General features: G+C 41.4%; 2 protein-coding genes and 1 non-coding gene across 9 annotated transcripts; all 3 read left to right on the forward strand.

The window, feature by feature from the left end:
* The first annotated feature begins 33,307 nt into the window (after positions 1-33,307).
* PITPNC1 (phosphatidylinositol transfer protein cytoplasmic 1) lies at positions 33,308-216,880 on the forward strand. Its single transcript, XM_023556978.2, has 10 exons — positions 33,308-40,233; positions 41,186-41,249; positions 59,930-60,078; positions 78,203-78,291; positions 80,021-80,028; positions 107,525-107,596; positions 164,593-164,688; positions 193,673-193,828; positions 196,992-197,055; positions 212,241-216,880. The coding sequence occupies exons 1-10, from the start codon at positions 39,908-39,910 to the stop codon at positions 212,555-212,557; spliced, it is 1,341 nt and encodes a 446-aa protein (XP_023412746.2). The 5' UTR covers positions 33,308-39,907; the 3' UTR covers positions 212,558-216,880.
* On the forward strand, positions 124,507-124,608 carry LOC111752623 (U6 spliceosomal RNA). Its single transcript, XR_002787517.1, has one exon. It is a non-coding gene; the product is annotated as a U6 spliceosomal RNA (small nuclear RNA).
* Positions 216,881-230,717: 13,837 nt separating the features above from the next.
* NOL11 (nucleolar protein 11) lies at positions 230,718-274,627 on the forward strand. Of its 7 annotated transcripts, XR_010318313.1 has the most exons (20): positions 230,720-230,906; positions 232,238-232,351; positions 233,244-233,300; positions 235,851-235,999; positions 249,341-249,398; positions 249,679-249,823; positions 251,672-251,860; positions 254,108-254,184; positions 263,211-263,334; positions 263,813-263,898; positions 264,404-264,478; positions 264,933-265,117; positions 265,253-265,378; positions 265,521-265,733; positions 266,191-266,272; positions 266,780-266,872; positions 268,936-269,043; positions 269,200-271,456; positions 272,294-272,365; positions 273,869-274,627. XR_010318313.1 is itself a non-coding variant. In XM_064270883.1 (18 exons), exons 1-18 carry the CDS (start codon positions 230,766-230,768, stop codon positions 269,314-269,316), a joined length of 2,139 nt encoding a protein of 712 aa, XP_064126953.1. In that variant the 5' UTR covers positions 230,720-230,765; the 3' UTR covers positions 269,317-274,627. The 7 variants fall into 7 exon arrangements, 2 of the variants coding, with proteins under 2 accessions (XP_064126953.1, XP_064126954.1); XR_010318311.1 differs by having other exon boundaries at positions 269,200-272,365; XR_010318312.1 differs by having other exon boundaries at positions 272,294-274,627.
* Positions 274,628-288,358: the final 13,731 nt, after the last annotated feature.

A 288,358-nucleotide genomic window follows, 5' to 3' on the forward strand; every position in this document is an offset into this window, starting at 1 on the left:
CAGTGCAATTTTATTTTCAAATTTTTTTCATCACCCCAAACAGAAAATCAGTACCCCTTAAACAATATTCCCAGTTGCCCCTGCCTTCAGTCCCTGGTAGCCACTAATCTACTTTTTGTCTCTATGCATTTGCCTAGTCCAGACATTTCATAGAAGTGGGATCATACAATATTTGTTCTTTTATGTCTGGCATATTTCACTCACCATGTTTTCAAGGTTCATCCACATATGTGTGTAGCATGTATGAGAACCTCTTTTCTTTTTATGGCTGAATAATATTCCATTATGTCAATATACCACGTTTTGTTTATCAGCTCATCTGTTGATGGGCACTTGAGTTGTTCCCAGCTTTTGGCTATTGTGAATAATGCTGCATTGGACATTAGTGTACAAATATCTGTTTAAGCCCCTGCTTTTAAGTCTATTGGGGATATGGATCCAAGCTGTGATTGCTGGGTCTTATGGTAATTCTATGTTTGACTTTTTGAGGAATCGCCAGTTTTCCACAGTCGTCGTTGTTGCCAGTTGCCGTTGAGTTGATTCTGAGCCTGACTAATTGTGACAATGTGTGTATGGAGTAGAACTGCTCCATAGGGTTTCCAAGGCTGTGACCTTTTGGAAGCAGGTTGCCAGGCCTGTCTTCTGAGGTGCCTCGGTGAGTTTAGTAGTCCTATTGGTTAATAGTCCAGTGCTTAACCATTTGTACCACCCAGAGACACCTCCCACCAGTAATGGGCAAGGGTTAATGGACTTAAAAAAAAAAAAAAATTATCTTGAGAACCTGTGACTATCCTGCAAGTGCAGGACCTGATTGCTTTCTCTGTCTCCTTTTCCCTCCAGTCATAGCACACAGGCCTTTGTTGTCACAGGCTTGGTGGAGAAGAGTGGCCGCCTTCACGACCCAGATCACCAAGTACCCCCTTTCATTTTGACCCTCCATTCCTTAGCCTGCCCACAGCACTTTGAAGCACAGAGAAGATAAAGGGAATTGAAGATCACGACATGTAAATTACTCCTCTCCCTCTTTTTCATTTTCTTATTTGAAAACTAACTTTTGGCCACTACCCAGCCATTGTAGCGTAAACACCAGTCAGTCAATGGCACCTGACATTGCCTGCACATTGGAATCACCTGGTTGCTTATTGATGTCCAAATCCCACCCCCAGAGATTCTAATTTAATTGGTTTGGCAGCCTGACCTGAGTGTCATGGTTTTTGAAAACTCTCAGCCAGCATTGAGCAGTACCAAGGCAAATGATGGGACCTGAATATTTTCTACATCTTTCTTTCTGCCTTCTTTATAGGTATTTCTTTAGAACATATCTGCACATTTGTAAATCTCAGCCCAAGTTTTAAAGATTTGGAAATAGGCTTTTTTTTTTTTAATAGGGCTGCATGACGTAATTTTGAAACCAAGAATAAGGAGACCTGGGTCATATTCAAGGAGCCCTTGTGGTGCAGTGGTTAAGTGCTGTTCGAACCCATCAGCCGCTCCACTGGAGAAAGATGGGCGGTCTGCTTCTGTAAGGATTACAGCCTTGGACACCCTATGGCTCAGTTCTCCTCTGTCCTGTAGGGTCACCATGAGCTGCAGTCCACTCTACAACGACTACGTGTCATATTCTTGTGCATGTCATTATCTAGCCAAGGATGAATTACTTAATTTGTCAGGATCTCAGGGTTGTTAGTTTTTTTTCCCCCTTAATCATGGCTTTAAAATTAGAATATGGATAGGCAAACCAGTTAGAAGAATGAAATTAATGATTTTTTGTTTTTAAATGTCCCCTCTAGCGACCGTGAGAACAAACAGGTGGCGTTGATGGGGAGTAAGGGAGGCTTCAGGAGAGTTTCCATGGCTGTGAACTACATCATGATATAGTGGTGATGAGAATGTGGATAAAGAACCTCTCCACAGGGCAATGCAAGGAGTGTCTGGTGCCCCAGGAGCCACCCTCGAAGGATACAAAATGAATATCTCTGGAAAGATCTGTGGTTAATGAGAAGCCGGGAGAGTCAGTGGCAAGGCAACTGCTGGAGAGTGCTGGGGTCTTTTTAAGTGATGTAGGGAATGCAGCAGGACTCTGGCAGGTTCCAACCAGGCATCAGTGGCTCTGTCTCCAAGAAAATTGTAACCCCCCTGCCACCACCCACCTTGTGCTATGAGCTTTTTGAGCATTGTTTCCGGGGATTCTTTCCAGGTTTAGAATACTTCTCCCCTTCTCTGTTGCTGGATACAGGAATGTGAAGAACTCAGGCTTTTATTTGTTTATCTATTTATTTTTGGTCTCCAGATTAACATAGCTGACGAGGTTGAATTATGGTGCCAGGAGGTATTAGTGTAGAAACCACAGAACGCAGCCCTGCCCTGGACACCTCCGGGCACAGGATTTCACTTCCCTGGTGACTCTCTAGGCCCATGGGAAAGTGAGAGGAGGCGACCTCCCGGGGGATGGGCGGCCATCTCAGCCTCTGGAACTGGGAGCCAAGCCGGAGCCAGACCCGTAGCGTGTGGCCATCAGGATGACGCAAGGAGGCGTGTGAACGCAGCCAGCCGCCGCAGCTGGTGCACTTGACTCTGGGCAGCGCGTTCCCAGGAACCCACAGGACACTGAGGCCAGGGGTGATGTAACCCAGATCTGCCAGATGTGGGAGCCAGTGTGAGTCACGCCAGGCGATTCATTAAGAAACGGTTTCTAGGTCATCTGGTTGCAGAGTAGTGGCTGCTCCCCCTGCCATCTGGGGTAGGAGGCACCCAGCTCCACACATCAGGAATCCCCAAGTTCATGAACATCTGTCTAAAATTACAGCCTGGCTCTCTGAGCTGACAGTGCAGAGCCCAGACCCTGATGGTCTCTGGCTTGTAATTTATTAACTGATGTGACCACTTTGGGTAGTGGGGTAGGGGTAGGAGGGTGGGGTCAGTTAAGAAAAAATAAGTTGCTGTGAGGTTTTTTTGTGCATTCTAGTAAGACCAGAAAGGAGCTCTGGTGGTGTAGTAGTTAAGCAATTGGCTGCTAACTGAAAGACCAGTGGTTTGAATCCAGCAGTTGCTCTGTGGGAGAAAGATGTGACAGTCTGCTACCATGAGGATTTCAGCCTTGGAAGCCCTAGGGTCAGTTCTACTCTGTCCTTATAGAGTCACTATGAGTTGGCATTGACCTGACAGCAGTGGGTTTGGTTTTTTTTTTTAAGTAACACTAGAAGTGGGAAAAGACATTGTGAAAAAGCCAAAAACTGTTGGCATTGTGGCCAGCGAAATGTCAGGGATCATGGTTTTCTCTTTTGTTAGGTGTGTGGAAGATGCCTCATGGTGAATAACAAATGCATTTCTGAGAAGTTGTAAACCGACTTTTAAAAAACTCTTTAATGATTATAACATGCGACCAGAAAAGTGCATCCATTGCCGGGTAAAATTTCATACCCAGGTAGGTAACTGCAGTGGGTGGCATGGTGACCTTCGGAAAGACATGTCCCCCAAACCTGTAAATGTGACATTTACTTGGAAGAGGGCTGTATTAGTTTCATGGGACTGCCAGAACAGATCACCACAAACCGGGTGGCTTAAAATAACCGGAATGTATTTGTTCTCTCACACTCTGGAAGCTAGAAGTCAGAAATCAAGGTGTTGGCAGAGCTATTCTCCCTAAGAAGGCTCTAGGGAAGATCCCTCCCTTGCCTCTTGTAGCTTACAGTGGCTGCTGGGAATCCTTGGTATTCCTTGGCTTGTTAACCCCTTGCTCCAGTTTCTGCCTCTGTTGTCAACTGCTGTTCTCCTTGTGTGAACGTGTGTCTAAATTTCCCTCTTATAAGGACACTAGACATTGGATTAAGGTCCACCCTAATCCATTATGACCTCATCTTAACTCGATTACATCTACACAAACCCTATTTCCAAATAAGGTTACGTTCATAGGTACCAGGGGTTAGGACTTGAACATCTCTTTTTGCGGGACACAATTTAACTCAGTACAAGGAGTCTTTGTAGATGGAATTAAGTAATGGCTTTTGAGATGAGATCATCCTGGATACCCAGGTGGGCCCTAAATTCAATGACAAATGCCCTTATAAGACACATGCAGAAGAGGAGAAGGCCCGTGAAGACGGAGGCAGAGATCGGACTGATGCAGCCACAAGGGATGCCGACAGCTACCAGAAGCTGCAGAAGGCACAGAAGGATTTTCTCCCGGAGCCTTCTGAGGGAGTGTGGCCCTGCTGACACTTTGATATCTGACTTCTGGCCTCCAAAGTGGCAAGAGAATAAATAAATCTCTGTTGTTTTAAGTCACCAAGTTTGGAGTAATTTTTAAGGACAGCCCTAGGAAACTAATAGAATAACCAACAACCCAGATCAGGAAACGGAGGATTACCAAAAGCCCAGGAACGCCCCATGCCTCAGTCCAGTCTCCACACCACCAAAAGATAACCACAGTCCTGCCTTCTAATTCCATAAAGCAGTTGTCGGGTCGATTCCAGCTCATGCGATCCCATGCATGTCAGAGAAGAACTGAGCAGATGACCAGGGCTTTCTTCCAAGGCAGTTCAGCGTGGACTCAAACCTCGAAACTTTATTCTTTTTTGGGGGGCAAAATTGTGGACAATCAGACAATACTGGGAATCATGGCCTAGCCAAATTGATACACATATTTTTGGGGGACACAGTTCAATCCATGACACCCAGTACGCAAGGTATGCACAGGCTGACTTGTGCTTACTTACTAGTCTGTAGTGAACAATTTCACAATTTTTCTTGTTTTCTATTACTGACAATGCTGCCATAAACATAAATACATGCCTCTTGGTACACAGTATAGGAGTTTCTCCGGGGAATATACCCAGGGCCAAGAGTTAAGCTACTTTTCAATTTTACTAGGTGATGAGAAATTATTTTCTGAAGTGGTGTAACTATTGCTATACATTTTTAGTAACATTGGGTATTGTCAGGATTCTTATTTTTTGTCTGTATGATATGTGTGAAATGATATCTGATCATTGTGTTTTTAATTTATTTTTCCCTAATTTCTAATAAATTTGAGCATCTTTCATATATTTTTGGTCATTCTTTCTCTTGTTCTATAAAATACTCTTAACACTTTTGTCTGTTTTTCAGTTGAATTGTTTCTTTTTCGTATCGATTTACATGAGTTCTTTATATATTTTGGAGATTAATCCTTTGTATTGCACAACCGTCCCTCTGTCCCTTTTTCTTTTTTTAGTAGACACTTGTTTATTTATTATTATTGTATTTTAGATGAAGGTTTACGGAACAAACTGGTTTCTCATTAAACAATTAGTAAATGTATTGTTTTGTGACATTGGTTACCAGCCCCACAACATGTCAACACTCTCCCTTCCAGACCTGGGGTTCCTTATTACCAGCTTTCCTGTCCGGTCCTGCCTTCTAGTTCTTGCCCCTGGGCTGTGTGCCCCTTTAGTCTCGTTTTGTTTTATGGGCTTGTCTAATCTTTGGCTGAAAGGTGAACCTCAGGAGTGACTTTATTACTGCGCTAAAAGGGTGTCCAGGTGCAATAGGGGGTTTCTCCAGTCTCTGTCAGGCCAGTAAGTCTGGTCTTTTTTTGTGAGTTAGCATTTTGCTGTGCATTTTTCTCCAGCTCTGCCTGGGACCCTCCATTGTGATCCCTGTCAGAGCAGTCAGTGGTGGTAGCCAGGCACCATCCAGGTGCGCAGGACTCAGTCTGGTGGACGCTGTGGTAGTTGTGGTGCATTAGTCCTGTGGACTAGTCTTTCCCCTGTGTCTTTGGTTTTCTTCATTCTCCCTTGCTTCAGACAGGTTGAGACCGGTGGAGTATCTCATGGCTGCTCACAAGCTTTTAAGACCCCAGACACTACTCACCAAAGTAGAATGTAGAACATTTCCTTTATAAACTATGTTATGCCAACTGAGCTACATGTTCCCCAAGGCTATGGTCCCACAGCCCTCAACCCAGTAATTCAGTCTCTCAGGGAGTTTGGATGTGTCTGTGGAGCTTCCATAACCTTCCCTTGAACAAGCTGCGCTGGCTTCCCCAGAATTGTGTATCGTCTCACCCTTCACCAAAGTTACCACTTATTGTCTGTTTAGCTTTTTTCCATCCACCCCTCCTCTCCTTAATAACCATCAAAGATTATTTTTTTTTGTGGGTAAACTTTTTCATGAGTTTTTATAGTAGTGGTCTCATACAATATTTGCCCTTTTGTGATCGACTTATTTCACTCAGCATAATGCCCTCTAGATTCATCCATGTTGTGAGATGCTTTGCAGATTCATTGTTGTTCTTTATCCTTGAGTAGTACTCCATTGTATGTATGTAGCATAGTTCGTTTATCCAGTCTTCTGTTTTTTTTAATGTATTCTTTTTTTTTAAATTTTTATTGTGCTTTAAGTGAATGTTTACAAATCAAGTTGTACTCTCATACAAAAATTTATGAACACCTTGCTATGTACTCCTAATTGCTCTCCCCCAAATAAGACAGCACACTCATTCCCTTCACTCTCTCTTTTTGTGTCCATTCGGCCAGCTTTTGACCACCTCTATCCTCTCATCTCCCCTTCAGGCAGCAGATGCCAACATAGTCTCGTGTCTACTTGATCCAAGAAGCTCATTCTTCACCAGTATCATTGTCTGTCCCATAGTCCAGTCCAATCCCTGTCTGAAGAGTTGGCTTTCAGTATTATCCATTCTTCTGTCGATGGGCATCTAGGCTGTTTCCATCTTTTTGCTATTGTGAACAATGCTGCAGTGAATATGGGTGTGCATATGTCTATTTGTATTACAGCTCTTATTTCTCTAGGATATATTCCTAGGAGTGGGATTGCTGAATCGTATGGTATTTTCTATTTCTAGCTTTCTAAGGAAGTGCCATATGATTTTCCAAAATGGTTGTACCATTTTGCATCCCCACCAGCAGTGCATACGAGTTCCAATCTCCCCACAGCTTCTCCAACATTTGTTATTTTCTGTTTTTTTTTTTTTTGATTCATTCCAGTAATGCTGGGGTGAGATGGTATCTCATTGTGGTTTTGATTTGCATTTCTCTAATGGCTAGCGATTGCGAGCATTTCCTCATACATCCGTTAGCCACTTGAATGTCGTCTTTGGTGAAGTGTCTGTTCATTTCCTTTGCCCATTTTTTGACTGGATTATTTGTGTTTTTGTCGTAGAGGTGTTGGATTTTCCTGTAGATTTTAGAGATTAGATCTTTGTCGGATTTGTCATAGTCAAAATTTTTTTCCCTGTCTGTAGGTTCTCTTTTTACTCTTTTGGTGAAGTCTTTTGATGAGCATAAGTGTTTAATTTTTAGAAGATTCCAGTTATCTAGCATATCTTCTGGAGTTTGTGTGTTGTTGGTTATGGTTGTATCCTGTTAGTGCTGTATATTAGGGCCTCTAGCGTTGATCCAATTTTTTCTTCTATGATCTTTATAGTTTTTGGTTTTATATTTAGGTCTTTGATCTGTTTTGAATTAGTTTTTGTGTGTGGTGTGAGATATGGGTATTGTTTCATTTTTTTGCAGATGGACATCCAGCTTTGCCAGCACCATTTGTTAAAGAGACTGTCTTTTCCCCATTTGATGGACTTTGGGCCCTTGTTAAAGATCAGGTGACCGTAGGTGGATGGGTTTACATTTGGGTTCTCAATTCTGTTCCATCGGTCAATGTATCTGTCATTGTAGCAGTACCAGGCTGTTTTGAGTACAGTAGTTGTATAGTAGGTTTTGAGATCAGGTTAGTACAAGTCCTCCTACTTTATTTTTCTTCTTCAATAGTGCTTTATTTATCCAGGGCTCCTTCCCTTTCCATATAAAGTTAATGATTAGTTTTTCCATCTCTTTAAAGAATGCTGTTGGTATTTGGATCGGGATCACATTGTGTTTGTAGATTGCTTTGGGTAGAATTGACATTTTCACAATGTTGAGTCTACCTATCTATGAGCATGGTATATTTTTCCATTTATGTAGATCTCTTTTGGCTTCTCGTTGTAGTGTTTTGTAGTTTTCTTTATATAGGTCTTTTACACCCCTGATTAGATTTATTCCTAAGTATTTTTATTTTTTTACGTGTTATTATAAATGGTATTGTTTTCCTGATTTCCATTTCATTGTTCTCTTTATTGGTGTATAGGAATTCAACTGATTTTTGTATGTTTATCTTGTATCTTGCAACTCTGCGGAATCTTTCTATTAGTTCCAGTAGTTTTCTCGTGGAGTCTTTTGGGTTTTCTATGCATAGTATCATATCATCCACAAATAAGGGACAGTTTTACTTCTTCATTACCAATTTGGATTCCCTTTTTTTCTTTTTCTTGGCTTATTGCTCTAGCTCGGACTTCCAGCACAGTGTTAAATAGGGGTGGTGATAAAGGACATCCTTGTCTTCTTCTTGTTCTTAAGGGGAATGTCAAACCTCGAAACTTTCAGTTGGCAGCTGAGCACATTAATCACTTACACCATCCAGATATTCTGTAGATAGGTAGTACATCTTTCGAACTTTATATAAATGGTATATAGTCTTCCGTGTCAGACTTTGTTCATTGAACATTGCATTAGTGAGATGCATCCATATAGTGTTCGATTATTCTTATTGATGTAATGTTCCATTGTGTGAGTATGCCACAATTTATTCATTCTTCTCCTCTTGGGGGCATTTGAGTAGCCTTCAGTCTGGGGCTATTACAAATAATGCTGTTATGGATTCTGTTATATGTCTTTTGGTGAACATATGTATGTGTTTTTGTTGGGTTTATTTTTAGGAGTTGAATTGTTGGATCATAGGCTATCTGTATGTTCAGCTTTAGCAAATACTACCAAACAGTTTTCCCATTGATTTTTAAAACATCCAATCCTATTTGGAATCCTTTTGTGAAATAGAGAATCCGATGGTGAATTCAGTAGCCACTTTTTAATGTGGTTGTGTTATATGGTCTAAGCTTTGGAACTAGAGTTTTCTAAGAGCAAGGTACTTGGATAGAAACCCTGCATTTGTAATCCAGAATATTCTATGTCTCAGGAAAGCCCATTATAAGGCTTGGGCAGGTGTTAGAGCATGCAGGGAATCAGAGAGCCTGAGCTACTGACTGAATTTTAAATATTTTTAATCCACCACTGAAAAGATGAATGGCACAGCTACTGTTATCCTCCCTCTCAAGTCTCAGCAATAAATGTGCAGTCTTTTAGAAGCTCCAGTTTTAATCTCCTTTCTAGCTTTCAGGTTTTCTCCTCTATAACTTAGGAAGCACTCAAATGATATGCAGCATTTCTAAATATCCCGCTTTGATGGGTATGGAAATATTGCTGGTGCAATGGAGAAGACTAGACTAAACGCCAGGGCTCTAGCTGTCTAAAGGAGAAGCTCCGCTTCCAATTTACCTAAAGCCCCAAGATGGTTGTGGAGATTCAAAACAGTGGGTTTGACCTTGAAGCACTGAGACTGGGGTTGGGAGGGAAGGGAGATGAGGCGAAGGTACCTCAGTGGGCTGTTTTCCCCACAGATCTCAGAGACCCAGTGTGGTGACAGCAACCTAGGCATCATTGTAAAAGACAAGTCTTTGTTTTTCAAATACAAAAGCAATACAGTTTCCTTAAAGAATGAGAAAAATACAGGTCTACCAAAGTGCTCACAAACCTGATAGCTAACCATTGTCAAATATATTTGCAGGTACAAGCACTCCTCGACTTATGATGTGTTCCGGTTATGAGGAACCACACTTAATTATTGTCTTTTTTTTTTATAGATCTGATCCTTAGTAATATGTACTACATACAGTGTCATAGTGCATAATTTACTGATGTTATCATTCTCAGATGTTCACTCGCAGATGTTCAATTTTATGATTTACTACTTAAAACTAAAAAAACAAAACAAAACAAAAAAAAACGTTTGACTTACGTCAGAATCGACTTACAACAGAGTCATTGAAACAGAACTCTGTCATAAGTCGGGGACTACTTGTACACATATGCAAACATTTATTCCCCCAGCCAAAAAACATTATTGGAATGCCTCTTATGTGCCAGTCCCTGGAGAGATAGCATGAATAAAACAGACAAAAATCCCTGCCCTGGTGGAGCGGACATTCCAGTGGTTACTTATATATATAATACATGTTACTAAAATGAGATCATATTGCACACGTTCATTATCACTTGCTTTTTTCCACTAAGCAATGTGTTTAACCTCTTTCCCTGGCAACACATATTCTCCTACAACCCTTGTAGATTTATCAGTGAGCACAACCTGAACTGAACCCCTGCACTAAAGAGGACTGCTATTATCAGTGGTCAGCCAGCCTTCCTTGTCTCTAGAATGCATATGATTTGTAGTAAATCAAATAGATTGTATTAAATCAAAGTTTAGAGTAAAATGAAATTCACCAAAGTACATTTTATTATGCGAGTCGTGCTTTTAGAAATAGGTCAGCCACTGGTAGCTGGGTGAAGTATTTTCCTTTTCTAAAAGAGTAGTCTTTGCCTACTTCAGCCTGCTGAATTTCTAATGGTGAATATTTGCAGTGTACTCTGTTGTTGTGTGCCCTCGAGTTGATTCCAACTCATAGTGAGTCTATAGGACAGAGTAGAACTGCTCCATAGGGTTTCCAAGGAGGAACTGGTGGATTCAAACTGCCGACCTTTTGGTTAGCAACCTGAGCTCTTAACCACTTCACTACTAGGGCTCCACAGTGTACTATACAGTTTATTAACTATGTCATATTCACTGAAGTTAGTTTCAATCTTACTAACATAAGAATCTCTAGATTAGGATTTTTCAAATTTTGTTCCCAGGAAAAATTAATTTCCAGGAAAAAATATTCCCTGGTCAAATAAATTTGGGAAATGCTGGGGTGAGTAATGTAATACAGATTTCCTTATCATAGGACTTTTCAGGGGCTATACAATACCCGTGGTCTTTGGGTCTCTCTGTTGTTGTTAGGTGTCCATCGACTCGGTTCCGACCCATAGCAACCCTGTGTACCACAGAACGAAACACTGCCTGGTCCTGTGCCATGCTCGCAATTGTTATGCTTGAGCCCATTGTTGCAGCCACTGTGTCAATCCATCTCATTGAAGGTCTTCCTCTTTTTCACTGACTCTCTACTTTACCAAGCATGACATCCCTCTCCAGGGACCGATCCTTCCTGACAACATGTCCAAAGTATGTAATACGGGGCCTTGCCATCCTTGCTTCTAAGGAGCATTCTGGCTGTACTTCTTCCAAGCCAGATTTGTTTGTCCTTTTGGCAGTCCATGGTATATTCAATATTCTTCGTCAGCACCACAATTCAAAGGCATCAGTTCTTCTTTGGTCTTCCTTATTCATTGTCCAGTTTTCGCATGTGTATGATGCAATTGAAAACACCGTGGCTTGGGTCAGGCGCACCTTAGTCTTCAAGGTGACATCTTTGCTTTTCAACACTTTAAAGAGGTCTTTTGCAGCAGGTTTGTGCAGTGCAACGCATCTTTTGATTCCTTGACTGCTGCTTCCATGGGTGTTGATTGTGGGTCCAAGTAAAGTGAAATCCTTGACAACTTCAATCTTTTCCCTGTTTATCGTGATGTTGCTTATTTGTCCAGTAGTGAGAAGTTTTGTTTTCTTTATGTTGGGGTTAATCCATACTGAAGGCTGTGGTCTTTGATCTTCATTAGTGTTTCAAACCCTCCTCTCACTTTCAGCAAGGTTGTGTCATCTGCATAACGCAGGTTGTTAATGAGTCTTCCTCCAATCCTGATGCCCCTTTTTTCTTCATATAGTCCAGCTTCTTGGATTATTTGCTCAGCATACAGATTGAATGGGTATAGTGAAAGGATACAACCCTGACGCATACCTTTCCTGACTTTAAACCATGTAGTATCTCCTTGTTCTGTCCGAATAGCTAACTGCCTCTAGATCTATGTACAGGTTCCTCATGAGCACAGTTAACTGTTCTGGAATTCCCGTTCCTTGCAATGTTATCCATAATTTGTTATGATCCACACAGTTGAATGCCTTTGCATAGTCAATAAAACACAGGTAAACATCTTTCTGGTATTCTCTGCTTTCAGGCAAGATCCATCTGACATCAGCAATAATATCCCTGGTTCCACATCCTCTTCTGAATCCGGCTTGAATTTCTGGCAGTTCCCTGTCGATATACTGCTGCAGCTATTTTTGAATGATCTTCAGCAAAATTTTACTTGAGCGTAAGATTCACGATATTGTTCAAAAATTCCCACATTCAGTTGGATCACCTTTCTTGGGAATAGGCATCAATACGGATCTCTCCCAGTCAGTTGGCCAGGTAGCTGTCTTCCAAATTTCTTGGCATAGATGAGTGAGCACTTCCAGTGCTCTATCAGTTTGTTGAAACATCTCAACTGATATTCCTTCAATTTCTGGAGACTTGTTTTTCACCAATGCCTTCAGTGCAGCTTGAACTTCTTCCTTCAGTACCATCAGTTCCTGATCATATGCTACTTCTTTAGATGGTTGAGCATCGACCAGTTCTTTTTGTTGTAATGACTCTGTGTATTCCTTCCATCTTCTCTTTATGCTTCCTTCTTTCTAGAAGGGGGATATTCGTTTATTCATTGAACTACTATATTATCTTCCTCAATAGAGCATCTGTGGGCCATGTGCTGGGGTTAGAGTAGCGAACAAGGCAGTCGGGGTCTCAGTTCTCACATTTTAACTGGGTGAAACATTCAGTAAACAAGTCAATCCACAAATGAGTAAGTCATTTCTGAAAGTGCTAAAAGTTGAAAAGTCAGTGAAACAAGATGGTATGATGGAGTGTGGAGATAGAGAGTGCCCAAGCTTTTTGGCCTTGGAACCCTTTTCTCACATTGGGAAATGTCACTTTGAATATACAACTGTAGTATTGTGAATTCTAACCTTTTCTCTATGGTTTATCTTTAGTTTTACTGTTGCTAAGTATATTTTTAAAAACTACATCTTAGTCTTTTGTGGTTAAGAGCTTCGGTTGCTAACCAAAAGGTCAGTAGTTTGAATCCACCGTTCCTTGGAAACCCTATGGGGCAGTTCTGTTCAGTTCCATAGGGTCACTATGAGTCAGAATTGACTCGAAGGAAAAGCAGCGGGTCTGTACTGGAAGCATAGCCTCCATATTGATTCTTCTAATGACCAAGAACAAGGCAGTTGGTTGGAGTTAGACTCAGAACTGCTGGTTATTAGATGAGTTAATAGCTATAGCAGATGCTATCGGTGCCCTGCCTGTAATCCCTCATTCTTACCACTTTAGTGCACGTTGACCTGACTTCCAACATCCAGCACCTGCATTTTTTGTTTTTTTTGGCCTCAGGTTTCCCCTCTACTTTTTTTTTCCCATAGCTGTCCATACAGCTGATCAGAACTGCCAGGAAACCAGCTTCCCAGGAGCAGCCCAACCAATGAGTGATAGGAGTAGGGGTATAAATACCCCAGCTCCCTCACCCTTCAGGCTGGGATGACTCTGCGTCATGTGTCTACATTAGGTTTTGCAAGTTTTGGTAATGTAATATGAATTCCATGGTGGGATTCATCTTAGTTGCCTACGGTGGTAATTGACTTGAAACACACCATTTATTGGCTATCTTTCCTTTCCTAACTTATTTCCCTGTTCCCTTTCATTTCCTAAATTAACTGCTTGCACTTGGATTTTTTCTCAGAATTTGCTTCTGGGGGAACCCAACCCAAGCAGTAGCCAATGCCAGAATCAAATCTATAACCTTGAATTCTGCTCCCAAGATCTAGTCAGGAAAATGGCTTGTCATGTCATTTAGCTGATAGGTCAGAAATGAAAAAAGAGAAGGACATTTGATGACATGTATTTACAGAGTTCTTACAATATGAGGGGGGAACCACTCAACTCTAGAAGGATGTGACACATTTTCAGGGACTATCTTGACCAATAATTAGGTGACTGTAATTAAATGTGAGGCAGCAGTTTATAATCAGACATTAAAAGCAACATAAATTCTGCTTAAGAAAGCCTGAATAATGTTGTAGATAATGGCTTCCCACTTTTCACTCAGATATTTGATTGAACCGAAAAATCACATTTCCAATATTTTGAAAAATTAGCAGCTAAGTCTGGATTCTAGATCAGATTATTTCAGATAACCTGAAGAGTTGGATATTGTCTGGCATTTTGTTATGCCAAAATAATGAGGTAAAAAAGGTTGATACTATTACTAATGCCGGTTGTTTTTGTTGTTAGGTGCCATCGAGTCGAATCTGACTCAGTGACCCTGTGCACAACAGAATGAAACACTGCCTGGTCCTGTGCCATCCTCGCAATCTTTGTTATGCTTAAGCCCATCGTTGCGGCCACTGTGTCAATCCCTCTCATTGAGGGTCTTCCTCTTTTTCACTGACCCTCTACTTCACCAAGCATGATGTCCTTCTCCAGGGACTGATCCCTCCTGAAAACATGTCCAAAGTATGTGAGACATAGTCTCGCCATCCTTGCATCTAAGGAGCATTCTGGTTGTACTTTTTCCGAGACAGATTCGTACGTTCATTTGGCAGTCCATGGTATATTCAGTATTCTTCGCCAACACCACAATTGAAAGGCATCAGTTATTTGGTCTTCCTTATTCATCGTCCAGCTTTCACACGCAGATGAGGCGAATGAAAACACTGTGGTTTGGATCAGGCGCACCTAGTCTTCAAGGTGACATCTTTGCTTTTCAACACTTTAAAGAGGTCTTTTGCAGCAGATGTGCACAGTGCAGTGGGTCTTTTGATTTCTTGGCTGCTGCTTCCATGGCTGTTGATTGTGGATCCAAGTAAAATGAAATCCTTGACAACTTCAATCTTTTCCTCATTTATAATGATTTTGCTTATTTGTCCAGTAGTGAGAATTTTTGTTTTCTTTATGTTGGGGTGTAATCCATACTGAAGGCTGTGGTCTTTGACCTTCATCAGTAAGCGCTTTGAGTCCTCTTCATTTTCAGCAAGCAAGGTTGTGTTATCTGCATAATGCAGGTTGTTAATGAGCCTTTCTCCAATACTGATACCCCTTTCTTTTTCATATAATCCAGCTTCTCATATTATTTGCTCAGCATACAGAGCCAATAGGTATGGTGAAAGGATACAACGATGATGCACACCTTTCCTCACTTTAAACTATGCAGTATCTCCTTGTTCTGTCCGAAAGGCTGCCTCTTTCTCTACATACAAGTTTCTCATGAGCACAATTAAGTGTTCTGGAATTCCCATTCTTCTCAGTGTTACTCATAATTTGTTATGATCCACACAGTCAAGTGCCTTTGCATAGGCAATAAAACACAGGTAAACATCCTTCTGGTATTCTCTGCCTTCAGCCAAGATCCATCTGACATCAGCAATGATATCCTTGGTTCTGCATCCTCTTCTGAATCCGGCTTGAATTTCTGGCTGTTTCCTATCGATATACTGCTGCAGCCACTTTTGAATGATCTTCAGCAAAATTTTACTTGTGTGTGATATTGATATTGTTCGATAATTTCTGCATGCGGTGGGATCACCTTTCTTGGGAATAAACATAGATATAAATCTCTTCCAGTCAGTTGGCCAGGTAGCTCTCTTCCAAATTTCTTTGTATAGAAGAGTGAGTACTTCCAGCACTACATCTGTTTGTTGAAACATCTCAACTGGTATTTTGTAAATTCCTGGAGCCTTGTTTTTTGCCAATGCCTTCAGTACAGCTTGGACTTCTTCCTTCAGTACCATTCGTTCCTGCTTTTACGGTACCTCCTGAAATGACTGAAAATCAGCCAATTCTTTTTTTGGTATAGTAACTCTGTGTGTTCCTTCCATCTTGTTTTGATGCTTCCTGAATTGTTTAATATTTTCCCTGTGGAATCCTTCAATATTGTAACTTGAGTTTTTTCTTCAGTCCTTTCAGCTTGAGAAATGCAGAACGTGTTCTTCCGTTTTGGTTTTCATCTCCAGGTCTTTGCACATGTGACTATAATTCTTTACTTTGTCTTCTCGAGCCACCCTTTGAAATCTTCTATTCAGCTGTTGAACTGATGCAGGAGACCTTAATAATAATTAATCATATGTCCTTCTTTGAAAAGCAAAAAAATCTATCAAAAGGTGAAACTAGGCAAAGTTTATTTATTACTTCCTACACCTCAGGAAATGCCCACAAAAGATAGAATCGTTTATGGGTTGTGGTTGCAAACTCGAACTTGTAGAGACAACTCTGACAGGGACAAAACATCTCTTAACTTGGACACTGACATCTAAATATTGTCACCAGGCGAAATTTCAGAGTATTATGTCCATTTTTAACAACACAATCACATTTTAAAATTCTAGCCTATTTTATAGTCTTATCTCTAGTGTGTTTTAGAAATTTTTTAGGTATCGTTTGTGCTGTTCTCCAAGTATTTCCAGTTCTTTTTCATTCTGAGCCCATGAGAGAACTATTCCTGGTCCCGTGTTGTTGGCTGAGGCCATGTTACTAGTACTGTCCAATAAGTTATAACAAGAGGGACATAGCCCAACTCAGCATTTGATTGCTGATGTAAGCCCTCAAGAGTTCTCTTTTCCCCTCTGTTTGGGGACTAGTAAAGTCTGAGATAATGACTGCTTAGTCAGCCTGTATGCATGAGTGACTCTGAGGAGCCAAGCATCTCTGTAGACTTGCATGAGTAAGAAATAAACTTTTGCTCTTTTGAGCCATGGAGATCTTTGGGTTCTTTTTTCCATGGCATAACTGGCCAATCCTGAATGATACACCTGCGGGCATAACACATAAAGCAATTTCAGGGGCGAGAATATTTACCTAACTCTATCATGTTAATCCTGGGGCAGTGATGGTCAATGGTAGAATTCTCACCTTCCGTGCAGGAGGCTAGGTTCAGTTCCCAATCAATGTGCGGCCACCATTTGTCTATCAGAAATGATGAAGTAAAAGAGCTGAACAGAAAATTTCAAAGGGCAGCTCGAGAAGATAAAGTAAAGTATTATAAAGAAATGTGCAAAGACCTGGAGTTAGAAAACCAGAAGGGAAGAACACGCTCAGCATTTCTCAAGCTGAAAGAACTGAAGAAAAAGCCTCAAGTTGCAATATTTAAGGATTATACGGGGAAAATATTGAATGACACAGAAGGCATCAAAAGAAGATGACAGGAATACACAGTCACGGTACTAAAAAGAATTGGTTGATGTTCAGCCATTTCAGGAGATAGCATATAATCAAGAACTAATAGTACTGATGGAAGAAGTCCAATCTTCACTGAAGGCACTGGCGAAAAACAAGGCTCCAGGAATTGACAGGATATCAATTAAGATGTTTCAGCAAAACGATTGCAATGCTGGAAGTAGTCACTCATCTATGCCAAGAAATTTGGAAGAGAGCTACCTGGCCAACCAACTGGAAGAGATCCGTATTTATGCCTATTCCAAAGAGAAGTGACCCAATAGAATATGGAAATTATCAAACAATAACATTAATATCACATGCAAGTAAAGTTTTGCTGAAGATCATTCAAAAGTGTCTGGAGCAGTATATCAACAGGGAACTACTAGAAGTTCAAGTTGGATTCAGAAGAGGATGTGGAATGAGGGATATCATTGCTGATGTCAGATGGATCCTGGCTGAAAGCCGAGAATACTGTAAAGATGTTTACCTGTGTTTTATTGACTATGCAAAGGCATTCAATTGTGTAGATCATAACAAGTTATGGATAACATTGAGAAGAACAGGAATTCTAGGATGCTTAATTGTGCTCATGTGGAACCTGTATATAGACCAAGAGGCAGTCGTTTGAATAGAACAAGGGGATACTGCATGGTTTAAAATCAGGAAAGGTGTGTGTCACAGTTGTATCCTTTCACCATATTTATTCAATCTGTACACTGAGCAAATAATCTGAGAAGCTGGACTATATGAAGAAGAATGGGGCATCGGGATTAGAGGAAAACTCATTGACAACCTGCAGTATGCAGATGACACAACCTTGTTTGCTGAAAGGGAAGAGGACTTAAAGCAATTACTGATGAAGATCAAAGACTACAGCCTTCAGTGTGAATTATACTAAAACATAAAAAAAAAAAAAAAATCACCACAACTGGACCAATAAGCAACATTGTGATAAATGGAGAAAATATTGAAATTGTCAATGATTCCATTTTACTTGGATCCAAAATCAACATCCACGGAAGCAGCAGTCAAGAACTCAAACTACACATTGTGTTGGGCAAATCTACTGCAAAAGACCTCTTTAAAATGTTAAAAAGCAATGATGTCACTTTGAGGACTAAGGTGCACCTGGCCCAAACCAGAGTATTTTCAATTACCTCATATATGTGTGAAAGGTGGACAATGAATAAGGAAGACCAAAGAAGAACTGATGCCTTTGATTGAGGGTGTTGGTGAAGAAAATTGAATATACCGTGGAGTTAGAATCGAGGATGGTGAGACATCGTCTCACGTACTTTGGACATGTTGTCAGGATAGATTAGTCTCTGGAGAAGGACATCGTGCTTGGTAAAGTAGAGGGTCAGCAAAAAAAAAAAGGAAGACCCTCTATGAGATGGATTGACACAGTGGCTGCAACAATGGACTCAAATCAAACATAGCAACGATTGTGAGGGTGGCGCAGGACCAGGCAGTGTTTCGTTCTGTTGTGCATAGGGTTGCTATGAGTCAGAACCGACTTGAAGACACCTAACAACAACATGCAGGAGACCTGGTTGTGGTAGTACTTGTCATGACTGGCCCTGAATGGCTTTTTTGTTTGTTTCTTTGTTTTTTTTTACAAAACAATAACCTTTCTATGACTCATCTCAAAAATAGCCGCGTATGAGACTTCAAGGCTTCTTGGAATTAGTTAAAAATTTACATATTTGGTAATGTAGTTAAAAAATAGTTAGAGGCCTAGAAATAGTTTTTACATAACTTACATAGGGGAGTTAGTGTATGCAAGGATCTGTAATTAACATAAATAGTAGGTGAAAATGGAGAAGAAAAATAATGGGGAAGAGGGAGTGTCACCCTCATCAAGATGTTTGTTAGAGTGGCAGGATTTTGAAAACTTGTTCTTTTTTCACAATTCAAGTTGTGCTCGGGGCATTTCTTCCTGTGAGGACAAGTATTACGTTTGGCACTACTCCAACAGTGCTGTCTGTAATCCCAGCAACGTTTTCCTCTCAGAAGTGAATCTTGAGTAACACCAAAACTTCATTTGCATTTCAGAATTTCCAAAAAACCTAAGCATGAGCAGTGGCAAATCATCAAATAAAAAATGGCCAGATACAGCTACTCTGTTCCATATCCCAAAGATGTTTCTGTGGTACCTTTTAAATGCTGATCATATATTAATACAGATATATAAATGTATACATGTGTTTATATGTGTTTATCACTTCAGATTTTATTCAGTACATTTACACACACGAAAAACACATTTTCTAGATTTGTTTTTTATATAAATGGGGTCGCCCAAGATACATTATTATACAACTTTCTTCTTTTTTATAATTTTTATGGTGCTTTAAGTGAAAGTTTACAAATCAAGTCAGTCTCTCACACAAAAACCCATATACACATTGCTATACACTCCCAGTTACTCTCCCCCTAATGAGACAGCCCACTCCCTCTCTCCGCTCTCTCTTTTCATGTCCATTTCGTCAGCTTCTAACCCCCTCCACCGCCTCATCTCCCCTCCAGGCAGGAGATGCCAACATAGTCTCAAGTGTCCACCCGATCCAAGAAGCCCACTCCTCACCAGGCTCCCTCTCCAACCCATTGTCCAGTCCAATCCCTGTCTGAAGAATTGGCTTCGGGAGTGGCTCCTGTCCTGGGCCAACAGAAGGCCTGGGGGCCATGACCACCGGGGTCCTTCTAGTCTCAGTGAGACCATTAAGTCTGGTCTTTTTATGAGAATTTGGAGTCTGCATCCCACTGCTCTCCTGCTCCCTCAGGGGTTCTCTGTTATACAACTTCCTTTTTAACAATTAATTTATAAAAAAGTCAGATTTACTGAGCCGGTAGAGAGTAGATGAACCCACGAGATTATTGCCCTGAGATACTCTTTAAACTTGCAACTCAAACCACTCCCAGAGATCACCTTTCAGCCAAATGACTGATTGGCCCATAAAATAAATAGTATTACCTGTGAGTACTGTGCTTTTGACAATAATTGTCTAGATGAAACCAAATGGTAAGCATTTTTCCTAGACCAAAAATGAGAAGGCAAGGGAGTCCAAGGAAGCTAGATTACTGGAAACAGGACAACCAAAATAAAATGAGAATGCTGATATATTGTGTATAACCAATATCACTTAACAATATGTATAGAAATTGTTAAATGAGAACCTAATTTCGTGTATAAACTTTTACCAAAAACACAATAAAAAAATTAATTTGTGACAAATCAGTATGTTGTATCAGTATTGCATTTCATCCCTCTTTTTAAGTTTTGCTAATCTGTTGGTTAATAAAATAAAATGCTCGGTTTCCCTGGTTCTTAGTGAAATTGGGCATCTTTTTCTATGTTTATTATCCATGTGTATATCTTATTCAGAAACCTGCTTCCTCATATGTTTGCTCATTTTTTTCAATTGGGTTGTTCATCTTAATTGATTTTAGGAACTCTTTATATATAATCCACAACCAAAAACCCAGTGCCGTCGAGTCGATTCCGACTCATAGGAATGTTAATATTTGGAATGTTACAGGTGAAAGATGTGGCAGTCTACTTCCGTAAACATTTACAGCCTTGGAAACCCTATGGGGCTGGTAGTTGTATTCTGTCCTAAAGTGTCACTATGTGTCAGAATTGACTTGACGGCAATGGGTTTGGTTTTTGTGGTTTTGGTAATGTGTAAATAATTAGCTTCACTACCCCCCCAGTTCTCCAGTTCTCCTGATGGTGAATCATTTAAAACCATTCTTTTTAGTTCTTCTCTTGGCTACATTTTTTACTCGAGGTAACACATTTCTGCCTCTATTTTCTTGTTTCATTGATTTTAGGCAATATTTTATTTCTTGTCTAAGTAGAATGTTAGGACCTTACTCTTCTTTCCATTTTTCTCCCACCTTTACTTTCCTGTTACACCGTCAAGACTCTGGACAAACAAAATGTGGTATACCCATACAATGGAATATTATTTGGCAATAAAAAGAAATAAGACCTAGTATATGCTACAACATAGATGATCCTTGAAAACATTACATTAAGTGAAAAAAGCAAACATAAAAGCCACATATTGTATGATTCCATTTATGTGAAATGTCCAGAAAAGGCAAATACATAGAAACAAAGTAAATTGTTGCTTGCCAGGGACTCAGGGGAAGAGGAGATTGAGGAGTGACTGCTAATGGGCATGGCTTTTCTTTTTGAGACAATGAAAATGTTCTGGAATTAAATAGTGGTGATGGTTGCATAGCTTTGTAAAAACCACTGAATTGTACCATTAAAATGGTGAATTTTATGGTATGTGAATGATACCTCATTTTAAGAAAAGATTCTTAACAGTTACATTCCATTTTCTAATCCCAAATCTTTGGGTTGTTTCTAAAAGTTGAACACCATTAAGTAACGTTGATGTGATTGTGACTGTGTAAACATTGTTCACTGTAGGGCCAGTCTATAGGACCAGTGTCACAAGCCACAGACTACCCAAAGGGTAGTATTTCATGCATCAAGGTTCAAATGAATTCTCTCTTCTTAGGTAAGATCAGCTGCAACTTTTTTGTTTCCCTAGGGTTTCTACTTTCTGTTACTTGTGGACAAAAAAAATAATGTACCTTTATCGTCTAACATACATACTCTTGGTTACATGACATCCCCTTACTTCTTTCTCAGAGCAGTCAATGTCTTGTTCTAATTCACCAGCCACTATCCCAGATCATTTCTTCCACTTTGCTGCCTTGCTTAGCCTTTTCTTGTCTTCCTGTTTTGTTCTTTCCCCTTATGTTTCAGCCTCTTGAATAAGTACATCCTATTGTAACTCCCACATAAGAAAAAGTATGTGAGAGGTAAATTTTCTGGATCCTAGCATGTCTGAAAATAGATATTTTGGTCTTCTGCTCTTTCTGTGCCTCAGTTTTCACATCTGTGCAGTGAGAAAAAAAATCTGTTGTCGTCAAGTCGATTCCGACTCATAGAGACCCTACAGGACAGAGTAGAACTGCCCCATAGAGTTTCCAAGGAGCAGTTGTTGGATTTGAACAGCCGACCTTTTGGTTTGCAGCCAAGCTCTTAACCACTGTACCAGCAGGGCTCATAATCATAATTGCATCTACCTCTAAGAGTTACTTAATGACTAGTTTTTTTTTTTTTTAATTAAGTGCGTTAGTATGTGAAAATCCCTTAGACACTCTTTGACAGCTAATAATTTGCTCAGGAAATATTAGCCATTAATGTGATGTGAGTACTTTAGGTGTACCATAGCATTTGGCACTCTGAAAACATCATATAGACTAACAGTAAGGTTATAAGATGAAAGTTAGTGTAAATTAAGTAAACAACTCTATTACCATAGTTGCACCATAGGCTTATGAATTATTCCTTAGTGTTCTTCCTCTCTGCTTTCATAAAACTATAATCAGTGTTTTAGGATTTACTTGTACTTTTTTTAGGTCACTAGGCTGTTCTCAGCTCTCCAGATTTTTAGTAAAGCACAGTAATTTCCAGGAAAGGGATTTAAAGTGTAATGCAAATTTGGTTTAGATATTTGAAAGCAGTTTTGGATAGTAACAATGCGAACTACTTAAAGAGGTTGGAAAATTTAGGATATTGAAGATTTAAGGAATAGATTGGCTGAAGAACAAAAACAACTCGTAAAACCATCACTCTGATCAATCTGTAGTGGCTGCATGGAGCACTGTGTTGAACAGGATTCCAAGCTACATCTGGGCTCTTGTCAGTTGTCTGCCATGTGAATAGTGGCATTTGTCATTACTGGCCTCACCTTAACCCTTTCCCGTGAAGGAAAAGTACAAGGTATCATAAGAGGATCTCACAGGGATCTTTGGTCTAGTTTTAGGCACTGGGTTTTTTTTTAGGTACTTGAAGAAGGTGTCTCTAGGCATTTAGAGCGAGCTGAATAGGATGAGGTTAATTAGGCAAAGGGAAGGAGGGGAATAGCAAGGAGCTGAGATAACCTTAAGTGCAAAGACGCCAAGAGAGAAGGCCTCGGCTACTGTCCCAGAGAAGGGCACTTGGGGAAGCTGAAGGGTGAGGCCAGTGCCCAATCAGGGCATCATGGGCCATGCTAAAGACTGGAGGCTTTATTCCAAGAGTGACAAGGATTTTGTCTAGGGAAGTGACAAAATCAGATTTGCAATGAGGAGAAGGCAACAGAGAGGGGCAAGAGTAGGTTTGAGCAGTCCTCCAGTGGTGGCTCAGTGGAAGAATCCTCACCTTCCAGGCAGGAGACCAGGTTTGATTCCTGGCCAGTGCACCTCAGGCGTAGCCACCATCTGTCTGTCAGTGGAGGCTTGTGTGTTGCTATGCACAGGTGTCAGCAGAGCCTCCACACTGAGAAGGACTCGGAAGAAAGTGAATACTTTCGAGATCTACTTCTGAAAATCAGCCAATGAAAATCCTGTGGAACACAACAGTCAGGTTCTGTTGTGTGTGGGGTGGCCATGAGTCAGGGGCCTACTTGATGGCAGCTAATAATAACCTCGAAAGCTATTGCAGGGTCCAGAGGCAAGTGGCTATATTTTAGACTATGGTGACACCTGTGGGATGGGGAGGAGTTGGTGGAGGTGAGAATTACTGAGGAATAAATCTATAGGATGGGATGGAGGTTGGGGTAGGGAGGCATCAAGAATGATGACTCTTGGATTTCCCACTTGAAGAGCTGGGTGAATGGTGGTAAGAATGGGGAGAAACTGTATCACTTATTGAACGACTTCATCTCAAAAATGAGTATACTGATGTCTAACACAGGTAGTAGATTGACTCTGAGTCTCAGGGCTGGCAATTGAATCCTGTAGCCTAGTTCTGTCTTAAACGGAAAAGGGAGTTGGGCCGCCAAGTCACTACCTTACACTCTGTGTAACCTCTTTGTAGCCTTTTCCCCCTCGTCTTCCAGAAGTCTGTGGAACACCCTTCCTTCCCCAAAGGAATAAGACCCCTTGACCATTCTACTGAACATAAGTTATTTTTGTTTTGTTTCTACCTTAAAGTCTAGAGTAAATGAAAACACAACACTGTATGAACACAAGACAGTAAAGCTGTTCTAAGGGTCTTCTGTTGTCTCAGGTGGATGCGAAACAGGTTTTACCTAAAGCAGCTGAAAAGGCACAGGAAATAATTGCTTTGCTGCTATAGGAACAGGCAGCCATATGTGCAAAACTACTGAAGAAAAAAGCTTTCAGCCCTCTGCTAAAAGGCATAAGGAAATGGCTAAAATCTCTCCAGAACCCATTTCTCCCTGGAGTAAAGAAACGACCAGGGAAACATATTTAAACAAAGCAGTGCTTATGATATTTTTGATTTGAATCTTCTCTCTTTTTTTCTTGGTCAGAATAGCTAAAGTTCTGTCAATTTTCTTGATCTTTTCAAAGAACCAACTTTTGGTTTCATTGATATTTTTCTTTTTTTTTTATCCTCTATTTTATTCATTTCCACCCTAATCTTTATTATTTCCTTCCTTCTGTTTCTTTTAGGTTTAGTTTCCTCTTCTTTTTCCAGTGTCTTCAGTTGGAAAGCTAAGTTATTGATTTGAGATCTTCTTTTTTTAATATCTGCATTTACAGCTATACATTTCTCATTAGGCACAGTGTTGGCTGCATCCCGTAAGTTTTGGTATGTTGCATCTTCATTTTTATTCATCTCAAAGTATTTTTTAAATTTCCACTCTTAATTTCTTTTTGAACCATTAGTTGTTTAGGAGTGTATTGTTTAATTTCCACATATTTGTGAATTTCTAGTATCATTGCATTTTGATTGCAAAACATATTTTGCGTGACTTCAGGCTTTTTAAATCTGCATTAAGGTCTAGCATGTGTTCTAGAGAACATTTCGTGTGTGCTTGAGAAGAATGTATATTCTGCTGTTGTTGGGTGAAGTGTTCTGTGAATATCTGTTAGGTCTAGTTGGTTTACAGTGTTGAAGTCTTCTATTTTCTTCTTGACTTTCTCCCTAGCTTTTCTGTTAAGTATTGAAAGTAGGATACTGAAGTCTCCAAATATTATTGTTGAATTGTCTATTTCTCCCTTAAATTCTGTCAGTTTTTTCTTCATATATTTTAGGGCTCTGTTGTTAGGTAAAGAGCCTTGGTGGCATGGTGGTTAAATCACTCAGCTGCCAACCAAACGATCAATGGTTCCAACCCACCAGTTGCTCCACAGGACAAGATGTGACAGTCTGCTTCTGTATAGATTTACAGCCTTGAAAACTTTATGGGGCAGTTCTACTTTGTCCTGTAGGGTAACTGTGAGTCAGAATCAACCGACAGCAGTGGGTTTGGTTTGGTTTTGATTGTTAGAGGGATATATGTTTATAATTGTTGTATCTTCATTATGGATTACTTTTTTGTTATTATAAAATGTCCCTCTTTATCTCTAGTAGCATTTTTTATTTTAAATTCTATTTTGTCTAATAGTAGAATCACTTTAACTTTCTGATGGTTGCGGTTTACGTGGTATCTTTTTTTATCCTTTCACTTTCATCCTATGTGTGTCTTGGTATCCAAGCTGTCTACCATAGACAGCATATAGTGGATCTTGTTTGTTTTTTATCCATTCTTATAATCTCTGCTTTTTGATGGAGTTATTTTGTTTGTATGCTTTAAGTAAAAGTTTATAGTTCAAGTTAGTTTCAAAAACTTATAAACACATTGTTACGTGACCCTAGTTGCACTTCTCCTTTCTACCCCAGATTTCCCGTGTGCATTCAACCTCTCCTGTCCCTTTCTGCCTTCTCATCTTGCCTCCAGACAGGAGCTGCCCATTTAGTCTCATGGGTCTACCCGAGCTAAGAAGCACACTCTTCATGAGTATCATTTTATGTCTTATACTCCAATCTAATCTTTGTCTGAAGAGTTGACTTCGGGAATGGTTTAGTTTTGGGCTAACAGAGAGTCTGGGGGCCGTGTATTCTGGGGTCCCTCCAGCCTTAGTCAAACTATTAAGTCTGGTCTTTTTACTAGAATTTGAGTTCTGCACCCCACTTTTCTCCTGCTCTGTCAGGGACTCTCTGTTGTGTTCCCCATCAGGGTGGCCATTGGTGGTAGCCAGGTACCATCTAGCTCTTCTGGTCTCAGGCTGTTGGAGTCTCTGGTTTATGTGGCCCTTACTGTCTCTTGGACTCATATTTTCCTTATGTTTTTGGCGTTCTTCATTCTCCTTTGCTCCAGGTGGGTTGGGACCAATTGATGCATCTTAGTTGGCCACTCACTAGTTTTTAAGACCTCGGATGCCACTCACCAAAGTGGGATGCAGTACATTCTCTTAATAAGCTTTGCTATGCCAATTGACCTAGATGTCCCCTGAAACCATGGTCTCCAGACCCCAGCCCCTTCTACTCTGTCCCTCCAAGTGTTTGGTTGTATTCAGGAAACTTCTTAGCTTTTGTTTTTCATGGGATTTCTTAATCCATTTATATTTAATGTTGTTATTGATACAGTGGGGTTTATGTGTGCCATTTTTCTTTTTGCTTTCTATGTATCTCATGTCTTTTTTGTTCCTCTTTCCCCCTTTACTGCTTTCCCTTACATTAAGTGAATATTTTAATTCCTTTGATGATTTTTTTCCTACTTTTTTAAAGAAGTTATTTTCTTAGTGGCTGCCCTAGGGCTTACCATATACCTTGTAACTTAACAGAAACTACTTCAGATTTATACTAAATTCCAGTGACGTATAGAAATTTTTGTCTTTTTACAGAAATTTTAGTCTTATATAGCTATACTCCCTTTTTGTGATATTATTGTTATACGTATTACATTTATATTACAAACCCAACAATACAGTGTTACAATTATTACTTTATATGTCTTTTAATCCCTTCAAGAACCTGTTAGTTTTTGCTTTTATCTATTTATTTTTTTAATACTGTGTGTTTTCATTAATGGAAGCATGCTGAGTCATGGAGTGTTTAAATTTTTGGTTGGTAATACGGATTTTGAGAAATATTACCTGGTACTACATGGTTACCAATAAACTTAAGGTTCTTAGGTGCCATAATTAGTGTGTGCCATCTTTACCACTGGACCTTGGTTGCTGAATATATTGCAGGTTTTTTCCACTTCATTAGGTTACATGGGCAGCCTCTGGTTTTCCAAATATGATACAAAAAAACCCAAAACCAAGCCCACTAGGGGTCCCTAACTATCACACATGAAACCATAAATATGCTCACAAGGCTTATCTAAGGAAATAAAAGCAAAAAAAGACAAAATTTATACCTAGTCACAAATACCTCATATTTAAGGCTCATACCCCAGCTATTTTGCTTCAACTAATGCTTCTTTTGCCTTTTGCCGTTATTCAAGTCTCCACTGGAAGGCAGGAAATACTTTCAGTGGTAAAAGTATACTACCAAAGAACCTGATTGCCAGAAAAACTGGGTGTTATATCATATGTCCCCCACATGTCTGTCAGTTTGTCATACTGTAGGGGCTTGCACGTTGCCTTGATGCTGAAAGTTATGCCACCGTATTCAGATACCAACAGGGTCACCCATGGAGGACAGGTTTCAGCTGAGCTTCCAGACTAAGACAGACTAAGAAGAATCCAGCAGTCTACTTCTGAAAAGCGTTAGCCAGTAAAACCCTTATGAATAGTAGCAGGACCTTGTCTGATATGGTGCCGGAAGATGAGCTCCCCCAGTTGGAAGGCACTCAAAAGACAAATGGGGAAGAGCTACCTCCTCAAATTAGAGTCAACCTTAATGGCATGGATGGAGTTGAGCTTTCGGGACCTTCATTTGCTGATGTGGCATGATTCAACATGAGAAGAAACAGCTGTAAACATGCATTAGTAATTGAAACCTGAAATGTACGAAGTTATGAATCTAGGAAAATTGGAAATCATCAGAAATGAAATGGAACACATAAATATCGATATCCTAAGCATTAGTGAGCTAAAATGGACTAGTATTGGCCATTCTGAATGGGACAATCATATGGTCTACTATGCCAGGAATGACAACTTGAAGAGGAATGGTGTTGCATTCATTGTCAAAAAAGAACATTTCAAGATTTATCCTGAAGTACAATGCTGTCAGTGATAGGATAATATCCATATGCCTACAAGGAAGACCAGTTAATACAACTATTATTCAAATTTATGCACCAACCACTATGGCCAAAGATGAAGAATTTGAAGATTTTTATCAGCTTCTGCAGCCTGAAATTGATCAAACATGCAATCAGGATGCATTGATAATTACTGGTGATTGGAATGAGAAAGTTGGAAACAAAGAAGAAGGATGGGTAGTTGGAAAATATGACCTTGGTGATAGAAATGCTGCTGGAGATCACTTGATAGAATTTTGTAAGACCCAGGACTTCTTCATTGCAGATACCTTTTTCACCAACATCAACGGTGACTATACCCATGGACCTCGCCAGACTGAATACACAGGAATCAAATCAACTACATCTGTGAAAAGAGACAATGGAAAAGCTCAATATCATCAGTCAGAACAAGGCCAGGGGCCGACTGCAGATCAGACCGTCAGTTGCTCATATGCAAGTTCAAGTTGAAACTGAAGAAAATTAGAACAAGTCCACAAGAGCCAAAGTATGACCTTGAGTATATCCCACCTGAATTTAGAGACCACCTCAAGAATAGATTTGACACGTTGAGCACTAATGACCAAAGACCAGATGAGTTGTGGAATGACAGCAAAGACATCATACATGAAGAAAGCAAGAGATCATTAAAAAGACAAGAAAGAAAGAAAAGACCAAAATGAATGTTAGGACTCTGAAACTTGCTCTTGAACATCACGTAGCTGAAGCAAAAGGAAGAAATGATGAAGTGAAAGAACTGAACAGAAGATTTCAAAGGGTAGCCTGAGACAATAAAGTATTATAATGACATGTGCAAAGAGCTGGAGATAGAAAACCGAAAGAGAAGAACACGCTCGGCATTTCTCAAGTTGAAAGAACTGAAGAAAAAAGTCAAGCCTCGAGTTGCAATAGTGAAGGATTCCATGGGGAAAATATTAAATGACACGGGAAGTGTCAAAAGAAGATGGAAGGAATATACAGAGCCATTATACCAAAAGGAATTGGTTAACGTACAGCCATTTCAAGAGGTAACATATAATCAGGAACTGATGGTACTGAAGGAAGAAGTCCAAGCTGCACTGAAGGCATTGGAGGAAAACAAGGTTCCAGGAATTGACGGAATATCAATTGAGATGTTTCTACAAATGGATGCAGCACTGGAAGCACTCACTCGTCTATGCCAGGAGATTTGGAAGACAGTTACCTGGCCAACTGACTGGGAGAGGTCCATATTTATGCCTATTCCCAAGGAAGGTGATCCCACCAAATGCAGAAATTATTGAACGATATCATTAATATCACATACAAATAAAATTTTGCTGAAGATCACTCAAAAAAGGCTGTAGCAGTATACCCACAGGGAACTGCCAGAAATTCAAGCCAGATTCAGAAGAGTACATGCAACCAGGGATATCATTGCTGGTATCAGATGGATCCTGGCTGAAAGCAGAAAATACCAGAAAGGTGTTTATCTGTGTTTTATTGACTATGCAAAGGCATTCAACTGTGTGGATCATAACAAATTATGGATAACATTTTGAAGAATGGGAATTCCAGAACACTTAATTGTGCTTATGAGGAACCTGTACATAGATCAAGAAGCTTTTGTTCAAACAGAACAAGGGGATACTGTGTGGTTTAAAGTCAGGAAAGGTGTCCATCAGGGTTGTATCCTTTCACCATACCTGTTTAATCTGTATATTGAACAAACAATCCAAGAAGCTGGACTATATGAAGAAAAGGGCATTAGGATTGGAGGAAGACTAAATAACTACCTGTTTTATACAGATAGCACAACCCTGCTTGCTGAAAGTGAAGAGGACGTGAAGCACTTACTAATGAAGATCAAAGACCACAGCCTTCAGTATGGATTACATCTCAACATAAAGAAAACAAAAATCCTCACAACTGGACCACTAAGCAACATCATGATAAATGGAGAAAAGAGCGAAGTTGTCAAGGATTTCATTTTACTTGGATCCACAATCAACACTCATGAAAACATTAGTCAAGAAATCAAGAGATGCATTGCGCTGGGCAAATCTGCTGTAAAAGACCTCTTTAAAGTGCTGAAAAGCAAAGATATCACCTTGAAGGCTAAGGTGTGCCTGACCCAAGCCATGGTATTTTCAATGGCATTATATGCATGCGAAAGCTGGACAATGAATAAGGGAAACCGAAGAAGAGTTGACGCCTTTGAATTGTGGTGTCGGCGAAGAATATTGAATATACCATGGACTGCCAAAGGAATGAACAAATCTGCCTTGGAAGAAGTACAACCAGAATGCTCCTTAGAAGCAAGGATGGCGAGACTATGTCTTAGATACTTTGGATATGTTATCAGGAGGGATCAGTCCCTGGAAAAGGACTTCATGCTTGGTAAAGTACAGGTTCAGCGGAAAAGAGGAAGACCCTCAATGAGATGAGTTGACACAGTGGCTGCAACAATGGGCTTAAGCATAAGGATTGTGAGCATGGCGTAGGACCAGGCAGTGTTTCATTCTGTAGTACTCAGGGTTGCTATGAGTCAGAACCGACTTGACAGCACCTAACAACAACAACATACCGTATGTACGACGAGTCATGAAAGAGTTGAGAGAATGAAGGAGAGCAAGTATATATTTATAGTTTGTTATATTAACCTTCTTGTTTCCCATTTCTTGCTCTCTTCATTTATTCCTTTGGATTTGAGTTACCATCTGGTGTTATTTCCTTACTTCAATGCAGTTTTGCTCCCACCCACCCCCTTTGTGCTGTTATTGTGAAATATAATTGTATATGTTATAGGCCCAAGAATACAATTATATGCATATTGTTTAAAACTATTGATTTACAAGTCAGTAAATACTAGAAAGTTAAAGAAATATGCATTTATACTGTCTTTTATAATTACATAATTACCTTTACTGGTACTCTTAGTTTTCTCATGTGGATTCAGTTTGCTGTCTGGGGTTGCTTCTGATGTTTTTAGTGCCATTTGTATTATCTCCCACTTATTTTAAAAAGCAAAACGACATACAATACAGTAAAAAGAAAAACCTCTAAAGCCTCTCTATTTTCCACCAATTCTGTAACATGAATTCTGTTTTATGAGATGAATGGTAAACTTAAAATGTAGTAGCAACCACCAGCCTGTTTCCCTTTGCGCAGTTGTCTTGATAGTGGATTTTCCCTGAAAAGAGAGATGAATATGACATCAGCCAGTATACGCCATGCCTGACTTTCAGGCGCAAGACCAGAAGATAGAAATGGTGTTCAAACACGGGAAAAACAGATTTATAATAACCATCACCAGACTGGAACTTGAAAGTCAAAGCAGAGAATTTTAATTGCCTTGATTGTTTTGGCAAGATGTTTTGTTTTGTGTTTTCCTACCCTCCTGTGATTGTAAATTATGTTTTGTTGTGCTTTTGTTTAATTTTGTTCTGATTATAAAAGTGCTGCGTGCTCACTAGAACATTTAGGAAATTCGAAAGAAGATAGAAATTCCATAACCCAGAGAAAACTACTCGTATTATTTTGGAGAGCTCTCTCTTTCTCTCTGAATTTGTGTATGTGTTTATATATATATTATATATATAAAATGTGTGTATATGTTTATATAAATATGTGTATATATAAAATATTTATGTGACATCAGAATTTGGATTTAGGGTTGCTTTTTTTTTTTTAAGCCTAAGGGAGCCCTAGTAGCTCAGTGGTTAAGTGGTACAGCTGCTAACCAAAAGGTCAAAAGGTCGACAGTTCAAATCCACCAGCTGCTCTTTGGAAACCCTGTGGGACAGTTCTGCTCTGTCCTGTAGGATTGCTGTGAGTAGGAATCAGCTCAACCTCAACAGGTTTTTTTTTTTTTTGGTTTTAAGCCTAAGAGTTATATTGGAAAGAACACATTGTAATAGTTAGGTTCCCATCTATTCCTCTTGCCTCTCATTACAGCTTTGAATATATCACCTAAGTTTTAGCATTCCTATTGTTGTTTTCTATTTTTTAACATTTTGTAACTGTAGTTTTAATTTCCTCTATGAGCAAAAATTTATATAAGAAAGTTCTTTTAAATATCCAAATTTGGGGGGTTTTGATATGGACTTTTGATATTTTTAGTGGGTTTTTTAAGGGGAGGGATGAAAATTGGTTCTATATGGTTTCTTCTTGGACTTCATTGAGGTTTTTATTGTGGTCTATTAAATGATTAATTTTTATAAATGTTTCATGAGCACATGAAAAGAATATATAGTCTGTATTAATTGTGAAAGGAGCCCTGGTTGCACCGTGGTTAAAGTGCTCAGCTGTTAACTGAAAGGTCAGCGGTTCAAACGCACTAGCTACTCCAGGGGAGAAAGATGTGGCAGTCTGCTCCCGTAAAGATTGCGTGCAGCCTTGGAAACCCTCTGGAGCAGTTCTGTTCTACCTTGTAGAATCACAATGAGGTGGATTTGACTTGATGGCAATGGGTTTTGGGTTTTGGTATTAATTGTGAGTTAATACAACTACCTGTACTTTCTTTTTGTTTGTTCTTGTCAGATACATCTTTGATCATCTTCTGATTGTGATAGTTTCTGTTGCATTTTGTTTCAGTTCTTTAAGCAAAATGCTACTAGGTTGTTTTTTTCAACCCAATATGAAAGTTGTTCCCTTTTAATATGGAGGTGTAACTCACTCAAATATATTGTTATAACTAGTAGTGTGGTTTTATTTCTGCCATTTTATTTATTTATTTTTATACTTCTTTGCTTTTCCTTTAACTTCTGCTGTTCACTGTACATACTATATCTTCTCGAGTAATTTTAAAATTCACATCCTTTTTAAAAAATTTTTATTGCGCTTTAAGTGAAAGTTTAGAAATCAAGTCGATCTCTCATACAAAAATTTATATATGCCTTGTTATATACTCCTAGTTGCTCTCCCCCTAATGAGACAGCACAATCCTTCTCTCTACTCTCTGTTTTCGTGTCCATTCAGGCAGTTTCTGACTCCCTCTGCCCTCTCATCTCCACTCCAGACAGGAGCTGCCCACATAGTCTCATGTGTCTACTTGATCCAAGAAGCTCACTCCTCACCAGTATCATTTTCTATCCCATAGTCCAGTCCAATCCCTGTCTGAAGTGTTGGCTTTGGGAATGGTTCCTGTCTTGGGCTAACAGAAGGTCTGGGGACCATGACCTCTTGGGTCCTTCTGGTCTCAGTCAGACCCTTAAGTCTGGTCTTTTTATGAGAATTTGACGTCTGCATCCCACAGCTCTCCAGCTCCCTCAGGGGTTCTCTGAATTGTGTTCCCTGTCAGAGCAGTCATGGGTTGTAGCTGGGCACCATCTAGTTCTTCTGGTCTCAGGCTGATCACATGCTGTTTTTAATTCTTCTTGTAGTTACCTTTAGGTTTTCCCAAAGCATTCTCTAACTTTGCTTTTTCTGATTATCAGGGTCAAGATAATCAGAACATGGAGTAATATTTTTATCTCCCTTCCACTCTCCTATTATTTCTTTTGTAACTCTGTGCCTCTACCTACCATAATATGTGGAACTCAGAGTGTTATTAATGCTTTTGTTTGTATTGTATATGCCACTTTTTAAGCTTTATTTTCAGTCAATATTTACAATAATTATTTAAACAACGTCGCCACGAGTTCTAATCAACTCAGCAGCAACAACATTTTGTATATTGCTATGGACATTACTAGGTCTTTCGTACCTTAATTTATCCTATATCAAGCTTTTAATTTTGATATACTTCTTAGACATCTAGAATAAATCCTCACATAGTTGTTTTTGAGGACACCTGTAGGGAATGTTTTCTGGGCCCTCGCATGTGTTGTACTATCATACAAATAACAACTTGCCCAGATGTAAAATTTGGGGGTAACTCTCTTTTCCTTTCAAAATCCTTTTGATGGTGTTTCTTGGTATTCTGGCCAGCAATGCTAGCTTCTACCTCTTTCTTAAAGTGCATTGGAGCTTGCTGTCATGCCTATTTGGCTGTGGTCCTTTGCCTAGTTGTTGACCCTCTGTTGTTACCTCCCCTTTGAAGCCCCTCTTCTGCCCTCACGGGCAGTGGGCAAATTTCAGTTCAGTTGTGTTCCTTTCCCGTTTTCTTTCCCTCCTCCCTCAAATCATCAAGCTTGTGAGATAGTCCGTGCCAGGTAGACATTAATTAATGATATTGAATGTTCGCTTTGTTATGGGCAAGCACATTAATCATATTTAACTGGCTTTTACTAAATGAAAAAAATTTCAGTATATTTTAATGTGAAGAGAAAGTGCTTGAGGAAAAGGGGAAGTAAGAAAAGGTCAAGTAGTATTTTACACAAATTTTCAGATTAGATGGTACTAAAGATCTGTTATAGTTTTCTGAATATACAAGAGCTCAGCTGCTAACCAAAATATCGGCAGTTCGAATCCACCAAGCTGCTCCTTGGAAATCCTATGAAGCCGTTCCATTTTGTCCTATAGGGTCGCTATAGGAATCGGAATCGACTTAACAGCAATAGTTTTTGCTATAGGTTTAAGACATTGGTTTTTGTTCAGGGGAGGAGGTCTTTTTCTCCCCAAATCACTGCTCTAATCATGAATTTCAGTTTTTGGAAGATGTGGACCTACCTGATGGGCTGGAGAAAGCAGCAGTTTCTTCTGATTTAACTGACTTTTAGAACAAAATTTTACTAATACATCAAAGGTGTATTACCATACAGGCTGAAAACGATTTTTTTTTTTTCATTTAAATATGCTATTTGCTAGTTGGATAATAAAAGCAAACTTAGAATAGGACTTGGCTATTGCTGTTTTCTTCGGATAATAAAAATTCAATTCAACAGACTTCTGCATACTTACTGTATACAATGATATAATGGAAGTAAACAAAGATTTTTTAAAAATTCTCATCCAGTATTTGGGAAAAATACACATACAAAAACAAACCTCTCGTGAACATTACAAACATGGGCATCACACTACCTTCTTCCTGGGGTTCACGTCTAAGTGACAGACAGCATCAAAAAAAATCAACATAACCTCTTAAAGGCGTCACAAAGTAGCCCCACCATCTAAGTGCAATATTTCAGCGTTCAGTTATGTATTTTCAGTTGTTTAATTCCCTCTGAATACGGATTCCAAGCCTGCTGCCTCAGCCGAGTTGGGGGGAAGGGATCTTTTTATTAGGAGAGAGAGCTATGTTCTCAAGAAAGGGCAGTTACGGAATTAGATAGTGGTGATGGTGTTACAACCTTGTGGCTATACTAAAAATCCCTGGATTGTAGATATTAATGGGTAAATTTTATGATATGTGAATTATATCTCAATAAAAAAATTTTTTTTTAAGAAACAAGAAAAAAAGAATGAGAGGGCAGTGGCAGCCTTGGGACCCAACTGCTATTGTCTGCTGTCGTCCACCACCTCTTCCCCTTTCCTTACCTGCCAACCCTCTGAACGCCTGTCCTTTGAAGTCCCACCCCAAGATTTGTCCCCAACTATGACTGGCTCAGAGAGCAGGTGGGCTTCTCTCTGCCCATGAACATCCCAGCTCACACTACTCAGCATTCCTCAGGGGCCTTCAGCAAGAGGTGAAAGAGGGAGAGGGGAAGGTTCCATGACAAAATAAGTATTGGCAGTGCTATATACCTACCCTATTTTAGGAGACTCACAATACACGTTGATATATTAAAAACTCCAGGAAAGGTGGCAATTAAAGAAAAATAACAAAATCAGTTCAACTTGGTTTGACTCTGGAACCCCCTGATCGAAAGAAAAAACGCTTTAAAATGTAACCTATTCACATCCATTAGATGTCGGAGAAACACACTGTGGGAAACATTCTCACATATTTGGGAGCAGGGAGAAGGAATCAAGTTCCGCACACCCTGCTGGAACTCAGGACACTCTTCCTTATAGAAACGTTAGAAACGGTGGTTGGGTTTTTATTTAGGGGAGTTACGGGTCAGTTAGACTTCCCTGGGCAGACCTAATGATGTTGTATCTGTGGGAAAATGTATTCAGAGCTTTGAAACACTGTAGCTTGACAGGAACTTCTACAGCAATCCACTCATATTGGAGACTGAGAATAGGTCAACACACCTAAAACATCATCTGCTTGCTTTATGCAGATATTTGCAAATTATTATGAAAAGTCACCACGTTCCGCCCTTTTAGGGTAATTTTTAGGCTTCCGGTCCTTATCGCCAATCTAGATGTGTTGAAATTTGGGACTGAACACAGGGTATCGGGTGAATGAACTGGAATTGAAATGGGTGGCCTTGGACATTGCATTTGCCCCTCTTTCCTCCAGCCCCAGTGGGCACACACATGCTGGCCCAGACCAGCCCCCGGGTCCCAGACTAATCTGAATCTGTGGCAGAAACTGCTTAAAAGGCTCAGCCCATGTGGTAGGTTTAATGTCTTTCACCTCTGTCTGCAGATCCCAGAATCAAAGTCCTGTGCAGGCTTTGTTGGCTGCCCTGAGGCCCACTTTGTGGACACCTATATTCTGCCTTGTCACTGACCCCTAGATTCTGAGATGTCCAGAGCTGGCACTCACAGTTCTATCCTCTAAGCCCCCAACCCTCCAGGCTACAGCTTCTGTTTTAGACTTGTGAGCTTTTGTCTTGGTTGCCTTTCTGAGTTCCTGTTTCTGAGCCTGCCCAGTGCTCCAATCCTTGCACAGTTTAGAAGTGTGCTGTTGTGCAGTGCACCACCTGTGCAGCTGCCCTTGTCAGTTAAGACTCCCAGGCCCTTCTTTATTCTGTTAGCTTCCTCCCAAGGAATTGGAATCCTGCCCTGGAATTTCAGCATAGGGTCACCTCTGGCTGGTTGGCTTTTCCATGCCAACTTGTTATTTTTTTCTATTTGAAAAGTACACGCTCCTGATGTAAACTTCAGACCTTATAGAAGTACATTTCCCACAATCCTCTCTTAGGTAATTGCTGTTAATGATTGTACATTTTTTAGTTGTATTTTTTTTCTATTCATACGCTAGTACGTGTGTATGTATTTTAACAAAATTCATCCCATACCTACTGTTTCAAAGCTTACTCTTTTTCACTTAACAATGCATCTGGGATACCTTTGTATTTTGGCCAGCAGAGATCTATTTCATGATTTAATGGCTACATTGTATTTCATTATTTGAATGTACTATGATTTATCTAACCGATTCCACTGACGGACAATTGGAGTTTTTCCAAGTTTTTGCTATTGTATATGATATAGCCATGAATAGTTTTAAGCATATAAATATTTGCACAATTCCGAAAGTGTTTCTCTAGGATAGATTCCTAGGTGGAGTAGGTAGGTCAAATGGGATAAACATTTTAAAATTTAATGGACATTGTCAAACCATCTTCCAAAGGAGTTTAACCGTTTTGCCCTCCTACCAAAAGTGAGGGGTCAGTTTCCCTCCACCACACCAACACTGTCTAGCCTTTTTAACCTTTACTAATCTGACAGATGAAGGATGTCTTAGTTTGCATTAAAAACTTTTTTTCTTGTTTACTTATAGGCACTTCCATTGCAAAATGCTAGGATGGTACTGGTTATTTGAGGTTGAACGTTTTTTCATGTTTGTTGGCTGGAGTGGGTTGAATGGTGGCCCCCAAGACATATGCCCACATCCTAATCCCTGGAACCTGTGAATGGGCCTTATTTGGAACAAGGGTCTTTACAGATGTAGTTAAGGATCACGAGATGAGCACGTCCTGGATTATCTGAGTGGACCCTAAATTCAGTAAGTGTTCTTGTAAGAGTAGAGACACACACAGAGAAAAGGAGAAGACCGTGTGAAGACGGAGGCAGCCACAAACAGCCTGTAGCCACCAGAAGCTGGAAGAGGCAAGGAAGAAGTCTTCCCTAGATCCTTCGGAGGGAACGCAGCCCTGCTGGCACCTTGACTTTAGACTTCTAACCTTCAGACCTGTGACAAAATAAATTTCTGTTGTTGTAAACCACCAGTTTGCAGAATTTGTTAGAGCAGACACAGGAAACTAATACATTGGCTTTTTGTATTTCTTCTTTAACTTCCTGCCCGGTCTCCTACTGGTTATGCCCTTGAATTCCGTATTGCTGTGCTCTGCCTGCCAGGATGGGAAATCCATTCCTTCCCTTTGACCCCTATGCCTACTTCCGCTCCCTGACTCGAGGCTGAAGGGTGATACTGCTACCAACTCAGGGCTGGTGAGCAGAAAGAGCCGGTCTGACTCCCAACTGTTCCGCATACTGTGTGGCCTTTGACAATACACTTCACCTCAGTTTCCTCACTAGAAAACTGAGGTGGTAATTTTGCCTACCACACACACAGTTGTCTTCAGGATTAAATGGGATAATTTTAATGTAAAGCACTTAATTCTTGCCTCTTGCACTGTTAATGTTCAGTAGATGCTAACGGCAGGTATTATTACTATCATAAGTTACACTCTGTGTTTTCTAACCTGTGTCAATATTGAGGTGGTCAAGGGTGTGGGAGAAACCTTTGAAAATGGAGCTGTGTTAAAACATTTACAGAGTTCGTTTATCTTCTCCACTCCCATAACTGTCCTGGGGCTCAAACATTAATGAGGCAGCTTAGCTCTGAATACTTTCCTGCATTATTCTGGTTATTATACACCTCTGTTCTAACTCTTTATCATAACTCAGTTACATGCAATCAGAAGTTATAACCTGTAGGGCACAGGCTAAATGCAGCTTGCAGATTTAGCACGTTTATACAGTGTTGTTGGTTTTGTTTTGTCTTTAATGTGAGCCAACATTTAGAAGTTGGGACATTCCACATAAAAACCTAGATCTCAAGATCCTCTTGAGAAATAGGAAATGTTGGCAACCATCTGCTAGAACTAGGTAGCAGTTGCCTTCTCTAGCCCTGGTGTGGGTTCTCCAGGCTTTAGTGACCCCTCTTTTCTGTTCTCTTGCCACCTCCCCACTTCTGCTCCCTCCTTCCATCCCCCTTGCATGCAGCTAGTCATTCATCCTCACACTTGCCCTTGGTTTTCCTTATGGTAGAGGAATGTTTCTTGGTACCCGTGTCTGCCAAAAGTGGGAAATGAAGACAAAAAAATTAAATTGTAGTTGGTATGGGGTCCTGGTGGCACAGTGGTTAAGCATTTAGCTGCTAACCAAAAGGTGGGCAGTTTGAATCCACCAGCTGCTCCTTGGAAACCCAATGGGTTTCTGTCCTACAGGGTCACTATGAGTTGGAGGATGGCAATGGGTTTTGGGCTTTTATGGTTTGTCTATTTCTTTGCATGAATAAAGGCTATTTGCATGTGTTTAATTACCAAGAAAATGTACCTGTTCTTTTTAGCCACTGGCTTTGTTCATTGACCTGACTTGACAAGCCCCTGGGGGCAATGGAGATAACTCATTATAGGAATCAGTCCTATCTGCCCCTAGGGAATGCTCTAGGGCTCTCTCTACTCCTTTACCCCAGCAGTTCTCAACCTGGGAAGCTTTAAAAAATACAGATGCCCAGCCCTAACCCGAGAAACCGGTTGCGGTCGAGTTAATTCTGACTCATAGCAACCCTATAGGACAGAGTAGAACTGCCCCACAGAGTTTCCAAGGAGTGCCTGGTGGATTCAAACTGCCGACCACTTAGTTAGCAGCCATAGCTGTTAACCACTACGTCACCAGGGTTTCCTCACTCCCCAGAAGCAAGATTTAATTTGCTTGGAGTGAGGCCTGGGTATTGGGATTTTTTCACCAAAGCTCCCCAGGTGATTCTCTGTGTAGCCAGTACTGTCTCACTCTTCTCCCAAAGAGCAGGAGTACATTTTGGATGAGTCAAGAAGAAGAATGTTTATTTGGACTTGTGTCTAGGAGCATTGTCTGTCTTCCTTGGCAGGTTTTCTCAACAAAACTGAGGGTTTTGTTGAGCTCCAGGATTCTCCTGCTCTGGAGCTCCCTGCCCGGGAAGCCGAGTAGACAAATGAGACCAGATTCTGCCCAAGTCCTTAGGGAGGAGAAACATGCTTCCATACGTTTCCTTGGTGTTCTGTTCTTTGGACTCCCCATTTTTCACTCTCTAAAAGTAGCAAGACATAGAGGATCAAGTTTCGGCTGTGGATTTGGGGACAGAAAACCTTGCTGCCTGCCTAGTGACATGTAAGCAAAAAACAATGATAAAATATAAATACTCTAAAAGGGAACCCTATGGTGGCCCTTCCTGGGCCACAGGACCTGCCAGTTTCAGGTGACGTAGGCCAGCTCTCCAGGACTCAGAGTCCACATTGGGAGGTTGAGTTCCAGCTAGTGTGAGTACTGCCTTCACTAGAGCAGTCTCTCAGCCAATATCCGCCCCCAAATGTGGTTTAGTGGTCAATTGAGGACTTGGGTGTTCAGGCCCTAAGGTCAGATCCCATCTTCAAATCTCAGCATCACTGTGTTGACCCCACCTGGCTTTCTGCAAGGGCAAGTGGTGTTGAATATTCCGCCTTTGTTCTCAGGCACCCCAGGCTTCCTTCTAGAGTATTTATACCATACCATCATTTCACGTTTGTATGTCAGTTTCCCTCACCAAACTCTAAGCTTTTTGAATACAGGGACTGTGCTTTATTAATTTTCATATATTTGGTGCCCAGGATATAATTGGTGCTCAATAAACATTTTGTAATGAATTAGAAAATTTTTTACGTATTAAAATTAAAAAAATTTTATTAATTCTTTGGGCATATAAAAAGCTGTGTTTTAGGTGCTGTGGACTTACAGAAATTTTCAATATCTTGAAGGAGCTTGTTATCCAGTTGGGGAGACAAGCTCCATCATTCGTTCACTAGTTATTCAGCAGTTACTGAGTGAGCTCCAGTCAGCTTGGTACTGGGAGTATGAACATGTCAAAATGTGCACCCCATTCCCAAGTAGCTTCCAGTGTAGTAAGGAAGGCATGAATTGAGCACAACATAATGTGGTAAGTGTAATGATATTATTTCTAACAATCATTAAAATATATATAGTAAGTAATACTCAAAATAATAACAGAAGAACTATCACAATGCAGTGCAGGATTTGGTAGTTGCCAAGTAGTAGTAAAGTTCAGTTTTCCCAAAATGTGTCCTAGGGATCACCAGCCTGAAGAAGTGTCCACTGAGAAATGGGCTCCAAAGTCAAATCAATTATTCACGGTGCGTATCAACACAACAAAGGCTCTGAGAAGGCCTGCATTTAACAACCTGTTTCATTCCAGTTGACCTGTTTCCCACACTTACTTGGCTGTGCAGCCCTTTTTCCCATTATTTATCATCTTATGGAACTATTGTTTCTTAAAATGATTACGGGAAATGCTGGTGTTGATACCATTTAGGATTAGAGAGCCAGTGGCTCTTAACCTTATTTTGGGATGGGGACCTTTTGAGAAACTGGTGGTAATGGTGGGAAGTTTACACATAATTCATGTATTCCTTGAAGCCCACCCAAGAACCCTCTCTGTGGTCAGGGAAAGAAAATCCCAGGTAGGTGGGAATCTGAGTGGGCAGAGACAAAAGAGGCTGGAGAAGGTGAGTCTTACTTAGTACTAGACTGACTGTGAGGGAGAGATGTGGGAGGAGAGAGGGGGCTGCCAGGGTAGAGGTTGGGAGGGAGTAGTCAGGCCTTAAATGTTGGCATAGAATTATGGCTTTAATCTTTAAGACTGATTAACTTAGAAGGTCAAGGGAGATGCCAGGGCCGCAGATGACTCTACTAACAAAGAGTGGAGTCATACTAGGATTATTTACAGAAATAGGAAAGTCACAGAGCTAAAACTTTAACCTGTCAAAACCTATGTTGTTATCATGCTGAGATGCCCCAACTTGCCTTTATTAACTAGTGCTAAGTCTCCCACCTGAAGATTCATTTTAAGAATTGAATTTGCTGTCTAACTGGGCATCCTACCTTGAACAGTTAAAAATCAGATTTGTCTGACTTCTAATTTTAGAAGGAATCAAGCTGGCCTTCATTTTGCTGTTGCTAACTGGAGCCCTGTTACCTGGGTGACTAGATTTACAATATGTCCGTATGCAAATACCATCTGCCCAAGAGGAGAAAGAAAGAAAGGCCTTCTTCCTCTGGGGGCTTGTCAGCAGTTCTGGAAATGTCTTCCTCAGGGAATGGGGAGGAGGGCTTGCTGAAGAGAAAACAAACCAGGGAAGAAGACAGGATGTTTCACTTGTAGGTCTTTTCTTCATCATTAAAAAAGAGCTTGAGTCTGTTTTTTGGATAGTCCATAAGGTCTATCATCAGGGAGATACAGGCACTTATTTCTTCTTCTGGCGGAGTGAGTGCCTCCCTTCAGTGTACCAGGAAGCACTTAGGTTCCTATAACTGGAATAGTTTAATGAAATCTTTGAATATGCGCTTCTTCCCTTCCCAAATGCCATTAGGGATCTCATTTTCAAATGATAAAAGTGTGTGAGCTAGACATGGAGCACACTGCTTTATCAGGGCGCGTTCTCAAGAAAGTTGAATAAAAGTGAATATTCCATTTCATTTTCTTACACATTAGGTTTCCTGGGCAAGCCGAGGGGCTTTCTCCCACAGAATATCTATATTCAGCACTTGTCCTGGTATTGTTTCAGGCTGGGGTTTAGAATCACATTTGGAAACATTCAAATCTGAAGGCAGGGAAGCTCTTCTCTTCCTTTTCATAAAATAACCATCACATCAGCTGTCAGCTGCAGGAATCTCTTCCACCCACACATTTTATGAGTCCAAATTAGATGGACTCATTAATTTTAATTTTAAAATCTCAAGGACTTCTTAGAGGTGGGTGTGCTTCCTTTGATTGCTGTATGTTGAAATTTGTGAAGGACGAGGAATTTTCAGGAGCAAGACTGAGATCCTCACGCTCTTGGCTTCTAATTTTGTCCCCATGGTGACTTCACCTGCGACCTTTTCTCTCCTTGCTCTCCTGGCACTGCTATCTCCCGCCTCCTGAGAAGGCTCCTCCAACATCAACCTAAAACCATCAGCAGCATGCAAGATTGAGGGAAGTCCTTTTACTTACTGCAGTACTTCCACTCAACCTTATAAATAGCCTTTTATGCTGGATGTCAAGCAGGTGGGCAAGACAGTTAATGCTAGAGGCAGGGGAGGGGAGAGCCTGGCACCAGACTGTGTGGGTTCAAATCCCAGGTCCATTGCTTACTTAACAAGCAAGGTATTTAAGCTTCTGTGCCTTAGCGTCCACATTTATGAAATAGGGTCAAAAATATTACCTACCTCCTATGGTTGTGAGAATTAAATAAACATACAGTCTATTCTCATTATTCGTTGTAGTTATGTTGTAAAAAAGTTACCAGGAACACCGAATTAGCAAATAACTAATCACTGCTCTAAGGAGCACTTGGTGGCACAATGGTGCTAACCTAAAGTTTATTGTTTTGAACCCGCCAGCTGCTGCTTGGGAAGAAAAGGTCTGGTAATCTGGTCCATTAAGGATTACAGCCTTGGAAACCCTATGGGGCAGTCCTACTTTGTCCTATAGGGTTGCTATGAGTCAGAATCAACTTGATGGCACGCAACAACAACCACTGCTCCATGGAGTTGGGTTCCTCCAAGCCTCTGGTCACAACATTTTTGTCAATTTATCAAAACATAACCTTGTTTTATATGTTCCTGTTTAAAGTCACCCCATTTAATATATATTGTTTATGCATTAACATTGAACTCACAGCCAACAGGACTGTAACTCATGCCTGAATGAAGCTTATGTATCATACATATTTTCTCCATAAGACACATCGCAGTCTTCTTGTGCTTATTAGAAACACTAGACAGCACTTTAGCACTACACTTGAAGGCCATTTTAAACAGTGGAATCACCAGCAAAAAGCACAAAGGTGCAAAAAACTAAATTAGGCAACAAAAAGTACCATTGTTCATAGTATGAGAGTGGGAAGAAGACAGAGTACCCCCTTGTTCAACCTCAGCTGGGAACTTACACGTCAGGCAACTCAATTTTTTACCATACTCCACATGTCTGTGAATGACCTCAAAAGCACTGTGGGATCACTTGGGATTATTTGATTTGGGGATTACAAGTAAATTTTCAAAAGCAGGCAAGTTCACGAATATGGAGTCTGTGAATAATGAGGATCAACTGTAAATAATTTAGAACTCAGCCAATCCCAGAGTAGTGAGTATCTATGTGGCAGCTTTTGTTACTGCTTCTGTCACATACCTGCAGCCGTCATGGTGAAGTAGAGGAGTTCTGTCATGGCCAAGTAAATTCTGAGGATCTGTTTGCTAGGCTGTGACCTCCCCTTTCCTTTTTAGTACTCTAGTTCCTACCATAAGGAGCCCTGGTTGCACAATGGTTGAATGCTCGGCTGCTAACTGAAAGGTTGGTGGTTCAAACCCACCCAGCAGCTGAGCAGGACAAAGACTTGGCGATCTGCTTCTGTAGAGATTACATCCAAGAATACCCTGTGGGCAGTTCTACTCTGTCACATGGGGTCACTATGAGTCCAAAAACTTACTCCAAGTCACCCGACAACAGATCCCAACAACAACAACCCATGCACAGATCAAGCCTCATTTTTCATATGACACCTTCCTAGAGAACCAGAGCCCCTGTTACTCCTTTCCTAACCTTTGGCACATTCCGTCTGTGGTGCATAATTAGCACATTTGGATAAATACGTCATCCTAGCTTCTAATTGCCTGTAGTGTGAAGTTCAGCTCTTTATTGGCCCAGCGGAGTCACGAAAGATGCCGGGTGGCTGGATAGCTGCCCATGATACTTGTTCATTGGATGTGCCCAAGTGTAAAACACAGTGACAAAGGCAGCCAAAGCCACATGTGTCCCATAGCTCACTCTTGGCTTTGGAAGTCACTTGCTCGGCTTTCTTGTTTCTACAGGCAACATAAAACTCAGAAGTAAGTAGGGGAGTGGTAATGGTTGAACAACATGATGAACATGATTAATGTCAATGAATTATACATGTAAAAAATGTTGAAATGGCAGATGTTTTGTTACATATATATTTACCACAATAAAAAATATGTAAATAATGAAACTGATCATTTCCCATTAAAAAAAAAAAAAGAAATACATAGGATTATAGAGGAACTCAATTATATTGCAATAAAACCATAAAATATTTTTAAACCTTAAAAAAAAAAAAGTAAGCAGATGACATTGCTGGTGGAATGTAAAGTGGTACAGCCACTGAAGAAAAGTTTAACATACAGTTACCCTATGACCCAGTAATCCCACTCCTAGGGATTTTTGTGATGATGAAAATGCCCTGGAATTAGGTAGTAGTGAGGGTCCTACAACCTTGTAAATATTTTTAAGACCACTGAATTGTATACTTAAAAAAAATATGAGAAACCTCCATATATTCTACTGTGAATTTTAAGAATCATTTCTAAGACATTTGGATTAATCTAGGCACTAGGCTTTACTTTTCAAAAGTAGCTGTCATCTAAAATAGAACAAAAGGTGACTAAACTCATAAGAAACACATGAAAAATGCAAATGACCAAAAATGGCTTTTTCACCCAAATCTTTGACTGTAAGTCATTTCCATACAATTCATAACTAAACTCTGCAGGACTATTTACTGCCTTCCACATTGTGATTCTTTAATTTACTACCTTCCTGGCTGGGCTATCAAAATAGTACTTAACACAGCTTCTGTAACAGAAATAGAAGTGCCTTCAGGTCACTGCCACCCTCAGCCCCACAAGGTGATAATTCATAGCTGCCTCTTGGTGGTGCCCTTACAAAGAACAGTTTAACTGTTTGCACATGTGTGAGGGTCCCTTTCCATTTTAAAGAGCTTTATTGCATTATGTATATCTTACCGTTGCAACAAGAGTCCAATCCCTGAGAAAAAAGCATCTCACTTCATCAGAGTTTCATCAGAAGGGTCTACTGAAGGACACTTCTGGTTTATATGAATAGTAGGGTTGAAACCTCTCCCAGGGCTGACTCAGTGCTTACTTGGAAGAAGAGTTTGAAACACCCAAGCACCACCTAAAATGAGCTTTATAAGAAAAAAAAAAAAAAAAAGCTAGAGTTGACTTTAAAACATCCTCTGAAGAACCACATTTCCTCATTTTGCCTGGTATGTTCCTTTTTCTACCAACTTAGAAAATTATATTTCATCATGCTGTTGCCTAGCGGGCATGTTCCTGTTCTTCCTTAGGAGAATACACAGAGGGACTGATGGGCCATCCCTGAGCCTTGAAAGTGCCAGTGGATAGAGTATCTCTCCAGATTATTAGAATAAATCCAGAATGCAGTAAGAGCTCAGAGGATAGATTTTAAAGATGTATCCAGTGTACTCTGTTTTTTCTGTCTTCGTTAACTATCTCAGGAGAGCAAGAGTTGACAACCATGTGCTTTTCTCAATCAGTTATCTGCTTCATTTGACCACGAAAGAAACACTGAGGATAGTGCCTTTCTTGTTCTTTCCCCCTGTATCCCAGCTAGATATACCCTCTCTCTGGCTACAAGTATTGCACATGCGAAAGCTAGGTTTTCTCCTCCAAAGTGGGGTGAGAAAAAATGCTGCAACTTTCCAAACTTTGTGTTCTGTTCTGTTTTTTGCTGTCAAGTCAATTCCAAACTTAGATCCACTGATACAACTTTGTTCTAAGGCACCGCCTCCCTGCATTATTAGCAGAGCCTCTAAGCCACTTGCAGTGCCAGCTAGCACTTAAGCGGAGGGTTCAGTGACCTTAAAATATTGCCAAGATGTATTCGACATTGTGTTGGAGGTCCTAGTCAGAGCAGTTAGGCTAGATAAAGAAATAAGGGGCATCCAGATTGGCAAGGAAGAAGTAAAATATCTCTATTTGCAGATGATATGATCTTATACACAGAAAATCCTAAGGAATCCTCAAGAAAACTACTGAAACTAATAGAAGAGTTCAGCAGAGTACCGGGATACAAGATAAACATACAAAAATCAGTTGGATTCCTCTACAGCAACAAAAAGAACATCGAAGAGAAAATCACCAAATCAGTGCCATTTACAGTAGCCCCCAAGAAGATAAAATACTTAGGAATAAATCTTACCAGAGATGTAAAAGACTTATACAAAGAAAACTACAGTACACTTCTGCAGGAAACCAAAAGAGACTTACTTAAGTGGAAAAACATACCTTGCTCATGGATAGGAAGACTTAACATTATAAAAATGTCTATTCTACCAAAAGCGATCTATACATTTAATGCAATTCTGATCCAAATCCTAAGGACATTCTTTAATGAGATGGAGAAACAAATCACCAATTTCATATGGAAGGGAGAGAGGCCCAGGATAAATAAGGCATTACTGAAAAAGAAGAACAAAGTGGGAGGCCTTACTTTACCTGATTTTAGAACCTGTTATACCACCACAGTAGTCATAACTGCCTGGTACTGGTACAACAACAGATGCATAGACCAATGGGACAGAATTGAGAATCCAGAGATAAATCCATCCACGTATGAGCAGATGATATTTGACAAAGGCCCCAGATCAGTTAACTGGGGAAAAGACAGTCTTTTTAACAAATGGTGCCGGCATAACTGGATATCCATCTGCGGAAAAATGAAACAAGACCCATACCTCGCTCCACGCACAAAAACGAGCTCAAAATGGATCAAAGACCTAAACATAAAATCTAAAACAATAAAGATCATGGAAGAAAAAATAGGGGCAATGTTAGGAGCCCTAATACATGGCTTAAACAGTATATAAAATATTATTAAGAATGCAGAAGAAAAACTAGATAACTGGGAGCTCCTAAAAATCAAACACCTATGTTCATCCAAAGACTTCACCAAAAGAATAAAAAGACTACCTATAGACTGGGAAAAAGTTTTTAGCTATGACATTTCCGATCAGCGCCTGATCTCTAAAATCTACGTTGTACTGCAAAAACTCAACTACAAAAAGACAAATAACCCAATTAAAAATGGCCCAAAGATATGAACAGACACTTCACTAAAGAAGACATTCATGTAGCTAACAAATACATGAGGAAATGTTCACGATCATTAGCCATTAGAGAAATGCAGATAAAAACTACGATGAGATTTCATCTCACTCCAACAAGGCTGGCATTAATCCAGAAAACACAAAATAATAAATGTTGGAGAGGCTGTGGAGAGATTGGAACACTTCTACACTGCTGGTGGGAATGTAAAATGGTACAACCACTTTGGAAATCGATTTGGCGCTTCCTTAAAAAAAGCTAGAAATAGAACTACCATAAAAAAAAAAAACCAAACCCACTGCCATTGAGTCGATTCCGACTCATAGCGACCCTATAGGACAGAGTAGAACTGCCCCACAGAGTTTCTAGGGAGTGCCTGGCAGATTCGAACTGCCAGTCTCTTGGGTAGCAGCCGTAGCACTTAACCACTATGCCACCAGGGTTTCCAGAACTACCGTATGATCCAGCAATCCCACTCCTCAGAATATATCCTAGAGAAATAAGAGCCTTTACACAAACAGATATATGAACATCTATGTTTATTGCAGCACTGTTTACAATAGCAAAAAGATGGAAGCAACCAAGGTGCCCATCAACGGATGAATGGATAAATAAATTCTGGTATATTCACACAATGGAATACTACGCATCGATAAAGAACAGTGATGAATCTATGAAACATTTCATAGCATGGAGGAACCTGGAAGGCATTATGCTGAGTGAAATTAGTCAGTTGTAAAAGGACAAATATTGTATAAGACCACTATTATAAGAACTTGAGAAGTAGTTTAAACTGAGAAGAAAACATTCTTTTGTGGTTACAAGCGGGGGAGGGACGGAGGGTGAGAGAGGGGTATTCACTAATTAGATAGTAGATGAGAATTACTTTAGGTGAAGGGAAAGACAACACACAATACAGGGGAGGTCAGCACAACTGGACTAAAACAAAAGCAAAGAAGTTTCCTGAATAACCTGAACGCTTCCAAGGCGAGTGTAGCAGGGGTAGGGGTTCGGGGACCATGGTTTCAGGGGACATCTAAGTCAGTTGGCATAGTAAAATCTATTAAGAAAATATTCTGCGTCCCACTTTGAAGAGTGGCATCTGGGGTCTTAAGTGCTAGCAAGCAGCCAGCTAAGATGCATCAATTGTTCTCAACCCACCTGGATCAAAGGAGAATGAAGAGCACCAAGGACACAAGGTAATTACGAGCCCAGGAGACAGAAAGGGCCACATGAACCAGAGCCTACATCATCCTGAGACCAGAAGAACTAAATGGTGCCCAGCTGCAACTGATGACTGCCCTGACAGGGAACACAATTCAGAGAACCCCTGAGGGAGCAGTAGAGCAGTGGGATGCAGACCCCAAATTCTCATAAAAAGACCAGACTTAATGGTCTGACTGAGACTAGGAGGACCCTGGTGGTCATGGCCCCCAGACCTTCTGTTGGCCCAGGACAGTAACTATTCCCAAAGCCAACTTTTCAGACATGGATTGGACTGGACAGTGGATTGGAGAGGGATGCTGGTGAGGAGTGAGCTTCTTGGATCAAGTGGACCCTTGAGACTATGTTGGCATGCCCTGGCTTGAGGGGAGATGAGAGGGGAGAGGGGGTTAGAAGCTGACAAAATGGACATGAAAAGAGAGTGGAGGGAGAGAGTGGGCTGTCTCATTAGGGGGAGAGTAATTGGGAGTATGTAGCAAGGTGTATTTAAGTTTTTGTGTGAGAAACTGACTTGATTTGTAAACTTTCACTTAAAGCACAATAAAAATTATTTTAAAAAATTGGCAAAAAAAAATATTGCCAAGATGTTGTTTTTCTAGACATGAAGTGTTTTGAATAATGCTTTCATCATATAACAACACCCATTGTTCAATTGTACATGAAGCAGCTAGTGCAGCTCTCTGCATTCAGTTTGCCCTCTGTTCTCAGAAGGTCTCAAAGACACTAAAACCTGTTGCTATGATTCCTGAAAATGTATTTCTTTTAACCAGTCCTGCTTTCCTTGATACTAGCAGTCATTTTCATTAGTGACTTCCTAATGGATTGATAGGTGTAACAGGCCTCACTAACAGGGGCTTGCCTAGTTCTAGAAGGACCCTGCTGCCTTGACAGTAGATGGACCTCTCTCCTGGGAACACTTCTGCTGATGAGCCCAGGGTTCATGAGATTATTGTTGGCAAAGAGGTGGCAAAGGAGTTGGTGTAGGGTACATTTCTTGAGAAAGCTTTATCTCGATTTCCCCCCTCTTCTGATCTTGTGGTTGGCTGTGGGTTTACTTTCAGTAGTAAAACGCAAGAGCCTTGATTGCTTTCTAAAGGTCAGACCTGTCACCAAACCTCTCCATTTGCTTGAGTTGCGATTGGTTTCACATTTCTCAGCGAATAATTTGGTAGCTCTGGCAAATGCACCGAGTTCCTTCAGCTTGTAGCCTTATGTCTTCAAGAAAGAAATCTTCCTAAGAAGAAATGTCCCTCTCAGCTAGACACCAGGGCTGTCTTGCTCATAGCTATGTTTGCATTGTCTCCAGGGTCTGGCACACACTAAATGTATGTTGAATGAATGAAAAACCAGTATGGACAGGACTCTAGAACCAAAGCTGTCCCCACAACCAATGCATTGAGCGATCCCACGTTCTGCTGCTAGGCCCAGCTACCTTTGTGGTTTTGAGTCCTGTCTTTGCTCTCTTAAAGGTTCTTCATGGCTGTCACTAATGGCTGATTTGTTCAGCTTCTCATTTATAAATACAAGGAGACGACACCTACTGCTTTAGCTGACACTTGTGAAGTCGCCTTTAAGTGGTCCACAGTATCATTTGGCTTTTCAACTGGTCTCAGGCCTAGAGTACACTCCTAAATGTGAGTCAGTGCTGGAGGAAGCAGATAAAATGTGCAGTCTGACTTGAAAATACTCTGAAGAATTATCATCATTACCTTCCTGTACTCAGTCAAGTAAATTAATCCCCCAGATGACCGAGTGCACTTGAAATGGTTTGCACATTGGCAGATGATTTGCAACCACGGGGTGGAGTCCTGCTTGCCCAGGCACCAAATATATCCTGCACCCTTCCCTTGGACTTAAGTTGCTGTCTTTCTATTCAGTTCCGTTCCAAACTTGGGGCAGGTTAAGCATCAGTGTACAATGCTATTTATATGAGTTTGTCACGAAAGAGGGATTTTTTTGAATTAAATGTCAATAACCCAGCTCCTTCTTAAGTCTTTTTATCTGCTTTTTTCATTCCCACACCCTGGCATAATGATACAGGTATTGCGTAAACAAGGCACCTCAGAGGGCTGCTTATAAAAACCCAGGCAAAAAGATAAATATGTGATGATGCACTGATATCCTGAAATACGAGCTGCAGGTTTGTCTTTTCTTCGTGGGGTCGGATATTGGTTTTCGTGGTTTATTGACCTGGCAGGGAGAGATCTGACGAAATATTGAAGAACTTTACACCTATTTTTTACCTCCTATCTACTTGGAAAATTGTGCGTTCTGAATCACAAAGCCAAGAAGACAGGGGCTTAGACAGTCAGGCACTTGCCCTGGGCAAAATCCAAATCAGATCCAACCCTCAGAGGTAAAAATATACACTTTCTTCCCAAAGGAAAAAGGAATTGGAATTGGTCTTGCTTAAGAGTCACTCTCAGGCAGAACCCCAGGCTGAGGAGCAACTGGAGGGGGTAGGTCATGAAATGTGACAGTCATGTTCAGAAAGGCTCCTTTTTACATGTTCTCATTGACACGGTGTTATGGTTGGAGTGATTAGAATGCACTGGTATCCAGTTAATCGCTCTTCTCCTTCTGTCAAAGTCTCTGTGACGTCAGAGTCAGCACCATGTTGCTTGGGAGCATCAGCAACACGAATGCCCCAGAACGCTAATATCAAAGGCATGTGAGTTTAGGGCTCAGCGAGCTGGGCAACACCCCTAGCATGGCTGAAATCAGGACATCTCATGCCAAGCATTGCTCTGAGGGAAGTCATGTTATATTTCTCACATCCACTGGGCTCAACACTTTCAAATAAGCTTCCAAACCAAAGATCCATCAATTATAAAGGTCACTCTCTGTCTTTTAGTTAGCCAGTGCTGCTGTACCAAAGCAAAACAAGAAATACCTCAAAGTGGGTAGCTTTAAAGAACAGGAACTTACTGTCTTACAGTTTTGGAGGCTAGAAGTCCAAATCAGGCTTACGGCCATGTCGATTCTTTCTGTGGGCCTCTCTGCTAGTTTCTGGTGACTATCAGCAATCCTTGACATTTCCTTGCTGTTTGTAGATGTATCCTTCACATGACAGCTCCCTCCCCCTATGTTGTTTGTATCTCAGTGTGTTTTGTGCTTTTTGTAAGACACCATTTAGAAGTAATTAGGTTTAGGACCCACTGTCATTATGGTATGACCTCATTAACATTACAAAAGAACGTCTCATTTCCAAACAGGGTCATATTTATGGGTACAGGAGTTAGGACTTCAACACATATTTTGAGGAGACACAATTCAATCCATAGCAGGGAGGTAAATCACCCTCATTGAAAAATGACATACTCCAGGCTTTTCATAAGACCTTTGGGAAGTGTTTGATCTGACTACCAGCTAATGAGTTTTTACAGAAGGAAAAGATAGTCTTGGACAGGTGGTCAAGTGTTCCTCAGTTTTCGCATTATACAGGTGTAAAGCAGGTGCCTGAGTCTCTTAGACCCTGTAGAACTGTCGGATAACAGAAATGAATAAAGCAGAATCAAGTTCCTGTCAGGCATGTTGCCAAACAGAAGGCATAATAGCTTCAGCTGTTTATATACAGGTTTATAATTCACAAAGCCTTTTAATTTGTAAGCTTTTTTTTTTTCTCACTCAATTCTCACCACGTCCCGTGAGGTATTTTATTAGCCCCATTTTAATGTTAAAGAAACTGTGGCTCAGATTAAGTAAATTGTCTAAGGTTACAAAGCTAATAAGAGGCAAAATCAGGGCTTCAGTTCCAACTTTCCATTTTTAAAACCTCAGTGCTTCCCATGACAGCATGCTGTGAGCAATTATCACCTCTCTGGGTGCCCTGGTAATAGTCTGTCCAGTACCTTGGAGAAGGGAAGGTTTCTCCAAACGCGTTGTTAATTACTAGTGCTCCATCTTGCTAGTTTAGAAACCTGTGGAAACCCTTGGCTTGGCTCTAATGCTTGGCCATCCAGCCTCCAAAGTCTTTATAAGTTGCGGCTTAGTGGCCCAACTCTGAATCCCTGCTGGTCTAGACTAGAGTCTAGACCAACAATATCCAATAGAAATATAATGGGAGTCGCAAATGCAAGCCACATAGGTAATTTTAAATTTTCTAGTAGCCACATTAAAAAAAGTGAAAAGAGACAGGTGATATGAATTCTAAAAATATATTTTAGTTATCTCAGCATATCCAATATACTATCACTTCAATATGTAATCAATATAAAAAAGGATTAATGAGCTATTTTACCTTTTTTTTTTTTTTTGGTACCAAGTCTTCAAAATCCAGTGTGCATGTTACACTCACAGCAATCCCAATTCAGATGCTAAATTTTCACTGGAGGTATTTGCCCTGTATTTGGATTTCCTAAAATTTAAAGTTGAAAACGTAGATTCACATATGCAAGGTATTTCGAACACAAAAGTTTTTCAGTCACTGAATCAAGTGTCAATTTTAAAATTTAAATGAATTAAAATCAGAGAAAATGTAAAATTCAGTTCATCCATCGCACCGGCCACATTTGAAATGCCCACTAGCTGCATAATGGCTAGTGGCTGCTGTGCTGAGCAGCACTGATCTAGGTGGATGGCTAAGGCCGACTCAGGCTGGACTGGGAACCAGTGGACAAAACAGGTCTGCAAACTTTTCCTGGAAAGGGTCAAAACCAAACAAACCAAACCCACTGCCGTTGAGTCGATTCCGACTCATAGCGACCCTATAGGACAGAGTAGAACTGCCCCGTAGAGTTTCCAAGGAGCGCCTGGTAGATTTGAACTGCCAACCTCTTGGTTAGCAGCCGTAGCACTTAACCACTACACTGCCAGGGTTTCCTGAAAGGATCAGGTAGTAAATATTTTCACCTTTCTAGGACATCCGGTCTCTGCTGCAGCTATTCAGCTCTGCCATACTAACACAAAAGCAGCCATAGAAGAAATGAGCATGCCTGTGTTCTAATAAAACTTTATTTACAAAAACAGGCAGCCGGTCCACTGTGGTTTGCTGACCCTGGCCTAGAACGTTTGCCCTGGTATCTTACTGTGCTGTGGGGTCACAGAAAGCAGCCGGCTCTAGCTTTCTGAGATGAGGCTGTTAAAATCTAGACTCATTGTATCTCCTTCCCTGTGTGTAATTTCAATATGACACCACGTGACCAGGAGCTGGCAGTGACCTGAATCCCATAGGGTGTTCTATCCTTGCTGACACCCCTTTAGTATGCTGTTTGTGCATCGTGAGGTCTCACTGTGCTTTGAGGTTCATGCATTAAGAGTGGAGAGGACTGGAAAGAATTTCAACACAAGCTTAGTAGTTATATGAATAAGGTGGGACAATCTCAAGAATTCCAAATTATATAACCCTTGGTGGTTCCACTATCCACACAACCAGAGTGAGATGGGCAGGAATCACACACATCTCACAGATGGAAAAACACAACATTACATGTTAAGTTGAGGGGCAGGCATTTCTCTGTACTTATTAGGTTCTGTGGCAGTCATCCATTTTGAAAGCAGATATAAATTCTGATTCCAGATCTAAGGCCTTGAGGTCTCCAAGCCATGCCATCAGGAAGTAACTCCATCTGGAGTGGATAATGTTTATTGCAAAGCAGTGGCTTCCACTTTTCACATCATGTTTGGAAACAGTATTGGGACAAATGGAGGAACAGAAATGGGAACAGGAGAGCAGGGCCCAGGGATTGATTGTAGGGAAGCTGATACTGCCTTGGTTCTTTAGGATGGGTGTATATGGGAGTCCAACCTTGCAGTGATCTCTGAAGCTCAGCAGTTGAGGGTGAGAGAGAGTGTGTGAGTGAAAATCAGTCATAGCTTGGAGTTTTGTTGAGCCTAAAACTTTGGGTCCAGTACTTCTTCAGGCAAGGATGGCGTTTCAGGTATTGTTGGCGCTCAGTTAGTAATTCCTTACTATAATCAGAAGTTTTGGCCTGGGGCCGCCTTGTTTTTAATCAAGGTTTGAAGTTGAACTGTATTAAGTAGCTTGGTGGCACACAGTCATGGAGTTTTGCAAAAGTACAAGCTGATGAAACCGCTAAGCTTCTCCCAGGTACATTATGCAACTGTGCCTGCCTTCAGATCCTGCAGCGCTCTGTGCGAGTGGGAACGATCTGGATCCCTGAGATGTTTCTGACTACGGAGATAATTATTCGGGGTAGTTGTTCTGGTGATAGCTCGCCCCCAGGCTCAGCCTGCAGCACAGAGCTGTCGCTAATCGTGATTGCCTGTAATGATGATTACCCAAACTCCGGAATTATAACAATAGATTTTACAAAGTTAGAGCATAATTGCTCCACCATGCCACATGGAAGCACAGTTGAAACAACTTTGATCTTTCAAATTAGATCAGACTTCTTTATTGTTCTTTTGAAATACCAAAGTTGAGAGGCAGCTGCTTTCTGACCCCCACCCCCCTTTTTTAAAAAAAATCATAATGAGGCCAAGATTTGTTAAAGCCACTCACCTGTTAAAGAAGGTGGGTGGAGTAGAAAGGTTACAGACCTGTGGCATGGGGAAGGTCTTTAACCTGAGACACAGATTCCTCAACTGTAAATACCTACCTGGCCAAATTGTTGTATTAGAAATGAATATAAAGCACCTAACTGGTGCTTGGAAACCCTGGTGGCATACTGGTTAAATGCTACAGCTGCTAACCAAAAGGTCAGCAGTTCGAATCCACCAGGTGCTCCTTGGAAACTCTATGGGGCAGTTCTACTCTGCTCTGTAGGGTCGCTATAAGTCAGAATTGACGGCAATGGGTTTTTTTTTGTTGTTGTTTAACTGGTGCTTTGCACTAATAGGCAGTCAATAAATGGTTGTTGTTAACTGCTGTCTAGTTGGCCCCAACTCATGGTGACCCCATGCACAACAGAACAGAAATGCTGGTCTGTCTGGCACCAGCCTCATATCAGTTTCGAATCGGGCTCTTGTGATCCATAGGGTTTGCATTGGCTGATTTTCCGAAGCAGATCCCCAGGCCTTTCTTCCTAGTCTGTCTTAGTCTGGAAGCTCTGCTGAAAGCTGTTCTGCATCATAGCAACACACAAGCTTCCACTGAGTGAGGGGTGGTGGCTGCTTATGTGGCTATGCTCTACCATCATCATCATCATCATCATCATCATCATCATCATCATCATCAATTCTCAGGCTTTGAAAGCCCCAGAACCCTCTGAGTCTTAGGATTTTGCAGTCTTCATTTGACAAACAAGTTTGGTTGGAGATGGTGATCAGGAATGTGATATTTTCACTAACTTAAGAATGGAGCTTTGCAAGAAATTAGTATGAAAGAGGAAGAAGGAAACAGGCCTCCTAAAGAGTGAACCCTTAAGCTTGGCACCCCTGAGCTCTGAGCACGCTGCTGATGAAAGCCTTGGCCACCCTCTGCTCCAATGGCTCTCAGCATTTAGTGAGCATCTGAATGCGATTCCCAACCTCCTCTACCCAGAGTCTGAATGAGAACGGTCTGGAAGGGTCCCGGAGTCAGCATTATTAGAAGTATCTCTGCCGATTTTGAGACCGGTGGTCCAAGGACTATCCCCCCACTCTCCTCCCTACCAAGAGACTGCCTGATGCTTGTGGCTGGGCTCCATTTATGATTTAAAAACAAAAACAACCAAAACGGCGACAACAAAAAACCCTGCTTCTGGGTGGCCCAGCTCAGATGGCCACAACCAGCTCACAGGCCTGATTTTCTCTAGAGGGAAGGAAACGACAGCCCAGAGGAGCCCCCGTCCCTCCACCCCCAGCATTGTAGCCTACGTTCCTGCGTCCAGCCTTTAGGTCATCCAGGCTGACGCTATCGCAGTGAACTAATGCAGGCGTCTGCCTTTGCGTCACTCTGTCAGCAGGCCCGTGGAAGGATCAATGATGCTGAGAGGTACGGAGAGCGTCCTGCCTGCCGCGGTGAATCAGCTGCCCGCTCTCGGTGGCGCCCCTTCATCTCCACCCGTGGAAGCACTTGAGCTGCGCGGGTCCAGGGCCACATGGACGCCTGGCTAATGGCTTTTTCATGTTGTGCAGCGTCCTTGATTCTGTATCTTTTTCATACGTCAGGAGACTAATAGTTCTCCAGTGTCAGACGTATCCCTTCTGCGAAACCCCTCACTTAAACCCCTCGACAGGATTCTCGTTTAGGGCTGTCTGTTTCTGAAGTGGAGTCCCTGGGTGGTCCACACGGTTATTAACAAGCGCAGCTGCTAACGAAAAAATTGGTGGTTTGAGTTCACCCAGAGGCACCATGGAAGAAAGGCCTGCCAGTGTACTTGGAAAAAAATCAGCCACTGAAAACCCTATGGAGCACAGTTCCACTGTGACACACGGGGTCACCATGAGTTGGAATCCGCTCAACAGCTACTGGTTAACTAGTTTTGGAAGGAGCAAGTTAACATTTATTTTTTGAACACGGACCAAGTGCAGAGCAACTGCCAGGGAAATAAATCTCCCACTCTATGGGCAGCTGAGCGCTTTGTTACAGGCTCGCACACTTCTAAGGAGAAGGTGGAGTGTTGATTTCACAGGCATATCTCAAGTCTGTCAACTTTTTCTAACTGGTTTCCCCCCTTGAAAGAGCGTTAGTCTTTGTGTGCGGGAGTAAAAGCAATGTTGGACTAAGGGGAAGCCAGGTCAAGCTTCTGATCCTAAAATTGATTTAAAAAATCTATTTTATCTTTAATTTTCTTCTTTTCTCCTGCTGTTATCCTTAGAACTGCCCCCACACAAATGCATATGCCTAACCTACGCTTGTGCAAGCATGCATGCAACACACACACACACACACACACTAAAAGCATTTTTAAAAGCTTTCTGGAGCAAGGTGGGGCATGGATAGGAAGCACAGCTGGTGGAGAAGCCCAACCATTGTCATGGTTACTGGGCACATGGTTACATGGTCCCTCCCACCAGCCAGACCAGAGCCTTTCAGATCCTCTTCACACTCCCCTCCCTGCACCTGCCTCAGAGTGAGAGAGGTACCTTTGGATGTGTGTGTGCCCAAGAGCCCAGCCCCAAGAGACCTGGCTGCCTCACAGCTTTGAAGCTGACTGCACTGTTGAGTTTTACATTTCCCCTGCCCCCTATTTTAAAATATATTTTTTTCTCTTCTGCTGGCCTGCGCCCCTCTGGGAAGGACCCAGAGCCCTCATTAGCTTGCTGCAGACTCAGGCCCCCTGCCTCCCTCCTGGAGACCTTGACGATGACGACACTGAGGTGTCTGTGTTGCCTTACACGGAATCTGCTGGAAGGCCACAGCAGTCACATGGTTCTGCCTCCTGACTCCAAGCAGACTCATCCCTCATGTACAAGTATTTTACAGTCACTCTCTCCCTTCTTTCTCTCTCTCTTCTCCTCCTCCCTGTCAAATTAGTTCTGCCACTTTGGAAGTCCACTGGGGGAAGAAATGTCTGCTGGCCGCTGAGTTTTCGGAGAGGCAGGAAGGAGAGTGGAACAGCTGAAAAATGAAGGACAGAAAATATTCATACTCTGCACTGGGTTGTTTTTTTTCCTTATGCTGCTCAATGTTATCGTTTTAGTATAAACACGAGCGGCTTCTGAGACCCCAAGGTAGAAGATTCCCAATGTTAGTGGAGTTGGAAAAAGGAGCTAAAGATACTGTAGATGATCCTTGGTGTGGATGAACCTTCTAGAATACACTTCACTTGGTTCCACTCAGGGTGGGGCCTGGAACTGGAGTTTTGAGAAGCTTCCAGGTGATTCTAATGTCCAGCCGTGTTTGAGAACTGCCCCTGTAGGGGCAGAGTTCTCCAGGAGAGTTGAAAACCTTGAGAGGGATGATGGAAGAGGCAGATGGCCTTTACCCTTCTTGGACCCAGCAGTGCCATTAATTAGGCAGAAAGAAGGGACAGAAAAAGCATGTCCTAACCTGCCTTTTTAGAAGCCCTGGTGGTGCAGTGGTTAAAGCACTCGGCTGCTAACCAAACCCACCAGTTGCTCCATAGAGATTTACAGCCTTGTAAACCCTATGGGGCATTTCTACTCTGTCCTGTAGCGTCCCTATGAGTGAGAATCCACTCAGTGGCAATGGGTTTGGTTTTGGTTAACCTGTCTTTTGCCAAGCAAAACAGAACTTTAGCTCCATGTAGCCCAGTAGGGCCAGAATGGAAAGGGAGAATTTAGTGCTTCCCCCTCCCTTGCTACTACCTAAGGGTTTAGTCAGCAGCCAGACCTTAAAGACCTCCACCCCAGCGAGCGTTTCAAAAAAAAGTGATGAAAAATGTTCGTGGGAAGCACCATTTCTATATTCTGCTCACACTTTGTTCTCTTCCTTGCTCCCCAGGAAAAGTGAAAAGTGTTTGCTTTCTTTTCTCAGCAGGTGCTGATGTTATTAGCAGGGCTTTGAACTGGTTCATTTTGGTTCCACCCCCTGCTGAGAATTTAATTTCCACTCCAGATATACTGAAACAGAATCTACATTTTAACAAGATCCCCAGGTAATTCTTGTGTATACCTAAGAATTGCCTGGGGACCTTATTAAAATACAGATTCTGATTCAGTACCTCTGGGCTAGAAATTCAAATTCTCAGCAGGGGGTTGATCGAAAATGAGCCAGTTGGAAGCCCTGGTTATTAGTTTCTTGTTGCGGCGTGGTTGAAGGCCGGGTTATGGAAGGCAGGTGGTGGGGCTGACCTCTCTGTCTCTGTGTGTTCCGCAGTATAAAATCGGACAGCTGTACATGATCAGCAAGCACAGCCATGAACAGAGTGACCGAGGAGAAGGGGTGGAGGTTGTCCAGAATGAGCCCTTTGAGGACCCTCACCATGGCAATGGGCAGTTCACAGAGAAGCGGGTATATCTCAACAGGTAAGTCATGGCGGCCAGACCTTCAGCCTTGGGCCTTTCTCACCACCCAGATCCCCTCCTCGCTGACCCACAGGGTAAGGTAAGATGGACCTGGAGGCAGTGAGTGTCTGGGATAAAAAGGTGACTTGGAAAGCCATTACATCCACCATCTATACCACCAACCTAGTTGCTTCCAAAAACAGAATCCCCTGCATTCTGCAAAATCACCCTCAACTGCATTTTCTTCGGAGGAGCTATTGCCTGACCTATCCCACCCCTTTGATGTTATGTCAAGATGAAATCTGATCAGAAGGATTAAAGGGCATTGTTTCTCCCGTTGATTAGTGTCAGCAGTAGGAAAGAGATGGCTGTGCCTGTAACTTGTAGAGAAGCACTCAAGGTGGCAGTGTACAGTTGGGGTCATGACATGGTAAGATTTCCACTTATAGCTAGATGACCACTCAGGACTCTTCATAGGGAATTGACAAAATGAACAGTCCCCTGTGACCAAAGTGATCTGTGTTGGCTAATGTGGCTTCAGTTTCTCAAGTGGCTCCATTTTTTCCAAGGTAGGGATTGTCATCTCCCCTTTTAAAAGGGTAAAGGACCTAGGGTCAAAAGCTACCATTTCTGTCTTGCAAAATAGATTCTTAAATCTCTTGCTATTTTCTTATCACTAATAACATAACTGAATAGTAGGGCTTGCCTGGCCTTCTCCCCACCTGTATCCCCCTCCAGCCCATTTTCTTCTGTTCAGTTATTTTCCGGGTCAAATATTTTTGCCCACATGGAAGAGGCCTCAAGGACAGTTGAAATCCTTGAGAGGGATGAAACAAGGGACAAGTGACATCTACTCCTTTTGTGTGGCCAAAAGAAGGGACCAAAATAACACACTCTAGCTTGCCTTTTAGAGCCCTTGTGGTGCAGTGGTTAAATGTTTGGCTACTAACCAAGAGGTCGGCAGTTCAAATCTACCAGCCGCTCCTTGGAAACCCTATGGGGAAGTTCTACTCTGTCCTATAGGGTCACTGTAAGTTAGAGTCAAGTTGATGGCAATGAGTTTGGTTTTTTTTTTTTAGTTAGCCTGCCTTTTGCCAAGCAAAACAGAACTGTAGCTTCATTTAACACAGTAAGACCAGAATTTTATATATACACATTGCTGTGAGCCGGAATCAGCTCAACGGCAACAGGTTTGTTTTTTTTATATAAATAAGAGAGTTGTTGTTGTTAGGAGCCATCAAGTCAATTTTTGACTCATAGCAACCTGGTATGACAGAGTAGAACTATCCCATAGAGTTTTCTAGGCTGTCATCTTTATGGGAGGAGATCGCCAGGTGTTTTTCCCATACAGCTACTGAGTGGGTTCAAACTGCCAATCTTTCAGTTAGCAGCCAAAACATGTATATAAAACTTACCCTCCCCCCATCACCACCATTGTATGACCGGAACTTTTGCTATAAAGTCTTACATTGTATATATATATTTGTGTGTGTGTGTGCCTTAGGTGAAGCCACTTACATACTTTTAAGACCCCAAATGCTGCTCGCCAAAGTGGGATGCAGAACATTTTCTTAATAAACTTTGTTATGCCAGTTGACCTAGATGTCACCCAAAACCATGGTCGCCAGGCCCTAGCCCCAGCTACTCTGTCCCTCAAAGTGTTTGGATGTTTTCAGGCAACTTCTTAGCTTTTAGTTTAGTCCAGTTGTGCTGACTTCTCCTGTATTGTGTTGTCCTTCGCTTCACCAAAAAGATGATCCTTGTCTACTATCTAGTTAGTAAATTCCCATCTTCCTCCCTCCCCACCCTCATGACTATCAAAGAATGTTTTCTGCTGTGTTTAAATTAAACCTTTTCTTGAGCTCTTATAATAGTGGTTTCATACAATAGTTCTCCTTTTTCAACTGGCTTATTTCACACAGCATAATGCCCTCCAGATTAATCCATATTGTGAGATTTATTGCGAATTTGTCATTGTTCTTTATTGTTGCGTAGTATTCCATTGTGTGTATGTACCATAATTTGTTTATCCATTCATCTGTTGATGAGCACCTAGGTTTTCTCCAGTTTTTTGCTATTGTGAACAATACTTCAATGAACATGGGTGTGCATATGTCTATTCGTGTGATGACTAATTTCTCTAGGATATATTGTACATATATTTCTATGAGTCCTTTTTTTCACCACCTATGGCCCTTCCTTCCAGAAACCCTGGTTGTAGTTGTTAAGTGCTATGACTGCTAACCAAAAAGGTCTGCAGTTCAGATCCACCAGGTGCTCCTTGGAAACTCTATGGGGCAGTTCTACTCTGTCCTGTAGAGTCGCTTTGAGTGGGAATTGACTTGATGGCAGCGGGGTTTTTTTTTCTTTTTTTTGGATGGCCCGTCCTTGCAGCCCACAGGTGATGATTCAGAAAGCATTTCCAACATAATAGCTGAACAGTACCCCAGGTTTACTCACTGTTACCTGTGAATATTTATTCATCCTCAGTGCCGTGGACAGGTTCAGATGCTTTTGAGAGGAGCCATATTTGGATCCCACCATTCTCATATCGGCTCCACCCTCCCACTGGCTGAAGTGGATTATTCCTTCTCAATAGAATTCGGGTCCTCTCACAAGGGTCATGGATGTCTCCCAGGCTGATATCCTGACAGTGAAGCCTTGGGCTGATTAAACCAACACTTTTTAATTTGCCCAGGGATGCAGTACGGGGGAATTCCTGAGTCACGATGAAATGCAAATGAGATCGATCCCATTCATCTATTAGTAGCTGTGAATTCCCAGGAGTTGGAACCAGTTCAGCCTCCAGCCAGCTGTTGACTTGCAGGGATAGCTGAGCTCGGAGTCTGGCCTGGGAATGCTTTCTTTTCCAGAGACAGGTTTCCCAATATGCTGCTTTGGCATTCTTAGTGCAGAGCGCTTTGGCATTCTTAGTGCAGAGGGTGTAAATCAAATACTGAGCAGGTTGCTCCTCAGGGATCACCTCCGTGGAGCAAAGAGCAATGAGGGAGATGCAGGAAAATACATACAAAGCTATGGAAAATTCCATTTCTTGGCAGATGGTTGCATTCTCCCAAGTTACTGCCTGGGGAATGTTCCCTATGTACAAAAAAAATTAGAAAACTTTACAACCTTTGCTGAAAACGAATAAGGAACTGTCCAGCTGTTTCTGTCATGTCTGTTTTCTCTATTAAAAGATATGGTATTTATTTTAAAGGCGAATAATAAACGTTAGTAAGAGGGGGATTTGTTATAAATAGAATATCTGGACATACAGGAACAGTAACTAAAAAAGATTAATGTAGACCCTTTCCCCCTCTCCTGTGACAAACACAGGATGAAATATAACAATATATAGCTAAGTTCAAAACCTGTGAATGTTAATCCTCAATTACTAGAAGTAAAGAGGGAGCGCAAAGAGAATAGTAGAAAAGCTAATGCTGTGGAGGCTGGGGGATATCAGAACTGAGAGTAGGTTCTCACGTCCAGGGCCTGGAGCTGTAATGCCCATAGGGGGTTAGGAAATGTGGTCTTGGGCTCTCACAAATGGGGAACAGAAACTGAGAATCATGGATGAAAATAGTTTCTGACAATCAAGCACTGAGAGAGTTTACTACTGAGAGACCCACACTGAAAGAACTAGTAAAGGATGTACTTCAAGAAAAAGAAAAAGAGTTCAAGGAGGAGGAGGGGAATGCTAGAAGCAATAGTAAAAAATTGCTAAACATCTAGTCAAATCTGAATGAGCCCAGAATGTTTTAAAACCACTAATAATGACTAATTAGGGATATATTTGTGGAATTAAATAATAGATAACAATAGCATGGAAGATAACCCACTGCCATTGAGTTGATTCCTTCTCATAGGGACCATATTTGATTTCCAAGGCTGTAAATCTTCACTGAAGCATACTGCAACATCTTTCTCCTGTGGAGTGGCTGGTGGGTTTGATCTGCTGTCCTTTTGGTTAGCAGCCAAGTGCTTTAAGCACTGCACCACTAGGGCTCCAACATAGAAGATAAAAAAAACAACCCTTTGCCACTGAGTTGATTCCGACTCATAGTGACCCTATAGGACAGAGTAGAACTGCCCCATAGAGTTTCCAAGGAGCACCTGGCGGATTTGAACTGCTGACCTTTTGGTTAGCAGCTGTAACACTTAACCACTACACCACCAGGATTTCCAACAGAAGCTCAGTACCTCCTGAACAATGACTCCCTTTTCCCCTTCTCCCTATGCCTTTTTCTAATGAACTTTGGTCTTTATACATTTGCCTATTTCATATATTTCGTATAAAGGGGTCATAAAATATTTGTCCTTTCGTGACTGACTGACTTCACTCAGCATGTTTTCAAGGTTCATCCATATTGTAGCAGTAGAACACAAATTTTCATAGTAAAATAAATCAAAATGTATCAGTGGTCACAATAAAGGTATGTGAATTAAATCTTAAACCTAAGCCTAGCTCAACGAATATAAGGCAAACTGACAGAATTACAAGAAGTCCAAAATTGTAACAGAAGATTTTAAGAAATGTGTTTAATAAGCTGATACATTAAATAGGCAAACAATTTAGCCAACATAGGGAGGTTGTCACTGTTGTTGTTGAATATAGTCAAGTTGATCTTCACTTCTTATCGACCTGTGTGACAGAATGGAACTGCCCTGTAGGATTTCCTAGGCTGTAATCTTTACGGGGAGCCTTGGTGGTGCGGTGGTTAAGTGTTTGGCTGCTAACCAAAAGGTCAGTGGTTTGAATCCACCAGCAGCTCCTTAGAAGCCCCTTGGTGCAGTTCAACTCTATAGGGTCCTATAGGGTCACTATAAGCCGGAATCGACTCGACAGCAATGGGTTTGTTTTGGATTTTTTAATCTTTACAGAAGCAGATCACCAGGTCTTTCTCCTGTGGAGCTGCTGGGTGTGTTCTAACCGCCAATCTTTTGGTTAGCAGCCGAGCACTTAATCATTGCACCACCAGAGCTCCTTGTAGAGAAGACATAAACAACATAATTACAAACTTGATCACTGATAGACCCTGGGACCAATATGCTTTTCAAATACACATGAAAATGTACAAAAACTGACTACAAACTAAGCCAGAAAACAATTTCAACATATACCAGAAAATCAATATCATAAATCCTTTTTGCTGTTTACGTAGCATTACAATAAGAAATTGATGACAAATCATTAAAAATTCAGCTCCCTTATCATTTAGAATTATAAAAACTTCTAAATTTATGAATCAAGGGAGAAAGCACAATGATAATTACATTGTATTTAGAATTGAACATCAGACACACTATACATCAAAACTTGTAAGATTCAGCTAAAGAGGTCTTCAGAAGGAAATTTTATACCTCTTCATGAATATATTAGAAAAGAAGAAAGATTAGAAATTAATAACCTTCTTCAGTCAATTCAAGAATTTTATATTAGGCTAATCGTGTCAATTGGAAGAAGACGCAAACAGTAAAAGCAAGAGCAAAAGTTAATGAAATAGAAAACCAATAAACAATAAAAAGGAACAGTCAATCTAAAAGTCAGTTGTCTGAAAAGAATATCAAAAGATAAATTCTTTTCAAAGTCAAGAAAAATGAAAGAAGGCACAAATATTAAGATTAGGAATAAAGAGGGGGCATAATGGCTGATATGGCAGATATTTAAAACATAATAAGAAAAATGATGGGAATGTTTTTGTGCCAATTTGAAAATTAAATGAGAGGGACATTTTCTAGAAAAATATACAATTTCTAAATTGACTGTAAAAACCGAGAGACATATAACCATTAAAGAAATTGAATCAGAAATTACCCATTAATCCTCTTAATCTCCTCATATGAGTTCACTCAGGCTCAGATAATTATACTGGTGACTTTTACCAAACTTTCTAGAATGGAGTCTCACATGGTAGTACTCTAGAGAACAGAGAAAGCAGAAAATGTCTTTAACTTGTTTTAATGTTAAATGAGTTGTTAATTAGTATGCTTTGGGCCACAACATTACAATAACTAGTATAAGTGAATTAAGTAATATTGCTGATGTTATTTTTTCTTAATGTCTCACAAAGATGTCAGCATCGACCCAGCCTCTTCCTTTCACTTTACCATCCTCATCATGTTAGTTTTTACCCTTAAATTTGTGCCCTGTGGTTACAAGATGGCATCATGTAATATCCTATTATTATCGCATCCAAAAGACAAAATGGAAAGCATAGGAAAGAGAGCCCCCTTGAACATCTTTCTCTTTTTATCAGGGAGGAAAATCTTATGTGTCTTTGGCCAGAACTAGGTCACGTGGCCATCCCTGGCTGCAAAGGGTGCCTGGGAAAGTATTTGACATTTTCAACTTTTATTAAGAGAGGCATGATCTGCCTTTAAGAAAGCAGGGGAGGGGAAGTCATCTTCCCAGATACTTCTGGAAAGACAATTAATAATACCACATTAACCTTGGTAACAAAAATGGACAATAACAACACGAAAAAGGAAGCATGTAGACCAATCTCAGTTAAAAACCTGCACATGCAAATCCAAAATAAAGTGTTAGCAAATCAAATGTTTAAGAGTATAATAACAATAATAGTAATATAGATCATGGCATCATCAGATTTATCCCAGAAGTTTGTTAAGTTAATGTTTAATAAATATTTTTGCATATTTTACCACAGAAAGTCAGGAACAAAATAAAGATGCTTGTGAAGGTCCTAGCCAATGTGATAAAGTAAGAAATAGAGGAAAGGAGAAGCACAGTTATCATTTGCAAATAAATGATTGTCTAATGGAAATTCCAGACACTCCAGACAGCTGTTAACATCAGTATCAGATTCCAGCAAAACTGCTGAATATAAGAGACATATACAAAAATCCATAGGCTTATTGCATGGCAGGAACAATAAATGGGAAAATATACTTTTTAAAAAATTCCATTTGCAATAGCAAAAGAAACTTAAAAGTACCCACTAATAAATCTATTAGATGTATAAAAATTTTCAAGAAAAAATATAAAACATTAGTGAAGGACATTTTTAAAAGCTCTGAACAAATGATAAGGTATACAATATTCATGGATGGGAAGGGCTATATTATAAATATGCCATCAACTCCCTAATCAATCTATAAATTTAATGCAAATCAAATTAGTGAGAGAAAGATGAACTCATCAACATATGATGTTGGGGTGATTAGATTTCTAATTAGGAAAACAAATTCCAGATTGAGTAAAGACCTAAATGGGGGTGGAGGGGAGGAGTGCTGTAAAATTTTTAGAAGAAAATATAGGTAAATGTCTTTATGATTTGGGGAGTATTGCAGAACTAATTAAACAAGATGTAATTAAAATTAATAACCTCTGCATAGCAAAAGACACACACATTAAAAAGTAAATCTCTGAGTAGCAAAAGATGCCAAAAATAAAAAGAACAGCTCCTGCCTGGAAGAAAATATTTGCAACATACATATAGACCAAGAACTAGCATTCAACTGTATAGCAAGAACTCTTAAAAATTAAAAAAGAAAGAAAGAAAGAAAAAGTTTTAATTAAAAAAAAAAAAAAATGAAAAGACAAAATAACCCAGTAGAGAAATGGGCAAAGGATTGAACATCCATTCAGAGAAGAGGGAATGTGAATGGCCAATATTTGTATGAAAAGTGCCCACCTATAGGAAGGCAGGAAAACACAAATTAAAACAACAATAGCATCCCCTTTCACACGCATCATATTGATAAAAATTAAACAATTTAATAATACTGGAAGTTGCCAAGTATGTGAGCAGACAAGAACTAATTTCCAATGCTGATGAGAGGTGTAAACTGATACCACCTCTTTAAAGAGCAATTGGCAATAATTAGAAAAGTCAAAAATATGTATACCTTCAATTCAGGAATAATATTTCCAGGTAGAAACGCTAGAGAAATTCTTGTGCAAATAAACATGTTCGAGGAGATTAAATGTAACACTTATGCAGTGTAAAATAAATGGAAACAATCTAAATATCTGCGAATGGGAATACAATGTGGTATATTCATATAACAGAAACCTCCACAGCCATTAAATGTAAGGAATCAGATGTACTTTGATAAATTTCAAAAATATAGTATAATGTGCAACAGGTAAGTTGTAAATAGATGAATGGATAGGTAGGAAGGTAAGTAGGTAGGTAGGTAGATAAGAGAGAGAATTGTGCCATTTATATATATTTTTAAAATGTACAGAACACTTTACTGCATTTGTATATATATGCATATGTATGTATACACACATATATATGTGCACAAAACCAAAAAACCAAACCCATTGCTGTTGAGTCGATTCTGACTCGTAGAGACCCTATAAAACAGAGTAGAACTGTCCCATAGGGTTTTCAAGAAGTGGATGGTAGATTGGAACTGCCGACCTTTTGGTAAACAGCCGTAGCACTTAACCACTGTGCTGCCAGATATAGTAAAGGTATAAAACATGGACGAGCCACCTTTGGGGAGGAAGGGGAGTGAGTTGGAGTGGGAGGAAACCTTCACTGTACTTGTACCATTTTATTTCTTAAAGGAGAAGGATTCAATCACAAATATAGAAAAATGTTAATTCGTTAAATCTGAGTGGTAATGTTAAAATTCATAAAATTATATATACCAACAAAGTTAATTTTACTGAATGATAATCAAAAAAAAATAAAATTAAAATCACTTTTTTTTTTTATGCTCAAGCACCCTCAGCAATAGAATGATTGGCTACTTAAAAGTGTGTACCTAGTAATTTTCTTCCCTAAAATGAGCTGCTTTGAGTGTTCCAGCCTGTGAGCCCTATGTCCATTTTGTAAGTGCCCCCAGAGCAGTGGGTCCTGAGAGTTGGACTGGACTGGCAGTAGCTGAAATGTTCCCAGTGCCTATTTAAATATCATTGTCTTATGGACCTGAAGTCATAGGACATGTGACTGGCTGCCATAGTGAGTGGATTCTGTTCCTTATATCAATCCATATGTGAAGCCAACTCACACTCAGAAACTGCTTTATTGATTTATTACGAGAAGTAACTGTTAGAGGCACTGGCAACACTCAAAGCCTGTGTAGTCAGGGCTTACTCTCCAGTTTATGTGGAAAACAGAAAATTGCTCAAAGGGGAGTTGGAAGAACAATCAATTACTGTCACCAAGCAAAGATAGCCCAAAACATTCATCTCTCAATAAGCAGTCAATTTGGCTGGTGTAAAAGGTATCTGTAGAGAATGAATGGGAGACAAGCTGAAAACAGTTTGAGGCTATATCTATCAGTCAAAGTTCATAGTAGCAAGCAAGAGAAACTGAGTCTGCCTTGAGCAGAAAGGACATTTGATGGAAGGATATGAGAGGCCCACAGAATTATCCAGAGGCTTGAGAATGGGCAGGCATCAGGGCAGCTCCAGGGCCCAGGACAGCAGCGATGACCACCATCTCTAAGCAGAACCAGACAGTTTGATTCTGCATCACCATCCCACACCACTGCCACCTCCAGCATTCACCGCTACAACTGCCATGGTGGATCCTAATTGTCCTTTTTTTTTTTTTTTCTTTCCATCATTTGTTCCAAAGTCCCAAACATAAACATTCCATTGAGTTTCCAGACCAAGCCCTGGCTGTCAGTGTGGGGGGCAGGGAAATGAGAGTTCTCTGCCTTGACTTGGGTTGTGAGAGTCTACATTCCACCAATACTTGAGAGGATTTCCCTGCAACAGGAAAGGGGTTGGAGCCAGCAAAAAAAAAGTCGAACCACTGTCTTTTCTAGTCTTGAGTACTACTATCACGAATTCATCCTTAAACCAGGAGATAACGGGGAGCAACGGAAGGTTTTTGAGTGAGGAAGTAGTGCGGTTAAAGCGGTGCTTTAAGAAGGCGAATCTGGCAGTATCGTTAATCATGTATTAGAATAAAAGGAAGATGAAGGGTAAGACCACTTGTTAGGAAGTTATTAAAGTTACCCAAGTGAGAGATAATGAGTGCCTAATTAGGGCAAGTCAGAGAACAGAAATGAGGGGATAAATCTAAGAGCCACCTCTGAAAAGAATCATTTTTGGGTGATCCCTTTAAGGAGCCACATTAGAGGATACAGATTTCTAGCTTATGGTGTATAATGTTAATCTTTTTAATTGAAATAGGATTCATATACTATAAAACTCACTCATTCAAAGTGTACAGTTCCTGGTTTCCAGTGTATTCACAAGGCTATGCAACTATTACTACTATCTAATTGCAGAATACTTTCATCACCCCAAAAAGAAACCCTGTACCTATTAGCAGTCACTCCCCATTCCACCTCTTCCCAGCCCGTGGAATCCACTAATCTATTTTCTACTTCTATAGATTTGCCTATTCCAGACATTTTATATAAATGCAATCTTGCAATATGCAGCCTTTTGTGTACAGCTTCTTTCACTTAGCGTGTTTTCAAGGTTCATCCATGTTGCAGCTATGGCTAAATAAAATACCATTGGGTGGGTATACCACATTTTTTGTATCCATTTGTTGATGGGCATTTGGATTGTTTGTACTTTTTGGCTACTGTGAATAATGCTGCTGCGAACATTCACATACAAAATTTTGGATGAACGTCTGTTTCCAGTTCTCTTGGGTGTATACCTAGGAGTGGAATTGCTGGGTCGTAAAGTAACTCTGTATTTAACCTTTTGAGGAACTGCCAAACTGTTTCCAAAGCAACTGTACCATTTTATATTCCCACCAACAAAGTATGAGAGTTCCAATTTCTCTGCACATTCACCGACAGTTGTTATTGTTCATCTTTTTGATGATAGCCACTCTAGTGGGTGTGAAGTGGTATCTCACTGTGGTTTTGAATTGCATTTCCCTAATGACTAATGATGTTGGGCATCTTTTCATGTACTCATTGGCTGTTTGTATATCTTCTTTGGAGAAAGGCCTATTGAAGTCTTTTGTATATTTTTAAATTGAGTATAATATCTTTTTTTAAATGTTGTTAATCACTTTCGTACTTGCCTTTTATCTCCCAAGGTTTGTGATGTTGTTCCATCCTCTGTCCTTTCCTCTATCTGATACTGTTGGGCACGCAGTACATTTTGGTGGTTGGTGAATTGTCTTTGAGCCTTTGATCCAGTTTAGTTAACCGAATAAATGATATTTTTTGACCTGTCTTTGAAAATACAGGTTTCAACTGTTATCCAGGAAAAGGAGGCAAGAATTGAATCAAACTCTGAAATAGTGATTCTAAATAAAACTTGTGACCCACAATCTATGCAGATGGGGCTTTTCTTTTGTCCTCTTTGATTTTCACTTTTTCTGTAGTATCGCTCCAATCTCTTCCCAGGAAGCCCATGAAGGGAGGGATGAATAAGAGGTGGGGGGCGGGGGAGCATTTGGGAAAAGATGGAGTCTATTTTTAGGCTTGTTTTGCAGTCATGAAGTGTCATGTTCTTCACCAACACGGCTGCCAGATTAATTAGACTGTGTTGGCAGCTGCCATTCAGGGAGGACTGCCAGCTTCTAACGGTGATTCCTCCAAATGCCTGAATCGATTTGCCTGGAGAAAACAATGTTTCTTCTACCACATGGCTCTGGCCTTCCACGGCAACGTTTCCTGGCCTCTGGCGGCATGGGATAGGAGACAGTAAAGATTCTGTAAGCCATGCTGCCAGCTGATAGCTTTACCTAACAGCTCATTGATGAGCCCTGTCGCCATGGTTTGGGTCACTTTCCCACTCACTCTTCCTATTCTCCCAACTCTTTGAGTTTGCAGAGCAAATTGATCCTATTTCTCAGATCTTCCCCAGAATAGGCAGAGCCCATTGCCCTGGCAACAGGTGCTAGGGAAAGTGTCAAAGCAGTAAATTCACCCTAATAGCTTATTTTCACGTGACTTTCCAAGAATGTTCCTGTTCCTTATTGACTTCTAAAGGAACAGAGGTAATCTTCATTCATTCAAAAAAATATCTCTTGAGCACTTACTGTGTGTTAGGCACCGTTCTAGGTGCTAGGGATTCAGCAGGGAACAGAGCAAAGATCTTCACTGTCTTAGCTTCCTAGGACTAAAAAAATGGACTGCTGTGACAAAATTCCATGTATTGGATGACTTACAAGAACATAAATTTATTGTCTCACAGTTCCGGAGGCTAGAAGTCTCAATCAGGGTATCGGCCATGTTGATTCCTTCTGAGAACTCTGAGAGAGACTCTGTCCCATGCCTCTCTGCTAGCTCCTGGTGGCTCCCTGCAATCCTTGGTGCGCCTTAGTGTGAAGCTGCATCCGCCTCCATCGTCACATGGTCGTCCTTTCTCTGCCTCTCTCTGTGTATGTTCTCTTTTATAAAGACACCAGTTATAAAGGTTTAGGACCCACCCCTTTCCAGTATAACCTCATATTCATCCAACATAGCATCTTTAAAGACCCCATTTTCAAACAAAGTCACATTCACAGGTACAGGGGTTAGGACTTCAACGTATCACTTTAGATGACACAATTCTATCCAAAACACCTGCCCTGATGGGACTTGCAATTTAGTTACAATAGCTATAATAAATAAGGACATTATGTAGTATTTTAGAAGGTGATAAATGCTATGGTGGGAAAAATAGAGCAGATAGGTAAGGGTCCTCTTCCATACACACTTTTTAGTCCATGTTATTCTATTCCTTCTCCATCTAAATATTTAAGAACACACCAGGGGCTTTCATGCTGTCAGAACCCCCTTTCCTCCATTCACTCATCTATTCCTATGGGAAATCATAGAAACAGAATTTTTAGGGCTGGTTGGAATCTTAGCATCCAGGCAGGTGGTTTCCAGCATAGTTCTGCCACTGTCCTGACGGATGATGCTGACACATGGTCGGCTCCCTGTGTGCTTCCCAGGATTCCAGCCACATTCCCTTGATGCCACCCAAACCCGGCCTTCCAAGAACCTGCACGAGGCAGGCCTCTGTTCCTGGAATCCCCATGCAAACTGTCTTAGTAAGTAGGGAGGGTGGTGGTGGTATCTGTTGTGTCCAAGTTCAAGGAACTTGGTTTCTGGATGCTCTCTGTGGGTGACACCCCAACAGCCCTGTCTCCTACAGGTGTAGAAACTCAGCCCTTGGGTCTTTGCTGCCACTAAAGAAATAATTTAAGAGCAGAACTAAAAGACCAGCCAGTACAACCATTTAGAAGAGTCAGTGAATAAATCACAGCCGCTGGAGAAGAAATTTTAAATACCTTAGCACACAGAACTGGAGAGGAGCAATTTATTATCAAATAATTGTAAAATGCCAGGTATTAGTGCAAAGGGAAAACAAAAAGGCCAGAATATTCCTCTTGGACCAGTGGAAAATGAGGATATGAAGGTAGCAGAGTCCTTTTTAAAAAAATCCTTTTTAAGTGAGCTGCAGTTGTTTGAGCATAATGGCGGTGCAGAAAGTGACAGGTTTTACAGGTACGCTGCTTAGGAAAAGCTTGCAACTGAAGCTGTGTGTGTTTAACTTGGAAGGGCTGTTTCTCTGTTGGAAATGTCGAAGTCCCAGATTTCCAGGGAAAGCCATCATAATTCTGACCCCTGTTGAGAAAATGAAGTTAGATTCCATTTGGACCATATCTAGCCTGATGATGTTCAGTACCTCCTGAAGCAAATGTATTCACAAATGAACATAAATTGCCGTGAGATTAGATATCCAGGAGAATCCAGTGATAATCTGGGTTGTAAAGCACCAGAAGCGTCTAATGGAGGGACAGTTTAGTTTTCAGTTCCGGAAGCCCTTTATGAATTAGGTAAACACCCTTAACCTGAGATCAATTCAGATTGTACCCAGGGGGCTTTCTCATTAGGTCAACTCTGGTTTAGGGAAACCTGGGGAATTCATGAGATGAGAGATGATATGACAGTGTCACAGGTACTATATCATGTCACTGATGTCTAGGGAGAGCCCTGGTGGGGCAGTGATTAAGAACTTGACTGCTAACCAAAAGATCGGCAGTGCAAATCCACCAGCTGCTCCTTTGAAACCCTATGGGGCAGTTCTACTCTGCCCTATAGGGTACAATGAGTCAGAGTCAACTTGGTGGTGATGGGTTTTATTTAGGGCAGGGTTTCTCAGCCTTGGCACTGTTGATGTTTTGGGCTGTTGATGTTCTTGTTGGGGACTGTCCTGTGCATCATAGGATGTTGAGAAGCATCCCTGCTGGCCCCTGCCCACAAGATGCCAGTAATACTTCCACCTGCTTCCGTTATGTCAACCAAATATGTCTCCAGACATTGCCAAATGTCCCTTGAAGGGCAAAACCCCCTCTCATTGAGGGCCACTGGTCTAGTGTGAACAACCATCCTAGTTTGCCCAAGTCTGGGGGTTTCCTGGAACTTGGGGCTTTCAGTGTTAAAAAGAGAAAACTCCCCAGCAAACCAGGACAAGTTGATCACCCTGCTATGTCATTCATATGTTCTATTTCATACTAAAGTTTAAAAGTAAGAAACCAAACATTTTTTAAAGTCTGTCTTTGGGAGGCATTGACAAAGCCATTTAGGGGAATGTGATACAGGTGTGGTATCATTCCATCTAAGCATGTCTTCAGATTCCATAAAAGCTTTAGAGTTTGTTCTGCTTCTTCTTCAGTGTCTCCAAGACTAAGCCTTGGTGATAGGAGGCATTGAGAGGTTTGAGCCTGGACCAAGAAAACATGATTTGAACCCAGCTGCCTTTCTAGAAGAGAGGCTCTTGTTTGACACCTGGTAGTGAGTTTGAGTGACAGACTTTTTCTTAGAATTGTAGGCTGTGTGACAGTATACATCATGCAAGTGACAGCAACGGTGGGGACTAATTTAATTCCATTTTCCTTTGTAGGCCCTGATAAATCATTGCTGCGGGGAAAAATAAATTTTACTTTCTCAGACAAAAACTATTCAAATAATGATGTGCTCTGGGGGAAGTGAGGGCTGAGAGAAGGTCTGTTAGTGGGCTTAAAAATATTTAAATAGTGTTATCATGGAAGTTGTTGCAAATGCCTCCTGCGTCTGCCCTAGTAAGTGACTTACACCAGAAAAGCCCCCTTCTCAGACTAATTAGAAGAGTCACATAAAACCTTATCAGCCATCTTGGCTAAATGATTGCGTTTTGGGGGTGTCTCCTTGGAAAAGGTAATTGATTGTAGTGTTACATACCCTGTATGAGTTGGCAGATAAAACAGCTAAAATAAAGATTATAGAATGTGGAGTCCTGACCATTTACAAATAGGAAAAGTCTCAACATAAGTGGGAAATTGCCAGTGTTTTTCATCTTTCTTCCAGAAAATGACCGTTGCTTAAGAATACGGTTCTGCGGGGAGGCTTTTTAAATGATGTAGGGAGTGAATTAGGAGGAGCTCAGGCCCTAGAGTACTGGGAATGAGGAAACTAGGGGATTTGGGGAGGGAGGTGGTGTGGGTGGAATTCCTCCTCCCAACAGGAGTGGAGAGTGGGCCCTAAAGCTTGTAGGAAGACATACCCACTTTGTCTCAGCTAAGCAATACCTTTGGGGAGATTCCTAGCCCTCTTTTAGTCCATTAAAAGCACAATAAGACCAATGGATAGTAGTGATGGTAGCACAACGCAGTAAATGTGATTAATGTCACTGAATTCTACACTTAAAAACAGCTAAAAGTTCTTTAAAAAGCAAATTGCTAAAGAAATGCAAGGCATTGTGATAACTTGTAAGTGCTTGCAGATTTTGGATGATTAAAAATCTTGCTCACCCAGCGGGGGAGAAAAAAAAATAATTCAGGATGGAGTTGGGAGGGGACGGAGGTTAGCCCAGTTGATAACTGTTGAAGCTAGACGATGATGGTTCCTTAGGTTTCATTACAGTGTTCTCTACTTTTGCATGTACAGTAAAACCTGTGAAAGCCAGAACCTGTGTAAGGTGGAAACCTGTCAGAGAAGGAAAACGCAAATATTTTCCACTAATAGAGAGCAGTAGAAAAGTGGTAAGACTGCACCCTGTCAAAGGCAGAAAACTTGCAAGATCCGGAAAAACAAGGCAGTCCTGTCAAATTCCAGCTCTCACAGTTTTCACTGTATTTGAAATTTTCCATAATAAAAATGTAAAACACGAAAACAGTACCAGAAAATCGCTTGCTTATGCGTCAATGCCATGTCTTTCTACTCTATCCATTGACGTATTGCTCTGGGGCATGGCGCAAACTCGTGGAAACCTAGGATATATTTTGCTTATAACCATTTCCTGTAAGCAAGCCCAGTGTGATTTTCCCACTCGAGACGTCAGTCCCAGTTGCACTCAAACTTCAGTGACTGGTAGAATAAATCATCAGCAAAAGCTATAAAAATCCCTTTTAGGGAGCAGCCCCGTCCATTTGAGCCGTGTGAACGTAAGGTAAATGACCAGCTACTGCAGAGATGATTTTATAGGCGTGAGCCATTCTGCATTAGAGCAGCAAGAAGAATTGTTATGTGAATTATCAAGCTGCTTCAGCGCGCTTCTCACAGCCCACCTGAGAGGAATTGCCCTCATCTGACACTCATCCAGCTTTGGGAGAGCTCTGATTTCCCCATTTGTTTTAACCCTGATAAACAGCCCAGGGCTTTGGGTTAGGTCCAGCCAGCTGTTAAAGATACATATTTGTCTTTTAAAAAGCAGGATCTGGATACTGTCAGAAATAAGAAAATTAATTTGAGAAGACATAAAAGGTATACAACGTTTTATTGGCTCTAGATATCATTTAAATTCCACGGCCAAGAGGGGCTTGGGATTTGGGTTCTGTAAGCTTGATGTCACCCTTTTCTCGGTTAAATCAGCTTGGAATTCAAAACCGTGTCTTGTTCCTTGCCAACATAGCAGCCCCCAGGAGCCGAGGACCTGTGTCATCTCTCTGGGCCTGATGTACTACTGTACATCAGCTTCCCAGACAGTTAGCTGTAGGCACCAGAATGGGAAAAAAAAAAACAAAATGGCAGCATCTGGGAAGACAGAACACCCCAGGGAATAGCGCTGGGGAAAAATAATACCACACAGCTATATATTAAGGAATATATAATATTACATATTTAAATATAATATTTAAGAAATTCTCCGGGCTGGGACTATGCTGTAGGGTTTGCCACTGAAGGAAGACAAGACAAAACAAAACTTAATTAGTACTTGGTTTACAAAAGATCTGGGGCCTGTGCTGTTGGGTTTTCCTTGTTTAGAGGATTTGTTTTCTGCAAATGGCAGCCCAGGCTCCCACTCCAGGAGAATGGTTCTGTCATTGTATTTGTTTCCTAGTGCTACCACAACAAATTGTCACAAACTTGGTGGCTTGAAACAGCAGAAACATATTCTCCCACAGTTTTGGAGGCCAGATGTCCAAAATCAAGGTGTTAGTAGGGTGGGTTCCTTCTGAAGGCTCTGAAGGACAATCCGTTTCATGCCTCTCTCCCAGCTTCTGGTGGTTGCCGACCAACCTTGGCATTTCTTGGCTTGTAGAAACATCACTCCAATTTTTGCCTTTGTCTTTACATGGCCTTCCCCTCTGTTTGTCTCTGAGTCAAATCTCCCTCTCCTTTCTCTTAGAAGGACAGCAGTCATTGGATTTAGGGACTGCTGGTTCATCCAGAATGATCCTATCTAGAGTTCCTTAATTTCATCTGCAAAGACCCTATTTCCAAAGACAGTCACATTCACAGGTACTAGGCATTAGAATTTGAACATAACTTTTTAAGGAGACACAATTCAACCCACTACAGTCTTCAGAGGGCTGTATTTTATTTCTCTTCATATCTCTAAAGTTGCTACTCTCTGTTGTTTTTGTCCACTTTCAAAACACCACTCATGTCGATTGTTAGGCTGAATTTGCTTCTGTCCCCCTATATTGGTCTTAAACATCTCTTCATGCCACTTATACTGTACCACTCCCAACACGGCCCCTCCCAGGCACCGAACTCTCATGTTCTTTCAAATCAAATCCAAGAGGACAGGGTTATAATCCTATGAGGTCCCACACCAGGCTGTAACCTTCTGTCTTTACACATTTTAAGAGCACATGAATATGCACAGAAGATGATTAATTGTGGTCCTATAGATGAGACAGATGGAAATGAGTTGACCGGGAAAAGAAAAGATGCCTTCAGACTCACCTATTTTCTTAAATGTGGCAATACAATGAGATTCTGAACAGACTCTAATTGTTTCCCCCCCCCCTTTCTTTCTTCTTAGCAAACTGCCTAGTTGGGCTAGAGCTGTTGTCCCCAAAATATTTTATGTTACTGAGAAGGCTTGGAACTATTACCCCTACACAATTACAGGTAAGTCCATAGTACAACCAGTACGTCACATGTAGTGAATGCGAGGACATAGCAGAAGTTGAGTTTCACTGATGTAGGATTGATTGATTATCTGTGGGACAACACTCCAAATCTGTGTGGTGCTCACAGGCTGTACCCAACTTCTAGATAGCCAGGAGGCCATTAGAAAAAGGGCACCAGAAAATAATGTGGATTGCTCCATAAACATCATGTCCTTCCTATCAGAGCTGAGCACACCTTAGTGCATGGAAAGTAGTTTTTATTACGTACAAGAATCAGACAGCATACAACAGGAAAAGTTTCATCATGAGCAGTGCCCCCCTCAAAAGCTGTCTGGGGAGAGATGATGAGTGTTCCTTGTACACCCCACTTTGTGCTGTGGGTGAGGGGCTTAAATAGGGCCCTACTGCCGGTCTCCTCCTGGCCAGGTGGACCACTAGATGTTCTGTAAGCTTATGCTGTGTGTGCCCCACCTGCACCATCGCTGAGGAGCCCAAGAAAACTTCCTCTCCCCACTCTTACATGCCCCCAGCTTAAGTGACTAATGGATCTTTTTAACCCTGCTGACAAACATCCTACTGCCTCATACCCCTCCGACTTCCTGAGGGAGGATGATTAGCCCAGAATTATATCTTTTTAACTTTGCTAACATCGGGCCATAGGGGTGGTGGTTTGTTCTGAAGCCTAAAATGCCAGCAGGGAGAGGAACGGAGAAAACCTTGGCCTCCTGGCTTGTCCAAAGGACTTGATCCTCTCAGTATCCAAGCAGTGTTTTGTGGGAGTCCCATAATATCTCCTTCTTCTGTTGCCTTCATACTTTAGGTCATCAACATTGTTCCTAACAGTGATGTGGGGATGGCAGAGGGTAGTGGGGTTTCAGCTAAGCCATTCCATCTTCCTTCTTGGAGGGACTGGAGGAAATGGCTTATGGAGAAAGAAGATGAAGCCCTTCTCAGTGGCATTTCTAGAGATTTCATTATCCTTATTTCTCCCAATTTCTTCAATAATCCCCAAGTAGTATTTGAAGTTGTTGTTTGTTGTTCATTTTGACTTTTTTGTTTTATGTCCCCATCCACCCCACAAAAAACTGGACTGTGGTTTGTGTAAAAAGTTCTGTTGGCTCTCTGCCCCAAGCTACTTCCTTTGCTATTGGAAAATAGGAAGATCTTTAAAATTGCTTTCTCACCCACTTGCGAAGGAGTGATAATAAACTCTGCACACTCAATATTTCACTAGAAACCATGGCCAAAAAATTAGAAAGGTTTAGTTCCTGCCCTTGAACACATTAAAATTGAAGATCCCACTCCAACATCATCATAGCACACTCCTCTTATTGGTTATAAAAGCTGCTTTTCCACTTGAAATTATTTCCTTTGTGGTTAATTAAATGCTCTACTGGAATTATTAGCCTTCAATTCTGTTTTTATAATGCCAATGCTTTGGTTTTCAATTAGCCACAAACCTATAGGCTAATTGAACCTTGTCTTATTGTCTTTAATTGGCCAACCACAGAAATATTATGTGAAAGGTTTTCAAGAGCAAATGTGGAGACACTCAGTATTTATGAAAGGTTAATTTTTGGAATGCTTTTTTACCACATTTTTAGTGATTGTCACTCGCTAATATTTGTTAGTTCTGTGGTTTTTATATTGCATAGAAGCATGGTCTATATCATCATTTTGTCTCTCTTTTTCTTTCCCCTCTTCTCCAAATGAACATCTGGGATCAGAATACACGGTAAGTTTCATTTAATCATTTTTAAATATTTAGTCTAAGATCAGTGGAATAACTGGAACATCCCGGTACTGCTCTTCTTAGCAATGCAATAAAACAAGAAGAAGAAGAACAATTTAGATCAGAAATATTTGAATGTAGGCTATTAAAAAAAAAAAAAGGCTATTACATAGTTATATATAAAGCAAGATCTTGAATGCTCTCATTTGTTTAAGAATATGGGTATAAATTTAAACTGCTTTGATAGTCACTTCACATAATTAACTTTTGCTTGTAATTTTTAAAGAGCTTGACTGCATTATTTGTGATAGTTAATTGTAATAGAAGAACAATTTCTAGAAGCATGATTGTCAAAGAGATGATGATAGCTATCGATAAAAGGTGGAGCTTATGCTCACAGACTGGCCTGATCGCTTATTGGACAGCCTTGAAACTGGGGAGATATATGGGCAAAATATTTTACTTAGAGCTCTGAATGCCGTAGTCTCTGTGGCTTGATAAGAATCATTTAACTTCTTGCCAAGAGCCTTTAGTGTCATCACTTAGCACTAAAAAAATATCACTGTGTATTTTCATTTGGATCACTTTCCCCAATTGCCACCATATCGAACTATCAGGACGAGAATACAGTTAACTGAATTGTGATGGAATTGAGTTTTTGGTCTTAATCAAAACAGCCAAAGGAAAGGGAGAAATGGTGAGAGAGAAATGGAGGAAAATGATTCATCTTATCTCTGGCATGACATGGTGCCTAGTCCATAGTAGGTGCTCAATAAAGTTACTGAATGCATGAAAAGATAAGTAGGTAGGCAGATAGATGGGCAGATACGACAAAAGTGTCATGCACTTTGAATCAGATGGGCTTGATTGTCAGCTGGCTCTACCACTTACTGACTGAAGTTCCTACGGAGTGGTTCCCCATTGCCAGATTTGTGCCGGACAATGGCTGCATTCTCATCTGTCCTCAGCAAAGCGAGAAAATAATAATTTTGAAAAATTTTGATACAGTTTAGTTTACTCCATTTGAAGGGTTGTTTGTGAATACATCCCTATACTTGGGTACTCAGAGGCAGTTGTTTGGACAGAACAAAGAGGGTACTGACTGGTTTAAAGTCAGGAAAGGTGTGCGTCAGGGTTGTATTCTTTCACAATACCTATTTAACCTGTATGCTGAACAAATAACACGAGAAGCTGGACTATATGAAGAAGAACAGGGCATCAGGATTGGAGGAAGACTCATTAACAACCTGCATTATGCAGATGACACGACCTTGCTTGCTGAAAGTGAAGAGGACTTGAAGCACTTACTAATGAAGATCAAAGACCACAGCCTTCGGTATGGATTATACCTCAACATGAAGAAAACAAAAATCCTCATAACTGGACCAATGAGCAACATCATGATAAATGGAGAAAAGATTGAAGTTGTCGAGGATTTCATTTTACTTGGATCCACAATCAACAGCCACAGAAGCAGCAGTCAAGAAATCAAAAGACGCATTGCATTGCACAAATCTGCTGCAGAGGACCTCTTCAAAGTGTCGAAGAGCAAAGATGTCACCTTGAAGACTAAGGTGGGCCTGACCCAAGCCATGGTATTTTCAATCACATCATATGCATGTGAAAGCTGGAGAATGAATAAGGAAGACCGAAGAAGAGTTGACGCCTTTGAATTGTGGTGTTGGCGAAGAATATTGAATATACCATGGACTGCCAAAAGAACGAACAAATCTGTCTTGGACGAAGTGCGGCCAGAATGCTCCTTAGAGGCAAGGATGGTGAGACTGCATCTTACATACTTTGGACATGTTGTCAGGAGGGATCAGTCCCTGGAGAAGGACATCATGCTTGGCAAAGTACAGGGTCAGCGGAAAAGAGGAAGACCCTCAACGAGGTGGATTGACACAGTGGCTGCAGCAATGAGCTCAAGCATAACGACGATTGTAAGGATGGCTCAGGACCAGGCAGTGTTTCGTTCTGTCGTGCATAGGGTCGCTATGAGTTGGAACCGACTCGACGGCACCTAACAACAACAAATGTCTTTTATGAAATCAGAGGTATAAATATAGTTTGCCTTTTTTTTCCCCCAGTGTCTCTAACCTGGGGAGATAAAAAGCAATTCTAGGACAAAATGCAATTTTTACATTTTAGATGTCAGGGAACTACTGATCTAGAACAAGCAGCTTAACTTCTCTGAACCTATGTTTCCTCATTTCTAAAACTGGGATAATCCATCTTCCACAGAGCTCTAGAAGGATTCAATGATCCAACAAAAGAGTTGGCAAACTTTCTGTAAAGGGTCAGATAGTAAATATTTTCTGCTTTGCACACCATAGAGCCTCCTGTCATGGTAGAAGCAGCCATAGACAATATGTAAACACATTGGCATGGTTATATTTGCCTGGACCAGCAGGCCAAATTTGATCTCCAGACTACAGTTTGCCAACCCTTGATCTAATATATAAAAAGCCTGTACAACACCTATACATAGCAGGCAATTAAATGGTTTCCCTACACCACCACCGCTTAGTTCCATTCCTTCTAGAAATTACATAATGTTCAAGACGAAGACTTTGGATTCAGTTGAATCCTGTCTGCAGTAGCCATTAGCAGTTACACAAATTACTTTTCCTCTGTAAGTCTCCATTTCCTCATCTGTAAGTAGGGAAAATATTAATAATAGTAATAACTATCTCATAAAGGTGATGTGAAGATTATGTTAAAAATTCATATAAAATGGTAGCCTAGCACTTGGTGCATGGTAAATACTCAATAAATATTCACTGTTATTATCTATCGTACAATACTGGAAGCTACCATTATTAAAAGGAAGTTTGTGTTGTTCTTAGGTGCCGTTGAGTCGGTTCCAACTCATAGCAACTCCATGTAAAACAGAACAAAACACTGCCCAGTCCTGCACCATCCTCACAATCATTGCCCATTGTTGCAGCCACTGTGTCAATCCATCTTGTTGAGGGTCTTCTTCTTTTTTGCTGACCTTCTACTTTACCAAGCATTATGTCCTTCTCCAGGGACTGGTCCCTCCTGATAACATGTCCAAAGTATATGAGATGAAGTCTCACCATCCTACTTTCTAAGGAGCATTCTGGCTTTACTTCCAAGACAGACTTGTTCATTCTTTTGACAGTCTATTCAATATTCTTCTCCAGTGCCACAATTCAAAGGCTTCAATTCTTCCTTGGTCTTCCATATTTATTGTCCAGCTGTCACATGTATATGAGGCAATTAAAAATACCGTGGTTTGAGTCAGGTGCACCTTACTCCTCAAAGTGACATCTTTGCTTTTTAACAATTTAAAGTGGTCTTTTGCAGCAGATTTGTCCAGTGCAATATATCAATTGATTTCTTGACTGCTGCTTCCATGGACTATTGTTAATTGTGGATCCAAGTAAAATGAAATCCTTGACTACTTCAGTGTTTTCTCCATTTATTGTGATGTTGCTTATTGGTCCAGTTGTGAGGGTTTTTGTTTTCTTTATGTTGAGGTGTAGTCCATACTGAAGGCTGTAGTCTTTGATCTTCATCAGTAAGTACTTCAAGTCCTCTTCACTTTCAGCAAGCAAGGTTGTGTCGTCTGCATACCGCAGGTTGTTAATGAATCTTCCTCCAATCCTGATGCTGAGTTCTTCATATAGTCCAATTTCCCATATTATTTGAATCTATATTCAGCATATAGATTGAATAAATATGGTGAAAGGATACAACCCTGATGCACACCTTTCCTGATTTTAAATCATGCAGTATCCCCTTGTTCTGTTCGAACCACTGCCTCTTGGTCTATGTACAGGTTCCACATGAGCATGATTAAGTGTTCTGGAATTCCCATTCTCCCCAGTGTTATCCATAATTTGTTATGATCCACACAGTGGAATGCCTTTGCATAGTCAGTAAAACACAGGTAAACATCTTTCTGGTATTTTCTGCTTTCAGCCAAGATCCATCTGACATGAGCATTGATATCCCTTGTTCCACATACTCTTCTGTATCCAGCTTGAATTTCTGACAGTCTTCTGTTGATGTACTGCTGCAACCATTTTTGAAATATCTTCAGCAAAATTTTACTTGGGCTAATAGTTGAGAATATATACATATATATATCTTAGTGTTCTTCAATGCTGAAGTGGCCCAGAAAGGTTAGAGGTTCAAGTCCACCCAGAGGCACCTCAGAAGAGTGGCCCGGTGATCTACTTATGAAAAACCAGCCATTGAAAACACTATGTAGCACAGTTCTGCTCTGACACACATAGGGTCTCCATGAGTTGGAATCAACTTGATGGCACCTGGTTGGTTCATGGCTTTACTTCTGCCAATCCTTTGCCCCAGAGTATTCCTCAGTTATAATGGCGTAGTTCAGACTCCTAAAGGAACACATTATTTTATTTAGAAAAATCTAGTGATAAAATATATAAAGAAGAAATTATAGTTGTATAGTCTGATACTCTCCCCTTTCTGTTTTACTCAAAGTTATTTCCAGACCTTCATTGCTTCTACAATTGGCAGCTTCTCTGCAATTCAATCCCTTGGGTTACTGTCTTTCAATTTTAGGTTAACAATCAGTTATTAAGTGCCAATGATATGCAAAACGTCATGCTCAAGGCACCACTGAGCAATAATCCCTGCTCTAGGGAGCCACCCAAAACCAAATCCAGTGACGCTGAGTCAATTCCGACTCATAGCAACCCTATAGGACAGAGTAGAATTGCCCCTGTAGAGTTTCCAAGGAGCGCCTGGTGAATTCAAACTGCCGTAGCACTTAACCACTACGCTACCAGGGAGCCACAGTCGGTACTAAATAGACATTCCAGTAAAAGCCTGGGAGTCATCAACAAGTCAAAGTGTTTCTGGAAGCAAGATGGGGTGGGTCTTCACTCAGCCGAGGGGTCAAGCTGGCGCCAGATCTGCCCATTGGGTTTAGACAAGCCCTGAATGGGGCTGAGAGCAGAGGTTCAGACCAAAGGGCAGAATGAAGAGTTCAGGTGTGGCTGGCATTGGGAAATTCAGCCAGGCAAGCAATTGCTACATGAGAAAAGGGTCCTGGCCTCTGATTGGGACCTTGAGTTTAGGGACAGGACTGTAGTCCTCAATGAGGGGTACGGGTAAGAACAGGAGACAGCAATTTTAGGCAGCTTACCTGATCATGAGATGCTAGGAGAATACGGTCACCAGCTTTAGCGAGGGAAAATACAGGGTGCCTGATTAAATTTGAACTTTAGAAAAACAACAAATACTTTTTTTTTTTTTTAGTATAAGTATATCCCAATTTTGCATGGGACATGCCTATACTAAAAGATTTTTCATCTTGTATTTTATCTGCAACCCCGTGGGAGGAGAGGTGGCAGTGAGGCAGAACTGGTCTAAGAGATTCAAGTACAAAAGTCAGGTAATGAGAATGGGGGCAGCCTGGTGGGCCCAGGGAAAGAGGGGGGAGGGAAGTGCCTAACCTCGGAAGCTGTCCCGTTGTTGACATGCCACATTAACACTAAGATAAATCAAATATCCTGTTGGACAATTTAAGTAGTCCCCACCTCAGTTACGACTGGTTCAGGAAATGAAATGGACCGAGGAGGGCAGAGTTGGGGAAAAAAAAGAAAGCAGAGCAGATGAATACATAACTGTCAGCATTTCATGGAAGACTGGTGCTAAGTGATGCCATTGAAGGGCAAACAGAGGGTTGTGGGAAGAACAGAGAAATTCTGCCTTGGAGGAGTATGGGGAGGTTTCCTGGAGAAGGAGGAATCTGAGGTGAGCCTTAAGGGATGGTGGATCTCCCATCTGTAGACATCTGCCCATTCCAGGCCCAGTGGTCGAGTGATGTGGCTGCATCCTGGCCGGGCGGTGGCAGCTTTGAATGTCAGGTCAAGGACAAGATTTAATTCTTAGTCGGGAAGCAACATGGTTCCTGGCTAGTTCACCATTATTTTCCATCCAAACATAGGACAGCTTTTCTTTTTATCTCCCCCGTAGCCCGGGAAGGTGGGGCTGGCCAGATTATTCTCTCCCTGGTTCCAGGGGCACTCCTTCAGGCCTGCAGAGTTCATTTTCAAGATGCCTACCCCCTGACTCCCACTCAGCCATGTTCTCACGCTCTCTGCCTGGATCAGCCCACCCTGTGTTCCAACTACTGGGTTTGCTCCCAGCCTTTTATAACGGATGCTTTCAATTGCCTTCTTCTTGTCTTAAATGCTTTTTAATTGGGCTATTTATCCCCTGGTCCTTTAATCCTGAATACCTCTCCTTGATGTCTTTCCCAAGCTTCATGTTTCCTATTCCATACTCAGAAGCAAAATTTCCCCAATGCTAAACTCCCCAGTAGGATCACCACACCCTAAGTTCCCTCTGGTGAGCAGCCCCTGGGGTTCTCAAAACTACAGGCTGGTGTGTCTTATCTGATAACATTTGCACAGAGCAAAAGTTCATTTATCCTGGGATCCCTTAGGTCTTATATCTGGCTGTCCAGCTTATTACTTAGACTTCATGCTGTGCTCATTAATGACAAAACCCAGCCAAGAGAACTTTCTATTTAGGGTCATCTGGGGCTTTGCAGTTCCCACAGTTATCAAGACATAGAAGCTTTTTCATCACCTTGAGTGACTGTGTGTATGTGTTTAGGATTAGGTAGAAATGCCATTTGCCCAGGAAATGGAAAAGTATCTTTAGCTTGTTATAGGAAAAAAAATCTTAATTATACAGTCAACAAAGAACAACACAGTGACAATTTTCCAAAGGACAGACCATCTAACCAGTTCTTCAAAATGCAGGTTCTTCTGAAGTTTATAAACTCACAAAGGAAGGTGCCTGAGGAGACTGGCTGCCTTCCAGAGAAGCAGATTTTGTTTTTCTAGGGCTAAAAAAAGGTCGGTGCTTCAACAGAGCTCAGCAGCATCAATTCAGGCTGGGTAGTAGTGAAGGGAGGGCAATAGTGGTTCAGCGGTAGAATTCTCACCTTCCATGCAGGAGACCCAGGTTTGATTCCTGGCCAGTGCACCTCATGCATGGTTACCATTCGTCTGTCAGTGGAGGCTTGTGTGTTGCTATGATGCTGAACAGATTTCAGCAGAGCATCCAGACTAAGACAGACTAGGAAGAAAGGCCTGACAACCTACTCCCAACAATCAACCAGTCAAAATCCTATGGATCACAATGGTCTAATCTGTAACCAATCATGGGGATGGCACAGAATTGGGTAGCATTTCATTCCATGAGTTGAGCATCAACTTGACAGTGACAAACAACAACAACAGTAATAAAGGAAAAAGAATTTATTCTCATTAATAAGAACTTAAAAACCTGAGTTATATTAAGTTGATAACAGTGACATAGAATATGCAGCCAGTGTATATTTGGCTGCCATGGCCACCGTCCTCCACCAACACATGTTTTAATAAGAATCTGCAGAAGAAGCAGTGACAAATGGGAAGCACCTTTCTGAAATCTGTAAGTGATAAAAAGCAAAGTTACTCAGAATGGCTGGCAGTTAGTCAAGGAACACAGGCAGTGGTAGATTGTCCAACATTTTAATTATTTGGGTTAAAGCGTCAGAAAACAAAAAATTGGGGAGATTAACTGACCAGGGAGAAGGAAATGACTCCCTAATGAGAACCTCAAATGGTACTGAGCCAAAATGAGAGATGGGATTGTTTAGGATTGGTTTCGAGGAGCTTGGGAATGGTCATGTGTCACCTAAGGTGAACATGGGTTATCTTAACCAGGAGTGGCAATAGGAGATTGAGGTATTTTTCTGAAAGCAGCTAACTGTCACGGATAGGAATTCAACTCCCAATCTTGACCTTATCAGCTTTCCCAATAATTGGAAGAGCTGATGGATGCTGTGTTTGTGGACTGATGAACTCCATTCCTCTCAAGCCCTCTCTTTTCTTAAGCCCCCTTCTCCCACCTTTTGCTGAATTCCAGCCAAAGGATAGTAAAAACCACTAAATTATATAACTAGGAAAGTAAATACAAGTCCAGGGAAGAATAAGCTTGTTATGCCAGAATTCTAAGATTGGCCTTATTTGGAAGGAAATTAGAAAACAATCCGGTCATCTTTACTACTATGTAAACTAAGAGGAGGAAGGGCCCTAAGTGTTCCTTCTTCAGGGTTGCGAAGACAGGGGTAAGGCTGGGGATTAGATGTCTGGGAAATAACTTTTATCTCCATGTTGAGATTAACTCTGAATATCCAAGGACATACATAGTTTATTTGGGCAAAGAAGTATGCCTTCTTTAGAAATGGGGCCATATGAGCTGGAATATGTTAAGGACCAGGCCAAGAAAACATCTCCAGTTGGGGATGCTGATGAGTAAGGCATCAAGCATAGGCCAGAAGAGGACCCTCATAGAGAAGATGATCAAAATAAGTGGAAATATGGGTCTAGAACCACTTACAACCACCATTTAAGTAAAGTAAGTAAGACCCCCAATGAGACGGATTGACACAGTGGCTACAACAATGGGCTAAAGGATAACAATGATGATGAGGATGGCACAGGACGGGGCAGTGTTTCGTTCTGTTGTACCTAGGGTCGCTATGAGTCGGAACCTACTTGATAGCACCTAACAACAACAGCAACAAGTAAGGGAAGCAACACTCACTGGGTTGCACAGAGTTAAACAGATTTCTTTGTTGTAGAACTTCTCAGAGCCTTTACTATTCTAATGTGCATCATCAGTTTCCAAAAGGGAGCTGTAGTACGCAACACTTCCAATGCTTAAGGTCCATGGGACCCTGGATTTTGCATTTTGCAATTCAGCTTCCTAAAACTTGGGAGAACTCCAGAAACTTCTTTCAGACTCAGGGCCGTAATGCACCCACTGAATGGACCAGTGAGTCAGTTCTGTCTTTTTGTTTTAAATTTCATCATTGTAAAACATATATAACAAAAAGTTTGCCACCCAACCATTTTTAAGTGTACAATTCAATGACATTAATTACTTTCATCACGTTGTGCTATCATCACATCACACTGTCCGTTTCTAAAAGTTTCTCATCACCTGAGACAGAAATTCGGTACCCCTTTATAAAAAAAAAAAAAAAAATTTTTTTTTTTTTTTTTAAGCAATAACTCCCAACTCTCCCCACCACCAGCACCTGGTAACCGCTAATAAACTTTTCTCTCTATGCATTTGCCTATTCTAGATATTTCATATAAGTGGGATCATACAATGTTTGTATGTTGGGGGGGGGTCAGTTCTGTTTTCGTAAATGTTATTTTCTCTTAAATTTCAGTGGCCTAATCTGTTGCCTGAAGATTACTATTACTCAAATGCCAAAGCTTTTGGAAGAATGCCCAACAATAGTGAATTTTTTTTTTTAGAATCAGAAGACACAGAACCTATAGGTTCCTTTTCAAGGCAAGTCAATTCTGTTAGACTGCCCAGCAAAGGCAGCCATGCACGGAGATGGCAGTGAGTTTGTGTGTGTGTCACATTTGTTTTGATTTAGAAAATGAACTGGTAGTACAGTTGTGGAAAACAATGTGGTGGTTCCTCCAAAAACTGACAACAGAAGTACCATATGACCCAGCAGTTCCACACCTAGGTATACCCAAAAGATCTGAAAGCAGAGACTTGTACACCAAGATTCATGGCAATACTATTCGCAATAGCCAAAACATGGCAACAACCTAAATGCCCATCAGGAGATGAGTGGGTAGACCAAATGTGGTACGTACATACGGTGGAATACTACTCAGCCAGTAGGAGAAATGAATCCTGATACATGCTACAGTATGGGTGGAGCTTGAAGACTATGCTGAGTGAAGTAAGTCAATCACAAAAGGACAGATATTGTATGACCTCGCTTATATAAAAAGACAAGAATTCAGACAGGGATTGGACTAGACAATAGGATAGAAAATGATGCCGGTGAAGAATGAGCTTCTTGGATCAAGTAGACACATGAGACTGTGTTGGCATCTCCTATCTGGAGGGGAGATAAGAGGGCAGAGGGGGTCAGAAGCTGGAGGAATGGACACGAAAAGAGAGAGCAGAGGGAAGGAGTGTGCTGTCTCATTAGGGGGAGAGCAATTAGGAGTATATAGCAAGGTGTATATAAATTTTTGTATGAGAGACTGACTAGATTTGTAAACTTTCACTTAAAGCACAATAAAAATTAAAAAAAAAAAGACAAGAAAAGGCAAATGTAAAGAAAGAAAATGAACTGGTTGTACAGGTGAACTAACTTCAAACCAGCTCACTCACAGATGTGTCGTGGTCTGTGTGCAGGACCGAAGTGTCACATCTCAGCAACCTAATCAGTTAGTGTCTGGTGAGGGACGAGCCTTGAAACAGCCAGTGCTGTTTGTCCCGACTCTGTTTCCCTTTCCTCTAGCTGTTTCCAAGCTCTTCTTTGTTCTTCAGAGAAAACCAGTTCAGCCCTTTTCGGGGAAAGAGCACAAGGGAAACTCTGCTTCTCTATCATATTTTAAAATTGTCTCCTGTTTGAACACCCCTCAGAATGACATCACAGAGAGCAATCGTCAGAGAAAAATGTTTGTTTAAAGGAATGTGGGCAAAAGATTTTACTAGGAAGATCTCCTTTCCTTCCTAGTTTTCTATTTTCTACCTGCGGCACGAAAAATTTGATTTCTCTTCTACAGTTTATTAACGTTGTGTTCCACTCAGGTTGGTGAAAAGAGAATAATACAACTGAAAAGGTTCTGTGGGACAGATTTTCTTTCTTTAAAAATAAAATACATGTAACTATGTTGTCGTTAGGCACTATCAAGTTGGTTCTGACTCACAATGACAGAATAAAGCATTGCCAGGCCCTGCGCCATCTTCATAGTTGTTGCTTTGCTTGAGCCCATTGTTGCAGCCACTGTGTTAATCCATCTCGTTGAGGGTCTTCCCCTTTTTCACTGACGCTCTGCCTTACCAAGCATGATGTCCTTTTCCATGAACTGCTCCCTCTTGAAAACATGTCTAAAGTAAGTGAGACAAAGTCTCACCATCCTTGCTTTTCAGAAGCATTCTGCCTGTACTTCTTCCAAGACCGATTTGTTCATTCTTCTGGCAGTCCATTCAATATTCTTCGCCAACACCATAATTCAAAGGCATCAGTTCTTTTTCAGTCTTCCTTATTCATTGTCCGGCTTTTGAACGCATATAAGGTGTCTGAAAATACCATGGCTTGGGTCAGGCACACGTAAGCCCTCAAGGTGACATCTTTGTTTTTTTATACTTGAAAGAGGTCTTTTGCAGCACATTTGCCCAATGTAATACGTCATTTGATTTCTTGACCGCTGCTTCCATAGGTGTTGATTGTGAATCCAAGTGAGATGAAACCCTTGACTACATCACTGTTTTCTCCATTTATCATGATATTGCTTATTTCCAGTTGTGAAGATTTTTGTTTTCTTTATACACCTAACTGTATTATACTAAAATAGCAAATTTTACTAGTAAACTTCAGTGAATGCAAAATTGCTCTTATATCACTGGACCTTTCTGATCACTATAAGATACTCTGAACTACATGGTATTGTGTATCTGTACTGTCTAAACAAGTGTTGCTACAAGAATGTGACCGTCTTTTTAGTTCGGGATTTTAACATTGACTATATGGAAATTTTGACCAGTAAATGTTTTTTTAAAAAGGTATTTTTTAAGTGAGAAATTTGTCCACTTGGTTAAACGGGACAATTCTGACAATTTTCAATTGAGAAGGCTTGCAATCTGAAAGTTCCCAACCTGGCCATGTGCCAGCCTGTATTTGGCAAGTCACTCCAATTCATTCCCATCTCTATTATTTATTTGTGATCCCTTTGATGTGGTCTGCCTCTCTCTTTAAATTCATGCCTTTCCTTTTTCGTGTGTGCAGTTATCAGTATTCAGGAGCACCCTCTGCTTATTTCTGCCTCGACAGGTCCAGTGTAGATTGTAGGAGCCTGAATTTAGCTTCACTGCTTGATTTTCATAGCAGCGCCTGTAGCAAGCCAGCCTCCATTCAGAAAACATCCTTTCATTCATGCACTCCCTCTCCCTCCTGGCCTTGCTTCCCAGCGAGTTGCTGTTACTCAGCATGTCAGAGGACGGGAAGAGGCTCCATCAATAAATGAACTAATGAATGAACATGGCTATAGGGTGCAGGCTGGCGAGAGGCAGCAAGAGGCAGACATTCATATCCTTACTGTGGACTGCAGTACAAGCCGTTGTTTTCCTACTGCCTTTCGAGGCTCTGCTTCCATGGGTTCCCTTCCGCTCCTCCTCCATTTCTCTGTCAGGTCCCATGATTCTTCTTGGCCACATTTTTCTTCATATGCAGCATATATTTGGGAAGTCACTCTCTGACTCAGTCCCATCTCGATTATGCAAATTCTTTTTGCTTTTCAAATTCCCCACATTTTTCACCACTTGAGTTTCTCTCGTCACTTTTTGGGAATATTTTCAGCAATTTTTTCCTCCAACTGTCCTGTCACTATTACTTCTTACTATCTGTGTATGAAATCTTCTGTAGCCCTCAGTACCCAAGAAAGCCCAAGTATTTCCCCTTTATTTCCTTTGCATCGTTTTCCTACATGACAACCAAGATTCTGAGTAGATGGGGAACAGCCAGGGATATATCCTCTTGAAATTGATGTGTATTAACAATCTTCTGTGCACAAAAGAGAAGGTAATAATTGCCTTTCAACTATGGAGCAAGTTTTCCATCATAATGGAAGGATAAAAGCCGAGGAAGAATAAAGAAAGTTGAAAGATACTTTCAGATCTAGATGTCTACCAGCTGCCTCTCCATACAGTTTCCCCACCCATACCAAAAACTAAAGCGGCTGCTGTCAAGCCAATTGCGACTCATGGTGACCCCATGTGTTGCAGAGTAGAACCATGCTCCGTAGAGTTTTCAAGGCTGTGGCCTTTCAGAAGGAGATCGCCAGACCTTTCTTCCTAGGCACCCCGGGTGGATTCAGACTGCCAGCCTTTTGATTAGTAGTTGAGCACTTAACCGTTTGCACCACCCTCAGGCTTCTCACCACTCGTTGTCCCAAATTTTGCAGACAGCTGAGGCTTCTCTCACTTTCTGGTATTTTAGCCCCAGGTGCCTGGAAGATAACAAACCCTGAACCCTAAACCAGTGCAGTAGCACTGTGGAACATTCTGGACAGTCAGTCTCCTGGTGGTGAAGGGTGGAAACGTTTGCAAATCCAGTTTTATGATCTCATCTCAAGCTGAAATTCTTTGTATGGCCTTGGAACACATTTAATATGATAATACAGAACACAGCACCAGAGAATCAATGTTGTTTTCTGGGAACTCCATTAGGGAGACGGGCAAGTCCTATAGAGTTCAGCGTCCACTGATAGAAGGGAATGTGTGTTGCGTGAAGTGAGAACAAGATGGCAAGAGAAGAAAGCATTGTGTTCTACATAAAAGCTTAAAGGAAATGATCTTTTAAAAGCCTATAAATACTTTATTTATCCTAAACCAGTTTCTGAACTCTTCTGTTTAACTTTCATGATTCCAAGCCGTCTTGTAAAGTGCTGCTCTCAGGTGTGGGAGGCTTTGATCTGGTGACCAGGAATAAAACACTGAGTTATTGTGTTGAGTTCTTCTTAATCATTAGTTTTCAAACTGTCCTTCTCTTGGTCCAAGAGTTTCCATGAACATGGCTTAGTGACCACCACATCCCTGCATAATATTTTGTTTGAAGAAAGGACTTTGAATGCCATTTAAAATGTGGTTTGAAAACTACCGAACTACATCACCTCTCAGCGTGAACAGGAACCACTTAAAGTAGCAGTTCCCAAACTTGCTGGATTTGCCACCCCTTCATCTAGTAATTTTTTTTTTTTCATCTAATAATGGTGCTGTTTATATTCTTCTTTAAGTAAAAGTAAACTAAAATTAAAAGAATTTTTGGAAAATCCTGTGACTTCCATGAAGATAATATAATTACCTTTGATTTTTTTTTTATTGGATTAAATTTTTTCTGCCTACTGAAAAAGTCGATGTTTGTTGGAAAATCCAAGCATTATAAGAATGTGTATCACAGAAAGTACCCGAGCCCTTATAATTGCCATTACTCTCCTCCGTGAAATTATTGGGTGCATAACCCTCCATTTTTTTCGATGCATATACTAATATATGTATTTTTTCCTTTTAACAAAAATGATCACCCTGTTCTATGCGTTGGCTTTTTAAGGACTTTCCAGGGTTCATTTGTGAGTCCACCATAATGTATTTAATCCACTTCCAGTGGCGAGACTTTTGGGTTGTTTCCAGGCTTTTGATAGGACCAACAGTGTGGTCATTGAAGATCATTGTTCACGTATCTTTGCCCATTTGTTCAAGCCTGAGAATTCACACACCTCATTGGATTCTGGGCAGGGTTTTAAGAGTACTTTGGAATCAACCTAAGCCATCATAACTAGTTTTTAATTTCTTTGAAATCATTTTTTTTGATTTTGTGTGTGTGCTTTAGGTGAAGGTTTGAAATCATTGTATTTTAAAGGTACTAGGATAATTTAGGAAAAGAACCCTGGTGCCGCAGTGGTTAAGTACTCTGCTGCTAACTTAAAGGCCAGTGGTTTGAAACCACCAGGGGCTCCGTGGGAGATAAGACCTGGCAATTTGCACCTGTAAAGATTACAGCCTAGGAAACCCTATGGGGCAGTTCTACTCTGTCAGGGGTCACTAAGAATTGGAATTGACTCAATGGCATACAACAACAAGGATAATTTAGGAGGGAATCCCTGGGTGGTGCAAACAGTTAACATGCTCAGCTGTTAATTGAAAGGTTGGAGGTTCAAGTGCACCCAGAGGCAGCTTAGAACACAGGCTTGGTGATCTACTTTCAAAAAATCAGCCATTGAAAACCCTATGGAGCACAGTTGTATTCTGACACACGGGCCACCATGAGTCAGAATCGACTTGAAGGCATCTGGTTTTTAGGATAATTAGGCATTTAAAAGAATAGCACCATGAAGTTTCTAAATGAATAATTATTTCCCCAGTTTATCTATTAAGTACTTCTTGCTTTTCTTACTTTGGGTTTGTTTGAAGCAGAACACATCTATCATTTGATAGATGCAAACACACATATTTTCTCTGTTCTCAGTACTCATAGGACATGCTGAGAGTCAAAGCCTATTCCAAGTGAATGAGACTCCTCTTAGCCACCATCACCATCTCTGATTGATCATTCAACATCCACTTCCATTCATGAGTATTACTGTGAGGTAGGGTCATAAGCAGGGACTTCAGAACCACACAGCCTTGTTTGAATCCCAGCTCCACCATGTAATAGCTGTGTGACTTTGGATATATGACTTGACTTTTCCGTGCCTTTTTTTTTTTAATCTGTAAAGTGGAGGTAAGAATAGTACATACCATGTATAGTTGTATGAAGATTAACAAGTTAATAGGTGAACAAATATATATCAAATGCTTAGAAGAGTGCCTGATAATAGTAAGTATAGTATAGATACTATTATTATTATTACCTCAGTGTTGAGCCATTTGTCTGTCTGTCTGTCCTTGACCGAAATGTTGACTATGTTTACCTTGGATCATCATTTTGAACCAAGGTATTCCAAAACTTCCTGTGGTTAAGAAACACTTGGGCAATAAATAGCAAGTATGATAAGGATGAGGAGTGTCTTAGTTATCCAGTGCTGCTATAAAAGAAATAGCACAAGTAGATGGCTTTAGCAAAGAGAAATTTATTTTCTTACAGTCTAGTAGGCTAGGAGCCTAAATTCAGGGTGCCAGCTCCAGGGGAAGGCATTCTCTCTATGTTGGCCTTCTCATCATGCTTCCCCCGGACTAGGAGCTTCTCTGCACAGGGACCCTGGGTCCAAAGGACACGCTCTGCTCCTGGTACTGCTTTCTTGGTGGTATGAGGTCCGCCACTCTCTGCTTGCTTCCCTTTCCTTTTTATCTCTTGAGAGATAAAAGGTGATGCAGGCCACACCCCAGGGAAACTCATTTTACATTGGATCAGGAATGTGACCTGGGTAAGGGTGTTACAATCCCACCCTAATCCTCTTTAACATAAAATTACAATCACAAAATGGAGGATAACCACACAATCCTGGAAATCATGGCCCAGTCAAATTGATACACACAGTTTTGGGGGGACATAATTCAATCCATAGAAGTACAACCAGAATGCTCCTTAGAGGCAAGGATGGCAAGACTGTGTCTTACATATTTTGGACATGTTGTCAGGAGGGATCAGTCCCTGGAGAAGGACATCATACTTGGCAAAGTACAGGGTCAGCGGAACAGAGGAAGACCCTCAACGAGGTGGATTGACACAATGGCTGCAACAATGAGCTCAAGCATAACTATTATAAGGGTGGCACAGGACTAGGCAGTGTTTCATTCTGTTGTGCATAGGGTCACTATGAGTCAGAACCGACTCGATGGCACCTAACAACAACAACAACATAATTCAATCCATGACAAGGAGAAATTGGAACCACATGTATTACTGGTGGAAATGTAGAATGGTTCATTCACTTTGGAAAGCAGTCTGGCAGTTCCTCAAAAGGTTAAACAGAGTTACCATATGATCCAGCAAGTCTATTCCTAGATATATACCTGAGAGAACTGAACACTTGTCTACATAAAAAATTGTACATGAGTGTCCATAGTAGCATTATTCATAATACCAAAAACTGGAAACAAGTTCCATCAACTGATAAATGGTTAAACAAAACGTGGTACATCCAAACAATGGAATACCATTTGACCATAAAAAGGACTTAAGTACAGATACATGCTACAGTACAGATGAACCTTGAAAATGTTATTCTAAGTGAAAGAAGCCAAACACAAAAGGCCACATATGGTATGATTCCCAGTTATATGAAATGTGCGGAATAGGGAAACCCTAGTGGCGTAGTGGTTAAGTGCTACAGCTGCTAACCAAAGGGTCGGCAGTTCGAATCCACCAGGCGCTCCTTGGAAACTCTATGGCACAGTTCTACTCTGTCCTATAGGGTCACTATGAGTCAGAGTCGACTTGACGGCGCTGGGTTTGGTTTTTGTTTTTTTGTCCAGAATAGACAAATCTATAGAGACAGGAAGTAGATGAGTGTTGCTTGGAGAGGAGTGGGGAAGGTGGGAATGAGATATGGCTCCTAATGGGTTCTTTTTGGGGTGATGAAAATGTTCTAAAATTAGACTGGGGTGATGGTTGCACAAGTCTAAGTATACTAAGAACCACTGATCTGTACACTTCAAATGAGTGAATTATATGATATGTGAATAAAGCTGTTTTAAAAAAATAGCAATTCCTGAGTTTGGAGGTGTGCTCCCAGACTCCATGAAATGTACTAGATGCAAATCCTTAGGAGAGGGGCCTGGAATCTGTTTTTAACAAGCCCATCAGATGAGGCCTCATTAAGTAGGTTTTAGAAAGACACTGTTATAGAATATATATACGTATATTCTATACTGTAAACTGGTATGTTGTCGTTAGCTGCCGTTGAGTCAGCTCCCGAGTCACGGTGACTGGATGCACAGCAGAACAAAGCACTACCCGGCCCCACGCCATCCCCATGACTGGTTGCAGATCGGAACGTTGTTATCCATAGGGTTTTCGTTGACTCCTTTTTCAGAAGTAGATCACCAGGCCTTTCTTCCTAGTCCATCTTAGTTTGGAAGCTCTGCTGAAACCTGTTCAGCATCATAGCAACACGCAAGCCTCCACTGACAAGACAAGTGGTAGGTGCCTTGGCCCGGGATTGAACCAGGTCTCCCACGTGGAACACAAGAACCCTACCACTGAACCACCCTATAAACTAGCACAGGCAGGACTAATCCCCGTTAGGTTTCAGCTTTCGCCACAGGATGGGTACTGTGGGAGTGTAGTATCCTTTGATGACGATAATGATGATTATCTGAGTGAAAGGTGCACATTCTTCTAGAACTTTTGCCCCTCCGTGCTTCTGAGGTGCAACCCCGTAGAAATCCTAAGGCCGGTCTCCCGTGGCCCACTTTCTCAGCAGTCATCATTTATTTCCTTCTTTCCCTATGGAGGTGTGGGAAGCCTACAGCACCACCCAGAAACTGGCTATGGAATTCCTGGTGTTTTTGACCCTTTCTCTTTAAGAGTTTGGTTTGCTTACATTTAGTTTGGTTCTCATAAGTGTTTCTTATTGCCATGGTAATGCTAATCAATTACTGGACTAAAAATAGCTGTTTCATTTTTCCAAAGGATGTCTGTAGTGAATTGGAAATCCAGCTCTGCTGTGCATTTTGCATAGGCTGCTTACGTTTCCCGACAGTGAACCTGGGAGTTTGTGTCTGGAAATTATTCTTGCAGAGGCCCAGGCACCTCGCTCATCTTTCCTGGCGTTCTTCGTCCCAACTGCAGATTCCCCCATCACTTCCAAATGATGCTAGTACTTGCATTTAAATCTTCAGCCACAAACCTTCACTTCTCCGCACGTTCAGTCTTAGGAGCTGGAGATTTTACAGGTGTCAGATGACCCATTTACAATAAGAGGTTCATCCTGGTGGATTCTTTTGGGTTTGGAAGGCAAACTGAAGACACTCAGATGCTAGGTACAAAGGAAGCTGGTCATGTCAGGGAGCAGGTGGCAGCAACACTAATGAGGGGGTCGTACAGATTCTTTGTTTCAGAGGATCTGAGCTAGAAAATAAAAGATGAGATGACAGGGGATCTTCTGCCTGATTTCCTCTGTTTCTCCATGATACTACTACTGTTTCTAGGGGCTTGGGGAGCAAAAAGAGCCCTGGATGTAATAAAATGAATATTTGTTGTGATTCTCCCTCTCCTTTTTTCTCCCTGGCAAACAGCATCTCTAGCCAAGAAGAAAGAAAAAACAATTTTTTTTTTCATGAGAAAGAAGATTTTGAGCCTAGAGTGAGCTCAGGCAGGAAGGAGAGCAGGGGAAGGGCTGAAATGACTCACAGATGGCTCCCCTGGCTCCAGGGATAGGGCACATCCTTGTCTCTCCCCGCTTCATCACGCTGCTATCCAGTCTGCCCTTGACCCTCCACCTGGCAAACCCAGTCCCACTTTAAAGCAGAGTCATCCCATGTGACCCATAGGGCTCCCGGTTTCTGGTTGGGGATGCTCTTTCCCTGCCTTATTTCTTACCCTCTCTGAGCCTCAGTTTTTGTAATATAATGAATGAACCAAGGGGTGAAGGCTTTCGATCTGGGAAAGAAGAAGGTTCATGGAGATCCCGGTGATGCTTGTGTTCCCCTGCATGAAGTCGGCAGGGTTAGAGGCAAAGCTGAGAGGAGCAGTGGGGTCTCAGAGCACCTGTGCCAGAAAAGGAGGTGCCAGCCATTCAGAAAAAGTGAGAAGGAGCAGCCCTCCAGGTGCTATACCACATCTTCAGCAGCAGAGCAAGTCAGGGGCTCAGAGTGAGCCTGGAGGGGCCCAAACTGCCCTGTGGCTTGGTCATCCTCCCATGCCGTGGAAAGGACTAGGCAGGTCTTATACCTCTTGCCACTGCTGTAATCCGTTTAAGAGTTACCCCACATCCCACCAATGCATACTTGCACATAAGTAGTAGAAGCCCCTGCAACCCCGCTTCATTTTTCCCTCCTTATTGACTATGGGGGTTTCACGGGGAGGGGGCTTGGAAGGGATGCAATGGGTGGGCCAACATTTCTTGAATGCCTATTCTATCGGACATTGCCCAGCCTTGGACGTCATTATTTTATTTAGTTCTCATCCCACCACTATGAGGTTGACATTGTCTCCATCTTATAGACAAAGAAACTAATGCTTAGAAGGATTGAGGAATTTGCCAAAGTCGCACAGTTTGTGAGACAAGAAGCTGGGGGGTTTGAACTAAAGTCTGTTTCACTCCACAGCCTGTGTTCTTTCTACTGCACCACCATACTGCCTCCCTGTGGGCTCAGGGGCATGCTGCTCCATCTAGATACCAGTTCACAGCAAATGTAGTGGCATCAGTTACTAGTTGTTGTCGTTGTTAGGTGCTGACTCATAGTGACCCTGTGTACAACAGAACAAAACACTCCCTGGTCGTGCACCATCTTCATGATTGTTGCTATATTTGAGCCCATTGTTGCAGCCACTGTGTCAATCCATTTTGGTGAGGGTTTTCCTTTTTTTCGCTGACCCTCTACTTTACCAAGCATGATGTCCTTTTCCAGGGTCTGGTTCCTGCTGATAATACGTCCAAAGTAAGTGAGGCAAAGTCTTACCATCCTTGCATCTAAGGATCATTCTGGCTGTACTTCTTCCAAGACAGATTTGTTTGTTCTTCTGGCAGCCCGTCATATATTCAGTATTTTTCACCAACACCATTGATATCACCATAGACAGTAAGCGCTGACCATTGACAAAGCAGATGGCAACAGACGTAGAGCTACCAAGTTAGAACAGATAGAAATTCCCCATTTCCCTAGATATGTTCAGACTTCAGTGTTACTGATGCCTTGTTCAGTTGAGAGTCAATGGCTGATTTCCCAGCAGACATCACAGCTTCTCTGCCATCCCAAGGAGTAAGGGAAGCAGTGGTCAGATTCTTGAGGTTGGGTGTTATATTGGTTTTCTATTGCCATGTGCAGTGGGATGATCACTTTTATATGGCCTTTCTAGCTATGGTCTTGTAACTTCCATCGAATAATTGGGTGAGACTATGCAAATAAGGTGCTTGTGGCCCACCAAAGGGATTGGACAGCTTGCTAATAATGGAAATAAGGTGCATGGTACCTTTGTGGGGGTGGGGCCATGCAAATAATGTATATGGAACTCTAATAAGGGGATCAGTCAGTTTTGCCATCCCACTAGGCTTAAATGAGCCATCCCAGAGGTGGAAAGGGGACCTCACTACTACCAAGAAAGAAGAGACAGGAGCACATCCTTTGGACTCAGGGTCCCTGTGCTAAGAACTTCCTAGACCCTGGAGAAAGAGAGAGAGAGCTGTAATACCAGAGATGGTGCAAGATGGTGAGAAGTGGTGGCAGAGAAATGGGGCAGCAGAACCAGGAGACTGGTGTGAGATGGTACAGTGGGCTTCCCAGCCCATGGAGTGAGGCAGGCTCCTCTGCCCACAGAGCAGGGCAGTTACACTGGTTGTGCTGACCCACAGAGTAAGAGAGCTGGGCGCCTTCGGGCAGGAGGCTTCCTGGCTGGGTCAGGCCCCACTGGGCACTTTCTACAGGCCAGGCTTGCCAGCCCTTAAAGCGAAAGAGCTGAGCGCCTTTGGACTGAGGCTTCCTGGCCAAGTGGGGTGTCTCCAGGCACTTGTCAACACAGCTAGACTTGCCAGCTCATGGAGCGAGAGAGCTGAGCACCTTCATGCTGAGGCTTCCTGGTGGAGTAGGGTGCCTCCAGGCCAGGGGTGGATAACCCAGTAAGGTAAGCACGGGCTTCCTTGTGCTTACTTACTAATCCGTAGTGAACAATTTCACTTGGGTGTCATCAAAGATGTGGTGAAACCCAGGTGAAACTGTTCACCACAGATTAGTGCATACACACAAGTAAGCCCATGCTTACCTTGCTTACTGGGTCATCCGCCTGTGTCAGGACTGTAAATTTGGAAAGAGGCTTTGATTCTGTAGGAGGGTGCTCTGGGGTTGGGGAGAGACAGATGCCAGCCATACCTAGAAGTAGAATCTTTGATGTGGTGAAAAAATGTGAAATTGTTTACTACAGATGATCTGCTAAGCAAGGTAAGCTTCGTACTTAACCTTGCTTATTGGACAATCCAACATTATTCCAGGCACTTATTGGCAGAGCTAAAGACCCTCGTAACACTTGCCAGAGCAGACCAGAGGCCAGGCTGAGGCACTGAGGGGCGAACAGCCAGAGAGAGGGCTGCCTGTGGGCATGGCTGAGGAGAGGCTGTCCTGATCAAAGAACTGTACCCTGAATGGTAACCTGTTACTTCCCTAATAAACCCCATAACTGTAAGTACGGTTTGTGAGTTCCGCGTGGCAATTGCAACAGATTATTGAACCCAGTAGAGAAGTAGAGAGTGCCATGGAAGGGATGGCTGGTGTCAGAACTGGTAAAAAGGGTGGAGGGTGGAGTTGTGTCTGACCTCCACCTCATAGCAATCAGCCTTGGGCTCTTGATCTTGATGATGATTCTGTCTCCCCCTTATGAAGTTAGAGAAAGCCAGATGCCCCCACCACGCCATTTTTACACCACATAACAAATTTCCAAAAACTTAGCAACTTAAAATAACACAAAGTTATTATCTCTCAGTTTCCATGCATCAGGTATGTGGGCACAGGTGAGCTGGCCTGTCTGCTCAGGGTCTCACCAGGATGAAATCAAGGTGTCAGCCAGGGCTACGGTCTCATCTGAGTCTTGGGGTCCTCTTCCAAGCTCACTGGTAACTGTTGGCAGGATTCAGTTCCTTGTGGTTATAGAACTAAGGTCTTATTTTCCTGCTGACTGTCAGTTGAGGCTCAGCGCCTAGAAGTTCCCCTCAGGTGCTAACCACATGGCCCTCTCACAACATGGCAGCTTACTTCTTCATAGGCAGCAAAAGAATCTCTGTTTCTTCTAAAATGAAGTCTTAGATAATTTCACATAGTCTTGGGAGTGACTATCTCTTCACCTTTGGTAATCAAATCAAGGGAGTGATACCCCATCATTTTCACAGGTCCCACCCACATTCGAGGGGAGGGGGTTATACAAGGAATTTTGGGGGCTATCTTAAAGTTCTGTCAACCGCAGGTGTTTTAATCTTCATGTTGTCATGGGCCAAGTGAGACTTTAAGCTTTCGGTGTTCCCAAGTGACTGCCACAGAGAGCACAGAAAGGAGTCTTCTAAATCCCTTAGACATCTTCCTGCTGTCTCTCTTCTCGGAGCATACTCAAGTTTAGATAGTTATATAGGGTCCCCAACTTTTTCTCCACTCCCATACTCCTGACAATCCCCTCAATGATACAGAATTCCCCTGCCCAGGGGGATGTGTCAAAATCTCCAGGAGATAGTGGATAGTTTGAGAAAGTCCAGGGCTGAGGAGGTGAGGGACTCTCTTCTCCTCCAGAATATTTGAGAATGACTGAGTTAGATAGCATATTCTTTTCTGAAGCAAAGCCTGTAGTCTCAGTAAGAATTGAGCATCCTTGAATGAAAGGAGATGCATTGACACCTGAGTAATTGGAGTGGCTGTGGCTTATGACATTCTCAAATTCCTAATGGTGGTAGGGGAGAGATCCTCCTGTTGAAATATGAGTAAAACAGTGTTGGAGCTTATCATCTGGCTGGCGAGCCAGGCACATATAGAGGTATTTGTGATGATACAAAAAGAGGTAAGTGCTTTGATAAAGGTACAAATATAATGCTACCTGCACACATGGGATAATCATTCTGAAATGGTATTTGAGATGGCCTTTGAGTAAGATTTAGGAAGGAAATTTCAGGCTGAGAGAACTGTGTGCAAAAAAACCATAATAGAGAAGTATCAAGGGAGTAGAGAGTGGTCTTCTGTGACTAATCCTTGGGATGAGATAGAAAGAAAATTAGACCCAGATGTAGGAATCTCCAAATCTTCCCTGTAAGGAAACCAAGTCAGCAAGACTTGGGAATTGGTTGGATGTGCTGGGTAAGGGGGAACATTCCAAGTTCTGTTCCTTTGAAGTGTGATATACCTGTTAGGACCCTTGTTCGAGATGTCCCGTGGGCAGAGGAGAACAGTTGAGGTTAGAGATGTCAATTTGGAAGCCATCCTCTAAAAAATGGTCAGGGAAAGAAAGGAGATGAAATCACCAGGGGAGAGGTTTTGGAGCGAGAAGAGGGTGGAGGATGAAACCTTAGGGTACACCTGCATTGCAGGAGTGGGGAAGGGAAGGGAAGCCTGAGAAGGAACACTCCTTTAGGAAGGGGTAATTCGTCATGTCGAACATCGTGCAGAAGTTTACATGGCGAGGATGGGGAAGTGACGCTTGTTTGGTAATTCTTTGATAATCAGTCACTTCTGTATCATATTGCAGTGGTTGAGAAGAGGTGGGAGGTGAAAAAGTAGAGAAATCAGCATTGACCACCACCTTTGAATAAGTTTGACTGTCAAGACAAAGAGAGAAATGGGATTGATTGTAGATGGAGGAAGAAACGTAATCAAGGGAACTTTGTGCTTATTTTTTTTTTTAAGAATATGGGAGTTTTTACTATATTTTTAGGCTGCAGGGAAAAGACGTAAATAATCGTTGAAACGAGGTTCCAGGGAAGAGCCTTACAAATACTGGCTATTTTTTACTATCCACCAAGTATGTGCGTTATCCTGGGGTTTACCTGTATAATTTCATTGACCTTCTCAACACTCCTACAGAGTAGAAAGTGATTGTTTCTGTTCTATATGTGGGGAAACTGAAGCTGAGAAATAATTTGCCCAAGTCAATACATCTCAGCTTTGAGCCCAGGTCTGCTGATTCCATTGTCTCAGTTCTTTTCATTATATTGTTTTTCACTGGAAAAAAGAAGGGGATGTCTTTCTCTGGTTCACAGGGACTAATAAGCATAAATAAATAGGCAGAATATTTGCAATGGAGGAAAGGGAAGCTGTAGGTGTTTCTGTCCCGTAGTCTGTGTCCTTCTCATTAAGAATGAAAATTATCAGCCAAGAGGGATGAAGGGTGAAGCCAGGCATGAAGTCTTCAGAGGGGAAGCAATTTAGGAGGTGAGATACAGTAGGGAGCCAACCAGGGAGAAATAAAAGACCGTGCTTAACAGTTAGGCCTCCTCTGAGACTGGTAGGCATGGGTTTTTAGTGAAGCTAGCCAAATTGGGGAAGCAGAGAGGCTTAACCCAGGATGGGAATCTAGCCCACTAGATTTTAGTAACAGCTGTGAAAAATGCCGTGTGCTACCAATCTTCTGGTTTTAACTTGCCACACCTGCACGCTCCAGAGCTCCTACACCCCAACAATGAGATATCCCAAAAGATTAGTCCCAAACCACTTGCTAAAGGGGAAGATGTTGGCCGGCCAGGACTTGGCCTGTCTGGTCCCAGTTCTTGTGCTGCCTTGCCAAGCCAGGTGCATGCCAGCCTGGGTTGCCATTCTGATACGAAAATAGCTAAGTCCTTGACTCAAAAATAACAACATCTGCTAATTTGCATGGGAGTTTTGCATTTCATATTTGGGTTTAATACCCAAATGCTAATACTCATTTGTTTGACTTAGTTAAGTGGTTTTAGAAATTCAACCTATAAAAATGACTTGGGGAGTTCCACTCCAACACACCCAGACTCAACTCCCCACCCAGAACGGCTCTGCTTTGCCGCCATCTGGTACTATTCACTTAGTGGATTGACTCTCATATGAATTATAGGTTAAAATGTAGTTCAAATTCAGTTTATCTAAAGGCTTGTTGTTTTTAAAAGAGTCCCTAGTCCAGTGCATATCCCCAGATTCACCTTCAATCTAGAGTTCCACTGAGGGGATAGGAGCTGCTCACATCCTCCAAGGTCTCGATTCCTGATGAGGAGCAGTTCCTGCCATGGAGCTTCCTGGGTCTGGGTGTGAGGGCAGCGATTACTGGGTGAGAGGTTTGAGAGGAGTCAGCAAAGAAGGTGTTAATGAATAATTGCAGAGCCTCGTTCTCCGTAAAGGCAATTACTGGCATTGATTGTTTCCGTGTTTCCTGAGTCACAGTTCAGGTTGCTTGTTTCACTCAGATTAGGACAGATGAATGCCAAATGCACGCAGGCATATGACGTCAGGAGAACTATCAAAGCCATGTTGAAGGCCTCTTCCTTCTCCTACAGATGCAACAAGGGGTCTCAGCTGGGCTAAAAGGAAAGCACAGTCATCATGGAATGAGGATGGGCATTTGTGAACTTAGGATTTCAGATTACACACCCTCTACGTTTCCTTCCCCTGCAGTGCGTGGTGTAAACGTCGTGGTCTTCCAACTTGACCATGCAGTAGCATCATTGCCTGGAGAGCTTGTTAAGCAAAGGTTGCTCAGCCCCACCTGCAGAGTTTTTGATTCAATGTGCCTGGGTTGGACCTGAGAATTTGTGTTTCTGAAAAGTTCCCAGATGATGATGGTAACTTGTGGATGTCATTTTGAGAACCACGGGAATAGTGGTTAAGAGCAAGGACATTAGAGCCAGACTATTAAGTCTTTAATCCTGGCTCTACTATTTACTAGCTGTGTGATCATGGGCCAATTGCTGAACCTCTCTGTGCTACCATTTCCTCATCTTTAAATCAGGGACAATAATAGTGCCCATCTCCTGGAGTTGTTGAAAGGAGTACATGAGTTAGAACTTGAAAGCACTTAAGAGCAGTGCCTGTAATTAGAGGACATGTCCTGTGAGTGTTGGATAGATAAATGAAGGACCCAACCTTTTGGGGATTGTGATCATGTCAGCACAAGTCCCATCTCCCCAGCACCTGCAGCTCCTGGTAGAGTTGCCAGGCCATTCTACCCATTACCCTTCAATTCCATCTCTGGTGGCTGAGAAAGTTAATGCCCAGCTCAGTGCCAGCAGGAGGGAGATTACATCAACATCCATCAAAATCCTCTTCTCAAGCTACTCTTAACCCTTGAAATCTACTGAATGCACCAAATGCAACTCAGTGAAACTGGGATCCTCACTGGGTTGCATTTGGGACTTCTCTCCTTCATGTGGGCAAAAAGAGGGGCTGCCTTTTATGTCAACCTCAGTCGCAGCCTCATGCTGACCGCTGCCATTCGTTGAATGCTTATTCTGTGCCCATGATATACCTTTACACACCTGCTTTTATTTAATCCTCAGAATATCCCTGATAGATAATAATTATTGTCCCTGCTTTAGTATTGCTGGGGTTCAGAGAAGTTAAATGAGTCACATAGCTATCAAGTGATGACCCAAAATTAATAGCTAGGCCTGTCTGCCTTCAAAATTCATGATCTGAAAGCTCTAATATATCACCTTCCTAACTTTATGTGTGAAGGAGTCCTGGTAGCACAGTGGTTAAGGCCTTGACTATAAACCGAAAAGGTCAGCAGTTTGAAACCACCAGTGGCTCTGTGAGAGAAAGATGTCACAGTCTGCTTCCGTAGAGATTTACAGCCTTGGAAACCCTATGGGGTCGCTAAGAGTTGGAATCAACTTGACAGCAGTGGGTAAACTTATGTGTATATACAAATACACAGGTGATATATACATATAAAGGTTAGGACTGGGTCCCCAGATACCAGCAGTGACAGGTGCTCCCCAAAGTAAGCACTGCAGAACTAGAACTGGCCTCTGTTTCAGGATTTGCCTTCCTAAAGCCATTTAAGTGACAGTAAGATTTGTAGAACATACTCATTTTGGAAATGTCCTCTTCAGCCACTTGCCTTCCATTGCTGCTTATTCTCTCTGGCTTGACTCCTGGAAGAAATTGTGTTCAGGTGCTCAAAGTCAGCTTTCCTTGTCTGAATTTGGATTTTGACTTAGTATCTTAACATTTCTGTCCTAGAACAACACTCCAAACCAAATGGTCAGTAGAGCATGCAGGGGCAATGCTCTACTGACCAATGAATATGTAAAGAGAGAAAAATACTAAGCTAATGAAAGTTTATTTTTTCCCGTAGTGTTCCTTTCTGCCGAAATTCTCCATTCATATAGAAACTAAGTACGAGGACAACAAAGGAAGCAACAACAGCGTGAGTAACCTCACTTGTTCCATATTATGCTCGTGTCCCAGGTTCTGAAAGTCACAGTACTTCTCTCCTAGCCGTGTGTGGGGCCAGAGCCACCAGCAGCATCTGTGCCTGAGACTTCAGAGAAATTCTGGCCTTTGGCTTCTGAGGGTTATTTTTCTGGGATTTCTCCCTGGAGTTATTTTGTTGTCAAGTGTCTCTTCTATTTTTATACACTTTCTATGGGTCTCTGCGCAGAAATCTCTGTGCCCTGGAGTGAGGTCACTCAGAGGTGGATAGGATGGTGGAAAACTCAGAATTCCAGGATTTGTTTTCTGATCATTGCACTGAGCACACATCTTCTCAATGACTGTTCGTATTTACCTAGAAAAACAAATACAATCAGATATGTGTATGCACAGTATGTGTTTATGCTCTGGACTGTGCTTATGTTCACGTATATATCCTACTTTGAGTTGTCTTAAAATCAGGGTATGCCCCTGTAAAATATTTACCTCATCAGGCATCTGACTTAATAAATTTCAGCAAAGTATTTTGTTTCTTAGTATTAGCATCCATTTTCTGACCTGTCTTTTACCCCCAGACTCTGTTGGGGCAGTACATTTCTAAATTCCTTTCTCTTTGGGAATGAATAATTTGATCTGCCGAGAGCCTCATCCTGAGATTGGGCTTGTGAGTTCTGACAGGACTCAGCCATGGAAGGGAAGAGCCTGGGTCCAGAAGCTGCAGGGCTTCCCTTATTTTCGTCTCATCATTGTGCTTTGCATTTGAGGAAAGCAATGAAGATTGATAACCGTGTCAAATTGGGCAAGAGAGAGTTTTCTGACAAGGTGTTCCCTTTGGTGCCTCGGCTGAGACAAGGGAGTGCAAAACAGGATGCAGCGTGTCACGGAGGTACCAAAGTGCCTTAAAACATAAGTACAATACTGGGCTTCCCTTCTTTTTGTGTGAAGAGTCACCACTGGTCAACCTTCAGAGTGGTGAGAGCTTTGGGGACGGCCTTAATGACAGATGCATCTATACACAGGGACTGCCTTGACTTCAGCTTCTCAAACTGTGTTAGGAAACCTGGAGTTTATCTGGATCAGCAAACTATTTTTTTGTAAATGAAAGTTTTATTAGAACACAGCCACACTTAAAATTTGCATATTGTCTATGGCTGCTTTGTACTACAGCAGCACAGTTGAGTCGTTGCAACAGAGACCATATGATCTGCAAAGCTGAAAGTGTTTACTATCTGTCCCTTTACAGAAAAATTTGCAGCCTCTGGTTTAGAAAGAATCAAACCCAATTAGCACCCACCGAGTTTTAAGATTTGACCACCTGATAGATCTCCCCACCAGCTGTCCCAGGCATAGGCCTTCTCCAGAGTACCTGAAACTTTCCAAAGAGGAGAAGAATGCAGCCATCAGGGGTACTGTCCTCCCACTAAATTCAGGAACCTTATGGTTAACATGCACATGGTGGTGACTTCCAGGGAAAAGTTTAGAACCAACCCCTTGTCTGCAGCTTGAAATCAGAGCCACTTTGCTGGGCAACTTCATGAATGACCACAATGCCTAAAAGTGTCACATGGTGCTTAAATCTAAACCCTTTTTAAAATGAGTTTTTCTGATTGAAAGACTAATATATGGCTATCAAAATTTGGAAAAACACAAAGAGCACCCCAAAAAACAAAAAGGAAAGAAAGAAAAACTAGGAGTTATCCCATAATTCCCAGAGATAACTACTATTAATATTTTGGTTTATGTTGCAGATTTTTTAGGGAATTTGTTTTTTTAACCATTTCCCCCAAAATTGAATAGCACAGTGAGTTGTTTTTAATGTCATGAAGAATCTTTCCTCGATATGATTTTTAATGGCTGTACAGCATTCCATATTTAAATGTACTTCTTTCAGTAATTGCCCATCACTGGATATTGAAGTGGGCTTGACCATTTCCATGTAGCCGCAGACCCTCAAGAAAAGGATGAAACAGATCAGGTGTGCCCAAATTGCTTTTTCGGCACAAATATGGAGGGAGAGATACAGAGGGATTTTTTTTTTTTTTAAATGTATTTATTTTTTAGTCTTTCCAAACAAATTCCCTTGTTTTCTCTCTTTTTCTCTTTGGCTCTGTCCCCATGAGCTAGTTCAAAACAGCTCTCCCTTTATAAGGTACAGAGGGGACAAGTGAACTAGCCAGGATCCTCCCAGGTTGTTAGGACCAGCATAATCTTCTGGTCTGTCCTCTGCTCCATTCAAATAGTCAATAAAATTCACTTGCTTAGCATTTAGCGTCCTGTACCTCTTTCTGCCAGGTGCTAAGTTCTTTTTACCACTCTTCTAAGAATTTAAAATACCAGGTTAACCACCTTAGAGTCAGGAGGCCCTGCCCATGCCAAGGACAAAGATTCTGAGACTCAGGCTGGCCTGCAAAAGCAGCACTGAGCCCCAGGCAGTTCTGTGCAGTCCTTGTCAACACAATTTGCATCCTTCAGAAGAATTACCAGCTATTGGACCTTGTGTTGCCTCCTTTTACCCCACTTGCTAACTCAGACTACTGTATGGCCTGCTCCCTACTCTCTGTCACAGCATCTGTGTTGGTTTCCTAAAACCCTTGGCCCTTGAGTCTATTCTGACTCATAGTGACCCTATAGGACAGAGTAGAGCTGCCCCATAGGGTTTCCAAGGTTGTAATCTTTATGGAAGCAGACTGCATATCTTTCTCCCACAGCGTGGCTGGTGAGTTGGAACTGGTGCCGTCTTGGTTAGCAGCCGAGCATTTAACCACTGAGCCTTTTTTAGTTTCCCAAGGCTGTGCTAAACAAAGTACCACAAACTGGGCGATTATAAGAAGAGAAATTTATTCTCTCACAGCTCCGGAGCCTTGAAGTCCAGAATTTGGCTCGCAGCAGTATTGACTCCATCTGAGGGCTTTGAGGGAAAATCTGTTTCGTGCTTTTCTCTTACCTTCTGGTGGCAGCCATCAATCCTTGGTGTTCCTTGGCTTGTATCTTCATCACCCCAATCTTTGCCTGCAACTTTGCATGGCCGTCTTCCCTCTTTTTTCTTTTTATAACAACACCACTCATACTGGATCAGGTCCCACCCTACACCAGTATGACCTCATGTTAACTGATAACACCTTCAAAGACCCTATTTCCAGACAAGGTTACGTTCGCAGATACCAGGGGTTCAGACATCAACATATCTTTTTGGAGAACATAATTCAATCCATAACAGCATCCAATTTTCCCAAATCCAAGTTCCACCATCTTGCTATAGTGAAGAGGCACTAAATGGGATTCTGCTGGACTTCCCACCCAGCCTCTGCCCTACTCTGCTCTGGAGACCTCCAGGTCTTGCTCCTGAGGCCACTGGAACAGATGGGCCAGCCCCTGCTTGATTAGACTTCTTCCTTGCAGATTTGCCTTCCTCTTATTTACATATTTTGCAGCAGCTGGTGATCCCCCCAGCTGATTCGAGCTTGGTCCCAGGGAGGCAGAAGAATAGGGCTTCACCATTTTTTGTTTAGATTTGTTAATGCTTTGAAATCAAAACAAGAAAATAATAATGCTTTAATTACTAAAAGATAATTTAGTCCAGGGGTCAAAACTAGAGCCTTCAGCACCAAGTATGTGCTGGCATGTTCGTTTCTGTGCTAGGCTGAGTATGGAGTTGTTGGTGGGAGGCAGAGTTACTAAAGAAGGCAGTGCAGAATTGGATATTTCTCATCTCGACATGGGCCAAATTATTTAATAAACTCTGTCCATCTCTTCACATTTTCTGTGTGTACAGTCTTATCATCCAGCTACCATCCTTTATATTGCTATCGGCACCTTGTTTCCTCCCCCACCTGCCAAAAACCTCCATGAAATTCATGATGATAAGAAGCAGTAATTAAATTGCAAGATGGTAGTGATAATCACATTGATTCCTGGTTGAGCAGAGTACATGTTGTCAGCCTATTATCAATTACCATATAAGTAATCTTTTTTACATGATCCAATATCTAGAATAAAAAAAATCAGTGGCAGGATGGCTAGAAATAAATATCTTCTTCTCCTTAAAGTAAAACTAGTATATTTTGATTGTGGAAACCTACAAACTGTGAGCACATTAACCAGGACACAACGGGGAAATTATCTTAAATCGTTTGTTTTATGCACATACTGATGAGAATTATTTAGGGCTTAATTAGTGCTGGGGAGGACGGGGCCATGCCAAGGTAAGATTCTGTTGTTTGTTCAAGGCCATAAATCTAGATCTGGGAGAGCCAGTGCTTAGCACTCCGTGGTTCAGTGTGTGCCGGCTGCTACCAGGTTACTGGCGTTCGTCAGGGTTAATGGGGGGCAGCTTGCCTTGACTTCCTCTTCCAAACCAAAGAGGTACCATTGAAGCAGTGATTCCCAACCTTGGCTGTATATTGGACTCACCTGAGAAGTTTTAACAAGGACTCACAGCGGAGTCCCCCCACCCCAGAAATTCTGATATAATTGTCCTAGGTACAGACTTGTCTAAATAAGCCAACACACAGGAAAAATACAACACTTCCTTCCAGAATGGGGTTCACACTGAGCAGAGATTCTCCAGTTGGGAACGTACACTTTTAAAGAATCAGCTTCCCCACTCCCACAGCTAAACCTGATGTGTTCTTGTAGGGTGGGACATAGCTGGAAGCCTGGACTAACCAGTAAGCACAGTACGCACTGGCTTGTAGTGAGCAAGGTAAGCATGGGCTTAATTGTGTTTACCTGCTAATCTGTGGTGAGCAATTTCACATGGGCTTCACAACGTCTTTGGTGTGATGCGGAACAGGTGAAATTGTGTACTGCACATTTGTGGGAAGGCACAATTGGGCCCATGCTACCTTGTTTATTGGGTAATCTAGCCCTTGATATGACATGCTGCCCCCCATCTCCATTGGAGAAGCTGGACCAATTTTATATTAAAATCACCTGGGAGGCTTGAACGAACATTGATTTAATTTGTCTGGGGCCTGGTGGCACAACAGTTAAGAGTTCAGCTGCTAACCAAAAAGGTTGGCAGTTCAAATCCACCAGGCACTCCTTGGAAACCTTTTGGGGCAGTTCTACTTTGTCCTACAGGGTCACTATGAGTTGGAATCCACTCAACAGCAATGGGTTTAGTTTTGGCGGGTATTAGGTAGAGTCTAGGTATTAGAATTTTTAAAGCTCCCCAGTTTATACAGTGCCATCAAGGCTGAGAACTAGGAATTTAAAGGAAGCATTTAAGTGCTAATTAAAACCAACTGTGAACACTTAGGAAACCAGGTTTTCCAAATGTCTTCCTTCTGCACACCTGTGGAATTAGAACAGCTTTCCAAAAGCATGTTTATGAATACTCCCTCCGCCACCCCACATGCAATTAAAGGGCCTCAGGGCACCATACCTATGCTCATTAGGCACATATCCCAAGGACGAGGGATTCTTCCATGAATAGACTCCTCTGATCACATGGCAAGAATGTCCAGTTTGACTCCTGGGCATGGCAGGCTCTGTTCTTTGCAGAGCTCCCCTTGAAGGTTGGTTAAAAGAAATATTTGGAATTTAGTTTCTAATTCAGCTATGTTGTAATGAAGAAACATAAAATTTAGAATAAAAAAATCAACATCCAAATCCCAGTTGTATGTCGTTGTTAGGTGCTGTCGAGTCAATTCCCACTCATAGCGACCCTATGTATAACAGAACAAAACACTTATACTGTATGACCTAATCAATTATCTTAACCAGTTGGAGTCTTGGTTTCTTTATCAATAAAATAGAGTAAATAATGCATTCATAACAGTATGGAAGAGTCATAGAGGTTCGCATACATGAAGCACTTTATAAACTGTTAGGTGTTAGTAGTCGCTGCTGTTATGGTCATACCAGGGATTAACTGTGTTAATGGCAATTTCCTAATGAGACTCTGATTTGCGCTGTGAATTGTTGACAAGCCATTTTTCATTCAACAAATGTTGAGCATCTACTATGTGATAGACATTATGAGAGGTACTGAGGGTACAGACAGACAAGTTCTCCACTATTAATGGAGTGGGGGGAGCAGGTAATAAGCAGCTACACAAATAACAGAATTAACAGCTGTAGTAAGTGCTAATCAAGGGGGTAGTGATGATGGTTCATTGGTAGAATTCTCACCACTAGAAAGACCTGGGTTCAGTTCTCGGCCAGTACACCTCGAACATAACCACCGCCCATCTGTCAGTGAAGTCTTATACGTTGCTGTGATGCAGAACAGGTTCCAGCAGAGCTTCTAGACTAAGATGAACTAGGAAGAAAGGCCTGGCAATCTACTTGTGAAAGTCAGCCAATGAAAATCCTATGGATCACAACACTCATCCTGTTTTACATGGGGGCTGCTATGGGGGGAGAGGGGGCTAACCTGATGGCAGCTAACCATAACAAGTGCCAATCAGGATGATAAAAGGAGCTCCACTCAGATGAAGTGTCAAGTCCATGCAAGACCAGAGTATGGGAAGGAGCCAACCATGTGAAGGGCTTTCCAGGCAAGGTGGCAGCAAGGGCAAAGGCCCCTGACACAGCCTGGCGTATTCCAGGACCTGCCAGAAAAACAGTGGCCACAGCATTGTGAGTGAGAGTAGGTTGGCAGGAAATGAGATCGAAAATGTAGCAGAAGCCCAGATCTTGTCAGACTTTTCAGGCCGAGGTACAGAGTTTAGATTTTAGTGCAGCGGGAAGCTATTGAAGAATTTTAAACAAAGGAGTGATAGGACGTGTTATATATGGTGTTGCTTCTTTTTATTTTGGAATAGTTTTAAATTTACAGTAAAGTGCAAAGATAGTACAGAGAATTCCCCCATACTCTTCATTCAGCTTCCCCTAACCCTAACATCTTAAATAACCATGGTACATTTGTCAGTGTAAGAAATTAGCATTGGCACAGTACTTTAAACTAAAACTTTATTCAGATTTTACCAATTTTTCCATAAATGTCCTTTTTCTGTGATAGGATCCAGTCTAGGATACCACATTACACTGAGTGATTTATGTTTTCAAATATTTGCTCTGGCTGTTCTGTAGAGAATGGATGGTAGGATGGCAAGAATGGAAGCAGGGAGTTCAGTTTGGCAGGTTGTTGCAATAATCCAGGCCAAAGCTGTTGGTGGGTTGGAATGGAGAGATGGCAGTGGAGAAAGAGGGGAGGGATGAACACATTCTGGGGACTTTCTGTTGGATTGATTTGGGCCATAAAAGAAGAACAAAATAACGATGAGCCCAGGATTTCTAGCACCAACTGTTGCTCCTGGGTAGGTGGTAGTACTATGGAATGAGGAATGGTGGAGGATAAGCAGGTTCTGGGGGAAAAATGAGAGCTCCATTTTGGACACAATCAATTTAAGATACCAATGAGACTTCCAAGTGGAAATGGCAGGTAAATTTTTGGGCATATGAGTCTGGAGCCTAGAGAGAGATCAAAGTCGTGATTCAAAGATAGAAATGAGCAAGGTTATCTAGGGAGGTGGAGTGCCAGAAAAGACTTCAGATGCTCCAGATGAAGAGTGCACTGGTCCTGAGAAGGACCTTCCTTGGTTTTCAAATCCAGCTTCTGATTATTATCTTTACTCCTCAGTTAAGACTCATTTTCAGTCAATGAGTTGTGCTTGGTTTTAGGAGATTAGATTATCTCATTTAACTAATTACAAAGGTCTGCCAGAGAAGGATTTTTAGGATAATTTCTTCCCCTGGGTGCCTTCTTTGGATGACTTGAGTAAACATCTCAATGCTTTGATGTTGACTCCACTTGCATTGCCTTGGAGAGATGGCCAGAAAAGTTCTCCTGACCACGAGTAGTTTCCACTACAAGCGACCAGCCAACAAAGAGGGAATTTCATCATCTATGACAAGCTGCATTTATTAAGAATTTGTTATTCCAGTAGTCATTACAGAGTTTGTTTTATTATTAAGATTTCTATCAGTATTAGTATTTGGCATGACTCAAAATGAGAAAAAACAGCTGCAAACATCCATTAATAATTGGAACCTGGAATGTACAAAGTATGAATCTAGGAAAACTGGAAATTGTCAAAAATGAAATGGAACACATAAACATCGATATCCTAGGCATTAGTGAGCTGAAATGGACTGGTATTGGCCATTTTGAATCAGACAATCATATAGTCTACTATGCCAGGAATGACAACTCGAAGAGGAATGGTGTTTCATTCATTGTCAAAAAAAATGTTTCAAGATGTATCCTGAAGTACACGCTGTCAGTGATAGGATAATATCCATACGCCTACAAGGAAGACCAGTTAATACAACTATTATTCAAATTTACATACCAACCACTAGGGCCAAAGATGAAGAAATAGAAGATTTTTATCAGCTGCCGCAGTCTGAAATTGATCGAACATGGAATCAAGATGCATTGATAATTACTGGTGATTGGAATGGGAAAGTTGGAAACAAAGAAAAAGGATCAGTAGTTGGAAAATATGGCCTTGGTGATAGAAACAATGCCGGAGATCAAATGATAGAATTTTGCAAGTCCAACAACTTCTTCATTGCAGATACCTTCTTTCACCAACATAAATGGAGACTATACACATGGACCTCACCAGATGGAACACACAGAAATCAAATTGACTACATCTGTGGAAAGAGAAAATGGAAAAGCTTGATATCATCAGTCAGGACAAGGCCAGGGGCCGACTGTGGAACAGACCATCAATTGCTCATACACAAGTTCAAGCTGAAACTGAAGAAAATCAGAGCAAGTCCACGAGAGCCAAAATATGACCTTGAGTACATCCCACCTGAATTTAGAGACCATCTCAAGAATAGATTTGATGCATGGAATACTAGTCACTGAAGACCAGACGAGTTGTGGAATGACATCAAGGACATCATCCATAAAGAAAGCAAGAGGTCACTGAAAAGACAGGAAAGAAAGAAAAGACCAAGATGGATGTCAGAGGAGATGCTGAAACTTGCTCTCGAACATCGAGCACCTAAAGCAAAAGGAAGAATTGATGAAGTAAAAGAACTGAACAGAAGATTTCAAAGGGCGTCTCGAGAAGACAAAGTAAAGTATTATAATGACATGTGCAAAGAGCTGGAGATGGAAAACCAAAAGAGAAGAACACGCTCGGCATTTCTCAAGCTGAAAGAACTGAAGAAAAAATTCAAGCCATGAGTTCCAACAGTGAAGGATTCTATGGGGAAAATATTAAACGACACAGGAGGCATCAAAAGAAAATGGAAGGAATACACAGAGTCATTATACCAAAAAGAATTAGTTGATGTTCAGTCATTTCAAGAGGTGGCATATGATCAGGAACTGATGGTACTGAAGGAAGAAGTCCAAGCTGCTCTGAAGGCATTGGCAAAAAACAAGGCTCCAGGAATTGATGGAGTATCAATTGAGATGTTTCAACAAACAGATGCAGCGTTGGAGGTACTCACTTGTATATGCCAAGAAATATGGAAGACAGCTTCCTGGCCAACTGACTGGAAGAGGTCCATATTTATGCCTATTCCCAAGAAAGGTGATCCAACCAGATGTAGAAATTATAAAACAATATCATTAATATCACGTGCAAGCAAAATTTTGCTGAATAGCATTCAAAAATAGCCGCAGCAGTATATTGACAGGGAACTGCCAGAAATTCATGCTGGTTTCAGAAGAGGACGTGGAACCAGGGATATCAATGCTGATGTCACATGGATCCTGGCTGAAAGCAGAGAATACCAGAAGGATGTTTACCTGTGTCTTATTGACTATGCAAAGGTATTCGACTGTGTGGATCATAGCAAATTATGGATAATGTTGCAAAGAATGGGAATTCCAGAACACTTAATTGTGCTCATGAGGAACGTTTACATAGATCAAGAGGCAGTTGTTCCGACAGAACAAGGGGATACTGATTGGTTTAAAGTCAGGAAAGGTGTGCGTCAGGGTTGTATTCTTTCACAATACCTATTTAATCTGTATGCTGAGCAAATAATCCGAGAAGCTGGACTATATGAAGAAGAACGGGGCATCAGGATTGGAGGAAGACTCATTAACAACCTGCATTATGCAGATGACACAACCTTGCTTGCTGAAAGGGAAGAGGACTTGAAGCACTTACTAATGAAGATCAAAGACCACAGCCTTCAGTATGGATTGCACTCAACATAAAGAAAACAAAAATCCTCACAACTTGACCAATGAGCAACATCATGATAAATAGAGAAAAGATTGAAGTTGTCGAGGATTTCATTTTACTTGGATCCACAATCAACAGCCACAGAAGCAGCAGTCAAGATATCAAAAGATGCATTGCATTGGGTAAATCTGCTGCAAAGGACCTCTTCAAAGTGTTGAAGAGCAAAGGTGTCACCTTGAAGACTAAGGTGGGCCTGACCCAAGCCATGGTATTTTCAATTGCATCATATGCATGTGAAAACTGGACAGTGAATAAGGAAGACCGAAGAAGAATTGACACCATTGAGTTGTGATGCTGGCGAAGAATATTGAGTATACCATGAACTACCAAAAGAACAAACAAATCTGTCTTGGAAGAAGTACAACCAGAATGCTCCTTGGAAGCAAGGGTGGCGAGACTGCATCTTACATATTTTGGACATGTTGTCAGGAGGGATCAGTCCCTGGAGAAGGGCAACATGCTTGGCAAAGTACAGGGTCAGCGGAAAAGAGGAAGACCCTCAACGAGGTGGATTGACACAGTGGCTGGAACAATGAGCTCAAGCATAACAATGATTGTAAGGATGGCTCAGGACCGGGCAGTGTTTCGTTCTGTTGTGCATAGGGTCGCTATGAGTTGGAACCGACTCAGCGGCACCTAACAACGACAACATTAGTATTTGTAACAAGAGGGCAACAAGGATGGGTATGGGATAAATTAATGTTATTAATACATTGTCTTATTTTGCCTCCCTCTCATGGCACACATCAAATCCAACAGAAAGTCAGTCTTTCTCCAAAAGATATCCATTTGTAAAGCAGGGATACCTGTGAGGACTGTAGAATCCATATTTACAGGAATCAGGAGCTTATTATCTCTTCCTTAAGTGGCCTGTAATTGAGGATTATAGAAAGAAAGAGCATTTACTTTATTTTTAGACACGATCTCTGATGTCTTCAACTTTTTTTTGTTCTGTTTTTAACCTTAGGTTATTATAACCAGCCACCTACAAAATCTGCAATTTTCTGTAATAAGTCAGTACATGCTAAAAAGAAATTTGCACAAAACACACCTATTGGCAGTTCAGAAGGCCCCGGTCCCATGAAGTGGAAAGTCATTGTCCATACTCCGTCTGGAGCTAATGGTATCATTTTGAGGACCATGGAAAATGGATCATATTTGATTCCTTAAGATGTTTCCATTGATATCTGTGGTTCAATTTGTGACCAAGAGCCAGAAGTCAAAAACACATGCACACACACAAGCAAAAGGGGTGTCTGTACAGTGTGAGGGCTAATTTTCTGATTCTCAGGGAGATAGTCACAACACAGCTTCCCCCTGCATTTCAAAGAAGCTAGAATTTATTGGTAGTAATCATTATTATTATTTTTTTTTTAGTAGTAGTAGATATAGCTTTAAGTGGTGTATTGCTTTATTGTCTAAACCTGGTTCACTGGGCTGTGTAAAATCCAAAAGCCCTCCTCTGCTGATGTGTTAGTACCTAAGGTTAAGAAGAGAGTTAACCAAACTGGTCAAAAGCAGCATAACCAAAGGGACAACACTGAATCATTGTTGGGAAACTGGAGGTCAGAGCTAGAGAAGCAATACTAGGTCTCTCAAGGTCTGGGTGACCATTTTGCAGCTACTGTAGTAAAATAATGATTGACTCAGGCAAGGATCATCAGGGAATGCTAAACTCATTGAGTAAAGCAGTATTGAAGAACAAGATATTCACACTGTCACAAAGTATCACCCCACAGGCTATGTATTAATTACTAACAGTGGAAAAATCTAGAGGATACCATCAAGTAAGCATATTTAGCATCACCAGTAATACGACAAACTGACCTAATGTACCTTCCACTGTGACACCCTGAGAAGGACACGTGACCTATGGATTATCCTTGCCAGAAAAGTTTAACCTGAATTCAGTTATGAGAAAACAATTTAGATAAATCCAAATTGAAGGACACTACAAAACAACTGGCCATAACTCTGAATGAACATGCCGTTAAAGACAAAACACACAAACAAACATGGGGAACTGTCTTAGATTAAAGGAGACTAAAGGAATTTGACAATTAAATGTAATGCCTTATCCTTGATTGGATCCTGGATTTGGGGGTGGAGGTCAGGAGACAGGGAGAAAGAAAAGATATTATTGGGACAACTGGGGAAATTTGAATATGGACCATGTATTAGATAATAATATGGTATAGCATTACATCAATATTAAGTTCCTTACCTGTGATCATTATATTGTGTATATGTAGGAGAATGTCCTTGTTCTTAGTAGATACATGCTGAGGTACAGTGAGTTACTTAATATGGCCCTTCTAGCCATAGTCTTTGTGAATCCCACACAATGATTGGCAGAGACCATGCAAATAAGGTGTATGGAACCCTAACAAGGTGTGGTGGGTTGATGTTGTGTGTTGGCTTGGCTAGGCTGTGATACCCAGTATTGTGCGGCTAGCCTCCATTTTGTGATCTTATACTTATCCTAATTATCCTCCATTTTGAGTGTTGTAAATCCTAACCTCTGTATGTTAATGAGGCAGGATTATTAGGGGTGTATCTTGAGTCACAGCCTTGCAGGAGGGCATGACTCAAGTCCCACCCTTACTCAAGTCACGCCCTTCCCTGGGGTGTTGCCTGTATCCAGTGTATACACGTGGGTGCTCTGGCGGGGCTCTCTCTCTCTTTCTCTGCATTTGGATCCTACATCCAGCTTGTCATTGTCTGATCTCCGGTTCTTGGGACCTGAGCCAGCAGCCTTCTTTCTGATCTAATTCTGGGATTTGCCAGCTTCTGCAGTCCCATGGGCCAGCAGCCTATCATCTGACCTGATTCACCACCCTCTGCAGTCTTGTGAATCAGCAGCCTGCCATCTAACCTGATTTGCCAGCTTCCACAGCCTTGTGAGCCAGCAGCCTGTCATCTGGCCTGCCGATTTGGGTTTGTCGGCCCCTGCAGACATGTAAGTCAGGAGAAGCCTATGCCTGACCCACAGATTTAGGACTTGCCAGCCTCCACAACCATGTGAGCCGTTTCCTTGATATGGTTAGTGAGTTCTGTGAGATGTTGCAGCAAATTACAGAACCTAAACACAGGAGAGAAAGCACTGAGGAGAGGAGGAGTAGTTGATGTTAGAGATGATTGAGTGGTACAGCAGTTTGAAAAGGGTGGACTTCTGAGACATTTTTAACCTCCACCTCATAGGCACAAGCTTTGTGCTGATCCTTATAAAAGAAATTATTCATTTACATGCCAACATATCTAGGAATGAAGTATTATGGAATTTACTCTCTCTCACATGGTTGGCAAGAAAAATTTATTTGTTTATGTATTTTTTTTTCTTTAAAAAAATCTTATCACACCAACAAAGAGAACTTTGAAAAGGAAGTCGGGAAAACAGTACCAGTATAATAGCCTGTAAAAAGATAAAATACTTAGGAATAAATCTAACCAGTGATGCAAAAGCCTGTACAAATAAAACTACAAAACACTATGACAAGAAACCAAAAGAGACCTACATAGGAAAAACATACCATGCTCGTGCATAGGAAGACTCAGCATTGTGAAGATGCCAATTCTACCCAAAGCAATCTACAGATATAATGCAATCCAGATTCAAATACCAACAGCATTCTATAACGAAATGGAAAAACTAATCACTAACTTTATATGGAAAGAAAAGAGGCCCTGGATAAGCAAAGCAGTATAGAATAAAAAGAACAAAGTAGGAGCCTCCACACTACCTGATCTCAGAACCTACCATATAGCTATGGTATCAAAACAGCCTAGTACTGGTACAACGACAGACACATAGACCGATGGAATAGAATCAAGAAGCCGGATGTAAATCCATCCACCTTTGGTCAGCTGATCTTTGACAAAGGACCAAAGTCCATTAAATGGGGAAAAGACAGTGTTTTTAACAAATGTTGCTGGCAAAACTGGATGTCCATCTGTAAAAAAAAAAAAAATGAAACAGAACCTATACCTCACACCATACACAAAAATTCAGAGTGGATCAAAGACCTAAATATACAACTTAAAACGATAAAGATCATGGAAGAAAGAATAGGGACAACACTAGGGGTCCTAATACATGGCATAAATTCAATACAAACCATAACTAGCAATGCACAAACACCAGAAGAGAAACTAGATAACTGAGAGACTTCACCAAAAAAGTAAAAAGAGAACCTACAGACTGGGAAAAAATTTTTGGCTACAACATATCTGACAAGGGTCTAATTTCTAAAATGTGTAGAATACTTCAACACCTCAATAACAAAAAGACAAATAACCCAGTTAAAAGATGGGTGAAGGATAAAAACAGGCACTTCACCAAAGAGGACATTCAGGCAGCTAACAGACACATGAGGACATGCTCACTGTCATTAGCCATTATTTTTTTTTTTTTTTAGAGACATTCAAATCAAAACTACGATGAGATACCATCTCACCCGATGTTACTGGCACTAATCAAAGAAAACAAAATAACAAATGTTGGAGAGGTTTCGGGGAGATTGGCATTCTTATACACTGCTGGTGGGAATATAAAATGGAACGAGCACTATGGAAAATGATAGAGTGCCTCCTTAAAAAGTTAGCAACTAAAAATACCATATGATCCAGCAATCCCACTCCTAGGAAATAAGAACTGTCACAAGAATAGACATATTGCAACCAATGTCATGAAACAATTTGTGTATAAATTTTTGAATGAGAAACTAATTTGCACTGTAATGCTGTAATGCTCATTGCAGCATTATTCACAATAGTGAAAAGATGGAAACAACTTAAGTGCCCATCAACAGATGAATGGATAGATAAATTATGGTATATACACAAAATGGAATACTACGCAAGGATAAAGAACAATGATGAATCCACAAAACATCTCACAACATGAATGAATCTGGAGGGCATTAGGCTGAGTGAAATAAGTCAATCACAAAAGAACAAATATTGTGTGAGCCCACTATTATAAAAACCCAAGAAAAGGCTCACACACAGGAAAAAAAAATCTTTGATGGTTACGAGGGAGGGGAGGTGTGGGAAGAGGAAATCACTAACTATATAGTAGACAAGTGTTAACTTTGGTGAAGGGAAAGACAATACACAATGTAGGGGAAGTCTGCACAACTTGACCAGGGTAAAGTCATAGAAGCTTTCTAGACACATCTAGATACCTTGAGGGACCAGGTTACTGGGGCTGAGGGCTGGGGACCATGGTCTTGGGGGACATCTAGGTCAGTTAGCATAATATAGTCTATAAAGAAAATGTACTACATCCTACTTTGGTGAGTAGCATCTAGTGTCTTAAAAGCTTACCAGCAGCCATCTAAGATACATCTATTGGTCCTATCCCATGTAGAGCAAAGGAGAATGAAGAAAACCAAAGACACAAGGAAAATATTAGTCCAAAGGACTAATGGGCCACATGAACCACAGCCTCTGCCAGGCTGATCCCAGAAGAACTAGATGGTGCCTAGCTAACACCACCAATGGCTCTGACAGGGATCACAATAGAGGTTCCCAGACAGAGTGGGAGAAAAATGTAGAACAAAATTCAAATTCACAAAAAAAGACCAGACTTACTGATCTGACACAGACTGGAGAAACCCCCCCGAGACAATGGCCCCTGGACACCCTGCTAGCTTAGAACCTAAGCCACTCCCAAAGTCTACCTTTCAGCCAAAGATTACACAGGCCCATAAAACAGTTTAACACATGTCAGGAACATATTTCTTAGTTCTATCAAGTATACGAGACCAAATGGGCAACACCTGCCCAAAAGCAAAGACAACAAGGCAGGAAGGGGTAGAAAAACTGGACAAATGGACATGGGGAACCTGGGGTGTAAAGGGAAAGGGGGAGAGTGCTGGCACATTGTTGGGATTGCAATCAAATGTCATACAACAATTTGTGTATAAATTTTTGAATGAGAAACTAACTTGAGCTGTAAACTTGCACCTAAAGCACAATTAAAAAAAATTTTTTTTTGTAAAAAACAAAACAAAGAAGTGACAAAGTATACCTGGGGCAGTGAATAGCTTCAGAAAAAAAAAAAAAATCTTACAAAAGTTGAGGACATATTTACAGCAATGAGTTGTCAACTAACTTATTCAGGGTCACACAGAGTTTTACTTTTGGTAGCCAGGAAGATGAAGTTTTCAGTCATCTCTCCCTTCTCAGTGATATTCTGATTTCATTAACGAAACACTTAGTAATGTCAATATTGATTCTGTTCACCCAAAAGATGTTTGTAAAGAGGAGACTTTTAAATTTCAGAAATCTTAGGTTCTCTATAAGTGATTTAACACTCTGGGTTTTGTCCTGACATTTTGAAAAGGCAGATGGAGATGGTTCAGGCTAGATTTCTAAATGTATATCCCTTCTAAGGGTTCAATCCCAGGTTATGTACTTTGCCTACATGTTTCTAGAACACCCTACCCGTGCCTCCCCAACCACAGCACTTATTATGCTGTATTATAATGGCCCACTTAACTGTCTCTCCAACTAGTTTAAAGCTCTGTGAGGGCACACACCAAGTCTTTCTTGTTCATGTTTGTATCCAGAATACCTGACAGATAGAGGATGCTCAAAAAAAGTTTGTGTTGAATGACTGAACGAAAAATAAGTCATTAAACCAAATCAGGAACAAGACAAGAATGCCCGCTATTACCTCTGCTATCTAACATTCTAGAGAGACTAGACAATGCAATAGGCAGAGAAAAAGACTGTTCACTTTGGCAGCACACATTATAAAGTTGGAATAATAGAGAAGATAAGCAGGCTCCTGCATAATGATGGCATGCAAATTTGTGAAGCCTCCCACAGTTTTCTTCCTTTGTGTAAGAAAGAAGTGGAAATTAAGAAGTATACATCTGTGTGCTTATTTTATAAAAAGAAACGCAGGAAGGACAAACGGAACTAATGAGATTGGTTACCTACACAGGTGGATGGAAACGGGGTGGAGAGGTGGAGAGAGAACCAATCCTCCTCTGAGTAAAGCTTTTTATATAGTTTGACTTTTAGAATCACGTTAATATTTTGTACACTCAAAAATAATAAAAGCAAGTCAACAAGGATTGGAGGTGGGGAGACTCTAAAATAAGAATATAAACAGAAATGAATGAACCTAACTATATTTTAAGTGAATAAAATAGTGGGGGGAAAAAGTAACCCAAGGAACTCTTCGTTACTCAGTATTTTGACAAAGTCTAAAGACAAAAACAACTGTAAACAAAATTGAATCCTAAACCATGGGTTTGATTTTTGCAGTAGTATGGGAGAAAGATGGGACGGTCTGCTCCTGAAAAGATTTATAGCCTTGGAAACACTATGGGGCAGTTCTACTCTGTCCTATAGTGTTGCTATGAGTCGGAATCGACTTGATGGTAGTGGTTTTACAGGCCAGCAATACTGAAACTGTTTTCTATGTAATGGCAGTTCGAGCAAATGAGCAAATATACTGAAGATAATGGGAACCAGGTTTCTTACGTCTGGAGAAGGAGGTTATAAGTATGCAAAGGGAAAAAACCAAAATGTACCCTGTGATGCATTGGAAATATCAGTATGACTTCATGATTTTTATACAGATATAATACGTGTGTATATGTATAAAGCTCTGTCCCCTATAACAGAACCTAGACGCAATGACACCTCAGTAGCAAAGAATACACCTAGTACCCAGATCTTGTTTTTTTTGTTGTTGTGCTTTAGGTGAAAGTTTACAGCTCAAGTTAATTTCTCATACAAAAATTATACATGTATCGTTATGTGTCACTAGTTGCAATCCCTATGTGATACCACACTCTCCCTTTCCAACCTGGGCTTCCCGTGTCCCTCCATCCAGCTCCTGTCCCTTCCTGCCTTCTTATCCTGCCTCCAGACAGGAGCCGCCCATTTGTTCTCCTGTACCTGCTTAAACTAAGAAGTACACTCTTCACGAGTATTATCTTATGTTATATAGTCCAGTCTAATTTTTGTCTGAAGAGTGGGCTTTGGGAACGGTTTTAGTTCTGAGTTAACAGAGCATCCGGGGGCCATGGCTTTGGGGGTTCCTCCAGTCTGAGTCAGACCATTAAGTCTGGTCTTTTTACGTGAATTTGAGTTCTGCACCCCACTTTCCTCCTGCTCTATCAGGGACTGTCTGTTGTCTTCCCTGTCAGAGAAGTCATTTGATGGTAGCCAGGCACCATCTGGTCCCAGGTGGAGTCTCTGGTTTATGTGGCCCTTTTGTCTCTTGGGCTAACATTTTCCTTGTGTCTTTGGTGTTCTTCATTCTCCTTTGCTCCAAGTGGGTTGGGACTAATTGATGCGTCTAAGGTGGCCGGTCACAAGCTTTTAAGATCCCAGACACCACTCAGGAAAGTGGGATGCGGAACATTTTCTTAACAAAGTTTGTTAAGCCAGTTGACCTAGATGTCCCCCAAAGCCATGGTCCCCAGACTCCAGCCCCTGCTACTCTGTCCCTCGAAGTGTTTGGTTGTATTCAGGAAACTTCTTAGCTTTTGGTTTAGTCCAGTTATGCTGACTTCCCCCTTATTGTGTGTTGTCCTTCCCCTCACCTAAGATGATTCTTGTCTACTATTTAGTTAATGAATCCCCTCTCCCTCCCTCTTCACCCTCATAACTGTCAAAGAATGTTTTCTTCTGTGTTTAAACCTTTTCTTGAGTTCTTTTAATAGTGGTCTTATACAGTATTTGTCCTTTTGCAACTGACTAATTTCACTCAGCGTAATGCCCAGATCTTGTTTTCTAAGTACTACTTCCCACTAAAAGAAATCAGAGCTGCTTAGAGAAATGGTAGATTCTGAGGCTGGGGCAAGGAAAGTACAGGATGAGCCTAGAACACCTTGTTATGCCAAAAAGTAACAAAGAACTCAACAAAGTGTCATGATGGTGACATGTCAAAAGCATGAGAACTTGCTTAAAGGGTCTCCCCCTGGCCCAATTTGGGACGATTTGAACATCAACATAAATATTGACAGTAATAGATTATAACCCATTGAGTAAAATAAGAATCCATGAGTCCATAGTGCTATAAATAAAGAAAAGGAAAAATAAGTAAATGGAGGAAAGGAAAAGATCTTCCTTACAGTAGAATGCCAACTAATAAATGTAGAAGGAATAACAGAAAATGTAAAAGAAAATCACCACTTCCAACCATCGTGATGATTAGATTAGGCAGAAATCATCACTGGATACTAAAGCCATCAAGTGAAAGTTTGATGAGGAACATGATATTTGTATACTCTCAAAGTATCTCTCCACAAATTATTTATTAAGTAAAAAGAGAAAAATAATTATTTTACAATAGAGAAACATGGCAGATACCACCTTAACCAAGTGTTCTTAACGTAATCAATTCTGGAGCAAATCATCATTAATGATGCTGATGTACTGAAAAGGACACAACCTCACTTCTGTGGTATTCCTGCCAAAAAATGCATAACCTGAACCTAATCATAAGGAAACATCAGACAGACCCAAATCGATGGGATTCTATAAAATAACTGGCCTGTGCTCTCTAAAATGTCAAGGTCATGAAAGACAAAGGCTGATGCATTGTTTTTGGTTAAAGGAGACTAAAGAGACAACCAAATTCAGTATGTGACCCTGAATTAGACCCTGAACTTGGGAGGTAAATAGCCAATATGATATTACTGGGATAAACTCAGCAAAATTTGAAAATGGACTGCAGATTAAGGTAATAGTATTATGTCATTGTTAAATTTCCTGATTTTGATCATTATGCTGTTGTTATGTAAGAGAATGTCCTTGTTCTTCAGAAAGTCACACTGAAATATTTAGGGGAGAGGGCCATGATGTCTACAACATACTCTGAATGTGAATGACCAAGGAAATAGAGCAAGTGTTAACAATTGGGGAATCTGGATAAAGAATATTCTGGAGTTTTTTATACTATTCTTGTAATTTTTCTGTAAGCTTGAAATGATTTTAAAAATTACAATGATTTTTTTTAATAGAAATAAAAAAAGTTAAACAGAAGAGGAAATAGTGGTATAAGGAAAGTAACCAAAGATGCATAATATTTTTTTTTATTTGCATATAACCCATTGCCATCAAGTCAATTTGGACTCATAGCAACCCTAGAGGACAGAGTAGAACTGCCCCATAGAGTTTCCAAGGAGCACCTGGTGGATTCGAACTGTGGACCGTTTGGTTAGTAGCCACAGCATTTAACCACCACGCCTCCAGGGCTTCCTATTTGCGCGTAGTATGTCTAAATTGAAAATCTAAGAGAATCTACAAATAGTTAAAACTATTGAATCCAGCAGGGTTATTAAATAGAAGATCAACATATAAATATCAATAGTGTCCCCATATATCAATAATAATTAATTACCAAAAAACCAAACCCATTGCCCTTAAGTCGATTCTAACTCATAGTAACCTTGTAGAACTGCCCCATAGGGTTTCCAAGGAGCAGCTGGGTGGATTTCAACTGCTCATGTTTTGGTTAGCAGTTAAGTTCTTAACTGCTGAGCCACCAGGGCTCCAATGATCAATTAGAAGAATATAATTTTAAAAAAGATCCCATTAATAATACCGACACAACTCTCAGGTACCTAGGAAACAAATCTAAATTTTATAGAGAAAGTTATTATTAAGAAACATAACAGAAGACTTTAACAAATGGTAAAATACCCGATGTTCATTGGAAACTCTGGTCGTGTAGTGATTAAGAGCTATGGCTGTTAACCAAAAGCTCAGCAGTTCAAATCCACCAGGCACTCCCTGGAAACCCTATGAGGCAGTTCTACTCTGTCCTATAGGGCTGCTATAAGTGAAAATTGACTCAATGGCAGCGGGCTTAGTTTTTTGTTGTTGTTTTGGAGGAAAGGTGCTAACCTCTCAAATTTCTGAAATTTTCAGTTCCTACTTCTTTTCTACCACCCAGCATGGGGTATCCTCAGAGAAGAGTTGGTAAGAAGTCACATATCCCTCTCGGGTTCACATTTCCAGGGTAGGAAAGGGAGTGGTCACCAGCCTGAGCCCTGGACCCTCTGCCTAGTGGCCTCCTGCCTAGTTTCAGAGCCAATCTTTCTTTAGGTCTCATTCACCTAGGGGATGCTGCTTCGCACATCTCTGCTCCAAGAGGCAAGAGCCACCTGTCACTGTTGCAACAGGTCAGTAATCAACAGTACAGAAGCAGAATGGTGAAGGCATGAAGGTCGTAAGTGCTGGAGTCAGACCAAAAAAGACCAGCTGGGTTTAATTCTGGCTCAGCCAATTGTTAGGTACTGTCGAGTCAGTTCCAACTCACAGTGACCCTACGGTACAAGACAACAAAACACTGCCTGGTCCTGCGCCATCCTCACAATCGTTATGTTTGAGCCCATTGTTGCAGCCACTGTGTCAATCCATTCCATTGAAGGTCTTCCTCTTTTTCACTGACCCTCTATTTTACCAAGCATGATATCCATCTCCAGGGACTAGTCCCTCCTGAAAACAAGTCCAAGGTATTTGAGATGAAGTCTCAGCATCTTCACTTCTAAGGAGCATTCTGGCCGTACTTCCTCCAGGACAGATTTGTTCGTTCTTCTGGAAGTCCATGGCATATTCAGTATTCCTCTTCAACACCATAATTCAAAAGCATCAATTCTTCGGTCTTCCTTTTTCATCATTCAGCGTTTGCATGCATTTGAAGCAACTGAAAACACTATGGCTTGGGTCAGGTGCACTTTAGTCCTCAAAGTGACATTTTGCTTTTCAACACTTTAAAGAGGTCTTTTGTAGCAGATTTGCCCACTTGGCAGCTGGTTAAGGCAAGTTACTTTACCCCTTTTTGCCCCTGTAAAATGGGTGTAGTAATAGTTCCTTCGTACTCATAGGGTACTTGTGAGGATTAAATGAGTTAATCATGAAAAACGCTCAGAAGAGTGCTTGGTACATGTAACAGGTGCTCACCACCTTAGCTGTTATTGGTGTTTTCATATCTCATCAATTCTAAGGTGCCAATTATTTTTCATGTTTTAACAACCCTAATAATGGAATGCATCTTAGTGTTGATGGCATCTTACAATTATAAGTGGCAGCATTTTTTTCTTTCTTGGTGGTACAGTTGGGGGAGTCTTGTTGAAGGAGCCCTGATGGCATAATGGTTAAGCGCTCAGCTGCTAACCAAAATGTTGGTGGTTCAAACCCACCCAGCGGCTCCATGGGAGAAAGAGCTGACGATCTGCTTCCATAAAGATTACAGCCGTATGGGGTGGTCCTACTCTGTCACATGGGGTTGCTATGAGTCAATCAACTCAACGACACCCAACAACAGCAACAATAATGGAGTGCATCTTAGGGTTTGACAAATTCAGCATAATACTCTCCTCCTGCCCAAGATATTGAGATGTTTGTCACAAGCTCATGTCAGCACTGACTGTGCACATTGGAACTGGATTCTGCCAAGGGAAAACCACTGAATAATAAGCTGTTCAGTCATTCAGGCCTGAAAGGTTGTTTGTTAACTTTGTTCTGGGCACTTCCTAGTAACGTGAGCGACCTGCTAGAGCTCTGAAAAGGGAACGGTTGAATCTTCCTCCATCATCTTTGTAAAATGAATCTCTCTCTAAAAATCCCAGGATGCCATCTCTCTGATAAACACTTTCAAGGACCAAGTTTCAGCTGTATTTTAGTCTTAAAAAAAAAAAAAAGTGGGGCATGGGGGTGATAGAAGCTGACCCTATGGAAAAGAAGTTAATGATTTCACGGACGTGGTTTGGAAGCATTTTCTTCTGATGCACTGAAAACACTGCTTCCATCTTCTCCTCGGCTTGTGCACAGGCTCTGTGTTTTTACCACGCAGAGTGTCAGCTGTTGCCCACCAAATTCTGTACTTGATTTCCTGAGACTAAACAATATTAGGAAACCCTGGTGGCGTAGTGGTTAAGTGCTAGGGCTGCTAACCAAGAAATCAGTAGTTCAAATCCGTCAGGCACTCCTTGGAAACTCTACGGGGCAGTTCTACTCTGTCCTATAGGGTCACTATGAGTCGGAATCGACTCGACAGCGGTGGTGGTGGTGTTGGGTGGAAACAATATTAAACTATTAAATCATATTTCTCTGCTAATACCTATTGAAAGCCTGTTTATATCCCATCAGATTTTACAGCCATTTGGTACATAAACCTATTAAATACAAACTTCATCTGAGCTGCATCTGAAATTTTTTTCTCTTGTTCCCAGCCCTCCAAAGAGGCAGTCATAAATACCTTTGTAATATGCAGGTCATTATCTGGAGTAATTTTAATTATCTTTAGCTATGCCAATCAGGTTATTAATAAAATAGATGTTGAAAAGCATCAACTAAAGGTTGTCATGGGATACATAGTCAGGGATGACACCAAGTAATTGACCATTTGGCCGTAGAAAGTTTTATTATTACTCATACCCAGGTTCAAAGAAGATCAGAAATCTGTCACTGAGTTGCGTATGTTATTAACTCAATGTAACTTTGGTTGGCGTGTCAAAGTTAGAGTGAAATATTGGAATGAAATATGAAACGTATTAATGAAGGTCTTCAGGAATGAAGGACACTGGGAAGATTGATTTTCTTAGTAACTTAATTTTGAGCTAAGGGCGAAGGCTTATTTTCAGCACCTAGCTAAATTTGCTTAGAACCATCTGGATCCCTTGGACTAGATGATGTTAAAACAAACACACCAGTTGCATGCACGTATGCCTTTGTTGAGGCTTTTTGTAACAGTCTGAAATACAAAACACTATTGCTTAAAAAGTGGGGAGAAGTCACGCAGTACCCAGGAATGACTTAATAATCTTCTTTGGCTAAGAGTTCATATAACTGCGTGTTGCTTCCTCTTCCTAAGATTTGCTCTGACTATTGGAAAAACCTATTCTCTCATATAATTAAGGATAAAAAACTAATTAGTGACTCCCTTTGGGTACAGATTTTTGAGAGCTATGTTTCATGCCACGTTTATTCTCTAACTGCCCTGAAGACTGCATCTTCTGGTACCTGCTTTGTCAATTTACACTAGGGGGTATTGAGTAACAGAATGTACAATGGGTAAAAATTATTATTATGCACTTGTAAAATAGGACTGTCCAATGTAAAAGACCTTTCCAACTCTGTATGCTTTATCTTGTACTAAACCAGTACCCTTACAGATAACAGGTGTTTAGTTACACTGGACAAAGTCAAGGAGTGGTTTTACTGGGTAAACCATTCAGGGACTTTAACAGCTTTCTCCTGCTAGAAAGCTAGGGTCATGTACTTGAAGATTCCTACCGTGTTTCAAGGACAGTCAGCCCCAACCTGAGAAATGGAGAAGTCCAAGCTGTTTTCAACAGACCTAGATTTACTCAAGTTGTTCCCAACCTTTATTCTAAACCAAGAAGAGTGTAAAGGCTTTTGGTTTAAAGGCTGTTCCCCTGAGTGTTCCTTACTCTCTAGAGGTCTAGTAAATTCTTGTAGTTTAAGGGGGAACTTGAATTTTCCTTACTTCCTTGGATCAGTCTTTTAAAATGATCGTGAATGTTCTGAACCAAATAGTTGACATAAACCCTCTATCAAAGTTTCTGAAAGGTAATAGATGTTTAGCAAATGGTAGTTCTCTCCCTTAACCCCTAGTCTTAACTTCCTAATGGAAATCTGAGATGTCCTTGTTTTTGCAGGACGCGTTGAAAGGGGACGGTTTTCTCAATGGCACATTAATTCATTGTGCAAGAAACATCTGCTGAGTATCTACTTGGCACCAGGAGTTCCCAGTCTAATAGGGAGACACGTATTGTAATTGCAGCATGATATGATAGGTGCTATACAGAACAGAGGATGAAGAATGAGACTAGAGAGATAGGCAGGCTTGTGTGTGGGGAGACTCATTGGGAAAACAGGAAACTTTTTCAGCAGATCAGATGAGAGAAGGTGCAGCTCAAAATTTAAAGCAGTAGAAATGGAGAAGAGAATATTATGTAACTAGGAAGAGGGAGAGTCGTTGGGTCTTGGTACCTGACTAGATTTGGAGACGTGATGGGGTGATTGGCTCAGGCAAGTTTTTCACTAGCAATAATAGGTACAAGAAGTCAATGAAGGGATCTAAAACACTGAGGGAAAACTGTCAACGTATGTGGCTAAACTAACACTCAGATTGAATTTATGGGGACTAAGAAAAAAAAAATTTTTTTTTTTTTTTAAGAGAATTTACCACCCACAGGATGGAACTTAAATGAGAAGAAAAGTGAACCCAGAGGAAGGCATAGGATACAAGAAACAAATGTGGACCCTTCAATTGACAACATGTCAGGAAATCAACTCTTGACTGTAAAATACTGAGAGGAAGGACCCAGTAGGTGAATGAGAGTTTGGAATTAGAAGAGGAAGAGTCTGCTCCCTGAAGCCAGAGAGAGAATGGGCTTCATGAACCTCCTAGCTAAGAGGAAAGACCAAAGGGCAGGGGAGATAAGGGTATGTATGTAGGGAGGGATCCCTGGATGGTACAAATAGCTGCTAACCAAAAGGTTGGAGGTTCGAGTCCATCCAGAGACATCTCAGAAGGAAGACCTGGAAATGACATCTGAAAAATCAGCCTATGGAGCACAGTTCTATTCTGACAACAAGGGGTTGTCATGAGTCAGAGCTGACTCAAGAGTAACTGGTAGGGAGGTTAAGGGAGGGGTAAGAAGTCATGGGAGTTAGTGTCTAATGGCCTCTGGTTTCCCTGTAATATAGGAAGAAGGGCCATCTGCTGAAAGGGAAGGAGGCCAAGAGGACTTAACAAGGGTGATGAATTGGGTTACTAGGTTTAAGGACTTAGGACCATAGTCTCGGGGGGCAACTGAGTCAACTGGTATAACATAGCTTGTAAAGATAATATTCTACATCCTAGTTTGGTGAGTAACATCTGCAGTCTTAAAAGCTTGCAAGTGACCATCTAAGATACAACTATTGATCTCTACGCATCAGGAGCAAAAGAGAAAGAAGGAAACCAAAGACTCAAAGGAGAAAATAGTCTATAAGACTAATAGTCTACATGAACCACAGCCTCACCTACCGCGAGACCAGAACTAGGTGGTGCCCGGCTACCACTACTGACCATTCTGACCAGGGGTACAGTAGAGAGTCCCGGATAGAATGGGAGAAAAATGTAAAACAAAACTCAAATTCCTAAAAAGGGCCAGACTTACTGGAGTGGTAGAAACTAGAGGAACCCCTGAGATTATCACCCTAGGATACCCTTTAAGCTTGGAAGTCAAACCACTCCCAGCGGTCACCTCTCAGCGAAATGACAGAGTGGCTCCCAAAATAAATAATATCACCCCTTGAGTACTGTGCTCCTGTAAACAATCATCTAAATGAGGCCTAACAGTCAACATTTACCCCAGACCAAAGGTGAGAAGATAAAGGAGGACAAGGAAGCTAGATTAATGGAAACAGAACAAGCAGAATGGAAATAATGAGAATGCTGACATGCTGTGAAAAGTGTAACCAATGTCACTAAATAATATGTATAGAAATTGTTAAATGAAGACCTAATTTGCTATGGAAATTTTCTCAAAATCACAATTAAATATTTTTAAAAAAGAAGGGCAATGAAGGCTTAAGATAGCTTTTGTGGGAAATGAATGAGGGAACCAACTGAAGCAGAGTAAAAGAATTGCTTTGAAGTGCTGGCAGTCTGGTGATTTGGGGAATTTTGAGTGAGTAGTACCTACAGGCTCAATTACTGTGTGATTTTCCAGCTGTGCTTAGCCGCACGTAGGAGCAGAGGAAATGGATGTATTGAGTCAGGATTCATTTTCAGGTTGGGTTCAGCAGGGTACAGAAAAATTGAGGGAGCAAGTGTAGGTTACTGAATTGAGCCTTGGAGTCTAGTGGAGGCTCTCAGGAGTTGGAGAGGTCGATACGGTGAAGGAGAAGGTGTTATTGGGGTGAGAGTGAGAAAATTGAGGTTGGAGTTGGAGAAAAAGTTACTAGAGTTTTAAGATTTCAGAAGTGGAACTCAACAATCCCACTCCTAGGTATATACCTAAAAGAACTGAAAACTAGTTCTTACTTAATACATATACATAGCAGCATTATTCACAATAGACAACAGATGGAAGCAGCCCAATTGTCCATCAATGGATGAATGGGAAAACAAAATTGTGGTGTATACATATAAAAGAATATTATTCATCCTGGCCAACTGACTGGAAGAGATCCATCCATATTTATGGCTATTCCCAAGAAAGGTGATCCAACCTAATGCAGAAATTATTGAACAATATCATTAATATCACATGCAAGTAAAATTTGCTGAAGATCGTTCAAAAGTGGCTACAGCAGTATATCTACAGGGAACTGCCACAAATTCAAGCTGGATTCAGAAGAGGATGTGGAACCACGGATATCAGAGGGATCCCGGCCGAAAGCAGAGAATACCAGAAAGATGTTTACCTGTGTTTTATTGACTATGCAAAGGCATTCGACTGTGTGGATCATAACAAATTATGGATAACATTGCAAAGAATGAGAATTCCAGAACACTTAAGTCGTGCTCCTTGGGAACCTGTACATAGATCAAGAGGCAATTGTTCTGACAGAACAAGGGGATACTGCATGGTTTAAAGTCAGGAAACGTGTGCATCAGGGTTGTATCCTTTCACCATACGTGTTCATTCTGTATCCTGAGCAGATAATCTGAGATGCTGGACTATATGAAGAAGAACAGGGCATTAGGACTGGTGGAAGACTCATTAACAACCCGCGTTATACAGATGACGTTACCTTACTTGCTGAAAGTGAATAGGACTTGAAGCGCTTATTGATGAAGATCAAAGACTGCAGCCTTCAGTATGGATTACACCTCAACATAAAGAAAACAAAAATCCTCACAAATGGACCAATAAGCAATATGATATATGGACAAAAGATTAAAGTTTTCAAGGATTTCATTTTATTTGGATCCACAATCAACACCCATGGAAGCATCAGTCAAGAAATCAAAAGATACATTGCATTGGGCAAATCTGCTGCAAAAGACCTCTTTAAAGTGTTGAAAAGCAAAGATGTCACTTTGAAGACTAAGGTGGGCCTGACCCAAGCCATGGTATTTTCAATCACATCATATGCATACAAAACCTGGACAGTGAATAAGGAAGGTAGAAGAATTGATGCCTTTGAATTGTGGCGTTGGCAAAGAATATTGCATGTACCATGGACCGCTAGAAGAATAAAAAAACCTGTCTTGGAAGAAGTACAACCAGAATGCTCCTTAGAAACAAGGATATCGAGATTACGTCATACATATTTTGCATATGTTGTCAGGAGAGATCAGTCTCTGGAGAAGGACATCATGCTTGATAAAGTACAGAGTCAACGAAAAAGAGGTAGACTCCAAATGAGATGGATTGACACAGTAGCTACAACAATGGGCTCAAGGATAACCATGACTGTGGTCATCGTGCAGGACCAGGCAGTGTTTCGTTCTGTTGTGCATAGGGTCGCTATGAGTCGGAACCGATTCAATGGTACCTAACAGCTCACAACAATAGGAACACTGAAATCACAAAGGTGAACCTGAATTGTGGTAAACCAAAACTATGAACGTGGTCCAAGGTGTTCCTGTGAAGCAAGAAGTAGGGATAAGATGATCTGTAAAGAGCATCAACCAGCAATGAGGTGGAGCAGTTAGAAAGCATGAGCTTGGAAAGAGGAGGAACCTGAAAAGTGCCAGACATCCTGTAAGTGATCGAGAACCTCTAGGAATTTTAATGTGCTTTAAAGTTTTCTCCCAAGGAGTCTTTATAATCATTTTCTGGAAACGGATTGATTAATGCTTCTGAATATGCTTGCTGCTGCAATATTGAGCTCCATATTGCAAGAGAGAAGCCTATCTCTTCTCTCCATGCCCAGTGACCCCGCATATTGGACATATGTGCTGAACCATGGGGCCTGCGGCAGACTCTGAGCCACCTCGCACCAGAGCCAGTGGGTTCATTTGATTAATCTGAACAGTAATCACAGAATTTAATAGTCATCTCACACCTTTTCTCCAGGTTCCAAAGTCCAGAGTCAGAGCCGCTTGCTGACTTGGATGATGACGGCAGGGCCCCATCTACTGGCCCTTTTGCAAAGTACAGGTGGAACAAGCCAGCTTGCCTATATCTCTTTTACCAGCAGGGAGAGTAGCTGGTAAACCAGCCGGCCCCAGTTTGGAAGGCTCCTCTTTAAACCTGGGCCCTTCTCTTTTTCTAATAATAATGATGATAGTAATGTGGACATTGACAGGACTGTTCCTTCACTGAGCATGAGTCCAGCATCATGCTCACCGACTGCAGACACACAACTGCAGACATGATCTCATTAAATCCTCAAAACCATCATTACCCCCATTTCATAGCCGAGACTGAAGCTTAGGAGCAAATGGTCTGCAAAAGGTCAAAGCTACCAAGTGTCAACCCTAGGACTTGATTCTACTTACATGAAATATCCAGAACAGGTAAATCCATACTAACAGGAAGCAAGTGGTTTCCAGGAGCTGGGAGCAGGGGCATGGGAAGTAACAGCTTACTGGGTAGGGGTTTCTTTTGGGGTGATAAAAATGTTTTGGAACTAGATAGAGGTTGCAGTTGTGCGACATTCTGAATGTACTAAATGCCCTGAATTGTTAATTTGAAAATAGTTCATTTTATGTTACGTGAATTTCACCTAAATAAAAAGAAGGAAGGAAAATCAACAACAACAAAAGAGAGGGAAGAAAAAGATTTCAGAAGTGAAATAGTTCCAGAAGTTGCAAGGCCAGGGTAGGGCTTGGGATTGTTGTTGCTAGGTGCCATGGAGTTGAGTTCTCCTCATAGCAACCTCATGTGACAGAGTAGGGTTTTCTGTCACATAGGGTTTTCTAGGCTGGAATCTTTATGGGAGATCACCAGGTCTTTCTCCTGCATAGCAGCTGGGTGGGTTCAAACTGCCAACCTTTTGGTTAACAATGGCACACTTAACCACTGTGCCACTGGAACTCTTAGGTTTGGGGTAGGGGTAGCTAAAGTGGAATGGAAGTGAAGGTCATTGGAGGAGAACAAACTCTATTGTTAATGTGTTACGTTGGCTTTAAAAATGAAATTATAAGACTGCACATAGAGTCTGCTACCTGAGTTTTTGAAGCCTGGTTCAAGGTTTAGATTTTTACAGTGAGGACAGGAAATAGTGCGTTGAATCTCACAGAAGCAATGTCCAAAAATAAGTAATGTCTCCTAAGTTTTGCAGGATAGCAAATATTCCTGAAAGAAATTATATATAGGGCTAAGAATATCCCTTATCATTTTGTTGTTGTTTTCAAAAACTCTTTATTAGTGGGAATCTTCTCAGAAGTTCAGTGCCTTGTAAGGAGAGTTTATTAACTAGAATAGTCAGGAAAAATGGCATTTTAACCATGTCTTCAGTTTTTATAGATCTTCAAGTGAGAGACTTAAGGACAGGGCTGGGTCATTGTAAGTCTGGCTCAAGTTGGACTTCCCAGGATTAGAAGGTGAGGCTGGTATACTTGGAGCAGGACACTGGTGTTCACGAGGAGGGAAGGTTTCTCATGAATAGGAACTGATTCAGAGAGAAGGAGGACCTAGGTGGGAACACCATGACAGGAAAGAAAGACTGGCCCAGAGACCCAAAGGTAAAGGAAATAAGTTAAAAATAAAACGAAGCTAATGATAAACCTAAGGGTCCCTTAACAGGAGCAAAGTTGAACCAAGATCTCTATTCCTAGAGCCCAACGTCAGAACAATTTCTTTTTCCTACCTTTTCGTCCCCACATGCCTTCCCCCATCAGAGACCAAGTGCCAAAGGACATCTCAAAATACCCACAGCCAGAACTAGTCAGCATGTCTCACCACAAGGGGAGAGAGACAGCTCGGTAAAAACCTCTGTCCTGACTGTGTATGGATTTTCCATAGTCTGCACAAGACCTTGGCCACAGTTGGCAGCCGCTATCCAGCCTGAGGATAGACCTTACTCCTGACTCTGGAGAGTCCTCACAGGGTTTACTGTGAAATTCCCTGGTTTTGCATATTCATCCTGAAAACCTCTTTTTTGTTTTTTTTTTTTAGGTTAAACATTGTTATTTTAAGTGATTTGTGTGTGTGTATGTGTGTGTTTTAGGTGAAAGTTTATAACTCAAGTTAATTTCTCGTTTAAAAATTCATACGTATATTGTTATGTGACCCATTCAACCAGCTCCTGTCCCTTTCTGCATTTTCATCTCACCTCTGGACTGGAGCTGCCCATTTAGCCTTGTGTATCTACTTGAACTAAGAAGCACACTCTTTGCGAGTATTATTTTGTTTGATAGTCCAATCTAATCTTTGTCTGAAGAGTTGGCTTCGGGAATGGTTTTTATTCTAGGTTAACAGAGAGTCCAGGGGCCATGTCTTCTGGGGTTCCTCTAGTCTGGTCTTTTTATGTGAAGTTGAGTTCTGAACCCTACTTTTCTCCTGCTCCATCAGGGACTCTGTCGTGTTCCCTGTCAGGGCATCCCAACCTTTTCTTAAAGAAGATTTGAGCTAGGGAAAATTGCATTAGTGGCTCATGTATTTATGTCATCCTTCTAGATTTTATGAGTTACAAGTAAAGGGTCTGGAAACCCTGGTGGCGTAGTGGTTAAAAGCTACGGCTGCTAACCAAAAAGCCGGCAGGACAAATCCACCAGGTGCTCCTGGGAAACTCTGTGGGGCAGTTCTACTCTGTTCTGTAGGGTCGCTATGAGTCGGAATTGACTCGATGGCAAGGGGGTTGGTTTTGGTTTTGGAATCAAAGGCCATACCGTAAGTGCTTGTACTTGTTGAGGGCTATTCCAGGAGTCATCATGGACAATAAAATAAAATAATAATGGGACAGGAAGATGGCTCTTAAAACCAATCTGGGAAAGTCCTCCAGTGCCAGACAGAAAAATGCCTCCTGCATGGTACGCAGATATTCAAATGAGTTCAGGAGTTCCTGTCAGGCACCAGTACCAAAGAACACTTACCATTATGAAAGCGTTCTGCTATGTATTATCTCAGTTAACATTCATAACAACACCATAAGTGGGTATCGTTACGATCGGTTCACAGATAAAGGCATTACAATTGAGAGATTTTTAAAAATAAATTTCCCAAGTCTACACAGTTAATAACTGACAAAACTGAGGTCTCTGGCCTTTTGACTGTGTGTTCTTTGCTATTGCCATAGTCTACCTCAGCTGCCCAGAAGCAGATCTTATGGCCAGAGTGGACCTCAGCAGAGACCAGCTGAGATGGAGGCTTTCTGCCCTAAACTGACTGATTTTAATGGAACAATGGGTGATAAATGAGGGAGTTACTCAGTCGTTCGGTTGAAAAAATCTGCAGCGTGTAAACAAATATTACATAAGTCATGAAAAATGGGGCTGTACGAGATGAGGGAGGTGAGCAAAGAGAGAGAAATGAAGCTTGGGAAAAAACTCTCTTTGCAAGTACTCAACATGACATTTATCTTTTTGTTTTGTTTGTTTGTTTTTTAATTGCCATTAATAAGAGACCATTTTGCAGTCACATCCAAATTCAAATGCCTTCAAGGATGGGACAGTAGTTAAAGACACATCACGCTTAGACCCTGCTTTTCCAAAAATCCGTAAACCAAACCCATTGCCGTTGAATTGATTCCAACTCAGAGCTACTATAGGACAGAGTAGGACTGCCCCATAGGGTTCCCAAGGAATGGCTGGTGGATTTAAACTGCCAACATTTTGGTTAGCAGCTGAGTTCTTAACCACTACGCCACCAGGGCTCCACTTTTCCAAAAGAGAGCTTATAGTCAGCCAGGTAGCCTCAGAGAGGAGAGGTTTGTCAATGCAGGCTTGAGACCTCCAGCCAACACTTGGATGACCAGGCATGGAGTAAGGACCCATTGCCTGGAAGCTTGCATGACCATCTCAGAAACATTTTTAAGAGCTGAGCTTCATACGGGAAACGCTGACAAACTTGCTATCGGCAACCATAATATTAAACAGGCACAGCCCACAGCCATGGCGTGGAGCCAACAAGAAGAGATTAGCATCACGAGGAAGAAATTTTAGGCTCAGTGCCAGGAGTTTGTTTTTTTTTTTTTCATTAAAAAATAATAAAAAAAGAGAGCGGAAGAAAGGAAGAAAAAGGAGGAAAGGTGCAAAAGAATCCTTGTTTAGCAACCCTCATTCAGATCGTTCTCTCGGGTGTCCAGATAAGCATAGGAACCATGTCTGTCTGAAAATGTGGAAGTTGCTTGACATTAAAATGGTGTCTGCAATAACCCTTCCAGCCAACTCCCACTCTGTGTCCCTCTGACAGGTCATGTCAGAATAAACTGTGTCACAGTAGGAGGGAAAGTAATGATCCTCAAGACCCTTGTGTCTCTGGTACCTCTAAGAGACCTTAGACATTACGCTTACTGTTTGTGGTGCCACATATGGAGTCTCAAGATGGTACCCAAAGCAGTTTTGGCATTCTGTCACTGTCTGCCCTGAGCCTTGTTATTGTTGTTAGCTGCTGTCAAGTCAGCCCCCAATTCATGGCGAACCCGTGCACAACAGAATGAAACACTGCCCAGCCCTGTATCGTCCCATGATTGGGACATTGCACATCAGACCACTGTGATCCACAGGGCTTTCATTGACCAATTTTCAGAAGTAGATCGCCCAGCCTTTCTTCCTAGTCCATCTTAGTCTGGAAGCTCAGCATCACAGCAACACGTAAGCCTCCACTGACAAACAGATGGTGGTGGTGCAGAAGATGCATTGGCCAGGAATCGAACCTGGGCCTCCCACCTGGAAGGCGAGAATTCTACCACTGAACCGCCAGTGCTTCATATCACTTTCTTTAAAACCAAAAACCCCACTAATTAGATAGTAGATAAGAACTACTTTACATGACGAGAAAGACAACACACAATACAGGCGAGGTCAGCACAACTGGACTAAATGAAAAGCAAAGAAGTTTCCAGAATAAACTGAATGCTTCGAAGGCCAGCATAGCAGGGGCACAGGTTTGGGGACCATGGTTTTGGGGGACATCTAAGTCAATTGGCATAATAAAATCTGTTAAGAAAACATTCTGCATCCCACCATGGAGAGAGGTGTCTGGGGTCTTAAACAATAGCAAGTGGCCATCTCAGATGCATCAATTGGTCTCAACGCACCTGGATCAAAGGAGAATGAAGAACACCAAGGATACAAGGTGATTACGAGCCCAAGAGACAGAAAGGGCCACATGAACCAGTGACTACATCATCCTGAGACCAGAAGAACTAGATGGTGCCCAGCTACAACCAATGATTGCCCTGACAGGGCATGCAACAGAGAACCCCTGAGGGAGCAGGAGAGCAATGGGATAAATGCAGGCCCCAAATTCTCATGAAAAGTCCAGACGTAATGATTGGACTGAGACTAGAAGGACTCTGGTGGTCATGGCCCCCAGACCTTCTGTTAGCCCAGGACAGGAACCATTCCCAAAGCCAACTCTTCAGACAGGGATTGGACTGGACAAGGGGTTGGAGAGGGATGCTGGTGAGGAGTGAGCTTCTTGGATCTGATGGACACTTGAGACTATGTTGGCATGCCCTGCCTTGTGGGGAGATGAGAGGGTAGAGGGGGTTAGAAGCTGGCGAAATGGACATGAAAAGAGAGAGTGGAGGGAGGGAGCAGGTCGTCTCATCAGGGGGAGAGCAATTGGGAGTACGTAGCAAGGTGTATATAAGTTTTTGTATGAGAGGCTGACTTGATTTGTAAACTTTCACTTAAAGCACAATAAAAATTAAAAAAAAAAAAAAAACCCGTTGCCATCGAGTCAATTCTGACTCATAGCAACCCTATAGGACAAGGTTTCCAAGGCTATAATCTTTATGGAAACAGACTACCACATCTTTCTCCCTCAGAGTAGCTGGTGGGTTCGAACTGCCAACCTTTTGGTTAGCAGCCGAGTGCTTAACCTGCACCACTAGGGCTCCTTGAGTACAAACCAGGTCTCCTTACTCTTGGTTTCAAAATTACATCATGCACCCTTGTTTATTAATAAAAATAAAAAGCCTATCTCCAAGTCTTTAAACTTGGGCCAGGATTTACAAATTGGTAGGTATGTTCACTTTCTTTAGTCTCCTTTAATTTGAAGCAGTTTCTCAGCTTTTCTTTTTCTTTCATGACACTGACATTGTGAAAAGCTCAGGCCAGATGTTTTTGTGCATGTCCTTCAGTCCTGGGTTTCCTAATTGCTTTCTCATGATTAGTTTCGGGCTGTGCGTCCTTGGCAAGAATTCTGTGTTAGTGATATTGGGTCACTATGAACTTCCAACATGTCATTTCCCCCACATGTATGGCTTTCCTATGTTTTATTTTCTGGCCCTTGAGAAGATTTCAGCCATGTTTTCCAAGCTGCGTTCATCACAGAGCCAGTGTTGGGGGCCCGTCTGAGGGGTCGGTATTGGCCGATGTGATCTTCAGGCACTGGGAAAAGAACCATGGCTGCTTGGTCTGAAAAGTCACCCTGAGAGAGAGCAGTGAGAATCTGGAAGGAGGGGCTACAGTGGACTTCTCGCCTGGTCTAACGTCTGCAAACTGCTGATGAACCTTCAACGTGCTCTTTCAGAGCAGAAGTGAGTCTAATTGAATTAGGGAAAAGCGGCCAAATTCCTTGGCTCCGTTTGCCTTTTGCTGAGCTTGGCAATTCCATTTGAATGGTTTTACCTCCTAAATATTGCATCCATCTTATCTTCTCCATCCCAACTACCGTTACCCTGGTTAAGGGCTTTATTCTCTTTTCTAGAACAACCTCTCACTAAGCTCACCCCCCACAGAAGTACTTCAGGGTTCCATTTCACAGTAGCTTCCCTTGCCAGGATTAACCTGGCATTTAGGACCTTCTGTCATCTGGCCACTGCTTTCCTCTGCAGTTTCTTCCTTCTCTACTCTCTGCCTCAGATTTATATCCCCCAAATGTCAGACGTTTCTGGAATCTTCACCTGAGAGCTTATTAGAAGTGCAGAACCTTGGGCCCTACCCCAGACCCGCGAATCAGAACCTGCATGTTAGCAGGATTCACCAGATGATTCTTCTTTACGTTCAAGTGCAGGAAACGCTATTTAGAACATGCTGGAAAGTCATGTTCTGTGCAAAGAATTTAAATTGCTCCTCAGACTCTGTGAGATTCTACAACTACTCTCTGATCTAAAAGATTCAGTCCCCAAAATTGACGTTTGCATTTTTCCCCTAATTTTCAGAAAGAAAGAAATTTAGCAAATGGGCTTTTTTTTTTTTTCTCAATTTTACTTTCTTTTCTCTCACAAATTTTTTTTTAACTTTGACGTCTGCTACTACTTGTTGGCTAAAAAAATGTGATCTGCTGGCAGACAACAAATGAATAAACTACTAGCAAATAAATGCTAATGTTTAAACTCAAAATTGCTGGTATTTAATCCAACAGTTCAGTTCAACAACAGCAAAAATTCACAAAAATTTTTTAAGTGTTGAGCTTTTATTATATATATATTTAAAAAAAAAAAACATTGCCATCAAGTCAATTCCAACTCATAGCGATCCTATAGGACAGCGTAGAACTGCCTCGTAGGATTTCTAAGGAGCGGCTGGTGGATTCAAACTGCTGACCTTTTGGTTAGCAGCCAAGGTCTTAACCACTGTGCCACCGGGACTCTTTCTATTGCATAAAAAAAAAAAAACCAAACCCATTGCTGTGGAGTTGATTATGACTCATAGCGACCCTATAGGACACAGTAAAACTGCCCATAGGGTTACCGAGAAGTGGCTGGTGGATTCAAACTGCCGACCTTTTGGTTAGCAGCCAACCTCTCAACCACTGTGCCATCAGGGTCCCTTCTGTTATGTACTGGGTACTAAAAGAATGTCAAAGGATACACACCAAATGAGACATATTCATTTTATAGCATGTTCCCCATCACCCTTGGGGCCACATGTGCTCCTAGCGCTGGGGCAATGAATGGGACTTGAGCCTTGGATGCTAGTAGACCAGATTTGCAAAATTCAGTAAAACAAAAGGTGTTCACTATCAACTGTCAGGTTTATTTCATCTTCCTTATCCAGACAGCTGTTCAAAAACCAATTCAACCAGGATGTTTTCTCTGGATTCCCCAGTTTGATAAATGAATGTTTTTTAAAATAAAAATCACAACCATCCTGTGGCTCTGGCTTTAGTTGGGGAGGTTTTAAAAGTCTGGATCTGATGGAGAATCGTTCCACCTTTCCTGGTATGTTGATGATTTATGGCGTCCTGATTTAACAGAGGAGACCTGGCAGCACAGTGGTTAAGAGCTCGGCTGCCAGCCAAAAGGTCAGCAGTTTAAATCCTCCAGCCACCCTTTGGAAACCCTATGAAACAGCTCTCCCTTGTCCTGTAGGGTCGCTATGAGTTTGCATCAACTCAACAGCAATGAGTTTTGATTTAACAGAAGTGGCAACAGCTGAGACAAGACTTTTACTAGAGGGGTTGGTTCCTGGCAGTTCCATCAAGGAGATATGGGTTAAGGCCTCTGGGACCCCAAGAATTCAATTGTAACCAAATGTTTTTGAAAAAAAATGAATTCATTATGTGTTTTGTTGTTTTTTACTAAAAAGAGATCAAGAAACGTTTGGCAGGCTGTGGAAAACAGTTTGGTGATTCCTCAAAATGGAAAACATAAAATTATCGTATGACACAATAATTCCGCTCCTAGATATATACTCAAAAGAATTGAAAATAGGGACTCAGACAGATACTTGTATATCGGTGTTCATTGCAGCATTATTCACAATAGCCAAAAGGTGGAAACAACCCAAGTGTCCAACAACAGATGAGTGGATAACCAGAATGTGACTCTGATACATGGCTGCAACATGGATGAACATTGAACCATCATGCTAAGTGAAATAAGTCAGACACAAAAGGACAAATATTGTATGATCCCACTTCTATGAAATATCTGTAATAGGCAGATGCATAGAGATTAAAGCTTATGAGTGGTCCCCAGGGGCTGGGGGGAGGAGTGATTGAGAGTTATTGCTTAAGGGGCACTGAGTTTTTGTTTGGGGCATTGAAAAAACACTGGGAGAAGATAATGGTGATAGTTGCACAACATGGTAAATGTAATTACTGTCACTAAATTGTACACTAAAAATGGTTAAAATAACAAATGTTTTATTATATATCTTTTACTACAATAATTTTTTTTTTAAGTAGAGAATAAATGAAGGTGAGGTGATTTTTCTTTTTAATGATAACAGCTAACATTGACTAAGTACTTAACATGGTCTGCTTCGTGCCTCAAAATAAAGTGGAGAATATTGTTGGGATTTGTATCAGAATTATATTGTATTTGCAGATCACTTTAGGTGGTATGGAGCCCTGGTGGCACAGTGGTTAAGAGCTAAGCTGCTAACCAAAAAGTCAGCAGTTCAAATCCACCAGCCGCTCCTTAGGAACCCTATGGGGCAGCTCTACCCTGTCCTATAGGGTCACTATAAGTTGGAATCAACTCAAGGGCAACAAGGTTTTAGGTAGTATTGACATTTTTACTATATTAAGCTTTCCAATCTATGAGCACAGGATGTCTTTCCATTTTTGTAGGATACCCTTTAAACTTGGAACTCAAATCACTCTCAGAAGTCACCTTTCAGCCAAATGACAGATTGGCCCATAAAATAAATATCACCCTTGAATACTGTGCTCTTCAAAATAATCATCTAGATGAAACCAAATGGTAAACATTTACCCTAGACCAAAGATGAGAAGGTAAAGAGATACAAGGAAGCTAGATTAAGTGAAACAGAACAACCAGAATGAAAATAATGAGAAGGTGGGTATATTGTGAAAAATGTAATCAATGTCACTGAACAATATGTATACAAAAAAACCAAACCCGTTGCCATGGATTCAATTCTGACGCTATTTGACAGAGTAGAACTACCCCATAGGCTTTCTAAGAAGTAGCTGGTGGATTCGAACTGCCAACCTTAACAGCCAAACACTTAACCACTGTGCCACTAGGGCTTCTGAACAATATGTATAGACATTATTAAATGAGAACCTAATATGCTGTGTAAACTAATACCAAAAACACAATTTTTTTTTTTTAATAAAATAAAGTGGGTTTTACCTGCTTTATAAGAGCCCTGGTGGCATGGTGGAGCCCTGGTGGCACAGTGGTTAAAAGCTTACGCTGCTAACCAAAAGGTCAGCAGTTTGGATCCACTAGCTGCCCCTTGGAAACCTTATGGGGCAGCTCTACTTTGTCCTATGGGGTCGCTATAGTCAGAATTCACTCTACAGCAAGAGATTTGGTTTGGATTTTTGATGTTGCAGTAGTTAAGCACTCAGCTGCTAACCAAAAGGCCAACAGTTCGAACCCACCAGCTGCTTCAAGGGAGAAAGATGTGGCACTCTGCTCCTGTAAAGATTACCGCCTTGGAAACCCTGTGGGGCAGTTCTACTCTGTCCTAGCAGGTTGCCATGAGTAGGAATCGACTCAGCAGTGGGTTTGGTTTTGGTTAGCTGCTTTATGTCATTGCATCTTCATTACCACCCTATGAGAGAGGAACTGATGTAGTCTCACTTTACAGATGAGAAGAGTAAGGCTTGACTATCCTCTGTAATGTGCCCAGGTGCACAGCCAAGCAGCAGAATCGAATTTCAAATCCTGAAAAGATAAGTGGATCCACAGAGTGTATTTGAGAACTGGTCCATGAAGTCAGGAATGAGGGAGCAGGTTCCTCCCCGGGAGACAAACAGAAAGGACAGGCCTTTCCAGGTACCTTGGACCTGGTTACAACCTTGGGAAGAGCCCAGAAGCCCCATCTGCTGGCCCACATCTGTTTTACCTATGCCCAGAGAGCTCCTTCTGGAACCTTCCAGGGGTGTGTCTCAAGAGAACTGCCTGGGGTGGGTCTGTGGAGCTCAGCCAGGATGCCTTGCGTAGTTCCCCAACTTCGCCTTGGGAAGTATTTGGAACAAATCCACGTAGAAGGGAAAACCAAACAAAACACAACCTACCAGGAAAATGTAACAGTTTGTTCCTTTATGTTGTTTTTTCTGACAGTAGATGCAATCTACTATGATTCTTAAGTGGTTTGGGCTGGTGCCCATTCCATTGTTTTGTCCAGAAAGCCAAGCAAGGAATGAGACACAGGACCCTGAAATACTTCAGGACTCTTGTTTGGTGAACAAGAGAAGGAAACTCCCTGGCCTCTAGAGAGCAGGGCTGCTGGCAGCCTTCTTGCAACTCTCTTCGTTGTCTTTTGACAATCGGTATGGCCCCTGCAAAAACATCTGTCTAAGTATTTCATTCTCTTTGTGCAAGGCTGAGGTAGTAGCTTCTCAGGGAAAAACCAAGTACTGGTCATTTTTCTGTGTCAGGAGCTCTGCTTCTTCTTTATGGAAAGGATTCATTGTTTAGGCTCCAAAAAGGTTTAGGGAAGGATAAGAACCAAAGTCACCTTGGTGTAAGGAGCCCCAAACACTAAGGCTATTGAAGGCCTGGTCCAGGGCGGGCTTGTGAACCCTTCCAGGTTAAATATCAATTTGTCAACTTTCTCGAACACCAGCAGTTCTAGTTCCCAGAGACCACCCTGCAAATTGAAATAAGAAGGAACGGGGAGAAATTGGAACTATTTTAAGCTCAGCTTCTGAGACTTATTTTAGGAAGCATTATTGATCATACTGCAGGGAAACCATACACTGTCTCTGATGCCAATATCCACAAATGCACATGGGCAGTGTTGGCCCAGTCTCATGGTGCTGTCTCTCTGTCCAAGGGGGACTGTGGCCCAGTGGAAGAATTCTGGCTCCTCTGTGCTGAAATTAGACTAAGCTCATGAAAAGAGCCTGTTACAGCTGCCCTGGGAGCCATAACTTAGTAGCGTTTTTGTGCCTGTAAAACCTCCTCAGTAAATGAATTGAGTCACAGCATTTGAGACTTGTCAGCATTGCTTTAATGTACTTTTCTGCCTTGCTCTTAATTAGTCATCGTGACCTAGAGCACCATATTAGAACATGGTTTTTCCAATGAGAATCCTTCTCTCATCGCTCACAGTGTCACTTTGATTACTGTCTCTCGAACCCTTCTCCCTTTTATCTCACCCAGATGGAGCTGAAGTTCACATCATCCTCTGCGTGGGACCTCAGGTCGTGGCATAAAATGGTTCTCATCCCTCCACCGGCTTGACGGAGCTCTTTCTAGACACAAATCCTGGACTAGAAATGTCTTCTTCCTCCAAGGAATCACACTGAAAATTCACATTCACCTTGTTATCCTCATTTGCCCTCCAATCCTTTGCCTTACTACCTTCTCAACCATCATTTCCTCTACCATCTCTCTGCTGTTCTCATTCCCCAGGCAGGTTTATCAGCAGCATTTTTTTTCCTTGTAAACCAAGGTTTATTTATTATTTATTTCTTACTTTAGATGAAGGTTTACAGAGCAAACTAGCTTCTCATTAAACAATTAGTACATATATTGTTTTGTGACATTGATTACCAACTACGTGACATGTCAACCCTCTCCCTTCTCGACCTTGGGTTCCCCATTACCAGCTTTCCTGTCTCCCCCCACCCCCACCCCATGCCTTCTAGTCCTTGCCCCTGGGCTGATGTGCCCATTTAGTCTCGTTGTGTTTTATGCACCTGTCTAATCTTTGGCTGAAGGGTGAACCTCAGGATTAACTTCATTACTGAGCTAAAAGGGTGTCCAGGGGCTATATTCTCAGGGTTTCTCCAGTCTCTGTCAGGCCAGTAAGACTGGACTTTTTTTTTTGTGAGTTAGAATTTTGTTCTACATTTTTCTCCAGCTCTGTCTGGGACCCTCTATTGTGATCCCTGTCAGAGCAGTCAGTGGTGGTAGCCGGATAGCATCTAGCTGTACTGGACTTAGTCTGGTGGAGGCCGTGGTACGTGTGGTCCATTAGTCCTTTGGACTAATCTTTCCCTTGTGTCTTTGGTTTTCTTCATTATCCCTTGCTCCCAATGGGCTGAGACCAGTGGAGCATCTTAGATGGCCGTATCAGCAGCATTTTATTTTGAACTTTGCTGATGAGCAGTGCCCTAAGTTATCTCTGTCCTCAGTCTTTTGGATGTATTATCGTCTTCTCTGCCCAGGCTTCTGTCTGTTTTGTTTCGTTTTTTAGTTTTCTGCAAACTTTGAGGTGAGAAAAGAAGGGAAAAGGACAAATCACCACCACTGGCTGCTCTGAACTGCACATTGAATGTGTTCCTTTCAAATTTTCTAATCCTTTCTCCTGCCTACTCACATTTAATAATAGAGAAAAAAAGGCCTAGTTCATTCATGAAAGTTCCAGGACATTGAGGCGTCTTGAAAGGCCAGCTTTTCTGGCTCTGGAGACTGGAGAGTCTCATCTGACCTTGAGAATGGAAGAAAGATAAGCTAAAAAAAAAAAAATGGGAAGTTGTATTTGTTTCCTGGGGCTGTCCTAACCAATTACCACACGCTGTGTGGCTTAAAACATAAGAAATTTATTCTCTCACAGTTCTGGAGGCTAAAAGTCCAAAATCAAGGTATCATCAGGGCCATGCTCCCTCTGACAGCTCTAGGACAAGACCCTTTCTTGCCTCTTCAGCTTCTGATGGCCGTAGGCATTCCTTGGCTTGGCTTACTGCAATCTCTTCCTCCGTTTTATAGATCCTTTCCCCTGTGTGTCTCTCTGTCCTCTGCTCATATTATAAGGGCACCAGTCATTGGATTTAGGGCCCACCCTAAATCCAGGATGATTTCATTTTGAGATTCTTAACTAATTACATCTGCAAAGACTCTGTATCCAAATAAGGTCATATTCTGAGGCTCCGTGTAGACATGAATTTTGGAGAACATTATTCAACCCACTACTAGAGTATTGTACTTCTGCTTATAAAAAAGGATCAGCATACACCGTACAACCCAGGAATCCCACTCTTGGATATTTACCCTAGAGAAATGGAAACTTATGTTTACGCAAAAACCAGTCAGCACATGTTGACAGCAGGTCTATTCATAATCTCCCCAAATTAGAGAAGGGGAATGGAGAGGCAAACGGTGGTACATCCACACAATGGAATACAATTTAGCTGTAAAAAGAAACAGACTTTGATGTACCCAACAACCTGGATGCATCTTAAAGGCATTATCCTGAGTGAACAGAGCCAGTCTCAAAAGGTTATGTTCTGAGCATTCCATTTGTATGGCATTCTCAAAAAAAAAACACAATTATGAGGATAGAGACCAGATCCGTGGGTGCTAGGGGCTGGGGTGGGGGAAGAATATGACCATAAGGGAATAGCAGGAAGGGTTTTTGGAGGTGATGGAACTGTTCTGCATCTTGATCGTAATGGTGGTTAAAAGAATCCATGCATGTGTTGAAATTCATAGCATGTGCACCCCCCCAAAAGAAAAACAATAATTAAAAAAAATTATCTCAGTGGCAGGGAGTGTTAAAAAAAAAAAAAAAAAGGAGGAGGAGGATCAACATAGCTTAGTAACAGTGTTAAATTTCCATTTGTATTTTATGAATGACAAGATGGCACTAGGTTTTGTATACAGTTGGCTTTTCAAATCTTATATGTCCCATACTAGAGAGATTGGATGACTAAGATATCTATAACTTTTCTGAGTGTTGCTGATTTCCTCCTTGTAGGTGATTGTATTTTTCAAACTAAAAACACCCAGTTTCTGAGAAACTTATCAAAAAAATGAAAAACTGGAAGTTGTGCTTTCTGTGCTGCCTCTACAGTGAAAAGGAGTCCCCGACTGTTTGTGTGTGTTCAGACTGGGAATGACCATTAGGCTGAATGTCCCCAGCACCTCTCTTGTAAGCATTCTTGGCAGAGAGTTTTATTTAGGAGTTTAATTAATTTTAAACTCATATAAATCAAAAACCAATCCTATGCTGTCGACTTGATTCCGACTCATAACGACCTGATAGGACAGAGTAGAGCTTCCCCATGGGGTTTCCAAGGCTGTAATCTTTATGGAAGCAGATCGTGCCACATCTTTCTTCCATGAAACAGCTGGTAGGTTCCAATCGCCAGCCTTTCAGGAAGCAGCCAAGCACTTAACCACTGCTCCACCAGGGCTCCTTATATAGAAACAGAAACATTATTCAGTGACTAGTATAAGAAGCCTCCTTTCCTGACACCACAAATACCCCAGTTGTTTGGATCAGCTCTCTCAAGGTGGCTCAAGATATGGGGGTTCTTTCTACTCATGCTTCTTGGCCTCCCAAGGACCCCTTGTTGGCATTTGCACTCTACTGCCAAGGTGCCAGCGGTCTTCAGTTGGGAGCTCTTCTTTCCTCTGGAGAGTCCTGGTCATCCCCAAGTGTGTGCCGGCCTCACCTGGTCGCTGTCCGGAGACTTATGGATGGCATACAGAAGACCCGCAGACAATGCTGAGGGAAGCCACCTTATTCCACTGCCCATCTTCATCCCCCATCTACACTGTTTCCACCACCCAGAGCTCTAGCCTTCCTCCCAGAACTTTACTTTCCCCCACCCCTACCCTTTCCTAACTTCATATCCCCTCCTAGCGCCATCTGAAACACTGTGGGCTTGTTGGCTCATGTTAGTATTCCACCCAGTTTGTGAAATGATGCTTCTTTCCCACCTTTCACCCCCTAAACTCTTTCTCCTCCCAGGAATGTCCTCACTTCACCAGTTCACGCTCCTGAGATCTGTCCCCCATTCTCATACACGGCCTTCTTCCAGGACCCCATCACTAGGACAGGCTGGAGGTTGAACCTAGGCTCAAGGACAGCTTTCCAAAGAGAGAACACCCTCCAAGACCCCTCCTCCCATTGTCTGTTTAGAGCCTTTAAGACTCTGCTGTGGGTCAAACCAAATATACTAGAAGGTTATCGAGCTGTCAGGGAAAGGAGAGAGGACAGCATAAAGAAAACCAAACAGCACAACAAACAGGCTCCACCGAGATCCACAGAGGCCTTCTTCAGAGCTCACCTGCCCCCACTCTACACCCTCTCTTACCCAACCCCCCACCATGGTTCTGCACAGGTGTCATTACCACCTCATTGGGGACAGAATTCTCTCCTACACTCAAGGTCTGAAGCATTTGCTTTCAGTTTGCTTTGCAACTCTCTGCTCACTTTAGAAAAACAGTTTTCCCTTCTGCACCAAAGGCCTAATGATATTGTCTACCAGGGAGCATTCTCTGAGGAAGCACTGAAGTTTACCCAGCAAATAAGACCAACTAGTCTAACCCTGATGGATGACTGTTCTTTACTCAGCCTTAATACCCCATAAATCCAGTGGCGAGCAGAGCATTTGATGAGGATTAAATAAAAGCTGTTCACCTCCCACTTTATTACCAGATGATGCTTTAATTCAGCTCTAAGACCAGGGCAGTTCAGAAATGGGTCTGGGGGCATCACTTACCCCAGTGCCTCCAGCACTGACAAACTGTCCTCTAAGTGCCCCAGATGGAAACCTCAGCAGCTGTAAGTTGTACCCCCAGCTCTGGCATCTCTGCACTACAGTGTGCAGGCACATTGTGGGATTGGGTTCTTCTTTCCTCCCAACAACAAACCGCTAGTCTTGTCATTCACCTCCCTCCTGCTGGCCAGATAATAAGCCTGGTTTCTGGTCACTGTGGGCCAACGTTGAGCTCCTTTGCCCTAAATTCATACTGGAATACTCTTGTCTGAAGCACATCTTTTAATACTAGATTACATGTTATACGTGTGACTGCTAGTTGCAGTTGAGTTGCCTTTGGTTCATGCCAACCTGTGTACCATAGAATGAAACATTACCCAGTTCTATGCCATCTTCATGATCGTTGGTATGCTTGAGTCCATTGTTGCAGCCACTGTGTATTTTGAATGCCTTCTAACCAAGAGGACTCGTCTTCCGGCACTCTAGCGAACAATACTCTCTTGTGATCCATGGGGTTTTCATTGCCTAATTTTCAGGAATAGATTTTCAGGCCTTTCTTCTTAGTCTGTCTTACTCTGGAAGCTCCACTGAAACCTGTCCATCATGACTGTACTAGTATGACAAACTGACAGACAAGTGGCGGATACATATACATATGTGTTATTGATTAAACCTTACATTCAGTCTTGTCTTCTACAAAATAATACGCCCCTTTGAGAGTAGACCTTATCTTACACGTTTTTAAGAGGCACCAAAGAAAATCAAACTCATTGTTGTCAAGTCAATTCTGACTCACAGGGACCCTATAGGACAGTGTAGAACTGCCCCATAGGGTTTCCAAGGAGTGACTGATGGATTCGAACTGCTGACCTTTTGGTTAACAGCTGTACCCCTTAACCACTGCACCACCAGGGCTCCTTAAGAGCCTGTAAGTGCTTAATAAATATTTGTGGATTTATTGATTGCTGTGTGCCCAGCCTCTTCCTCTCTTCAGACCACTGTCCTTAAGTAATTCCACCTTCAGAACAAATGAATTACCCGGCTCACTATTCCAGAAAATGTAAAAAAGAATAGAGGTAGAAAATGTTTTTAAGGGACCACAGAAGACAGTCCTTTTCATCCCTGCCTTAAAGGCAGCACGTAGGACAAGTTGCCTGCATCTTGGTTTGGATCTGTACATCTTTATGGTACAGCCATCATTGTATAGCCATGAAAATGTTCTTGGTCAGAATATCAGTAGAAATAGGATAACAAAGGGATGGCTTTCCTCATCAATAACCTGGACTTTTTTTTTCCGAGCTGTAAGTGCTTTTCAGGCTCTCTGCAATCGGATATGCTGCTATTAGATAATAATCACTAAGCCACAAGCAACTTGCAGCCTGCCTAAAGTATTAACCAGTGACCAGCATCCTCTTCCTCCACCAAATGGCCACTTTGCAAATCCAGAGCGTTAGAATGAAAGTATTGTTGAAATAATTCTGCTTCCAGTGTTCCCTCTTGCTGAGCCTGTACTTCGTTGGCCTCAGTCAATTGCTCCCCCCTGAGACTTCTCAAGTGCAGAAAAACAAAGTTATAGAAGAGAACAGCAGCTTAGCTAGGATTCTTTGTCCCCTTAATCATATCTGAAGCATAAAACAAGATGACTGGTAGGTTTTTCTCAGAATCTCTACTAATCAGCTGCCTCCACCTTGCCTCCTCCGTAGCTCTGGCAGATGATAGCAGTAAGATAAAATCCTCACAGCTACTAAGCTTGGGTCTTGAATGACGGAAGCTACTGTGCTGGAGGAAGGGGCTGCAGAGTGCTGGGGCCTAGAACTGTGGCTTTCTGCAGAACCGTCCCAATGGTGCTCTCCCTGTAGGGGCTGTAACTAGGAAGATCACAAAATCTAGAAAAAAGGCAAGAGATTACGAAATCTAGAAATAGATACCGCTGTTGGAGGAAGAAGTCAAGGACGTCGTTAAATCACATCTGTGTTTATCAGTATTCCTCTCCCTAAGTTGCGGCCACGCATATTCGTTTCCCAGGGCTGCCATAACAAACTGGGGGCTTAAAACAACAGAAATTTATTTTTTACGGTTCTCAAGGCTGGAAGTCTGAAATCACGGTGTCAGTAGGACTGTGCTCCCCCTGAAGGCTCTCGCAGGGAATCCTTTCTTGCTTCTTCGCGTCTTCTACCGGTTGCCGGCCATCCTTGGCATTCCTTGGCTTGTAGGTGCATCACTCCAGTCTCTGCCTCTTGTCATGTGGCCTTTTTCTCTGTTTCTCCTGTGGGTCTCAGCGTCCAAATCCCCTTCTTGTTTTTCTTATAAAGACACCAGTTATTGGATTTAGAGCCTGTGATGGATTCAAGTGTGTCCCCCAAAAGCATCTGTCAACTTGGCTAGGTCATGGTTCCCAGTATTGTGTGATCATTTGTCATCTGATGTGATTTCCCTATGTGTTGTAAATCCTATCACTATGATGTAATGAGATGGAGTAGTGACAGTTATATTGATGGGCTCTACAAGATTAGATAGTATCTTAAGCCAATCTCTTTTGAGATATAAAAGAAGGAAGCAAGCAGAGAGTCGGGAGGACTTCATACCACCAAGAAAGCAGTGTCAGGAGCAGAACGAGTCCTTTGGACCCAGAGTTCCTGTGCAGAGAAACCCCTAGTCTAGGGAAAGATTGATGACAAGGACCTCCCTTCAGAGTGGACACAGAGAGAGAAAGCTTTCACCTGGAGCTGATGCCCTGAATTTGGACTTATAGCCTGCTAGACTGTAAGAGAATAAATTCTCTTTGTTAAAGCCATCCACTTGCAGAATTTCTGTTATAGCAGCAGTAGATGACTAAGACAGAGCCTGTCCTAAATCCAGGATGATTTCATCTTGAAATCCTTAACTTATCACATCTGCAAAAGCACTATTTCCACTTATGGTCACATTCTGAGATTCTGCATGGACATGCATTTTTTGGAGGATGGTATTCAACCCACCATACCACATAACTTAGCATCTACGTGTGTTAAATGTAAGGCATTTCCCCTTCTTCACTACCCTCCCCCATATACACATCCCTGAGAAAATCTTTTTTATTAATGGCGACTTCATTCAGATTCATCAAATAGATTTATCAAAATTTCCTTAGCCATTCCCCATAGTGAGATCTTTAAGCTGTTTTCTCTTTCTCTTGCTTTTGTTGTTGTTGTTGCCATTGCAATAATGTTGCAGTGAAAATCTTTGTGCATAAAGCTTTTCCTTCATTTAAGATTCTCAAAGTATAAATTTACTAGGTCAAAGTGTATGAAGATTTTTAACATACTTGATACTCATACATGATGCTTTACAAAAAAGCAGAAGTTGCTTCCTTTTTATTTTGGAATCCACGAGATGGTATTTATTTGAGAGATTTGCCTTCTCTCTGTGGCTCAGTTCACATTAAAAGAGTCTGTCTTATTGAGCATCCATTGCCTGGTGGTGGAGCAGAGTTCAGGGCAGTAAACCACATTGGCACTGAAATCCATTGCAGATGATTCATGGGTAGACAGTAGAAGAGGAAGACGATAAAGGGACTTCCCTCTCATGTCTCTGGTAATACCCAAGGGTGGGAAAGCTATAAGCAGAGATGTGGGGCAAGTACCACAATTAACTCCCAAATCCAAGCCACATCTCAGAAGGAGACTAAGAAGCTCACGAGATGGTGAACGTACACAGTATTCCATTGTCAGGTGTAATCGTAGTGAAGCTTTGGCTTAATGTATCAACAAGATGCATCTCATCCTGGAACTATCTCAGCAAATCTCTTACTCCACCTAAAAGAGCCACTGGCTGGACCAGGGCTCTGGCTGGAGTTGCTGTTGCTGCTCCCACTGGAGAAGCCCAAATGAATAGTTACTCTTGCTGAGTCTTTTCCTTTGAGCCCTGGCTAACCCTCTGTCTGTAACACTGTTGGCTTAATTCTGGATCATACTCTGGGGTAAGCGTGGAGTTTAGACTGTTGCACCCTGGCTTTGGACTCCGATTACACTGTGTCAGAACTACAGCCACTTCCCTTCTCTGGAGAGGTAGATTCCCGCTGCAAGCCCTCTCTCTACCCACCCAAGGAGGCTGGCTGAAGGGCAGAAAAGGAAGAAGATGCATGAGACTAACATAACCCAGAGGTCAATCTTAATATCACAGACTTTTTTTTTTTCCTTAATTGTGCTTTAAGTGAAAGTTTACAGTTCAAGTTAGTTTCTCATACAAAAATTGATACACACATTGTTACGGGACCCTAGTTGCTCTCCCTATAATGTGACAGCACACTCCTTCTTTCCATCCTGGATTTCCCATGTCCATTCACCCAGCTCCTGTCCCTTTCTGCCTTCTCATCTCACCTTCGGACAGGAGCTGCCAATTTAGTCTCGTGGATCTGCTTGAGCTAAGAAACACAGTCCTCACAAGTATCATTTTATGTCTTATAATCCAGTCTAGGAAACCCTGGTGGCGTAGTGGTTAAGACCTACAGCTGCTAACCCAAAGGTCGGCAGTTCGAATCCACCAGGTGCTCCTTGGAAACTCTATGGGGCAGTTCTGCTCTGTCCTGTAGGGTCACTATGAGTCAGAATCAACTCAACGACAAACAGGTTTGGTTTGTTTGTTTGTTTTCAGTCCAGTCTAATCTTTGTCTGAAGAGTTAGCTTCCGGAATGGTTTTAGTTTTGGGCCAACATGGAGTCCAGAGGCCATGTCTTTGGGGGTCCCACCAGTCTCAGTCAGACCATTAAGTCTATTCTTTTTATTAGAATTTGAGTTCTGCACCCCACTTTTCTCCTGCACCATCAGGGACTCTCTGTTGTCTTCCCTGTCGGGGCAGTCATTGGTGATAGCTGGGTAACATCTCGGTTTCTGGTCTCAGACTGATGGAGTCTCAGGTTTATGTGGCCCTTACTGTCTCTTGGGGTCTTATTTTCCTTGTGTCTTTGGTGTTCTTCATTCTCCTTTGTTCCAGGTGGGTTGGGACCAGTTGATGCATCTCGATGGCTGCTAGCTAGCTTTTAAGACCCCAGACACCACTCACCAAAGTGGTGTGCAGAACATTTTCTTAATAAAACTTTTTTCTGCCAATTGACATAGATGTCCCCTGAAACTGTGATCCTCAGACCCCTGCCCCTGCTACTCTGTCCTTCGAAATGTTTGGTTGTCTTCAGGAAACTTCTTAGCTTTTGGCTTAGTCCAGTTGTGCCGACTTCCCCTGTATTATGTTGTCCTTCCCTTCACCTAAGATAATTCTTGTCTACTGTCTAGTTAGTGAATACCCTTCTCCCTCTCTCCCCACCCTTGTAACCATCAAAAAATGTTTTTCTTCTGAATCACAGACTTTTCAACTGGAAGGAATTTTAGTGGACATCTGTGTCACTTGATCTTAATCTCACTGGGGCTACAGATCTCTTTGATAATCAGATGAAAGTGGTCAACTCTTTTATCCAGAAAAATGTACCTTCTCCAAATTTTGCATCCAATTCCAGGAAGTTTCACAGACTCCCTAAAACTCATCTGTCTAGACTAAGCTTTTAAATTTATTACAGATGACGACACAGAGGCCCAGAGAAGGAGCAGGGGCTTATACAAAGTGACACAAAAAAGATAACTGAATATAAACTCAGCTCTCCTGACTCTTAATATAGGACTCATCAGCCAATACTGTTTTCACTCTATGTTGGAGGTTGAATTGTGCCCCCCAAAAAGACACATCAAAGTCTAAACCACTGGTACCTGTGAATGTGACTTTATTTGGAAATGTGGTCTTTGCAAATGTAATCAAGTTAAGATGAAGTTATACTGGATTAGGGTAGGCCCTAAGTCCAGTTATAAGGAGAGGGAGATTGGAAGATACACAGGGACACAGACACAGGAAGAAGGCCACCTGAAGAAAAAGCAGAGACTGGAATGATGTGTCTACAAGCGAAAAAACAGCACAAATTGCCAGCAACCACCAGAAGCTAGAAAGAGCAAGGAAGGATTCTTCCCTAGAACCTTCAGAAGGAGCATAACTTTACCAGCATCTTAGTTTTAGACTTCTGGCCTCCAGAACTGTGAAATAGTAATTTTTTGTTGTTTTAAGCCACCAAGTTTGTGGCGATTTGTTATAACAGTTCTAGGAATCTGATGTTGTTAGCTGCTATCAAATCAGCTCCAATTCATGGCAACTTTATGTATAACAACATGAAACATTGCCCAGTCCTGCACTGTCTTCATGGTCATTGGTATGTTTGAGTCCATTGTCCATTAGGAAACCAATGTAAGCACATTGTAGGGAATTCTGTGAATTTAGGATGTTTACAACCAAGGAAATAGAACTCAGGCTTATGAAAGGAAACTAAGATCAATTAGTAAGCAATACTCCTACCATAGATTCCTTTTCGGAAAGTAGAAGCTAATGTCTTCCATTAATTCAACAGGTACTTATTGAGTACCTCCAAGTATCTCCTAAAATCTCTAGTCATTGGGAGACTAATTATTTGTTTGAAATTAAGGCTCTGTGGAATCTGAAGCCTGAGAAGGATGGTCCTCAAAATGGTTATTTTGTGCTTTGCTCAGGTAGTGGGAACCCCACCCTGAAACATTTACTACAAAGTTCAAGTAAGGCAGGCTTTCTGTGGTTGGTGATTTATGGTCTTTGATATGAGAGCTAAGTGTCATCTTAACAAATGAGACCAGAGTTTGGACTGAAGGCCACCTAAGTAGATTCTGCTGTAGGCTGTTTTTCTATAATGGATCAAAAGAGCTCCATACCTTTGGGAAGCTCCCAGTGACAACTACCCAGGACGTATATATTATAAGTGCCACAAGGAGAACCAGATTCAGATTTCATCTTTCTAGAAAGGAACAGAAAGCACTTTTGACTGATATTTATCTTCTTGGTTGACTGCTGAAACCAAAAGAAAAAAAAAACCTTCTTGCCATGGAGTCAGTTCCAACTCATAGTTGACCCTATAGGACACAGTAGAACTGCCCCATAGGGTTTCCAGGGAGCAGCTGGTGGATTCAAACTGCCAACCTTTTGGTCAGCAGCTGAGCTCTTAACCACTGTGCCACCAGGGCTCCTGAGTGCTAAGAGTAGGATTTTATAACCAGTTTTCTTCTGTGAAAAAAAGGCTGTCTTTATTGACTGGCTGTGTGACCTCTGGCAAGTCTTCTTGCTTCTTTGAGCCTCGGTTTTCTTGTCTGAAAACTGAGCATAGTAATACTATCCTCATAAGATTATTGTAAGGATTAAATACAATAACATATTATAAAGTACCTAACAGTGTCTGGCACCTAGATAATATTCATTGTAGTATTGCCTATTTGAAGAGATTTTTTTATCCACTTATTCATTTATTTTATGCTGAATATATATTCAGGTCTCTCTGTATTTGTTCACACTATTCCCTCCTTCTGGGACAGCCATTTTCCCACCTTTTTCTTTATCCACTCTCTCCCTCAACCTCTTTTTTCCTTGAGATTTCTAAGTCAAATGCCATCTCCTCCTGATCAACATTTACAGCTCCTCCCCTTATTTTGTTTTGTTTTGTTTCCTTAATGAGGCATGAGTCTTTCTTCTGTTGGTACACACTTAAATGAGACTCACACAAACAATCTGTGGCCCAGTACTTACTTCATTTCACAACTTATTTCTCCTCAAACTTGAACATGTTTCTCCTCCTTTCAAGTCTATACCTCCCTTTCTCTTGTAGAAGTATTTTATTCTGCCTGGTATTTTTGCTAATAGCTTCCAAGTCTGTCTCGCTCACTAGACGGTAAACTTAAGAGCAGGAACTGGGCCATCCTTATTTCGTAGCCCCCAAAGCCTAGGCCAGCGCTTTGCACACAATAGGAATATCATTCAGGGCCCAGTCGGGAGACAAAAACCGTACAATAATTTGAACAGGGAGTGTTTAGTATAAAGATTTATTGAACTGTGAGAGTTAAGTGACTATAAAGAAAACTCTAAAGGGTACCTAAGGCTGAGGGAGAGTACCCAAGGAAGGACAAACTTGGAAGGGGCCCCTGCCCGTGCCTGGGGTTCAGAATTCTTTGGGGAAGGTATGGTTGTAGCCCACTAGATGGTGGGGAAGTTTTGTAGGTTACCTGGGCCAGAGCTGGTCTAGTCACTGGGCACCAGAAAACAACCCTCTGGGTGCAGGCAAACTGAGGCTGGTGGGTAGGTGTGCAGAGGGAGTTGGTGACGTGGTTATTAGGTCTAGGCCAGGGCTACAAGATCACCACGGAACTACACTCTCTGGGCATTCTGCTGGGGCAGAGAGTCACTGACTGTCGCTACTGACAGACCCTGCAGCAAGAGCAAGAAAAAGCAAAACCACATGAGAACCAGAAGAGAAGCCCCCTTCTCCCGGCAGAGTTCTTCTAGCATCCTGTACGGACAAGGCTTAAGATCATACTTATGCAAAGGAGAAATGCTTACAGCATCCAGTCCATTATTGAAGAGCAGAAACTGGAGGGTGAACTCGGAGCTGAGAGGCAGTAATTTGGTAATTGGTACGATGGGTGATTAAAAAGTATTTCAACTGTTATGAAAACATTCTGCATCCCACTTTGAAATGTGGCGTCTGGGGTCTTAAATGCTAACAAGCGGCCATCTAAGATGCATCAATTGGTCTCAACCCACCTGGAGCAAAGGAGAATGAAGAACACCAAGGTCACACGACAACTAAGAACCCAAGAGACAGAAAGGGCCACATGAACCGGAGACCTACATCATCCTGAGACCAGAAGAACTAGTTGGTGCCCGGCCACAATCAATGACTGCCCTGACAGGGAGCACAACAGAGAACCCCTGAGGGAGCAGGAGAACAGTGGGATGCAGACCCCAAATTCTCATAAAAAGACCATACTTAATGGTCTGACTGAGACTAGAGGAATCCCGGCGGTCATGGTCCCCAAACCTTCTGTTGGCCCAGGACAGGAACCATTCCCGAAGACAACTCATCAGACATGAAAGGGACTGGACAGTGGGTAGGAAAGAGATGCTGATGAAGAGTGAGCTAATTATATCAGGTGGACACTTGAGACTGTGCTGGCATCTCCTGTCTGGAGGGGGGATGGGAGGATAGAGAGAGTTGGAAGCTGGCAAAATTGTCACGAAAGGAGAGACTGGAAAGGCTGACTCATTAGGGGGAGAGCAAGTGGTAGTATGGAGTAAAGTGTATATAAACTTATATGTGACAGACTGACTTGATTTGTAAACATTCACTTGAAGCTCAATAAAAGTTAATAAAAAAAGTATTTCAACTGAATTAGGAAAAGTCCACACAATCTATCAATAACCCCCTTAAAAAAAACCCAAACCCATTGCCATCAAGTCAATTCCAACTCATGGCGACCCTGTAAGACAGAGTAGAACTGCCCCATCAGGTTTCCAAGGCTGTAATCTTCACCAAAGCAGACTGCCACACCTTTCACCCCAAGAGCAGATGATGGGTTTGAACCAACGACCTTACAGTTAGCAGCTGAGCACTTAACTGCTGTGTCACTAAGGCTCATTATAACCCGCTTCAAAAACCAAAACCCATTGCTGTTGAGTCACTCTGAGTGGAATACCCACCTTTACTCCTGCTTATTTCCCTTTCCTTTTTTTTTTTTTTTTAACACTTTTTTTAAATTGTGGTAATTATACAGGTAACAAAACATTTGGCTTTTCAACAATCTATTTCCCTTTCTTTGAATCCCATAAGTTTTACCATCCGTAAATGTCACACCTCTCGAACTCCTTTGGTTTTTTTACTCTGTAGAATCTTATTTCCCTCTGGGATGCTCTGTTTTGTTTCCTTAATGAGGCATGCGTCTTTCCTCTCTTGGTACACACTTAAAAGAGACTTGAGCAAACAATCTAAGGCCCAGTATTTCCTCTCACAGTTTATTTCTCCACTCAAACTTGAATGTGTTTCTCCTCCTTCTCTGTATTTCATTTCCAAGCAATCCACCTCTCCCTCCCAAACACCTTAGGAGTGTCCCAAAGCATTTGACTTCAAGTGGCAGTGGAAGAAATTAGAGGTGATCCAAGAATCCATATTTCTCTGTCTTTATGGCAAATGCATGGCCACTGCAGGTCAGACTGAGGAGTAAATCTCCTGGGACAAATCCGAAGAGGCCCGTTTCCAAACATTTCAGAAGAAAACAGGAGATAGAAAAAACACAGACTTGGAGGATAATTACCAGCACAAGTATCATTCAGAAAGCCTCTGGAAAGTCCTAATAGTTTCAACTTAAGAACCTAACCAAGGAAAGTGGCATGTAAAGAGCCCGCGGAAGGTCTCCTGTGGGGGAGCCTGTTGTGAATAAGCCTCCGATTGGAGATGACACAGTGTTCTTCCGCATCAGCCACCCTATTCATTCTCTTATAGAGAGTCAAAATTAATTCATGTTAACTGATGGTTCCTCCCATAAGGAGCCCTTGGTGGTGCAGTGGTTAAAGCGCTTGGCTGTTAGCCGAAAGGTTGGTAGTTTGAACCCACCAGACAGTCTCCAGGAGAAAGACGTGCAGTCTGCTTCTGTAAAGATTACAGCCTTGTCCTATAGGGTCGCTGTGAGTCAGAATTGACTCGAGGGCAATTGGTTTGGTTTCGGTTTGATGATTCCCCTGCAGGAACAAGCTAAATAGTGAGGCATGGATACAGTTAAAACCTCCTCCAAAGGACAGAATGGTTTTCCAGACTTAATCTGCTTCAAAAAGACAGGGAAGATTATCCCCATGGACCAGAAAAAATGGCAATGAGAAAACTAGAGGAACTTAATCTTTCCACCAAAATTTATATTTTAACACATTTTTTGCAAGCGACAAACATTCTGAGCCACTGGAATGTAGAATAGACTGGCAAAAACCATAACAGCGTCTTTCCAAACTAGATCTTATTACCCTACGTGTATCAAAGAAATCTAGCCCTTAAGTGGCTAAGCATAGTACACATCCCTGGGTAGTGGCATTGTGAACAATTTTTATTTTCTTTTTGTTTATCTGTATTTTCTGCAATGACAGTGTATTATTTGGGATATTAAAGGTATGTAAAGTTTGCTTAATAAAAAAAAAAGTGTGTTTCTTACTGCTTTTTGTCTTTTCTCTTTCCAGCCTCTTCCCTTCCTCTGTTCAGATTAACTGCCAAAAATCATCAGATTTCATTTTGGGAAGAGATTTATTTCCTCACTCTCGAATTTCTAAAAACAGCCCACTTTTTCTTACCCCTTACCAAGCTGCGATTGATGCTACACCTGCCTCTGATGTGACAAAACCTAAGTGATGAAGAAAAGCCTGTTATAAATCTTGGACATTCTGAGGCAGGCAGAAAGCACTAGCCAGAGGCACCGAGCCATGTGAGGATGCTCTGTGGGATGCTATTCTGCCTCAGGCACGGCTAAGCCAACCTGCGGGCGCCTTGGAGGATGTCACCTGCTATCACTAACCTTTGATCTGTTGCTCTGCTCTTTCAGATTTTTGACAATGAAGCCAAAGACCTAGAGAGAGAAGTTTGCTTTATTGATATTGCCTGCGATGAAATTCCGGAACGCTACTATAAGGAGTCTGAGGTGAGCAATAGATAGGGTGATATTTAGCATTACTTCTGCCTGGAGGAGCCCTGGTGGCACAGTGGTTAAGAGCTCTGCTGCTGATCAAAAGGTCAGCAGTTCTAATCCACCAGCCACTCCTTGGAAATCCTGTGGGGCAGTTCTACTCTGCCCTATAGGGTCACTATGAGTTGGAATCAACCTGAGAACAACGGGTTTTTTCTGCCTGGAATGCTATCTTCCGGCACTTTTCATTCTGCAGGTCTCAGTGTTTTTGTCACTTCTTCCAGAATATCCTTCCTGATCCCGGACTATTAAATTCTCTTTCCCTCTCACAGTCTCTCCCTGTGCATTTCCATCTAGCACTTCTGACTTTTAGCTACATACGGTCGGCGCTCCATATCCGCGGCTTCTGCGTCCGTGGATTCAACCAACCACAGATCGAAAATATTAAAATAAATAAATAAATAAACTTCCAGAAAGCAAAACTTGATGTGTGCGGCACACAGCCGAGCACTACACTGAGTCCACACGAGTGGAAGTGCTGTATAGGCATCCCCTTGAGGGCTGTAGCCTCCTGCCATGTCACAGATCCTTGGCCTCTCCCCAGCTCTTGGTGTTTGAGCATAGCTCGCCTCACGTCTGGTTGGCCAGCTACTTGTGTTGTGTGCACCCTTTGTTTCTGTGAAAAAAATGGCTCTTAAAAAGCAATTAAGTGGTCAAACCAATCCCTCAAAGGCTAAGAAGGAGCATAAAGTGCTGTCTCTTGACAGAAAATGAAAATCTTAGATCTTTTGAAAAGTGGCATGTCGCTTGCCAAAGTGGGCCACGAGGTCAGTAAGAAAGAATTGAGCTTTCACACGAGAAAGCAGGAAGAAGCTGAAATTGGTGAATGTATTAGTGCTGCCCCTACAATGGCAAAATTGGTCTCTTTGGTTCATGATAAAGTGCTTGCAAAGACTGAGAAAGCATTAGGTGTGTCACTAGAGGACATGTCACAGAAGCATAGCCCTCTTGATGGCAAAATTATACATGAAAAAGCACTTAGCCTCTATGAGCACTACTTTGAGGGGGTTGAGGAGAGCAAGAGGAAGGAGTTTTAGGCTAGTAAGGATGTGCATAGGTTATATGCAAATACTATGCCATTTTGTATAATAAAAATTTTTATTATTATTTTTATGCCATAAGGGTCTTGAGCGTCCTTGGCTTTTGGTATCCACGGGAGGTCCTGGAACCAATCCCCCTCAGATACCAAGGGACGACTGTATTTATCTATGTGATTATTTCTTTACTGTTTGCCTCCCCTGCTAGACTGGAACACCCTCAGTGTCTCTTTTGCTCACTGATATGTCTCCATCTTAACTTGTACATGACATGTAGGAGGTACTCAGGAAATATTGATTGAATGACTGGCTATTCACCTCTCATTTCCTTGGACACTTTAGGACCCAGGGAAAGATTGATGAATCTGTCTGTGACTGGTTCTGTGAAGCATGAAGAAAAAGTTCCTTGGATGTCCGAGTAAATTAAAAGACACTTTTTTTCTAGTAGTGGCTCTTGGGAATGCAAAAGCACAGGGAAATGAGTCAGGCACTCCTTCTTGGTTTCTTCATTAATATTCCGTATTTGTCCCAAGACTTTCCTCCGAATCAGGAGGGAATTCCCTGAGTCCCAGGCAGGACCACACCTAAGCACTTTGAGAGGAAGAGCTGAAATTAGTCCAGAGTTTTCTGGCAACACTGCCTTCCTGGAAGGCCCTCCCACTCGAGTGCCTAGAGCTCCCAAAGAAGGCAGGACGTCAGGTAGCAGAGCAGCCCCTGTGGCCCAGGAAGCCACAGAAGTGATGGGGAAACAGCGTCACTCAATGGTCTGCACGTCATGGAAACTCCCTAAATATTGGTGGACTTGATATGAAACCCCAGAAATATCCTCTTAGAATGAGAGCAGAGGAAGGCCAAGGGAGCCATGTCCGTCCCTCTCATCAGCAGTTTCACAGTTACACAGAGAGCACTTAACGTCGTTTTTCTTAAAATTCACGGGTGTGGTTGGCTGCAGAGTGTAGTGTAGGTTGGTGACATTCCAAGCTCATCCTTCGAGTCCGTGTGGGTGACCCTGAGCATGGTTCACATCAGACTCTCCCTGGTTCTCTGAGAGACGGCCGCTGCAGCGCACACACCTCCAGTTAAGCAGCCAAGCGTTCACTGAGATCAAGTCAGACTTTAACATCCCAACAGACTCCAAAATATGGAGGCAAAAAAATCCAAACCACATTGGGAGCCCAGTTGATTTGTGTAACAGCAGAATTCATTTTTAATGGGTTCATGTATTACGCCTTAAATCAGCCTTAATGGATCTGAGAGAAGAGTTTCAAGGTCCATGTGTTACAGCTCAAGGACGAGTCTGGGGCCCTGATTCCAAACATACTGTGATTGGCTGCATGTTGCTAAACAACAAAAATAGCCCCACATCTGTTGTCGTTTGCCAGCCTGGAACAAAATTTACAAGCGGGTCACCCAAGTTCCATCAGCAGCCACTCATAAAAGATTTAATGGGATCTAGACGGTGACTTGCACCAACAGTGATACAAAAAGGTAAAACTGAGGCAAATGACAGGTCCTGGGAGGGGAGAAACCAGAGAGAAAGATGTTCTCTTAAATGTATTCTCAGCCCAGAAGGAAAAAGGGGAAGGCCACATTAAAGGCACTTTCTATTTTGAGAGAAAGCTTTTGTGCCATGAAGCGCCATCAGAGTTTCAGTCTTCATTCAGAGCACAACCTTGAACATTTTCAACCTGCTAGACCTCAGAGACACAAAGTAAACACTGTCTCTGCCCTCACAGGGCGTGTAGTTGGGGAGACAGACTTGTGCAGAGATCTGACAAAATAGGAAGCCAGAAATGGCTGCGGCTCTTTATCCAGAACTCTGGATTCGGCTCTCACCCTCAGAGCTACCTCTGCCTGCCGTAGAGTCTTAGCGCGACTTAAGTGGATGTGGAGGAAAGGGACTCCATGAAGCTCAGGCCTTCACAGTCTTTGTCAAGCACTACTCCCAGAGGACCTGCTGGCTTGCATCACAGGGAGAATTCTTCCTCCCTAACCCTGGCAGTTAAAAGGTCCCTGGGTGGTGCAAATGATTTGTGATGGGCTGCGAACCTAAACATTGGTGGTTCAAACCAACCCAGCAGCTCTGTGGAAGAAAGGCCTGGCAATCTGCTTCTGTAAAAGATTACAGCCAAGAAAATGCTCTAAAGCAGTTCTATTCTATAACAAATGGGATCTCCATGAGTTGAATTGACTCAACAGCAGCGGGTTTGGTTCTTTTAGTTTTTAACCCTAGCAGGTAAACCACAAAGGGCTGCAAGCATAATTAGGAGTCTGCAGTAAACTCTTAGGAAAGGTGCACTCCGTGGAGCTCTCTTATGACCCCAGCCCCACCACCATTGATTCCACAAATCCAGACCACAGTCTGCACCCATCAGAAGGGAGAAGGGAGAGGTTTCTAGGCTGTTTTGGCTTTTGTGTTTACCGTGAATATCATAAAAACCCCCGCTGCCGTCGAGTCGATTCCGACTCATAATATCATAGCCAAACCAAAAAAAACCAAACCCAGTGCCATCGAGTTGATTCCAATTCATAGCGACCCTATAGGACAGAGTAGAACTGCCCCACAGAGTTTCCAAGGAGTGCCTGGCGGATTTGAACTGCCGACCCTTTGGTTAGCAGCTGTAGCACTTAACGACTTACGCCACCACCATTTCCATATCATAGCCAGGGACTGAGAATTCCAGAAACAGCCAATTTAGAAGGCAAGCCGTACACTGTACACTGTAAATAATTAACATCCTCCTCCTAATCACCAATGTTTCCTTCTAAAATGAAATCTGACCTTGTCGTTCTCTGCTTATAACCCCTCATTGACTGGGAGGAAGCTCAACCCCTTAGCACGATCCCCTGCCTTCTCCACTCCCCAGCCTTCCCCACCTCTGCACCGCTTAGTGGGTGAATGCCCATTCATTCCCCCTTCAGAGTGCAGCTCAGACATGACTTCTTCTTTGTGGGCTTTCCTGGGCACCCTGCTTCCCCATCCGCTGTCTGGAGGCCAACCATGAGCTCCACAAAGACAAGAGCTCCATCTTTATTGCCATGCCTCAGCAGCTAGTGCTGTGCCAGCCCATAGCAGATGCTCACTGAACAGTCATTGAGTGAATGAATGAGTGAAAGTGAGTAGCTTTGTTGTTTTCTTCCAGCAGTGAGTGCTATCAGAGAAAATGAATTTGTTGCCATTAAGCTAACAGTTGTGAATCAGAGTTCTTTTTGTCTGTTTGTTTAAAGCTCTGAGGCATACAGCTTTATGAGCAATGTCTTCCAATTCATCTTTGTAAGGTGGCTTTGTCAGCATCATAAATAGGAACACTCTGTGGAGAACATGAAAGTGCTGGTGGGCTGCGTCTGCTCCGAGATGTTTGATGTTTATGAATTGAGACCAGGGCTATCTGGGTCACCCCTCTCCACCCAGCTCCTGTCACATGTACTGCCATCCAGGCTGAAGAGGGGATTGAAGGCACTGTCTTGTCTTTTTCCCTATCTCCTTAGAAACCTCAGAGCCACACAGTCAAAAATGTCACTGTCATTAAGATGACCAGAGTTAGGAATTTTCCACTGGGTGCCCTTTGCCTGGCGGTCCTCATGCCACCACTACCCAGGGATTCAGAAGGACACTTTGGGGGCTCAGGATCAGCTGAGAGCCCAGTGCAGCTCTCTCCTTATCTTCATTTTGCAGTGCTGCTGTTTCCTACCCAAATCAAGGGCCTGAGCTTCAGCTTCCAAGAGCCTCTTAGCCTCAACTTTTGTTCTCATCTCCATAGGAGGACTCCACAGGGCAGTACAGTATTGCAAAAAAAAAAAAAAAATCAGTGTGATGGCTCCAGCAGAGAGAGTGCCTCCATTTGTTTCAGTACAGACCCATCAAGGTTCTGACCACAAACAATAAAACAAACAAACCCATTTCCATCAAGTCAATTCCGACTCACAGTGACCCTATAGGACAGAGTAGAACTGCCCCATAGCGTTTCCAAGAAGCAGCTGGTGGGTTCGAACTGCCGACCTTTGGTTAGCAGCCAAAGTGCTTAACTACTGCGCCACCAGGGCTCCATCCTGACCACCTCCCTCCCCAAAAAAACCCATTGCCATCAAGTCAATTCCGACTCATAGCAACCCTAATGAGTGTCAAAAAGCTCTTTGCACCAAGTCACACAGACACCATTTGTTTGTACCACCAAAGCAGCAAAGAGGAGGAGAAGACAAAATCTGAGCAGATTGTACCTGTTATGTGGTTATGTGAGCTCTTTACTTCTGCCAAGATATCCATCTCCACTCTTTGATGCTCTGCCAAGATTTCAAGGTGAAGAATCCAGCCCAGGAATGAGGAACGCCATACGATATGTCATAGCATGTCTGCAGAGGACACAGGCAGTAAGTCCATACCAGCAAAGCTGAATTCATGGTTTTGGAGTGCTAGAGAGAATCTCAACCAGCCTATCATACTAGTCCAGCCTGGAGGCTCTCAGAAAGTCAAGCCCAGAGTAATCTAACTCAGAGGCCTTTGGTTTTGTCCAGTAGTAAAGTTCCAGACACTTCCTCCCTGATTCACAGCAGTTGTTTATGAGGTTTGGCTTCCGTTACAAGATGGAGTGACCAGAAAATGGCATCTTTGTTGGCCTCCTAGGTGCTCTGTCCATCACCCACGGCTCTCTCTCGGAGACACAAATGTGTGGGGCGTGTGCAGCTTCTAAGTTCCCAGACGTGCCTTGAGTAGAAAGAGGGAAAAAGAAAACAGAAATGTAATTTTCTGTTGGAGGAAGTTTGGAAGTAGTGGATGATTTTTGTATGTGTGCTTCGTCTTTTTGTTTAATTTTCATCGATTTATTTAAACAAAAAGCAAAGAAGTCTCTAGATCAGTTCTCAACTGGGGCAGTTTTATCCCTCTCCCCCTGCCAGGAATGTTTGGATGTCTGGAGACATTTTTGGTTGTCCCAACTTGGAGGAGGCTATGGCATCTAATGGGTAGAGGCCAGGGATGCTGCTAAACATCCAGGGCATAGGACAGCCCCCACCGCAAGAATTATCCACCCAATATGCCAGTGGTCGCTGGGTTTTTTTTATGCCAGTGGTGCCGAGGTTGAGAAACCCTGCTCTAGACCAATCCAGGGAAAGAAATCCAGTAAAACCTATTAGTAGTAAGACTCATTAATTCATTTCTTTCGTTAACATTTATCAGCTGCCTACTGTGTGCCAGGCTCTGTGCTAGGCACTGAGGCTACACAGACAAGATCATGTCCGCTCTCAAAGGGGTAACTCTCTACTCCCTTTTGAACTTGACCTTCTGGTTTCAGATAAAGGAAATTCCTCTCCCCCTTCATTTTGGGGCAAGTAAAGGAAGTCCCCATTTCACCAGTGGCTAACAGAGCACAGTCATTTTAGTGGGGAAATTCCCAATGTTTTGAACTTGGGTAGCAATGAATTAAAAAGAATAACATGAGACTATCGTAGAAACACTGTCCATCCCCCATCAGGTGGTAAAATTGAATGTATGAAAGTGGTAGGGGGGATCTTTAGACAGAATTTGGCCTAGGACCCTCTTCTTGAGTTGGGTGATTAAGGCGGCTCTTGATCAGCCGCAAGGACCCTGAACTGTGGAGTCTTCTTAGACCAAGAAATTCTTTGCAGCCGGTTCACTGGTCAGGCCAACCTAAATATCTGCCGAATTCTCTCTTAGAGGGAAGAGTATAGAACAAAGAGAGACATCTAACTTTTCCAATAACTGTCAAAGGGTGAGAGATTAAATGCTGTTTGCTAAGTACAACGGGCCCCCAGAAAGGGAACAGAGAGACAAAATGAGTAAATATTGCTGTACTTAGCTGTACCCTTCAGTTCAAAGTGCTTCATCCAAACCACTCAGCTCTTTCAAATTAAAAATATTTTCATTTTGGTCCACATCTTGGCAGCTGAGGGTGGTAAAGATTTTCAATTATCTCCAAGCAGCGAGATTTAGCACAGCTGCCTCATGCTGTTGTGGAGTTCAGTTTGTTGTTGTATTGCTGTTATAATTGCTTTCCCCCTTTTCTGTCATTCCGACTATTTCTTCCTGAGGGTAACACAGCTGTTTGGTGATGGATCCCAAATGACTGAGGCCTGAGTGCCTCTTGGATAGTGAGAGGACTTGATCACACCATCGGCATGAGGAGAAGCCAGTGCTGCCAGAATGCTCCTCAGTAACCACCTCTATGGGTCAATGGCGGCTCTGTGGTAGAATTCTCGTTTTTCATGTGGAAGACCCAAGTTTGATTCCTAGCCGGTGCGCCTCATGCGCAGCTTCCAGTCATTCATCAGTGGAGGCTTTCATGTTGCTATGATGCTGTACAGGTTTCAGTGAAGCTTCAGACTAGAAAGAAAGGCCTGACAACGACTTCTGAAAATCAGCCAGTGAAAACCCTGTGAATCACAAAGGTGCAGTCCACAACCCATCACAGGGACCGAGCAGCATTTTGTTCCGTTGTACATGAGGTCGCCATGAGTCAAGGGCCAACTCGAAGGCAGCTAACAACAACAATTGCCTCTACAACTCGGGGGCAAATCGGGGAAGGGTCCCAGCGGCTGCTGCCTCTTAAAGCCCTGAGCTCTCCCCCTTCATGTGGTCAGGATATGCCTAGTGCTGTCACTAAGAGAGAAGGAAGCCTCGGTGGTGACTGCCTCTGGAAGGGGGCCGGAGCAGTAGATCATAGGGAAGTCCATGGGGAGCAGGAGACATGTATTCAGGGCAGGTTCTCTCACCTGCTTCCTCAGGAGCCCCAACAACAAGGCAAATGCCATTTCCCAAGGGGCGGCCTCTCCTGCAGGATAAGATAAGCTGTGTTAGTACAAATGCCCTCCTGGGTGTGTAGGGAGTGCCTGGGGGAGCTCCTGGGAACTCGGGGATTTCTTTCTTCCTCTTCCCCCACCCTGTACAAGTTGGACAATATCCCGTGCATCTACCCACATTCACAGCATTGGAAAAATGACTTTTTTGTTGTTGTTGTTGTGCTTTAAGTGAAAGTTTGCAAATCAAGTCAGCCTCTCATACAAAAACCTATGTACACCTTGCTACATACTCCCAATTGCTCTCCCCCCAGTGAGACAGCCCGCTCCCTCCCTCCACTCTCTCTTTTCATGTCCATTTTACCAGCTTCTAACCCCCTCTACCCTCTCATCTCCCCTCCAGGGAGGAGATGCCAACATAGTCTCAAGTGTCCACCTGATCCAAGAAGCTCACTCCTCACTAGCATCCTCTCCAACCCATTGTCCAGTCCAATCCCTGTCTGAAGAGTTGGCTTTGGGAATGGTTCCTGTCCTGGGCCAACAGAAGATCTGCGGCCATGACCACTGGGGTCCTTCTAGTCTCAGTCAGACCATTAAGTCTGGTCTTTTTATGAGAATTTGGAGTCTGCATCCCACTGCTCTCATGCTCCCTCAGGGGTTCTCTGTTGTGTCCCCTGTCAGGACAATCATCTGGTGTAGCTGGGCACCATCTAGCTCTTCTGGTCTCAGGCTGATGTAGTCTCTGGTTTATGTGGCCTTTTCTGTCTCTTGGGCTCGTAACTACCTTGTGTCCTTGGTGTTCTTCATTCTCCTTTGATCCAGGTGGGTTGAGACCAATTGATAGATCTTAGATGGCCACTTGCTAGCGTTTAAGACCCCAGATGCCACTCTCCAAAGTGGGATGCAGAATGTTATCTTAATAGATTTTATTATGCCAATTGACTTAGATGTCCCCGGAAACCATGGTCCCCAAACCCCCACCCCTGCTACACTGGCCTTCAAAGCATTCAATTTATTCAGGAAACTGCTTTTATTTTAGTCCAGTTGTGCTGACCTTGCATGTATTGTGTGTTGTCTGGAAAGACGACTCTTAGGCCCAAAGGGAAGCGTAGGAGATGTTTGAGTGGCTTCCTCTATTTGAGAGTGGGGGTCCAGTCAGCCTGGCCAGGAAGGCATTATCCCAGGAAGGCAAAGGGCTGGGAAGGGTGGACAAAACTCTGCCGTTCCTCTGACCTTTGAGAACACATCCCTTGTGAGGACTCAGCACAAGGCACTGGATGGGGTCTGTGAGGTAAAATGAGAAGTCAGACATCCCTCACCTGTAGAAGCTTATGATCTGGTTGGGAAGATAAGGTACAAAAACATGTGATACATGGGACCACATGGATGAACCTTGAAGATATGATGCTGAGTGACATAAGCCAGACACTAAAGGACAAATATTACATGATCCCACGTACATGAAATATCTGAATAGGCAAACACATAGAGACAGAAATGTATTCATTGTACCAGGGGCTGAGGGGAGGAGGGAATGGGAGTTATTGCTGAAGAGTACTGACTTTCTGTCGGGGATGATGAAAGTTTTAGAAATGGATGTTGGTGTTGGTAGCACAACATGCCGAATGCAATCATTGTCACTGAATTGTGTACTTAAAATGGTTAAAATAGTAAGCTTTTTGTGTGTTTTACCACAGTAAAATATTAAATGTTAAAATATTAAAAAAAAACACAAAAAGCAAAATTATAATATAGCATGAGGCAGATGGAGCAATGCATTCATGATGGGGTGTGTGTCTGTGTGTGTCTGCGTGTGATTTACTCCCCTGAGGCTCTTACACATGATAATTGCCAGAAGATTCCAAGCAGGGGGAAAGCTCATTAAACAGGCTTGGTCAGGGCAAGCTTTATAAGAGACGTGGAATCTGAACTGGGCCTTTTTAAAAATGTTTAATGTTTATCTTTATTGTTTGCTCTGTTTACAAAGTAATATGTGATCCTTGCAAAAAAAAAAAAAAAGTCGAACATGCTACAAATATGTGACCTCAAAAAAAGCAATCTCCTATGATCTCTTATCACAGAGATAACTAGTGTTTATACATGAACATAATGCATAAATAACATCATTTTATGAAAATAAGTGCACGTTATTTATACAGCTTTGCCATGTGCATTTTCCCTATGCAAAATAAGCTTCACATCTCTTTTTTAATGGCTGTATAATATTCTATTATATGATTATGCTGTATTTTTACTAGTCTTCCATTGATGGACATTTAGGGTATTTCCATTGGTTTGTTATTACAGTGCTACAGGAAAAATCCTCAGACAATATCACTGGGTGATGTTCTAATGTTTTCATAGAGTAAATTCTATAAGTGAAATCGTTGTAGCAATGGGGGTGGGGGTTGAAATCTTGCTAGATGTAGCCCAGTTGCCCCCACCCCAAAGTGATATTAAATTATCCTCTGACCCACAGTTGTATGGGAGCAAACTGAATTTTGAAGATGAGTCAGATTGAGTAGGCAGTGTATTAAGTGAAGAGAAAGGCAATGGCAAAGGCGAGGATCCCAGTGCTTATTCAGGGGGTTAGTGAGTAACTATTTAACTGAAGCAACAGGGAAGAGCCTTGAATGCCAAGCCAAGGAATTTGGACTTTGTTCTGCAGGTAACAGAGAGAAAGCTTGCAAAGCCAAGGGTGATCACAACCATGCAAGGGAATTCCACTGATGACCCCACCAGAGAGGCCGAATCTCTCATGGGGGTGGTGGGGGCAGGCCTCTGGGCACCAAAGGTTTAGATCCCTCTATCATCCCGCTCCTCTCCCTCTTCCCTTACCCCCTTGCCTGTGCAAATTGCCTTCAGCCATCTTGACAACAATATTTTTTTAATGAAAAGAAACATTTGGAAATAAAAGGGCATTAAGCAGTTGTCCAGTCCCTGACAATCCTGGTTATATCATTTTTAGACCATTAACTGGCAATTCGCTTTCTAAGGAATAAATAGGTATTCTCTTTCAGATCCCATTCCTTCCACATAAAAGAAAGCTGGGTCACCAAGTAGCTGAAGTACCCTGCCTAGTGCTGATTCTAAAAGCCACTGCTGTTCTTTTAGCCTAATAGTGTGGAGCTACTGCAGTGCTTTGAGCAAAGCCTATTTTAATTGGGAGCACTAGGAAAACTGTATCATCCAACTCCATCCTAGAGAAGGGTCTTGTTTTTAATTTTTCAAGGAAAAACAGAAGCAATTCGAACCACTGCATTAATTTGCATGAATGAGGCCCCCCAGAACTCGAAGCCCAGAGTAGCAGTTGCAGATCTTACCAATTGGATTTGGTAATGAAATGCCAGATGAAGTAGCTCAAACAAAATCGAGGCAAATGAATTCCTAAATGCCAGAGACTCAAAGTCTCTGCCAGGAATGGAGTTGCTGATTGTGGCAGTGGGTCATTATATCGAATAGAAAGAGCCCTTGGGAAAATGGCTGAGTGTTCCAAAAGGAACAGACCAGAGAGGGAAGGATTCATCCAAGCAAAACATTCACGGAGGGAGAATCAGTTGGGCTTGTTGTAGAGGGAGCTGTGCAAAAGAGAACCTCTGAAACCTTTGGATCGGGGTTCCCAGCCCATGTATTCCATGTCTAGATGACTCAAACCTTAAGGTAATAAGAGACCCTGGCTCTGGACGACCTCCCAGGTGATCATAGCCATTGCACTTGGTCATCACCAATTACTTAGTGTATGTTCATTCCCTGCCTGTCTTCAAAGGAATAGATGAATGGAGAAATGAGTTGAGACGAGATGACATGAAAGGAAAGAAAAGCAAAAGGAAGGGAAGGCAAAATAAGACAAGGCAAGGCATATAAATCGACTAGCACAGTCCCTGGCACATGATAAGCAGTTAAATGTTCCCTTCTCCCTTGACTCTGACTTTGGGACCTGCAGATTGGCTGCTGAGGTAGCTGCTCAGTGGAAACCATGTGTCATTGGAAAGGGGCTGCCCTGAGTGGTACCTCAAAATTATGTTTGTTCTGTGTTGGTTTTCGCTTCTCAGGATGGGTAGAGAAGAGGAGAAGAGGGATGAATCAGATAGCTCTGGCGCTCAGAATCTTCTACAGGCACCGTGAGATCCTCCAGAAACCAAAGCCATTTGTACTACTGAGATTTTCTAATCTGTGTTATTATTCCTGTTATTGTTTAACCTGAATCCAGAATGACATGTGTCTCTGATACTTCACCTCTAAGAAACCTGAGAAGCTACATTTACTGTTTGTTGTGCCAAGTTTGGGTAGTCTGTGACACCGGAGTCCCAAGATAGGATCCAAAGCAATTTTCACATTCTAGTGCTGTCTGCTATGAGCCTCGGTGGTGGTGGTGTTGTTAGCAGCCCTTGGTTCATTGAGACCCCATGCACAACAGAATGAAACACTGCCCGGACCTGCGCCATCCCTATGATTGGTTGCGGATCAGACCATTGTAATCCATAGATTTTTCCATTGGCTCATTTTCAGAAGTAGATTGCCAGGCCTTTCTTCCCAGCCCTTCTTAGTCTGGAAGCTCAACTGAAATCTGTTCAACATCACAGCAACATTCAAGCCACCACTGACAGACGGGTGGTGGCGGCACACAAGATGGCGGGAATTGAACCAGGATCTCCCGTGTGGAAGGCGAGAATTACCAATGCTTCATGAGCCTTCTTGCTCTGTGTACTTTAGAAAACTTTAAAAGGAGGAAGCAGGAGCCCGAGGGCTCTAGAAAAAGGCTCTCAGCCGAGGGTGAACGATACAAATGAGCTCCTCTTGAAATTCTTCCTCACAAGAACCTCCCCTCTGTACTTTCAAGAAAACAAGTATTAAGTCCACAAGTTGCTCAGGACTTGGGTCAGCTGCATTAGCCCCTGATATCTTTAATCTTATTAAACTGAAATACCAGAACTTCTTGGCCGTTAGAGCAGGGTTCTCAATTTGGATCAGAATCACTTAGGAAAAAAACCTACTGCCGTCGAGTTGATTCCAACTCATAGCGACCCTATAGGGCAGAGTAGAACTGCCCCACAGAGTTTCCAAGGAGTGCCTGGAGAATTTGAATGGCTGACCTCTTGGTTAGCAGCCATAGCACTTAACCACTACTCCACCAGGGTTTCCAAATCACTTAACCACTACTCCACCAGGGTTTCCAAATCACTTAGGGAGCTTTAAAAAAAGTCCTAGACCTACAAACCAGACTCATTATGATGGGTCCCAAGAATCTGCGTGTAAAATGCCCCCCAGAAAATTCCGATCTCCCCACCACCACCACCACCAGGTTTAGGAACATGACCTTAGACCAGAGATTCCCAAACCTTTTCATGTCATGACACATGTAGAAAATGATCGATTTTGATTGCCACACCGGGGAGGAGCTCCAAGCCAGAGGTGACTAACCCCTGGGGTCAAGAGGTCCAGTCTGGTTACCCACGGGCCAAGGTGAGCAGGAGCTTGACACATCTATAATTCGTTCAAGGTGGGGAAGCTCTCCGTTTTATTTTTACTTATTTTTGTGGGGGAAAAAGAAAATAGATAGCAACATAAGCTGTCCATTTGCCTACAGAAGGAGGGGTCAATGCATTTGAATTTCATTCCATCTGTTGGGAATCTGATACCATTGTGGAGTCAGGTCCAATGTCTTCCTTGCCAGCCAGTAGTGTTAATTGCATGTAATGTGCATTTATTAATATGCATTTGTGTAGTTTTTCCCCAGACACCTTCACTTCTGAGTTGGGGGCGTGACTTCAGATTCACCCTCATCTAAGCTTAATTCTTCCAATCAAAGATGCTAATCAGCCTTCACCAGGCCTTCTGGCTAAATCTTGTCCAATTCTGTTCCTTCTCTAGCACTCTAAGAGTCTATGACTTCAGCTCCATGATGATGGAAGTGGTATTTTTCCCTTGAAAACTAAGACCTGACTCAGTGACTCTCTCCTCCACTTCTATTTATTCAGACTCCAAGTACCGCTGTTCAGCCTCAGTTCCAAAAATATCCAGGGAAGAATAGGTGCTGTTAAGTTGCTTGTCTTCATCTTTTATTGTTAAAGGGGCCCAGAGAAAGATGTACAATTACTAAGCTATTAATTCAGAGCTTAGAAGTTTCAATAGATTTCCTCACAGAACTGCTAAATCTGGCTTTATAGGAACAGGAATTAACTTTTGAGGGAAAAAAAATGTCACTGTTAAGTTGTTTTATTCAGTTATGTCATTTAATCCTAACTATCCAATCGAATATTGTCTCCATTTTATAGATAAGAAAACCGAGGCTCAGAGAGCCTAAATAACTTACCAGAAGTTGCCAGAAGCCAGGGTTCAAACCCCAGAGTGCCTGACCCCAAAGATTGTGCTATCCCCATGCCAAGCTGGCCCCTTCAGGTTGAGCTGGAGGTACAGACAGTTGTTGTCTTTGAGATTTTTTTCCTTCTTAAATACCGATCATGTGAATGGAGGCAGATGAAGCAGGAGGAAGGATCTCCTCAGTCTTCCTCCTGGGTTTAATGAGCCAATGAAATGCCACTCTCATCTTTTGGGAAAAAATTCTTCATTGTGAACATTCCAGAAAATAGTGGATTGGCCAAAACAAGCCTGGCCGGGGAAAAACCCAAAGCATAATACAGGAACCCATTTTAAAAGAAAAATATACGTATCATAGCTCCCAAAGAATACAGCCACAGACCCCAGTTTAAGAAACATCCCTTTCTCGTTTTATTAACCCCACAGCAGTCTTGGAGTTAAATAACTTCTCCAGGTTCACACAGTAGTTGCTGGAGCAAAAATTCAAACCCAAGGTCTCCCTTTTCAGCTCTCCGTTCAGACCCCACAGAGGGGCTCCTGGATCCTGTAAACAAGGAAATATATTGTGTCAGACAATACAGGCTGAAAGAGCTCAAGGAACAGACTCATCACTTTTACCTGCTTTGTTGGGGTTCTAGTTAAGATAATATTAGGAAAAACGGAGTGAGTTCTAAAGCTAAAAAGAGTTTGAAATCTAATCCACCTTTAAAAATGGAAGTGTTTCATTGCCTTCAACCTACAGACTGATTGGCTTATTGAACATCTCCATCCCAATTGCTGTTCAACAAGTTGAGGGTCCAAGTTCCCCAAAATAATACAGCACATGGAGGGGTAAGCTTGATTTAGGGACAGTTAATCTAGTGCTGATCACTGTTGCCACATTGCTACACATCAAGAATATTTGTCAGTCTCTACCAGCTTTTGATTTAATAAACTTAAGCCATCTACAGGCCAACTTGTATATCCTCAATATGGATGCAGGCTATCGATGATTCTTCATAGCCTGTGTGCAGACAGCATTGTTAAATTCAGAGTGGGCAGGAACAATCTCGAGACAGGCCGTCCCGGCTCCAAGGCTGCCAAGCTGAGGCAGGTCCTAACCAGGCTTCCTTTGTGGGAAGAGCTTGGCTCATTTGCTGTTAGGAAGCTGATGCCTGTCCTTTCACCATTGCAGCAGTAAGGCTGGGCCCTCTTCAGTGCGCCCTTGAATGACCTTGTTGGTCTTGACGAGAACTGATCCTTCAAACATAGTCATATCTGTTAGTGCCAAAAGGAACAGGTTAGGGTTATGTAACAGGATGTTGAGACATTTCTCGTCGCTCTGGAATTGGGAACCAAGCCCAAAGCTAGGGACAAAGAGGAGTTATGGGTCCACATTCTACAGGCAGCTGCTCTTAACTGAGGCCAGGTACTTCTCAGGGTCTCAGGGCCCAGCTGCCCCTCTCACTGCTGTGGTCACACACACTAACACCCCACTTCCCAGTCTGTGTATGGGGGAGTGGTGCTCTCAGCGTCATTGGGGTCCACTCGCCCCAAAGCTATATGAAGGGCTTGCTCTAAGAGAATTGATCCCAGAAACTGGGGAGTCTGCAAAAGGGCTGCCTATTTGCTGAGCTGGGACCTACCCATGGTGCTGCCATCCCAGGAGAATGTGGGGAGAGACTGAAACGTGTCCCCAGGAGTCTGTAGGGGAACACGGAGATTGGGTTCATCTGGGGATTTCTGAAGGAGGAGGCTTGTGGAAGGATCCCCTGTCAGGGCTGAGACTGAGCCATGGGAGGGTGAGCCTGGGAATAGGAGGGGGCGCCCCCTTGGGCATTATACAAAATGGTTTATGTTACAGGTTTGTTGTGAGGATTAAATGAGAGAATGCATCTAAAGTGCTTGGTACAGTCTGGTACATGGCAAGCACTTCACAAACGTTAGCCGATAGGATTGGTTTGCCGTCCTTCCATCCTTGACTTTCTTCTGACCACCTCTTTTGGGGTTCTGTTTTGCCTTAGTCTTCTCCCTGGCACCTAAAACACATCAACAGTAGTTGCCCTCAGGGCTAAAGACCCCTGAGTACTAAATTATTTTGTGATGTGTGCTCAAAATTCCCATTCTCATGCTCACTCTTTAAGAAGTGGGTTTCAAGCTCTGGCCCTTAATTCTAACCAAAAAGGGCACAGCAGAACACACGCCGGCACCCCACCACCACCACCACCTTTCTCTGCCTTCTCCACCCCTCACATGCCTTGTGAGTCCAGCTCCTTTAAGAAAGTCACTTTGCAGAGGAATAGCACAGATCACTCAGTGTTTGCGGTACATTCTAGTGCCAAGAGCAAATGCTTTAAAAATAGCACTTCAGGTATTTAACTGCTAACAAAGCAGGAATTGGCTGCTTCTGGCCATGATTTGCACTTAGGTTTTTTTTTTTTTTTTTTTTTATGCTGATGCGTAGCAGTTGACCTTTTAGTAAAGTTTTAGGTCAGTTCTCAAGCACACTCTGAAAGCTCCTTAGTTTTCTGTGTATCCTTTCTCGGAATTCTAGTTTAAGACATCCTGCACTCAGTTTGGGGCTAAATTTTTACCTGGTTGAAGTGACCATTCATTGAAGAGGAATGATAATATCTGCAATGACTCAGAGTCGTCAGGAAAAGCTCAGAACACAGGAAAAAATTTGATATGTGTTGCTACTTCATCCCTATTTTAGGGCTGAGCATTGTGAAATCAGTCCCCAGATTACCAGCGAGCTCCCTTCCTAAGTCTGTTTTTAAGTGGAATTTGTGTGTAAGTCGGAACAGTTAGGGTACGGTTCGTATCTAAAGTCAGTTTGTCTTAGTATATAGTTTATAGTTTATCTTTCTATATATAAAAAACATTAAAGAAACACTTCCAAATACACTAAAACATCTTTAACACAATAATATGGTACACATTCTCCTCTCTTATCATCATGGTTAGGTTCCAAAGATCTAGTCATTATGTGAAATCGGGGTTATGCAAAAATGGAGGATGACCACATCAGATCACAGAATGGAAGCTGACTACATCATTACATAACTGCCAAATTTCATCATTACATAACTGCCAAACCACTGAGAATCATGGCCCAGCCAAGTTGACACATAACCTTAACCATCAAAACCAGCGTTACTCTCACCTCACACATCGGCGTTCATTACTACCAGGTAGTTGGATAGTAGATTTTTACTATTGTCATAAATGTGAAATGTCAGATAACCTTGATAGTCAATAAGTGAGGAGAAGGTGTAATAATAATGATAATGTTTTGATGTGCTGCAAAGTAGCACCCATTTGTTGTTATGAACCATTGTATGTACCTCAAAATTTTAATATGATAGGCTTTTCAGGGGTTGATTTGTAACTATGGGTTGTATGGGTTGTATTTAAATTGGACTTTGTAACCCAGGAACTGCCTGTAGTTACATAATGTAGTGAATCCCTGTGGGGGATGGGGGCTTACTGCTGAGCCTTATCTTTTGCATTTAACATTGATCAAAAACTTCTAATTTCAGCTAACAGGGCAGTCCCCTGTTGGTTATTGTCCTTTGTGGTTCAAACTGAAAGTGTAATTAATCATGAAGAGTTTATATCTCGTGGATGTCAGCTAATAATATTGTCTCTGAGATACAAGCTCTGTTCCAGCCAGGCCAAGCTCTCCTGCGGTTTCTCCTTGCACCTCCCAGGTGTGAGACTGATTCTAACCAACACAGGGACACCTTTTCACATTGGCTGCACTAATGAAGAAGCCCTTAGCATCACCTTTGCTCAGCCTTGTCCAAGTGTAAGACGGAGTGAGGTCTGAAAGTATGGTTACCCTCAAAGTCTGAAAGGTCTGAAAGTAGGGCAAACCTTTGGAAGAAGATGTGCCCATAGGGAAGACTTGGCCAGCTAGGGTCCATCTGGCCCTGGAAACAGCCCTGGTACAGACCTGCTTCCCTCCCACAGACAGGCCTTCACCACAGGGATCCAATTTGCCATCTGCAAGGCCTGGGTGGTATCAGCAGGATCTGGAGCCAGAGACATCATGGATGAACTTATAAACCCCCAGCCAGAAGAACTTGCCTGACACTTTCCTGGACAGCCAGCTTCTGGGCCAGAGGAACATTCAGGGCCCTCAAGGCAAGGATGTTGCTTTCAGAGAACTTCTGCATGGCAAGGGAGTCCACCTGCAACTTGTGTGACGTGAGTTCCTCGTTAGAGAAAAGAGCCCCAGCCTTGTTTGGAAGATTACTTGAAGGAAAGGATAGCACATGTCTGCATATGGCTCTAAACTCATCAAGAGGAAATCTCTAAGTAATCCCAGGATCCTAGAGGGGACAATGGCGGTCCAGTGGTAAAATTCTCACCTTCTATGTTTTAGGTACAATTCCTGGCCTGTGCACCTCAAGCATAGCCTCCATCCATTTGTCAGTGGAGGCTTACATGTTACTATGATGCTGAACACAGTTCAGTGGAGCTTCCAGACTTAAGACAGACTAGGAAGAAAGGCCTGGAGATCTACTTCTGAAAATCAGTCATTGAAAATCCTATGGATCACAACAGTCCGATCTGCAGCCCATCATGGGGATGGCAAAACATTTCGTTCTGTTGTGTGTGGGGTTGTCATGAGTTGTGGGCTGACTTGGATGCAGCTTACAACAACAAGGATGCTAGAAGCCTACCTGTTCCTCTTAGCTTTCCTGCCAAGCTGACACACAACCTTAACAATCACAAAGACCATCACTTTTCCTTGGCCCAGAACCTTGCCACAACATTCAAAAAGCAAGGCCCTTCTTTTGGGATTTCTTCAACCACTGTACTTATAGACATTGACAGGTGACAGCTTCTAGAAAATAGAAATGCCCATCCTGCCTTTCAGTGGCATAAGGAAACCCAAATGATGCTGGGAAGCCACATTTATATTTGAGCTTTTTTCTTTATACACTTGACTAGATAATAGGAGCCCTGGTGGCACCGTGGTTAAGAGCTCACCCGCTAACCAAAAGGTCAGCACTTCGAATCCACCAGGCACTCCTTGGAAACCCCATGGGGCAGTTCTGCTGTGTCCTGTAGGATCGCTATGAGTCAGAATTGACCCAACAGCAACGGGTTAGAGGATAGTAATAAAGTTACAGAATCCTACAGCATCTTGGATATTCTTGCTGCCTTTCTTTTGAGGAGCTTAAGAAGATTTGAGGAAATTGCATTACAGTATCTGTAAGACATTTCCATAGCATGTGACTGGGATGGCTCCTGTGCATCTAGCACCTTCTATGTGCCAGACGTTGTGCTGGAAACTTTGCCTACATTATCCAATTTAAGCCTTGTAACAACCCTACAAGGGTGTTACTGTTATCTCCATTGTATAGATGAGGAGACTAAAGCTCTCCTCTGACAGATTATGTAGTGTCTGTGGGTCTGGGCTGGTACGTGTGTTTGCGTTTGCCTTCTCCAATACACAGCAACTCTAAATATCTTCTCTGACACCAACTGCAAATGCAGTTCTTCAGACCCTAACCACCGGACGTAGGTCAGATCTTACAAGTTACAGGGAACAGTCTTTCAGACTGCCAAGTCTGCCCAAGATTTGTACCAACTGGCTACCAATTCAGGGGCTCCCTTCAGGTTTGATAATTCACTAGAATGACTCACAGAACTTAGGAAAGTGCTGTACTTACAATTACAGTTTTATTATAAAGGATACAAATCAAGACCAGCATAAAGAAGAGATGCATAGGGTGAGATCTGGGAGGATCCCCAACACAGAGCTTCCTTGTCCCAGAAAGGGTGCATCATTCTCTGAGGTGTCAGTGTCTTTCACCAACCAGGAAGTTCACCCAAACTTCAGTGTCCGTAGTTTTTATTGGAGTTTTATTGATTTATTTGCACACATTGTTGAACTCAACCTCCAGCCACCTTCCCTGAGGTTGGCCAGATTGTACCATAATGAGTCTTTCAGGCATGGCCAGCTACCCAAAGCTAGCCTTATTAGCATTACAAAGATTCTAATCACTAGGAAATTCCAAGGATTTAGAGGGTATCTCTCAGGAACCAAGAACAAAGACCAAATTCTTGGGGAAATATTCATATACTCACACATTGTGCCAAAATTTCAGATGAGAAGTTTTGCCTACATGGTATAGGAGTTGGGAGCACAGGCTTGGGAGTCAGGCTGACCTGAACTTGGATCCTGGAAGGCTGTGAACAAGTCACTGATTGTCCTCTGAGCTTCAGCTTCCTCACTTGGAACACGGAGATAGTACTTACACATTATAGCAGTGGTTCTCAACCTCAGCTATGCATTTAGATCACATGGGAAGCTTTTGAAAATCTGGATGCCCAGACCCCACCCCAAACCAATGAGATCAGAAGCTTTGGAGGTTTAGTCTTGCTCTGTCTGCTCCTCATCTTCATAGGTTTCTGAGTTGGAGTCATTCAGCTATATTTTCTGATTGCACTGTGTTGGAATCCAGCAGGAGTTTTGAAACATACAGTCTCTAGGTCACACGAAGTCAAGCTTTATGACATTTTAAAATAGCCTGAAGCCGACTTTGGAAAGGCTCAGGGGATTTGTAACATCGAAGATGATGGTTGAGGTTTATAAACCTCATTTTAAAACAAGGAACCTAGAAATGAAAGATTTAAAATGTAAAATAATCCAGTTCTTTTATGAAGGACGATACAAGTGATATAACAGAGTTGGAATCAGGACCAGAATACCACAGAAGCTGTAGAAATACAAACCAGAAATTTTTGTTTTTTATTTTTATTGTGCTTTAGGTGAAAGTTTACAAATCAAGTCAGTCTCTCATACAAAACCTTATATACTCCTTGCTATATACTTTCCCCCTAATGAAACAGCACACTCCTCCTCTCCACCATGTGTTTCCATGTCCATTCAGCCAGCTTCTGTCCTTTACATCTTCCCTCCAGGCAGGAGCTGTACACATAGTCTCATGTGTCTGCTTGATCCAAGAAGCCCACTCCTCACCAGTATCATTTTCTATTTTATAGTCCAGTCCAATCCCTGTCTAAAGAGTTGGCTTCGGGAATGATTCCTGTCTTGGGCTAACAGAAGGTCTGGGGACCATGACCTCCGGGGTCCCTCCAGTCTCAGTCAGACCATTAAGTCTGGTCTTTTTACGAGAATTTGAGGTCTGCATCCCACTGCTCTCCTGCTCCTTCAGGGATTCTCTGTTTTGCTCCCTGTCATGGTGGTCATCGGTTGTAGCCAGGCACCATCTAGTTCTTCTGGTCTCAGGCTGATGTAGTCTCTGATTTATGTGGCCCATTCTGACTCTTGGGCTCATACTTACCTTGTGTCTTTGGTGTTCTTCATTCTCCTTTGCTCCATGTGGGTTGAGACCAATTGTTGCATCTTAGATGGCCATGTGCTAGCGTTTAAGACCCCAGACGCCACTGTCCAAAATGGGATGCAGAATGTTTTCTTAATAGATTTAATTTTGCCAATTGACCTAGATGTCCCGTGAAACCATGGTCCCCAAACCACCACCCCTGCTATGCTGGCCTTTGAAGCTTTGGGTTTATTGAGGAAACTTCTTTGCATTTGAAACCAGAAATATTTTGAAAAAATGTTACACGAAAGATCAACTGATAGGTGAATGGGGCCATGTAGATACTTATGTTCACAAACTCAAGAGAGAAGAAAATAGATGGAAATAATTTCCAGAGGAATAGGTGTTGGAAGAGAGGACAAGGAGGGGCTGGGGAAATGAGTGGACCATGAAAAGAGAGAAAAGTTTGCAGCGACCAGAATATTTCAGATAAGACCTGGTAGTTGGACTTTTTTTTCCTTTTTGGCTCATCTTCATTCAAAGATGTTCAGCTCGATGTTCATTTTTGATCTTGAGTTTTGATTAAAGCAGTCCTCTGGTAAATCCTTCTGCCTTAACTCCCTCCAGTGCTTTGAAAGTGAATCCCCTAATTAATAGTCCATATGTAAGATTCACTAGATGAAATCAGCAGCTGTAGATATGACACCAGACTTGGAAAAAATCAACACTATTGCCATAAAAAGCCCAATTGTTAATTGCTTCTTTGACGTCTGGCTGTAACAAAAACACACGTTTACTATTTAATATTAAAAGTCAATGTAGAAAGAACACTGGGCTAGAATTAGGGGAGACTGGGATTCGAGTTCCAGTGCTGTTACTGACTGTCTGTGATTTGAGGCAAAATAACCTCATTTCTCTCAGGCATTGGTGTCCTGATCTATAAAATTGTAACTTTCAGCTTAAAATTCTGTTCTGGATTTTGAAAAGACAGGATACTTCTCATTCGCATTTAGCCTTTTCTCAAAGTGTCATTTTGCAATAGCCTAATAGAGTTTTCTAATTTTGTGGTGCGATCAAGATCCACAGGTTGATTTAAGTAGCTGTATAATTTGCTGTGCAGCCAGGACTTTTCCTGTCTTATTCTGAACTCAAGTTTGCTGTGAGGCCCTGCAGTTCTCAACTGCTTTGGAAATGCATTCAGCCGATGCTCCAGTTTTCATATTTCAGTCTTGTTTATTCTTGAGAAGTCTGGATCTGGAATGTACATGGAGATTCCTGAATGGGTGCCATTTCAAACTCAGTGGTTGTCTGCAACAGAAACTAGTCAAGGTCAGTCAATAAAGCAAAGATTTGTATGCTGGGATGTCAGGGTGTGGTATGGCCAGCTGGCCCAGGTACCTTCATCTGCAGCCTCTTAGGCCCCCTCACTCCTGCACACGGTTTAAGAGGCATGAAGGCATCTCAGGCCACGGCTCTGGTTTTTATTTCATTTCCCTGCTGCTGGTACCTCCACCTTGCCCTGTTCGCTGGGTCTTTTGACTGTCCCCTGCTACCGTCCGAGTTGCCAGGAGATTTTGCCTCTACTTTGCTCTGTTTGCTGGCTCTGTAACTATCCCTTGTTTACCCAGTTGCTAAGCCAAGGAGGACAGCCTCCTCTCAGGTTTGTGAGTGTTTACTTTCCCATATTCTGGGCGGCCACAGTGTGGATGCCATGTCTTCTGAGCCTTAAAGTGGTTGTCTGGGTGCTGATAATTATGCTCATCATTTGCCCCTCTTGTGGGCCAGTCAAAGGGCAGGGGGAGAAAGAGACCAGCTTTCCCTGTTTCACTCCAGGTCCTATATTTTAACTCACAGGAGCTGCTTGACAGGTAGACATTTCCTTGTTTATAGCTTTCAGGTGTGTGGCTGATTGAATGTACTTTTCGGGAGTTCTGTGAAAGAACAAAGCACATTGATTCTCTTCATCGTTGGTGAGCCAGTTGATGCATCTGTTTGGTTATCTCTTGCTGAGTAATGAAACACCCCAGAATTTAGAGATCTAAAACAATAGCATAGTTCTTCCATCTCCACTGGGCTTAGCTGGGCAGATATTCTATTCCTTATGATGTGTGCTTGGACTGAAATATCTCAGGTGGCTTTTTCATTCATGTGTGTGGCTTCACAGCTGGGACGGCTGGAACATCTAAAACCTGACCAAGCATCTCTCCACGTGGCCCCTCCACATGACTAGCTTGGGTTTCCTCACAGCATAGGGGTCACAGGATACTCAGACTAGAGTTTGTATGTTGTGGCTGGCTTCCAGTTTCAGGCTTTTAGCTTCTTTTAAAAAGCCTAGCTAGCACGGTGTCTCTTCTGCCACATCCTGTTGGTCAAAGTAGGTCACAAGACCAGTCTAGATTCAAGAGGAAGGGAAATGACTCCACTTCTTGATGAGAATGAGCAGCATTCTGGCACAGTGAGAGAAGGAATTGATGGTGGCTTTTTTTTTATCTTGGGAGATTATCTACCATAGTCTCCCTGGTTGATTTTTTGGTCTTCTCTTTTCACTCGTAAATGGAATCACGTGGTATAAGAACACAGGGCAGAAAGAAATTAGTGCCATGGCCTTAGCCACTAAATCTTTTCCCAGCAATTTCTGGGTGCTTTGGAAAGGCATTGCTGTCTATGGCCTAGACTGTAAGATTGGACAAGGAAATAAACCATCACTTAAAGGCTCCGTTGACTGCCACGGGAAATGCAATAATGTCTAATACCGATTGAGCACTTGCTGTGGGTCGGCCCTGTGCTTATGCCTTTTTTGTATATCGTGTTATTAAATTATCTTCATCTCTGTGCATAAGATTCCAGTGGCAGTTTCTGAGTTGATTCAAGCAATGAAAATACAGCAGAGCAAAATTGGTACCAAAGATTCAAAAGTGCTACCCACAGCCAAGACAATCAGCCTTAACCCTCACAGAAGCACTTATTCTGTTCAGATACTTATTATGCATTCCCTTTTCCTTCCCCGCTTCCCACATCCTTTTTATCTACTCCATTAGCAAAACACTTTGTATTCTATCATGAGGTATTTGTCCACTTTGGTCCTTTTCTCTCCCCACTCCCAGATCCACCATCTCCCTACAATTGATGCAAGTGAGGAGGGACCCTGCAGGAAGGCCAAGGGAACCCAGAACCTCCAAGTGAAGCTGAGTCAGTTCTGAGGGGTATAGGAGTGCTCTGCAACCACACACAGAGCTGGTGCCCGCCTACACCCCTCAGAGCAAAGAAATCTGGTTGAGGGAAGACATAATGTAAAACTTGGTTCCGTACCGTGCCCACAGTATGCACTAAGTAACTGTGTGCTCCGGATAGTGAAGGATTATTATATAATAATACTATTATGTAAATTGTATATTATTATATAATAATATTTATTAATAATGAAATGTATCATATAAGTAATACGATACTACTTATTATAATAATGGTGTTGGTAAAGAATTGATATACCATGGACTGCAAGAAGAACAAACAAACCAGTCTTAGAAAAAATACAGCCAGAATACCCCTTGGAATTGAGGATGGCTACACTTTGTCTTGCTTACTTTGGATGACATCAAGAAAGACCAATCGCTAGAAAAGGACATCGTGTTTGGTAAATTAGAGGGTCAGCAAAAACAAGGGAAATTCTCAGTGAGATGAATTGACACAATAGCTGCAGAAGTGGACTCAAACCTACCAATGATCATGAAGATAGCACAGGACCAGGCAAGATTTACTCGTTGTACATGGGGTCTCCATGAGTTGGAGCCGACTTGGTGGCAACTAACAACAACATAACATTTCTTTACACAGGAATATCAGTAAATCCAGAGCCCGAGTACACCCTGAAATAATCCTACTGAGGTAGCACATAGCTTTTTTTTTTTTTTGCTTTTTTAGATAGTACAGGTGGTCCCTACCTTACGATGGGGGTTCCATACTGGTGACTCTGTTATAAGTCAGTTCTGACGTAACTCAAATATCTCCATTTTTTTTTTTTTGTCTTCATTATTGTTTCCTTTTATTATCAGTATCTTTATAAATCCAATCTTTATTTGCCTTTGGGGATTGGAAACATTACATATAAACTTAATTAGTACATATTATTAGTGATGGAAACCCTGGTGGCACAGTGGTTAAGTGCTACGGCTGCTAATCAAGAGGTCTGCAGTTCAGATCCACCAGGCGCTCCCTGGAAACTCTATGGGGCAGTTCTACTCTGTCCTATAGAGTCACTATGAGTCAGAATTGACTCAACGGCAGTGGGTTTGGTTTTATTAATAATAAGGTGTACAAAAAAAGAGAGTTGTAAGTGTAGTTCATCATAACTAGAATGTATTGTAAGTTGGGGACTATACCTGTATAGATGTGTTTTTAACAGCTGTATTGGTACATAACTTACATACCATAAAATTCACCATTTAAAGTATACAATTCAGTGGTTTGTAGCATATTTACAGAGTTGTGAGCCATTACCTTAATCTAATTTTAGAATATTTTCATCACCCCAAAAAGAAACCTTGTATCCGTTAGCAGTCACTCCCCATCCACCACCACACACACACACACACACACACACACTCACTCACACACACACACACACGGAGCCTTAGTCCACCATTAATCTATGTCACTATGGATTTGCCTGTTCTGGACATCTCATGCAAATATAGAGTGTGGCCTTTGGTGACTGGGTTCTTTCACTTGCGTGTTTTAAAGATTTATCTGTTTTGTTTTTTTTAATTTGTTGTTGTGGTTGAATATATATAACAAAACAGTGCCATTTTAACCATTTTTACACATACAATTCAGTGACATTAAGTTCACCATGATGTACATCTGCTATCTGTATCCAACTTTTTCATCATCCTAAACAGGAATAAATTTCTGTTTGTTAAAGTCGTCTACTTGTGGTATTTCTGTTATAGCAGCACTAGATAATTAAGAATTTGGTACCAAGAAGTGGGGGTGCTGCTCTAACAAATACCTACCATGTGGAAGTGGTTTTGGAATTGGGTAATAGGTAGAGGCTGCAAGAGATAGGGTTGCTATGAGTAGAAATCGAGAAAATCAATTTGTTAAAGTCACCCACTTGTGGTATTTCTGTTATAGCAGCACTAAATACCTAAGACACTCAGTACCCCTTAAGTAATAACTCCTCTTCCGCCTATCTCGCTATTCCTGGTAACCGCTAATAAACTTTGGTCTCTATGCATTTTTCTATTGTAGATATTTCAAGTACATGAGACCATACAATATTTGTCCTTTTGTGTCTGACTTCTTTCACTTAGCATAATGTTCTCAAAATTCATCCATATGGTAGCGCGTATCAGAACCTTTATTTCCTTTTATGGCTGAATAATATTCCATTGTATGTATATACCACATTTTGTTGATCCATTCATCTGTTTATGGACATTTGGGTTGTTTCCATCTTTGTTGTTGTTGTTAGGTGCCATCGAGTCGGTTCTGACTCATAGCGACCCCATGTATAACATAACGAAACATTGCCCAGTCCTGCACCGTCCTCACAATCATTGTTACGCTTAAGCCCATTGTTGCAGCCACTGTATCAAGCCCTCTCACTGAAGGTCTTCCTCTTTTTCCCTGACCCTCTCTACTTTTTTTTTTTTTTTCATCTTTGGCTGTTGTGAATAATGCTGCAAAGAATATTGGTGTACATGTATCTGTTTGAATCCCTGCTGTCAATTCTTTTGGGTGTATACCTAGGAGTGGAATTGCTGGGTTATGTGGTAATTCTATGTTTAGCTTTTTGAGGAACTGCCAAACTGTTTTCTACATTGGCTGCACCATTTTACATTCCCGCCAGCAGTGAATGAGAGTTTTAATTTCTCCACATCTTTGTCAGTGCTTGTTATTTTCTGTTTTTCTTATAATAGCCATCCTAGTGGGTGTGAAGTGGTATTTCCTTGATGACTGATGACTTCGAGCACCTTTTCATGTGCCTATTGGTTGTTTGTATACCTTCCTTGGAGAAATGTCTATTGTTTTGCCCATTTTTTGATTGGGTAGTTTGTCTTTTTATTGTTGAGTTGTAGGAATTCTTTATAGACTTTATCGGATATATGTTTTCCAAATATTTTCTCCCGTTCTGTAGGTTGTCTCTTTTTCTTAATAAAGTTCTTCGAGGTGCAGATTTTCTTAATTTTGATGAAGTCCATACACGTTCAGTTTTCAACATCATTACAGGCTTTTTCTACTTTATTATTTGACATATTCCTTTTAAGGTATCTCTGAAAAAATAACCCTGTAATAAAAGCTAACAAAAAGGTCAGCAGTTTGAATCCACCAGGCGCTCCTTGGAAACCCTGTGGGGCAGTTCTCCTCTGTCCTGTAGGGTCACTATGAGTCAGAATTGACTCAACGGCAATGGGTTTGAATAAAATAATTAGTGGCTGATTTCCACATGGCAATCATTGAGCAAGTATCAACTGGTTAAACATGTTTTAATCTTTTTTTTACCTTTTTATTTATTTTTTTATTGAGATATAACACAAATCTTATGTATAGCTTGATGAATTTTTACAGATTATTTTCAGATTAACATATAAAATGTGCCCATCATCCTAGAAGTTTCCCTCATGTCTCTTCAAAGTCAACTCCTCTCAAGAGGTTACTGCTAGTTTACATTTTATCACCAGAGATAAGTTTTGCTTGTTCTTGAGCATCAGTTGGAATCACACAATGTCCATACTATTATATCTGGCTACTTTTGCTCAGCATAATGTTTGTGAGAGTCCTACATGTTCTTGCATGCATCAGCAGCTTGTTCTTTTTCATTGCTGTGTAGTATTCCATTGTGTGGATATACAATTTGTTTAATCTGTTTTCCTGCTGATGAACATTTGCACTGATTCTAGTTTTTGCTTATTAAGATTGAACCTGCTGTATATATTCTAGTACAGTCTTGTGGTAGACATATGTACTTATTTCAACCAGAAATGGAATTACTGGGACCTAGGTAGGCATATGCTTGGTTTTGTAGATACTGCTGAACAATTTGCCTAGAGTTGTTGAACCAATTTACATTCCCATGTATTAGTTGGACTTTTTTTTTTTAATTGTGTAAAGATTATTGACTCCAAGATCAAGGGGAGAAAATAGACTGCAACATCACAAATCTAGCTTGAAATCACTTTTTTTTTTTTTTTTACATTTAAGTAGCTGAACTACCTTTTTACCACTTATTTACATTGTAATCTCTTATTTTAATTGAGAGATAATACACCTACCATAACATTTGCTCTCTTAAAGTGTACAATTCAGTGATTTTTAGCATAGTCACAAGATCATGCAACCACCATCACTATCTAATTCTGGAACATTTTTATCATCCCAACAAGTAAGCTTGTACCCATTGGCAGTCACTCCAAAGTCACAACAAGCTTGCCCCAGTCCCTGGCAGCCTCTAATCTACTTTCTGTCTCTATGGATTTACCTGTTCTGGACATTTCATATAAATGATGGCTGCACTTTTAAGTTACCATTTCTTTGATATTTTTTCCCTAGGATCCTAAACACTTCAAGTCAGAGAAGACAGGACGGGGACAATTAAGGGAAGGCTGGAGGGACAGTCATCAGCCCATCATGTGCTCCTACAAGCTGGTGACTGTAAAGTTTGAGGTCTGGGGGCTTCAGACCAGAGTGGAACAATTTGTACACAAGGTAAGTGAACAAACGTCGGCCCCTGGGCTGTGCACTCACAGTAGAGTTAAAACAACATACAGTCAGTTTTCATTGCTCGTGGTAGTTACGTTCTGGAAATTCCTGGCGAACACTGATTTCGTGAACACCAAACCAGCCTTGTTCATCCTCAGCTGAGACATTTTTGTTGCTCTGCACACGGGCATGTCCATGACCTACAAAAGGGCCCATGAGTATTTTTAGAGAACAGGCGAGTTTGCAAATACCGAATCCGCAAATAATGAGGATTGGCTGTAACCGTCTTTCTTGTCGAGCCGAAGTGCAGGATGCACAACAAATGTGAAGGTATCTGCATCTAGAAAACACATTTTTTATGAAAATGTATTTTATGAACGGGTTTAATTTCCTTCCGCTAATAGATGTTTTACACTTCATCTCTCAATCTGTGGTCTCCATATCTTTTGGGTGAGTATATTTGAGAAGTTGATTTTTGAAACATACATCTCACACTGGCATCAGGCTAATCTAGTTCAAGGCAGAGGTACTTGGGCAGAGGCCAGAGGGCTTCTCTGTGTGCACAGCCCCCGAGGATAATTCTCATTCAAAAGATCCTGAAATGTAAGCACCTAAGGTGAAAGGCACCCTGAGAGACAGAGCAGGAAATCTCCGGAGTCCCATTAGATTATGCACTTTAGCATTTCTGCTCGTTTAATAATCCTGTTATTAAAGAATTATCAACAACCTCAGAACACAGATTTCAATTGTAATATCCTATCCACTTTGGCTAAACATTTTAACTTTGTAGCAGGAACCTACTTGGTGGTGATTTAAGTTTTAGGGAGTTCTAATATAAAGTTTAACTTATCCTCATGGGAAAAAAAAAACTGGAAATGTTGACACAATTGCCTTTTGTAGCTCCTCCCATTTTCATAAAAATAAATACTGCCCAAGCTGTCTCTACATTCCAGATAGGCTGAATATCTGTTTATTTTTCCACTGAAAAGCTGATAAGGAGTAGCTTTCTGAAATTCTTTTGGAGGCACTGGAATTCAACCTTAACACATTGAGCTCTTTGTAACTTAGATTTATCTACTGGATTTGGAGGCCAAATGACAATTGATCAAAAGTATAGATCTTAAGTTTGCATCCAAAGGATAGATTGCCAGTCTTGGGAACTCTTGCAACTCAGACTCATAGTAATAACAGACTCTAGAGGGAATTTGAGAGCGTTGGCTTTTTGTTTCATTTTGTTTTTTTAACAGAGAAGTGTGCTGATCCTCTGCTGAGCTCCAGAGCCCACTCCACCCAGGCATGGAGTGAGAAACACAGGAATCAAGTCCTGGGACCTCCTGTTACCCTGCTGTGTCCCACTCATGAGGCAGGGAAACAGTAAGGGCTCCCAGAGTAAATACTTCCCAGCCTGAAAATGGGAGGAGCTACAAAGTATTTTCATTGACTTCTCACATCTCTTTTTTTTTTTTGCACATTTTTGACCCCAAATGACCTCCTTTTAATAGGACCACTCTCATGGTGTGTGTTATTATTTTCCTTTACAAAGCACATTTAGACTGCCCCAGAGTTCTTTTCTCACAGAGATGACTTTGACCAGTTTTGAAATTTCATTACCATCTTTAAAATACCTGTAAGAATCATGCTCATATAAGAGGCATTCCCAGTGCCCATTTCCAAATATAATGAAGTGTTTTCAACGCCCTCAAAAACACACCTGCTATGGCGCCTGAGTCACTAATGAGTATCTGAGGCTAGTATTTGCATGGATGGGAAGTGCTGGGGATGCCTTTCTCTAAACACCTTTGTTTTTTAAGAATCTATTCACAGTTAAGGAGAAAAAATATTCAAAAGCAAGCTATTAGCACATTATTGAATTCTTGTTTCCAGCAGACAGCTGTGTTGTGCTTAATGTAGTAGGGTGTATTTACTGATGCCTCTATGTTCTTTTGATTTCCATGAATTTGACATACTCAGCACTCAAGTGTGTATGGCTGCATGTGCCTTCTCATTTTCATTACATATGTTTCCTCCTTCCAAATCATAAAAGCCTTAGTAGATATCCTAAGGCCTGGAGTAATAAACACTTCATTATAAATGCTTCCCTTGTTTCTTCAAATTCGCCAAATTAAAATCCCTTCATTTATTGAAACATGCTTGAACCTTTCATGAGAGGTTTTCGGCAATTGCTAGATTTGTTTGGCAGGAAAAAAAGAAATGTTGGAGGGAGAGTGTAGGTATCTAGGGAACATAAAAGAAGGCATACGTACATAGGACAAAAGAGAATGCTGTGAAATACCCCTTAACTGTGCTGTGATTTAAAAACACATGAATAGTATTACACATACACACACACAAACTGTGTGTATTGTCTTTCTTAGTCTTCTGTCGCCATTATGTGCTACCATGAGAAACCATTTCATTCCTTTTCCTCTGTAGTCAGGCTTATTAATCTCATTATGGTCTATTCTAGTTCAGGGCTCTTATTTCATCTCTTTTAATAATTGTTGACTAAGCTATTATTACACAAAGTAATATTTGCAATTCATGTATTACACTAGTATTCATAATAGTACATGAAAGTCAAGCCTAGAAGGATATTTACCGAGATTTTATCTTGTATTCACACTTCCATTCTGTTTAAAAAAAAATTAACGAATTTTCAGGATATTTTATCAGAGAAGAGAAAGTGTGTTAAGTGCCTTTGCTTAGAAGTAACTTGCTGCTCCGAAAAATGTGTTCCTGCTTTCCAGTACGTGTGACCTCCTGGCATCCATGAGACACACCCTTCATCAAATAAAAAGTAGACGCTGTTTTGGTTAAAGATAAATTGGGTAAAAAAGTCTCAAGGTGATTAGCCTAGAGATTAATTCCACCGCTGTCCGACTGCCAAATGGTTGGCATTAGATCGCACCCACCCTTAGCCTGCCTGGCTGTCAGATAAAACTAAGAGATTAATTAATAGCAAGTACCTGCATGTCATGGGAAAGGGCTGAACATGAGCAAGCTCAATATCTGTGTATATCAGCCTATAATTGTCATCGCATGTGGAGAAGAGATTGAGAAACTTAGAATCGCCAGGGTTCCCAGAATTGAAGCAACCTATTTTTTTTTATTTTCTAGATGGTTTTAGTCTAACGTGGTATTGTTTCACTCTCCTTCTTTTACTTTTTAGGTGGTCCGAGACATTCTGCTGATTGGGCATAGACAGGCTTTTGCGTGGGTTGATGAGTGGTATGGTAAGTCAATTCCCCCAAAATAACTTGTTGAACAACTTCATAACATGTTGATTTGGGCTTTCAGTCCATCTGGCTTCAACTGCTATCTAGAAGGACAACAATACAGAGCTTCCTGTCTGCAGAACATAATGAAGAAGTGCGGAATTACAGAAGCTTGGTCTAAAATAACCACAGAGATAGTGACCAAGTAGGACCTCAGTGTCTTTTGTGCTTGCATGCTTGATACTTCATAATTCTCTATTTGATGGATTTCAAACCCGTCCTAATTTGTCCCAACCTTCAATTCAAGATCAAAGCTGTCCAAAGCATCATATCAAATGAAAGCAGTGCTTTGGTCGATTCAGAGAACGGTTGAAACAATCCATCACCAAAAACAGATTCTGCAAGAATTCAAGGGCAGAGGCATAGGTGCCCTGTTAATCCCAACTGGGAGTGTCGTTTTGGCTTTTTCTCCTGATTTGGGAAGAGTTAAACAAGTTCTACGCATTTGCAGTAAACAAAACCAAGCTATGCTTCATACTGTGATGAATGGACCCCCTTTCCCAGATCCTCAGCGGTATTGTTTTTCCTCCCCTTGAATCCTCTGCATTCACAGAATCAGTCCTCAGAGGGCTGGTGTCCTCAACTATAAATAGAAATGAACACACCCAGTTGGGGACTTAGGTTAGATCCAATTTGCAGATCAATTGTCTAATGAAATGCCCTCCTCCTTGGCCTTTTCCTAAGTCACAATGAATTTGTTCTAGTGTAACCTAGATTACATTTTGGTGTTCTTCTGTCATTGTACCATGGATTCTTGCCTTCTTCTTAGCAGAAGGCATCAAATTTAAAGTAAAAGGATATGTTGGGCTGAATGGGCAAAGACAGTGAGTGTCATTAAGATGGTTTCTGAGACGCATTTTAAAAGACATAGTACTTAAAAAAAAAAAGGTCAGTGAACAAAAAAAGGTATGGTTCTGTAAGCTACGGGCTTTGGGGTTTCTATTTTGTTTTGTTTTTTGCAATTTTCCCTGATCTGCACCTTTTGAGAGTAAATGCATCTTTTTGAGTTTGTCCAAATGCAGACCTTCAGAAGAATGTCATCACACACCCAGTCTGCTGCTCTCCTGCAGCAAGTGTACTGTCAGGCCACACTGTCATAAAGTTCTCTCACCAAACTCACCAAACCTACTGCCATCGAGTCAGTTCTGGCTCATAGCAACCCTGTAACGACAGAGTAGAAGTGCCCAATAGGGTTTCCAAGGCTGTAAATCCTTAGAGAAACAGACTGCCACATCTTTCTCCCATGCAGCAACTGGTGGGTTCAAACCACCAACCATTCAGTTACCAGCCGAGTGCTTTAACCACTATGCCACCCGGGCCCCTTAAGTCCTCCCAAGACCAGGCCATTTGCAGCTGTCTCCCACGTGGCAGGTAGATGGGAGTGTCCTTTGATTACTTCCCCAGGGGAAGTGATTAGTTCCCCCAGTTCTAAAACAGATCTTTCTGGTTCTTCTTCTGGGCTGCATTAATCAGATTCTCAAAGGAAACACAGACCCCCCAAAAAAGGGTAGGGACTGTCGATCTCTCCTCTGAGCTTGTAGATTCCTTGCCACCAATACCAGGGGAATATCAACAGGATAGTCAAGAATAATAGGCTCAAACTTATTAGAAGTTTGGCAAGAGGATGGGGCCTTGAACCAAAAATGTGCCACTTTGAAGGCCAAGAGACAGGCCACTTTAATAGATTTCTCTATAGTGCCAGAATGTCGTAGAGGACTTTTCAGAAAAAGCAACATCTAAAAGGGTAGCCAGGGCCTGATCAAAAGGGACCAAACACTGCAAGTCTGTTAATCAGAAAAGAGGGTTTCATTAGAGGCAGGACATAGGAAAAAAAAAAAAAGCTGTAGAGGGTGGGAGGGCGTCCAGTAAGTGAAAGCGGGTGCAGGGAATGGAGGCTGGCTTTTCTAGCTCAGCTGAGCCTGGGTCAAGGAAGAGACTTAAGGACATTTAGTCCCCCACCACCACCAAAAAAAAAAGGAAATTCTCATACTATTCCAGGACCCAAAGCTAGAGTAATGGATCAAATGAAACTGAAGGTCTTCCTTCCTGGAGACCGTCAAGAGAAAAACCCAAACCAGTTGCCGTTGAGTCAGTTCCAGCTTATGGCAATCACATGTGTGTCAGAGTAGACCTGTGCTCCACAGGTATTTCAGTGGCCAGTTTTTCAAAGGAGATCACCAGGCCTTTCTTCCAAGGTGCCTCTGGGTGGGCTGGAACCTCCAACCTTTCAGTTAGCAGCTAAGCACATTAACCCTTTGCACTACCCAGGGACTCCTTTAGAAGAGAGCACCTCCCTGTTTACTTCGGATGGACTGGGGGGTAGTGAGCAGCTCAAGAGTCTATTAACCAAAAAGCCTTTCTGTGTCCAAGTGCAGAAAAAACAGCGTGTGGTTTTGTGGATGGAGAACACAGGGCGCCTTGCATTTCCCAGAGTGTGTCTCCACCCCGATAAACACAGTCATAGCCCCAACAAAAACAGGCAGTCTTTTCAAGCAGCAAGGGGTCTGAGAACCACCCCATCAATTTCATGTAAACCACTGCAGACACCATCACCGCCAGCTGAGCTGCTAGAAGGGCAAACAGTGGCTCCCTCTTTACAACAGATGCAGACACTCACTCCATCAGATGTGTGGAAATGGCCCCTGCCCACAGTGTCTTCTCAGTCCCTTATTCCAAGGTCATGCAGGAAACCTCATAGTCCTTTTGGGCAAATGGGTATGTCACTGTAACTGAAGCCAAGTGTCCACCAGGGTAGCCCTTCTGTTCTGGGTACCTGACGTTGCTTATTTTTCCATGGTCTTTATACAGCGTCAGTGGGGCTCTCATTAATAAGCATGGAAACAATTCAAAGTAAAGAAACCCTTGCCTGGTTCTCAAAGAGAGGTCCCGGATCAGCAACATCAGCATCACCTGGGAACTTGCTAGAAATGTAAATTCTCTGGCCCCGCTCCAAAACCATTGCCATTGAGTCGATTCCAAATCATAGCAACCCTGTAGGACAAAGTAGGACTGCCCCATAAGGTTTCCAAGGAGCGGCTGGTGGATTCGAACTGCTGACCTTTTGGTTAGCAGCTGAGCTCTTAACTGCTGCGCCACCCACTCCAGACCTACTGACTATGAAACTCTGGGAGTACAGCCCAGCAATCTGTGTTTTAAGAAGCCTTCCAGCTGACTCTGATGCTCTCTAATATTTAAGAACTACTAGCTTATAGCATAGGCTGTAAACCAGACTGGATTGTAAGGACAGTTTAGCTAACTCAGTCCAACCAGGTTAGACTAGAGGATCATAGATACATCTTCAGAGCCAACTGCTGTAACTATGATGCTTTGTGAGAATTAGAAAAAGGCACCCTCTTTAGACAGATGTAGGAGCCCTGGTGGCACAGTAGTTAAGTGCTTGGCTGCTAACTGAAATGTTGGGTGGTTCGAACCCACCAGCTGCTCCACAGGAGACTAATGTGGCAGTCTGCTTTTGTAAAGATTGCAGTCTTGAAAACCCTATGGGGGCATTTCCACTCTGTCCTATAGGGTTGCTGTGAGTCAGAATCAACAGCAACAGTTTTGGTTTTTTTTTGTTTGTTTGTTTTTGCGGGGCGGGGGGCGGGGGGGTTAGACAGATAAACTAGAAAAAGGTGCCCCTTCTGGGGATACTCAGCAGGTGTGTTGGATTCAGGGCTAAATTTTAGCCCAGTCGCCTCCTCAGCTGTTCGTTTGTACTGTGCTCAAACTTCATACCCTTCCACAGTGCCCACCCTGGATGTCTTTCTCCCTAATTAAACTCCAGTGCTTAATTAAGCGTTAAGGAAAAGGACATTGTAGAGGATGGTGATCTTTTCTCACCCAAGGATTAATTTTGTGTCTTTTCTGAGCCCCAGCATTTGGCTGTCATGTAACTGCGTTCCCTGAACAGATTTTATTCTGCTCCTGTTCGTTGTAAACTGTAACCATTTCCACTTTGGAGGAGTTGAGTTTGTCCTCCAAAGCCCTGATGGGTCTTTATCCATGTGCTTTGGGTCTTTCTGCATGACTGGAGCACTAATCAGGGAAGCAACAACAACACGTTTCAGAAAATGGGGTGAGAGGGGAGATGGATAAAAATAGGCAGCCCAGCTTCACAAAAGCGTGGTTTCGCTTCACGTATCTGACAGTATTTTGAGAGAGGAACACAGAGGATTGCCAGAGGGAGGCTGTGATTGGGTGGAACCTCATGAATGTCTTTGAAATCCTGACCCTTCCAAAAAAGGATAGGAGGGAGTGGGGGGGAGTTCTGGCTGGTATAGATGAAAGTGACTTAGAAACCAGCCTGGAGTCCCTAGAACAGGCCTAGCAAGGACTGGAACAAGCTCAAAGTGGAGGAAGAAAGAAGCCTGCTAAAGGCTACATTAGCTGATTGAATTCACCAAGCCAGCATTTTCCAACGACCTCACATTTCCTGAAATATGAACTTGAGTGCAGTGGCTCTTAGGCAACATTTTATGTGTATGTGCCTGTGTTCACTTTTCTGGGGAGGGGAACCCATAGGTTTCCATCGGATTTTTCAAAGGTACCTGTGATTCCTCCTCCCAAATTAAAAACTACGGAAATGTCCCCAGCCAATGCACCTCAGACGCAGCCACGTCCCCTGTCAGTGGTGACCTGCATGCTGTTGTGATGCTAAACAGGTTTTAGTGGAGCTTCCAGATTAAGACGGATTAGGAAGAAAGGCCTGTCCATTGATCTACTTCTGAAAATCAGCCAGTGGAGCACAATGGTCCAATGCACAGTCGATCATGGAGACGGCCTGGGCAGCATTTACTTCCACTGTGCGTGGTGTCACCATGAGTGACGGGGAGGCAGACTTGATGGCAGCTGACAACACAACAATGGACGGTGGAGCTACACAATGGAAGAAGCCTAGATCCTGAGTCACCATGGTGAAGGAAAGTCACCCTTTGCCTAGCAATACGTGGATTTAACTGATACACAAAGAAATATATCTTATTGTAGCAAGCCCTCCCCCCAAAAAAACTACAGAAATAGCCACACCTGTATAGGTCTAGCTCTTTTTTCTTAGTCATCTGAATTATGTGGAAAAGGGTATGTACTAAGCCTTGAGGATTGGCTACTGTTCACTATAAAAAAGCCATGCCTAAACTTTCTGGTGGTACAGTGGTTAAAGTGCTCAGCTGCTAACCATAAGGATTTACAGCCTTGGATACCCTATGGGGTCACTATGAGTTGGAATCGACTTGACGGCAGTGGGTTTTTTGGGTTTTAAACTTTCTGTAACAAGCATGTATTATATTTATAATCATTTAAAGGGTTAAAAATGGTGCTTCGCAAAGGATGGCCACCATTTTGCTGGATCCAAAGGAGTATATCAAATCTAATTCTTAATGTGTGGAGGCTCCCCACCACCAGCACTACACCTCCGACCCGAGCACTTGCTGAAGTCTTCCACTTTGACTCACAGTCAGAAAAAAATGACTCCTGTTTACGCTGAGGAGCGTGGAAGTGGAGAGAAAATGTTTAAGAAGGAAATAAAGCACAGGTCATTGATTTAGAGTATAAGACTCTCTTTTTTAAATTTTAGCTGCTACAACTGTGCAATACAGTAAAGAAAAATGTGTATTTGCAAATGTGCCCTTGTTTGCAAGAGAAGCCCTTGTTACAAAGCATTCATGGTTTCTCTGTATGTTCACCTGACTCCTACCCTAAAGACCCTTCAAATGTGTGATCTTGCCTTCACTTCCTATGAAATCAACCTGCTTTCTTTAGAGATGAAATGATTGACAGTTGCCACCATTAAACAAAGTTCAAAGTAGCAGACTAGGACAAAATGTTTGCAACATATGTAGCCAATGCAGGATTAACATCTATAATATAGAAAAAACAAAACACGTTGCCATCCAGTCGATTCATACTCATAGCAACCCTATAGGACAGAGTAGAACTGCCCCATAGAGTTTCCAGGGAGTGCCTGGTGGATTTGAACTGCTGACCTTTTGGTTAGCAGCCGTAGCACTTATCCACTACGCCACTAGAGTTTCCATAATATAGAGAGAGGCCCTAAATATCAAAAAACCAACAACTCAATAGAAAAAAGGGTAAAGAACACGAATAGGTAAATCGTAGAAGAAATGCAAGTGGCCAATAGCTCACTACCAACTAGAGGAAATAAAATAAAAAGAAGATACAATATTTGCCCATCTGATAGCGAAATTATAAGAGATTGATAATACCCAGTTTTGGAGGGATGAGGAGAAACGGGTACTCTTATACTCTTGGTGGATGAGCACATTGGTACAGCCTCTGAGGAGAACAGATTAACAGTTTCTGTAAAAATGGTAAGTACATATAACCTATGACCCAGCAATTCCACTTCTAGAAATTTATTCTTAAGAAATACTCACATGTGTTCATGAGTATGTGTTCAAAAATATTCATTGCAATGTTTTAAAAGCTGTTAGTCTCAGTGTAAATATACATTAACAGAAATGTGCGTCAACTACCACCTACTGCCCATTTCTATCAAGATTGCGACTCACGGCGACCCTGAAGGACAGAGTAGAACTGCCCCATAGGGTTCCCAAGGCTGGAAATCTTCATGGAAGCAGACTGCCACATCTTTCTCCCATGGAGTGGCTGGTAGGTTGAACCACTGACCTTTCAGTTAGCATCTGAGCGCTTAACCACTGTGCCACCAGGGCTCCTTAACAGGAATATAGTCAAGTAAATTATGATACACTCATACTGTGAAACGTTGGGCACAATAGTTTAAAAGAATAAACAATTCCATATGTACTAATATGGAAATACCTACATCTTCCCATCACTGGAAAAAGCAATCAGAGCAATACGTATAATATGATTCTGTATATGTAAAAGTAAGCAAATAAGACTCTATATGTACAATAACATAGATGTGAGTTCATAGAAAAAAACATGGCACCCTATGCACCAAACTCTTAATCGTGCCTATCTCCAGGGAAAGGAAAAGGGACTCTTAGTGGAGATGAAAGATTTAAAAAGGAATTAAACTCTCTTCTGTTTATAATCCAGTACTATTTGAATTATTTTTATGAAACATGATTTGTGCATTACTTGAGTGATTAGTAAATAAATAAATAATGATTGAAAACCATGTTAAAAAAAAAATGGTTGAGACAGACCAAGACCTATAGTCGAGGCATATTTTTCTCTTTTATGCAGTTGTTAATTTATAGTTTAGGAAACCAAAAAGAGACCTCAGTTAACAAATACCTTGGGACCAACACTTCTTTGACAACGCTAGCCTGGTGGCCAAGGAGGAGTCTCTGGTCTCAGCCTGGTCACGTGGAAGAGGAAAATGTTCCACTCAGGCACCATTCAGTGTGGCCTCCACATCGGGGACAGGAGACGTGGGAGCTGGCTCTATCCTCTCCTGAAACAAGGAGAAGAAGGGAGGGAAAGAAGCGGTCTCTAAAGAGGACAAGGAAAGGAAATTCTGTCCCACTGAAGTACAGCAAGAGGGGAATTATACCCCCAGAACGCTTCCCAGTGCTGATACACCGCTTAACTTCAGCAAAGTTCCAAAGATGTTCAGATGTGTTTGTTCCAGTATTCTCTTCAGTCAGGCACATAGCTCCTGTGTTTCTTGTTTAAGAAGACTCATTTAAGAAAACCTTAAGTAAAATTATGACCTTTCAAAACTCAATAAGTTAAGGAATGATTATTTGCCAATTTGTTTGCAAAATAATTGACATAGAGTTCATTTTATTAAGAGTTTCTCTGATACGCATAGGCATTTGTTTGCTGGAAACAGAGAGCTGAATGTAAATTGTTAGAAGTCACTCTGATCATTTGAAATCAATCAGTAATGAAGATGAATCATCTCTGAAAGTATTATCAGTCATTGGGCATATGTAATTGGATTTACAAAAAAAAACTTGATTCACATGTAGATTCTGAAATAATAAACTTTACAGAAGCAAGACACAATGCATTTTGCCAGATAACCTGAACAGTAATGTTTTCACTTGATGAGGCTTTCCATGCATTACCAAGGAATATTGGAAATGTTTACATCATTTCTCTAAGCATTTACGATATGTTGAGGATACTTCAGGATTTAGACAAACACTTTCCTTCAGCATCAGCAGAAGCCAAATTATCATCATCTTTTAGGGAACTGCTCTACTGGACACATTCATTCTTAGGTGGTCTTCACCGGGAGATTTTTTTTTTTTTTAGATGAAATTTCCTGAAACTTTGCTTCTTTATTCCTTGTTTTTTTTAAAAAAAAAAAAAGGAATTATGTTTCTAGAATGGGCAGAAATTCTAGAAAAGTATATATTGTCCTTATTAGCTGCTGTTGAGTCAGCTCCTGACACACGGAGACCCCATTCACAACAGAGCCAAACACTGCACCATCCCCATGATCAGTTGTGAATCATAGGGTTTTCCTTACCCATTCCAAATGGATGATATCCATCTTCCTCATCGAGCCGTGGTGGCACAGTGGTTGAGAGCTTGCCTGCTAACCAAAAGGTCTGCAGTTGGAATCCACCAGCCACTCCTTGGAAACCTATGGGGCGGTTCTACTTCATCCTATAGGGTCGTATGAATCAAAATATATTTGATGGCAACGGGTTTGGGTTTTGTTTTGTTTTTCTTCCTAATAACCCAAAATAACAGAGTTTTCAAATAAGTGTAATTTTTTCTTTCTTATACAAGTATGCATATTTGATGTCAAAATTTTAGAAGATATAGGTAAGCAAAAAGAAGAAAATGAACATTACCCGTAATTCAAACTCTTAGAAATCAGCAGTGTTGACATTTTCAAATGTACCCTTTCAGTCTTTTTAAAATGTATGTAATATTTTTCTTACAGTAATGGTTTATCATAATATGTACTATTTTAAAAAGGTTACCTCTTTTTTTATCTAATAATCTATCAAGGACATCTCTACATCATTTTTAATGCTTGCATAGTGATCTCAGTCCCTTGAGTTATTTTCAATTTTTCACCATTATAAACAGGGCAGTAACGAACATCTTTGTTGTTCAATCCTTTTTCGCATTACATAAAAATGATGTATCTTTGAATATACCAATACATGGTCACATAGTTTAAGCCCCTTTCTTAACACTGAGCTAATTAAAGATAAAGAATGATTTCTGCTGGGATTCCCTAGAACAAAGAAACCAGAACCCCTTTGCTTTTGTTTTCTAAATGACTATTGTGCCAGAGGGAATGTGGGGTGAAAAAGAAAGCATCTAATGAACACATGTATAGAGAACTTCTTTTTTTAATTTTAAACTTTTAGCTAAAAATGACCTTTTAGTATTCATTCCAGGTATATTTGTGGTTAACGAATTTTGATAACCAGCCACTGAGATGAAAGTGACTGTATTGAAAGCCTGTGTTACTGTTAATTAAGATGTATTTGCGCTAATCACGAAGCATCTCTTTATTGCTTTATGGTTACCTCGATTTTTCTAAAAGAAAAGCATGCTCTTTGCTTGGCCAGACTGCCGCTTAGCATTCTTGATACTTACATTGCTTATGGACAGCATTTTTTGATGGACGATTTCAGGATGCAGAGGAGATCATCAGTTAAATAAAATCGCCCAAATCTGAATTTAGAGCTGCACTCCATCTTAGCCCCAGACCACACTGAATTAAATCATAAGCTTCTGGCAAGTGTGCCCTATGGAAACGAAGAGAATCTCACATGACACGTGGCATGATATAAAAAGACACTGAACCACATGATACAGAAAATACTTAAGGAAAAAGTCCAGCTGTGAATACCGCTGTACATCCCCTCTGAGCTAATTAGTGATCGGGGTGGTAGCCGAAGCAATTGCTCAGTATACCTTCATTGTAAAGAGGCATGAAGTTAAATTCTGCCTAGAGAGCAACAGAGGAATGCCCATTTGGGAGAACTGCTGATAAAATGTTGTAAAATAACCAAGGAGTGGGACAGGGGTGTGGGGGAGAGGGCATCAGACAACAGAAGCCCTCAAAGCAAGACTAATTGTCATTTTTATGCATTTCATTTTATCCTGAAGATGGTTGGGTTCCTTGTTTAAGCTTTTTATCGGTTAGATTAAGACAGGGTTTCTTAACCATGGCACTGTTGACCTTTTGGGCCAGATAGTTCTTTGTGGTTGGGGGTTGCCCTATGCATTGTAGAATGTTTTACAGTATCCCTGGCCTCTACCCACTAAATGCCAGTAGCACCCCAATTGTGACAACCAAAAATGTCACCAAATTGCCGTTAAGAACCACTGGATTAAGTGATTATCCTGAAGTACTGAAAAACTGCAGACTTGGGCCAAAAATCATAATAATGTCATGTGCCATTTTATTTATAGATAACGTGGGTGGAAGTAGTGCCAGCCATCTTTAAGCCGTTAGGCTAGACGTAAAGTGCAGTACAGACCTGCACTATCTGACACTATGTGTTCTGTGTAAAAATACATCTCTGTGTGAGAATTCCACCACATTTCACTTGTACCAGTGAATATCATCTCCCTGCCTTTGACGTCAAGATTCCTGTAATAGCAATGAAAGTGTCCTTTCTGTTGAATGCATTAATTTAAAGACACTCTTAAGTCTTTTTGAAAAGCATATGGAAGGTAAGTGTTAAACCAAACAAATCTAAACATCTTTCCCCAAGGGATCTTCTAAGGATGCTTTAGGAGATCTCGGGCTACAGCACTGCCCACGTGCTAACCCTTTCCCCCTACCTAGCTCACTTGACAGAAACACTTCTAAACAATTTCCACTCTTCTCTGTTCTAAGACTATTTTAACTTAACTTTCACTCATTCCTCCTTTGGCTGGTTTAGCTAACTTTATGACTACTCTTCATAAAGTTACTGAATTCCCTGCTTTTTAAACCTCTCTTGGGCTTCTGCTAAGCTACCGTCTTTCCCTAAAGTCTCCCCGTTGAAAGTTTGCATTTAATAACGGAAGTTGCCAACATCTTGACCTTCTTTCAGATATGTCAATGGATGATGTTCGAGAATACGAGAAAAACATGCATGAACAAACCAACATAAAAGTTTGCAATCAGCTTTCCTCCACTGTGGATGACATAGAGAGCCAGGCCAAAACAAGTGTATGTAGAATTTTTGAAACGTGTTGCCCACCCTTCCCCAAACGCAAATGTACACTGATCTTTGAAATACTGCAAATGCTGCATTCCAGGCCTTCCAGGAAAGCGTATTGTCTCCCAGAGGTTGTTGGTGAAGGACCTGAGCTGGGTCTGAATTGGGCAATGTCACCTTTCCCTTCCAGACACTTGACTTAGAGGTTATTTCAGCCAGAAAACTAAGAACATGGAGAGTGGAAACATTCTGTGGTACTAATAAAAGAGCCTGCACCATCAAAGAGCAAAGGGGTAAAAGTAGATGTCCTGTGTAAACTGGAACAACTTTTAAAAACATAGTTAACACTCAGTTATTCAAGGACGAGCGTCTGGCTCATCTGCTATTTTAGGTTTCTTACCATTTGCTTTGAAATGCTTTCTATAACTCTCTGTAGTTGTTTTACCCAATCAATTCCTTTCCACTTAGGTTAACCTCAAGATTGGGCTGCAGTCTTCACGTACATACTGGCTGAGCTGGGTGGTGAGCTGGGGTTTTGCCGGGCTGCAGAGTGGTCTAGCCTGGGACTTAGATGAGCCTCAGAGAGCCCCAAGATAGCTTAGTCATGCATTGGATATTGAGAGCTGACTGTATGGTGTATGCCAGCATTTGACGTAGAGTTATCTCTCAATCATTCATGCTAATAAAAAAAGAGGAGATGCAGTTAATAAAGAAAAAATGTCATCACCAAGTGACTGATACTTGTCTTCAGCCAGGATACCTTTGGGTGCCAGCTTGAGCCCTCATGTCCTTTAGCCTAGGCCCCAGAATATTGCATCTTAGGTTTTTTTTTAAATGGATAATGTAATTATGGAAAATTGAGAGGTGGTGGAGGTTGTTAAAGGATGCTTTAGAATTGTGAAGACCTTCTGGTTGCGCTTTGGGAATGTCGAGTTGGATCTTCAGAGCATGTCTTTGGAATGTGTGCTGTGCCCTGCGAGGCCCATGTGCTGCTCTTCGGATGCATGTGACCGCTCCTGAGGTTGAAATGGCCCTAACTCTTCCTCCCATTTTGCATGTAGTGATTGCTTTCGCAGAAACCTGCTCGGATCCCACTTAACTGAGGCGTTCCTCTCTACGCACAGATCAATATGATCCTCCTTCCATCTGGACGTCCTCTCTCCCTGTTCTAAAGTTAGAAATGCTTGTTAAGGAAACCGTAGGTGAATTTACGTCGCTTTCAATTACCTTTTTCTTTAGGAATGTTAGACACCAGTTCCCCCTCAGCCACTCTCTGAAAGCTGCTCAGTAGAAATGTGACCAGAGGAAAGAGGGAGACACCACAGGTGCAAAGGATACTAAGCACAGTGTTTTTCTATTCCAAGTTCTTATGGCTGGAGGCTTTTTGTTTGGTTTTCTGTTTTACTATGGTTATTGCGATGGTAAAGTCAGCTTACTATGTAGATATCTAGAGTGGTTCTCTCTATGGGAAAGACCACGTATTTTCTGGCTGCAACTTCCAATTGTTCCCATGACTTCAGCGTAAGAGATGCCTCCCTCTTCAGAAGTTACACAGGGTGGTTATTTTGAATGCTCAAGACAGTTCTCTTGTTCTTTCAAATCCCATGATATCGGGGATCATTTATTTTTCCACAGCCATTCTCTTCTAACATAATGAAAAACAGTTCAAATCAAGAGGCTGCTGTCCATCACAAATGAAAACTGCCTGGGAGCTAAATAAAATTGAAATCATCAGCTTGAGCAGGGACAGATTACACTGAAATTATGCAAAATTAACATTCATGAACACAGCAATAAGGAAATAACAGTCTGCTTTTCAATTGAGCAGTTTTAGAAGCCTTCAAAGAAGGGAACAGCTACGAGACTGTACTTTGGGTAATTTCTGCCCCCTGCTGGATGAGTGGAGTAGAGCAATATATTCAGCCACTTGTTTAAAACCAAAAAAAACCAAACCCATTGCCCCCAGGAGTCAATTCCAACTCATAGGGACCCTATAGGACAGAGTAGAACTGCCCCAAAGGGTTTCCAAGGAGGGCTTGGTGGATTTGAACTGCCGACATTTTGGTTAGCAGCCAAACTCTTAACCACTATGCCACCAGAGTTTCCACGACTTATTTATAAAATCTAAATTTTCGATGATACCCCTTTATGATAGCAGAAATATACCCAAATCACTGAAATTTTTCTGAGAGTATCAACTTTCTTTTGAAGTAAATACCTCTTCAAAACCTGTTAGGTAGTTTTAGTATTAAAAGATACTGGTGAGGTTTACGGTTGTCATTTTTCTTGATATATTCTGAATTTTACGTTATATCATCACAGCCATAATTTTTAATTCCTTTGTTAAAAACATTCCCAGGCAGAAAATTTTAATAATTGTTCCCAGGAAGTTCTCTTAAGGATTTTGCTTTATGAAATATCTTTCTGGTTTGCTGATTAATACATTATGAGACCTAATGATTTATACTGTTATGAATAGTAATTCCATAATTAGTATTTTCAGACTGGCTGTATTGTTTCATGCTGGTTTATTCATGCAATATTATCTAATGAAGTTTCAGCTCCTAAGTACGTGGCAGAGACTAAGACATGATGAAAAATGGGTCTCTGAGAAGCTGAAATACCAACCGAAACCTATTGCTACTGAGTGGATTCCAACCCATAGCGACCCTACAGGACAGAGCAGAACTGCCCCATAGAGTTCCCAAGGAGTGGCTGGTGGATTCAAACTGCTGCACATTTGATTAGCAGCCGAGCTCTTAACCACTGCACCACCAGGGCTCCAGAAGCTAAAATAGGTGCAGAAGATTCATGGACAGCAGATTTCACCTCAAGGATGAGACCCTTAGACCTTCACTCAGTGCTTATTCTAATAAGCCCCGTAACCCGGTTTCCCTGGTCCCAGTAAATGAAAATGGCAGAGGATACCAGGGATAGCCAGATTTAGAGTAAATAATAGCAATGATAATGTTAATATTAATAATAGGAGAGTTTTTGAGAATGAGAGAAGAGACATCAAACAGTAAAATCAAGTAGTCCCAGAGAAGGAGGTCATCGCTGTATTAGATAGCACAGTGATAAGCGTTCATTATATTCTGACTAAAAGGCGTATAATCTGTTACGTACATTAGAGAAAGTTTTACGTTAATTTTTTTTACACTTTCTCCCTTAATAAGAGCATTTCAGGTATTTGGGCAATCTGTATTTGACAGTGCCTGTTGGATGAGGCAACACTGTATTTATTTGTTGAATTCCAAATAATGCTTTAAAAAAAAATACCTTATTAAATTATCCTCTCTTTTCACTCTCTATTCTTTTTCTTTTAGGTTCCTATAAGCACTGGTTTTATCTTCTTGGCTATGAGATAATTAACTAAGATTTATCGTTGTTGTCTCATTTGTTTCTTTAAGTTGAATCAATTAAAACAAAGCACGTCAGTCAGGATGGATACATAGTCAGGAAACCAATAACCACAGTATCTTTGTTCCCTCTCAAAACGTAAAAAGTGTATTTATTGAATGAGAAGATAGCATGCTGAGAATTCTAATGATTTACCTGTTTACCCTACAAAAGTATTCTTGTACTTTTGTGATCTAAGGTAGACAGTAATATGTCTCATTTCAGCACCATTGATTACTTTAGTAATTGCCTTATCTCTGTGGAGGAGATGACCAGACCCAATGCTAACTTCTGTGTACCCACCATACCCATAATAATACACCTTCATACACACATACACACACGCTCCCCTGGGCTGGTTCTGTACTCTCCTGTAAGTCCTTGTTCAGAATACTTAAAATACTCATTAAAAAGTGCTTTGTAAAGTCTTGGGTGAATAGTCATAAAGGAATATTCTTTTCAGGGGTTTGCCTCAACAAAAAGAAAAAAACCAGATTTAGCATTTAAATGAGCATTTGGGTTTATAACCTGGAGAGTCCCCTTTAGGATAGACTTCCTCTGTTTCCTTGCAACACAGTCATAGCGATGAATCCATTTCCATCTCTTGTAAATAACTGCTCATTTTTCTTTCTTTCTTCCATTTTTTTTTTTTTTTTTCCTTTGAAGACATGACAATGGATGAAGTCCGAGAATTTGAACGAGCCACTCAGGAAGCCACCAACAAGAAAATTGGCGTTTTTCCACCTGCGATTTCTATCTCGAGCATCCCCTTGCTGCCTTCTTCGGTCCGCAGTGCCCCTTCCAGTGCGCCGTCCACGCCTCTGTCCACAGACGCACCAGAATTTCTGTCAGTCCCCAAAGATCGGCCCCGGAAAAAGTCTGCCCCAGAAACTCTCACGCTTCCAGACCTTGAGAAAAAAGCCACCCTGAATTTACCTGGCATGCACTCTTCAAATAAGCCATGTCGGCCCAAGTCAGAGTAACTTCTAATACTGGATATTTCATGGGGTTTTATATTTTCATTTTCAGTTGTTTTGTTTTAAGAATCTTTTGACATAGAGAAAGACTTCTTTGTCACTTAAACATGTTACTTTGATCTCTGGGTATGCATGTGGTTAAGTAATTTCACATATAACATGAATGCCTAAGTATGTCACACAGCATCATGGTAGATGTAAGATGTAAGACTTGCCAAGGACAGATGGAATCTTCCCTAGCAACAGCTGTAAGCCAGGGAGGAAGTCTCACTATTGGGCATTTGGACTTCAAGGTTAAACAAATGAAAACTTTGCATCACTTTGTGACAAAGGTGTGGTAAAATAGTGGAAGTCAATTTTTCCCATCCAACCTAAAATTCTCAAAAGTACTCTCAAGCATAACATACCTAATTGTTAAATTTTGAACTGCTGGCCACCAATACTTGAATACCAATAGTTACTGAGATTCCTATTTTGCTTAGTCTAACTCAGGATTTGGGGCCTAATTAACTCTTTAAACTTTTGAAAATTTTAATTCTGAACTATAGAGGCTCCAAGTGCAATTAATGGTAACTGATTTATACCTTTCACAGAATTTAATAAAAGTGCCACTTGTTTCTATCTTTTAATAACTGTCCCCTCTGTGCTCTCATGGCCTCAGAAGCCTTTAAGAATTGCATGGATGAATGTGACCATAACTGACTGCTTTTGGAATGGCTTACTTTAGGAATCAAGAGGTCCAGGTGAGGCAAACGTCTCTTTTCTCTACAGGTACCAACAAACCTTGACTTGTCAATTTCCATCATCCATTAATATTCTCAGAATTTGTAATCAGTTGAGTAGAATTCATTGGCTTTTTGCCCATTCAGAGAAGTTCAAACATAGAATAAGCTCACTGGGCTTGAACACTGTCAGGAGGTCTGGCGTGCAAACCCTAAAAACAGAGAACTATCTCCCATCCACCTCCTTGTTTTATTCTTAGTAACATTCAGACTTCCCTGGAGCAGATAGGCCATCACTGGACCTTAGAAAAGACTGTTATTCTCTTGCTTCTTACTTGAAATCCAGATATTGGGAATGTCACAGGAGTCAAGTAAATGCTGTCAAACAGGAGGAGAGAATGAGTGGAATCGCTGACTCCTATTTGCAGAGTAAAGAGTAGGCGTGATAACAGATGCCACTCTGTCTAGTTTTTTTCAGCAAGTAGTGGTAAGACACAGTTAGTCAAGGTTGACAGGAGGCAAGATCATTCACCAAAGTGACAGAGAGAGAACTCTCCTTCAGTCTAAAGAGAAAAATCTGCCATCTTTACACCTCGCTGCCTTTAAACGCAGAAGGAAGGGCAAACAGAATCTTCGCATTTCCTTTTATCCTCCAGGAAAGGAAGAGAACAAGGTCATTGGGCAACCCAAGGCCTGTGCCCCAGCTAGCCTTCCTGACCGTAACCTCCAACCTCAGGAAAGGGGCCTTCCCAAAACACAGATCCCAAAGGAAACAAAATGGCCAAGGAGTTCTCAGCCTCTCAGCCAATGGCCCCTGCCTGTTTCCCTCAGTGCACAGCATTATGACCTGTGGTGTCTTTCAGGTTGATACACTCTCCCAAGGTGCAGATGCTGGCTCCATGAGCCCAGCACCGAAGTGTTCCAAGTCATAGGTCAGACTGTCAAGATCATTTCTTTATCTGTAGGTTGACATTTAGCTTAAAAAAAAAATAGACCCAGAACTCAAGAGGAAACCAGTTGCAAATAGATTAGATCAACAGTTCATCTCTTCCCTAAGAATGATGGCATCTAGTAAGACACCTTTGCATGGTCTGGCAGCATGATTTTTGCTTGTGGGAAAATGTAATGTTTTATCAAACACCTTGGACTTCTAAATGGCTCCCTCTCCACACAGTAGTACTAAAAGGGAAAGTTTGATTTAGATGGGTAGTTTTAGAAGGCAAAATTCTACTTTTGAAGACACTTAGATAGTACATGTATTTGCTTACCATTTGCAAGCTGAAATTGTTTGGGATGGGATCCTGACTTTCACCTAGAACCAATTTATTTTGTGTAGTTCGTTAACACATCTGGCACCTAGGTTTTCCATTAATGCCATTACTGTTTTCCCTTTTTTGTAAAGTAGTTTCTGCTCTCAAGGTCCACAATTCCATGTGCTTTAGAAAGCTAACCTATGATTTCCTTTTGTGAGTTTAATTTTCTTTATAGCCAGTGTAATGCCACAGGCATCAGCTGCAAAGCTACTCCCATGATAGTGTAGTTCTTCTCCAACAAATGTGTGTGCACCTAAAGTATGTTCCATTTTTCTGTCTACCTGTGGTATGTGTGCATTTACAAAAGGGGGAGGGGATGCAAATATTCCTTTAGTTGCTTTGAATATTTAACCCAGCCATTACAAGACATAAAACCCCACCCAAAGGGATGTCAATATTTTATATATCTTGGTTCTCAAGTGTCATTTCACATTCTCCATACATGAATTTGTTATTGTGGGATACAAGCCTGCGATGAACATGTATATAGAACATTAGTAATTCTCATAAGGATGGAAATTAAGTGGCTGCATGATGGAAATTTAGAAGAAGAAGGAAGGAAAAAAAGCAGAAACTTGAATTGACTAAGCATGTTTGGAGGAAAATAGAATCCTTAACTCAGTGCCTCTGTCTGCCATGTGGAAACCTTCAACTTTGTTCACCAAAATTGTATTATACCTGTGTATATATATATATATAGTGTAGTGAGTCAGACTCCATCCATTTTAAGTCTCTGATAGCCAAATTAAATAGTCTGTGGAATAACACGTGTTCATCACATCTTCATCTCTGAAGCCAGCGGAGATAATCCAGTGACGGTCATTGTCATCACTTTGGGTGGATTTCAAATACAAAATACCCCTGTGCTTCTCATTGGCTAAAGTGGAAGTGTTGCTGCTTTGGCTGTGCTTTCCTGGGATGAGAAGACCTCATTGTTTCTACTATATAAGCTTTGTCAGAAATCAGCTCTGAAGATCATTTCGTTTTTCTTCTTTTGGGCTGTCATAAGACCAAGCAAAGGAAAAGCATGACAACGAAGGAAGCTGTGACATTCTCCAGTTACCACAGTTATAACTGAGACAATAGTGGTTTCATTGGTGAACTCTTCTGTTAAGGTTTTGCATCTGTGTGCAGGCAGGGAATGGTTTTAGTGTATTTGGAGGTATTTATTAGCCATGTTTTTGGTTGTGAAAATAAATATCTAAATAGCACAGTTGCAGATGTATAATGCAGATACTTAACAAACAAAACAATACCCCCCTGAAAAGTAATTATGTGATTTTCTTTGAAGACACTGTAATAAACAGGACCTAAGAGAGTATATTCATTTCTCTGTGAATGTTTAGGGCTAATGTATTTATGTGTATTCTTAAATTCTACTTTCCTTAGCATCTCCTCATGGCTCAGAGACAACAAGGAAATAAGTCACTGGCTGGCTTAAGTCAACAGAAATTTTGCTTTAGAGATGGGCCAGAGTATAGTTTACTCTGCATATAACGTATAATCAGATAACCCAATAGAAAGGAATTGTCTAAATATTATTGATTCTTTTCTGGTCATCTGATTCAGTAGGCTAGGTGACAATCTGCTGTCTGAGACATTGTTCTTGAAATTAAAAAAAAAAAAATCTGCCCAGTGACTGCAATTTGATCATAAAATAAACTAGTTAAAAATAATTTATTCTTGCTGAAACCGAAGTGATACACAGTCAACCAGCATTGGCATGCTGAGGCAAAGCATATCAGATTCTTCTGTGCTCTACCATCAAGACAACCTGTTTGCATTTAACATATGCGTTTAAGCTTTTTAGGAATTGGTGCAATAAGAGAATGTGAACATGTCAAGAACTTTTCAGATACCATTATTACTAAATGTAATTTTGTTGTTAACAAATGTTTAGGATAAGTCTTTCAATGTTTTTGCTTTAAATTGAAAGCATGTCTGTTCAATTGCAAGTCTCCATTTTTTATATATCACCAAGAAGACATTGCTTGAGTTCATGTTATACCTATGCCAGTTTATGTAGCTTCAAGTGTAATTTTTAGTGTTTACATTTCAAACTGGGATCTTGGTTGGTTACATTAGTCAGTATACCACTGCCACTGCTGAAGGACCAAGTTTTGGAATGCACGGTGTTACAGACTACAAAGCAGAGCAAACAAAAGTTGATCCTAACATATGCCATCCTTCTGTGTCATTTTATGGCTGTTTTGTGTTTTTTCCCAGGTATTTATTATTGTTAATTACTTACTTTTTCTTACATTCTGTTGTAAATAAAGTACAAAGCAATCTTCTTTCCAAGTGTAGCTTCCTCTCTCTCTCTCTCTCGATCTCTCCCTCTCTCTCTCAGCTATTCTGCAAGAGAATGTTAGCAATCGTGAACCTGTGGGTTGATGAGAAGGAAGCCATAGAGGAAAGAGGAACAAGCCAATGGCCTTGACTTAGACCCAGTTCAAAGGAACTTGTGTGCAAGGAAGCCTGGCCTGCTAATAATACCTTTGAGGCCAGGGCTCTTGGTAGGAAAAGGCTGGGTGCCAGATTTAATTACTTGTCCATAAAATACACATGGTGAATCTATAACCCAGTGGGACACACATACATTAATTCATCCATTCATCCAAATGAGCCCTTGGTTCCCCCTGAATGGTGGCCAAGAGAAAGTGCCCTGAAGGCACCTACAGGACCACCACCCCAGTGGGACACCAGATTCTCTCCACTGAGGAGCAGGCCAGACTTGAAGGTGAACGTAAACTGCTCTGATGTGGTTTCTCCACCTCAAGTAGCCCGTGTTGCTCACACAAGGGCCCTTTGGGAATGGATAGGGCAAGGACAGAAGTGTTTTATTGCCTTTGTTCATTAGTCGCCTCAGAGATGAAGCAGCAAAACACCCCTCACTTCACACTCTCCTCTCAGTCCTGAAACTACATCAGCAACCACATCGTGTGCTCAAATCTCACTGGATCAGGCCACAGCCTCATAGAACAATACTCTGCGACTAGGCTTTTTACACTGAAAATGTTCCCAAAATGATGTAACATCAACCCAATTAACTAAAACATGCTTGCTTTTGTAGCTCCAACTTCACCATGACCACCCCCATCCTGCCTTTTAATTCTCTATAAAAAACACAAACTTCCTACACACATAGCTGGCTGACTTACAGCCAGCAAACTTGGGCACAGCCAGTCTGGGTGTTTATTCCCAGGGCCAAACCATAAACCTGTTGCCGTCAAGTCAATTCCAACTCGTAGCGACCCTATAGGACAGAGTAGAACTGCCTCACAGGGTTTCCAAGGAGCACCTGGTGGATTCAAACTGCCAACCTTTTGGTTAGCAGCCTCAGCTCTTAACCACTGTGCCACGAGGGCTCCAGGGCCAAAGGTGTTAAATATATGTGTTTGTAATGACCCCAATTTCCCAGTATGGCTTTTAATCAAGTCTTACCTTTTTTGAGCATAACTCTTAAACTTCTGAATACCTATATTTTCTAAAATTTCCTTGTTTCGTCCATAACATTCTACTTGGGGGTTCTTAACTCCAGCTACACCTTGGCCTCTCAAGTTCAGGATGAGTCTTTCCTTCTCCATACCCTGTCCTGAAATATCTCTATATGAAAATGTTGCTCAGACCTGAATCTGTGTGTGTGTGTTTCACTCAGTGTTTTTGTTCCAGGCAAGCCCTGTTCTCAAGGTTGTTACGTACATTCTCTGCTTACTTATTGGCCCTCTGCTATCCCATGCTCCCATATTCCTTTATGTATATATATTTTTTCTCCTTTTTCTATAGCATGCAGCCTAGTAGGATATCCCTTTGAAATCCAAAATTTTAACTAATTTCCTGCTTCTCAGAAAGTTGGAAATGGGCTAGTATTTTGCCCCAGTGCTGATGCTCTCTTGCAGCATTGAGTGCTGGACCTAATATGCAGCCAAAGGAACTGGACGTGGTCTCTTGTCCCGCTGAGTCTCGTGCTTCAGTGCAGCATCGTTGCTGGGCTGGATTACACACGTGGAGTTTAAGGGATAATTATGTTTAGCTATAAGTACCCACCATCTTAAAGTTCTTTTTTTTTTTTTTTTATTAAAATCTGCAATATGGACCCAAGGATGTGAACTTTATTTTCACCATCATTTAGTAATTTAGGATTTGCTCCTTCTTCTGTGGAAGATAACTCACAGACACATAAACATTCTATGAAAAGCTTCAAGGATTTTGAATTATTTTATAAACACCTTTACATTTGATATGCAGCGTATATGTCATTTTTCGTAGCTGCATAATGTTTCATTGGGTAAAAAGATCCATAATTTTACCCTTCATTATTTGGCACTTATTTTCTGGATTTTGCTCTATAGGGTCACTATGAGTCAGAATCGACTTGACGGCACTAGGTTTGGTTTTTGGTTTATAGACTGCTGTTAGGAAAATCTTTGTAACAGGGTTTGCGTCTTCTTCTTAATTACTTATTTCGGATAAATTTCCAGAAATTGGATTACTGGGTCAAAAGATATGAATATTTTTACTCCTTGGGTGTTTGTTGTCAATGTTCCATACGAAGAAAAGTGTGCCAATTTATAACACCACTGACAACATATGAGTAAGGACATGTCTTTTTAACAAGTAATTGCAGTTTTAAAAGTTCACTATTCTCAACTTGTTAGGCAATTGTTGTTGTGTGCCATCGAGTCAATTCTGACTCATAACTACCCTATAGGACGGAGTGGAACTTCTCCATAGGGTTTCCAAGGCTATGAACTTTACAAAAAGCAGACTGCTGCATCTTTCTCCCGCGGAGCAGCTGGTGGGTTTGAACCACCGACGTTTCAGTTAGCAGCTGAGCGCTTTAGCCACTGTGCCACAGGAGCTCCTTTGTTAAACAATTGCTAACATCCAATTCCCATATAAGCCCTTTGTTAGTTTAATGTATTCATATGGCAAATATCCTTTCTGGGGGCATTAATGGGCTGGAGGGAGAGCCTAGACACGAAGAAGCACTCAGATTTGTTTAGACGTTCATTGCCTTCTCTGGCTGATCAAACCAAAAACATTGACTGGCTACTACAGAAAAAAAAAAAAAAAAGCCTAATTTGAGCATAAGGAACTGCATTTAATTGAATAAACAAACATCAATTCTAAGTCATTTTGTTTTCACGCTTTCAGGGATAAACATTAAATGTGCCTTTACCTGAAGTGTTCCTGTAAACCATGAAAGAAGTGCCAGGGAGTTTTGTTTTGTTTTTTAACCAAGAATCAGAGTAAAAATTCTCATTCATTGTTATTTAGAATCAGCGATTCTCTGATTCTGCAGAACCTTGGTGAGGACAGCAGAGCCCTTCCTGTCTCTCATTTAATTTCTTGGAAAGAGTGTGCTGATTGATTGCATGTCTGCTCCAGAAAGGAAGATGTGAACAGCTTGGGCCATGTAAGAGCCATTCCTGGGAAGTAGAGCATTCCCCGCAAGGAGAACATTATGGTCATTTCTCACACAAAACAAGGACAAGGTATAAAAACAACCCTCCAAATCGTTTAGAACTTCACTGCAGCCTTTACTTTTGCTGTTGTTTGTTTTAACTTTTGATTTTGAAATAATCATAGATTCATAGGGAAGTATGAAAAAGACATACAAGGAGGTCCTGTGTACCCTTTTCCCAGCTGACCCCAATGGCCACAGCTTGCATAACTATAGCACAATATCACAGCTAGGAAGCGGACATTAGCACAACCCATAGAGCTTGTTAGGCTCGTACCAGTTTTACAAGCATTCACGTGTGTGTGTGAGAGTGTGTAGCTCTATGCAATTTTATCACCCGTGTAGCTTCATAGGAGCCTTGATGGCACAGTGGTTAAGAACTTGGCTTCTAAGCAAAAAGTCAGCAATTTGAATCCACCAGCCACTCCTTGGAAACCCTGTGGGGCAGTTCTACTCTGTCTTTTAGGGTCGCTATGAGTTGGAATTGACTCAGTGGCAACGGGCTTGCTTTGGTCTTGATAGCTTCCTGGAATCAACACGTTCAAGATACTGAACTGCTCCACCGCTACAGGGCTCCCTTATACAACTCCTATATACCTACTCTTGCCCCTGCCCGCCCCCCCCCAAAAAAACTCTTTACTTTTAAAAACAATGAAATATTTCACTGAGGCAAACAGTCATCTCATTTTTTCTCTGCTATTACATATTTATCACAGGCTCCCAAACATTTTAAAGCTTATTTCAGGGGAAAAACATCTGATAAGCTGATAAACATAGATGCTCTATTGTGAGCTGCATTAGAAAACAGCAGGGCAGCCTGTGTGATGTTGGAACGAGTCACTTCATCTTTCTGAGCCTTCATTTCTTCAAGTGTAACAATGACGACAACAATAATAACAGGTGGCATGTATTAAATTTGAACAACAAACGTGTAAAAATAAAATTAGGAGTTGGTGATGGAAGCTGCTGCCGAAGAATCATGAGAAAAAGAGAGCATACAGGAAAATGGAAGCAGAAACTCCAGGAGAAAAAGCAGGTAGCTCATGAGAAAGACAGGGAAGATGCCATTTGCTAGTTCTCTAGAGTTCTATCACTGCATGAAGCTCGTTTAATTTTGAGTTAACGTAAATGAGTCTCTGTTCCTTTCAACCACAGGAGCTAGCCAAAAGCATGAATAAAAAAAAAAATAGGAGTACTTTAAAACGTTCTTTCTAGAAACAGGTTTGCCAGAGGAAACAACTGTAAAGAATGCAACTTCCTAGGTCCCTTTCTTGGATTCCAACAAACCTTGATAATATCCCAAGTAGAAAGAATGACACTTCACGTGAGCGTAACAGAAAATGTTGTCTCTGCTTGACAAGAACTGTGCACATGAAGTCAGACCTGAAAAACCTGCTTTGTTTTCCTGCAAGCCGGCTGTAAAAACAATTATGCTTTGCTCCTGTGAGGAGAATTAAATGATAGTGCTTGGATCATTAAAAAAAAAAAAAAACCACCCGGCTAATGCAGATTGTCTGGTGGGTCAATAGTGTATCATATGCAGATTCTTTTGGGCAGCTGATCTATAATTGTCAAAATTTTTATAATTTTATAAAACTTTCTCTTTTTTCTGACATGCTAGGTCTAATTGACATCTAAATGAAACAGCTTTTTTAGCATGGAAAGCTACACTGCCCAACCTGACGGTGGACTTTTGAGAGAGGTCTGATTAATACACAGAAGTTTAACGAGAAAGGTCAACATTTTGGTATTTGAATTTGCTCAGCAATACCACTGCCTTAGCTGAAAATCTTCAATGATTCCTTTTAAATAAAATTAAACCCAGAGAAGCATACCTATCTTAAAAACGAGTCTCCTCAAATCTTCAAAAACTTGGGATTTTGAATAGATCACACTGGCTACAGATTGGACAAAGGCAAGCGTAGGCCCAAGGGAGTCCAAAAAAAAAAGGGAGCCCAGGCTACTGCTTATTTGGCATCTCAAACTTGAAACAGTCAAAATAGAACTCTGGGTCTGGCCTCCCCCAGCCACTCCCTGAAAATCTCTTTCCCCCTGCCCAGTCCTCCCCACCTCAGTAAAGAACACCTCAAGCCACCTGGTCACTCAAAGCAAGCATCCAGGACATGCCCTCGATTTTTTTTTCACCACTCACATTCAATCCATCAACTATCTTGTCAAATCTACCTCCAAATCGCATCCTGAACTGGTCCATGTTCTTCTATCTCCACTATTACCATCTATCATAAACCACCGTCATCTCACATCTAGACAACTGCTACAGCCTCAAAACTGGTCTTTCTGCTCCTAATTTTATCCTCTGTGCCATTCTGCAGGAGCCCAGGTGATCTTTTCAAAACAGAAATCTTCTTGTTAATCAAATCTCAACAGAAAGGTCCCACCCTCAAAGAGGCTTTTCTTGAGCAGATTGCCCCCCCCCCCCACGGGACTGTGAGCTCTTTGGGAACAGGAACCTTATCTGTCTCGTTCATTGCTGAATTCATAGCTCCTAGGCACTCCTCAGGAGTCCCTGCGTGGTGCGAACGGTTAACATACTCAGCTGCTAACTGAAAGGTTGGAGGTTCGAGTCCACACAGAGGTGCCTTGGAAAAAAGGCCTGGTGATCTACTTCTGAAAAATCAGCCCTGTGGGACACAGTTGTACTCTGACACACATGGGGTCACCATGAGTTGGAGTCGACTTGACAGCAGCTCGTAACTGGCAAAAGCACTCACTGATACTTGTGAAACAAATGAATGCGTTGACACAGTTCCCACCTGAGGGACGAGGAGAGGAAGTACCAGCAGTTTCCGGCCAGGTCAGGAGCCCTCTCCTGCTCCTACTTCACTCCTGATCCCCAGCGCAGTGACTAGAAACTACTTCCAGTGGCCAGACCTCTCTCCAGGCTGTTTATTCATCCATCTGCCAGCTCTCACCTTTCTAGTACTGTGGTCACTGCTTGGACCCCTGGTGATGAGTAGTTACCCAAATTGTTCCTGAAGATTGTTGGGTTCTTGTGGACTCTAAACTAAAACTCTGACCGCCCAACTAAAACTTCCTCACATGGGTCTTCTCTCCCACTATCTGTCCTATTACAATTAAATAACAGGGGTTTGCTGAAGCTCAAATTCTAAATACTCCTGGTTTGGGCACTCATTGGGCAGGTGCTAGCATTGGGTGGAAATATATGCCTCAAATTATGACAAAAGACCTTACATTCTTCCTCTATCGCCAATTTCTGCCGTGGATAAACCATCTTCAGGCGTGTCTGCCTGAGTTCTGGTTACAGTCTTCAATTCATTAATGTGATCTGTGCATTTATCTCAAAGGTGTTTTGAGCTTCTAAAACTGGAAAACATAGTTGCTGTCAAGCCAATTCCAACTCATAGCAACCCTATAGGACAGAGTTGAGCTACCCCATAGGGTTTCCAAGGAACAGCTAGTGGATATGAACTGCCGACCTTTTGGTTAGCAGCCAAGTTCTTAACCACTGCGCCACCAGGGCTCCTTTGAAGCATCTTAGACCTTATTTAAAAACCACCACAGCTTCCACATAACACAGAGATTTGGTGAAATACAGATACACACACCTACCTTCCACCTTATTTGCAGAATGGTCCTTCTATAAATATTCTTTGCACTTACTATGACTCACTTACTTACATAGCACTTACTATGACCCACTCATGCCATGTAAATGCCGCCAACTGTCAACCTTCCATGAAAGATCCATAATGGATAACATTCTCCCTTTTGGCTACAGGCAGGCATCCCTTCATACCCATTATATAATTAGACTTCTTCATTGTGTATTTACCACCTGGTTCTATTCTAGGAATTGAATGTGAAAAGTGATATCTTCCCCTAGTCTTCACAGCCAGACAGCATAAACATGAAAAACAACCCAGAAGAACATCCACAGCACACAGTATAACGTACAGGGTCACAGCTGCTTTTGAAGACCATCCCTTGCATGTCTCCAACCAGTATGGATAGCCAGATTCTGTTTCTGCTCATTGACCTTGATTGATGCATCTCAGAGGTAAAATACTTTGACCCATTCCTAGCTTAGACTAGGTTGCGTGAGACTCCTAGTTCCTTCATTGCAGCTGGTGTTCCTCCCACAAAGGATTGCAGCCTCCTTCTTCAATAGTTTGCCAAACTTATACTGAGGTTTACAGAGGAATATGCAAGTGAATCAGAATGCTCCTTAGAAGGGAGGATGGTGAGATGTCATCTTACATACTTTGGACATGTTATCAGGAGGAACCGTCCCTGGAGAAGGACATCATGCTTGGTACAGTAGATGGTCAGTGAAAGAGAAGAAGACCCTCAACAAGGTGAATTGGCACAGTGGCTGCAACAATGGACTGAAGCTTAGCAACGATTGTGAGGATGGCGCAGGACCGGGCACTGTTTCGTTCTGCTGTACATAGGGTCACTGTGAGTCAGAACCAACTCAACAATACCTAGCAGCAACATGCAGCTCTAGTTTTCTCAACGAGTAGGTCTTATTTTAGTCTAACAGGTCAACATTACCTCTTATTTACTACGATGGCTTGCAACGTAAGTTTGATTTATTCAACAAACATTTACTAAATTCATTCTACTGGCAACTAGGCAAGCTGTCTTAGGCATTTAGTGCTGCTATAACAGAAATACCACAAGTGGATGGCTTTAACAAAGAGAAGTTTATTCTTTCCCAGTCCGGAGGGTTAAAAGTCCAAATTCAGGGCTCTGGCTCCAGGAGAAGGCTTCCTCTCTCTGTTGGCTCTGGAGGAAGATCCTTCTGATGCATCAGTCTTCCCTTGGTCTGGGAGCATCTCAGCATAGGAACCTCAGGTCCAAAGGACACGCTCTGCTCCCGGCACTGCTTTCTTGGTGGTATGAGGTCCCCATGTCTCTATACTCACTTCTCTTTTATATTTCAAAAGAGATTGGCTTAAAACATTATCTAATTTTATAGACCTCATCAATGTAACTGCTGCTAATCCATCTTATTACATCATAGTGATAGGATTTACAACACATAGGGAAATCACATCAGATGATAAAATGGTAGACAATCACACAATCATACAAGGGAATCATGGCCTAGCCAAGCTGACAGATATTCTTGGTGGAGACAATTCAATCTATGACAGCAACTAACAACAACAACCAATCAGGCACAATGCTGGTGCCAGAAATGCAAAGATGTAAACTTGTCCATTCAATGTCAAACAATACATTTTCACTAAGTGCCTGCTATATGCTAAAAAATAGGGACGAGCTCGCAGGTGCATATGGCGGGCGGGGGTTCCCTACCCTCAAGGAACTTATGACAAGGTAGAAAAGACTAGGCAAATGTGCAAAGAGATAAATAATTACTAACTGTGATAAAAAGGAAACGAAAAGGACGTGGAGTTAGAGAATGATGGAGAAGACTTGCATTAGAGAAGGTGGACAGGAAGGTCTCTCTAACAATGGTGTCTTCATCATCTCTCACCTGAATAACTACAGGAACTACAATAGCCTTCACCAGCTCTCCCTGCTTGTACCTCAGGGCATTTGCACTTGCTTCTGAGAATGCTCTTGCCCCAGCTAACAACATGATTAGCAGTTTCATCCCTTCAAATCTTTACTCAAAAGACATCGTCTCAAGGAGAGCTTCTATAGTCATTCTAAGATGTCACATACACACACCACTATCCCTCTCCTCCCACGTACCCACACTTCATTTTCCCTTTCTGAGCTTTATTTTCCCCTCCTTATCACTTATCACAATGTAAGTTACGAAGCATAATAATGAAACACATCTTCCTGAACTCACTACCCAACCTAAGAAATAAAATATTATCAATACCTATTCTATAAAAAACTCATTGCCATCGAGTCAATTCCAACTCATTGCGACCCTGCAGGACAAAGTAGAACTGCCCCACTGGATTTTCAAGGAGCATCTGGTGGATTCAATCAGCCAACTTTTTGATTACCAGCCAAGTTCGTAACCACTCCGCCATCAGGACTCTGCCTATTCTATAAAACCAAACCCCTTGCCGTCAAGTCAATTCCAATTCAGAGCGACACTGTAGAGCAGAGTAGAACTGCCCCATAAGGTTTCCAAGGGGCAGCTGTTGGTTCAAACTGCCAACCCTTTGGTTAGCAGCTGAGCTCTTAACCACTGCACCACCAGGGAATATTTCAAGAAACTACAAAACTATCAACAAAATTTACTGCCTATTATGCGACAGGAAAAAAGAACAAGAAAACTGTTCATGTTCTTGTAGGAAACAACCTACAAGACATATTATTTAAGTGAAGAAAGGAAAGGGCAGTGCAATGGGTGTACTATGCTTTCATTTGTTTAAAAAAAGGGGGGGGGGCGAATACACACACACACACATGTATATATGACTTGTATGTATTGAAAATCTACCCAAAATGTTATGCAAGAATTTCTAACATGGATCATCCCTGGGAAGGGGAACAGTGCGGCTGGAGATTGGGTTGAGTTTACATTGTGTACCCTTTTTACATTTAGAATTTTGAGAATGTGTAACCCATCCAAAAAAATAAAATACTTTAAAACCTGTCTCCAGTCCATAATCCTTTCTAGAGCTAAAAGTAAGAGTCAGAACTTGTTCCAATTAGCATCCATAAGAAGTTCAGTTGCATTCTTAATCTGGCTGTTCTTTTCCTTGTCTTAAGGTTTCCTGGTGGCATAGCAGTTAAGTGCTATGGCTGCTAACCAAAAGGTCAGCAGTTTGAATCCATCAGGTGCTCCTTGGAAACTGTATGAGGCAGTTCTACTCTGTCCTATAGAGCTGCTATGAGTCAGAATTGACTCAATGGCAGTGTTGTTGTTTTTTTTTTTAAGGTTTCCTGGGAGTCAGGAGGGCAGGGCTCAGCCTCTACTTCTCAATGCAGGAGACTTCTGGATTCTTCTTCCTACTGTAGCTCCCTCAGGAGCTTTCCACCTGACCCAGACTCAGGACTTCAGAAAGTTAGCTCCTTTCCTCTTTTTTAGACTTTGGGGTTTTGATCCTTCCCTTCCCATGCAGCTAACCTTGATTCCTATACTTGCTCTTCGAAAATACGAAGTTGTCCAGGATTTTTATTTTACTTGGATCCACAATCAACACCCATGGAAGCAGCAGTCAAGAAATCAAACGATGTGTTCCATTGGGCAAATCTGCTGCCAAAGACCTCTTTAAAGTGTTGAGAAGCAAAGATGTTACTTTGAGGACTAAGGTGTGCCTGACCCAAGCCATGATATTTTCAGTCACCTCATAGGCATGGGAAAGCTGGACAATGAATAAGGAAGACAGAAGAGGAACTGATGGCTTTGAATTATGATGTTGGTGAAGAATACTGGATGTACTATGGACGGCCAGAAAAATGAACAAATTCATCTTGGAAAAAGTACAGCCAGAGTTCTCCTTGGAAGCAAGGGCGACAAGACTTCCTCTCACATACTTTGGACATGTTATTAGGAGGGACCAGTCCTGGAGAAGGACATCATGCTTGGTAAGGTAGAGGGCAACCAAAAAAGAGGGAGACCCTTGATGAGATGGATTGACACAGTGGCTGCAACAATAGGCTCAAACATAGCAAAAATCGTGGGGATGGCAGGACTGGGCAGTGTTTTGTTCTGTTGTACATAAGGTTGTTATGAGTCGGAAACAACTTAACAACACCTAACAAAAATAACAACATACTTCTTCTTAAAGTGCAAGTATAGCTGTGGTGGTTTTCAAAGTGTGTTCCAGGAACCCCTGGGAAACCTAAGATCCTTTCAGATGTTCATGAAGTCAAAACTATTTTCATAATAATACTGAGATGTTATTTGCTTTTTCGGTGCACCGTAGAGCTGTCTAGAAGCTACACGCTGTGTGATGCCACAAGTGATTCCAGAAGCAGATGTGAGAATCTGACAGTCTTCTATTGAGCCAGGCGTTAAAGAGGTTTGCGAAAATGTACAATGCCACACTTCGCACTAAACTATCTGAGTTTTTTACCATTTTTAAATGAAGTAAGAAATATTTTCTAAATTCCTGTTTTAATTTCTAATACAATAAATATCTATAGATATAATTCATGTAAATCAAAGCTCTTTGGGGGTCAATAATTTTTAAGAATGAAAAGCAATCCTGAAACCACAAAGTGTAAGAATCCCTATTTTAGTGTCTTGAAGTTGAAGACATGGGAAGGCACAAATCCAATATTATGAGTATGCTTTCACTTAAGTGGTAGAGTTAGACATTCATTCACTGTTGTTAATTGCCGTGTAGTTGATACTAAGTGTGGCAACCCCATGGAGTCCCTGAGTGGTGCTAATTGTTAAGCATTCAGCTCCCAGCCAAAGTGTTGGCAGTCCCACCCAGAGGCACCTCAGAAGACAGGCCTAGCAATCTGCTTCTCAGATGTCACAGCCTTGAAAACCTCAGAGAGCAGTTCTGCTCTGCACATGAGGTCACCATAATGAGTTCATTCATTAGTCCAACATAAATTTATGGGACAGACACTAGTGATAAAAACAGAGTTCCTTCAAAGAAAAAACCATAAAATGAGGGAGTTACATGAGTAGGTAGGTCATCCCAGTGCTTGGTGACACATGTTACAATAGCACTGGTGCCATGAAATCACTGAATCCAGTCTTAGAGAGTTAGCGAAGACTTCTGGAGATGTCTAGACTGAGAACTGAAATATGGGAAGTACGTACCAAACAAGGTTCAGTTGAGGAGTTGATTATCTGTGCTGGGAGGGACAGAAGGTTTTCCCATAGGCTGAAATCGTAACACAGTGTTGCTTTTCCAGCTACAAAGAGACCACACATTTTCAAAGTCAAATTTCTTGGTCACTTTGAAAAAGAAAAAAAAAAAAAAAAAGTCTGTTAGCGTTATAAGAATTTACTGTATTTGTTTCCTCCACAATAGCTGAAGGAATATTATCTTTTTTTGAGTGTCGTAATGGTGTGGCAAGGAGACTTAGGGGAGCACCAGTTAAGCTCTTGGCTGCTAACTGAAAGGTGAAAAGTTGGCAGTTTGAACTCATCCAGCAGTTCCATGGGAGGAAAGCCTGGCAGTCTGCTCCCATAAATATTACAGCCTAGAACTAAAACCACTACCAAAGCCCACTCTTCGACAAAGATTACACTGGGTTATAAAACATAATATACTACTTGTGAAGAGTGTGCTTCTTAGTTCAAGCATATAAAAAAAAAAAAAAAAAAAAAGCATATACTCGAGACCAAATGGGTAGCTACTATTCAGAGTCAGGATAAGAAGTCAGCAAGGGACAGGAGCTGGTTGGATGGACACAGGAAATCCGGGATGGAAAGGGAGAGTGTACTGTCACATTATAGGAATTGCAACTAGTGTCACATAACAGTGTGTAAATTTTTGTATGAGAAATTAACTTGAGCTGTAAACTTTCTACCTAAAACACATTTAAAAGAAAAAAAAGGGATTATTAGAAACCAAATATAGACACCTCACCTTCAAAGAAGAAAAAAGAAAAGATTACAGCCTAGAAAATTCTATGGGACAGTTCTGCTCTGTCATGTAGGGTCGTTGTGAGTTGAAAATTGACTCAATGGCACCCAACGACAACAATGTTTTGGTGATGAAGAAACTCCACACATAAGGCCATCCATGTGGAGGCTTAACCTAAACGGATGTGGAAGCATTTTGTGACACAAGGTACATTTCAGTTTGTTTAGTAATTGTCCATTTAGATGGTTTCTCCCTAACAGCATGCACACCTTCACTTTTAGTTTTCACATTATTATTGGAAACCCTGGTGGCATAGTGGTTAAGTGCTACCGCTGTTAACCAAGAGGTCAGCAGTTGGAATCCGCCAGGCACTCCTTGGAAACACTACGGGGCAGCTCTACTCTGCCCTATAGGGTCACTATTAAGTTGGAATCGACTCCATGGCAGTGGGTTGGTTGGTTTGGTAACAGACCTTACTGATGGTGCAGAGACAAGGAGAGACAGTGACAACCCCTGGAGACCTGACAGGCCACAGCTATTTTGTTGGGTTTGTAAAGCTAGTCAAATCAGGCATTTCACTTAGGGAACAGCAAGCAGCACTGAACCGAGAGTTCATGTGAAGACAGGGAGTTCCTCGGCGGAGCAGTTAACAGGCTCGGTTGCTGACCAAAAGGTTGGAGGTTCAAGTACACCCAAAGGCACCTCAGAAGAAAGGCCTGGCGATCTGGGTTGCCAAGTCAGATCTACTCAACAACAAAACTGTTATCTGAAACGATTTTTTTTTTTCACTCTGTCCCAGGAGGCCGTAATAGGAATTCCTAGACAGCTTAAAAAAATAACGTAAAATAAAAAATGTAGTTTATATTCAGCCACTTCCTAAACTCAAGCTTCATTCTCCCAAGTCTGTACATTCCAAGCGCCGCGGGAGATTCGGAGCCTTACAGGAAAGACTTCGTCTCCCTGCAAAAGGGAACACAGGCGGGACTCGCGGGAAGGTGTGGCCTGGGGAGGCGGAGTCTACGTGCATAGCCCAAGCCCCGGCCCTAGACCCCGCCCACTGACGTTTTCGCCTAGCCGCACGCCCCCTCCGCACGCCCCCTCCACCCGCCAGGGGTCGCAGGCTACGAGAGCCCGTTTCTCATTTGGCAAGTGTCCACCCTATTGGGCCCGTTGGTTATCGCGAGACAAAGCGCGAGGCCTGCCGGGAAGGATGCTCGGCCCTGCGTAGGTTTCCCCAAGATGGCAGCCCTGGAAGAAGAATTCACGTTGTCGGGGGTCCCTCTGGGCGCCGGGCCTGACGGACTCCTAGGCGTGGAACCTAGCGACAAAACAGACCAGTTTCTGGTGACAGACAGTGGCAGGACTGTCATCCTCTATAAGGTGAGGGCGGTAGAGTCGGAGCATCTCTTTTGCCACCTCGCCCGTTTCTGAGCGCGGAGCCGGAGGCTCAGGTTTCTCGGGTCTCCTTTTTCGGAAGGAGATTGTGGAGCAGGCTTAGCAGAGGGCCTGTTTGGCCTCTCCGGGACGCTGAATGGGGCCTAGAATCTAGAGGCGTGTTTCCAGGTTGTGGGCAGAGCGTCTGAGGGCACGTGGACTACACTTGGAAGTGAAGCCAGTACTTTCGCTTCGGAAAGGAAGCCAGTGCCTTGCTAAGATTCCTTTCTGGGGATTCTGTCACCCCAGCTACCCACCGAAGTGTCGAGCGAAAATTGGTTGGGCGGTAGAGGATGACAGTGACGGGGTGAAAACAGTGCATTAGTTTTGCAGGGTGAAAACAGTGGATTAGGCCTGCGTCTATACACCTCATCTCCCCTCTCTTTGGGGGAGAAAATGCTTTTTGTCTTTATTGATAGCGTGGTGGGGAATATTGAAGTTTAGGTGCCCTGTCGGTTTGCAACTTTGGTTCACGCTATTAAGTCAGGAGTTGAGTTCCCGCAAAGCCATACGCCCCGCCCCCTTTTCAGCCTAAGGTCTGACTCGGCGCGCCCTCTAACCAATTTTGCTTTTAGTGGTCTCTAGAAAACGTTCCGAAAAGCCTGGTGGCTCGGTGGTTAACAACTACCTTTGCTAACCAAAAGGTCGGCAGTTCAAGTCTACTAGGTGTTCCTTGGAAACTCTATGGGGCAGTTCTACTCTGTCCCATAGGGTTGCTGTGAGTTGGAATCGGCTTGACGGCAAGGGGGTAGACAGCATAATTTTTATGGGATCTACTGAACACATTTTTCTGATTCTTTAAAAACCTACCTGTCTACTTTGAAGATCTGGGAAAAGTTGTCAACAGTTCCCTATACTGTTGCTTGTTTTGACTCGTCTGATTAAATGATCCCGTTAGCTTTTACCTGGACTGTCAAGGGAATTTACAGCTTTGCAATTCCTGGGTAAGAAAACAGTAGCTAATTGAAATTGACACAATCCCAGCTATTTCTACCAAATTTCCCATGTCCCTGATCAAATTGTCTGTTCAATTTGGTTTTCAAAGGCGAAGTGGAAACAGTTTTAAAATTTACTATGGTTTATTAGCCAAGTTTTGTTACTTATTTTTTCATTTTAAGAACTTAGTTACATTTTCATTTTAAGTTTTTTTTTTTTTTGGAAAATTTGTTAAATGACAACTTCTTAATGGTGTCTTTTGTTTTGATTGTAAATTTAACGGCTTTTAATGTCAGAATTTGACTGTCTAAGTATTAAATGTTAATCTTAAATTTCGTTAGGTGTCTGATCAGAAACCTTTGGGGAGCTGGTCAGTGAAGCAAGGTCAAACTATAACATGTCCAGCTGTGTGCAACTTTCAAACTGGAGAGTATATTGTTGTCCATGATGACAAGGTGAGTTTTAAAACCTTTATATAATAAGATACATGACACAGAAATGAAATGTTGATTTATTAGCTGTTTGTATTTATTTTGGAAACTCTGGTGGCATAGTGGTTAAGTGCTACAGCTGCTAACCAAAGGGTCGGCAGCTCAAATCCACCAGGCGCTCCTTGGAAACTCCATGGGGCAGTTCTACTCTGTCCTGTAGGGTTGCTATGAGTCAGAATCGACTGGACAGCACTGGGTTTGGTTTTTTGGTTTGTGTTTATTATATGTTTAAATGGAGAATGAGGAGCTCTGGTGATCCAAGGCCTGAGCGCCTAATTGCCAACTGAAAGGCTGGCAGTTTGAACTCACCCAGCAGCTCCTTGGGAGAAAGACCTGGCAATCTGCTCCATAAAAATTACAACCTAAAAAAGTCTATGGGTCATCCATGAGTACTGTGCTTCTTTGAAAAATCATTTGTATAAGACCAAACAGTCAACATTTACTCAAAAGCTAAGACGAGAAGGCAAGGGAGGCAGGGAAACTAGATTACTGGAAACAGAACAACCAGAATGGAAATAACGAGAACATTGACACACTGTGAAAAAATGTAACCAATGTCACTGAACAAATTGTGTAGAAATTGTTAATTTGGAAACTAATTTACTGTGTACACTTTCCCTGAAAACACAATGAAATAATTTAACTAAAGAAAAAAACCCTACAGGTACTTCTGTTTTGTCACATGGGGTCACTATGAGTCAGAATCAACTCGACAGCACCTAACAACAACAAATGGACAATGGGATATTTTGGATATATAACACATACATCAAATGTTGATTTATTAACTGTTCATGTTTATTAGATATTTAAATGGCAAATGGGGTATTTTTTAACTAGTATGTTTTGATTTAAGGTTTTGAGAATATGGAATAATGAAGATGTAAACTTGGATAAAGTATTTAAAGCTACAGTAAGTGTTTGGATTTTCCAACATATTTCCTTAACTTATGGGGGAAATGGAATGATTTGTAATGTAGTAGGTGTCATTTTATCTTAAAGACTCTGGGAAAGTAACCATAAAGATTATAACTGGTTCTTCATTCTAGTTAGCTTGCAATATATCTTGGTAACGTGTTTGACTTCATGAGTTAATATGTTAGGAAATACAGACTTTATCATTTACATGAGGTTGAGGATTTAAGTAATTCATGAATGAGGCATTTATAGTTATTTCCATGAGTTCAGATATTTAAGATAGTCCCTTATATGAACCAATGAACATCACTGTGCCCTACCTTAAAACAGGTAGAACAGACCCTGCAAATTCACATATTATACATTTTAAGAATGATTAATATGCTCTGAAAAAGATCCATGACTAGCTGTGCCCTTTCTACTAATGACCTAAAGTGTGTTAATTAACTTTTCTATAAAATGAGGATCTCAAACTAGGTTAATCTTGGAAGTTCCTTCCAGTTCTGAAAATCCAAATTCTAAATACAATTGGCCCTTTAAGAAGTAGCTCACAATACTGCTAATTCAGATGTATTGTAGTTGTCACTTGGACCCTTGAACTTCTACCCTTGCAAGTAACACAATCCTGAATTTTACACTGTGGAGTTTTTTTGACCCCACATAAAGTGTTAACGTCTTTTTGTGCACTTGCAGACATCTATCTTTGTATAATACCACAACTGCTTTGAACTTGGCACTAGTAGCTTTATTTGTACCTCCTGCCTCCAGTCACTCATACTGTAGATAGGAAGTTTTACCACTTTAGGACTTAACTGTCCACGAAATGAGTACATTAGATGAGCTAATAAGAGCAGCTGTTTATTGAAAATCTGTTATGCTTCAGGCACTTTTAGGTACTTCCCACATTCCTTTCTTGACAAATAAGGAAAATGAGGCTCAGAGAGTCTAAGTAACTTGGCGGTAGTGTTTTATTATAGCCTAACTTGTATAAGAGGTCAGCAGTTCGAATCCGCCAGGCGCTCCTTGGAAACTCTACTGGGCAGTTCTGTTCTGTCCTATAGGGTTGCTATGAGTTGGAATCGACTCAATGGCAGTGGGTTTTTGTTTTTATAGTAGTAACTTGTATAAAAACCAAACCCACCACCGTCTAGTCGATTCCGACTCATAGCAACCCTATAGGACAGAATAGAACTGCCCAGTAGAGTTTCCAGTGAGTGTCTGGCGGATCAGAACTGCCAGCCTTTCAGTTAGCAGTCCTAGCACTTAACCACTATGGCACCAAAAGTGGAATTATGTTTCAGTCACTTAGCAACTTTTATATTAGGTGTCTCCTATGTGTCAAGGAGTCCCTGGTGGCACAAACAGTTAAGTGCTCAGCTACTAACTGAAAGGTTGGTGGTTTGAATCCACCCAGAGCTGCCCTGGAAGAAAGTCCTGGCAGTCTGATTCCAAAAGATCACAGTCATTGAAAACCCTATGGAGCACAGTTCTACTCTGAAACACATGGGTCAAAATTGACTAAACGACATGTGGTGGTGGTGGTACTATGTGTCAGCCACTTAAGTTGTGTAGTGAGTTAATGAGTTTGAAGTATTACTACCCCTAAACCTGCTGAGAATTTTAGGTGTTTTTGTTGTTTTGCTGACGATGGTTGTTTGCATTGTTTTTTAGTTGACCGGTAGTAGAACCTGACAAAATAGTGATTAATGCTTGCAAATTCTGGAAGAAGAATTGTTCAGGTGGTGTAGTGGTTAAGTGCTATGGCTGCTAACCAAAAGGTCCACAGTTCGAATCTGCCAGGCACTCTTTGGAAACTGTGATGCAGATCTACTGTGTCGTATAGGGTTGCTATGAGTCAGAATCAACTCAATAGCAACAGGTTTTTTTTTTTTCGTTTGGTGGCAGAACCTGACAAAATGCTTGTAAATTCTGGAAGAAGAATTGTTCTGGACCCAAATGTGTATATGTATACATGTATATATATATGAGAAACCCCAGTGGCATAGTGGTTAAGTGCTACGGCTGCTAACCAAAGGGACGGCAGTTCAGATCCGCCAGGTGCTCCTTGGAAACTCTATGGGGGCAGTTCTACTCTGTCCTATAGGGTCGCTATGAGTCAGAATCAACTCGACAGCACTGGGTTTGGTTTTGGGTTTATATATATGTATATCACTGTGGCATGATCTCCAGCATATACTGTTAAGTGGAAAAAAAAAAGTTGCAGAAAACTATATAGAATGCTACCTTTGAATACGAATATGCATGTAAATATTTGCTTATTGGAAGAAAAACACATGGAAGGATAAACCAAAAATAAATAAAAGTGATTGCCTTTGGGAGAAGGCTGGGACAGGGTAGAGGAGATAGGAACGGAAGTTAGATGAGCAAATGTGTTTTGTAGATTTGACTTTGGAACCACATACAATTATAAAACAAAATGAAAACAAATCAGTCCCTTAAAAAGTAAATCTTCAATAAATGTTCTTATTCTATTAGGTGATAATTGTTTAAGAATAAAAATTAAAATATGGTTATGTTCTTACAGTTGGCAGCTGAGGTATATAGGATACATTCAATACAAGGGACAGAACCACTAGTGCTATTCAAGAAAGGTGCTGTTCGTGGTTTGGAGGCCTTGCTTGCAGAACCCCAGCAGAAAATTGAAACCGTCATCTCTGATGAAGAAATGATTAAGTAAGTTCCAATACCTGCAAGGGAATTTCTACCAAAATGAAAATTCACTATGTATCTTTTGCATCTTATTTATAACATTCTTTGCCTTGTTCATAGATATTTTGGTTAAAAATTTGTCAAAACTAATGTAACTGAAAACCACTTACAAGACATTTGCCTAGGGAGCAAGATGGAGAAGTGAGTGAGTGCTCCCATTTATTCCGCCACCAACTAACCAGCTGAAAATGAGTTGAAAAAGGCAGACTGAGATCTCAGACCTCCAGGCAGCAGCTGAGGAATTGAAGAATCGGGGTGAGCCTAGAAGCGGGGAAGAGGAAGAACAGGGTCAGCATAGAAGTTAAGAGATCCTTCCGACTAACCTCAGGAGCACTCACTCATCACAGCCATTTTGGAATGGAGCTGGTAACACCCTAAGCAGGGAACACAGAGAAGGAGCTAGTCTGAGGAAGCACCAGCTGGATTTTGTTGTTTGGTGCTGTCAAGTCAGTTCTGACTCATAGGGACCCCATGTACAAAAGAATGAGATAGTGCCCAATCCTGCGCCATCTTCACAATCCTTGTTACGTTTGTGTCCATTGTTGCAGCCACTGTATCAGCCCCATCTTGTCAAAGGTCTTCCTCTTTTTTGCTGACCCTGTACTTTATTAAGCATGATGTCCTTCTCCAGGGACTCATCCCTCCATCCAAAGTACACGAGGTGAAGTCTTGCCATCCTTGCTTCCAAGGAGCACTCTGGCTATATTTCTTCTAAGACAGACTTGTTCATTCTTCTGGAAGTCCATGATGTATTCAGTATTCTTCGTTAACTCCACAATTCAAAGGCATCGATTCCTCCCCCGTCTTCCTTATTCATTGCCCAGCTTTCGCATGCATATGAAATGATTGCAAATACCGTGGCCTGGGTCAGGCGCACCATAGTGAGGTGACGTCTTTGCTTTTTAACACATTAAAGAGGTCTTTTGCAGCAGATTTGCCCAATGCAGGATTTTTAATGTATAGTTTTCCTTACTGCTGCTTCCGTGGGCGTTGATTATGGATCCAAGTAAAATGAAATCCTTGACATCAGTCTTTTCTCCATTTGGCGTGAATCCAGTTGTGAGGATTTTATTTCTTTATGTTGAGGTGAAATCCATACTGAAGGCTGTAGTCTTTGATCTTCATCAGTAAATGCTTCAAGTCCTCTTCATTTTCAGCAAACAAGGTTGTGTCATCCGCATATTGCAGGTTGTTAACAAGTCTTCCTCCAATCCCGATGCAGCATTCTTCTTCATGTAGTCCAGCTTCTTGTTGCTTGCTCAAAATACAGATTGAGTAAGTATGGTGCAAGCAGACAACCCTGACGCACACTTTTCTCAATTTTAAACCATTCATTGTCCCCTTGCCCTGTTCAAATGATAGCCTCTTGATCTATGTACAGGTTATGCATGAGCACAATTAAGTTTTCTGCAATTGCCATTCTTTGCAATGTTATCCATAATTTGTTATGATCCAGTCAGTCAAATGCCTTTGCGTAGTCAGTAAAACACAGGTAAAATCTTCTGTTCAGCTCTTTTATTTCATCTTTTTTCCGTTTGCTTTAGCTACTCTGCATTCAACAGCAAGTTTCAGAGTCTCTTTTAACATTCATTTTGGTCTTATCTTTCTTTCCTGTCTTTTTGATGATCTCTTGCTTTCTTCATGTTGATATCCTTGATGTCTCCCCACAATTCATCTGGTCTTTGGTCATTAGTGTTCAGTGCATCAAATCTATTCTTGAGATGGTCTCCAAATTCAGGTGGGATACTCAAGGTCGTATTTGGGTTCTCATAGCCTTGTTTTAATTTTCTTCAGCTTCAGCTTGAACTTGCATATGAGCAGCTGATGGTCTGTTCCACAGTCGGCCCCGGCCTTGTTCTGACTGACAACGTTGAGCTTTTCCATCTTCTCTTTCCACAGATATAGTCGATTTGATGCCTGTGTTTTCATCCACCGAGGTCCATGTGTATAATGTTATGTTGTTGTTGAAAGGTATTTGCAATGAATAAGTCAGTTGGTCTTGCAAAATCCTCTCATGCAATATCTGGCATTGTTTCTGTCACCAAGGCCATATTTTCCAACTACTGTTCCTTCTTCATTGTTTTCAACTTTCACATTCCAGTTACTATTAATTATCAGTGCATCTTGGTTGTATGTTTGACCAATTTCAGACTTCAGAAGTTGGTAAAAATCTTCAATTTCATCATCTTTGGCATTAGTGGTTGGTGCATAAATTTAATAATAGTCGTACTAACTGGTCTTCCTTGTAGGTGTATGGATATTATCCTATCACTGACAGCATTGTACTTCAAGATAGATTTTGAAGTACCATTCCTCTTCAATCTGTCATTCCCAGGATAGTAGTCTGTCAGTTTGTTGTACTGTGGTGGCTTGAGTGTTGCTGAAATACTGGAAGCTTTGCCACCGGTATTTCAAATATCAGCAGGATCACCCTTGGTGGACAGATTTCAGTGGAGCTTCCAGACTAAGATAGACTAGGATAAAGAACCTAGCAGTCTACTTCTGAAAAAATAATGGCCGGTAAAAACCTTATGAATAGCAATGAACCATTGTCTAATACAGTGCTGGAAGATGAGCTCCTCAGGTTGGAAGGCACTCAAAATATGACTGGGGAAGAGCTGCCTCCTCAAAGTAGAAGACCAAAAACCAAACTCATTACTGTCAAGTCAGTTCTGACTCATAGCAACCCTATAGGACAGAGTAGAACTGCCCCATAGCTTTCCAAGGAGCAGGTGATGGATTCAAACTGTTGACCCTTTGGTTATCAGCCAGGCTGTTGACCACTGCACTACTAGGGAGTCAACCTTAATGACGTGGGTAGAGTCAAGCTTTTGGAACCTTCATGTGCTGATGTGACATGACTCAAAATGAGAAGAAACAGCTGCAGACATCCATTAATAATCTGAACGTGGAATGTATGAAGTATGAATCTGGAAAAATTTGGAGTTGTCAGTAATTAAATGGAACACATTAAGATTGATATCCTAGGCATTAGTGAAATGAAATGGATTTTTTTTTTTAAGGCGGCACAAATTGACCGTGAGAGTTTGCGGCCTGCTCAGCTGGGAGTGGGTGAAGGGGGAACATGGTACTGTGTGAGAGTGCTCTTGTGTCTCACAGAGGACCAAAACGGACAGGCACTAGAACCAGGAGGATTGGCAAGGGCAGCGGCATGAGGGGAGTACTGCAGACTGGCTGGCGCACAGGAGGCAGTCCCCACCCGTAGCAGGATACCTTGTGTGCTGTGCAGGAGCACTGATGAGGGATAAAGAGAACCCCTCACTGTAGTCACAGAAAAGTCGATCCCCACCACCTACATCAGCATTTGTAACCACCTAAAACCCCGCTCCTTTGAACATATATTGAAATCCAGAGATAAAGCATCCAGAACTCCTCAACCCAGAGCACCATGGCAACAATAAAGGCACAAATTCAGTTTTCTAAGAGATAATCAGAATTTCCCAGACCTGAGCAGAAAACCAAGCCTTCAAATACGGGAAACTACACAAATCCGCATCAAAAGAGCCACAAAAAGATAACGGCACCATAATCCTAAAAAATTCTTGAAAACCAAAAGCAAGGAGAGAATTCTGAAAGCAGCAAGAGAAAAATGCAATTTAACATAGCGAGGTCTTTCATGAGAATCAGCAGTTTCTCCCCAGAAACTCTAGAGGCCGGAAGACAATGGAATGACATGTATAAAATGCTGAACCAAAACAATTGCCAACGAAGAATTCTTTATCCAGCAAAGTTGTTGTTCAGAAACAAAGGGGAAATCGAGACATTCACAAGCAAGCAGCAACTGTGGGAATTTGCCACCACCAGACCAGGTTTGCAAGTATTACTCAAGAGAGTACTCCAGATGGAAAGTCAAGAGCATTAAGACAGAAATACAAACTTATCAAATATAGGTTGTATAATGATGTTAGTGGAGACACCTAACAGAAGTGAGGGAGGAATTTATCAGAAATAGGTTTATTATGTTAAGGTTGTATGTTAACTGTTGCTCATATGTTAAATGTTGTAGTAATTGTAAATGTTGTAATGCAGCATATGTGGTAACCACTAAGAAATGGCCAAGAAGAAACATTCAGAAGAAAAGAAAGAACTTAAAGTCTTCTCCTGGGAAAGCATCCAAACAGAAATATCAGAATAGTAAAACAAGGAAGATAAAAACACTCAAAAAATAACAAAATGAATGATGTAGACATTTTGTCTTCAGTGATAACCTTAAACGTAAATGGGTTAAACACCCCAGGCAAAAAGCAGAGAGTGGCAGGATGGATAAAAAAACGTGATCATCCTTTTGCTTTCTTCAAGAAACATACCTTATACATAAGGACACAAGCAGACTAAGAACAGAAGGATGGAGAAAAATATTCAATGCAACAATAAACAAAAAGAGCAGAGTGACTATACCGATAACAGATAAGATAGACTTTAAATCAAAATCTGTTACAGGAGATGAAGAAGGTCATTACATAATAGTAAAAGGGTCAATTCAGCAAGAAGACATAAGTATAAATACATATGCACTGTCTTAATTATCTAATGCCACTATAACAGAAATACCAGTAGTGGATGGTTTTAACAAACAAGTTTATTCTCTCACAGTCTGGGGGGCTAGAAGTCCAAATTCAGTGTGCCAGCTTCCAAGTAAGGCCTTTTCATTCTGTTGGCTCTGGAGGAAGGTCCCTGTCATCAATCTTCCGCTGGCCTAGGAGCTCCTCAGTACAGGGGCCTCTGGTCCGGAGGATATGCTGCACTCCTGGAGCTTCTTTCTTGGTGGTACAGGTCTCAATGTCTCTGTACTCGTTTCTGTCTTTTACATCTCAAAAGAAATTGACTTAAGACAATCTAATCTTATAGATTGAGTCCGGCTTCATTAACATAACTGCCTCTAATCCTGCCTCATTAACATCATAAAGGCAGGATTTACAACACATAGGAAAATTATATCAGATGACAAAATGGTGGATAGTCACACAATACTGGGAATCATAGCCTAGCCAAGTTGACATACATTTTGGGGGACATAATTCAATCCATAACATGCATCTAACAGCAATGCACCAAAATACATGAAACAAATACTGCCCAGTATGAAAGGAGAAATAGAGTATTCCACAATAATAGTAGAGGACTCAAAGCACCACTTTCAGTGATAGAACATTTTAAAAAGAAAATCACTAAGAACATCGAGAACTTAAATAAAACCATAAGCAAATTGGATCTAACAGACATATTTAGAACACTCCTTCTAGCTTCAGAATAATACACATTCTTCTCTACCGCACGTGGATTATTTTCCAGAATAAACCATATGGTAGGTGACAAAACAAGTCTCAACAAATTTGAAAAGATTGAAATCATGCAGAGCATCTCCTCTTACCGTAGTGGTATGAAGCTAGAAATCAACAACAGGATAAATAAGGGGAAAAAAATAAATACATGAAAACTAAGTAATACATTACTAAAAATCTGTTGGGTCATAGAAGAAATCAAAAGCGAAATTTAAAAATTTCTATAATCAAATGAAAACATATCAAAACCTTTTGGACACAGCAAAAGCAGTACTCAGAAGGAAATTTATAGTAATAAATACCTACATTAAAGAAGAAGGATCCAAAATCATTAACCTAAACAAACAACTTGAACAAATAGAAAAGGAAGAGCAAAAAAAGCCAAAAGCTACCAGAAATAAATTAAGAGCAGGGCAGAAATAAACGAAATTGAAAGTAGAAAAACAATTGAAAGAATTAATAAAACCAGAAGTTGGTCATTTGAAAGGATCAATAAACTAGACAAACCACTGGCTAGACTGACAAAAGAAAAAAAACAGAAGAGGCAAATAACCAAATTGAGAAATGAAATTAGCAACATTGCAACTGATCCAACACAGACGAAAATTTATACTCCAGCACATTTGAAAACCTACATGAAATGGACAAATTCCTAGAAACATACTACCTACCGACTTAACACAAACAGAGGTAGAAAGTTTAAATGGAGACATCACAAAAGAAGAGATTGAAGATGTCACGAAAAAACTACAAAAAAAAAAAAACAAAAAAAAAGGACCAGGTGGCTACACTGGAGAATTCTACCCAAAATTCAGAGAATTGACACCAATTCTCAACCTCCTCAGAAACGTAGAAGAGAAAGGAACACAACTGAACTTTTCTATGAAGCCAGCATAACCCTGATACCTAAACCAGGCAAAGACATCACAAAAAAGAAAATTACAGATCGATATCCCTTATGAACACATGCAAAACTGTCCAACAAACTTCAATATACAAAAAAAAATCATACACCATGATCAAGTGAGATTCATACCAGGATTATAAGGGTGGTTTAACATCAGAAAGTCAATCAGTGTAATCCTCCACATAAATAGATAGGTGCCATCGAGTCAGTTCTGACTCATAGTGACCCTATAAAACAAAGTAGAACTGCACCGTAGAGTTTCCAAAAAGCAGCTGGTGGATTCGAACTGCTGGAAAAAAATGCTGAAAGAGAAGAGCCAAGTAGGAGGACTCACAGTCTGTGATTTTAAAACATGCTATACAGCTACAGTAATCAAACAGCCTGGTACAGGTATAAAAATAGTCACAGACCAATGAAAAAGAGTTGAGAGTCCAGAAATAAACCCATACATCTATGGTCAACTGATTTTTTGACAAGGGTGCTAAGTCCATTTGATGGGGAAAAAAGGAGTTTCTTCAATAAATGCATATCTTCAATAAATTGGATTTCTGTATGCAGAAAAATGAAACAGGGTCCTTGTCTCACACCATACACATAAATTCAGAATGGATTAAGGACCTAAACTTGGAAACTAAAACCATAAAATTCTTGGAAGAACGACCAGGGACAACGCTGTCAGGCCTAGCTTTCACCAGTGGATTACGTAATAACAAAACATAGACACCAAAATACAAAATAAATGGACCTCATAAAAATTACAAAGTTGTTCATCAAAAGACTTTACCAAAAGTGAAAAAACAAGCTACCAACTGGGAGAATATCTTCAGAAACCATATACCTGACAAGAATCTAGTAACCAAAATATATATATAAAACTTCAACAGCTTAACAACAAAAAGATAACCCAGTCATAAAATGGGCAAAGGACTGGAATAGACATTTCACCAAAGAGAGCATTCAGATGACCACCAAACACATAACAAGATGCTCAGCGTCATTAGCCATCAGAGAGATGCCAATCAGAACCACAGGAAGATACTATTACACTCCCACTAGGATGTTTAAGATAAAAAATAGAAAATAACAAATGTTGGCGAGGATGTGGGGAAATTGGAACTCTTATCCATTGCTGGTGGGAATGCAAAATGGTACAGCCGTTGCTGAAAACCGTGTGGTAGTTCCTCAGAAAACTAAAAATAGAACTACCTTATGACCCAGCAATTCCACGTCTAGGTGTATACACAAAAGACTTGAAAGCAGAGACTCAAAAAGAGACTTGTACACCAATGTTCATTGCAGCACTATTCACAATAGCCAAAGGGTGGAAACAACCTAAATCCCCATCAGCAGATGAATGGAGAAACAACACATGGTACATACATACAATGGAATACTAATCAGCCAGTAGGAGAAAGGAAGTTTTGATACCTGCTACAGTATGGATGAAACTTGAAGACATTATGCTGAGTGAAATAAGTTAATCACAAAAGAACAAATATTGTATGACCTCACTTATATAAAAAGACAAGAAAAGGCAAATGTATAGAGACTAAAGTTTATTAGCAGCTTCTTAATTATCTACGGCTGCTATAGCAGAAATACCACAAGCGGATGACTTTAACAAAGAGAAATTTATTCTTGCACAGTCTAGTAGGCTAGAAGGGCATCAGTTCCAGGAAAAGGCTTTCTCTCTTTCTGTTGGCTCTGGAGAAAGGCCCTTGTCATCAGTCTTCTCTTGGTCTAGGAGTTTCTCTGCACAGGAACCCTGGGTCCAAAGGATGCTCTCTGCTCCCAGTCCTGCTTTCCTGGTGGTACGAGGTCCCCCATGTCTCTGTGCTCACTTCTCTCATATTTTTAAAGAGATTGGCTTAAGACACAACCTAATCTTGTAGATGAGTCTTGCCCCATTAACATAACTGCCGCTAATTCCACCTCATTAACATCATAGAGGTAGGATTTACAACACATAAGAAAATCATATCAGATGACCAGATGGTGAACAATCACATAATACTGTGAATCATGGCCTAGCCAAGTTGACAGATATCTTTGGGGATACAGTTCAATCCATGACAAGAGGTTACCAGGGATAGGAGGGAGGGGAAGAAAGGGGCTAATGGTGATGGAAAAATCTCATTGATTAAGGGTAAGGTTGCACAGTCCATTACTGTACACCTGTAAAAAGTTGAATTGGCCAAAGTTTTGTGATACATATTCAATGACCAAAAAAAAAAAGGAGCTGCTGAGGCTGCTTATGTGCAGCCAAATACCTCGTGGGATTTAGTTCCTTGGTTTGGATGTTTAGGGTCATGGTTTCATGGGACATCCCAGTCAAATGGCCTAGTAATGTATTTAGTGCTTCTGTTCTATCTCCTAATTTGTTGTGTAGTGCCTGGGATCTTAAAAGCTTACAAGCGGCCATCCAAGGCGCAACAATTTGTCTCTATTCACCTGGAGCAACAGAGAAAGGCGAGTCAGGAATAGGAGGGGAGGGTGTGGAATGTATGGCTAATTGCCTCTATGAACAGCTGCCTTCTTTGCCATGAGATCAGAAGAACTGGATGTTGTCCGGCTACCATTACTGAACATTTTGATCAAAGGCTCCATAGAAGAATCCCAATTAAAAAGGGAAAAACGTAGAACATAATTTCGAATTCTCATGGACTTTCTGGAGCTATGAAGGGTGAATGAACCCCTGAAACTATTACCCTGAGATCATCTTTGAACCTTGAACCAAAAATATCCCCTGAAGTCTTCTTAAAACCAAACAGTAGTTTAGCTTAACTAGTAAAAAAAAAAGTCCGACGTGAGCATTATGCTCTTTTAAGAACTGTCTATATGGTACCAAATTGACAACATCAACTTGAAAGATTGGATGAGATCCTTAGGGGGCAGTGAGTTTATGTTAATGAGGAAGGAACAACCCAGAAAGGGAGGGTGAGAATAGTCAAACGACTTGAGGAATGTGATGAATTCCACTAAATTTTACTTCTAGAAACTGTTGAATTGCTCCATGCTTTGCTGTGTATATTCTCAGCAACAACAACAAAATAAGTAAAATTTAAAAGAAAAGAAAAAAATAAAGCCTGGTATTGGTTCAACAATAGACACATAGACCAGTGGAATAGAATTGAGAACCAAGAACTAAACTCAAACATATGGACAACTGATTTTCAACAAAGAATCAACGTCCATTCAGTGGGGCAGAGACAGTCTATTTAATAAATCATACAGACAAAACTATATCCACCTGCAGAAAATTGAAATAGGACCCATACCTCATACCATACACAAAAACTAACTCAAAATGGATCAAAAACCTAAACGTTAAACCTAAAACCATAAAATTATTGGGAGAAAACTGTGGGACCTAATCTTATGTAAAAATAGGTTAGGAAACATTACAACAAATGCATGAATAGAAGACATAAATGGGATCTCATAGAAATTAAAAACTTAATGCTCATCAAATGATATTATCAAAAGACTACAGACTGGGGAAAAAACTTTGGATATGACATATCAGGTAAGGGTCTAATCTCCAAAATTTATAGAAACCTTCAACAACAAAAAGACAATCCAGTTATAAAATGGGCAAAACAAATGACAGAACCTTCACCAAAGAAGACATCCAAGCAATTGGCGAACACGTGAAGAGATGCTCACAACCACTCGGCATCAGAGAGGTGCAAATCAAAAGTGAAATAAGATACCATCTCACCCTGACTAATATGGTGAAAACAAAGTACTGATTTTAAAAAACAGTTAGCAAATGTTGATGAGAATGTGGAAAGACTGGAACCCTTATCCATAGCTGGTGGGACTGTAAAATGGTGCAACCACTGTGGAAAACAGTATGGTCCAGCAATCCTGCTCCTAGGGATATACCCTGGAGACCTAAAAGTACCGACATGAACAGATAATATGCACACCTGTGTTCATTGCAGCTTTATTCGCAATAACAAAAAAAATGGAAACAACGGAAGTGGCCGTCAGCAGATGAGCAGATAAGCCAATTGTGATACATACATACAATGGAATACTACACCACCGTAAAGAACAATGATGAGTCTGCAAAACATAACATGGATGGATCTGGCGGACATAATGCTAAATGAAATAAGTCAAGCATATAAGGATAAATATTGTATGATCCCTCATTTGTAAGAAGACAACAACAGATAAATATAGAGAGACCAGTGTTCATTGGTGGTAACCAGGGAGAGGAGAGGGGAAAGGGGGAAGTATGCTTTAGACTGTGCAGACGAGTTATTTTTGGTGATGGGAAAAGCATCAGTGAATGTGGATGTAGCAAGCACAGCAAAACCAAAGTACAAATGAGTATTTGAGCACATATGGATGGGTGTACAAAAAAAAAAAAAAAAAATGCCAAACCCGTTGCCATCGAGTCAGTTCGGACTCACAGCGACCCTATAGGAATAGGACAGAGTAGAACTGCCCTGTAGAATTTCCAAGGAGCACCTGGTGGACTCAAACTGTCAACCTTTTGGTTAGCAGCTGTACCGCTTAACCACTATGCTACCAGGGTTTCCATGGATGGATATAAACACAATAAAAGAGAATGTGGATAAATTGTGATAAACGTAACTAATGTTAGTGAACGATTTGTGTGGAAATTGTCAAATGGGAACCTAGACTGTGTCAACTTCACCAAAAACACAATTAAAAATATATATATGTATTCGGACTTGCAGTGACCCTGTAGGACAAAGTAGAACTGCTCCATAGAGTTTCCAAGGAGCAGCTGGTGGATTCGACCTTTTGGTTAGCAGCTGAGCTCTTAACCACTGTGCCACCAGGGCTCCATGTGGGTATGTGTATATACATGTATGTATTACGTATACATACATAAGACATATATATGTATGTATGCTTTTTTTAAATATGTATGCGTGTGTGTAAATATATAAAACAAAAAACCTATTGCCATAGAGTCGATTCTGACTCATAGCAACCCTGTAGGACAGAGGAGAACTGTCCCATAGGGTTTCCAAGGAGAGCCTGCTGGACTTGAACTGCTGACTTTTTGGTTAGCATCTGTAGCACTTAACAAGTATGCCACCAGGGTTTCCCTATTGGTCAAAATAACATCCCCCAAAAGCCTTAGGGGTTTCTCTTGTGGTTATGAGAGGGGGGAGGGAGGGAGGGTGGGAGAGAGTATTCACCAATTAGATAGTAGATAAGAACTACTTTAGGTGAAGGGAAGGACAACACACAGTACAAGGGAGGTCAGCACAACTGGACTAAACCAAAAGCAAAGAAGTTTCTTGAATAAACTGAATGCTTTGAAGGCCAGCGTAGCAGGGGCGGGGGTTTGGGGACCATGGTTTCAGGGGACATGTAAGTCAATTGGCATAATAAAATCTATTAAGAAAACATTCTACATCCCACTTTGAAGAGTGGCATCTGCGACCTTAAACGCTAGCAAGCAGCCATCTAAGATGCATCACTTGGCCTCAACCCACCTGGATCAAGGGAGAATGGACACCAAGGACACAAGGTAATTACGAGCCCAAGAGACAGAAAGGGCCACATGAACCAGAGACTACATCCTGAGACCAGAAGAACTAGATGGTGCCCAGCTACAGCGGATGACTACCCTGACAGGGAACACAACAGAGAACCCCTGAGGGAGCAGGAGAGCAGTGGGATGCAGACCCCAAATTCTCATAAAAAGACCAGACTTAATGGTCTGACTGAGACCAGAAGGACCCCGGTGGTCATGGCCGCCAGACCTTCTGTTAGCCCAAGACAGGAACCGTTCCCGAAGCCAACTCTTGAGACAGGGCTTGGACTGGACAAGGGGTTGGAGAGGGATGCTGGTGAGGAGTGAGCTTCTTGGATCAGGTGGACACTTGAGACTATGTTGGCATCTCCTACTTGGAGGAGAGATGAGAGGGTGGAGGGGGTTAAAAGCTGACGAAACGAAACAGACACGAAAACAGAGTGGAGGGAGGGAGCAGTCTGTCTCATTAGGGAGAGAGTAATTGGGAGTATGTAGCAAGGTGTATTTAAGTTTTTGTGTGAGAGACTGACTTGATTTGTAAACTTTCACTTAAAGCACAATAAAAATTATTTAAAAAAAAAAAGCCTCAGGGGTGATAGATGTGATAGATGATTGAGGAAGCCGTAAAGGTCATAGGAGTCCTGTTCTAATGCCAGATAACTGGGTGGTAAGACCTATTTGAAGATGAAGTAGGCAATCCCAAAAGACCCAAGTCTATGTTTCTGTCATGTTACTCTGACTGCCATGCTCACAACCTTTTCCCCTAAAGAAAAATGAAGCTTGTTTATAGGGAAGTCATGATAGTGTCTTGAGACATCTGCTTTCCCAAATTCTGGAATAAAACTGTGAAGAATGACTCACCCAAATGATAGAAGGAAGATTTCATGATTTCACATCTCTCTAATTCTCACTATTTCATCACATTTTCTGTCTGGTTAACTTACTGCCTCTCTAAGTCCACCTGTTGCAAACTACATTTCTGAAAGTCAGAGGGAAGACTTGTATTTGGTGAGTGAATGGTGTAGGTGATGGCCAATTATAGCTTAGACTGACCTGATGAGTGCATCTAATGTGTTTGGGGGAATCTTCAGAAAAAGAAGACATAGGTAGAAGGTCTGCGTTCCAGTTGCTGCTTAGCCACAAACTGTCTGTGCAGCCTCCGCTGTGGGCCGTGTAACCTCCCTGTGCCTCAATTCCCTCGTCAGGTGAAGAAGGCAGAGGAGAGCTTAATGTTCCCCTCCCAACACCAGCCCCAAAAGTGACTGTAAACAAAGGGCAGGCGATGAGTAAGTTTGGGAAGCACTACATACTGTCACTCCCCTCTTGGAACTTTACAACACACATTGTCATCTTCAAGGCTCTGGGAAGCTCAGCAGCCTGCGTTTAATCCAGAGATGCAGTTGACTAATTCCCTGTGGAATATATTTTGAGAAACACTGGACTAGGTGTTTCCTGATGTCTCTCCAGCTCTAAAAAATATTTAATAAAAGGTATTCTCTTAAACTTTGATTAATGTTTTTTCAACTGGTAAGTTTGCATTTTGTAATTTTTCTTTTTGTTATTTTTAGGTGGACAAAGATTTTCATGGTATTTAAGCATCCTGTTTTAATTTTTATTACTGAAAAAGTAAGTGGTAGTTTCCGTTCCTACATTATTTTTAAAACTAAAGTTAGACTGTAGTATTTCTCTCAGAAGGTTTTTTAAAGTACTTTTTTTTAAAAAAAAACACAATAAAGTCTATTAAGTATAATTATTTCAGTGCCTAAATTAAATATCCATATAACTCTTAATTGGAGAAGAGAGTTTTAAGTAGTCATTGAAGTAATTAGAATGCTTTCAACGTATTTAAATACAGTTTGTTGAAATGAAAATATTTAAAACAAAACAACCTTTTATTTTTTTGCAGCACGGAAATTATTTTGCTTATGTACAAATGTGTAACTCACGTATCCTAAGCAGATACACACTCTTACCTGGACGAGAAGAAAAACCTGTCATACAGAGTTTTACGGCATCTGTAGATCGGAAGTTTATCTTGTTGATGTCATTAAGTAAGATTTTTTCTTTTAAAATTTTAGAGATTAGGGTCGTGCATACTTTTCAGTTAAAGTCTTAGGTTTTTGCAGTTTTCTGTGGAGACACTTTTCATGCTTTCTTATAAACAAGTATCCTTCACTTTTTGTACCTTGCCATGTTTGCAGACATGTTAGGTCTGTGCGTCTTAGCAGGTGGTGCTATGTTTGGGGGCTGTTGAAGCTCTTAAGCTGGAACACAGTTTTGAAACGTTACTATTTTTTTATGTCCTTAAAATTTACCATGAACGATAAAAAAATATAACACCAGTAAAAAAGAAATTGATCTTTGGTCTTCAGCATGATAAAGGCCAGGCTTTTTGTTGGCATAATTAGTGGGACATCATATATCTGAGATTGGCATTAAATGACCCCCCGTTCCTCTTTCCAGCCTTAAGATTTGACATGCCTTTCTATGAGCGGTGACTGAGATGGATGGGCAAAGAGGGTTAATAAACAGCCTTGGCCTATGCCAGCTGGCATTTTGGAAATCTTTTATTGCCTCAGAGCTCTATGTAATTGTCCAAACCCCAGTCTTAAGCCTCTTGGGCAAAAAAAAAAGGCCTTTTTGTCGTACCTTTTCCCTTCACCCTGCATGGCTTCTTTTGAAGTTGCTTTGAGAATTAAATAAAATGGCTTCTTCTGAAGTTGCTTTGAGAAGGTTAATGGGGGAAAAAAACAAGAGCAAGGTTTAGGAAACATTTCCACATTATTACAGTTGAAATTCTTTGTGAAGTTTTTAAATGTTGAGATGTTTACAGTGGCTGTTAAAAAGAGTCCCATCACTTATACCTGTAAGGTCATTGGAATACACTTCTGCCTTTGCTTAAGAAGGACTGGCTTTCTTTAAGTTTAACCAGTAGGACACATTTATTACTAAATGGAAGTTTGCTAGTTATGTTTTAGTGTAATGGGCATTGAAGTACCGGAGTCTGAACCAAAGGGTCATGTAATCTTCATGTAACACGGAACCACATGAAACTGTCAAAATTTAATCGACCTACAAAAAAAACCCAGCAATTTCATATGATCTTCATGGTTATTATGGATTGAATTTTGTCCTCCAAAAATGTGTTGCAAATCCTAACCTCTGTGCCTGTGGTTGTAACCCCTTTTGGGAATGAGTTTTCTGTTATGGTAATGAGGCAGGATTAGTGTAGGGTTTGTTTTGAGTCATTCTCTTACAAGAGATAAAAGAGAAGCAAGCAGAGATGGGGGAAGAGAGATGCCAAGCCATATGAAGATCACCTAGGAGCAGAAGTTCAAAAGATAAAATAACTTTCTTCCAGAGCCAACAGAGAGAAAGCCTTCCCCTAAAGTTAGCATCCCGAATTCAGACTTCTAGCCTCGTAAACTGTGATAAAATTAATTTCTGTTTGTTAAAGCCACGTACTTGTGGTATTTCTGTTCCAGCAGCACTAGATAACTAAGACAAGGGTGATAGAGTAACAAGACCTGTAATGTATAGAATGCTAATTAATTTCTGAGGTATGTTTCCTTTTTAGTGACTAATTTCCTGTATTCCTAGCAGTTCCCTCTCAGTATAGGTATTTAGTGTTTTTATTTCTTGGCTATTATTAAAATCTCCTTACTGAGATTTTAATTAATGATACTCCTCCCTCAATTTTAAGTTTGTTGAATATTCTTTAAGGCAAATGTAATTTCCCATAGAGAATATGTTAGTATGAGGTTACATTTGTTTTTTTTTGTGGTTAAATCTTTTATCAATTTGGTAAAATTTTATAAACCACCTAGTGCATTTAACCTATAATATAATATATTATTATATAATATAATAACCTAACAGCAAATGCTTGTTTCCAACAGGCTCTGATGGATGCATATATGAAACCCTGATACCAACACATCCAAGTGATCCAGAAAAAAATCAGGTGGTAGTTAGGTCACTGTTGCTCAAGGCAGTTGTGTCTGGTAATGCTCCAAATGGTGTTGCACTCAGCGTCCTGGATCGAGATCACGTAGCGGTCCTGGAAACTTCACCATCAGCTCCTAAGGGTGACTGAAATCCAAACAATTAAGAAGTCCTCTGGATTTTTGCTTTAAAGTGTACCTTTTAGTCTTCCCTTTCTTTTTCATTTCTTTATTGTCACCCTAATTCATTCTCTTTATCACTATACTTGAATAGGTCTTTAATTTTATTTTGCAGCGATTAATGTTTCTAAAACATTTTTTTAATACCTGTGCCAGTCCATAGTCATTTGAAATGTTGGCTAGGCTTGCAGGAAAGGACTGAATTCATAGCTTGGTGACATTTCACAGCGTGTAAATCCACTGGACTTAGACAGCTTGAGGTGCCAGAATTGCTAGTTTCCTTCTTTGTGACTTCTAAGCGGGATGTTCATCACCGCCTACAAACCGACATGACTTCTAGTATATCATAAAGAACACAGTTGCTCATTGCCAGTGGAACTCCCAGCCTGCACATACAACTTAATCTATTGTTTAGGATTCAGGTCCCTCCGTAGTCTAGACCCCATCTACCTTTCCCAACCTCTTCCCCTAATTTCTGAGCAAGAACCCTCTGTTTCATTCAGGCCAGGCTCCCTTTTGACTACAAGCTTGCTATTCCCATCCTCACCTGTACTTTGTTCTTATGTTTCTCCTGCGTATAATTTAAAGGTACTAATTTAAAGATAAACACCCTGATGGCACGGTGGTTAAGCGCTATGGCTGCTAACCAGAAGGCTGGCAGTTTGAATCCACCCGGTGCTCCTTGGAAACTCTATGGGGGCAGTTCTACTCCGTGCTATAGGGTCGCTGTGAGTCAGAATCGACTTCACGGCAATGGGGATGGGATCCAGTTAAATGGGAAACCCTGGGGGTATAGTGGTTAAGAGTTCGACTGCTAACCAAAAGGTTGGCAGTTCAAATCCACCAGGCACTCCTTGGAAACCCTGTGGGGCAGTTTTACTCTGTACTATAGGGTTGCTATGAGTCGGCAATGGGATTTTTTTTTTTTTTTTTTAACTAGTTACATCAGCCGCTGTCGGTTCAACCTGGACTCATGATGACCTCATGTGTGTCAGAGTAAACTGTGCTGCATAAAGTTTTCAGTGGCTGATTTTTTGGAATTAGATCACCAGGACTTTTTTGCAAGATACCTAATGGACTCGAACCACCACAATCTTTTGGTTAGCAGCCAAGCCCATTAACCGATAGTTACAGCGTAACTATCACATGTCACACATTTTACTTTTATTATCTCATTACTTGTAATGTTTAATTCTCCACTCAACCCAGTGGCAGAATGTAATTATTATCCCTGTTTTGTGTATCAGGAAACTGAGGTGTAGGAAAGTTACGTAACTAAGTCAAACAGATCGACTCCATTATGCTATAAACCCTACGCTAAGTCCTGCGTGTTGTTTACCATTATTTTTTTTTATTTAAATTTATTTTTGTAATTTTTTGAATAGATATTATATTTGCATTGTTCAAAAAGCATTAAAAGTTATGGTAAATGATGGTAGCTAATATATAGCAGTTACCATGTTCTAGGCCCTAATTTAAGCGCTTTATATGTATTAATCCTTTCACCAACCCTATGAGGAAGATAATATTTAAAGATAAGAAACCTGAGGCCAAGATAGGTTAATTATCACAAAGCTAACATAGCCATTCAGTGGCAGAGCTAGGATTCAAACCCAGACGGCTTGGCTCCAAAATCCTGGCTCTTAACCACTTTGCTTTACTATGATTCTCCTCTCTCAGCCCCATCCTTCCTCTTCCTTGATCCCTCTCTACCCCTCTCTCCCCGGAAAACCAGGGAACCACTGTTACAGTTTGTCTTGTACTTTTCTAGAGTTTTTTTGTACAAATACTAATATATATGCCCCTCTTTTCAGAGGTGGTAGCGGACCATACAAACTGTTGAGCACCTTATTTTTCACTTAAAATATCTTGGAGGTTCCTTATCAGTGTATTATTTTTTATCTTCCTTGTTTGTTTGCTGGTTTTAGCAGCTGCATAGTATTTCATTGAATGAATGTCCCTCAATGTATTTAATCACTTTCCTATCATCGGATGTCAGTCATCCATTATTTGAGGCCTCTTCTCAGAGCTTACCTTCTCTAAAACTTCAGATTATTTCAGCCTGCAGTGAGCTCTCGCTTCTTTGAACTTCTGTGGCAGTCACTAATTTTTATTCTTAATAAAGCAAGACTTGTGTATTTTACTTTGATTTTTCCAAAGCATCATATATTTATACTTGGGGCTTCTGAATTTGTGTATCTTATTTTATAGACTGCCTCTCCATATGGAATATCAAATTTCAAACGTTGCAGGCTTCCAAAGAGTTACTGCAAGGGACCAGCGGTCAAGTAAGTTTTTATAGTTGGGAAACTTTTCACATATAAGTATTTTTGTGCCTGATAAATATGTTGTGAGAGAGAGATCTCTTTGGAGCTAAATATTTTTGGCAGCTATTGGTTAATATAAGACTTTTTTTCTTTCCTGTAAGATTATTTTTAATTTGGCTATTGTTTTAATAGTTACCTTGTGTTTTTTCACTTTAGAAGACTAAATTATAACAAGTTTTAAATCAAGGAACAATTAGCTAGTTAATAGAACAACTTTTTTTTTTTTTTTTTTTTTTTTAGGTGCTTTCTGGCTTGATCAGGAGCCCTGCTGGCATAGTGGTTAAAGTGCTCGGCCACTATCCAAAAGGTCAGCGGTTCAAACCCACCAGCGGCTCCTCGGGAGAAAGATGTGGCAGTCTGCTTCCGTAAAATTTATGGCCTTGGAAACCCTATGGGGCAGTTCTACTCTGTCCTACAGGGTTGTTATAAGTTGGAATCAACTCAAAGGCAGTAGGTTTGGGTTTGGTTTGATCTTTTTTTTTTTTTTGAACTATACCCCAAGGCTATTACTTTACCTTAATAAATCAGTTTTTTAGGTGATATCTTAAAACGTTCCATGGAATTACATAGAAATACTTAAAGAATTAAAATTTGAGAGGCGGGGCCAAGATGGCAGACTAGGCAGACGCTACCTCGGATCCCTCTTGCAACAAAGACACGGAAAAACAAGTGAATCGATCACATACATAACAATCTACGAACCCTGAACAACAAACACAGATTTAGAGATGGAGAAGAACTAATACGGGGAAGCAGCGATTGTTTTCAGAGCCTGGAGCCAGCGTACCAGTCACGTACGGCACAAGCACAGAGAGCTGCTCCACCCCCCTGAACTAACACCGGGAGGGGGCCCAGCCGGTTCGCGCGGGCGGCGTGGCGACGCAGCTGCTGGGAGAAGTCCCTGGGAGGCAGTGACTGGTCTTGGAGCGGGGAGAGCAGCGTCCCAGCCGGGGAACCGTCCCGCCGGGATTTGGACTGGACGCAGGTACAGCATAAACACGGAGAGCTGCTCCACCCCCCTGAACTAACGCCGGGAGGGGGCCCAGCTGGTTCGCTCCGGCGGCGTGGGACGCAGCCGGTAGGAGAAGTCCCCGGGAGGCAGTGACTGGTCTTGGAGCGGGGAGAGCAGTGTCCCAGCCGGGACACTCGGTCACGGCACAAGCACGGAGAGCTGCTCCACTTACCTGAACTAACCCCAGGAGGGGGCCTATCCGGTTTGCGGGGGCGGCACGGCGACGCGGCTGGTGGGACGAGAAGTCCCCGTGAGGCAGCGACTGATTTTGGAGTCGAGAGTGCACCGTCCCAGCAGGGGAGCCTTGACCCTGGGCGTGGGGCTGGAAGCGGAGGATCTGACTGTGACTCCAGCGGCCCAGGCCCCCCGAGGGCAATCTCCACACAGCCAGCACACATAGGCGACGCGCCCTGCGGGAATCTCAGATATAATAGTCATTCCAAGCAACTCTGGCTGTATTCTGAGCTGCTACTCTCCTATCTCTCTGTTTCCTCCCCCACCCTCCCCAGGCGGCTTCATTAACATCTGAATAGCCTAAGCCAGAGGGAGAACTCTGATAGGGATCTGACTGCATTTTTTTTTTAGCGGATTTTCTGGAAAAACTAGTTTCCCAGTGATGGCTCGGAGACAACAATCCATATCAAACCACTTAAAGAAGCAGACCATGACAGCTTCTCCAACCCCCCAAACAAAAGCATCAAAATCTTTCCCAAATGAAGATACAATCCTGGAATTATCAGATACAGAATATAAAAAACTAATTTACAGAATGCTTCAAGACATCACACATGAAATAAGGCAAACAGCAGAAAAAGCCAAGGAACACACTGATAAAACTGTTGAAGAACTCAAAAAGATTATTCAAGAACATAGTGGAAAAATTAGTAAGTTGCAAGAATCCATAGAGAGGCAGCATGTAGAAATCCAAAAGATTAACAATAAAATTACAGAATTAGACAATGCAATCGGAAGTCAGAGGAGCAGACTCGAGCAATTAGAATGCAGACTGGGACATCTGGAGGACCAGGGAATCAACACCAACATAGCTGAAAAAAAATCAGATAAAAGAATTAAAAAAAATGAAGAAACCCTAAGAATCATGTGGGACTCTATCAAGAAGGATAACCTGCGGGTGATTGGAGTCCCAGAACAGGGAGGGAGGACAGAAAACACAGAGAAAATAGTTGAAGAACTCCTGACAGAAAACTTCCCTGACATCATGAAAGACGAAAGGATATCTATCCAAGATGCTCATCGAACCCCATTTAAGATTGATCCAAAAAGAAAAACACCAAGACATATTATCATCAAACTCGCCAAAACCAAAGATAAACAGAAAATTTTAAAAGCAGCCAGGGAGAAAAGAAAGGTTTCCTTCAAGGGAGAATCAATAAGTTCAGACTACTCAGCAGAAACCATGCAGGCAAGAAGGGAATGGGACGACATATACAGAACACTGAAGGAGAAAAACTGCCAGCCAAGGATCCTATATCCAGCAAAACACTCTCTGAAATATGAAGGCGAAATTAAGATATTTACAGATAAACACAAGTTTAGAGAATTTGCAAAAACCAAACCAAAGCTACAAGAAATCCTAAAGGATATTGTTTGGTCAGAAAACCAATAATATCAGATATCAGCACAACACAAGGACACAAAACAGAACGTCCTGATATCAACTCAAATAGGGAAATCACAACAACAAACAAATTAAGATAAATTAAAAAAAAAAATGCACGTAACGGAATCATGGAAGTCAATAGGTAAAAGATCACAATAATCATAAAGAGGGACTAAATACAGGAGGCATTGAACTGCCATATAGAGAGTGATAAAAAGTGATATAGAACAATACAAGTTAGGTTTTTACTTAGAAAAATAGGGGTAAATAATAAGATAACCACAAAAAGGTATAACAACTCTATAACTCAAGATAAAAGCCAAGAAAAACATAACGACTCAACTAACATAAAGTCAAACACTATGAAAATGAGGATCTCACAATTTACTAAGAAAAACGTCTCAGCACAAAAAAGTATGTGGAAAAATGAAATTGTCAACAACACACATAAAAAGGTATCAAAATGACAGCACTAAAAACTTACTTATCTATAATTACGCTGAATGTAAATGGACTAAATGCACCAATAAAGAGACAGAGAGTCACAGACTGGGTAAAGAAACACGATCCATCTATATGCTGCCTACAAGAGACACACCTTAGACTTAAAGACACAAACAAATTAAAACTCAAAGAATGGAAAAAAATATACCAAGCAAACAATAAGCAAAAAAGAAGAGAAGTAGCAATATTAATTTCTGACAAAATAGACTTTAGACTTAAATCCACCACAAAGGATAAAGAAGGACACTATATAATGATAAAAGGGACAATTGATCAGGAAGACATAACCATATTAAATATTTATGCACCCAATGACAGGGCTGCAAGATACATAAATCAGATTTTAACGGAATTGAAAAGTGAGATAGATACCTCCACAATTATAGTAGGAGACTTCAACACACCACTTTCAGAGAAGGACAGGACATCCAGTAAGAAGCTCAATAGAGACACGGACGATCTACTTACAACAATCAACCAACTTGACCTCATTGACTTATACAGAACTCTCCACCCAACTGCTGCAAAGTATACTTTTTTTTCTAGTGCACATGGAACATTCTCTAGAATAGACCACATATTAGGTCATAAAACAAACCTTTGCAGAGTCCAAAACATCGAAATATTACAAAGCATCTTCTCAGACCACAAGGCAATAAAACTAGAAATCAATAACAGAAAAACTAGGGAAAAGAAATCAAATACTTGGAAAATGAACAATACCCTCCTGAAAAAAGACTGGGTTATAGAAGACATCAAGGAGGGAATAAGGAAATTCATAGAAAGCAACGAGAATGAAAATACTTCCTATCAAAACCTCTGGGACACAGCAAAAGCAGTGCTCAGAGGCCAATTTATATCGATAAATGCACACATACAAAAAGAAGAAAGAGCCAAAATCAGAGAACTGTCCCTACAACTTGAACAAATAGAAACTGAGCAAAAAAGAATCCATCAGGCACCAGAAGAAAACAATTAATAAAAATTAGAGCTGAACTAAATGAATTAGAGAACAGAGAAACAATTCAAAGAATTAACAAAGCTAAAAGCTGGTTCTTTGAAAAAATTAACAAAATTGATAAACCATTGGCTAGACTGACTAAAGAAAAACAGGAAAGGAAACAAATAACCCGAATAAGAAACGAGAAGGACCACATCACAACAGAACCAAATGAAATTAAAAGAATCATTTCAGATTATTATGAAAAATTGTACTCTAACAAATTTGAAAACCTAGAAGAAACGGATGAATTCTTGGAAAAACACTACCTACCTAAACTAACACATTCAGAAGTAGAACAACTAAATAGACCCATAACAGAAAAAGAGATTGAAACAGTAATCAAAAAACTCCCAACAAAAAAAAGCCCTGGCCCGACAGCTTCACTGCAGAGTTCTACCAAACTTTCAGAGAAGAGTTAACACCACTACTTCTGAAGGTATTCCAAAGCATAGAAAATGACGGAATACTGCCCAACTCATTCTATGAAGCCACCATCTCCCTGATACCAAAACCAGGTAAAGACATTACAAAAAAAGAAAATTATAGACCTATATCCCTCATGAACATAGATGCAAAAATCCTCACCAAAATTCTAGCCAATAGAATCCAACAACACATCAAAAAAATAATTCACCCTGATCAAGTGGGATTTATACCAGGTATGCAAGGCTGGTTTAATATCAGAAAAACCATTAATGTAATCCATCACATAAATAAAACAAAAGACAAAAACCACATGATCTTATCAATTGATGCAGAAAAGGCATTTGACAAAGTCCAACACCCATTTATGATAAAAACTCTTACCAAAATAGGAATTGAAGGAAAATTCCTCAACATAATAAAGGGCATCTATGCAAAGCCAACAGCCAATATCACTCTAAATGGAGAGAACCTGAAAGCATTTCCCTTGAGAACGGGAACCAGATAAGGATGCCCTTTATCACCACTCTTATTCAACATCGTGCTGGAAGTCCTAGCCAGGGCAATTAGGCTAGACAAAGAAATAAAAGGTATCCAGATTGGCAAGGAGGAAGTAAAGCTATCACTATTTTCAGATGACATAATTATACACACAGAAAACCCTAAGGAATCCTCCAGAAAACTACTGAAACTAATAGAAGAGTTTGGCAGAGTCTCAGGTTATAAAATAAACATACAAAAATCACTTGGATTCCTCTACATCAACAAAAAGAACACCGAAGAGGAAATAACCAAATCAATACCATTCACAGTAGCCCCCAAGAAGATAAGATACTTAGGAATAAATCTTACCAAGGATGTAAAAGACCTATACAAAGAAAACTACAAAGCTCTACTACAAGAAATTCAAAAGGACATACTTAAGTGGAAAAACATACCTTGCTCATGGATAGGAAGACTTAACATAGTAAAAATGTCTATTCTACCAAAAGCCATCTATACATACAATGCACTTCCGATCCAAATTCCAATGTCATTTTTTAAAGTGTTGGAGAAACAAATCACCAACTTCATATGGAAGGGAAAGAAGCCTCGGATAAGTAAAGCATTACTGAAAAAGAAGAAGAAAGTGGGAGGTCTCACTCTACCTGATTTCAGAACCTATTATAGAGCCACAGTAGTCAAAACAGCCTGGTACTGGTACAACAACAGGCACATAGACCAATGGAACAGAATTGAGAACCCAGATATAGATCCATCCACGTATGAGCAGCTGATATTTGACAAAGGACCAGAGTCAGTTAATTGGGGAAAAGACAGTCTTTTTAACAAATGGTGCTGGCATAACTGAATATCCATTTGCAAAAAAATGAAACAGGACCCATACCTTACACCATGCACAAAAACTAACTCCAAGTGGATCAAAGACCTAAACATAAAGACTAAAACGATAAAGATCATGGAAGAAAAAATAGGGACAACCCTAGGAGCCCTAATACAAGGCATAAACAGAATACAAAACATTACCAAAAATGATGAAGAGAAACCTGGTAACTGGGAGCTCCTAAAAATCAAACACCTATGCTCATCTAAAGACTTCACCAAAAGAGTAAAAAGACCACCTACAGACTGGGAAAGAATTTTCTGCTATGACATCTCCGACCAGCGCCTGATCTCTAAAATCTACATGATTCTGTCAAAACTCAACCACAAAAAGACAAACAACCCAATCAAAAAGTGGGCAAAGGATATGAACACACATTTCACTAAAGAACATATTCAGGCAGCCAACAGATACATGAGAAAATGCTCTCGATCATTAGCCATTAGAGAAATGCAAATTAAAACTACGATGAGATTCCATCTCACACACAAAATAATAAATGTTGGAGAGGCTGCGGAGAGATTGGAACTCTTATACACTGCTGGTGGGAATGTAAAATGGTACAACCACTTTGGAAATCTATCTGGCATTATCTTAAACAGTTAGAAATAGAACTACCATACAATCCAGAAATCCCACTCCTGGGAATATACCCTAGAGATACAAGAGCGTTCACACAAACAGATATATGCACACCTATGTTTATTGCAGCTCTGTTTACAATAGCAAAAAGTTGGAAGCAACCAAGGTGTCCATCAACGGATGAATGGGTAAATAAATTGTGGTATATTCACACAATGGAATACTACGCATCGATAAAGAACAGTGAGGAATCTGTGAAACATTTCATAACATGGAGGAACCTGGAAGGCATTATGCTGAGTGAAATTAGTCAGAGGGAAAAGGACAAATATTGTATAAGACCACTATTATAAGATCTTGAGAAATAGTAAACCTGAGAAGAACACATACTTTTGTGGTTACGAGGGGGGGAGGGAGGGAGGGTGGGAGAGGGTTTTTTATTGAATAATCAGTAGATAAGAACTGCTTTAGGTGAAGGGAAAGACAACACTCAATACATGGAAGGTCAGCTCGATTGGACTGGACCAAAAGCAAAGAAGTTTCCAGGATAAAATGAATGCTGCAAAGGTCAGCGGAGCAGGGGCGGGGGTCTGGGGAACATGGTTTGAGGGGACTTCTAAGTCAATTGGCAAAATAATTCTATTATGAAATCATTCTGCATCCCACTTTGAAATGTGGCATCTGGGGTCTTAAATGCTAACAAGCGGCCATCTAAGATGCATCAATTGGTCTCAACCCACCTGGAGCAAAGGAAAATGAAGAACACCAAGGCCACACGACAACTAAGAGCCCAAGAGACAGAAAGGGCCACATGAACCGGAGACCTACATCACCCTGAGACCAGAAGAACTAGTTGGTGCCCGGCCACAATCGATGACTGCCCTGACAGGGAGCACAGCAGAGGACCCCTGAGGGAGCAGGAGATCAGTGGGATGCAGACCCCAAATTCTCATAAAAAGACCAAACTTAATGGTCTGACTGAGACTAGAGTAACTCTGGCGGCCATGGTCCCCAGACCTTCTGTTGGCCCAGGACAGAAACCATCCCCGAAGACAACTCATCAGACATGAAAGGGACTGGTCAGCGGGTGGGAGAGAGACGCTGATGAAGAGTGAGCTAATTATGTCAGGTGGACACTTGAGAGTGTGTTGGCAACTCTTGTCTGGAGGGGGGATGGGAGGATAGAGAGAGAGGGAAGATGGCAAAATTGTCAAGAAAGGAGAGACTGAAAGGGCTGACTCAAGAGGGGGAGAGCAAGTGGGAGTAGGGAGTGAGATGTATGTAAACTTATATGTGACAGACTGATTGGATTTGTAAACGTTCACTTGAAGCTTAATAAAAGTTAATTTAAAAAAAAAAAATTTAAATTTAAGCTGAACAGACTGAAAACTTCCTGAGGCAATTCCTCATTTGTTTTGTTCTCTGATGTCTTTTCAATTCTTTGGAGCAAAGGTACTTAGTAAGTATTGGTTATTTAGTGAATGAATACCCATATGAAAGTAAAATATAAATCAAGACAATTGGGTGTGTTTGATAATTGTAATTAGAGGATATGGTGGCTGGTCTTCTCAGCATACAATTTAATTCTAGTTTATGTTTAAAATATTTTAACAAAATTAACCACTCACAAGTCCACCACTCTCACAAACTTGTTTTTTAGCTCCATGTTCCTCTAAGTCTTTTGTTTACATACTTGTATTATTTTTAAAAATTTATCATGTAATCATAAAATGGAAACAATTTTAAATTCTTTTTGCAGTTAGATATGGTTCATAACTGACATCAGTCAGTCAGATGTTTGTCTTCGTATATCGTGTACTTTTCTATGCATAAAAAAACATTAAGGAAACTCTTCCAGATACATTAAAACATCTTAAACATAATAATACAGTAATAATAATGTTTTGATGTCACGAAGTAGCGCCCATTTGTTATTACAAACCATTGTATGTACCTCAAATTTTTAATATAATAGGCTTTGCAGGGATTGGTTCGTAATCCAGGGACTACCTGTATTTGAAAGTATCATTTAAATTATGCTAAGTGTACCTAGGGTGGGGAATGGGCTGGTATTGGATCAAGGGTTTCTTTTTGGGAGATGACAACATTCTAAAATTGATTGTGGTGGTGGTTGCACAACTCTGAATATACTAAAGGCAGTTAAATTTTATACTTTAAATGGGTGAGTTGTATAGTATGTGAATTATATCTCAGTAAAGATGTTAAGTAAATAAAAAATTACGCTTCGTTCAGACTTGTGCACAAATAAGAGCTATGTAATCTTACTCTGGTTTATATGTTGCATATATGAGTGTCTTCTGGGAAGTAGCTTAACTTTAGCTTGTCCTTTTTTCTTATACTAAGAAAGCTTACATAATGTTATCAATTATAAGGTTTTGCTGAGTCAGTTCTTTGGAGAGAAAAATATTGCTTATATTTCTAATAACTTCTTTTGCAGCTCTGGTATTATAGGGAAAATCTGTTTATGCTACATGGAAAATTTCTGACCGTGATTCCATACAAGTGTAAAATGTCATCATTAGCCGGCGCACTTGGAAAACTCAAGCATATTCAAGACCCAGGTAGGAACTTACCTGTATGTTTGTTTTATGGAAACAAAGCATTCTGTTAGCTCTCGGTTTGCTACGTAGATTCCCACTCAGTTTACAGAGCCTGTTCTTAATTTTGAATTTTGCCACTGTTCACGGAAACTTCCTTGACCCAGGAGGCTACCTTGGGAGCAGTCCATATTGCAAGTAATGCTGCAGACCGAGGAGCTACACTGTGTTTTGAACAGCCAGTGTTCTTCTGACGTCAGGGGCAATGAGAGATCCCCAAGGCAAGAACAGTAATGCCTCTACCCTCCCTGGTTTTCCGACAGCCCCTTCCATTGGCTTAATGTTGCTGGGCATATGACCTTTTACTGTGTTGTGATTTTCCTGTCTGAGGTTATCAGTAGAATTACATGGACTTTCAAGCCTCTCTTGAATTGTGCATGAGTGATTGTTATTGTTCAATAGGCAAAAAAAGGTCCAGAAACTGCATTTTGTGTTTTCCTAGGCACTCATGCTGTGCCCCATTTTGTGAACTGGGAAACATCTCAGGAATATGGACTTGGATCACAGAACTCAGAGCAGTCGAGAATTGTAAGTTTAAACATCAAAATAGAAATGTTAGTGCAGGCATTGAAAAGCAGAAAAATGCTAAATTATTTTAATGGTTCATATTTGTAAAACTCTTCCAGCTTTGATCTTGATGACAGAGGAATTTGAAGCTTAAATCCAGTAATCTCACAGCCTTAATCAAAAATGACACACATAGTCCTTTAGTTAATTTTTATCAGGATGTGTGTGTTATATGTTAAAGTCAGATGTGAAAGTGAACCAGTATGCAATTAGCAATAATACCTTTCTGAATACAGAGATTTTATTTTGTGCTTAAAAATAAAAAACCATAAATTTTTAAGGTATTTAATTTGAAAGTTGAAATAAGCTACTTTTCACTATTAAAAAATATATATATACTCTTAAAAACAGTTTGTGTTTAGAGCAAAAATGTGCTAGTCTCTTTGGGGGGTGTTCCATATCCTTCTAAATACATAATCAATCTTTTGTATTGGTTTGAGAACCTAATCAATTTACTTAATTTCAGTTAAGGTCAAGAAAAGTTGAAGTGAGTTTACAGCCAGCGGTTTCAGCATCCACACAACTTTTATTAACCATAAAGGTAAAAAAAAAAAAGAGACATGAAAAATCAACCCATGAGATTAAAAGAAATTCCGTCTACCTTTCATTGTATCTTATTTTTACAATCATTTTTGAAGCTACAGCTAACATTTGTATGTATCTTAGAGTTTCCAGAGTTGGTCCAGTACTTTGGCGTATTTGACTCTCACTACAGTTTTGTGAGATCACTGTGATGGTGGCGGCCTCATCATTGTCTCATTCAACTGCGCGTTGGATATGTTTGTAATTTAGTCTCCTAAAATATTTAGATTTATAACTCCTTGAATGTGTTTTTCACTCCATTTTGTGTTTATGAAGCAAAATGTGATATCAAGTCCAGTTTCACAAGAATATGTGAATGCTGTTACAAACTTGAGAAGCATTGAGCTAGGAATTTTTTAATTCCGTCTCATTTATTAATGTTCTGGACTGAACTCTTAATTCTGTCCTTTCAGAACGATACAGAAAAACACATCGAGGTAGAACTCCGTAAATTTTTGGCTATTAAACAGACACCTGACTTTCATACTGTTATTGGGGACATTGTAACAAGACTTCTGGGAAGGTGTAAAGCAGAACCATCATTTTATCCCCGGAATTGTCTGATGCAGCTTATCCAAACGCACGTGCTTTCCTACAGGTAGATACGTCTATATACCAAACTTGATATGCGTAACTTTTTTTTTTTTAACAGTTCTAATTTTCACACTCTGAAAAAGTTTATAAATTACCTGCGAATGCATAAAACTGTGATGTAGAATTGTCTTTGTCTTAGCTTGTGCCCTGGCTTAATGGAAGTTGCCTTAGAGAAGACAGATGTGCAGACTTTACAGCTCTGTCTGCAGCAGTTCCCTGACGTCCCTGAGTCGGTCACCTGCGCTTGCTTAAAGATTTTCTTAAGGTAACTTGGAAGCCGATAGTCCTTTTCATTTACTACATTTTTAGTCCACTGCATTGTTTGCTTTCTAAAACTTTGAGTGCCTAGAAAGTGACATTTTTTCCAAGATGTGATAAGAATTTCTTGTTTTCAATTAACATCATAGCATCAGTGATGACAGTCTTCAAGAAACAGACATCAGTGCAGAGTTGGTTTTTGGCTACAGCGATACTGTACAAGATGAGAAAATGGAAGGGCAAACTGAAATTATGGAAAATGGTTTCAACCCTAAAGAAGAGAACTGCAATAAAGAAAAGCCTAAGGGTACCACAGAGGAGACCACTTTGAGCCCTGTAACACCAAAAAGAGCAGCTCTGCTGTATCCTTTGAAACCCAGAGTTTCCCATAGACTGTCTCTGTCTGTGGACATAGTCACATGCCAGAAATAGCTAAGAGGGAGAAATTAGATAATTTAAGGATTTTTTTTTTTTTCTTTTTTCCAGTGTTTTTCAGTTTCTGCTTGAAAATGGATTATGTTCAATGCTACATTCAGATAATATACTTAAACCTGTTTTCTCAATTAAGAAGCTATTCTAAAGGCAGAAGCTCCATCAATTCTAAAAATTAATGTTCTGAATAAATAGACCCGTTACTGGTAATAGGGGAATGGTCCAGATGATCACTAGTGATTAGAAGGGTGTTGAGTGATAGAGTTCTTCTAGATAAGTAAAACATTTTATATGAATTTGGAAGAATATTATTGAGGAAGGCCATTACTCATAATTTAAATAGCATGGCCTTTATTTCCTGAAATAAGATTTTCCTTTAGTCCTAAGTAGAAATGCAGTTCTTCATTCAGCATACAGTGAAGCTTTCCTTCTGCCTCACTTGAAAGACATTCCTGCACAACATGTCACGGTAAGTATTTTTACAAATTCTCTAGAATCTTATTTCAGGCTTCTATTTCTCTGCTTAACTCCAACCAGCTGCTAGAGCAGTCTAAAGCTCATCAGGTTCTTTCCCATGAATAAGGGCTGCTCAGCCCTTGTGAAAAATTGTGCCTAGGAAGCTAGAGTGAAATTTGGGTGGTAGGCCTTGACGTGTTCCTTGTGCCAAGCCTGAAAGCCAGGTTAAGCCATCTCAGTTATAAATCAGTAAGCGCTAAAAAGTAACACCAGGAAGAATTCCTTCTTCTCCGCCCCTTACTCAGGAACCTTAGGAACAGAAAAAGCTCCCCAGCCCCCACCCCAAACCAGATGAGCTCCTCATGGATGGCAGGTACTGCATTGTACTTTTTTGTGTGTCTCCAGGTACCTGGCACACTGGTTTGACAAACAGTTAAGTGGAACAGTCTCTGTTAGCTATATATACAGAGAAGTTTTTTTTTTAATCAAAGTGATCAGTTGTCCCTTTTTTTTCCTACAGCTATTTCTCCAGTATTTGTATTTCCTTTATCTGAAGTGTAGTGAAAATGCTACTATGACTCTTCCTGGAATACATCCTCCAACCCTGAACCAGGTGAGATAATATACCTTGAGCTGGTGCTGCAAAAAGTCTGTTCAAAAGGTCATATAGTGTCAGAACTTGGAATTCGGTAACTGGTTTCTCCTTGATTCCTAGGCCATATGACTCTACTCCCTCACCAGGCACACAAACCACTGGAGTTGGAGGTAGAGGAAGTCTGTACTAGGTAGAGAGATTTTTTTAAACTATAGCTCTGTAATACAGGACTTAGATTCATCTTCAGTTTCTGACTCATTTTTTCTTTTTTTTTTAAGTCCCCTTCTAAGCATTTCCTTAGCTGTGTTGGGAGAAGGCAGGGAGAGGCTGATAATAGGTGCCTCCCTCTAAGAATGAGAGAATGAAAATTAATGAAGAAGTCTTCTCACAGAATCTCATGGTAGACGTTCTTTAACTGCAGTATTTGTTTGAGGAGCAACTGGAAGCATTAAAAATAATTTATTGTCATTTAGGGATGTGTTATTCTAAGTATGTCAAACATTTAATTTGACTATTTTCCATTTTAAAGTATAAGTTAATTTTTTTTTTTTTTTAGTTTGTAGTTGAAAGTTCCAGCAATACCAAAGGGTATGCAGAAAAAAGTTAATGTTGTGTCTCCGCTCCCCTCATCCCTCTTAGAGAACCCAATGTTAATTTATGTCTAAAAATTTTCCTTGTATTCTTTTTTCTCTTTCTGTCTTTCTGATACAAATGAGATCATAGTATACATGCTATCTGCAACTTTTTTGTTTGTTTTCACTCAACAGTGTTTTGGGCTGGTACACATATATCAGCCTAAGTCTTTGTAATCACTGCATACTATTTCATTTTATGCGTTGGTCTTAATTTATCAGTCCCCTATTGATAGACACTTAAGTTGTTTATGGTTTTTTACTATTGTAAGCAAACCTTCATACAGTTACCCGTGTGTACCTATGAGAGAAATTGTGCTAGGCAGATTCCCAGGAGTGAGATTACTGGATCAGAGGGTATGTGCAGTTTTATTTTTGAAAATGCCAGGAGGAGTTAGGGCTTACTTCTTCACGTCTTTACTGACACCTGGTACTGTCTAATGTTTTCCCAAGTGGATAGGTAACAAATAGGACCTTGTTTTCATTTGCATCTCTTTGATAGTAAAAGAAGCGGACCATCTTTTCTTGGCTGTTTATATTTCTTTTCGTGAACTGCCATGTCAGAATCCGGCCAGTTTCTCTATTGTGTTTCCTGTCCCTTTTTTTTGGCTTATAAAGAGTTCTTTGTATTAACCTTTTTCTGTCCTGCCTAGCCATTTCCCTAGCCATTTGTCTTTTTACTCTGTTTATTGTAATTTTTGCCATAGACAAATTATTAATCTTTATGCTATCAAAACTTACTAGCTTTTCCTTTATGTCTTCTTTTGGCTTATGTTATGCTTAAGGCCCTCCCCCCTCTAAGACTAGTAGATTCATGGTGTCTATCTTTAGTACATTCATAGTTATCTTTTTCTTTTGTTTTGTTTTTAACTCTTTGATACATACAGAATTTAGTTTGCAATAAGAAGTTTTATCAAGATTTTTTTTTCCTCCAAAATTAGGTAGCCAGTTTTTCATGACAGTGATATTTGTGGGTTAATAATACCATTTGAAGATGTAGAGCTACATGGGATACTTTTATAAATAATAGCTTTATTTTAGTTCACAGTACCTCACCTACAATATACAGCACACTATTCTTGGGGTATAGTGTATCCTTCAGAATAAAGGATGAGTGAGTTCTTTTTCATAACTGCAAACAATTACCAAAACCAATTTTTTAAAAAATATAAGCATTGACTCTTCCTTGGATTAAATATCACCTGGACTCTCTTATTACTGATGAATCCCATGAAAAGAATCCAGTTATGCTTGTCAAATATCAAGTATAGAAGCGGAAAAGAGTTTATGTTACTTGAAAGTCCCTCTGTCCCTAAACTAAGATGTTCAGACTTCTGTTAAGAAGACTTATGTTTCTTATAACTATATGATATAATTATAGACTTTGTAAAATGAATTAACCTAAAATTAAATGTAAAATCTTAACTTTCTTTTCCTGTTTATCTTCAGATTATGGATTGGATATGCCTACTTCTAGATGCTAATTTTACTGTTGTGGTAATGATACCAGAAGCAAAAAGATTACTGATAAATCTTTACAAGTTTGTGAAAGCCCAGGTTTGTGATTGTTTGATGTATACTGAGTTCTGTTTGTGTACCCAAGCCCCACCTCAACTACAGTTTGTTCTTAAAATAGTTATTAGTAGTCATGGAGGATCTGTTTATATGTAGAAATTATGGTAAAAGTTAACTCTGACAACTTTTTTTCTTTAGATAAGCGTTTATTCTGAGCTTAACAAGATTGAAGTAAGTTTTCGGGAGCTACAGAAATTAAATCAAGAAAAGAATAATACGGAATTATATTCAATCGAAGTGCTGGAACTCTTCTGACTTTATCAGTTCTCCTTCACGGACGTTTTACAAAGCCCTTTTATGTGAACTCTTCTGACTCATTCAGGCAAGAGAGGCGTTTTGTTTGTGGCCGACTCTCAGTATCAAAAATGTGTCAGCGACTGCCTGGGATTGTCTCTCGTTGATGCTCGCTAAGTAGAACTGCAGGTTTCATGGGAACCTATTCTTGTTTGTGGATGTTGGTGGAAGAGGTTCTCAAACTTTTTTTACGCATGTAACTGAGCTGATTTTAAGTAAACTTACTTGTGTATTGATAAAAGTCTAATTTCTTACATGTTTTGAGTAATTCTTTTAATTTAAAAAAATGCCATTGAAGCAGTGATTCTAGGAAGAAAGTAGTTTTATCAGAGTCAGAGGCTGCCCTGGCTCATCGGTGCTCATGGCAGAAGAGGTCAAGTCCACAAGCAGGGCAGGGATGGGGGCCTCATGCAGGGGAGAGCTGTCTCCTGCAATTTTCCCTTATCTTTTACCCATTTCCACTCACCTTCTTACCTACTCACAGAAACCCTGGTGGTGTAGTAGATAAGAGCTACAGCTGCTAACCAAAAGGTCGGCAGTTTGAATCCACCAGGTGCTCCTTGGAAACTATGGGGCAGTTCTACTCTGTCCTACAGGGTTGTTATGAGTTGGAATCAACTCGACGGCAACAGGTTTTTTTACCTACCTAAAGATTGATTGAAAAGTTTCTCTTTCTGTTATACCATCTCTCAGATTACCTCCATGATTAATGATAGCAGTCAGTTTAGGATATGAAAGTATACGGTGAGACCTGTAAGAGCCAGACTTGATGGGACTGCCTTGTTTTTTGAAGTCTCGCCGGTTTTCTGCCTATAACAGGGTGCAGTCTTAACACTTTTCTATCAATCATGTTAGTGAAAAATAAGTTTTCCTTCTCTGACAGGTTTCTGCCTTACACACGTTCTGGCTTTCGCAGGTTTTACTGTATTGCCAAATAATAAAAAAAAGCTCTTCTGAAAATAGTTTTATAGGTTGATTGACCATACTTTCCAGTTTTAACTGTTTGGTTTAGGACAAATGAAAATGTTTTATGTCAAAGAAATGGATGTTTTTGTTTTTAAGTTATATTTAAGAATTCAGTTTCCCCAAAGTAACGTAAAACCTTTCTGAGTTGTGAATGAAAGCCTCTGTTGGGTAAATAATTTTGAAACCTGTTTTAATGTGAAGGGTTGCAATATGCTTAAAAAAAAAAAACTCCTGTGAATTCTAGTGCATAAATATAAGTTCAAGTGTGATTCTGGAGGCTAGATTTACAGAATGATTGTTGTTTAATTTAACTTGCATTAACGAAGGCTTTATTTTAGGTCACTCTATGGAAACTTTGGAAACCCTGGTGGCATAGTGGTTAAGTGCTGTGGCTGCTAACCAAAAGGTCAGCAGTTCAAATCCACCAGGCACTCCTTGGAAGCCCTACAGGGCAGTTTTGCTCTGTCCTATAGGGTCTCTATGAGTCGGAATCGACTTGACAGCAACCAGTTTGGTATTTTGGTTTTCTCTGGAAACTTTACTCACAACTGTGGCAGCTCATGAACAGGTTCTCCTCAGTCATTCTTACTCTTTTTAGACCTGAAAGGAAACGCCAAAGATAGGAGTTTGTATTGTCACACTTTATATAATGGGACCTTTTGCTCAGTCATTTTTAACTACAGTGATACAACACTTCTCAGCAGAAGTGAAAAATGTAGGTCTTCCCAGTGTATATCCCCTTTTTATCTTTGCTGAACCATTTAAGAGTTACTTGGAGACATCAGACTTTATAAAATTGTGAGCTTCTCAATTTTTTCTAAGCTTCAGAGTAAGATCTCCTTTATGGTTTAGAGATCCATTTTATGGGCATTAAGATTTGGGATTTTCACACTTCTAGATTATAAACTATTGATAATGTTACTCGTAAGAACCTATAATTAAGAGACAAATCTGATTGACTTGTGGATTCTTTCAGCCAGAGAAAACAAGATAAGCAACTGAAATTCAGTGACAGTCAGTTCTAAAAGTGCCATTTGCTTAGTGATTCCTGATTTGATTGTTCTTGAAGATGGCTTCTGCAGTGAAAAATAACTTGCCTGGTCAGGAATCAGACAAGGCCTTTGAGGGTGAAGAGGTAAGAGGGAGATTTCCCCATGCCCTCAGACTTTTGTCTATTTGAGTAAACGTTCTATATAGCGTTCTTGTAAAGTCTATTTAAGTTGAATAATTTGGGTTGTAGAAGCATACCTATTAATGCTTAAAATTTCTAGAATGTTTTCAGATACTTGATAAAATGTGGCTGCCATACACAAGGATATAAACTATCATGACTAGCAGAATTGAATCTCATTTTAATTAAGCCGAAAATTTTAATTGCCTTTAAATACCAGTTGCCTCTTGTTTCTAGGTTGTCTACAATCAAAGTTATTGAATTTAGAAATTTAAAAAGGATTTTAGAGAAACATGCAAAGACACAGGGTGAGTTCTTCAAGGCAAGAACTGTGTCTTACCCTTTCTGCACTCTGAGCACAGGACCATAGCACATGATAGGTGTTCAGTATTTGGTTACTGAATAAAGTTATTGAATAGTGGATTTTATCTGTCTTACTGTAGAGTAATAATTCTTAGGGTTTGCAGCAGTTGCTTTTTCCAGGAAGTAAATCGTCTGTGTTTGTTCACTAAATATAAACAGTGTTGTCTTCTACCTCTAGGGTTTTTTTCCACTTTTTTAAAATTGTGGTAAATATGTATGTAATAAAACGTTTTCCACGTCAGCAGTCTTCACATGTGCAGTTCACTGACATTAGTTAGGTTCATTGTGTTGTTCAGCCATTACCCTTATTATCCGTTCCCAGATTTTTCCATCATAGGCTTTTATCTTTGTATCACTAAATTATATCTCACGTTTGTTTCTGATTGCATCTATATAATAATAAAAGAATTGCTCTTTAAACTGAAGTTCTCTCTCTAGGAGATGACCTCCTGCTGTGAACCTTACCTGTTTTCTGAAGGAAATGGGGACTAATGCAGATATCATGAAAGTGTAGGTTATCATTACTACTTAAGATTATTAGACATTTATTCGCTTTTTTCTCTTAGCCTTCTTTGTAAATGTTTGGTGACTATCACTATAGTGGAGTCTATTCTGGAGCATGTCTAGAACTTGAAAACAAAGATGGACTTCTTGCCCCAGCTCCTTATTTTGAAATTTTTAATCCTACAAAAAGTTGCAAGGAAAATACAGTGAACCCATATTGTTGTTAGCGGCTCTCAAGTTGGCCCCTGACTCATGTGACCCCACACCCGGTGGAATCAGACCATTGTGATCCGTGGAGTTTTTATTGGCCACTTAAATTTACCTGTTGATAACATTTTATCATGTTTGCTTTATCTCACACTCTATATTTTTCTTTTTTGCTGAACCATTTGAGTGTTCCTTACAGACATCCAGACACTTTATACCTAAATACTCTAGCTTAATCCTCCAGAACAAGGGCCTTCTTCTCTATAACCACATGGCAACATCAATACAATACTATTATCTAGAGTGATTCAAATTTCCATAATTGTCCCAATAATGTCTTTTATATAGCTGAAATTTTCCCCTCTCCACGAGCTGTTCAAGGATCATGCATTGCATTTAGTTTTCATGTTTCCTTAACCTAGAACATTTCCCTAGACGCTGTCATTTTTTGAAGAATGTAGGCCAGTTGTTTTCCAGATTGTCCCTCAGTTTGGATTTACCTAGTTGTTTCCACATGATTAGATTCAGATTGAATGTTTTTGGGAAGAATGCTACAGAGAAGGACACAGCTTGTGATGAGTTGTCTCATCATCAGTGAAATTAAGTTGGATCACTTAGTGAAGGCAGGGTTTACCAGATTGCTTCACTTTAAAAAGCACCTCTCTTTGTACTTCATAAGTAATCTGTGTGTATCTTTGAGACTGAGTGAATACCTTCTCTGGAATACTCTTCCTCCTCCATGGTGGTTTTAGATCTACTGGTAATCCTTGCCTCTTCCAGCTTTTGGGTAGCCCAAGGTATTCTTGGCTTGTGGCAGCCCGACTCCAGTCTCTGCCACTGTTATCACATGATGTTCTTCCTCTGTGTCTGTGTCTCTTCTCTTTTTATAAGGGCATGCTCATATTGGACCGGTAATATCTTCAAAGACCCTGTTTCCTAACAAGGTCATGTTCACAGATACTGGGGGTTAAGACTTCAACATATTCCTTTGTGGGGACAGTTCAGTACGTCACAGTTGCCTTGCATATTCCTTCCCCATTGAAGAGGTTTTAGTGAGCTCTGGAGTGATGACTGAGTGGTGCAGGAGCCATGAGGCTGTGACGTGTCAGTGTGATTCACACCGTGAGTGGTCTTTGAGATAGTTGTAATAACCCCATTCATGTTGCAGAAACAAGTATTGTGAAAGGGGCACCTTGATGGAGAATCCGCCATCATCTGACCACTGCCTCCCACAGGAGGGGGTGGAAAGTGATGGCTGTCAAGAGTTATAGGTGGTTTTCTAGAATGGAATGCCTCTCACAGGTCATGAGCCCAGAGGATAAAAATCAGAAGTTATGTCCTGGAGATTAAAATCAGAAAAGTAAGCCCATCAGCTCTCAAGAGGGCTCAGCAGCCAAGTACTGTCACAGTTTGGGGAAGAGAGAACGAATGTGGCAAAAGAATGTGCCCACTCACAAGTTTGGTGTAAGTATAAATTGATACAGCCTCATCAGAAGGCAATTTGGCAATGTCTATCAAAATGTAAAAGTCATGACCCTTTGGGCCATCAGTTAATAGGAATTTATCCTACAGATAACTGGCACGTACACTCACAGAAGCACGTACAAGGATATTCATTTCTAGCCTGTTTGCAATGGCAAACATTTGGAAGTAACTTAAATGCCTGAGAGAATACTGGTTAAATAAATAAATATGATAAGTTAATCTCCTGGTTTAATTTAGAGGCATTAAAAGAAGGAGGCATCCCATGGAGCTGCTGGATGGGTTCAAACGGTCAACCTTTAAGTTAGCAGTCAAACACTTAACCAAAGCTCCTCTAAGAAAATGACCTATTCCATAGAAGAATCCTGATCAAAAGGGGGAAAATATAGAACACGATTTCAAATTTTCATGGAGTCTAGACTTTCTGGAGCCATGGAGGGTAGATGAATTCCTGAAACTACTGCTCTGAGATAATCCCTAAACCAAAAATATCCCCTGAAGTTTTCTTAAAACCAAACAATGCTTTAGCTTAACTAGTGGAAAAAAAAAAAAAAGTCTGCCTTGAGCATTATGCTCTTTCAAGAACTATGTATTGGCTCAAAGTGACAATAGTAACTCAAAAGATTAGATAAGGAACCTTAGGGGGCAGTGAATTTATGTTAATGGGGGAGGAACAATTTGGAAAGGGAGGGTGAGAATGATTGCACAACTCGAAAAATGTTATCAATGTCATTAAATTGTAAATGTAGAAATTTAAATTGGCTATGTTTTGCTGTGTATATTCTAAACAACAAAATAAAATTTAAAGAAAAAAAAAGGCAGCTTGGCGTGTATTGATATGAAACAATCTCCAGAAAAATAGAAGAATACAAAAAGCAAGGTGCAAAATAGTGGGTGTGCTATGATTGGTATTAAAAATGGGGGGATATGATTACACTAAGAATATTGTTGGGAGGACACATAAAATATATTACTAACAGTGATTGCCTCTGGAGAGGACACCTTTCATTGAAAATGCTACTGACTTTTCATAGTCAATACCCATTTGTATCTTTGGGATGTTTACTACCCATCTCTACCCCAAACAAATCACTTTTTAAGTCAGCGCTTTCTGAGCCACTTCATCCTATAAGGGATAAAAGCATTGCTTTTTTAATTCTACTCCTGGTGGCAGCTCCACCTCTACCCCCTGGTCCAAGCCGTCATTCCTGGGATTGAATTACTTCAACGCCTCCATCCTTGCCGCCTCTCAACATAGCAGCTGGAGTGATCTGTTAAAAAATAAGACAAAATCATGTCAGTCTTCTCCATCAAACCTAAAGGCCCAACCTGATGTACTTCTCTCCTCTTCCCCTGCCCCACCCCAATGATGTCTCCAATCTGATCCAGGGCTCTAGCTCAGGCTTGTTCCTGCATCCTTCTAGGTACCTTCTTCCCTCAGCTTCTTGGGGTCTGTGCTCAAAGTTCACCTCAGTGAGGCCTTCCTTGACTCATTATTTGAAATCACAAGCTCCTATCTACCACCACAGTGGCACTCCATAACGCCTTTCCCTCAATAACACTCCGCCCCTTTAAAACTGTTGGCTAGCCAACGTGTCCTGTGTCTCACCTACTACTGTGCTTTTTGTCTGTCCATACAAACTTTTCTGCGGGCAGAGGGTTTTTCCTGTCATCTGCTGAAGTCCTAGCACCTTGGTCAGCACCTGACACATAGCAGGTGCTCAAGAACTACTTGTTGAATGAGCGTCCAGCCAGGGCCACAGGTGAAGAATCGAAGCCCTCTGCTTTGAAATTGCTGGCAGAGAGCCACCAGGCAGCGCTAGTGGCAGCCAGCTAATTCACAAACAGCCTTGCCACTGGGCATCCCCTTGCTGCTAAAGCATCCTTTCAGCTGAGGGGAGAAGACTTTCTGATGTGAGGGTTCATTTCCTTCCTCCTAAGCTTCTCTTAGAAACGCTGGTGGCATAGTGGTTAAGAGCTACGGCTGCTAACCAAAAGGTCAGTGGATCAAATCCACCAGGCGCTCCTTGGAAACTCCATGGGGCAGTTCTACTCTGTCCTATTTGGTTTTGGGTTTAGGAAGCTTCTCTCATGTTTTATCTACCTGAGCTCCTGCGCTGTGTTTTACAGTGATTGAAATTAAGAGGTATGGGCAACAAAGAAAGGACAATTGTTGAAAAGCCTGTCTTCCCAACCTGAAGACTGCCCCAAAGGCAGGGGAGGGAGTCCAGTCACTGCCAGCAGAGCCAACATGGATCTGCTTGGTGAGGTGTCTGACTTGGTGATAGCACTCCTCCCAGAGACTTTTATGTTAGCAGTTTGGATACCCATGGTTGTGGGCTGAATTGTGTCCCCCCAGAAAGATATAGTAAAATCCTAGCCCTCAATACGTATGAATGTGACCAAGTTAAGATGAGGTCATACTGGCGAACACCAACATGACTGGTGCTCTTGGAAGAGAAGAGACAGGCACTTGGGGAGAAAGCCATATGATGAGGGAGGCAGAGATCTGAGTAATGCTTCTACAAGCCAAAGAACACCAAGGACCGCCAGCAACACCAGAAGCTAAGAGACAGGCCTGGAACAGATTCTCCCTCAGAGTCTTCAGAGAGAGAAACTTCTAGCCTCCAGAATTATGAGAATAAATTTCTGTTGTTTTAAGCCACCCAGTTTGTCGTAATTTATTAAGGCAGCCCTAGGAAACTAATTGGAGCCCTGGTGGTGCAGTGGTTAAGAGCTTGGCTGCTAACCAAAAGGTCAGCAGTTCAGATCCACCAGCCTAACCTTAGAAACCCTGTGGAGCAGCTCTCCTCTGTCCTATAGGGTCAGTATGAGTCAGGATCGACTCAACGGCAATGTTTTTGTTTTAACGAAACTAAAAGGAGTCCCCAGGTGCTCCCTGGAAACTCTGTGGAGCAGTTCTACTCTGTCCTGTAGGGTTGCTGTGAGTTGGAATTGACGCAACAGATTTTTTGTTTTAATAGGAGTTCCTGGGTGCACAAAAACAGTTAAGCACTGAGCTACCAACCAAAAGCTTGGCTGGCTGGATCCACCCAAAGGTACCTCAGAAGAAGAGCCTGGCAATCTATTTCCAAAAGATAACAACCATTGAAAACCTTATGACGTTCAGTTCTACTGTGAAACACTTGGGGTCACCATGAGTTGGAACTGACTCAAAGGCAACTGATTAACTGGTTAGAAAACTAATATAATCATTCACATAGTAGTACAGATGGTTCAGGAGTTTGTTGTTGTTAGGTTCCATTGAGTCAGTTCCAACTCACACCTACCCTGTGTACAACAGAATCAAACACTGCCCGGTCCTGCGCCATCCTCACAATCGTTGCTGTGTTTGAGCCCATTATTGCAGCCACTGCGTCAATCCATCTCGTCAAGGGTCTTCCTCTTTTTCCCTGACCCTCTGCCTTACCAAGCATGATGTTCTTCTCCAGGGACTGGTCCCTCCTGATAACATGTCCAAAGTACGTGAGACAAAGACTTGTTCAAGACAGACTTATTCATTCTTTTGGCAGTCCATGGTGTATTCAGTATTCTTTGCCAACACCATAACGCAAAGGCGTTAATTCTTCAATCTTCCTTATTCATTGCCTAGCTCCACATGCATATGAGGTGACTGAAAATATCATGGTTTGGGTCAGGCGCACCTTAGTCCTTGCAGCAGATTTACCCAATGCAATATGTCCTTTGAGTTCTTGACTGCTGCTTCCATGGGCACTGATTGTGGATCCAAGTAAGATGAAATCCTTGACAACTTCAGTCTTTTATCGTGATGTTGCTTATTGGCCCAGTTGTGAGGATTTTTGTTTTCTTTATGTTGAGGTGTAATCCATACTGAAGGCTGTAGTCTTTGATCTTCATCAGTAAGTGCTTCAAGTCCTCTTCACTTTCAACAAGCAAGGTTATGTCACCTGCATATGAAAGGTTGTTAATGAGTCTTCTTCCAGTGCTGATGCCCTGTTTTTCATACAATACAGCTTCTCGGATTATTTGCTTAGCATACAGATTGAATAAGTGTGATAATGAAAGGCTACAACCCTAAGGCACACTTTTACTGATTTTAAACCAAGTAGTATCCCCTTAGAAATCCTGGTGGCACAGTGGTTAAGTGCTATGGCTACTAACCAAAGGGTCAGCAGTTTGAATCCGCCAGGCGCTCCTTGGAAACTCTATGGGGTAGTCCTACTCTGTCCTACAGGGTCGCTATGAGTCAGAATCAACTCGATGGCACTGGGTTTGGTTTTTGGTTTAGTACCCCATTTTCTCTTCAAATAACTGGCTCTTGGTTTGTATACAGGCTCCATATGAGCACAATTAAGTGTTCTGAAATTCCTATTCTTCACAGTGTTATCCATAATTTGTCATGATCCACACAGTCGAAGGCCTTCACACAGTCAATAAAACACAGTTACACATCTTTCTGGTATTCTCTGCTCGTTCCACGTCCTCTTCTGAATCTGGCTTGAACTTCTGGCAGTTCCCTGTCAATGTACTGCTGCAACTGCTTTTGAATTATCTTCAGCAGAATTTTACTTGTGTGTGGTATTAATGGTATTGTTAGATAATTTCTGCATTCTGTTGGATCACCTTTCTTTGGAATGGGCACAAATATAGATCTCTTCCAGTTGGTTGGCCAGGTAACTGTCTTCCAAATTTCTTGGCAGAGACGAGTGAGCATCTCCGGTGCTGCATGTGTTTGTTGAAACATCTCAAGTGATATTCCTTCAATTCCTGGAACCTTGTTTTTCACCAATGTCTTCAGTGTAGCTTGGACTTGTTCCTTCACTACCATCAGTTCTTAATCATATGTTACCTCCTGAAATTGTTGAATATCGACCAATTCTTTTTGATACAGTGAGTCTGTATTCCTTCCATCTTATTTTGATTGTTCCTGCATCATTCAATATTTTGCCCGTAGAACTCTTTAGAATTGCAACTCAAGCCTTGAATTTTTTCTTCAATTCTTGCAACTTGAAAAATGCTGAGTGTATTCTTCCCTTTTGGTTTTCTAACTCCAGGTCTTTGCACATTTCATTATAATACTTCAGGGATCTAAATCACTCAAAAACATAAGTGTAAAAACACATTATGAATAAATGTTCCCCTTCAACTAAAACAGTTTAGAAAACATAAGTTTGACTTCTTCAATACAAGTGACTTTGATGAAAAAAGTGTTCATTTTTCACCAGAGCCAAGACTCTGACCCCATTTTTTTGTGGTAAAAATGGTTAACACTTTCAGCTGCTAACCAGAAGATTGGAGGTTTGAGTCCACCCAGAGGCACCATGGAAGAAAGACCTGGGATCTACTTTTGAAAAATCAGCCATTAAAAAACCCTATGGGAAAAACAAAACAAAACAAAAAACCCTATGGACTCAGCATTTGTCCTGCCTTCTCAGCATGAACCATATTTCAGTGTAACCAAACAGCCATAGGGGATAAAGGAAAGTTCTATATTGAAAAATTTCAGTGAATTGCACAGAAACTGACAAAATTAGAAAATCATCATTTTTCAGCTTCTAATGAAACATGGAAATAGGTAGTGGCCATCAGTGGAAGAAAAAAACATAGGGTAAGAGGTTGATGAGGAAGTTTACAATGGAGAAGAAGAAGAAAAAAAAACCCTGTGGAGCACAGTTCTGCTCTGACACTCTTGGGGTCGCCATGACTCTACTTGGCAGCCAGGTTTATAGAAGGCAAGAATCCTTTCGCTTTTGCCCCTCAGTGAGAATTACCTCCTGTAGCAATAGAAATGCAAAGAGGTCTGTTAAGTGAGGTTGGCGACTCTGAATACAGTCCACTGAGGACCCAGACGCCTGTCTTTGTAAATGCTCAGCACTTGTTCAAATGCAGAATGTTCAACTCTTTGCAGGGAGCTGAGAACTAGATTTACAGACTCTTACTCTCGGTTTCAGAGTTGAGCTGCTAATCAAAAGGTCGACAATTCTAATCCACCAGCTGCTCCTTGGAAACCCTATGGGGCAGTTCTACTCTGTCCTATATGGTCACTATGAGTTGGAATTGACTCGACGGCAATGGGCTTGGTTTTTTTACTCTTGGTTACCCTTGACAGTGAAAAAAAAAAAAATTTTTTTTTTTTTTTGTTACAATGCATCTATATAATTCAGTACATATTCCCCTGATGATCCTCAAATTTTTCTCTCCAGCTCAGACCTCCCCACCAATTCCCAGACCCACATTTCCAGGGGCTAATTAAAATCTCTGATTAGATAGCTCAAGCTTAGCGTATCTAATATGGAATTCTTTATTTCCCCCCTCCACACCTGTCCTCTTCTAACTTCTGTGTACGTGGCGTCACCTCCTCTTACCCCTTATCTAGTCCGTCAGCAAGTCCTGCCAACCCTACCTATAAAATATCTCACATGTGCCCCCCTTCTTTCCATGTCTACTGCAGCCATCTTACCTCATGGATGTCCATCATCTCTCACCTTTCCAACTTCAACAGTCCCTAACTGATCTGCCCACTTCCATTTTTCTATCCATTCTCTCCATAGCCATGAAAGTGATCCTGTGATGGTTAGTTTTATATATCCACTTGGCTAGGCCATGTTGTTAGTTGCTGTTCAGTCGACTCTAACTCATGACAACCCCATGTCCGACAGAACAAAACGTTCCTGGTCCTGTACCATCTTCACAATCATTGAAAACGTTCCTGGTCCTGTACCATCTTCACAATCATTGAAAACGTTCCTGGTCCTGTACCATCTTCACAATCATTGGTACGTTTGAATCCATTTTTGCAGCTGTTGTGTCAGTCCATTTCATTGATGATTTCCATCATTTTTGTTGGCCCTCTACCTTACCAAACATGATGTCCTTTTCTAGCAATTGGTCTTTCCTGATGGCGTGTCCAAAATAAGTGAATTGAAGTATTACCATCCTGACTTCTAAGGAACATTCTGGTTGTATTTCTTCTAAACTGATCCGTTTGTTCTTTTGGCAGTCAATGGTATATTCAGTATTCTTTGCCAACACCGTGGTTTGAACACATCAATTCTTCTGTCTTCATTTTTCACTTCATGAAGAAAATGAAAATTCTCACAACTGGACTGATAAACCACATCATAATAAATGGAGAAAAAAATTGAAGTTGTCAATGATTTCATTCTACTTGGATCAACAATATCCATGGAAGCAGCAGTCAAGAAATTGAACAATGTATTGCACTGGGCAAATCTGCTGCAAAAGACCTCTTTAAAATTTTGTTAACTGATAAAAATTAATGATCATTTGTGCCAGTGCAAAACCTTTCCAAGAACAAATAAGTCAAAAATGGGGCAGTTCTACTGTGTCCTATAGGGTCTCTATGAGTCAGAATTGACTCAAAGGCAATGGGTTTGGTTTTGGTTTTTAAGGCCCAAACGTTATACCTTCCCTACTGGAAATTCCCTAACTGCCTTTAAAACCCTGTGCTCACACTGCTTCATCAAGCTCCTTACCACTTTCTGCTTTGATGCTCCCGGTTTGCAAACAGATTTTCACTCAGTAAGCCTTGTTAGGAAACCCTGGTGGCATAGTGATTAAGTGCTACGACTGCTAACCAGGAGGTTGGCAGTTCAAACTCACCAAGCACTCCTTGGAAACTCTATGGGACAGTTCTACTCTGTCCTATAGGGTCACTATGAGTTGGAATCGACTGGATGGCAGTAGGTGTTTTTTAAGCCTTGTTAACTCTAATGGATTTGTTAATCAAATTTTTTTCTTTTGACAGTTTTAAAAAGCAAAATGTCATTTTGATGACTAAGGTACCACAGTCTTTTCGATCACTTAATGTGCATGCGAAAATTGGTTAGGCTATATATTCAGTTATTTGATCAAACAGCAATCTAGGTGTTGAAAACCAAAACTCATTGCCGTCAGGCCGATTCCAATTCGTAGTGACCCTATAGGACAGGGTAGAACTGCCCCATAGGATTTCCGAGGAGCAGCTGGTGGATTTGAACTGCTGGACCTCCTGGTTAGCAGCCGAGCTCTTTAACTAGGGTTCCAATCTAGGTATTTTAAGTGTCGTTACTATGTACAGTCAGTTGACTTTTAGGAAAGGCAATTAACCTCAATAATGTGGGTGGGCCTCATCCAATCAATTGAAGGCCTTAAGAGCAAAAACTGAATTTTCCTGGAGAAAAAGAAATTCTGCCTCAAGACTGCAATATCAGCTCCTGCCTGATTTTCCAACCTGCAGCCAATTCCTTAAAATAAATCTCAATCTCTCTCTCTGTCTCTCTGTATATGTGTGTATGTGTGTGTACATACACACACATGCTCACATCTTTCTCTAGATATAGACAGAGTCAGTCCCTGGATAGTGAAAACAGTCATCATGCTCAGCTGCTAACCAAAAGATCGGTGATTCTAGTCCACCCAAAACCCAAACCCAGTGCCACCCAGGGGCACCTCAAAAGAATCAGCCATTGAAAACCCTGTGAAGCACAGTTCTACTCTGACATGCATGGAGCCTCCATGAATGAGTTATATATATATAGAACCCTGGTAGAGGAGTGGAAACCCTGGTGGCATGGTGGTTAAGTACTACAGCTGCTAACCAAAGGGTTGGCAGTTCAAATCCATAAGGTGCTCCTTGGAAACTCTGCGGGGGCAGTTTTACTCTGTCCTGTAAGGCTGCTATTAGTCAGAATCTACTGGACGGCAATGGGTTTTTTTTTTTTTTTTTTTTTTGGTTTGGTGGAGCAAAGGTTAAAAGCTATGGCTGCTAACAGAAAGGTCTGCAATTCAACTCCATCAGGCGCTTCTTGGAAACTATATGGGACACTGTCCTATAGGGTCACTCTGAGTCAGTCCCAACTCATAGTGACCCAGTTTCCAAGGCTGTAAATCCTTAGGAAAGCAGACTGACACATCTTTCTCCTGCAGAGCCACTGGTGGTTTTGAACTGCCAACATTCTGGTTTGCAGTGGATTGCTTTACCCACTGTGCCACCAGGGCTCCTAGACTCTATGGCACCTGAAAACATCGTGTATATATGTATGTATGTATATATATATATATATATATATATATATATATATATATATATATATATATATATATATATATATATATATATATATATATAGCCTACAGGAAACCCTGGTGGCGTAGTGGTTTAAGTGCTACGGCCCCTAACCAAGAGGTCAGCAGTTCAAATCCACCAGGCTCTCCTTGGAAACTTTATGGGGCAGTTCTACTCTGTCCTATAGGGTCACTATGGGTCGGAATCGACTCAACTGCAGTGGGTTTTTTTTATATGGCCTACAAGCTCTCCTGCCTACCTCTCCTTCTTTGTCTCTGAGCCTCCTCCTACCTGCTTTTTTTTTTTTTTTAGGCCTGCTCTAGGCAAATTTGCCAACCCCACCCCCAGCCCTTCACTCTGGTGGTTCTTTTTGTTTTGTTTTGTTATTACAAGCCCCCCTGCCTACCTCTCCTTCTTTGTCTCTGAGCCTCCTCCTCCTACCTGCTTGCTCTAGGCAAATTCGCCAGCCCCACCTCCAGCCCTTCACTCTGGTGGTTCCCTCTGTCTAGCATCCTGTCTCCAGCCCCATCACAGCATGGCTCCTTCTGTTCCTTTTGTGTTTCTCCATGGAGAGGCCTTTCCCCACTACCTTATCTCTGCATCTTCTTTGTTTCCGCCATAGCACTGATCACAATGTTATTTACTTACTAACCCAAAAAAAAAAAACCCAGTGCCCTCAAGTTGATTCCGACTCCTAGGGACCCCTATAGGACGGAGTAGAACTGCCCCATAGAGTTTCCATGGAGCGCGGATTCGAACTGCTGGCCCTTTGGTTAGCAGCCGTAGCGCTTAACCACTAGGCCACCAGGGTTTCCATTTACTTACTAGTTTGTTTTAATTTTCTCTTGCTCCTGTTAAACTAGGTGAGCTCCATGCAGACAGGATGGGGTCTGTTCTGTATTCCTAGAATCTAGACAGTGCCTGGTACTGTGGACATGCTCAAAATTTGCAGAATGAATTTTAAAATATATTTTTGGTGTGTGGAATGAATGAATAAAACTTTAAAAGTTAAGAATACAGGACAATTTCTTTGCACTTTGTAATGAAGAAAAAAATACTATCTATTTTTATGTAAGGTAGCTGTGGTGCAGTGGGTGAAGCGCTTGACTGCTAATCACAAGGTCTGGGGTTCCAAACAACAAGACCTGGCAGTCTGCTTCCCTGGAGATCTACAGCCTTGGAAATCCTGTGGGGTCCCTATGAATCAGAACGGAGTCGAAGGCAGTGGTGTTTTGGTTTTGTTTTGTTAAGGTAGCTGAAGCCTGCAGAGCCTTTTCTGTATTTGAGCAGGAAATGGAGAAAGTGTATGTTTATCAACCAGGTGTTTGGCAGCAGCCTGACTTGTGCTCAGGACTTGGCTAAAAGCTCCTGCTGACACAACATAACATGGTCTGCCTCGGAGGAACTCACAGCCTATTCAGTAGTGGGCAGCCCCTTTTTAGCACAAGGGCTATTTCAAGGAAAAGAGCAACGTGCACAGGCCTCGTTTTTTTTTCTCAGTCAAGATGAAATGAGCTTTATTGTGTCTTACGAAAAGGTAGATATTCTTACCAGGAGTAATCTAATTTACTGATTAGAAGAATGTCATCAAAGAAATTGTTACTCCTTGTTACCGAGAAAACATCTGAGTTTGCTCCAATATTGGTTCTAGTCAAGCAGCTTTCTAACCGTTTTACCTTGTGTGTGCAAAGTACTTTAGTTCATCAAGCCAGTTTCCATGCATTGGCTCGGCTTCTCTTTGTATTAACTTCTCCAAGTAGGTATCACTATTATTTCCATTCTGCAGATGGGGAAACTGAGGCTCAGAGAGGCAAAATGTCTTGCCTAGAGCTATAGAAGGAAACCCTGGTGGCATAATGGTTAAGTGCTACAGCTGCTAACCAAAAGGTCAGCAGTTCGAATCCGCCAGGCACTCCTTGGAAACTCTATGGGCCAGTTCTACTCTGTCCTATAGGGTCACTATGAGTCGGAATCGACTCGACAGCACTGGGTTTGGTGTTTTTTTTTTTTGTTTAGAGCTATAGAGATAAGGCCAAATGTGTTGATACTTTGCTTAACTTTGAGCAACTTAGTTGACCTCACTAAGCCTCCCTTTCCTTGCTTCTCTCAGATCCTCTTCCACCTACCTGTGGGATTTCATGAAATATGCAGTGACAGTGCCTGGCTATGGTCATAAGCCTTTGAATAGAGATTTGCTGTTGTCATTGTTTTCCCACCTGATGTAAAGCTGATGCTGTACCTGGCCTGTGATCAGCCTGGAGAGTACTGAAAGAGCCCCTCCTCTCTGCTCTGCATTCAAGTTTCCTGAAAGGCCAAAGGCTAGAGTTCTGGATATACCTCCACAGAGCTGAGGGCTGGGAGCTCAGGGCCTAATGCTTTTCATACCACACATATACCACAGATGCTCAACGAAATGGAATTTCCAGCTTGGACAGGGGAAAGGAATGTATGTTGAGGCCCATAGTAGCCAGAAAAATAATCCAGCCTGGCCCTCTTCCCAGGGCCAGGCATCCCTGGTGTCGTCCAGTCCAGAGTCCACACCCAGTCACCCTCTGACCAACCGGCCAGCCCAGTGGCTCCTGCTGCTCTCCCATGACCTCCCCCTCTCAGGGCAGGGCTTACATGTTTAGGACTCAAAGGGCAGGGGTGAAGAAAGGAGCGAAAGAAGGCAAATACCTCTCCCTTCCATCCTGCAGGCTAATTCCTTCAGGCCACCAGGACGTCAGCCAAGGCTGCTCCAGAGGCAGAAGCTCTGCTCGCCCCACCCCTGCAATGGATACCAAAAACAAACAAACCCATTGCCATCCAATAGATTTCAACTCAGAGCGACCCTATAGGACAGAGTAGAGCTGCCCCATAGGGTTTCCAAGGAGCGGCTGGTGGATTTGAACTGCTGACCTTTTGGTTAACAGCTGAACCCTTAACCACTGCACCACTGTTGTGTAGGTAAAGCAGCCCCCAAGCCCTTCTTATAATGTAGATGAAAGAGGATTGTCTGTTTTCCCCTTCACGTGCAGGTGCAGCCATAGCAACCAGGTGTCTTTAAACTTTCATGTTTCTCAAAGCCTCAAACCCTTACCAGAGATCAGCTAATCTTTATGCACATCCATGCAGAATGCCCTCTCTGCCCTGTGCCCTGGGCATTTCCCTTTTCAGGAGCTGTGTACCCTGCCCTTTCTCATCAAATAACACAGGGATTTGTTTTTAGATACCTTGTGTTTAGACCATTTAAAAACAGGTTTATAAAATTAAAACACTGTCTTAAACAGTCATGCCTGTGCACCTTACAGTTACAACATAATGCTATCTTTTTATTTATTGTTGCTGGCTGCTGTTGAATTGGCCCCCAGCTCATGGTGACTCCATGCACAGTGAGATCGGGCCATTGTAATCTATAGGGTTTTCCTTGACTCATTTTTTGAAAGTAGATCACCAGGCCTTTCTTCCTAGTCCATCTTAGTCTGGAAGCTGTGCTGACACCTGTTCAGCACCGTAGCCACACGCAAACCTCCACTGACACACGGATAGTGGTTGTACGTGAGATGATGCATTGGCTGGGAATCGAACCTGGGTCTCTTGCATGGAAACCGAGAATTCTACCACTGAGCCATTGTATTATTTTATTTATTATCCCCTTGCGGACAAACTTTTTATTTATTACTCCCATGTAAGTGAATCAGTCTTTGACTACAAGGGATGGGGGTGGGAGGACAGTATGTATCATTACTCTTTCCTAATTGATACTGTTTTGTTTTAAGATCAACGTGTCATTGCAAGCTAATTGTAATTTAGTATCTTTAAAATATAATTTAGGTTTCTACTACAAATAAATTGCAAGGGCATCATGGAGAAGGGGGAGGGCTATGAATAAATTAAGAGACTTAAAAGATGTATCAACCAGTGGCAGTATGAGAACTGTATTTGATTCCTGATGTAAACAAACCAACCTCTAAAAAATTTTTGACAGGTATAAAATAACTGGAAAGTTAAATTCTGGCTAGGTAGTCGATGATATGAGGAATTATCTTTATTTTATTTGAGGTGTTGTAATAGGTTGAATACAGAGTGGTAGAAGTCTCTCCTTCCGTGTGGGAGAACCGGGTTCAATTCCTGGCTAATGCACCTCACCTGCAGCCATCACCTGTCTGTCAATGGTGGCTTTTGTGTTGCTATGATGCTGAACAGACATCAGCAGAGCTTCCAGACTAAGACAGGCTAGGAAGAAAGGACTTCCAAAATCCACCAGAGAATACCCTGTGGATTACAGTGGCCCAGTCCTGTAGCGCATGGGGTGGCCATGAGTCGGGGGCTTACAACAATAGGTTCAATAATGGCCAACCAAAGATATCAAGTCCTAATCCCTGAAACTTGTAAATGTTACCTTAATTAGCATAAGGGTCTTTTGCAGGTATAATTAAGGATTTTGAGAAGAAATTACCCTGGACTATCTATCTAGGTGGCCCTTATAAAAGAGAAGCTAGCTGCAAAAGGGAAGGAATAGATGGGGGGAGCATGGCACTGCCACATTTCAGACTTGTAGCCTCCAGAACTATGAGAGGATACATTTCTGTTGTCTTAAAACACTGTTTGTGGTAATTTGTTCCAGGAGCCTGCGGAAAAATAGGAAAGTCTGTGTTTTAGAGATGGAGTCCCTGGGCGATATAAATGACGAATGTGCGGGCTGTTAACCAAAGGGTTGGAGGTTCGAGTCTCTCCAGAGGTACCTTAGAAGAAAGGCCTGGCAATCTACTTCTGAAAATTCAGCCACTGGAGACCCTATGAAGCACAGTTCTACTCTGACACACATGGGGTTGCTCTGAGTCAACCGACTCAATGGCAAATGGTATCTTTTAGAGAGACATACTGAAATATTTATATAGGCACGCACCATATAACGTCCGTTCAGGCAACGTCCAACCACATATATGTCCGTGGTCCCATAAACTTATCATAGAGTTCAGAAATCCTGGTTGGAGAACAGGACGTAGCGGGTGTAATGGGACATAGGGAACGCAACAACTTCCTGCACACAACACATGTACCTCAAGTCTCATGTATACAAAACCATTGTGCTGCCAGGCATATGATGGCACAGTGCCTGGAAAACCTACAATACATATGTCTCGATAATCATAATAAATGCCTATGATACCAGCTTATGTATGTTCTGTACTTTCTATCACTATTTTAATGTGAACTTTCCCTACTTAGGAATAAAAATTTACTGTACGACAGCGTGTGCTCTGACTCGTGGGCATCAA

The sequence above is a fragment of the Loxodonta africana genome, chromosome 18 (assembly GCF_030014295.1).
Source record: "Loxodonta africana isolate mLoxAfr1 chromosome 18, mLoxAfr1.hap2, whole genome shotgun sequence".
NCBI lineage: Eukaryota > Metazoa > Chordata > Mammalia > Proboscidea > Elephantidae > Loxodonta > Loxodonta africana.

What these genes read in the sequence shown, in the direction of transcription:
- PITPNC1 (XM_023556978.2), top strand. Translation starts at nt 39,908, where the DNA reads ATGAGTCAAGAAGAAGAATGTTTATTTGGACTTGTGTCTAGGAGCATT. An exon ending in TGCTGCCTGCCTAGTGACAT is followed by an intron (nt 40,234 to 41,185) that starts GTAAGCAAAAAA and finishes AATGTGTCCTAG; the next exon opens with GGATCACCAGCCTGAAGAAG. An exon ending in TGGAACAATTTGTACACAAG is followed by an intron (nt 193,829 to 196,991) that starts GTAAGTGAACAA and finishes TTTACTTTTTAG; the next exon opens with GTGGTCCGAGACATTCTGCT.
- NOL11 (XM_064270883.1), top strand. Translation starts at nt 230,766, where the DNA reads ATGGCAGCCCTGGAAGAAGAATTCACGTTGTCGGGGGTCCCTCTGGGC. An exon ending in TGCTTAAAGATTTTCTTAAG is followed by an intron (nt 265,379 to 265,520) that starts GTAACTTGGAAG and finishes TTAACATCATAG; the next exon opens with CATCAGTGATGACAGTCTTC. An exon ending in ATCCTCCAACCCTGAACCAG is followed by an intron (nt 266,873 to 268,935) that starts GTGAGATAATAT and finishes GTTTATCTTCAG; the next exon opens with ATTATGGATTGGATATGCCT.